The 262,309-nt window shown below is 33.3% G+C and overlaps 19 protein-coding genes and 1 long non-coding RNA gene across 36 annotated transcripts in view; 8 read left to right on the top strand and 12 right to left on the bottom strand.

The window, feature by feature from the left end:
* Positions 1-12,145: 12,145 nt before the first annotated feature.
* Positions 12,146-18,098, top strand: LOC132699449 (myrosinase 1-like). The gene is made up of 10 exons (XM_060666166.1): positions 12,146-12,226; positions 12,287-12,426; positions 12,481-12,583; positions 12,691-12,781; positions 13,021-13,357; positions 13,416-13,513; positions 13,575-13,744; positions 15,362-15,623; positions 16,702-16,808; positions 17,781-18,098. Exons 1-10 carry the CDS (start codon positions 12,183-12,185, stop codon positions 17,893-17,895), a joined length of 1,467 nt encoding a protein of 488 aa, XP_060522149.1. The 5' UTR covers positions 12,146-12,182; the 3' UTR covers positions 17,896-18,098.
* Positions 18,099-20,801: 2,703 nt separating this feature from the next.
* On the bottom strand, positions 20,802-25,727 carry LOC132699942 (calpain-7-like). Its single transcript, XM_060666940.1, has 10 exons — positions 25,076-25,727; positions 24,787-25,024; positions 23,620-23,912; positions 23,377-23,567; positions 23,091-23,321; positions 21,843-22,084; positions 21,587-21,792; positions 21,324-21,532; positions 21,037-21,269; positions 20,802-20,984 (listed from the first exon to the last, which is right to left on the bottom strand). The coding sequence occupies exons 1-10, from the start codon at positions 25,521-25,523 to the stop codon at positions 20,843-20,845; spliced, it is 2,433 nt and encodes an 810-aa protein (XP_060522923.1). The 5' UTR covers positions 25,524-25,727; the 3' UTR covers positions 20,802-20,842.
* A 319-nt stretch (positions 25,728-26,046) lies between these two features.
* LOC132699639 (uncharacterized) lies at positions 26,047-27,452 on the top strand. Its single transcript, XR_009618529.1, has 2 exons — positions 26,047-26,430; positions 27,137-27,452. It is a non-coding gene; the product is annotated as an uncharacterized LOC132699639 (long non-coding RNA).
* A 3,278-nt stretch (positions 27,453-30,730) lies between these two features.
* LOC132699144 (transducin beta-like protein 2) lies at positions 30,731-89,710 on the bottom strand. Of its 4 annotated transcripts, XM_060665679.1 has the most exons (7): positions 72,090-72,702; positions 57,171-57,434; positions 39,715-39,935; positions 33,577-33,763; positions 31,899-32,090; positions 31,656-31,841; positions 30,731-31,043 (listed from the first exon to the last, which is right to left on the bottom strand). In XM_060665679.1, exons 1-7 carry the CDS (start codon positions 72,217-72,219, stop codon positions 30,826-30,828), a joined length of 1,398 nt encoding a protein of 465 aa, XP_060521662.1. In that variant the 5' UTR covers positions 72,220-72,702; the 3' UTR covers positions 30,731-30,825. The 4 variants fall into 4 exon arrangements, with proteins under 4 accessions (XP_060521662.1, XP_060521664.1, XP_060521663.1 ...); XM_060665681.1 differs by lacking the exons at positions 30,731-31,043; positions 31,656-31,841; positions 31,899-32,090; ... (1 more) ...; positions 39,715-39,935; positions 72,090-72,702 and adding exons at positions 48,033-50,408; positions 89,601-89,710; XM_060665680.1 differs by lacking the exons at positions 30,731-31,043; positions 31,656-31,841; positions 31,899-32,090; ... (1 more) ...; positions 39,715-39,935; positions 72,090-72,702 and adding exons at positions 48,033-50,408; positions 74,429-74,586.
* Positions 89,711-109,570: 19,860 nt separating this feature from the next.
* Positions 109,571-111,953, bottom strand: LOC132699971 (leucine-rich repeat-containing protein 15-like). The gene is made up of 2 exons (XM_060666985.1): positions 111,906-111,953; positions 109,571-111,023 (listed from the first exon to the last, which is right to left on the bottom strand). Exon 2 carries the CDS (start codon positions 111,015-111,017, stop codon positions 109,617-109,619), a length of 1,401 nt encoding a protein of 466 aa, XP_060522968.1. The 5' UTR covers positions 111,018-111,023; positions 111,906-111,953; the 3' UTR covers positions 109,571-109,616.
* A 539-nt stretch (positions 111,954-112,492) lies between these two features.
* LOC132699972 (odorant receptor 30a-like) lies at positions 112,493-119,451 on the bottom strand. The gene is made up of 8 exons (XM_060666986.1): positions 119,206-119,451; positions 118,660-118,899; positions 118,223-118,547; positions 118,068-118,167; positions 117,917-118,009; positions 117,665-117,820; positions 117,502-117,611; positions 112,493-114,321 (listed from the first exon to the last, which is right to left on the bottom strand). Exons 1-7 carry the CDS (start codon positions 119,408-119,410, stop codon positions 117,570-117,572), a joined length of 1,161 nt encoding a protein of 386 aa, XP_060522969.1. The 5' UTR covers positions 119,411-119,451; the 3' UTR covers positions 112,493-114,321; positions 117,502-117,569.
* Positions 119,452-122,005: 2,554 nt separating this feature from the next.
* LOC132699697 (odorant receptor 30a-like) lies at positions 122,006-123,932 on the bottom strand. The gene is given in 7 exon segments (XM_060666545.1): positions 122,006-122,047; positions 122,125-122,280; positions 122,377-122,469; positions 122,568-122,667; positions 122,719-123,052; positions 123,335-123,574; positions 123,626-123,932. Coding segments are annotated over 7 exon segments (1,170 nt in total). The 5' UTR covers positions 123,831-123,932.
* Positions 123,933-128,251: 4,319 nt separating this feature from the next.
* LOC132699813 (odorant receptor 30a-like) lies at positions 128,252-130,163 on the bottom strand. Of its 3 annotated transcripts, none has more exons than XM_060666716.1 (7): positions 129,917-130,163; positions 129,626-129,865; positions 129,062-129,395; positions 128,908-129,007; positions 128,728-128,820; positions 128,461-128,616; positions 128,252-128,376 (listed from the first exon to the last, which is right to left on the bottom strand). In XM_060666716.1, exons 1-7 carry the CDS (start codon positions 130,119-130,121, stop codon positions 128,335-128,337), a joined length of 1,170 nt encoding a protein of 389 aa, XP_060522699.1. In that variant the 5' UTR covers positions 130,122-130,163; the 3' UTR covers positions 128,252-128,334. The 3 variants fall into 3 exon arrangements, with proteins under 3 accessions (XP_060522699.1, XP_060522701.1, XP_060522698.1); XM_060666718.1 differs by having other exon boundaries at positions 129,626-129,989; positions 130,039-130,153; XM_060666715.1 differs by having other exon boundaries at positions 129,626-130,163.
* A 526-nt stretch (positions 130,164-130,689) lies between these two features.
* LOC132699415 (odorant receptor 30a-like) lies at positions 130,690-133,624 on the bottom strand. The gene is made up of 4 exons (XM_060666100.1): positions 133,328-133,624; positions 132,495-132,587; positions 132,286-132,441; positions 130,690-131,049 (listed from the first exon to the last, which is right to left on the bottom strand). Exons 1-4 carry the CDS (start codon positions 133,373-133,375, stop codon positions 131,005-131,007), a joined length of 342 nt encoding a protein of 113 aa, XP_060522083.1. The 5' UTR covers positions 133,376-133,624; the 3' UTR covers positions 130,690-131,004.
* Positions 133,625-137,057: 3,433 nt separating this feature from the next.
* On the bottom strand, positions 137,058-142,751 carry LOC132699414 (odorant receptor 30a-like). Of its 3 annotated transcripts, XM_060666097.1 has the most exons (7): positions 142,519-142,751; positions 142,223-142,462; positions 140,250-140,559; positions 140,093-140,192; positions 138,961-139,053; positions 138,755-138,910; positions 137,058-138,172 (listed from the first exon to the last, which is right to left on the bottom strand). In XM_060666097.1, the coding sequence occupies exons 1-7, from the start codon at positions 142,730-142,732 to the stop codon at positions 138,128-138,130; spliced, it is 1,158 nt and encodes a 385-aa protein (XP_060522080.1). In that variant the 5' UTR covers positions 142,733-142,751; the 3' UTR covers positions 137,058-138,127. The 3 variants fall into 3 exon arrangements, with proteins under 3 accessions (XP_060522080.1, XP_060522081.1, XP_060522082.1); XM_060666098.1 differs by lacking the exon at positions 138,961-139,053; XM_060666099.1 differs by lacking the exons at positions 138,755-138,910; positions 138,961-139,053.
* Positions 139,071-167,754, top strand: LOC132699412 (SET domain-containing protein SmydA-8-like). 4 transcript variants are annotated; one of them, XM_060666091.1, is made up of 12 exons: positions 139,071-139,707; positions 139,763-139,891; positions 140,277-140,411; positions 142,140-142,272; positions 158,357-158,478; positions 163,766-163,900; positions 163,979-164,142; positions 166,213-166,418; positions 166,467-166,661; positions 166,718-166,962; positions 167,014-167,273; positions 167,382-167,754. In XM_060666091.1, the coding sequence occupies exons 4-12, from the start codon at positions 142,270-142,272 to the stop codon at positions 167,624-167,626; spliced, it is 1,575 nt and encodes a 524-aa protein (XP_060522074.1). In that variant the 5' UTR covers positions 139,071-139,707; positions 139,763-139,891; positions 140,277-140,411; positions 142,140-142,269; the 3' UTR covers positions 167,627-167,754. The 4 variants fall into 4 exon arrangements, with proteins under 4 accessions (XP_060522074.1, XP_060522073.1, XP_060522076.1 ...); XM_060666090.1 differs by having other exon boundaries at positions 139,071-139,891; XM_060666093.1 differs by lacking the exons at positions 139,071-139,707; positions 139,763-139,891; positions 140,277-140,411; positions 142,140-142,272 and adding exons at positions 142,920-144,133; positions 145,330-145,460.
* Positions 144,123-151,020, bottom strand: LOC132699413 (odorant receptor 30a-like). Of its 3 annotated transcripts, XM_060666094.1 has the most exons (7): positions 150,740-150,971; positions 150,452-150,691; positions 149,030-149,363; positions 148,868-148,967; positions 147,010-147,102; positions 145,874-146,029; positions 144,123-145,717 (listed from the first exon to the last, which is right to left on the bottom strand). In XM_060666094.1, exons 1-7 carry the CDS (start codon positions 150,954-150,956, stop codon positions 145,673-145,675), a joined length of 1,185 nt encoding a protein of 394 aa, XP_060522077.1. In that variant the 5' UTR covers positions 150,957-150,971; the 3' UTR covers positions 144,123-145,672. The 3 variants fall into 3 exon arrangements, with proteins under 3 accessions (XP_060522077.1, XP_060522078.1, XP_060522079.1); XM_060666095.1 differs by lacking the exon at positions 147,010-147,102; XM_060666096.1 differs by lacking the exon at positions 144,123-145,717 and having other exon boundaries at positions 146,013-146,029; positions 148,861-148,967; positions 150,740-151,020.
* A 679-nt stretch (positions 167,755-168,433) lies between the features above and the next one.
* LOC132699795 (uncharacterized) lies at positions 168,434-192,037 on the bottom strand. 2 transcript variants are annotated; one of them, XM_060666689.1, is made up of 6 exons: positions 191,917-192,037; positions 179,957-180,135; positions 176,352-176,523; positions 174,915-175,031; positions 169,303-169,556; positions 168,434-168,695 (listed from the first exon to the last, which is right to left on the bottom strand). In XM_060666689.1, the coding sequence occupies exons 2-5, from the start codon at positions 180,116-180,118 to the stop codon at positions 169,327-169,329; spliced, it is 681 nt and encodes a 226-aa protein (XP_060522672.1). In that variant the 5' UTR covers positions 180,119-180,135; positions 191,917-192,037; the 3' UTR covers positions 168,434-168,695; positions 169,303-169,326. The 2 variants fall into 2 exon arrangements, with proteins under 2 accessions (XP_060522672.1, XP_060522673.1); XM_060666690.1 differs by lacking the exon at positions 191,917-192,037 and adding an exon at positions 183,245-183,314.
* A 9,325-nt stretch (positions 192,038-201,362) lies between these two features.
* LOC132699582 (trypsin-2-like) lies at positions 201,363-208,108 on the top strand. Its single transcript, XM_060666378.1, has 4 exons — positions 201,363-201,474; positions 204,212-204,495; positions 206,791-207,075; positions 207,623-208,108. The coding sequence occupies exons 1-4, from the start codon at positions 201,423-201,425 to the stop codon at positions 207,782-207,784; spliced, it is 783 nt and encodes a 260-aa protein (XP_060522361.1). The 5' UTR covers positions 201,363-201,422; the 3' UTR covers positions 207,785-208,108.
* Positions 208,109-210,530: 2,422 nt separating this feature from the next.
* LOC132699581 (von Willebrand factor C and EGF domain-containing protein-like) lies at positions 210,531-217,254 on the top strand. 2 transcript variants are annotated; one of them, XM_060666377.1, is made up of 6 exons: positions 210,531-210,721; positions 210,776-210,995; positions 216,496-216,611; positions 216,667-216,924; positions 216,983-217,030; positions 217,092-217,254. In XM_060666377.1, the coding sequence occupies exons 1-6, from the start codon at positions 210,664-210,666 to the stop codon at positions 217,226-217,228; spliced, it is 837 nt and encodes a 278-aa protein (XP_060522360.1). In that variant the 5' UTR covers positions 210,531-210,663; the 3' UTR covers positions 217,229-217,254. The 2 variants fall into 2 exon arrangements, with proteins under 2 accessions (XP_060522360.1, XP_060522359.1); XM_060666376.1 differs by having other exon boundaries at positions 216,983-217,036.
* Positions 217,255-217,258: 4 nt separating this feature from the next.
* Positions 217,259-219,180, bottom strand: LOC132699583 (THAP domain-containing protein 2-like). Of its 3 annotated transcripts, none has more exons than XM_060666379.1 (3): positions 218,938-219,180; positions 218,644-218,884; positions 217,259-218,557 (listed from the first exon to the last, which is right to left on the bottom strand). In XM_060666379.1, exons 2-3 carry the CDS (start codon positions 218,861-218,863, stop codon positions 218,235-218,237), a joined length of 543 nt encoding a protein of 180 aa, XP_060522362.1. In that variant the 5' UTR covers positions 218,864-218,884; positions 218,938-219,180; the 3' UTR covers positions 217,259-218,234. The 3 variants fall into 3 exon arrangements, with proteins under 3 accessions (XP_060522362.1, XP_060522363.1, XP_060522364.1); XM_060666380.1 differs by having other exon boundaries at positions 218,942-219,180; XM_060666381.1 differs by having other exon boundaries at positions 219,029-219,180.
* A 409-nt stretch (positions 219,181-219,589) lies between these two features.
* LOC132699507 (lysophospholipid acyltransferase 7) lies at positions 219,590-221,316 on the top strand. Its single transcript, XM_060666261.1, has 6 exons — positions 219,590-219,919; positions 219,974-220,206; positions 220,258-220,412; positions 220,462-220,676; positions 220,740-221,055; positions 221,110-221,316. The coding sequence occupies exons 1-6, from the start codon at positions 219,708-219,710 to the stop codon at positions 221,314-221,316; spliced, it is 1,338 nt and encodes a 445-aa protein (XP_060522244.1). The 5' UTR covers positions 219,590-219,707.
* An 846-nt stretch (positions 221,317-222,162) lies between these two features.
* Positions 222,163-234,117, top strand: LOC132699465 (WD repeat-containing protein 81). Its single transcript, XM_060666187.1, has 13 exons — positions 222,163-222,803; positions 222,860-223,925; positions 223,986-224,332; positions 226,489-226,808; positions 226,863-228,584; positions 229,031-229,435; positions 229,491-229,666; positions 229,717-230,377; positions 230,435-230,629; positions 232,392-232,588; positions 232,643-232,843; positions 232,896-233,152; positions 233,208-234,117. Exons 1-13 carry the CDS (start codon positions 222,703-222,705, stop codon positions 233,440-233,442), a joined length of 5,883 nt encoding a protein of 1,960 aa, XP_060522170.1. The 5' UTR covers positions 222,163-222,702; the 3' UTR covers positions 233,443-234,117.
* Positions 234,118-235,328: 1,211 nt separating this feature from the next.
* On the bottom strand, positions 235,329-256,251 carry LOC132699695 (uncharacterized). Its single transcript, XM_060666543.1, has 10 exons — positions 256,097-256,251; positions 251,315-251,612; positions 249,729-249,956; positions 247,571-248,068; positions 237,752-238,018; positions 236,994-237,000; positions 236,608-236,830; positions 236,372-236,554; positions 236,177-236,311; positions 235,329-235,632 (listed from the first exon to the last, which is right to left on the bottom strand). Exons 2-10 carry the CDS (start codon positions 251,604-251,606, stop codon positions 235,489-235,491), a joined length of 1,977 nt encoding a protein of 658 aa, XP_060522526.1. The 5' UTR covers positions 251,607-251,612; positions 256,097-256,251; the 3' UTR covers positions 235,329-235,488.
* A 2,703-nt stretch (positions 256,252-258,954) lies between these two features.
* The window catches only part of LOC132699009 (integrator complex subunit 13), a 5,056-nt gene continuing 1,701 nt past the window's right edge, over positions 258,955-262,309 (top strand). Inside the window, exons 1-7 of the mRNA XM_060665395.1 lie at positions 258,955-259,255; positions 259,309-259,383; positions 259,435-259,727; positions 261,254-261,344; positions 261,399-261,665; positions 261,747-262,217; positions 262,268-262,309. The exon at positions 262,268-262,309 is cut by the window's right edge and continues 132 nt beyond it. Coding sequence (XP_060521378.1) covers positions 259,016-259,255; positions 259,309-259,383; positions 259,435-259,727; positions 261,254-261,344; positions 261,399-261,665; positions 261,747-262,217; positions 262,268-262,309 — 1,479 coding nt within the window. The 5' untranslated portion in view covers positions 258,955-259,015. The remainder of the gene's footprint in view (positions 259,256-259,308; positions 259,384-259,434; positions 259,728-261,253; positions 261,345-261,398; positions 261,666-261,746; positions 262,218-262,267) is intronic.

Genomic DNA, 262,309 nt, shown 5'->3' with positions numbered 1-262,309 from the left:
TTGTAGTAAATTATCATATTAATCTTGTAACTTGACCGGTCTCGTGTTATAAGATAAACAACGGCTTCTTAGAACCGTTTAATAACTCTGACTTTATCTGACAAGATCGCCGTGGTGTTAAAGATGTCACGGACGGATCGCACATGTTTTTTTTGTTTCCGCAAACTTTCTGCGTCAACTCAAACACGTGCTGCCAATCATAGAATTCTATTAATCTTCTTCTCGTATGTTTATGGTTAAAATATCTCGTTTATGATCATTTTTATAAAAGTATAGAATGAGAAACCTTCATAGACAAAAGGCAATTGGGCAAACTCGGTAAAATAATCTAAAAAAAGTCTGGGAAAAATCTAATAAACATCATTTTAATCATGAGTTGATGTGTAACTTAATCATCACAAAAGACAAACGTCAAACTACTGTTAGTGCCTAAAATCTATCGAAGTCATCCGGCAACATCCGAAGTAGCTCGCGATAGTGGTTAAAGAAGCTGACATCTTAAAGTGACACATTGAGCACGATTGATCAGTAACATAATTGATTATTCAATTTATCAATAATCTTACCAATATAGATATGAAATATATAAATATAAAATTATTTTGAAGACAAGTTCAAATAAGAAAACCTCATTTTAGTTCGTTGTAGTAGTTTTGGAACTTTTTATTTGATTTTTTGTTATGGTAAATATTGTTCAAAACATCGAAATATCACTTAAAACGTTTTCTTCTTCGGTATTTTATGACATTTCTAGATTCGCCAGAAAATTATGTAATATTGTTCTATATTTTGTCATAGCTCTTCTTGAGCATATTTGAGTAAAATTAAGTCTGTTAGAAATCATTTACTACCTACTCGAACTTGCTCGAAGCAGGAAGAATCCAGAAGTTTTATAAAAAGTATTACAGTAGCCTGTGGAACTTTCTTTAAAAAAATAATTACTGGGATTGGTATTTAAATATCTACTTACAATTATTAAATTTAGTATAATACAATTTACTTATTTTACTTCCCATATGCACGCTTTTCTCCTATTGGTGGTGAGTATTGGTGAGCAAATAATAATGGGCAAAAAAACACCTAAATTGATCTAACTTGGTGGATCTACCTGCATATGATAAAAAAGGGACAAATTTCAATGCCCTGTGGTTCGTGAAAGGATCTATATAAAAAGTGCTTTAACTAGGCTATTTATCACTTTTGAACCTCAGCTGACCTGACGTGTATGGGATTGCGGATCAGTTGCTTTGGCACATGATATCCTTGCCTTACTTTTTTCTATCTCTTAATAATTAAAAGTACAACGCTAACGAAAATGTATAAAACGAGAAGCGAATAGTGTAGAGCCTTGCTTCTTCCTACCTCTTAATAATTCTAACGATTCAGTTCATTTTATTGTTTAAAAAAACATTTCAGAAACTATTTTATTACAAAAATAGCACTCGAAGAGATGGAACAAATAAAACTTGGATATTAGTACCACCTCTCATATTATAGCGCTTTAAATTCAGCAATGCTATAACCCTTGGATTTTGTAGACTTTAAATGTCAGTTTGCAATAATCAGATAATGTCTTAAATTCGCACAACTAATAAATGTTGCCTTTAAATTCATATAGGAAATATATGTTATCTGATAAATCAGAATGGACTCTTTTCAGTATACAACTTGCTCTATATGGAGAAATTTGCGCACTTGTTTTTTGTCTCTATATAAGCAATTGCGATCACCCTTTTGGTTAATAACGGGCAAGTTTGTCATTCAACAAAAATAGATAAATCGGAAGGAATTTGGAGATATTATTTCATGAGAATTCACTATCAAGTATCTCAAAAGGAAATAAATAATAATTTATTCTCTTAAAAACTAAGAAAATGATTTACTTCACTTCACTATTTGATTGCCTGTATTTCTTCTGTTCAAGCTGAGTCACCCAACTTTAACAAAAATAAAAAGCAACACTACATAAGTTAAGTTTCTATAAAGTAAAAAATAATAATACATAACTATCGTTTATTGCATATGCTATAATAGAATACCAATAATAATATACATAATAATTTTTTATTTATATTTAAATTAGTGTTTCATGTTTTATCTAATCTGATTTTACGATGTTATGCTATTTTGTTGGAATCAGAGAATTGTTCATTTTGATGTCCTTTAAAATTGAAATATACGTCGGAAGGATATAACAACTAAGTTTAAAAAAATGATAAACCCCAAATTCTTATTTAAACACAATATTGTATCTTGAATATTTATGAACACCCATGCACGAACTCTAAAGCCCTTTTGCAAATCTTACATCTACAAACATATATTTTTCAATTTTATCGAAACCGAATATCTGAGTTTAAGTGAACAAACACTTACCAAACTCTTTTGGTATCTAAGATCTAAATCAAATCGACAAAATAAATTGGTTTATCTTATCCCGCTTTTCTTCAATTTATTTAAAAAATTACTTTGGACTACAGCGATTTTGATGTTTGTTTATTATGGGGGGCCTTTTTCCAAAAAACGTCATATTTTTTATGTATCACGTCATTTTTTTTATAGCGGTCTATATCTTAAAAATGTTATTTCATTAATATACCGGAGTTAATATAGGCTGAATGTTCAATTTTGTGACAATATGTAGTCAAAGTGTTCACTTCCGATTTGAGCGGAAACGACAGTAACTTCCAATTTTTGCATTTTTGGATCACTCTATGTAGGATGGGATGGATTTTCTCTTTTTTTTTTGTTTTTTTAATTTTTTATTAAATTTGGAAAATTTTGTCTAAGAGGCTATTGACCGGGTCACCTGATCATTTATTTCTTTACTTGTCCAATGGCAAATAGCATTTAATGTAATGAACTATTTTTCAGGATAACCCATTTTTTTCAAATAGCACCCTAGTAATTGCACTAAAATTTTCAAAATCCGTTAAAAAATAAGCTTAGAAGAAGGAAAAAACCAGATAATTTTATAAATTTTATAAAAACATTTTTATAAAAACAAAATATTACTTAGGTGGGTCTACTTCTATTCATCATCAAGTCGGCCCGATCGAAAATTCTGAGAGTTTGTACATTTTTATCTGATTATCGATTTTGTCGTGTTATCGATTTGGATTGTCATGGAAAACAATAATCAGTTTACAAATAGAGAAAAAGTTGATATGATTCTGATATACGGGGAATGCAGAAAAAACTCTCGACAGGCCCGTGCATTGTATGCAGCCCGCTACCCGAAATGAAAATTTTATAATAACTGAAGAAATGGAAGTCAGTGTTATGGGATACGTCAACGTGAATCCAGATGCGTCGCTAGGAGAAGTGACATTAGAATTAGACATCTCAAGAGAATCTGTGAGGAGAATTTGCAAAAAACACGTCTATCATTCTTTTAAGTATAACGTTCATCAACATCTTTATGAAGCTGACTTTGTAAGAAGACTTCAATATTGTAATTGGCTGTTAGATAAACAAGACGAGAATAATAAGTTTGTTAACTTAATTTGGTTCAGATTTGAGTCACGATTCTCACATAATGCTATGTTTAACCGACAGAATAAACAAATTTAAATAATCAAAGAATTATTCGTCTCGGACAGTTTCAAGAACGGTTCGGAATCATGGTTTGGGCAAGAGTGATAGGAAGGCGAATTATTGGACCTGTTTTTTTTTTCATTTTGCCTTAACGCTGCACGTTATTTACGATTCCCAAGAAATGAAATTGAAGACTCGTTAGATGATTTACTTCTTGCAGTCAAATTAAATATGTATTTTCAGCAGGATGCTCCGCCTACCCCCTGTTACTGTCACTGAACACCCACGTGATGTTTATGGGGATAGACTAATCTCAACACTCGGTCGAGTCAATTGGCCCCCATGGTCACCGGACTTGACACCGTTAGATTTTTTATGTTTGGGGGTACGTGAAAGACCGTGTTTATGTAACTCCAGTGTTCGAACTACAAGAAGTATAGCGGAGAATGACGGCTGCATTTGATAGTATAACCCCAGAAATGTAAGGAAGGAGGACATTTTGAAAACATTTTATGAAAGTTTTATCTTGAAATAAATTGGTTATTAAGTAAATATATATCGCACTTATTTAATTCAAATAAATACAAAACTAGTCTTACAGCAACAAACGTTGATATACCACTTTCAAATTGATTCTACCGACATTACTGAGGTTTTATTTTGTAAGAGATTTTCAAAATATTGTGTTGAATTATCCAAAAAAGTGACAGATTTGAAAAGAAAAAAAATCTATTCTCTTGCACTTCCGAGTTTTCGGTAAAAAGTGCTTGAAGCTTATAACGTACGTATACATACAATGCTTACGTTAGTTTTAGACTCCGTTTTCCAAAAGCAATTTTTACCATAATAAAACACTTTCAAGAAAAAATTATAATCGTTGAATCTCAGAAGAAACTCTCCCTTGAATTTTATTTTCTTTAATTACTAATCTGTTTTTTTCTTTGAAGTAATATTTTGATTTTATAAAAATATATTTACTTATCTGATTTTTTTATTCCTGTGAGTTTATTTTTAAAGGATTTTAAAAATTTTGGATTCAAAATGTTGCAAGAAAAGTACCGGCTTTAAAAAGTTTTTGTGCTCACTAAAATTAATAGTTCATTACATCAGGTGACTCGGTAAATAGTATTTATGATGGTCACAGCCTCCTAGACACAATTTTTAAAAATTAAATAAAAATTTACAAAACAAAAAAAATGAGAAAAACATTACTATCCTACGTAGAATGATTTCCTGAATCCAAAAATGCAAAAACATATAGGTTGTGCCATTTAAAATTCGATAGTTGCCGTCGTTTGCGCTCAAACCGGAAGGACTACATATTGTCAAAAAATTGTACATTCAGCCTATATTAACCCTTCCAAATTTCAATTCGCTAGCTCAAGCCGTTTAAAAGTTATAGAGTGTTCCCACTATCTTGTGTCACCTAAGATATGGATATGTTTGTTCCATGTTAGACATGATATTTATGAAATTAAATGTGTTTTCTCAGCACTTTATATATTAGATTTCTCTGCAAAGCAACAGAGATGTAACCTGCTTATGCGCAGTTTGGTTGTATTGGTGGTCGTGCTACTGTGTTCGCGGCTGTTGTCTTCGTTGTTGCGTATTTCTAGTTTTCTAGAACGTATAAATGTGGAAAGAAGACATTGTGTGAACAATCGACATAACTTTTTTTTATATCTGTGATAGTTATGTCGTAGTAAAGCATAGGCAAACTATAACTTTTTTTGTGAAGAATGTTATACCACGGTGTAAAAATTGGCGACCAAGACACGTCGTGAGCTCTTCATACTGTTTCTTCTTTTGGCATTAAAGCATGGCTAGTATGGCGAGAGCCTAGGAATCACAGTGATGATTGTTATTTTTGTTCGTATAATGTTCAAGCATTCAAAAGAAAAAATAAGAAACAAATTGTGTATCCCAATCTTGACTTTGTTATTCAACCAGTTCCTCTTGGACCAGAGACCAAGATCTACCGCCTCAAAAGAGTTAGAAAACGTCATATCGTCAGAATCAAAGGAATCTCATTCCGACCCAGATGACTCAGAGACTCAGAGCAAATTGGATGATTTTTTTGAATTGTTAGCGTCCAGACAAGCATTGATTGGCACCTGGCGTCACATCAAACTTTTACCGGGAACGCGAAAAGAGTTAAGTCAATATTGTAGTCAGGAAAGACCACTAGTGTATTGCAACAATATTCCTGACTTAGTATCAAAATTAGGAAATGTGCCGTATATAGAAGAAGAATGGCGTCTGTTTATTGACTCAAGTATTGCTAATTTAAAAGGCTTTTTATTGCTCAATGGTAATGAACTGGCCTCGGCTCCCGTTGCACATTCGGTACATTTAAAAGAGACGTATGAAAATTTAGGTCTTCTTTTAAAGAAAATAACCCTACAAGAACATCAGTGGATGTTTAGTGGTGACCTTAAAGTGCTGTGCACGCCCCTTGGGATATGCAAGATTTCCATGCTTCATTTATGAGTGGGATAGTCGGGCAAGAGATAGACATTGGACTCAATATCTGGTAGCAAACATGTATTAAGAGATACCTTAGTTGATCGCAAAAAAGTTTTACTGCCTCCTTTTCATATCAAACTTGGCTTGATGAAGAAGTTTCTTAAATCCCTAGATAAAAATGGACAGTGTTTCAAATATTTGTGGGAAAAATTTCCCGCCATATCTGATTCCAACATAAAAGAAAGTAATTGATAAGTTTTTTGGGAACTCTAAGGACGAAAACTACGAAAGTATTGTTCACAATATGTTACAACACTTTCATCGTCTAGCTTGTAATTTGAGTTTGAAAGTGCATTTTCTGTTTTCACACTTGAACTATTTTCCTTGGAACGGTTAGCGAAGAACAGAGATAGAGGTTTCGCCAGAACATTAAGGAAATGGAACGGCGGATTTTTTTTAAACACACACAAAGACGAAGATGTCACTCTAAAAAGTCTGAGTAAAGTTTTTTTCACTTTTTTTAACTAGGATTCCAATATTTTACTGAATAAAAATATCTTTTTTTAGATATATCGTTTTTTTTCCTTTAATATTTGCAAAAAACCTTACATGACATAAATAAATGCATTATTGAGAAAAATCAAAGTACTCGTATTAAGCCATTTTCTTAAATATATGGAATTACAATGTACAGTGGAAAGTTTCTACATGAAGTCTAATATGCTAAGATGATAACAAAGAAATACGTTTGATGTCTGAACCTAGGGGTTTCATGGCATTATTTTAAACTACACTTCTTACCATAAAAATAGTTGAGGAATTACGCTGTTAAATATAGTACACGTATTAAATAACACCCTCTATACATATCCTATGGTTACATATAATGGGTATTGTCATTTCTATGACACACAGTGTAAATATTATGCTAGTGAGGTAAAGGTGACCAGAAACAGGTCAATAGAGATAAACGTGTGTATGTTCCCAATCAAAGCTCAATCCTGGTAATCTCGTTTAAATTCGATATCGGCGCTAAACTCCAATTTAAACTCACCACTGACGCATGGCTAAAACTTGGTGCGTTATCAATCTTCTAACAATATTTCCATCCCATTAGTAAAGTTTGTGACAAAAAAATGTGTGCGGTAATTTTACCTTCATTTTATCAAATAATAATCTAACAATAAGGATCTATACAGCCCGAATTAATTCGTCAAGTTTTGTCTTGGTAAAATATCTTCTTGAAAATATTGTCAGTTTACTCGATCAGGAAATTTAGAGGGATTATTTAAAAAAAAATTATGGGTTATAGGAATAATTAAGGTCCGCTCTTTTGGATTACGAGTACAATTCTAATTGAAGTGCACCAGAAATTTACAATTGGCGCAATTAGTTAGATAGAAATTGATAAAAAACCTTAATGTAAAAATAAATTTCAATCACACTAAATCTCAAATTGAAATTTTGTTTGTTTGTTTATGTAGGTGCATAATATTTTCAAAATTCCAGTGAAAATGCAATAAAAAGTTAAAGTGAGCAACTGTTTCTTTCTGCTGTTGGAACAAACTTATACTAAATTGTCCAATCCAATTTATAGAATTGGTAATACGACTGTTATACTACAAAAAAAATAAAAATATTCATAATGCAGAGCTTTCTAAAGGCTGCTTTCAGAATTTGACCATAAATTATTCATTAGCGTTAACCTCATTTTGTTACTTCAACCTTTTGAAAAGTATTGTTTTCTCAGGTTTACTTCCGGCAAGGGAAATTACGTCGCCCCAGAATCCCAAAATTAAACGGCCATCCCTTTCCCCTCCCATAGGGTAATTAATTTTCGTTTATTTTTTCCGAAACATTTCTGCTAAAAAACGGAACATCCGGCTCAGCAGAAAATAGAGGACACATCCGTGTCTGCAGACGGCACAAGATCGTTCAACCCATACTCTAGATATTTACCTTCTACCGAGCTTTCTACTCATTTAACACTTGAAAATGTTTTTCAGTATACAAACATAACAGAAATGTCATCACAAAGGTGCATATTAACTTTTAGACGTGTTAGATGATAGATAGAAAAATGTTTATACTGGCGATGTAAGTATAACGCATATTTTTAGTACGCATTATTAATATTTTTCGTTCCACTTGTGAATATCACAGTTTAAATGTTACTATACGAAGTTTACTACAATAAAATACATTTTTACATTAAACTAAAACAGATTTTTTTAAGCAAGCATGTAAATAAATTCTATATCAGTTATATCAGTTTTCGAGAAATTATTTATTTATCATACAGTGTGTCTCACTTAAAAACTGTACACCGATGTAAAACCTTTGTTTATAGTTCGATTTTCATCTTTTTTTTTTTCGTTGGATAAGTCTCTGAAAAATGCACTAAAGCCTTTTGCTTATTGCTTCCTAAGAGCGTTCGCTGTTGGGGGCCTTTGAGAATGGGTATCGAGTAGATGCTATATATACTGACTTCTCCAAGGCCTTCGACAGGGTTGACCATGGCATTCTGGTAGGGAGGCTCTCAGGGATGAAAATCTTTGGAGACCTTCTAAATTGATTTCGTAGTAATATCACCAACCGGAAGCAATCAGTTAAAATTAAAAATTATATTTCGTTAGAGACTGTTGTGACGTCTGGTGACCCACAAGGGGGACATCTTTCCACATTCCTTTTTAATGTCTTCATTAATGACCTAAAAAGTATTTTTGCTTTTGCCAATTTCTTGCATTTGCGGACGATTTAAAGCTGCAAAATTGTAAGCTTTAGCAGATCCAAAAATCCAGTAACTTTCACCTATCATTTCAACTCTGGATCGCTCGCGAGACAGAACTTAGTTAAAGATTAAAAGAGTTTGGCTCAATTCGGAGCTCACATTTACATATCACATTCAGTTTATGACTAACAGAGCTATTCGATTGCTTGGGTTTGTTTTTTCGACTTTGAAGGGTTTTGAGAACATCTTTACGTATAGGGAGCTGTACTGTGCGCTTGTGCGTTCAATTTTAGAGTATGCTAGCTGTGTCTGGCAACCATACTATGCAATTCACAATGAAAGAATAGAACGTGTGCAGCGTAAGTTCTTTAGAGGGATGGGTTTTAAATTGAGAATGTCACAACTACGAGGATATTATGAAGCTTTTGAATCTGACATCTTTGGAGAGTAGGCGCATATTTTTTGACATCGCTACATTGCACAAAATCCTTAATAACTTGATGGATTCACCAAATCTTCTGGCATCTGTTGGTTTTCATATTAATGCAAGAAATAAGGCGTATTTTAACATTGATTTTCATAGGACCAACTATGGCGTTAACTCGCCTATATTTTAAATTTTTTACTCACAAAATACGAGCATATTGATTTATTTTCTGACTCTCTCAGTAGTTTTAATTGCAAGGTAAAGAAGATTGTTTTTAATCGTAACTTGGTAGTTTAGCAACTGTAAGTGTTGGTGTTACTATTTTTCTTACGTTAAACTATATTGTAATGATAATGTAAATGCTAAATGCGTAACTAAAATTTTTAATTTTTAAAGTCATGGCCCACTGAGATTGTTTAACAAAAGACACAGAACAGAGAAGTACCATTAGGGATATTTTCATCCTTATTCCAAATTATACCAATTTTTATAATGTTTCAATACATGGTGTTTGAAATATCGTTTGCGCCCCACTTAACAGTGTACATCGTTGTAAAATCTTTTTTTTTATATTTATTTTTGTTGGATAGATCTCTCAAAAACGCACTAAAACCTCATGTTTCTCATTACATCAACCTGAAGTCATGGCTAACTGGGACTAATTTTTGATGTCAAATATCAAGAGGGGCTATTAGGGATTTATTTGAGAATAAATTGTCAACGAATTCTTCAGCACTACATAAAACCTAACAGGGTGCTCGAAATATAGAATACGCCTGACTTAAGCATTAATCCTGTAGAATGTTTGTTTATGGCTCAATTTCGATAAATCTTTTTTGTTGAATAGATTTCACTCAAAGACACTAACGATTTTCTTAAAATTAAATATGATTAGAGAGGATTGGGTATGAAATAAACAGACTTTACAACGCTGTATTTTTTTTATTGAGAAGGATTTCTAATTTTCATCTAATAATGAAAATAGCAGAAATATCAAAATTGATTGATGTCGGCATACTGTTCCCTTTGTAAAACCAAGTTTGTCATGGAGAAGCGAATATTGGACTGTCAAATTCACTTGCTAACTTATATTTAAATTTTGTTTACATTTTATCTTTCGAATACTAAGATTTATTAATGCTGTTTGTTTTAACATGATAATATAAAACATAAATGTCCTTTAAAAAAAAATTTATAAGATTTTAAAATCACATACAAAGTTTACAATATTTATTTTTCAAGATATTAATTATATTATATTATATATTATATATTAATTTTCAATTTGAAAAAAACCTCTAAAAGTAGCCATGACTTTAGTTTATGCTATACGAAAAAAAATTTATCAAAATTGAGTCATAAACAAACATTCTACAGGAGTAAGCATTATTAGCTAACTTCATGGAAATTAGTTCAGTTAGGTTTTATGTAGTCCTGAATAAGAATTCGTTGATACTTTATTCTCAAAGAAATCAAAAATTTAATAAGAAACATAAGCTTTTGGTGGCGTTTTGAGAGGTCTATCCATAAAAAAAATCAAAATCGATCCATAAACAAAGATTTCACAAGGGTGTACAGTTCTTATGTGGGACACAATTATCAATGAATCATTCGTTAAATCGTCAAGGGAGTACGAATAAAAAAACACAGCCGTTGTATCAGCATATTTGTCAAGTAGGCAGCGCAAATGCTACGTACAAATATGAAATTCATGCCACCGACGAGAACGATCAACTATAAACAAAAGAAAATCATGTTAGATCGCTTGGATACCGACCCTATAATTTTCCTGTCACACGTTTATTCGTATCTGTCACAATAATTAAGAAGCATGCATGCATTTTTCAACATTTCCATTTTAATATCTCTAAAAGTTTTAAAAAAGTTATTCTTAATATTTGTAAAAAAAAGTTCATAAGGAACGGTACTAGTTTATTGACGGAAACCACTAATAAATTACAAAAGATTTATATGTGTATTATACATTATATATTATCTGATCTAGATTTAATATCAGAAAATAATAAAAATTCGAAAACTTATCTCGGGGTAAGATACAGCTTATAGCGAGATAAAAAATATCTAGCCTTCCTTCACACTTTGGACTTGTTCAAGGCTATTAATTCTGAAACGTGTACTTCAATGGTCCAAAGAAACACCATCGATAACAGTAAAAACTATAAACAGGAAAATATTATAATTACTCAAATTTCTGCTGAGTCACTGAGTCATTTAACGTGAAAAATAATAACACAATAATCAATTGTTATTCGAACCTCTTAAATTATCATTTATCGCTATATCGAAATAAATTAATTTCATACCGGGCGATATTATAACGAAACACATCCCCCAAACTACTTGAGAGTACAAAAACAAATTAAGTTAGCTAACAGATGGCGATCCCGACAGGACAATGTCTTTTCTGTTATGCGCCTGATGAAGTAGTATATTAACATCGGTGTGTGTCTCCAGTCCGTGACATTTCGAAGTGGTTATATTTTGGTCCTTTCAATGTTTTACTTTCAATTTTACTCACACCATTTCTTTCGGTTAGTTTGAATCAACGAATGAATGTAACGTGATCAAAATCTTTCGTAGACTCTACATTCAACCGTGCAATAGCTCAATCCGATGGTCTATTTGCTTTAGCGCTGCTACGCAAATGGATTTGACCCAACCCAACCAAAAGACAATTGAGGGGTGGAATCGATAGTCGATACTTGAAGCAACCTGGGCCCATGAAAACATCAGGATAGGGAAATCATAATTTGATAAATGCAAGATGCCTATGACGCCATTTCTAATGCTTTTAAAGCATCCTCAAGGAATGAGGAACGAGTTTATATGCGCGTCCTTCAAAGTACAGAAGCAGAGCTATTAAATTAAATCAAATACAATCAAAATCTGATACAATTCTACATATACTTACGAAAGGTTTCGATATCGCTGGAAGCTAGTAGTTACGATAAACGATTTGATATATAAATATGAGATTACATCGATCAGATACAGACAAAAATGAAATTTGTTTGTTTTTTGTTAATAATATGCTGCGCGAAAGGGTGAGTCACTCATTTTCGTGTTAAATGGATAATATATTTATGGCTGCTTAACAAAATTAGGCTTCGCGCAAACATTAGCAATAAGGTTTTTCCGCCTTCCTTTAAATTCGGTGCCTCGACGGCTGCCTATCAAATCGAAGGGGGTTGGGATGCAGACGGAAAAGGACCTAGCGTATGGGACACCTTTGTTCATAAAGGAGGTAGAAATCAAAAACCAAATCAATGTTTAGATGATATTATATAATCTAATGTAGGTGTCACAGTGGATAATTCCACTGGAGATGTTGCTTGTGATTCGTATCATAAGTGGGAAGAGGATGTACAAATTCTTAAAGAGTTAGGAGCCCAAATATACAGGTAACCAAAAGCAACAGCAACTCGGTTGTGAAAGTGACGAACTTTCATTAAAATTTCTAATTCTCGCAGTAATATCTAATTAATAATCGTTATTCGTACTTGATCAGATTTTCAATCAGCTGGCCTAGAATTCTACCCGATGGTACGACGAAAAACATTAACCAAAAGGGGGTTGAATACTATCTAAACTTGATTAAGGTAATTAATGTATTTAAATTGATGAAATAATATTATCCTAGTAATATAGACACCTAGTAACGGACAGGCATAATTCGTTTGACGTTAAATTAATATCAGACATACATACATACAGACTTTCCGAAGAATGCTCTTTGTAAGTAATAAATTTAGGGCTTGTCGAATCTTCTCTGGTATAATAAAATTTTTCCAAATCACATTGGAAATAGCACTTTCTTTACTATTATTTAATCACACAGGCACTGAAAGCAAACAACATCGAACCGATAATCACACTTTACCACTGGGATTTGCCCCAGAGCCTGGAGGAAAACGGTGGTTGGTTAAATCCCGTCACTGCAGACTACTTCGGCGAATACACTCGTCTTTGTTTCCAATTGTTCGGGAGTTACATCAAATACTGGATCACTCTCAATGAACCATTCATCCAGTGCCTCCACGGATATACAGTTGGTCTTCTCGCACCGGGAGTGGTTAACTTAGGAGAAGGGATATATAAATGCGCTCACGTGCAACTCCTGGCACACGCTCAGGCTTACCATATATACGACGACGAGTTTAGAGACAGCCAAAACGGTAACAAACTTTTTCATCAAACAAAAAATTTGCCAGAAGGAAAACAAAATAATTGCAGGAAAAGTGGGTGTTAACATTCCGTACTCTTGGATGGGACCTAAAGATCCCAACAATTCCCTTGATGTAGAGGCTACGGAAAGATATTTTCAATTTCAGGCAAGAGTTTTAAATTATAGATGTATCAAATTCGTTCCCAAATGTTGTATTTTCATAACAGTGTGGGTTATTCGCGAACCCCGTATTGATCGGCAATTGGCCGCAGCTTGTGATAGACAGAGTTGGCAATTTAAGTGCCCAGGAGGGTTTGGCGACTTCCAGACTACCAGAACTGACCAAGGAAGAAATTGAATTTATAAATGGGACCAGTGATTACATAGCATTGAACTCGTAAGCTCCGTTTATTTGTTTCTGCTATCTTTTTATGAAAATTAACTCTTTCACTCAGTAATTTCGGCAATGCACATCATCCCTCAACAATACCGAGATTTTTTATTAATTTTATGCCCATAGCAACGCTTGTGAGCAACGTTTCTTTAAAAAATATATGTTTATTGCCAGGAATCTTACTTTGGGTTAGTTCAATGCATTTTTAAACATCTTTTTCCTGTAAAATGATATAACTAATGTTGTAGTATTGTACGTTTTTATGGAACGAGCACTCTTAGTTTTAAATTATTTAATAAACATTATATTATAAGCATTTATCGTTATTAACAAAATAGTTTTTCTCATACATTTCGAGTTTAGTTTACTCTTCATCAGCAGAGAAACGTAAAAAGAGACTTGTAGATTCCCTAACAAATATGGAACTCATTCAGCACCCCAATCAATCCTGTATGTAAGCTAACCAAACGTAATTTCAGTTTTAACTTTCTTAATATTACAGAGAAACTTCACATAGCTTCAATACTATCTAAGTAAAATAGCTTTATTTCAGAAAATAACAAATATAAAACTCAACAAAAAGAAAAATGAAAATGCACAGAAAATAATTATGGTGATGCAGTTAACCTGGATTATAAAAACAAAGTTTTTTATCTCTTCTTTTTCAAATAGCAAAACAAATACCTGTTGCATGGACACTCACTTATATAATATATACGAAAGATATACATAATTAATTAATTAAGAAACTTTTAAGAGAATAAAAACCCTACAAGCATTTTATTTAACTATACAATAACCTCACTTTCAATGTACCTTTGTGTTGCAGTTCTAGTTCATTCCTCTTCAATATGAGACCATAAAAAGCATGTAAGCAGATAAAAATATACTGAATGAGACAAACCGGTAATTAATAAAATAGGTACTTAGTTTGTTTTAAAATTAGGTCGTTTTGTATGTGAGTCACTAATTCATTCAATATATATTCAACGTTTTTAATTCTTTCAACTATCCCAGCTGGTACAGATAAAAAAGGGCGCGCACACATAAGTCGTAACTCAATTTGTTCAAATTTGGGAGGTGTGAGTTGCGCTGCAGGTATGATGGTATGATATTTCCCAAAGTATATCTTCTTGACTTTTGGTGGCAATTATCGAAACAACCTGTCGATAGTAATAAAACATCTGACGAGTTGACATTGTAGAACAGAGGTGTTTTAAAAATATAAAGACTAAATATAATATGTATATGAATGAATATGACAGAAAACAGAAAAGTACGTTCTTATTCAAAATCTAATCTGCTTCAGTCTCATTTTACATTACATCATAGCTTGTTCACTATTGTAATAATGAAAACCGCCACGTTTTTTTCTTCCATTCACTAATTTCCAGTATACAATATTCGTTATCGAAGATATTGGTGTTATTTACAAATCTTCTGGATTGCCCTGCGTCGTTTGTTGATAAATCGAACTTGCTGAGGATACGCCAATCATCCTGCTTCATTCAAAATTTCATAAATTTCATTTTATCCGCCACTCTCTTTTTATTAGCTTTCTTTATGGATATGAACTGAATTCTTACGAAACGAATGGTATTATAAAATGGGACATTTTAGATACTCAGCAAGTCTTGTATCGTACGCAAACGACTCAACACCGTTGATACCTAGTTACTTGACAGACTATAACGTGGAAACTTCTATGAATGACTCGTGGCCCACGTCAACAGCAGAATGGCTGGTTTCGTACCCAGAAGGGTTGCGCCTAGCATTGAATCAGATTAACGACCGGTACCATCCCAGCGAAATCATCATTACTGAAAACGGGTGGAGCGACGATGGTCAACTGAATGACATTGGTAGACAGGAATACATGGAAGTAGGTAGATCAATGTTCAGTAAAAATCACATTTTAATGCGCCTGACGGCAGCAGTTATATTCCATTTCTAAAAAGTGGGGAGTAATAAAACCAGTTTGAATGGTTTGCCATTGAAATCTGAGCGTTTTTATCAAATGCCCTTCAAAAATAATGGCCATAAATACAAAAAATGCGTGAGTTTGAGATGTAATATTATATTATGCAAAAAATGTAGCAAATGGCATTTGAGTCACGAGTATATTTGGCATGAGCGGAGCGTAGCGGAGCGAGTGTTTAATAAACGAGTGACTTAGCAAGTTTACCAAACCTGTTGCACACAATACTTTTTTTCTACTCCTGTCTGTAAAATGCCTAATTACATACCGATCCAGTGTGTGGGAAGCGTCACTTTACCTTTACTTTTTAAGTCATTCGTTTATTAAACAATCGCTCCGCTCGTGACAAATAAACTCCCGATTCAAATGCCGTTTACCGCACTTGTTGCCTAATATACTATTTTCTACAACTTTCTGTAAAATACCTATTTATACACCTATCTAGCGTGCGGAAAACTTCACTTTACCACGCGAGTTTCTTGTCCCACGGATCCGAGCCACTTTGGACATTTGCAGGATATTATCGCACGGATTTGGGAGCAATCGGATGTTTTCGGAGATATTTCCCACGCCTTGAATTTTGACGTTTATCAGTGAATTTATTCGTGTTGTTTTGCGAAAATGTACTCAAAAACTAACGGTCGTAGAAATAGTATATTATGCAACAAATGCCGTTTACCGCATTTGTTGCATAATACACCATTCTATGACTGTTAGTCAGAATTGACAAACGTCACAATATCCGATTGCTCACAAACCTGTGCAGTAATATCCAGAAAATGTCCGAAGGGGTTCGGATCCGTGGATAAAGAAACTCACGTGGTATAGTGACGCTTTCCGCACGCTAGTTCGGTGAATAATGAGCATAAATAAAGCAAAGAGTTAAAGAGTTAATTTACTAGCTATGATTATATAAATTCTATAAAGTACATTCAGTGTGTTAAATGTTAAAATGAAAAAATAGCGGGTCATATTTTTGTAGGGATATTTGAATAGCATTCTGGAAGCGATCACTGAAGATGGTGTTAATGTCACCGGCTATTCAACTTGGTCTTTATTGGACAATTTCGAGTGGGCCTACGGTTACACGTACGTACAAATAATATTATTCTTTTTATTTTGCAGTTTCCTTATTACTAAAAGATAGTGAAGTATGAAAAAAATCTATCATTTTCAAAATATTTTGTGGTATATGCGTCATTCTGTTTTGACTGTGATTTTTTATGTCTTGTATTGTTTGTTCTTACTGGTGAATAATTAATAATAATTTAATATGATTTGCCATTCAGACAGAACCTGCAATATATCAGCTAAATATATAAATAATTGACACTTTTTTGGTTAATGTTTTAAGTTAAAACTGAATTCCGGTTCTATAAGTTTTATTTAAAATTTAAGGAATTTTTGTATGTGGTCATCTACCTTGAGATTTATGAATAATGTTGAAAGTACGTCATCTGAGTACTGTTTACAAACATGGGGTTGATGAAATAGTGCAGAATTTATATGATTTTAGAACTCAAATTTATTTTTATTTTATATACCGTGGATAAATTAGTCAGTACCGTAGAACGGGAACATTTGAAATTTGTTTCTCGTTCTTGGCGCTTGGAAGTTATAGTAAAATCCTTTCAGGCTTTTATTTTTACAGTAAAATAGATTGATAATATGCGTAAAAAAATTAAAAAGTCTAATTTTAAGATCTTAGAAATTTTTAGTAAAAAAGTAACAGTAAGAATCGTTGAATTGTTGTATGCATTCAGGAAGAAGAGATCCATAAAAATCTATTAATGAATTAATAATCATTGTCTTTATTATCTCTTTATCTTTTTATTAGCTGTACCGTTAAGAAAGCTCTTAAATGACAATTTGTGATTCTTTAATTAATCCAAAAATTAAAATTAAAATTCGAATAATTTTGCTTGTTATTAATTGATGTAAGCAAGCAAATAATGACTAATTATAGTATCTCTTGCTTCACAAAAACGCAGAAAATGAATTTGTTTTTCAGCAAATATTTTAATATGAGACCTACGTAAAACATTTCTTTGCAACTTGCAGGCAGTCGTATGGGATTATAAAAGTTGATTTTAAGGATCCCAACAGAACCCGCACGTGGAAAGATTCCGCTACATGGTACAAAAACGTCATCGAAAATAGATTTATAACAAAATAATCAAGAATAAGCGAAAGTGGTGTAACAGAATGTAATAAAAAAATGTGTGTTACTTTTTTGTTCTTCCAACAGACAGAAAATATCTGGAGATCGTTAATTGAATCACGTGTTTTACATAAAATTAAAAACAATATACTCAGAAAAAAAACACCAGACAGTTACCATGGTGAACTAAACTAAATGTAAATGTGACTTGGTAATACAGGCGGACACTCCTCTTTAAACGGACATGTTTTTTGGAACGACATATTTGCCTACCCTTTTACCTGTAAAACAAACCCATTTAACCGAACACTCCATTAAACGGACGCAGACAACACTATCCCGACTTAAACGGACGTGGAACTCCAATAACAGGACCACAGAATGCTAAAGTATCGGGGAATTACCTTTTTCCTAATCCTATAGGTGAATTACCTTTTCCATTTTTCATATCATATCGTATTATTCATTATGTGACTTGCAGTTTTATTTTGCAAGCAAATCCCGTAAGTCGATTTCACAATTTTTAAAATGGCGCCTACTAAAAACTTCTTACTCTGCGAGAAAAAATGAAAATTGTTAACGTTTCGGAAAAGGAAAATTTGTCAGTGCGGAAGCTCGCAGAAAAATTTAAAATCGGCAAAAATTAAGCGGCGCGAATTGTGAAAAATAAGGACAGCATTCGTGTACAGCGGGAGTCGGGAAGCATTATTGATCAAAAAAGAAATTTTGTAAAAACTGAGGGACTTCAAATTGACCAAATGTGTTTTGATTGATTTTCTCGGTTGCGAGGTCAAAACATTCGAATATCGGGGCACTTAGTAAAGGCCAAGGCTCAAGCAATAGCCGAAAAACTTAATCTTCGAAATTTTAAAGCTTCCAATGGATGTCTGAAAAAGTGGCGCAAGAGACACGCGATAAGTTTTAAGTGTATCTCCGGAGAATCGGCAGATGTGAGTCAAGAAGACGTAAATAACTTGCCCGTACTACTACTCGGATATCAGCCACACGATGTTTACAATGCCGATAATATTGGCCTTTTCTTTCGAGTTTTATCTAACAGAACAATTGCTTTGAAATCCGAAAAATGTAGTAGTGGAAAGCTTTCCAAGGAGAAGCTTACAATTTTATTTTGTGCAGGACAAAGAAGATTTGCTTGTGATTGGAAAGGCTGCCCGACCTAGGGCATTTAAAAATGTGGCAATTAAAAATTTACCAGCAATATGGACATTTAACAAGAAAGCATGGATGACACGAGACATTATGAAAAATGGCCCTACAAAAGCGAAAAATGGATAACGCAGCATAGCACTCCCGTGAGGTAAAATTACAAAACATAAAAATTATCTTCTTAGCTCCAGATTTAGCAAAGTTTGTAAATATTTTAGAAGCACTTTATTTTATTAAGTTATTACGAATAAAGTTTCGTAAGAAATCATACAAAATTGTCTCAACCAAGCTGGTTTTCAAAAAAATAAGTAATGGGATGCAGAAGATAATATCCCACTATCTACGATACTTGAAATGGAGCAATGAGAGAAAAAGAAACATAACGCAAGAAGCTCATAAAAACTATGTTGGAATCGACAATCTTACAGCGACTTAGGAGATTAATCTGAACATTGAAGATACAATTGAAAGCATAAAAGAAGCTGAGCCGGTCAAGTTTGTTAAAGCAAAAACCAATAACTATGCGTCAGACTAGTATCGTAGAGTTTGTAAATAAATAATTAAAGTTCATTAACCTACATTTTTTTCTATAGTTTTTTGTATGTTTTTAAAGAAATAAACGTAATAAATATTTACGATTAATGTTGTTTTTCATTCACGCAGCTCTAATGAGCGGACACCTCCAATAATAGGACAAAACTAGAGGACCCATGAGTGTCTGGTTATGGAAGTTTTCACTGTATATTTCAAACAGTGCTTATAGTCGAAAAGTTTAGACCAAAAATTGACGAAAAATTAAAAAAAATAAAAGTCGACTAGGAAATATATTGCTTTTAACTATCCGATTTTTATTCATAACGGTTCAGCGCCCCAAGTATAAATACCAACTTTCACGTCGTTAACTTTAATTAAAATAATTAGAGTAATTAAACGAAACAATTATGTTTAAATATGCAGAGTGCCCATTACCGGCCAGTTTATTTTATATTTCGTACTGTTTGTGTTATCGAAAAATTTGAAAAAAAAAAAGTTAACGTTCACTGATATTGATATTCAAAATCAATAATTTATGAAAATTCGTACATTTTGTGTCATCTTAACATTTTATAGGTTCAGTCACTATCTTATCTGTTATACTACATTATAATAGACCAAAATCATTTTTATATAGCTATATTATCAGCTTTTTTTTAGCCATCAAAAAGAGTTGATCCAATTGTTTGTTATTTTAGTAGTTGCAGTCAGTTTGGTGGAAGGACAAATTTTCTAATTCTAGTTTGTTTACATTTGGACCATATAAAATCTTAAACAATTACCAGGTGGGGGAGGTTGAATAAGTGAATCCCGAAAATTAGTTATATCTCCCTCATATTTGAACTATGTAATTTAGAAGGAGATAGATATACCCAAGATAAAATTCCCAGGTCTAAAATTACAAAACTGATTATTTCATTCTAGGATGTAGTAAGATATAAGAGAATATGCAACTGATTTTCTTGGAAAACTAATCAAAACTATTGAAAATTAAAAAATTCGGATACAAAAATATTTTGTGACGAATTTTTTTTAACCTATTGGTTGATTAACATATTGCCAATTTATTTAGTTATTTAACAAAAAATTTCTTCTTAGGTAATAACATATTTTTGTTTCATTTGGCACATTTACTTCCAGGCGATATTATTTTAAATTTGGAATAGGCATAAACTCAAAACCATAAATTTAAAAAATGTTATATTATGAAAAAACGTGTATAATCTATATAACAAATGTAACTTCATAACGAAAAATCGATTTATGCCCTCGACAATTTAAATTGGCAGGAAGCCTTGACATTAAGTATGAACGGTCCTTCCTGCTGCGGCAAGAACGTGGAAGGGATAATATCCACAACACCCGAGGGCAAGTTAGATAATTCCAACACGACGTAACCCGATCTACAAAAAGCCCCCATTTTAATCAGTGTTTGATACGAGTTTTGTTTCTAACCTGTATGGCCCTGAAGACTTGGATCTAAAAGGGGCGGTAATGTTCTCATCGTTAACTTGTCTTATAACGGCTTCCAGTCCAATCTGGTACTGTTTCGGACCTTTTAATTCTATTAAGAGATGATTGTTATCAGATACCGAATCAATATTTATTCTAAACTTGGGATTGTTGGGGTAACTGGCAGGATGGTTGGGACAACCACCGGCCGTGGGTCCCTTCCACTCACCCGTGACCTAAAATTGCAGAAATTGGCATCTACCGGAATTCAGCATTTCACTTAAGTATACCTCTTTCTGTTCTACATAGGGATCCTCAAGTTCTGATAGTTGAAAAGGGCAGGTGGCATATGCTCGCAAAGTATAATAAATAGTGGTGCACTTTTCGTACTGCGAAATAACAATTGTAAAATTTCTGCTGCTTTCGGGACCCAGAATAATCTTGCATAAATAGTGAGGGCTGTTGATTTTGACTCCGTCAATATAAGGAGGTGGGTCGTCTAAAAAGGAATATATAATAACTAACTCAGCAAATGTAAACTCCCAAGACTCACATGGATAATAAACCTTCTTCCCACTTTTATAAACAAAAACAGTTATAAATTCTTTATTATTTCGAAAATCCTCAATATCAGTAATATGTCTACTTAATAAAATCCACACGGCCCCTGCACCATCGGATTGAACATTGAGGGAGAACTGAGGGTTTGAAGCGCAAGTGTAGAGGTCTTTAACGGGACCAGTGCCCGCGTGCCACATCCTAGAACCAAACAATTCAAACAAACTCAATTATTCGTATGATTAACCTACTGATGGATGCAATATGTGAATTTAAACAGCTCCGGGTTCCAATTCATGTAAAACACGTCAAAGAATCTCAACACGCTATCGAAGTCTATCCAGAATACGCCGTTGTCAAACTGGGCCGCACTATTTGGATCATAGTTCAGTAGTTTTTGAAGGTCAGGAGTCCAGTGGTACGTATCCAGCTCTGAATAGTTACCCCGCCATCTCAAATGTGACCAAGGATTTTTTAACTTCAAAAGTCTCACCTAGATGTACGAAATAATAATGGCGACCAGTCTCCCACCCATTAGAAAAAATGTTACACATTTTTATTTGCATATGTATATCTTATCTTGGAAAAAATACTATGAGCCCCATCAAAACCAAATAAAAATTCTTCAAACACACACTCAAATAATTTTTTTTCGAGGAGTTCCATTCAACGTGCGCATGCGAGACATTTAAAATTTCGTTTTTAGCCAATAGCAGCTCTAATGACAAATATAACTAAACCCATAGGTTTAACCTCCATTGAAATAACTTTGGGATGCTAGATAGATTACATGCAAGAATTTTAGTTTTATCAAATAAAATTTTATGCACGGTTTCACGAGTGTGTTCGGCAGCAGCTGATGAGTTTATTTGTCCTAAGGCTCTTTCGTGTTCTTCGAGCCTAGTTGATATTTTTCGTCCGGTCTCTCCAATGTATTCTTTGCCGCATATGCATAGAATAAACTTCTGCAGATGTTGACAGATTTTTGGACAAGTGGTAAATCTGGTTTTGACGTTATACTTCTGTAGAACTTTTGATATATGGTCAGTGAGGTTTTGAACGTAAGGAAGGACCACAGTGGCAAATGTAGGATTACTTTCGGCCTCATTGCTATTGGAAGGTTGTGGTGAAGTGTATTTTTTGATGGAATGTTTAATATTTTTAATGTGAAAATTATGCGAGAGAAGAGCAGAGGTAAGGTGCCAACAGGCGAAACTTCAGCAATTTCGACTAAGCAAAAACCGAGGCAGGATGAATCCAGAAGTTTTGTAAAAAGCAACTTGTAGCTTAATTACTTTCTTATATTTCCTGTAATTCCATATTATCTTATAGTTATATGGGTCCCGGACTCACCACAATTTATGTAATTTCTGAAATAGCACCCTGTACATGGGTCAAAAATGACTAGGCATTTGTGTCTCATTTTGTCTATACTTGTCCAAAAACAAAGAGCATTTAATTTAAAAAACTCTTTTGTCAAATAATGAAATTCAATTTACCCCATTCACCGTTCTGACATCCATCACTGCGTAAGCGTGAGTGGCGACCAAGCCACTTCTCTCCGCATCAGCATCAGATAATTCCCCAGTAGCCACTGTAACCAAAACATCACCTTTGGCTAGTCTTGACTCCAAAGTGGTAAAAAGGGAATCCTTATTAAAATCAGCTTCTTTAAGCCTAATACCAACTCTTTCTGGAATCCAACCAGTCAAAGCATGGAGATCTATATTCTAAAACATTACACGAACATATGATGTATGAATATTAATATATGGAAAAACGTACACTATTGCTTCCAGGAAAATCGTACCCTCCCATCACCTTCATATAAGCTTTCTCTAACAATGAAATCCAAAATTCGTTCTTATTACTTGAGTATGAACATAGCAGCCTACCATGTCGATCAATTGGTAAATTATCGTCTATTATAACTTTTCGAGGTATTCCATTAATGTGTAATTTTATCATATACTTGCCTATAACAATAAAGTTAGCTAAAAATATATTAAAAGGTAGATAGTTCTTTACCAAAAGGATTATAGATTGGTTTTCTATCTCGGGACTGGGGATAAACAACGGCAGTCACCAACTTTCGCCCAAATCTAGCTTCATACAAGGCACTTACAGCTAAGCTGGCTACAAATGAACAATCAGAAATAACAGTCTGTTTGATATTGAGGTAATTTGGAGCATTGCCATTCACTATGCAAGGGTCTGAGCAAAGTTGTTCAGGTCTGGCCCACTTATAAAATTCCCGTTTTTGTTTTGGAGCAAGTTCAAGTTCCCCATCTTTGTCAGTGAATGGTATTGAATATTGAAATCTACAATCAAAATACAGGGTACAGTGCTTGCAAAACTGCTATCCATCATATACATGGATAACTTATTATGTGTATTGGCTGACCAGGGGGTAGTATATTGTTTTGCAGACTATTCAGGTGTGATTGGGAAGATAATTGACAGAACATAAAAACAGTGCTCTGCAAAAAAAGAAGACCAGATATGTATTTACTCTCACTGGCGTTTGAAAAGTCAAAATTTGTTGCCTTTTAACTGCAGCATTTCAAAAGTATGACTGTAATCAACTCACAATATTAAGGGATTAGTTTTAGATGAAAACCTTACATGGAAATAAAATATTGGGATCCGACAGAGTTAGTTTTTAAAGAGAGTGAATTATTAAAGATACACCCTGAGCTATAACAAGGCTTATGGTAACAATAACCTATGATAAAAATACTATTAATCATGGATAAAATACAAGAAATGCAGCACTAAACAAGGTTGAACTACAATTATTTAGGTCCCAAAATTTTTAATAGCCTTTCCAACAATATCCAACAAACCTATACCCCGATGTATGAAAAAAATCAAAGGATGGATACTGCAAAGTAACTTCAAAATCAATTTTTGAATTCAAAAATTAATAATTGCTAATGGTATGGGAATTTCTAGACTTTTGGAGTTTTAATTTACTTTTGAAAATTATTTAGTTTATTGTTAATTTAATTACACATTATATTATATTACTTGTTTTTGAAATATTTTTCTGTTACTGCTACAACTAATACATAAATAAATAAATAAGTGGAATATATATTATTTTGGAAATTAGTATATTTTATGCTACCAAAGGAACAGTAACAACAGAACTGACTTAATTTTCACAAGTTTAAACCAAACTAAAAACCATACCTTTCTTTCAAATCGACTATCATGAAAGGCACATAATCTCTACCATTAATTTTTGAAGTGTGCAATAATACAGCCTTTTCATTTTCACTATAAATATCTTGCCCGCTTACTTGAAGATGCACACTAGTGCCTCGATGTAAAGTTGGATGATTTTTTACTGAACTAGAAGTTGTCACTTTAACATTAGAAATGAGAGGTGGAACAATATCAGTTGGGGGTATAGTTTCCTGTTTTATTCCTGCAAAACTTATTTTAGGTTATACAGTATAGAATAACATTCAGGTTCCACCTTTTAGTAGCTCTGCTCTCTCCAAAGCTTGTAGTGCCATTGCTTTCAATTCTCCTTTCATCAACTCAGGAAATTTAGTAATGTACTCAACAGCTTTTGCATATAATTCAATAGCATCCTCCTTATCACCTTGCTCATCTTCTTCAATAGCTTGCTGCAGCAAAAAATAGCTTTGTCTAACTATCTTTTTATTTTCATCTTCTTCGAGAAGCTTGGAACACACATTCGATTTTTTTTTCAGCTCAATTGACCTATTTCTATATTCCCATGCCCTTTGTTTTAAGGAACTTGAATTACCATCCTCTGTAACTTGAGCGGCTTGGTCCAATAACACAGCTGCCGCTTCATAATAATACGCGGAAGGTTCAAACTGTCCTTCCTCATCAAATTTCACTGCCGTCTTGGCAGCGGCTACAGCATTATTTATTAAGTGCCCGGGAGTGGTCATATTTGCCCTAATGCACTACAGTTAAATATCGGCGGTCCTCCGAATTCTGAGCAATAACCTCATTACAAAACGTTGTAAATTATATTAACCGTATTTGCACATTCGCTGAATATTTTTATCAGTCATAAACGAACTTCAAAATAACCTCATCCCCTGACGTTTGGCAACTAAAGTAAACATCTTATTGAACTACGCTTCTACGTATCGGAACTACCAGCCGATGTATGTTGGGCTGCATAACAAGAAGGAATTTATCTGAAATAAATTTTCAATCAGTTCAAGGGAATTACTATTCGCGCAGCGGCGGAGACGTGGGTACGTCAAACATCAACTAATCGGGTTACTTTCATTCAATAAAATGATATTTTTAAAAATATACGGAATGATAGGTTCCTTAATAATTGCTAGGTGATAAGGATCAATTTAGCATTGGAACATAGGAAAGGATGACGCATTATTTGTTTAATTTTGAATGTTTTTTAATCCATTTATTTACTACCTTTACTATATTATGTTCCCTGACTATATTCTACGCTGCTGGGTTACTATATTCGACCCACAAGAAATGGGACAACAAAACATTAACATGGTTTGTTGCTTGTCTGAATTAGTTCAATCGAGTAGCAGCATTGCCTTAGTCATAATTTCAATAGTCCCGTATCAAGTAACCTATTATTTATATATTATATTATTTATAGCTAGATTATGCTACACGCACTCCCAGTTTTGTACTAGATACTGAAAAGTGAATCCCCAATCTCGGAGGTAGATACGATTTCTACCGACGAATTACGAAGTAAATCAAGGGGAACGACTGCGAATGACTCGCACTTGTTACACGGGAATATCCTGATTACTGCGTTTTCCAACAAGAGATAGGTATGGTGTGTTGCTGGATCTGCGAGGCGTAAGTTTTTGTATTTATTGTTTTTTTTTTTAAATGGGGCTTAAATAATGTTTAATCTTATTGTTACTTTAAATTTTGGTGGAAATATTAATTACTAAATGATATTGGAATATTGCTGCCCTGTTGTTTATTATCTATGGCATTCTAAAGTTTGTTAACGATACTACTACATTTATTTTTTAGTTTGCCTCTACAAATTGTTATCTAAAAATAGAATGCCCAAACAAAAAAATAAATTTAATGCCTTTCCGAATAATTTCATGACTCATGACATATTGTTATCGCCGCATTTATTGCAAGTGTTATATTTTTTATATAGGTCTTTACACGCCATTACTCGTAATCTTAATTTGTTGACTTTATGTAGGTGTAATGTAGATACGTAAATTTTTTTATCAGCGCAGCTGTACAGGGTGTTTATGCAACAACAATTAGTGACGTCTATTACAACTGGAAAGAGTAATTACCTAGATCAAGTATACTGGTCACAGATAACAAAAAGACACAAATAAAAATTGAACAAAAGACAGGTTGCTCTTTTAGATTTTGAAACCTATATTTGACATATGGCAACATTTCTTATAACATTATATAGGTATTTGTAATAATAATAAAACAAAATCATATTAATTGAAAAAAAAATCGCTCTGAATATTCAAATTTTTTGGTAATAATTATTTATTTGTTTCAATAACTATTGTTTCAGATGTTCCTGCATCACACGAACAATATGTTTGCTTATATTCCTAGCAGTAGTGGCGGTAATTATTGTCCTAGCTTTGTTTTTCACGGGTCACATTCACTTAAAGAAGAACTGAGTCATAATTTACGTACATATAGTAATTAGTTGTCCGATTTACGTGACAGAGATCTGTAATGCATACATTCAACCTTCTACTTTGCAATGAGAGCCTGTTTTGTAAGCGAGTCAAAAAGTTTGCGGAAGCTATGTATGAATGACAATTTCTAAGTAGGTGTATATTGTTTTGTTTTTAAATGATAATAAAAAGTTGTTTACTTTATAGGTGTTTTTTTTTTAAGAATTCTTATGAAACTAGGTTATTTGGGATTTGTCTTCAGCTTCATTTTGGCCATAGCAAGAAATATTTTTAGTATATTTTTAAAAGTACTTGCTCGAAATTGATCGAAATCTTTTTTTTTCCTTAAAAAAAAACTAACGCAAAAGTATACATCCCAACTTGTTTTTATTTGCAGTATTTTCACAAGTTCTGTGATAAAAACTATACTACTCTCCTGCCCTCTGATGACGGGTGTGTCTGTTAAACGATGATAGATTACTGGTCCGAATGTAGATGGCGCAACATATCGCTCAGAAAAATAATAAAATTAAACTTTCATTCTGCTGACTTTAAAAGGATATTATTGCAGAATATGTTTAAACTCGTTCACTTGTATTTCCTCTCTATGTGTTAGAATTAGTACTGATTTTGGTTCTGTAAATTGTTTAGTACACCGGTGAGTAATATATTTCGAATATATTGGCATCTTCAGTTGTGAATATATTTTTTACCTTATTTCTAAAATTTCGAGTCGCAGGTATTTCGGTTTGTTAATAAAACAGGTAATAACAGTTAACCACTTAAATTAAATATGTTTTAACGGGCCCGTGAAAAATTAATATGAAATTGGTCATGTTAAATATCTATTTTAAATGACAAGGCATACATATGTAAATTGTTACCCTTCAAAAATAGTGTAAAAATAATATTTACACTCGAAAGCATACAAACCTTTACCACTATTGGCATTTTATCACGCTGAAAGATTTACATTCGCGATCCGCATTATACACTAAATCTTTGAATTTTTGTTTTGAAATCCTTCATGCGTCATTAATGCTTCCAACCGTAATACTCACACAATACTTCATGGATCTGTATATAGATGAAATATACATAGAATATTATATAACATATTCATGGAATAGCTTATATTTTTTTAAAAAATTGTTCCAATATTTAACCCAAATATCATTTTGTGACATACAAACATGTATTCTAATTGGGTTTTTTTAAAACTATTAAAATTTGTTTCAGTTTTTCGTCCACTTCATAAACCCTCTGTTGTGGGTTGTGATGAAACTTTGTACATTTGGTGTCGATTGCAAATTCCAATTTCAGTAGTGTTTCCAAATACAACCTAGTTTAAGTATTATTACATCAAATAGAGTCTTTGGTAGCGTCTTGGAATTAATAATTATGATCTTATCAGTACTGAATTAGCATCTACTACAACAAATTAATCTAAGAGTTTATCAAAATCGGTTTTACCGATAAAAAATGATTTTCTTAAAAATATAACAACCTGTATCTTTGAGAAAATGAATTTTATGACCCTGTTTGTATATATACTTTTGGTCATAAATGGTATCAAGGAATTCTTTCAATATTTAAGAACACTCTGATATTACATAGATATTTATAGTACAGGCTGTATAGGTACATATCCAATACATATTGATGTACGTGATGCATTGCCGAAAGGAACATAGGAAATCCCATCTAAATTTTTAGGTGGTCAAATATTGGCTTCTCTGTACATTTTATAGCAAAACTGTAATATAACCTTTTGAAGGGGCCGGTATGATTAATTCATGTGCCGACTTTGAATACATTTTAATAAGACCATCTTCATTTATTGAATTAAGTTTGATGGATGAATTGGGACATTATTATAGTTTGGGTAATAAATTAAACACCAGTAAAATACATTTTGACAATAACAACACGAAAATTAAGCAATATAATATCTTTGTTTTTGACGAAAATTTGCTACAGTAACAATATTTTTATTTCGGAATGTTATACGTTATTAAGCGTGCTTTAACTAAAGCTAAATATGCCTTATTGAATTTAAGAAAAAGTAACCATAATTAAGTAAACAGTCTTAGAGCAGTGTCTGAAATGTTTCAGTTTATTTTCCTGCTAAAACTAGATTGACTTATTAAAATTTATTCAAACTCGGTACATGAGTTAATCATATCGGTATAAAGTTCGCCTGTTGTAAAGTGGAAAGGACCATTTTTTTCAGCACGTGAATCACAAGCCAGGGTCGTACTTAAGATGTTAGCCGACAACAACTGTGGCGTGCGGACTGTTGCATTTTAAGAGTAATGAAATTTTCTTGATTAAACTGCTATATTAATTCATATTAGTGTGCTTTTTATACATCTCCCTAAAACAGTCCCTACTTAAGGTAGCTCGATTTCAAGTTGAATTTGCCCATTAGGTTGGTTGATCTCCTATATTAAAAACACATCAAGCTTAAACTGATTTTCAATTTGAATGGATGTTTTCCCAGTTTGCTACCGGTTGCTTTGTAGGGGTTGGTGAAATCGGAATATACTGTCAGTTTTATGAAACGGTATTTTCTTAGCCGTAGAAGCTTTTAGTTATTTGCATTATTATAATTACCAATTACTGTTATTCAATTGTTTTTTAAGACTCAGTACCATATAGATTTTATTACAATTTATTTCTTACCAAATAGTAACATTATTCAATTTTATTAGTCACTTGCGATGTGCAACGACGAAAGAAGTTGAGATTGTGGTCGATGACGTAATAAATCGTTGATGATGAACATCCGTCAAATTCAAATAGATCAAAGACTCGGACACATAATTTTAAATGTGTTTCCGAAGTACGGTTCTGGAACGTCATTGTGGTATCGCAAATCTATTGATTGATGGTTACAAAGGGAAACTCAAGCGAGGTGGGCCTGCGGTTACATCTTCATAAAAATTTACCAAAGTTAAATACCAGATTATGTCGTAAAAGCGGTATATCGTTAGCTAACTATACCAGTTCATCAAATGAAGTATGTATAATGTATTTAGTCTTCTGTGGTTTCTGCAACTATTATCCATTGCTTATTAAAATTTGAATATAGTGTCATGTACATTATTTTGAATATTCTGCAGTACTTTTCGTGTACTACAATTCAGCGACAAACGTCCATTGCATATTAGTTTTAATATGTGTATGTCTACTGTAAGTTAAATATCCATGTAAGTATATCAATATCTATAAAATTGATATGATCCGTAAATTCTACATAATTTTGAGTGAGTATTGAGTATCTTTGCCGCAAGTAGCATTCAGCCATAAGATTCACTAATTTATATTAAATCAATTCAACAATCTGTATGTAATTATATCATATGGTTTACCTAAGACAAGTACAAATTTTTGATTCAAGGGTTTAAGTTGGGATTATGAAAAACGTTTTTAAATTGTATATCGCATATCTAGTCAAACCCTGGCGTAATTTTCATAGTGCACTTTTATTGGAAAACATTACAAGAACGGAAATACAAACAAAAATTATTTTCAATTTTTGGTCCTCCAATGTTAATAACGGCTAAACATATGATCAGTTTTCGCCGATTTGTTTGAGGAATTCCTCGCTGTCCGTAATCAGTTGCTGCAGCCTTTCTTTGGTGGCGGATGTCTGGTGTTCTTTGAGCTTTTCTTTAGCGCTCGCGATGCTGCAGCGATAACCGGTGGCGTTGTGAAATACTCGAATCTGCTTATCGGCAGCCACCAAAAGATATTTCCCGGAGGCATCGAAAAGTATTGCGGTTATAGCTTCTAAAATAAATATTGGGGAATAAGTGATATTTAGGCAATAATTTGTAAACTACTATCGATACAAATTAAGTTAATACCATAACAAATATTTTTACATTTTTACCATTTTACACATTGGGTTAAATAAATGTCGAGCATCACAAATACTAATGTTCTTTTTATTCATTTTATTCATTATATTACAATACTGGAAACATCCAAACTTAACTTAACAAAAACAAAGAACAAAGTAAGAAGTCAATAAGTAGAATGTTTTTTATGTTATTACATTTTTAGTAATTAAGTATGATTTGTTGATGTTTTTCTGTGCATGTGAAGATAAAGATCGTATGAAATGTGCGTCCCACTTAGCGACTGTATCAAGCTGACAGCACATTAATTCAAAAGTTTTGTTAAAATTATTAAAACTTAAAAAAGTGTCAGTAGCCACTAAATGTCCAAATTATGAAAGAAAAATTGAAAGATATAAGAATTTTTTTAAAATGTAAGTACATTTAGCAGAAAAAATAATGTTTTTTTTTTTTAAATGATCATCTGATTCAAATAACATTCAATATTTAATAGGTCCACAATTTTTGCATATCCGTTCCGAGTGTTCAGCATTGCACTTACCGTTTGAAATGTTCTCAATCACGTAATCCAACTCTCCAGTAAGGGTGGAAAAAAACTGTAAATCACCAAAAGTGGCGATCACAACAACTTCGCTGTTGGGAGATAAGGCAATTAAGGCATGGTTGCCAGACTGGTCATATTTTTCTGTACGTAACAGTCGTGCATCTTGTCCCTGTTTGTAGTTCACTGAAAACCCGAGAAAACAAGTGAAAAAATTGAAGTGCGATTTCTCGCGGTGATTACCGTTAGTATCGAACAATTTCCACGTGCCGTCTTTCGAAACTGTGGCCATGTGAGAAGAATCTACATCGAAAGCGACATCGTATATCCCAGCAGAGTGTCCCCTTAAAGTCAAAGGCACTATTTGTTTGACATCCTTGAATTCACCCGATTTGTTGAAGGCAACTTCCCAAACCTTGGCTTCCGGGGTAAAGCCTAAAATATTTTTAAAATTTAAAAAATTCCTTTAAAATGTTTCGTTCACAACGTAAATTTTCCAAATTTGATACATTTTGAAATAGACAGACTATACTTGTGATACACTTTTAAAATTATTCAATTGAAATTTTATTATCTTATTTTACTTTATTATTTTATTGCTATTAGAAGATCAATATTTACAGTATACAGTATAGTATCTTTAATATCTAGAAATGTACTGGTTTTGACATAAATACAAAAAAAAATTGGTGCAAGTTTTTTTCTAACATTTTGCACTGATAAATGGTTTAGAAAATCATTGGAAAATCTAAGCACGCCAAAGATGTTAGATGTCAATTAAAAAAAAAACAAAAATATTTAAAAACTCGTAGGAGTTATTTAAGAAAAACTGGAGAAATAGTAACAGTTGTTTTATAAGTTTTGTAAGTATTAAATATTTTGCACTATTTTTACTGATTTGACACAATCCCGATGTGCATTTTCACTAACTTTGAAGCTGTGTATGAATTTTTATTAAGTCGTGAATATGGGAGTTTTGAAACGCTTCAGTGTCAGATTTTAAATAAAAAAGTCGCCGATATATTAAAAAAATAAATTAAGCGGTCCGTTGCAGTCCACGAAAAGCAGTTTTAAGCCATCTTAAAACTGAGAAAAATCTATTATATTCCAAAATAACAATGTTGCGAGTTTGGACAGATATAAATATAGACACTCTATATGACTGACGTCAATTTTGCTAAATACTATCATAAAATGTAGATATAACACGCAACAAAAAAAATGGCTAATAATGTATTAGGCACGTGTGGCATTTTTAAAAAAAATGTGGGCAACTTAATTAGTTTTAACCACACAAGATTAGCATTTTTACGACTTGACTTGATGTGAATGATAAATATAATGCGTAAATGTTCGAACTACGCACTGTGATGCCACTCATCCTTAAGCAATTGATTAAATAATAATTTTAGTGTTGAATTAGAACAAATAGCAGTGTAATTTCGCAATAACGGCCAAGGTGATATATTGTTTCACCAGTCGACACACTCTTGTAGGTCGTATATTATACTGGCGAAATTACGCAGGAGATCAAAAGGATCTGGTCGAAGTCAAAGTCCAATCTGAATGAGATTAAAGGAATAATTAATTATAATTAAGTATACAAAATTCACGAAATATAAAAAAAAACAGTCGATATAAACATTATTTGTTCCTGTTGAAACCATGAAACTAACCTCGAATCAAAATTGTTCGGTTTCCGAAATACATGGTGGAAAAGTCATTTTATTTGTTACTTACTACCCTTTTTAACACGGAAATATCCCGCAAACCATTTCCTTAACAATAAAATAAGAAAATTGCTTTGAGAAAAAAGTTAGGACCATTTGAAACTATCCAAAGTGCCACGTGGAGCGCCATCTCACGCAATGAAAACGTGTCCATTTTGGTTGCTTATAAACAGTCGCGTAGGTATACTTACCAGATGCAACTATAAAACGGCCACAAGGAGATATTTTCGCGCAGATGTTGTTCATAAGGTAACTGTCAAATTTGGCCAGTATTTCGCCTTTTAAATCCCAAACGACTACGTCGGTTTTGTTTGAGCATGTCATCATGAATTTTCCGTTGCTGGCGATACCCATTCCGACAACATCAGTCTCATGGACCTGAAAATAATACTTCTCAATCTAGGATATGTGCTTCTTCATCTTTGTGCATCGTATAATCGATCACTTTACATTCCAAGATTATTTTAAATTATAGAACAAAAATTATAACAATTTAATTTTGCATTGCAATTTGAGAAAATAATTTTCAGGGTTACCTTTAAGAACTCTTCGTCGTTTTTAGTAGGTTATTTTCTTTTTTGTCATTCTGAGTTAATTTATATAATTTTAATTTTGTTTTGACTAAAGCCAAATAAATGTATTTCAATGAACTTTACTTAATTAAGTAGATTAAATAAGCATAACTAAGTATTCAGCTGAATTAAATTAAATTATTGAACATCGTATAATTATTGCTAAATTATGGATTATAATAATTTTGCTTTCAGCAGGATAACGAAAAATTCAAAAATTTTCTCAATCTAAATTTTACCAGTATTTAGAATAGCCATTACTACCTAATCAGTCACGTAAATTATTGAAAATATTACATTTTGAGATGTAACATACAAACATACAAATTAAAAGATGATAAAACATCTGTATAAATTTGTCCAAAAATTCACGTATACTTATAAATATTATATACTAATAAGTAATAAATTTGAGGTTTATTTTCTTACAGAAAGTTGATGTAGATCACATCAACAATCTAGAAATAAATAAATATAGAAATAAATTTTAATAATAAATAATATAATAAATAATTTGCCGTTGCACAATTATCCCCGGTAATTAAGTTTTTTCAATTTGTTTACTTATAACACAATTTATCAACATTATTAACATTATACTTGCTGAAAAATATCTAGATGGAAAAAAAACATATAAGAACCAGGCAATTGATAAAATCGTTTTATAAAAAAATAGAATAATACACTATCCTTTTAATTTGTATTTATTTTATTTATTTGGTATTAATAATTTTTCCATGTTTCGGTTTTTAGAGAAACGTTTTGTAGATATGAGATCAACTGGTATTAAAATAACAATCATAATTAAAAACGACTAGGTTACGTTACATAAAACAATCAAACTTCGATTTTCATCAGCAAACTAAAACGGTGATGTTTCTGCAGTGCTTTTTCTTGCCAAATTTCATTCATTGCAGACACCCTTTTTTAAAATGCTAAATACGACACAATTATAAAAATGGGTTATTTCTATTTTAAAACAAACTTATATTATATTCCAGCTATACATTTAGGACTACTAACGCCACTTTTGACATAAAATTTAAAATATGTCAGAAAGAGTAAAACTCAGATATATAAAATATGCCTAAAAAGTTCCGACGAACTGCCTTAATATACAGGGTGTTCGATTTAAAATAACAAAGTGATTACTTATCTACGAAAATACAAACGCCCTGTACATATCACATTATAATATTTGAAAAGTATGAGTGAATCCAAGGAACCCTTGTTTGTAATTGTTTTTTAATATTTTTTTAAGTATAATCGCATAATAAACGGGCCACCCGGTATAAAGTACTTAATACACCGTGTGTTAAATAAAACGATCCACTATATGATCTGGAAACCCATAGAAGATACGAAAAAAAGTTTCTTGGCCTCTCCTGAAGATTTAGAATATAATAATAATTTTGTTGATACAGGGCGTCCCAAAAGTGTCGGCCCCTCGTCATCAAACTTGCTATTTTAAATGGACCACCCTGTATATTTCGGCATCTTTGGAATCCTTAGTTAAAATAAGGGTCACTTACTTAAGAATTTTCTATTCTAATTTTTTAGAGTTTAGGTAGAAATTGAGGTTATGTGTTTTTTTCATATTTTGATTGCCCCATATAAAATTGTGTTGTAACGCTACTGATCCAGGTATTGCAACGAAAATTTAACCACATTCTAGGGAGATGATGCAGTACTCAATCAGTTTGACAGATGCGCCTCAGTTTATACAGGGTGTTCCAAATAGATGTTGCCGTTATGGCGAATTCAATGAACAAAATCTCAAGATTTTCAAATGGAACACCCTATATTTTTATTCAGATATCAAATCTAGGACAAAAAATAAGGTAAGTTTGTAATTTATCATATATTTAAATTTTCCTTACTTTTTGAGGTATTCGAGGTTTAAGATAACACCCGTATAAATTCTTGTTGAATTTAAAGCTGCTCACATTAAAGATATGAAACTCCCGATATACGAATAAAACCTATTGCTAACAATACAGGGTGTTCATTAATACGTGGAAATTTTGAAAAAAATCGACTCTATCATACACAATTTAACAGATTTAATAAAACTTCAGAATATGTGTTCTATTTAAAATAACAAGGTTTATGTCCGGAGGGAGGGAGGGGACACTTTTAGGACCCCCCGGTATCAAGAAAATTTTAAATCTTCGAGAGAAACTTTTGTACGGAACTTTTTTTTCATATGTCCTTCACACGGTGTACATTTTTCAGATACTTATAGAGTGAAGACGGGATGAGACTGAATACTTGTCTATAAGGAAAACACTTAGCTAGACTGATAATTCATTCTTGCCGAAAATTCGTTTTCAAAAATGTATTAATAAAGATAGGAAACATTTTTATTAAAATTCAAGATATTATCTCTGAATAGCATAATTTTTCGTAGAATAGAAAAATTAAATAATATACAAGGGATCTATTGAAATTAGCAAACTTAGGTGCTGTGAGATATATAAAAAACGTGGAAACACGTTTGATTGATTGATTGATGCGAACACATCGTATAAAGAGATATAAAAAAATCTCGCAATAACAAGCTATCCTGTATATTTATTTGAATTTTAAAAATAAAATAGATGCATAAATTCTCTTGACATGTTGGCGAAAGCAACAATATTATTGAAATCGAGTCTCTGGACACGTTGAACAAGAACCACCTCGCCAATTTATTCGGATAAATGCTAATAATTTATTGTAACGGTTTAACTAGCATAATCAAGATCGCTTTGTGCAGGAAGGCGGAACCAAGGTTAATGCAAAAACGCATCGACCCCAATAGTATTACAAATTAATTCGAAATGGTTTTCCGAATCATTAGGCATAATTTATACATAAATCTTTTTTCGATCCATTGCCAAAGAAAATGGCGCCCACCCAGGAAGTGACATAAACGTTTTGTAACGCGCCACGGAAAGGGAAACTATCGAAATTCTACCGTTAAAACCGTAAAAACAAAACAATCAACCAGTCCGATTCATACGTTTGCAAATAAATTCGGATTTTATACTTGTGTAATTTTTCGCGATTGCGTTATTTCAAGGAAGTAACCCAATTTCGCAAGAATTTATTAGCGTCCTAACAATTTCTTTTTGATTAAAATAAATGTTTAGTTTTATAAAATCTTAGAAATTTTTCAACTCGGCTGCACTGGATCTTGAAGTGTCCTTAGAAAATGTATTATATGTACTACGGAGTTTTCTTCCTGAATATTTAGTCTTTAATAAAAGTATAACAGCCACCGCTTCAGCTGGTAAACCTTGTGTAAATGAACGGAATTCCATTCCATTTTAGTACAGGGTTACCAATTTTCCGGATTATTTTATTACTAGAATTTTGTGGTTATCCACTTTTTTATAAAACGGGGGATACAAAGTTTTCTCAATCAGGAGAAGGAACCAGGCCGCCGAAGTCTTCCTTCAATTGCACAATTCTTTATTTTTACAAAAATTGACACATGAGTACAGTCATGGTTCATGTCTGCTGTAATCCAATTTGCAATATCTTATTACCATATGCATGTAATATCATCGGCGTGTATATCCTTCTTCATATCTACATTAATGAAATAATATTGACAAGCTATCCAATGCCTCACTTGATCGTAGCCAATTGCGAAATCAGAACTGTTTGGTGCTTATATGCGTCTCATTTTTTTATGAATTGTCCTGAACAATTTCAAGCTTTGCTAGAAATGATTTATTGTGGAGGAAAGTAAATATTGAGTAAGTCCGAAAAGTGCTCTGATTCATATATTATGAGTTGAAAAATTGCGTGAAAATTTCTTGAAGTTATAAAATCATAAAGTCATCTGGTCCAGTGGCTTTACCATTTTTAATACATTTAGTAGCCTTGAACAGACATTTTTGGAAGTCTGTTCGGTATTTTGCCGTCTGTACAGGGGACCAATTAAAACTAACCAAAACTTGGAATAAAGAAACTTTTGACTAAAGCCGATAATAACCGCCAATAGGTGTAATCGCATTTTTGAATTTTAAGTGGCACTTTTAAGAGCAATAATCTAACATTTCAGATAGTTATCTTATATTTTAGTTAAAATCGACACGGTTTTAAGTACCTCGCAAACGAAAGGGGACTTGTAGTCGCTGAAAAAGGGCTATCAAATCTATATTCGGTAGATTGATTGAGACTGCTTGTATCGCCGCCAGAGGGCGCTTTGCAATATTACTTTTATTGCAACAAACTATAGCTAAATAAGAGTCTAAAACGGTGGTGAAAGCCGTATTTAGATATCTCATTCCCAACTATTAATATCAATAATATCAATAAAATTATAACAAAATAATGTCGTCATCTTTGGGATTTTCAGAATACATGCCGTTATTAAATACTAGTTTGAGCAAAATAAATATAAATTTACTGTTAAAACGCCAAGATTATATTTAAAATTTCATTAATAATTAATACTCATTCCCATATGATTGAATATTGGAATACAACATATTACAATAAAAACAAAACAATAAAACAGTTAAAATACTAAGATCTTTGCGTCTAATCGCTTAGATTTTAACAGATGTGTTTTAGATGTTTTGAAAATAAATACGAACCATATAAAGTACTTCTGTAGTTGGAAGAGGCACCTTTTTTACAAATAAAGCCATCCAAAATATACTATAAATTGCTGTAATTTTAATTATTACCAACACTCAAGCACCACCATTATCTTTGCTTATTTGTTTTCCAAAGCACACTTAGATTTTAAAAATGTGGAATTTCGTATGGACGTTGCTTTTATTTTTTTTGAGAAAATAAATCTTATTTATTAAATCAACCTGCTGACAGCCTAAAAGGAGTCCTTTTCAACAACTTCAATCTTCAATCAAGATTATTTTTCGGTTTTTTCACCCCAAGTCGTACCGATAATTACTTTTCGCCATACACAGTTTTGGCCATATATGGTTCTTCATTATTAAATATTCTTTGGATTTATTTTTGCAAAAACTTTAAGATTTCGTTGTCGTCCGTCACAATTGCAATATTCTCATCTATTACATGGCTGGATTATACTTTAATTTTTCAAAGAAACTTCCAAGCGCCACTGTAATACAATTTGCCAATCTTGTGGATTCCTCCTGTGTCAGTTGTTGATAAATCAAACTTGTTCACGTTTCAGCAATCATATCCTGTTGGCTGCTTCAGATTTATTAACAACCGACACAGGAGAAATCCAGAAGATTTGTAAATAGTGGATTATACTTTGCTTACTTTCCGTTATTTGCCTACTTTTTTATGTATGCTTCAACAGTGTTTGCTCTTTTTCGATTTCTTTGCTCTTTTTAATGTTACATCTACGTTGCCCCTTTGCAGAATTCTGGTCCGAGCTAGAGTCAGAAACTTGGGGTTCTCAGTGTATAGTCAGATTTTGGTTCAAAGTATTGCGATTATTTTGGTTAGATTTTTGGAAACACCCACGTTTTAGAATTGTTTAGAATTAAGATAAAGGATTCATTACAATAACAGTTTCTAGGTCCTGTAAAATATGTTATGTTAAATTTAAAATTCGAACATTCACGTCAGTGTAACATTCATTGTTATAATTTAATTCTTAGATAGATCATCTTCTAAAACTAAAATAAAATAGATGCTCTTATTGTTTTTTACGGCAAACTCTGCTACGAAAATAGGCTACTAACACTTCTTAAAAAATGAAATACATGAATAACATGAAAACATAGCTCCAGCACAAATTTTCATTAAAAAAAAACGTGTTACTTTGGGAAACGTGTGGGCCTTGGTTGCAGTTAGGAATCCGTCTTTCTTCTTCTCCACCTTATAAACTTCTAAGGCGTTCTCGTTGAAACGGTGGATGATAAACGCTTTGCAGTCGGGACTCCATTTCACGTGTGTGGCGAAGTCGAACTCTACGTTTACTCGCAGAGATTTGCGATCTCGCTGGAGGAAGTCTTTGGAATCCCACAAGAAAACCGTTCTGTCTGCAAAAATGAAATCACAGTTAACCACCTTTAGCCGCGTGGGATTAAACACAAATCGCCTTTAAGTTTGAGTTATAGTAAAAAAAGTCGTAACATTAGTTTTCAAGAAACAAATCCATTAAAACGTTTTTTTTAAAGACGTCTACGGAACTGTTTCGAATTTTTAACGCATCTTCAATAATTATTACATATTAATAAAGTAACTCTTCGCTAAAATATATTATATCAACGACATTTTTTAGCGTCCTCAATTAGCTAATAAGACTTTATGTAGACCAGAATATGTGCCAAATTTTTGCAATCGTACCATTCTTTGAATAATAATACGCAGTGCGTTATGTAATATAATTACTGTAATTTAAGTTTCTCCGAGCTAGATGCGTTGTAAATAATAATTCAATGCGCCTATATCATACCATAGTTGATACAAAAGTCTGATAATATTTCAATATATTAAATATATATTTTTTTAAGTAATAGAACCCTGAAAAAAAACTAACAAAAATATTTTTGCTTATTGCGAACTTTTACTACAAAAAATTTCGTAACATTTTTTATATCTGCCCTTACTTGTTGGCGTATAGTGTGTTTTAAACCTACGCCAATTTAAATATTATCAAATTAGAAAAAAGAAACACTTTTTTATAACAATACAACTGAACCCTATAATATACAATCATGCTATAAGGCAAGTTATATTGCGAGCAGACTATAAGACCAAACCTTTTAGAATGGGGAACAGTATTTTAAAGTTGTACAGCTACGAGTATGCTTGCAAAACTTAAATATAATCAATTAAATATGATCTAGTAAACAATACCTTAAAACATTTAAATTGCTAATTGCACATTACTAAAGAATGAGTGCGCTCTTTACTTTTTACTTTTTACAAAACTTCTGGATTCCTCCTGCGTTTTTGCTGAGTCGAACTTGCTAAACAGTATCAGTCAAGCTATGAAGAAGCCAACAGGATGAGGAATCCAGAAGTTTTGTAAAAAGTATTACCGTATCCTGTGGAAGTTTCTTTGAAAACAAAATTGGGTGTACTCTTTAATTTTAATATCGAATGGCTTTAAAGTGTACTATAATCGATCAAACAATAGATATAGATCTAACCTGTTTACTTGCAATTTTGCACACTCTGTACTACATGAAAGATTAAAATCAAAGTATATTTCGGCAATATTTACGTTAATAAAATTTTATAAACCTTTCATTAGAACCCCATTCTTAATATTTTTAGGATAGCTGTAGCCTATGACTTTGCATTTTAGAAATATTTTAGAGGTCATGCCCACTATTAAAAAAATATTCGATAATCTCTAAACATAAAAGTTTTATGGCTTTGTGTAGACACCCTATCGGTGCTAAGATTAGTTTTTCCTACATCTACATTTTTTTTTTATAAAATCGGTGAAATTTTCATCGCTTATCTGCATACGGCGTTCAGTTGATTTCTCTTGCCGAAATAAAAATCGAGAAATGGCAGCTTTACGATTGAAACTAAATAATGTACGTTCATAGGCATAACGAGCAAAATAATTTATTTACTTTCACTTTTCACCGAGTCGTGTGATACATCGCAATTACGGTGTAATCGACCTAAGAGGTTGGCTAGGTTTTAATCGACCGTAGATTGTGCAACGAGCACAGAATTAGCGGCTTTCATGTGTCACGCAAAAAATGGACGCTTATGTTCACTCGGAGAACGGTTAATGCGAGATTTCCGTGGTCGTGAGAAATCTGTTGAAATTTAGTCTTTTCCGCTCGGATACACAGGGTCGTTACCGTCGGAAACCTGTGGGTATTCAGTTTCGCAAATCTTTACGAGTTTTCAGATACATATCTCCGTATTTTAATAGCTAAGTGAGAATGACGGGCCAAAATGTCCTGCCCTTGTGATAAATTCCCTTATTTCTGCATCTATCATCTTTTAATTTGCATTTTAGAAAGTCCCAATTCCACTTGATCCATACACTTAGTAATTTTTTATTGAAATTTCTAGAAACATCCATTACTGTACCATTATTGCACAGCATCTATAGAGAGATATTACACAGTTCCTATTCTATGATTTTTTTTGTCACATCCAGGAAATGTTTTTGCACATCCATTTACAAATTTTATTATTATCACTACTAAAGGAGATAAAACTGTATAAATCGCTAATTTATGTGTAAAGGAAAGATCTTATATATGACTTCAAAAGTTAACAAAAGCGGTACATAAATTTGTATCACATTTTCAAGTAAATCCAAAATAGTAAAAAAAAAATATTTTGGATTTGTATTGCTATTTTTGTTAAGTCTATAGCATGTAGATTACATCGCAGAAAACATACATTGGAAATACTATATTGATTATGCTTTATTTTTTGAAAATGTTTACTGGTGCGTGAATGCACCACTGGTTTTATCTGTGAAACAAAACTTTGTTATTGCAAGTCTAGACAAATCGGCGCATGTAGAATAAACATCCAACAATTAGCGTGTTCTTTAGTATTAGTTTGTGCCTTGGGCAGTGAACGTTACAGTTCGTAAAATATGGCATTGCCGAGGTATTTGGGATGGACGTGATGGACGGGGACAATAACAATGAAAGTCGTAAGTATTATTTGGTTTTACGTATTCTTATGTATTGTGGCATTCCACTCCTTGTAAATTTATGCTAAAAATAACGTGAAAAAATATGTACAGAACATATTGAAGCGGCCTATATTCCACCCGACGTGGATACTTTGACTGACGAAGAAGATATGAACGATAACGTAAATCTACAAGAGTTTGGGGAACCAACTGATATAGTTGGAACTTTTGAATTACATACACCGAATGATACAGCTGTCCTTCAACAGTCCTGTAATTCATCAACTACTGAACCTGAATGGGACTCATCATATGATAAAACCCTGGAATTCAAAAGAAGACTTATGCTTTCTGCAAATGACAGGCTTGCTTCTACTGTCAAATGGAAGAATTGAGTACACTCACACACCTATATCCGATGAATTTAGATCATGTGAGGAACTAAAAAATAGGCTTTCTGGAAAAACACCGCTTGAAATATTTTTTATATTTTTTGATGACGAAGTGATTGATTTGATTTTAAAATTTTCGGTAAAATATGCCCAAGACAATAACCGCCATGAACTCTCGTTGTCAAAAAATGAACTTTTAAATTTTGTAGGCATTTTATTGTTCTCGGGTTATTGGTCTACTGATGAAGACAAAGTAATTGATCTTATAAAAAAATGTAGGAGCCGCAACAGATTCCAATTGATAAAGCAAAACTTGCACTTATCTGACAATAATCTGTGGGATAAAAATGATAATTTTTCAAAAGTTAGACGCTTCTTTGATGTAATAAATAAAAAAAAAATCTTCCGTTTGCCATATTTTGGTTCAACTTATCCATAGATGGTCCATGGTCCATGGATCCACAAATGGTACCTTACTTTGGCCGCCATTCCTGCAAAATATTTATAAGGGATAAGCCAGTTCGTTTTAGCTTCAAACTTTGGTGCCTTTGTTCATCTGATTGGTGCTCAAAATAAACCTCATTCCGACCTTGGTCTTGGCGGTGACGTTGTCATGAGTCTACTTTCTGTTGTAGACAAGCCAGTAAATCACCAAATTTTTGTTGACATTTTTTTTCATCATTCAAACTCTATGTACATTTAAAAACTAATGGTAATTTTATCACCGGTACTATCCGGGAAAATGCAACAAATAAATGTCCAATGGAAAATTGTAAATCAATTAGAAAAAAAGACCGCGGATCCTATCTTTCAGCATATGAATCTGAATCAAAAATTTCTATTGTCCGTTGGCACGACAATTCAGTTGGGACTGTGGCAAGTAATGTTTCTAGTGTAGATCCTGTCCAAAATGTAAAACCCTATAATAGAAAAGAACGGAAAGATGTAAATATACCCCAACGTTATGTAATTACAGTAGGTACAGGGGTAGATTTACATGACAACGGAATTGCTAATTACAGGTGCCAAGTATTTGGAAAAAAATGGTGGTGGCCTTTATTTTGTGTAACTGACTAGATAGTTTAGTGGTGAATGCATGGAAATTGTATAATATTGTCAACGAACAAAAGATTTCCCAGGTAGATTTTAAATCTTACATTGCTTTGCGACTTTTAAAAACTGATAAATCAATTACCCAAAGAAATTTTGCACCCGCCATAGATGAAGTGCGTTATGATAATCAAGGTCACCTAATGATTGTTCATGTTAATAAAGCTACAATCTGCACAGCCACACAATTTACGTTTGTAATAAGTGTAATGTGCATGTACATACTTCATGCTTTGTAAAATATCACCAAAAATGAAACCGGGTGTTACCAGTGGTTCGTTCACGCACCATAAAATATTACGCATTTTTTGTACCAATCAGGTTCTATTTGGAAAACAATCTACTTTTAGTTGTTTTCTGTCGAAATGTAATGTATTCTTGAGTGCAACAAAATAAATAATTTCAGAGCAAAAAAGTTTTTTTTATTTTTTTTAATCCTTGGGCTAATATGGGTCTGTGTCATCAGAGAATCTCTTGCGGCTCCCTTCATATTTATGGAGGTTAAGTTCGTCTATCTGAAGGGACTCCACAGCTTTACATTGACATGACAAGTGTCTGGGCGGAATCTGCCTTCAGTTTTTTCCCCTACTCTAGAATAAGATATATAATAGTCCTACCATTATTCTCAGGCCATTCAATAAATATGTAATGTAAAATATTGTACTCGAAAAGTTTATTTCTTTATTCGATATTTTTAGGATATGATTCGCATATTTAATTTATTTCACACCAGACAAAGGGCAAAATTTCACAAAGAATAACTCAACATATTCATAGTGCTTTCATTTTTATTACTACCTATATTTCCCCCGACACTTTTAGACCATATTTTCTTGACATATTGAAAATTCCCATATTTTCCCGAAAGTTTGTGGGTAAGTGTATTACATTGAAATAACTATTAAATTAAAATTAAAGTAAAATAAAAGTTGACACCAAATGATGGTTCATTGTACACAATTCATTCGTAATAGCACACTGTGGTCATTATCAAACAGTGGTCAACTTTCAAATTTGCATCAATGCTGGGAATCAATTGTTAGAGTTCAGCGATATATTTACGCTTTTATCCGCTTACTTATCGGCACCATCAAAGTGAAGTGAACAACTTGGCAACGTGCCGCTTTTAAAATGCCCGTTCTAAGGTTGAAAAACAATCAACCACCAGCCACTTATGTTGAAAGAATTAATATTAATAGAAGACTTGAAAAACAACACAATATCAAGACACATAACTGCTCTTATATCAAACCCCAATTTCGTTCAGAAGGATTTATTTAATTGGATTTATTCGTTCGGCCTAAACAATCGGACAATAACATTGTTTGGCCTATATGTTCCTAAGGAATTAGTTGCAAGGGATTAATCCTTAGAAGTTAAACTACCAGGTTTGAAAACGGAAACTTTTTGCATTGGCGCTAGATGCTAACAGATAACAGATCATCAGTATATTATGTTATTCTGTACGAATGCAGTGGTAGGCACAAAAAACTGTAGATGAATAATTTTTGGAAAAGCTGTTAACTTCGTAACAATGCTCACATGAAGCACTGGCAGAAATAATACAATTAGAAAAGAACGGATTATAAAATTAGGCGGTTGTTATATCAACACGATTTCAATTAGTATTCGCGCTCGTTTGAATGGTTTTTGTGTGATAAGGCAACAAAACAATAAGAATGTTCATTCACAGTGATTAAAGTAGAACACCGAACGCCGTTACGCGGAAGCTACAGCTCAATGCCGATCTGGCTTTAGCTATTGTGCTTCATCGTTGTTTTCCTGTGCCTTGGCCTCGAATCGTTTAACGGCGTTACTGAAAATGTAGTGCTAATTCCGTTTTCCGGAACTGCCTGTGCCTACGATTATGTTGGTCATTTTATTGTTTTCTCACATTAATAGATATATAGATGACTTGCTGGAAGCACACGTTAATTTTGTAACGATGTCGAGCCAATCCAAAGACAGTATCGTTAGTTCGAATCGAAGGGCGCGGTTGACATCAGATCTAGTAGTCCCCTTTCAAAACGGAAAGTTTTCTTTTGGCACGGGTACGGCATCGAAAGAATCCATTTGATTTTTGTTGATATAAGTTACCTATATTAAAACCACTTGTTTTTTTTATTATTTTTCGAAATAGAGTTTCAGCAGCGACTTATTTAGTAACTTTTTATTTATTTTAGGCACTTAATATTGAACTAGAAAAGTAACTTAATTTTCTTAATTTGATATTTCTAGGATATGATTCACATATTTAATTTTTTTAACACCAGACCAAGGACAAAATTTCGCAAAGAATAAGTAAACATGTCCAGAGTACTTTAAAAAATTATATATCGATTTTATTGCTACCCACATTTCCCGGGCACTTTTAGAACATATTTTATTGGCATATGGAAAATTATATATTATTTTCCCATACGTATGTGCGTAAGTGTATTAAATTCAAATAACTAGTAATTTATATTAATGTGGATCAAAATAAAAGTTGACACGAAACGAAGGTTTATTGTACACATTCGTAACGGCACACAGTTCAGTTCAGCTAGAGTTCAGTAACGAGTTAGTGGTATTTTTAAGCTTTTATCAGCTTAATTATCAGCACCATTAAAGCCGTATATATGTGGCCAAACGTAAAGTGAACAACTTGCCAACCTCCAGTTATTTATGCTCAAAGAAAGAATTGATGCTGGTTACAACATACTAAAATATGCCTGGCTTTAAGCTCTGTATATCAATATAAATACATTTCTGATAAAAGATGAAATATGAAACAACCAGCAAATATCAATATCACAAAACAGAAATCATTTCACTCTTCACAAGAAGACTGGATATTTATAAGCTTCTAAGGAGGACTAAAGACTAGAAAACTAAAGTTTGAAGAATACTGTAGAAACTGACCATCAATATTGTTAATTTTGTTTTTTCGATTAAACTGTCTTTGTTTTGAAAGTTAGTGTTTTAAATTAATTTGAACCAACTCCTATACCTCACTTAACAAAATAAGCAAAATAATGCACTTGTCCAAAATAGCATTTATTTGTCCTAAAATATATATAGTATATACTTCTAAAGATTAGTATTTCGTGAATACAGATACCATGATACGATTCGTATAATTAGCCCCTAGTATAAATTTATGACAGAAGCTGAATGCTACTCTCGTAGGGAGACCAATAACGATGAAAGGTCTTGGGGAGGGGGGGGGGGGATAATATGATGGGCGTGAGCGAAACCGCGGAACTCTAATGAGGTGTTATATAACTGCCCTTTTGCCAAATGAAAAAAAATCTGTCACGTAAATTTTAATATATTAAAGCAACACCGGTTTAAATTTGGGCGGCAAGTTTGTTTGATGTTTGATAGCGTATATGCACATGCGCAGTAATTTATCAGCCCTAGAGTGTTTCTAATACATGGACGTTCTGGCTCTATTAATTAGTAATTTAAGTTTCGAAAGTTCGTCACACGGTCTTACTCAAGTTTGATGTCAAATCTCCATTATATATATATATATATATATATATATATATATATATATATATATATATATATATATATATATATATATATATATATATATATATATATATATATATATATATATATATATATATATATATATATATATATATATATATATATATATATATATATATATATATATATATATATATATATATACATTGTGCACCTTGGTATAAAGTTTTCTTTCTTTGTTTTAATAAAATGTGCCACATAAGCATTGCTGCGTCGCTTGTGGCAAGCGTGGGCACGAACATGATTTCAATTAATTTTGCCAAAAAATCTTTGAGCGGATGACTCTCATTTTTTGTATGTCATCGTAAGTTCTTATGAGCGCGTTCCCAGAAAAAAAATGTAGGTCAACGTTCATACTATTAAGAACGCACGTTTATTTGCGCTGTTACTTAACACACACGCGCAAAGAGAAATTGTTCTCAACTAACACTTTCACTTACAAGGCGAAATAAAACGCAAGTGGCACATTCAGTTCGGTTTTATTACAAAAATATCAGCGAGTAAAAATTATAAACTACATTTGACCATCACAGCCTTTTTTGCCTTTATTTTTTACATTTTATTTTTTAAGTAACTAAAAAAACGAAACAAGTATTCTAAAGTAATAATACGTAAGCCTATGAGGTGTGAAAGGCAAAAAAATTGACTGAGAGTCAACGAAACGGCTATCAACCACGAGGTCTTCCAAGTGACCCCTTTAGTATAACCTGGAATAAAACTTAAATGTAACATACGTTCAGGAACATAAAAAATACAGCCGATCAAATTTATAATACTCGAAAAGGATCCTAAAAGTGTTAGATTAATAAATTTTGACGTCTATGGAAATCGGGGAATGTTTGATTGGCTCTTAAGTCATAAACAACACAACGCTATTGAATATTCGCACGTCACTGTCTGTCGCGTAAAACAAAATCGCATCGACGTTGCGCGTGGAAAAGTATTTCAAGGACACTTGGTGCCGAAAATCGCGCTCGTACTGTCAAGTCGATAGAATATCACAACAAATTGTGTGTAAATGAGATTCGTCGTTACTTAACTCCTAGGAAACATAACGTATCACTTACGTAACATAAAAATCTACGGCTAAATGATGGAGATCAACAGTCAAAATCTAAAATTCTCTCAAATTTCGCGGTATTGCTTCGTTTAAATGGTCGCCACTGCTGCCGCGTTTACGCAATCATTTGCGTATGGGCGCCCCAAAATGACTACTTTTATTTATTGAAGGCACGTTTGTCCCGCAGCCGAGATCTCAAATGGAAAAAGGCTAAAAAAACGACGTGAATTGTCATAAATGCAGGAGAATTTAGATTAGAACTATGTAATTGTGATGAAGGCGATTCAATAAATAAAGCGGATGCTGTGGATGATGCGGAGGTCTTTTAGTTCAAATGTAACGAGTGACGTTGGAAACACTCGCGTGGGTGAGGATTCGGAAGCACTTTGAGGGAAATATTTTGATCGCTAACAGTCTTTCAATGATCTTGGCGACTTCCGACTCTGCTACCGCCCCTATGTCGCCGATTACAAAGAAAAGTCCCTCCGTAACCTGTAGAGCATGAGCTCCATGCTGGCCCGCGCGTCCTCGTAGCTGTCGTGTCCCTTTTCGCTGCACTGAATGTCCCGCTTGAGGCAAGACCGTACCAGACTCTTCAGGGACCGCTTGAACGGGAAACCCTTATCGTGGGGAAACGTAAACGTGGTATCGACCACCGTCTTGTGAATCATGCGCAACCCTTTCAAATCGTTTTCCAATGCGTGGCCGATCAACACCGTCTTGCTGTTGATGAGTTTCTTCAAATCGCGCTGGACCTGCTGCAGCGTTTTCGAACGGTTGTTCTTGAAATCGTCGGCGGTTATGCCGGAGAAACGCGTGTTGTAATCGACGACCTCGTTTTTCGGACGCACGTATTCGTTATATATGATTTTGCCCTCCATACTGACCAACGTCACTTTGGTCACTTCCAATCCGGTCACCGTGTAGCTCATTTCGCAATCCAACGCGAACACGCCGTAGTTTCCGTCCTCCGACACGTGCTTCGGTTTCTCCGTCTCCACGTAACTCGAATTCACCAATGGTTCGGCGGGCCCGTTCCAGACGTGCACCTTCGCCTCCGAGCATCCCTTCGAGCCGTTTTTTCCATTGCAACAGGTATACTCCAGGGGTCCGTAGCCGTGGCCGTGGGTTCTGAGCTTTCCCCAATGATACGAGCACGCCTCGTCCGTGATATAGGTGTTCGACGTGGTGTAGAACCAACTTCCGCAACGGACGCACACCCGTCCGTAAAACGGCGTGTTCCTGTACCTGGGACTCGAGTCGTCGGAACTGCTGGAGCTCTCCTCTTCGCTAGAGGAGCCCGAGCATTGACCGGAATCGTTGGAGTCGCTTTTCGGTACGAACTCTTTCGCGTTTATGTCGAAGTGATGCTTCTTGTACATGTAGACCATCTTATCCGAAATTATCGCCCTCTTGTTCGGTCTGGCCGGGTAACCCAGTATGGCCATGTGTTCGGACCGCAAAACGTAGTTATTTACGAGCATTTGCGCGAACAAACTTTCGGATATGTTCAATTTTTTAAATTCTTCCAGCGGCTCGACGTGATGGGCGGCAACTTTCGACTTGCACTGGTTCGAAACTTTGGTTTTCGTCGGTTTCGGCGGCTCTGCGGGGGTAACGTACTTGGGCTCTCGTTTCCGGTTTTTACGCTGCCGCCGGGATAGCCCCTTCGGAAGAAGCGGACTGTGCTCCGCCGAAGTGGGTCGGCTATTTTCTTTGTTCGACTCGGAACTGGACGAGGACGTGCTTTCGGTGGTCGACATGCCGTCCGGATCTGGATCTTCTGTACAACAAAAAGCATAATGTCAGCACTTTTGTTTCCAATACACCAGCAACAAAACGCAAACATACAAAACACACCCACTGAAACAAAGTCTATAGTCTGACACTCGCGAATTATATTTGCATTCAGTTTGCAATCCACGTGAGCCGACCACGTAGTTACCTCATTGATGCTCAATAGTATAACGTTCTTTATAGAATTTTCGGCAGTTATTTAGACGATTACTGCCACAAGAAGCATTATTGATTAATAACTATTACTAAATACGAATATTTTAGAACAGTCGAAACTATAAAGATGTGGTCTAAGGAAGGAAAAGCTGTTATTCAGTTTTCAAAGCAATAAAAACTTATAACACTGTGGGTTTTTTTACGCTTCCAGTTTAAAAGATGTTGATTCTCGCATATGACTTTTAAAATTATTGGCAACTGAATAATTCATTATAAGAACTGCACTAGTAAATAAGACTAATGAGAAATAAACAACGATTCCATTTTTAACAGCAAAGAACATAAATTTTTCATGGCGCTGAGACGTCACTTCTAAAAATAGAAAAAATCGATCACGATCATTATTTAATTCACATCATTTTCAACTAACGTATTGTCAATGAAATACCCTGTGGAATGCACAAATGCGTCAGTACTAATGATGTGGAATTTAAAATAACCCAAAGAACAATACGAGGGTTACCTTTTATATTTCGGGATTTGTAATAAAAAACTATAAGCTGCCAACAAATATGACTTTGTTGTCTCTCAAAATATTCACAATCTGATGATCATTACACTTTTGCATTCGATAAAACCAATCATCAAAGCACTTTTTCCACATCGATTCGGGCACCTTCAAAACGTGCTTTTTAAACGCATCAATCACTTCTTCTGATATCAAAAATCGTTGCCCATGTAATTTATTCTTAATGTATGGGAATAAAAAGAAGTCATTAGGTGCTAAATCAGGACTATATGGTGGATGGCCCATCAAGTCAACGTTTTTAATGCTCAAAAATTGGTTTGCACTGATCGGTGAGAGTTAGCATTGTCGTCGTGGAGAGTGATTCGTCTTCGGCGGTTGGTTTTTCTAATTTCTTCGAATACTTTCGGCAAACAAATGGTTGTGTACCATTTAGAATTGACTGTTTTACCTTTCACCAAAGAAGCAGTTGTAACGTGGCCAGTTGTCCTGAAAAACAGGCTACCATTTGTTTCGAGGTGCTTCACGCACGTACAACTTTTATGGGCTTTGTCTCATTTTGAAAGACCCACACGGTCGACTGCTGCTTACTTTCAGGTTCATAGTATGGATCCATGATTCATCACCTGTCACGATATCATAGACGTCTTTGGAAGAACCGCGACAGTATTTTTTTAGCATTTCCTTCGACCAATCAACACGAGCCTTTTTTTGAGCTGGTGTAAAATTGTGTGGACTCCAAAATTGTATGTATGCTGGTCTGACCAATGCCCAAAGCTACCTCAATCTCGTGGTAAGTCACATGACGATAATGCAAAATTAGTTTCCGCATCAATGTTTTCTTGGACAACTGCCGATTTTGGACGACCTTGACGAAATTCATCCTTAAGAAAACTACGACCACGACTCAAGTCCGAAAACCAGCGACAAACAGTAGTCCTAGATGATGCTTTAATTATAAAAGTAGAATTAAGTTCATCGATGCATTGTTGTTAAGTTAGTCCACGTCTAAAGTATAAATTAAGTTCCATTTTTAACCGTCACAATTTTTTTAATATAACACAAACAACACGTTTTTGCCAAAACCTAACTGAGTAAACCTAACCTCAAAATGTCGAACTTCCCTATAAAAACGTTAGTCAGCCAGCTAGTTTAAGAAAATCTCGAAATATAAAGGCAGTCCTCGTATAAAAAATTGGAAAATCAAGCCGGTGCCTATCAGTAGTTATGAAATATTTTTTGCAAACGAAATCCATTTCCTATTCCCTCTAACCTCCAATAAAACCCTTTAAGTTTACAAAAGCTTTTACCAAGCATTATTATCCAATGTTTTGCCCATTCTGCACATTTTAAAACTAACCACCAGACGGGGAACCGTTATAGCTTACGATTTTGCCTAATTTTTTATTGTTTTTTGTTTTCGATTTTATTATGAAAGGGTAAGCTCAAAATTGCTACTATAATAAAATATTAAATAAAATATCTGAAATAAATAATGCCTAATAAACTTCATTAATAAAATATCTGCTTGCTAAAACTTAGTAATCTAATCACCATTCGTTTCCTACAAATTGATACTTTTTTAAAAATGGAAAGGACACCTTTAAAAGAAATTAAGTAATTTTCTTAAAGGTTTTTATTTGCATTACTACTTATTACTACTTGCTTTAACACCATGAAACAATTTTCAATGAGATTTGCTAATAGAAACAAAAACATAAATTGTGCTGCCATACTCTATTGCGGTGGTAATAGGGTGAAAAAATAAAATACATTTAAAAGACGGGCAAAAATTATCAACAAGAAAAAAAGAAATATCGAATAGAAAGTTGTAAATAAAACTAGGAAAAAAACGAATAAAATGCAAAAAACGCTGAAAAGTCACTTAAATGAAAACTTACTCAATTTTTAAAGGCAGCACTAACTTTGATAATAGAAACTAGTCGTCCAAACGTATTTACCAACTACGTCTTTAAAATTCACTCGAATCGTCACCAACATCAACGCATCGGAGGCCTAATTGAATGGAATTTACATAATGCTACCGCCATTAGTGAAAATGGCGTCTCAATAATCTGCCCGAAGAAAATAATAAGGTAAGTACTACAATTCGCAGATACGGCACGCGTTCGCCCCACCGAGAAACCAGCACAGATAAGAAATTACGGTGACGTACGAAAAAATGTTTGAAAATTCCTGAATCATTAATTCTGACTGTGATTCATTCGGTTGTCCCGATAACCGAATGTCGAGAAGTCGTTTTGTTTATTTCTCAGATATATTTTATATAGCTTACGAATCACAACACGCTGTCCAGGTTGTTGGGAAAATGAACTTCATAAATCCGAGGGCTTACAAAAGATTAACAGTTATGATGATGACTCATGAATATTGGACAGAATCTTTAAACTGGAGATAGTAGACATAATAACATTATGATTGAGGTCAATCGAGAAAGTTTTAATTTTAGATGTTTTGACATGAGAATTACGAATATGAAACTTATTTGGATGTTGCTCATAGAGGGTACCAGTTTCACAATATTATCGAAGCACTTTTTTATCTGTTTGTTTAGGCCGTTTACATCTGTCGGTTTTTTCTTATTTGGATTTAAAAGTTGAAGATATTTTCAGTTTTTTCTTTATAAATTCTTAAAAGATGTACAGTGAGCAATAAAAAACTAATATTTAAAAATAACAATTTGGGTGATAACAAAAAAAACCGTCAAATCAAATGTTGGAATTTTTCACTAACTACCTAAATACATTTGACAATACACAATGATGTGGCTATTTTCTTCTAAGCAGGTTTCTATCAGCATTTGTCAAATTTACAAGTCATTAAGTTTTGGTTAGTTTACGTGCGTGTCACCACTTTTACGGACGTTTTAACTGGTAATCAACTTTTTTCAAATCTTCACAATCGCTTATGAATCACCATGTATATACTTACACAAAGTTACTCGAACTTTTACAGCAATTTTTGATGGTGGGATGAGAGAGAGTATTTTAGCAAAAGCCGACGTTTGCTATTAGCCAAGGTGGCCTAATTTTTGGCCGCTCCATTATGATTACCAGGTTCCGACTTACTTAATTTTATTCTATGCATGTTTGGCTTATGTTTTAACTTTGGTTAGCGCGATGTTTCCGCGACGACCTTCGAGTCTATTTTCGCCAGACATGTAATTGGTAGGTACCTAAATATTCCGTCAAACCGATCGAAATCAGTGTACTATAGATAACTACATACTATTACGCTAATTCCAAAGAAAAGCAAAAAACTAATAAATTTGCTGTTGTTAGTAATGATCAAAAATTAAAGGGGCAACGCTCGAGCTCAAAAAATTCATAAATGCTTCAACAAATGTTTACTATTCGTTAACTAGAAAAACATTCCTGACAGGGTTACCATTTAAAAAAAGAAAGAAACCCTAATTTGTTTAAGAAACTTAATAAGTATTATAAAAACTTAATTAAAATATCTTTTTATTCTTTTCAACTTTTTATTTATTTATTTTTATTTCAGTATTTTTCCTGGACATTGTGCGCCAGAAGCGCGAGGAAATCTGGCAACGCGGCGCCCGTTTCGCGTGACAAAAAATTACGCGATTGGTCGCGATAAAAAGGCATGGTAAACCGCTGTCCAATGGGGACCCGTCTCGGTTTATGAATGAGAAAACATAATCGGCGGCGCTTCTGGAAATTTGCCACGAAAATCACTTTAAATATAGCCGCGTTGCGGAAAATTGACGACACTCGCCAGCTGAGCCGGTAAACATGTTGCGACTATATCTGTGGCGTTGAAAACAATACTCTATACCTACCATTGCGCAATATGTTTGCGTGCATCCCTGTTAAAAATAACGTCCAATCTCATAAAATATAAACTCCTTACGGTCAAACTTAAAACGCACCCAAAACCAAGTCACTCATAATTTAAATGGCTGTTATTTGCAAAATGCCTAGGTAGAGTTCTTCTAACAATATACCGCTTCTATGGTTTTGACTTCGGAATGAATTTAAGACCCGACTGCGGAAGGGACCATTCTTTTCAGCACATGTACCACAAACCACAAGGTGTTAGCCAACAAGAACCGCTATGCGGACTGTTGTATTATAAGAGTAGGGAAATTTTCTATGATTAAACTGTTCCATTTTTTTCCATTTCAGTGTACTTTTTATAAATCTTCCTCTTCCTCTAAAGCTGATTGTGTAGACAACGCTTTGTTGCAACGCAAGTAGCAAAGGTTGACTGCCACGAAAACATGACAGCAGACATCTTTGGTCTCACCGATGAAACTAAATAAATCCGTCAGTTTTCAGCATTTCTATGCACGAAGTACCGACGTACGGTTCTTGAACGTCATTGTCCTATTGCGTATCTATATATTGGGGGTTACAAAGAGAAACCCAAGCGAGGTAGGCCTGCTGTTAGACCTTTATAAAAATTTACCAAAGTTAAATACCGAATTATGTCGTAAAAACGGTATACAGTTTGGAAAACTCTAGTAACTTGTGGTCCACCTATAACTAACTAAAGCTACTTGTAGACATTTTTCTCTAGTACTAATTATGAAATAAATCAAGTAATTAGTTTGCAGCTCGACTGTTTATTGAGTAGAATGATACTGATTAAATTGTTCACGGTTTGTAACATTGCTTGTAGAACAAGGATTGCAGACTGTTTTGTATTAATTGCAAGCATAATCTTTGTATCCTGTCTAAATGAATTAATTGCTAATTTTCGTTGCGAAAAAATGCGAAATCATTTGAATTAATCGCTAACCGGTATTAAATAAAAGCAATATTGTTATTACATTTGCGCCATACTGTAAGAAATAATCGATAAAAAAGAATATAAAATCATAAAGCCTCGTCGCAAAAGAATAACATTTATAATCGATTAATCAAATTAATTACGACAGATCTAAAATGGTCTTTTTCAAATCAAGAAGCTACAACTGCAAAACTGCAACATATACCTAGGAAATGTGCTAATTTTTTTTTCAAAAAAGGAAACTTTTAACAGAGAAGAAAGTCCTGTGACCCCGTTAAGGTAGAGCGTTTTCACCTATCTTCCTTTAAAGTAAAAGTTATAAGGTTAAAATAACATTTCGGAAATATGGCTATTAAAAGTTTTCCCATAAGAAGCACTTTAAAAATAAAAACGAATGATTTCTTAATACCAAAATCTGACGAGCTTTGACATGTTTGTTTGAATGTAAATAGCCCAGCATTGATACTAACTAGTCAATCATCTATTAGAAAATTCTGATCTCATTTGGGATCTCGTACATCTACTTGTGAGCACTCAAAATCTAATGAGCTATCTCTTAAAAGATTGGTTAGTTTTGGTTAGATTGGTTGAAATAATAAAATCACTGATGATCCTAGACGAGGGCGTTCTAAGAATAGGAACTTCACAAGATTTTAAAACCACTCAGGGGCGTGAAATAATCTTAGGGATATTTAAAAAATATCTATAACAATTAATCCGTAAGATGATAATGAACAGCATATCTATTTAATGTTTTCCCGAAATAAATAAGGAATAAAATTCTTTAATTTTTGCATTTTTTGCTTGCTACTTGTTGTCACTTGTAATTTAACACCTAATCCGTAAGATGATAACGAACAGTATATCTTTTTATTGTTTTCCCGAAATAAATAAGGAATAAATTGTTTAATTTTTGCATTTTTTGCTTGCTACTTGTCGTCGCTTGTAATTTATTTTGTTCCCACGGAAAAAGCAATCCTGAACATGGATTTCAAAACGAAAGAAACAAAAAGAATAAAAATTTTCTTGTAGCGAAAATAATTCATAACAAAATTGTAATCCAAATTGGGTTGACAGGGAGAAAGTAACAATGTGCAACTTTTTTTTCAATTATATTAAAAAAAAAAACAAAACTGTTATTCAAAAATTCGATATCCCCAAGCCATGCAACATTATGTTGGACACGCTGCCGTAAAGAAAAAAAAACCGTCCTAAAAATTGTACGGTATTCTCATGCGAGGAGCCTCATATACCAATAGAACAAAAAATATATAAACAAGAAACACTGACCATCCCCACACGATGCCAGGTATTTTCCGTTCGCAGCAAAATCCATGTCGAGGACTCTACCCCCGTGGCCCTTCAAGGACGCCAAAAGCCAAGGGTGGCCAAAAGTTTTTTCTCCAGTTCTGGCGTTTCTTCTACTCTCCCTCTCAGTGAGTTTCTTTTTCGATGCCTGTTTGCTTACGGTTCCGCCTTGATCCTTCTTCTGTTTCCCTGTTGAAACTGCGGAGGAGACGACACTATTTCGTTTGTTATGGACGAGTTTTTCATCTGAAAGTGGACAAAGGACAACATTATAAGATTGACTCAAAATAAATAAAATAGTGAATAGGACTAAAATACTAGCTTCTAAATATAGCTTCTAGTAGCTTCGCCTAGTTACTTCTTGCAAGACAAGATCAGAACCTCACGAGCCTTATGGAAGGCACAAAAAAACTCCAGTCTTTTTTGTGTGGCTTCCATAAGGCTCGTGAAGTTCTGATATTGTGTTGCAAGCAGAGTTTTAGAGTACAATACAAAGAAGCAATGTATCTCTAAACATTTATTATTCGAGTACGCTGATTGAAACCTTTCGGTATTTTCTAATTCAATTTGCATACACATAAATGTTCGATATCGCTTTAATGTTTTGATACCGTTTCTGTCGTTTTGGTTAGTCAATTTTTTGATTCACCAATAATTTATTTTTCTCTTAAATTCAAAAAAGATTAATGTTAAAAACTTTCATATTGCCGATCCAGACCCAATTTTGTTCTCCAAGTAGCGCCTTTTCTGGTAACCAATATAAAAAAAAACATTTGCAAATGGTCCAAACGTTTCTCCCCTTACCAAAAACTCTTCTCTGGTTGCTTACAATATATGTAACCGATTTTTAAAAATTTAAATTAAAAAAAAAAGATGATACGGGCATGGATTTATCACATTTTGGTTTGATTTTGATAACTAATGCCTTCGCTTCTTTCGAAGGACAGATATATCCAATAAAATGTGTTAACTCTTCACCAGCGTTTAGAATGTTTCACCAAAATCGAGTCGATTTCTTGAGATAACAGTAATTGAGTGTTGGAAGAATATCTTTCATCAGGCTTTAGGGTTGAAAATACCCAGAGTGTGATGGCTAAGAATTACGAGGTCGGTTAAAGTACGAAAACCGTTTCCCATTTCTCTACCTAATAATAGTTTGATATTCGAAAAAAAAAAAATACAATTGGGAAAATCGCTTGGTATTTACATCTTTAAAATATTTTTATTTTCCTACTCAACTTTTTTCTAATATAACGGAATCGAAATCCCCCATATAAAAACTATTAAAACCTGACGTCCGACCTTATCTTGGACACAAGGTCTAAAGCAAAACATATTTTTTTAAGATGATCACTACGCTAGTTTTGTCGTTTGCGATTTTTATTTAAAATCGATGCGGTAAATATTATTGAAAAAATATATTATTTTTAACCTATGTGGGTCCAACAGACACACGCATATGACCTTAATTTTAATATTAATTTTTGACAACTTGGTTTTAGGAATTTTATATTCATCCATGACCTAGTCTCCCAATTCTGCTTCGTTATACTTACCCATTATACAATTGTTTACACCCCTACACGTTTTCCTTGTATTTCTTGTATATTTCTTGATCACTAAGAAATATACATATCACAAGCAGGATCAGTTGAATTGAAAAAAGCATGAAATGCTTTTTTAAACGAGTTAATTTCGTAGAAAAGTTGCTATTTAATAGGTTGTTGTAGCTATGGCACCCCCTGGCCTTTCATACTGGAAATACCAAAATATTATTCGCCGACTTAAAGTAATAAAACTTTTTAACGCAAATCTCGACGACGAATAGTTTTAGAGGTACAGTACTCTATATTCTTAACTGGCCACCCTGTTATTACCAGTGGATCCAAAAAAACATCAGTAAAAATCCGCTTCGTCAATTATAATCCTTAATAAAGGTAGAGCCAATCCGCTCGCAGCACGCGGAACCAAACCCGACGAGACAAACCGTTTGGTTCGCGTCGACGAAATCATCGTCCACGTTGGAACTACGTCTCAAAAATATAATTCTAATTTTCTCGGCAATTGCGTTGAACTTTAGATAACGAAATACTATAGACTTTACAACATCGTAATAAGATATAATTGAGTCTTATCTGGCCTTGCAATAGATGAACTGATTTAAGGACCGCGCGAATTTTAACGCAAAACGCAAAGTAACCATTTTACTATCGCCATAATGTACGAGGGATGTTCCCGAAGTGCTGGGAAATGTGCCAAATTACGCGAAACTAATAGGCAATGTTACTGGTGCCAGGCAAGTCTTGACATGTTTATGCAACTATCTAGTGCAATATTGTTCCTGTCTGATTTACGTGTTCAGTTGATGTAGACGCGTTTTCATGGCATTGGTTGTGGGACGACAACGCAAAATTAAAGAGCAATGATTTTCTTCTTAGGGAAAGAAGGTGTGAAAACATCACACATTATCAGTAGATCGATCGTTTTAAAACCGGTAGAGCATGACTAGAAGATGATCCACGCAGTCGGCGCCCGGGATTGTTTTGATATATGTATTCAGTTAAATGGAGCATACGAGGTTAGCGCCAAAATTTCCCGGCCTGACATAGATGCAGATCCAGTATCACGATAAAACTTTGTCTTCTTTTACATATATATCTTAGTAGGCTGCTAAAAAAAATTGAAGTCTTGCGTCAAATAGTTTTTTATTGGGAGCAGTTTAAAAAAGACGTGTCCGAAAAAATGTCGCAAATAACGCAAATTGAGTATAGAGTCTTTGACAAAAGAAGGGTTAGCCCCTAAAAATTATTAAAGAAAGGCTGGATGGTGTGTACGGTCAAAGTTCTCCTTCATATTCTGCAGTGAAAGAATGGAACGTTTTTGAATGGGGCAGGAGTCTCTTGAAGATGATTCAAGAACTGGTCGACCAGTGGAGGTCATAACGGAAGATATTGTTGCGATTGTGGAAGAGGTGGTATTGAATGATCGACGTTTAAAGGTCAAGGAAATCTCAGAAATTACTAAGCTTTCTGATACAAGTGTTCGTCGAATCCTGCATGAGGTATGCATAAGGTTAGTGCAAGATGGGTTCCTAAAATCCTTTCGGCTATTCAAAAACAACGCCGTGTCGAGTGTGCGCGGTCTTTTTTGGAACTTTGTGGGTCGGAACCGAAGCCTGTGATAGAAACTATCGAAAAAAGAATTAATGGAGTGGCGTCGTAAGGGCGAAGCACGTTCAAGAAAATTCAGAGTCTGCCAGTAAACAAAAAAGGTGATAGCCACGATCTTTTGGGATTGTGAAGGAATTCTTTTGATAGATTTTAAAGAAACTAATACCACTGTCAATGATAAAGGCGTCTTTTGCACGATAATGCACCTGTCCATACTGCTGGTGTTGCACAACATGCCATTTTAGAGTGTGGCTTCCAACAGATAGATCATCCTGCCTATAGTCCAGATATGGCCCCCAGCGACTATTATTTGTTTGGATATTTAAAAAAGGACTTATGTGGACGGCGGTTTAACGAGGAAGTTGAGCTAAAAGAGGCTGTTTTAGCTCATTTTGCAGACAAACCAAAAGAATATTTTTTTAAAGGGATTGAGTTGTTAATAAAGAGATGTAATAAGTGTATTGAAGTTAAGGGGGATTATATTGAAAAATAATAAAAAATTGTTACTCTACTTTGTTTCTTTCATCTTCAGGCCGGGAAATTTTGGCGCTGCCCTCGTATATTAAAAACTACATTGTAATATTGACAAAATAATAAAAATTAGAGCTAACTTCCGTTGCTATATCGTACCTTAATATTGTATAAAGCTCGACATCCGTTGGGGCCCAAACTATATCGCGCGCACTATAACAAAATTGCCCAATCGTTAAGACAAATTAGGCGATTGCAGAAACCGAAACGACTAAAACTCAATCGCAAAGAAAATCAATGAGAAGCGAGTCGTGTGCATATTGCTGTCAGGGTCGGTCGAACGTTGTTGCAAAATTTGTTTTAATAACAATAAGTTAAGGCGTCGCAAAGTTCACGGGCATGTCGAGCTGCAAAACAAAGCAAAAAAATATCGGGCACCGGTGCAGTGCGGAGAAGAACTTTTTGCAAACTTTGAATGCGGAACCCGACTTTTGTCACGGTTGTGATCCCTGCGATGTTATGGCCGATAAGAGTAAAAATGTTGAAGCTCGAAATAAATACAGTTTATGAAAATACTTATCCCTATACTGCTTATACCAAATCGGTATAGGCGGTATAGGTATTCTTCTACTTCATGTGCCGTGTCCGTCATCGAACGTTGGCTATCATATGGGGTGTCAAAACTTTATTCACGGCAGCTCTAAATAAGGCTGTACTTGACGCATGGAACCATTCCCGTAAATTTCGAAGCCATGATATTCTTCTCCGACCTTCTGCCCTGCATAATTAAGTAGAGAGCATTATAGCGCTCAGGATGTCGCATCACATGCGCAAAATATTCTAGCTTTCTGGTCTTAATCAATTTAATTATTTCAGCTTTGCCTACCTGCTCAAGCGGAAGGAAATCCATACGCTGTAATCACTTACACGTCTACCGGTTGTTTACTTTTACAATCATACATTTCGTCTTTGAGGTGTTCAGTTTTAGTCAATATTCATTACGCAATCGCTATCGCAAAGCATTTGTAGTTCTTCCGGAGTATTGACTGACAGAACAGTATCGTCAGCATATATTAAGTTATTGATGCTAATTCCATTTATTTTAATCCCTCAATGGAATTTATCAAGAACTTCCCTGAAGATGTACTCAAAGTACAGATTAAAAAGCAATGGCGACATAATGCATCCCTGTCTTACACCCCGGCGAATTACCACTGTGTCAGAGATGTTTTGGTCGAACCTAATATTTGCTCGAAGATGCCAATAAAGGTTTTTAATTATTCGCATGTCCCTGTCGCTGGAGGATTTCCATCAGCTTGTCGTGCCTGACCCTGCCGAAAGCCTTCTCAAAGTCAATAAAGCACATATAAACGGGGTGGTTGACATTTCTGCATCTCTCTGAACTAGAACCTAGATACAAAATAGTGCTTCTCTGGTTCCAAGGTTATTACGGAACCCAAACTGCGTTTCGCTAATTTGTTCTTCAATTTTGATGTAGTCAGAGCATTTCCTCGAGTTACCTTTTTTGGGAAGTGTCACAAAGGTTGATTGTAACCCATCAGTTGGTATGAGTCCGGTTTCATATATTTTGTTGAAGAGACATAAAAGTGACTGTTTTCTTTATTATTAAAAAGTTTCAGTATTTCTGAAGGTACTTCCATTCGGTTCCGTTGCTTTTCTTTTTTTTTTCGATTTTATAGGCTTCTCTAATTCGTCTAATGATATCACAGGACCCGTTATACAATGTTGCTTTTCATTTTCTGACCTGACCACGACAGGTCAGTATAGGTATGATCCGATTTAATTAGAAGAGTCTCTTAGACCTGTATTGCGTTTTTATAATGAATGTATAGCTAGCTTAGTTTAAGGAACTAAGAAAATCTATCTCTCTGAAAGTATAATTCATTTGTCAATTTGGAATCTACAGTCTCCCGACTTTGTTTTTTGAGTCATTACAGAATAGAATCTCAAAATAAATTCAGTTCATGAAAATACTTATATCTATACAGTGCTGACAGTAAGAATTTAAGTAATAATTAATTCGACTCGTCAGTTTCATTATTTTGTTGTAGCTTCAAAAAAAAACCACTACCTAAGTCGCATATATGTATTATTATTAACAAGAGTAATATTTATTTATTCCCAATTGATTGCTGTTGTCTGCAAAGAACATTAAGGATTCTAGCTTGGATTATCATGAGGATACAAGTGCCGAACTTTTTGAAAATTTGTTTCAAAACAGTCTTCTTCTCAATAGCAGCGTCATTGTCACGGCTAACGTAAGTTACCAACGCCGTCTGCTATGCAAAGAACCGGCTTCATCAAACTGAAATCCAGGAATATTTGTTAGAAAATGTTATTTATTTTGGATTCAGTACTAAATTCATTTGCAATTAAAAAACAGTATGTATGCCATAAATGGGCTGAACAGGCTGGACATACAGTTTTACGTCTTCCTCCATATCGTTGCATGTTCAACCCCATAGAACATTTGTGGAAATAACTCAGGGCAGCCAATGTTACTCCTACTTTAAGTCCCAGTGTTTTACATTTGATAAAAAATGAAGAAATTTATGAAAGTGTTGTATACTTTTTCCACAATCATTGGTTTTTAGGTACTTTTTTGCAAAACGACACAAACACATTCGCAACGTCAAAATACCATCAGTGGAGAAAAAATAAATGTGTAGTTAAGTAGGGAGCACAAAAAATATTTTGGACACCATCAGCCAACGTTCACTTTGCTGTGACAAGGATGTGATGCGTGAGTTGATGAGATTAGAGAATTTAATCACACGCTTTGCGATCGTGAAGGTCAAGAGCGTCGCCATTGCGTATTGATGGTGATTTTGGGATTTTAACGGTTCTCGGTGAAGTAGTCAGATACTTTTCGGCAACGCATTATGTAATTGTTTTGAGCTGTTTAGTTTATGCAATTAAAGAAATTTTTTTTTACAGGCATAATTTTTAAGTTAAACTTTCGTTTGTTTAGTTTTAATGTCACACCTCAGGTCTCTCTGAACTAAGACACGGCAGCGAATATACACTGAAACATATGACAAAATAACTAACGACCAACGATAACGCCTTGGGTACAGTAAAAATAATGAGAAAGGTGGATATCAGTTCTCCGGATTTCATTTTACCGCCAATTATAGATAAATATGACAGTTAGTATTCCAGAATATTCAAAATAACCTAATTACTAACAAGTTAAGAAACGTTCAAATATTACTTTCAAAATATACATTTACTAAAACAACGATTTACGTAAAATTAAGCATTTAGGGATTAATTATTCCTTTGTTGTTTTCTTATTATTTAACGTTTACGTGTCAAACTAATGAATGGTAAATGTTTTTAAGACGCCAGTGTCGAATTTTTGGACAGCCTGTAACAGTGTGTGACATCATCCACCGATTAATAACAACCATATGTCGATTTTGCAACGAAACCAATCTCGATGCAAAAAAGAAACAAATGGAATTCCAAAATTGGCGTCGAAAGAGACCACTGGGTTAGTCATCGTGGTCGATGGTTCCCATGGCCGCACCCGGAGAATGAAATACGTACGTGCGTGCATATATATAGACGGTTGTTATAAACTAGTCTCAAATCAGGGAACATCGTATTGGTATTTCTGTATCAATTTCGGTTTCATGATTACATTTTTAATTATTGCTTTTCATAGTACTTTTGCTAATTTCAGCACATTATTGTTTACCCCAACCCTTTCTTTAAAGTTTGACATGATTATAACATCGACATTATAACCACAGAGAATACCGTTTAATGTCACTTGAAAGCCAGTAATAAACGTATTCGCTTTTTAAACACAGTCTATCATTCGTTAATTCTTCGAGGACACCATCCCACAATCACAACAAAACAAAATTCCTTTATCAATCACTTAACTAAAATTTATTAAAGATATATTTCTTTCAAACCATTACCGCGCATTATGTTTTAATTTACTATTTGATTAAACTAAAACTTTAGCAGCATTCTATCAAATTTTATTTTATAAAAACTGTTTTTTGTGTGTTCACTGTACCCTCAAGCGCAAAATCATGGGCTATGACGTCACGCGGCTTGGCACTGTTTAACTAGGAAAAATTTTCAACTAGTTAGTAACAAATTAAAAATTAATTCCTACGAACACTATTTTAAACTTTATCTGAATGATATTACCGATGCAAAAAACTATGGAAAGTTACAATCGCCACACCGCGGTTCGCATCGTGTATTCTTGCGCGATCTAGGTTAAAGTGTTCTTCTTTTTGCATCGCGCACCGTTACGACCTTTTTAGTGTCCGCATAAACACCTTATCAAACTTGTTTATGCAGTAGGTCGATGATTATTATATCGCCGACGAGAGTTTGTAACTAAATATCTTATAATTGTAAAATGAAAAACTAACCAACTGTGACCGTTGATTAGCGATAATCGTTTTCACGTCGGGCGTCACATAAGCTAACCAGACACATACGGGGACACGCCCCGGTCGGTTAAAAACACCTGTTTATTTATTAAAAACAGATCTGAACTAGGTTGTACGACTTGAGTCGTTCGAATTCCGAAAGGTTCACCGAACTCTTTGTATAGAAAATCGCCGATTAATCTAATGGGACCTTATAAATGGTGTTTTGTGTGTGCTGCTTGCACTGAAATTCTTCATAATAAAAATGTGAGCCGGTTATTTCATGACATGAATATCGAAGTTCAAATTTTCCTATCCTCTCGAACTAGGAGTCCTGTGAAAACCCCTTACAAACAATATAATTAGTCTGCAGCGTTGGAGGATTATGAAAAATTTTCTTTATTACGTGAAAAATGCTCCATGTTAGAAAACTGATGCCATAAAGCTCACGATCACACAATCAGTAATAATAGCCTATCATCGTATGCTGACCTCCCAATCCCTGGAACGAACCCAGAGAAGCTGGTTCACTTTTACTCGGGAACACAACAATCACGTTCTTGAATGCTGAGGAGTGTGCACAGTGTTGCCGCTTTTGCAAGTGTCAGTCTGAATGTCAGTGTTTTAATTTTAATTTTCCTAACTTTTCTCAAAATCTTATCAGTTAAAGGATATCGAATGGTCATAAGAATTCCCGACCTGTTCAGAGCATTGGTTATCTCTTTTATAAAACGGCTCATTGAAGTCTGGCTTACAAATACTTAAACTTGATATTCTATTTTGACGTACGGCATAGGTCCATCTCATGGCAATGTACAGTAACAAATCTCCTTACTTTCCACGAGATTATGTTGAAGAGCTTTGCAAATAATCTTCAGATTAACAGTATTTATACAGATCTTTCAAATGCGTTCAACACGAGAAAGTACGTCTTACAAAAAAAAACCTCGAAAATAACAAACAATAAACAATCCGGTTTAGCACGAAATCCAGTCGATTTGGAAAACCGCAAGACGCGTTAGAAAAAATATACTGCATTGTTAACCGCATCGTCCGCTTTCAAAAATATTTTTCACTTTTGCGGACGTTGGGGTTTTTCGAATCTAAGTACACTGTGTACACTATACGATCTGGAAATCCAAAGGAGCTACGAAAAAAAGTTTCTTGGACTCTCACAGGGTGTCCTAAAATGGAATACCCTGTATATTTCATCATTTTTGGAATCCTTGCTTAAAATAAAGGTCACTACTCGAATTTTGCAGGAGGCTAAGGAGATGATGCAGTACTCAATTAGTTTGAGAGATACACCTCAGTTTATACAGGGTGTCCCAAATAGATGGTGCCGTTAGGGCGTATTCATTAACAAAATCTCAAGATTTTCACATGGCGCACCATATATTTTTATTCAGATATCAATTCTAGGAAAAAAAATAAGGTAAGTTTGTAATTTATCTTATATTTAAATTTTACTTACTTTTTGAGATATTCGAGATATTAGCTCACTTGTTGGCAATATTAGGTACTTTTTAAGGAGCAATGACATGATAGTACTTCTTTTAAAGATATAATACTCCCGATATACGAATGAAACCTATTGCTAACAATGCAGCGTGTCCATTAATAAGCCGAAATTTTGAAAAAAATCGACTTCATTCTACACACTTTAACATTAATAGTTAATTATATAGCTTGATTGAAAATAACTAATAACAAAAGTAAATAATTACAGCTTATAAACTAACTAAACAAGGTAAGAAATTCGAATAAATAAATCTATAAAACAAAAAGTCCTAAAAAGAATTTAAAGTTTAGTTAAAAATGTTCCTCTTAAAATGCTCGTTTCATCTGGCATCAAAACAAAAAAGAAATATCAAAATATTTTAAAATTTAGTGAGTTATCAACAAACTTTGACAATTCTGTTTGTTTTTGTTGTTTTTCATATTTCTATTTAAAAAGTGTGGAGTATTATATCTTTAAAAGAAGTAGTATCATGTCTTTGCTATTAAAAAAATACCTAATATTGATAACAAGTGACCTAATGTGGGCAGCTTTAAATTCAACAAGAATTTATACGGGTGTTATCTTAAACTTCGAATGTCTCAGTAAAATTTAAAAATGAGATAAATTACAAACTTAACTTATTTTTTGTCCTATAAATGATATCTGAATAAACATATAGTGTGTTCCAATTGAAAATCTTGAGATTTTGTTAACTGAATTCGCCAAAACGGCATCACCTATTTGGGACACCCTCTATAAGATGAGGAGCATCTGTCAAACTGATTGAGTAGTGCATCATCTCCTTAGTGTATGGTTAAATTTTGGTTGTAATATCTGTATCAGTTTCGTAACAACACAATTTTATATGGGGCAATCAAAATATGAAAAAAAAAAAACATAACCTCAATGTGTGCCTAAACTATGCAAAATTCGAATAGGAATTTATTAAGTGACCTTTATTTTAAACAAGGATTCCAAAAATGCCGAAATATACAGGGTGTTCCATTTAAAATAACAAGGTAGATGTCGAGGAGGCCAGGTTTGGGACACCCTGTATGCATTTAATTGTAATATTTTAAATCTTCAGGCGAATTCAGGAAACTTTTGTACGAAACTTATTTTCGTATCTCCTACGGGTTTCCAGATCGTATAGTGGATCGTTTTATTTGGCAATCGCTATGAGATCACGGAAAATGCTACTTACGCATTATTTATCGGTACATAACGACCACAATTGGAAACAACACTTACTTGAAACGAATTTCTTTTTCTTTTTTGGTTGGTTAAAAAACTTCCCTTACCGAAAATAATGAAATTTTAGTGTACAGATGTATCCACCAAGATAAAGACATTAATAATTTAATTAGACCAAAATTATTGAGAGGTATCCAACTCTGCTTTCTATCGTAAACAATTGTTTTGATATTTAATACATTTCGCTAAAATGTGTACGAGATCGATTCAAATTTATTTATGCCGTCCACGAATGTACAGGCTGTTCCAAATTCCTCTAAAATATGTTACTAATTTACAAGAAAACACAAACTTGCAACCAATATTAAATTTCACTTAAATTACACAATAAGATCCCAGGATACAGCTGGACTTCCAAAGGTATCGCATGGAAATCTATGGAGGTACAAAAAAGTCCACAAATGGAGATATTCGGTATCAAAAAATTACTACGGAATATTGCTCTGGTACCTCTAATGTTCCTCAAATTACCAAAACACTAAAACAGTGTTCCGTTTATGAAATCGAAATGAGTGAATGAAAAAGCATCTTCCTTGAATATGGGATATGCCGTATATTATACGCTAATTTGTGTAGAGCCAGTACATATTACGGGGTAAACTTAACACAAAATACAAATAGAACTTTCCCGTTTTAAAAAGCGAATCTGCAAGTCCGTTACGGTACATTTCATTTCGTAGGAACAATCGGGACACGACGCGTCAGTTTTGGTCATTAAACACGACTCCATTTTATCTTGCGAACTTGAAACCATTAAAATCGAAGTACTACAAAATAGTCGAAGCTAAAAATAACTCGGCCGGCAGAGACAAGTGGCAAAAAATTCGGAAGAGAAAGGTTTGTGACTAATAAAATTTCGCGTCGGAACAACCATTAGGCACTGTATACGAGAAACTCGCTAACTGACTCGCTGAACTTTGTTCAAGAAGAAATAAACCGTTAAAGCAATTAAAATGGAAATTCTGTGGGAACGTCGTCTAGGATTGTGTAAGGTTATTTCCAAATCGGATGCACGGCAGCATTCCATAATCGACAGATGCAAGAATTAGAAGAGCATGACACCATGTGCAACTTGTTCCCTAAACTTACTGGACACTTATCCATAACTATAAAAGCAGTGAACAATATTTGGACCAATTTTGCAGTAGCAGGGGTGGGTCATTCTAAAAATAACAATATAACAAACTGTACCAATTCATATATTAACACAAAAGAGATAATCTATAAGTAGCAGAAATCTGAAAAATTGGGGTTATACACGGAATTATGCTAATGCAAACGCGGGAAAACTAAACGAAATATTTTTTATTCTAATTTTTATACAGAAAGTGGTAGTCAACTTGAATATTTTTAATTACAACACTATTCGCTGCAAAAAATAAATCAACAGTCTGAAATTATCATTGCTAACAAAACATAAAAGTTAAATATATCAAAATCGGTGGAAAGTTAGTAGTAAAGTTAGGTAGTATTTTCGATTTAAAATAAAATATGTTTAATTTTCTCCCAAATCTTCAAATTATTAGCAGTTACATCAAATTAAAAATGCATTTAAAATAAAAAAAATTTATCGGTAATTTTTAAAAACGATACGTTTAATCGATTTAAACCGGATATCTACCTAAATATAAAAATTTTAAAAAATCGATAGTGTAATTTATTTTATTTATTTACATATTTTAATTCAAAATTTTCCTTATTTTAATGTAGATTACGACTTGTATTGTTAGATATTTATTAGCACCCCTCTTTATTACCATAACTACAATAATTATAACGATATGACTTACCATATGGTAATGGTAATTCTTTTTTAGTTAATTTATTTAAATTGGGGCGCAGCCCATTTTTTTTATCATTATCTTTCCGTAAAGCGCCGTCATTTATGAATACCATCAATATGGAATGTCAGAAAAACAGTCGACTAGATGACTTTGGGTCCATTATGGCAATATTTTTCTTCATCTTCTTGGTCGTCCGTAGTTATTGACTATAGACTTCCAGTTTTGGGCCCCTCCATTTTGCAATTTACTCGAAATCAACGGTCGAAGTTCAGTGTCTCTGAGAGTACCGCCTCAAGTGCCAGCGAGAACTTAACCGTTTAATCTTTTTTCGCCATCGCTCTTAACCGAAAGCATACCAAAAAATCTTAAAAACCTTGAGACCAAGTTACAATTTTGATATATTTTCATGACGTGAGAGATACGGTATCGATGCGTGGAAGGTCAATTTAATGACATCAAAGCATTTAATTGTGGCGATAAAATATTTTGTAGTAGGTACACGTTTTAATAATAAAATGAGCGTAAAAAATACATATAATACCTAGTCGAAGAAAATAATGTGGAGAAAGATAATTAGACTAAAGTTAAAATTGACTTTCATTGCATCGAGATACTAGAACGGCTATCAATAATCGATCACATACGTAAAACACCTCTTTTGTGATTAGAATTTTCCATACCAAGCACTTTCAAATTTATATGATCGCATCATTTTTCGATTTACGTACAGGGTAACTACTTGCTTCTATGTACAGATCAGTACAATATTTATTTTTAAAAAATCATCAATAGATTTTTGTTTTGTTTTAAAGATCACCGTGCTTCATGTTATCCTTAAAGGGCAAGGGCCTATATTTTTTATACAACATTCGTGTTATTTTTTTATTTAATATCTGACAACGCAGGCTTAATCAGGATCTTTCGAAACCCTAACTGCAAAACTCTATGAAAAACGATGTTTTTATAAGACTTCAATGCTCGAAGCGATTGACAATCTTTAACCCAATTGCTTCACAACTGCCATATAAATAATCAAAGTATTTTTCAAAAGTTTCAATGCTTACGTATATTTTTTATTTGGATTTTGAATGTTCGTTCATGGTTTTCGATTTTAGGATGTTGTAAAAAGTAGATAGTTTTTGATAAAACTTTGCCGAAGGGGCTGATTATTATTATTAATATTAATAATATAAATATTAATAATATTAATATTATCCATGCCATATTTTAAAATCATAAAAAACTGTTTCTAATTACATTTAAAGTCCTCCCAAAAGGCGTATCCAGAGCGATTAACATAAAACATTAGGGTTTTTTTAATTTAAAAATTAAAAAATTTGAAATCATCAATTTCGGTATAAATGTTTGAGGTTTGACGAAGTTTTCGCAATAGTAATTAACCAGCTTAATACTGTGTACATGAATTGACCCTTCGTGCAGTGCAAATTAGTTATAGAGAAAAGCGGATGAGAACTATATATTTAATAAAACCTAAAATAGGTGTTACTCCTTTTCATTTCAACAAATTGATTGCACGATTTCCAAAATCTAAAGGGAGAAGGAAAATTTAAAAGAGTAAATGCAATAAAAAAAAACTAGGTTGAAATAATATGGTTAATTCTTTTATTTCTAAATTTATTGCTAATCTTATTATTGCTAATTAAATGTTATATACTGATACCCACATGCCATAACCCGAGTTACAACAGAAACAGTGTAATTAGGTTTCTTTTGTCACCCTTTATTCTTTTTGCATTTTAATATGTATTTAATGATAGGAGCATGAATAGAAGGCTTACTTTAATTGCATTAACTTCGAATCTAGCAGGTAAACAAATTCACACACATAAAGCGTATTATTTAGTGCATAGTGATTAAGATTGGTGAAGGTTTACACAAATTTATTACAGTCTAATAAAATTTAGGATTTAACAGGTAATAAACGGCGGGCATAGTACCTAGGCAGGGTAGCTAGGTATCGCAGTTTTCTTAGAATTAGGAACCTTCTGGACGCAGAAGACTTAGGTAAAATCAGAATAGAACTTAAAGTTTAAACGTATAACCACAACCGGTCTTAAAATAACCTAGCCATCACGTGGGAGCTGAAGTAATTTGATAAGTGGGTAGGTATCTTGGCATGCTAAATATTTATTAGTAGGGCAACGGCTCAAAAATACTCCATGATCTCAACGAAATTTCTATAACTTCATTTAGAAACGTAATTCTTAAGAGCTGTAAGTATATAACTTTACAATAAATGGTATAATACACAACAAGTGGTAAAAATAAGAATTACTTACTTTCAGCAGTGTGTTCTGTTTCCTGCCGGAACCACTTTGCGAAAAATACGAAAATTATGACACCGATTCCGATCAAAGTCGCGGTCAAGGTCGCGGGACCCAAAGGCACGTTGGCGACGACACTTTCCATAGCTGACCCTTATCATAAAACCGGAAATTTCCCGATAATAATACGCGAAAATCGCTCCAACGTCACACGTTTCCAAGCCGACCACGAGGTTGTGCGTGTTACTCAGGCGGCTGTGGCTTCAAACTGACAAATGCCTCTCCTTGCCGGTGCAGTGAAATGCGCGCGAAATTTAAAGCTTACTCGATGTTTGGCAGTAGACATTCGATATTCGGTGGACATTCCAAGACACTGGAAGTTCGAATAACCCATTCGTGAGTTTTTTTTATAGGCTCGTGATACTGGCGAGATCTTGCCAACAACTGAAACGATTTCGCTACGGGACACGCGGTTTATAATACTTTTCTTTTTGTCCCGCGCCGCCGTGCCGGTCCTTTAAAACGACGACGGCCGCGCTCACGACTTCGCCGTTCGATACTCACACGTTGTGCCATGTTGCCGATTATAACCGGAAAGCTTAGAGATCCCAGGCTTTGACGCTTTATTTATGTAGTTCTCTCGGTAGTTCTTATACAATACCTATATCTCATGTTATATCGCCCTGGTTTATTGACGGCGGGAATTTTAAAAAGGCAATATTCAGATAAAATCAAGGCATTCTGGATAAGAGGAGCCTCGATTATAAGGGAAAAGGTTTTTAAAATACAGATATTTAAAATCAGCTTGCGGAGAGTTAAGTGCATAGTACTTTATTTCTATATAGGGCCACTGAAAAAACGCTAGATGCCGCTTTTGAGCACTTAGAGGATTTGAATTTGATCGCAAATGATTTTAAAGTGTACAGGCAAAGACAAACTTTTTGTTATCAAATAGAAACAAACCAGAACTAACTTAACAAAAATGCAATTTTATTTTATTAAAAATTATAACATATACTATGGATCAGTTTTTGGTGATATTTTAATAAATTATGAAAATCATGTTAGATGTAACTTTATGATCTTTTGATCGACGTACATCCGAATTGTTAAATTAATGCGTCTATGCCATGAGTAAAATGGGATTTCGTCAAAACAGCCCCAAATAAAAGTGAGCTGCTTATAAATTCTCACTCATACTATTACAGCCAAATTAAAAAAACTGACGCATTCAAAAGCACCGGTAATATCAACATAGTTAAAGAATCACTTCTGGTGTTTCTGAAATAGCCATTTAAATAATGCTTGACGAAAGGAACTTTGTGCCCAAATTTTTGAATGCGTGGATCATTTAAATTCTAGATAAATATAAATAATAAAATAAAAGAAGCAATTGTGTTCTTACAGTTTGTCAGATCAACAAATACCTAACATTAATTGATAAAATTTAATCAGGTTAAAAGTATTTAATAACTAACCTAAACCAAGTTTCATCAAAATTGCCAAAAGAGTAAACACTGATTTTCTTGAAAAAAAAATTAACACTTGAAACAAAACAGTCAAGGACTGTTGCGAATAAAATAAATATATCGATAGAGGCTGTATTCTTCACCTTAATAGTTAACTAACTACAGAGTAGATAATACATATATAAACAAGAAAATTAAATGAAAAAAGAAAACAACCCACAGGTCTTGGAATCGTAATCGCAATGTCAAATAAATGTTGTTAAATTTTCGTTTCTTAGATAAATTAGAAAACCATTGTATAATTTAGTAGTTTTATTGACAATTAAGGAAAAGTTATTTTGTCGCCAAGTTTGACGCCGCTAAAACAATAGTGGAAACCATAGATTTTAATTACAGTTGCAAATAGTGCAAGCACGTTTGAATTTTTGGCGCCTTCTGACATAGAATGTAGTTATTGCAAAAAATTTGTACTATGAACAAAATAATCCTTCAACAACATTTATTAAGAAAGTGCGTAAAATAAATTGCAGGAACTGTTGTGGTGCAAAATATTTTTGCTTCAATATAATTAGCCCCAAAATTGAAAGTTTCATCCTATTTCGAAGCAAATTAAAACGACGGTCGTTTTCCATTCAGGACACAAACATTTTCCTAAGAATGAGGGTTATAAAATGTTTTGTTTCAGGCTCAGAACTAAAAGTAAGCGAATATTGCCCGTGATTTCGATAAAAGCGTTTCGGTACCAAAACGAGGTTATGCCACCAACTTAAATCCGGCAACGCCGCTCGAGAAGTAACACCCACGACGTACTACGCGCGCATACCGCACCGGTGATGTGTTTCCCGCCATCTCCTTATTCCACGAATCGAAGTACCACACACTCACCTTAATCCAATCTCTTGTACGAATACCGGCGGAGACAAACCACGCACTCACGCACAATCGCTTCCACTATCACAGAATAGGTCGAACGCACTCTTCCAGTCGTTTCTGTTACGACAGACTTTGGACGGTCTGCTGTCTGGAGGACGTCGGTGGTACTAATCCGCGCCCGTAGATCGAGTTTTACGAGCGACACTTTGATAACGGTTCATTCCGTATGGAAATGATGTCCCGCGTGATTCGAAATTTCCGTCGCATTAATTGATTCACTTAAATGGACAATTTCTAGTACTACCCGATGACGTAACGCATATGGGGAATTACGCACAACTTTGGAAATGTCTGCGATAATCATTAAATTGGAATTTTTCATATCGCCCCAGAAATCCAATTTATCGACAAATCAATCAATAGTTGGCACGGACATAAATTCTATAACGTAACGCTTTTCTTGTCAAAATGTCGAGATTCGTATAATGAAATCTGTAATTGTTACAATCAGGAGGGTGTGTTTTCGGACTGACTACGTCGCTGTCGTAGAAAACAATAGTTATTATATTAGCACTGATAGTACTACATAATTATAGATGTTAGATTAGGTTAGGACCTCCATCACGGCAAATTTTGACAAAAAAACTTTAGTGCTAACAAGTGGGTACGTTTTTCATGTATTATTAAATTTATTAATAATTAGTAACCCAAAATTCAAAACAAAAATACCCATTATCGGATTAAAAAATATATTACTGCATTTGGAAGTTAATTCACACACAACAAAGCAAATTTATAAGAGGTGTCACACAAAGTAAGTAAGTAACTAATATCGTGTACAATGGACTTCCCGGTTTGTGCTTGCACTTAACATGATGCTGAAAATATATATAATATATTTGTGCAAGTTCCTAAATCCGAAATAATACAATACGGCTAGTTGCGAAAAGGGCTGTATCCTATATTATGATTTGTTTTAAATGCATTTGATGATTATTAACTACAATAGATACAAATTGAAAGAGTTTTAAAGAACATGTAACAATAATAGACAGAGACTATACCCAGCGTTATTTATTTTATGATTTATTAGCCATTGTTAGAGTTTATTTTTTATTTTATGAAATGATTTATTCTCAAATTCAACGGGTAACATGTTATTTGGTATCGTATTAGAAATATATTTTTGGCATTTGGAATAATACAGTTAATATTTTGTTCGTGTCTCGTGATATTTTGTTGTTTTTTTTTGAGCAAATCTTTCCGCTGAGTTTATAAACAACTGTTTAATTTGTAATGCAGGGGCAATTATTGTTACAATAATTAAGTAGTGATTCAACTAACAAACAGTGCACCTTCATTCATATATTTATAGATTAATTTTCTATTTTTATTAGAGATGTGTTCAATATGTTCTTGTCATCTTAAATTTAAATCAATAGTGACCCCAAGATATTTAATTTTATTAGTTTTATTTATTTTAAGGGTACGATTGCAGTGAGGGCGATTTTGACAGTCACAGCTATGAACAGTTGCGACGGTAATAGTGGAGTCATTCGCTTCTATTATTGAGAAGCAAAAAAGCTTGACTTATCAACGTTCAGTGTAAAGAAATTTTTTTCATACCGACGTTTTATATGTTTCTCTACTAATGACTATCGCGGTGTCATCTGCCTCTTTGTTCCTTGGGTATTAATAATAAACAGAATAGCACATTAACGTATAAATTAAAGGGTATTTAGAATAGAACTTATATTTTTTCTTATTTAAGCTTGATTACCTATAATGAGAATGATAAGAATGATCGGCCAGTGATCAGATACTCCATTTGGTAATGTGCTTGATTGGGCGGTGAGTTTATAACGAAAAAATGATCTAAAGTTAAAGGTGTGTGTCTTGTTCGAAACTTTGTGCAACAAACCTTTAACTATAATATATATTAATCTATCTTTGATACCTCTAATTAAAATACCCATAAATTCGAGTACTTGAGACATTTTTCACACACCGTTTGTTCTCTTTTACTGTGTACATTGACAAGAACAATGTAAAAAATACGGACGAGCTACATAAGTAACTGCAACACGATACATGTACATACGACTACAATGCAATCCTATAAATCCACTAATGGAGATATTTGTACCTACATTTGTGCATTCATTTTCATTAAAGTTATATTTGTTGAACTGACTACCAAAACTAAACGGAAGTTATTTTATCCGATAAATATTTGGACTAATTCATAGGAGGTCTTATGAAAAGCGCATTTTCTCAAGTGTTCTTAAAATCAAAACACTCAATAGCAATGCAAACAATTCTCTAAATTTACGCAAAAATAGTATAAACATTAAACGATTTGCAACACATCAAAACACCGCGTCAACAAAATATGCGTCATAAATTTTGTATTTCTGTTTATTTCAAACGCGCAGAATATGGACTTTATGCGTCATTATCCAGATTCCATTCACTTTCTTCTTTGCATGCGAAGGGCGCCACGGTGCTTCATAATTCCTCGTATGTGAGTGTGAAAGATCTTTCCTTCCACAAGTACAAATACAAACACAAGCTCATCTTCAATGTTTTCTTCCCTCGAATGTCTTTATTTCATATATACTCAAATTGCTTTATCAATTGCTACATCGTGGTCTAGGTCTAGGTCTAGGAGGCCTAAAACAATCATAATTGGAACTTGTGTTGATTTCAATTAATTTAAAAAAACTGGTTAGTTTTTCTGTTGTCCAATAAAAAATAACTTATAAATAAATGAATGATGACCTAATAGGTTTTATTTTCTTCATAATTTGGCTACTAGAATGAAGGGAGTAAAGCGGCTATTGACAAAGATTTCTAGATATACAGAAACTTATGTCGATCAATCTCTTTTGGACCAGATAGTTTGTTGTCATGTAATTTAAAAAATTCTAATTGGTTGGTTAATGAATTCGTTGTTATATTTATTGTACAAATAAAATAACTGTAGTTCAACAATAATCAGCAAGCAAAATTTCCCTAGTTGCAGCACCAAATAAAAAAGTAATGAACAACATAAAAGAAAATGATGCACTTCCGTCTGGTGCCTGTGAAGATGTTGAGTATACCGTTAAACTGATAAAAATTGATGAAAGTGGCTTGTTGAACCATTCTGCAATAATGCATGGTAAACTTGTTGGATTGATATGGAAACAGAAAGCTTGTTTACTGTAAACGATGTATATCTGATTGCTTGTATAAATAGCACATGATTCTCAAAACACGTTTCCGAATCGTCCTTTCTTTCCGCAGGACAACTTTTTCATATATTGCTTCGAAACGAAACGAATTTCATAGACATAGATGTCAAATGTTAATAAAAACATAAATAAATTTCGGTCCAATATCCCGATATAATTTATATCGATTATAAATCATTGTTCTAACATTACTAATCCCGTCGATACCCTACCATAAACCAAGCAGTTTTCTTTTATTTATAAACATCGTCAAACATATGTCGCTATCATATTATCCAATAAACGTGGTAAATAAATGCAACTTTCTCATTAAACAAGTTCATTAGTTATTAAACCGATAACCAGTGCAGATCACAGCCGAAAAAACATTTGCTAATCCTACGCACTTTCACTCGTTAATTATCTCAGATGTGTTTTTGTTATTGTTTTCTTCGCGCGGAGATCTGTTACGTAAATCATCCACAAGATCGCGTAGTAACCGTTTTACACTGAAACCAAAAATTTGTTATTATTTGTATCGACCACATGTTTAGATGCTGTAACCTTTAGTCTATTTTATTCTATTCTAAATTAAGATAATTCTAGATTCTAGATTATTGTCTTATTTGTACCATGTTTAGGATTTTTTTGTTAAATAATCCTTTATTCAGTCACGTATTATAATTATATTGTTACTCACGATTATACGATCCCTAACAACTAGTTGTTCGGACGATGTACGAAATAATAAGAAAATATATTTATACTTATTTTAAATTGATTTTTTTATTTCACATAAATTACATAACAAATTATCAAAAACATACCGAATTTGCTGACAAATAAATATTCGAACGCATTTAAATCTTTTCTTTAAATCGAACATTAATAAGAAGTAACATCACTTTTCGCGGCAATAACAGCTTTTATGCGTTTTGGCATGGAATCTACCAAAGTCTTGCATTATTCGGGGGTGAAAGTGTTCCAAATTGCGGTGATTTTTGCCTTTAATGCTGGAACTGTACGCTGAGGATTGTTACGCAAAGTCTTTTTCATCCGATGCCATAAAGTTTTAATAATATTCAAGTCGGTGCTACTTGATGGCCACGATAAAACTTTCATATTATGATCCCCAAACGACTTTTTTGTTGTTTTCGCAGTATGGCAGGACGTTTTCTGCATTTACAGTACCATCAATGAACTCGTAGTTGCCAACCCCTTTACCACTCATACACTCCCATATCATAACGCCCTGGGGAAATTTTACCGTGCGCTTTAAACAATCTTTGTGAAAGGCTTCTGATTTTGCACGAATCACCCTTTTTCGAAAATCGCCTACACACAGATCAAATTTTGATTCGTTGCTGAAGATAACATTACTCCACGTTTCCGTTGTCCAGGATATTTTAGATTTTGCCCAATCCAAACGTTTTTTCTTCTGAACAGACGTTCATAATGGTTTTTCCTTTGCCTTTAACAAAAGTAGATCATAGAATATTAATAATTTTTATATTGAAACAGGAAAAATTGTAAATTAACCTCAAAAACTCAAACCAGACTTATGCATCCATTGTCTACAATATTCCCTGGAGACATTTAAGTTTGCCTCGTGATTCCATTGGGCTTGAATTAGTCGTAAGACGCTTCGCCTGCTAGTTTTGCAAATCTTGACCAGAATACGACGATCCCTTTCAGTGATTTTACAGGGTCGGCCTGAACTTTTACCACGAACGCTAGCACTAGCTGTCTCTCCATACTTTTTAATATCCCCGACTGTTGATTTTGCAATACTCAAGTCATTTGAAATTTTTTGCATTGATTTATCTCTGCAGTACTGACATATGATATTTTCTCGCACTTTTTTGTTTGTTGCAACACCACGCGTCATTTTCTTATCAACTATTAACAAACTTAAAAGATACAACCCGAACTGACATCTTATTTATCTAAGCACACTACATTTTACCATCAATGCATGGGTAGCATTGATTTCTTGGTCAATAAACATTCGCGTCCGAATATTTATTTGTCAGCAAATTTGGAATGTTTCCGTTATTTCGCTATGTAATTCATGCGAAATTAAAAATAATTCATTACGATAGCACTTTCTGTGCTAGGGTAATGTGCGTAAATTGATTATTCAATCGACAAAGCAAAAAAATAAATAAATAGATATAAAAATGTCTTTTTTATCATTTCTTACATCGTCCGAACATTTAGTTGTTAGGGCTCATACTATCTAGATATGAATTATAGTATATTATGCAACAAGTACGGTAAGCTGCATTTGACTCACGAGTTTGACACGAGCGGAGCGAGTGTTTAATAAACGAGTGACTTCAAAAGTACACCGAACGTGTTGCATACTATACTTTTTCTACGACCGTTAATTTTTGGGTACATTTTCGCAAAACAACACGAATACATTCAATGGCATGACCGTCAGAATTGACAAACGTCAGAATTCAAGGCGTGGGAAATATCTCCGAAAACATCCGATTGCTCCCAAACCTGTGCGGTAAAATCCCGGAAATGGCCGAAGAGATTCGGATCCGTGGGAAACCACACTAAAGTGATAAAGTGGCGCTTCCCGCACGTTAGATCGGGGTGTAATTAGGGAGTAGAAAAAGGTAATTTTATAAACAATGCATTAATGGTACCGAAAGTATTTTAAATGAATTATCTAATAATAATTTAATATAATACGTTCGAAAATTGCAAGAATTGAGTTAAACGTATTATTTCATTACATAAATATTTTTTAACTTTTAAACAAAAATATTATAAAAAGTCTCATTTTTCACAATATTAGGGAGCAGGTTGTATGTCTTTGAAGCCGCACTTATTGGATTTTGCAATTCTTTATTTGTTCTGGTCTTCCGTAACTGTATGTCAGTGTCTGAGTGTATTGCAATGATATGGGTTATTTTTTTGTTGCTTTTAGTTTTGTTCCGTTGTATTTTAAATATAAGTTTAAATTGTTCAAATTTTAATATTATTTCAATGGGATTAATTTGAAGTAAATGATACAACGTTTTAGTGTGCATTTTGTAATCTAAATTAATTAGAGTTTTGAGGATTTTACTTTGTGTCCTTTTTCATTTATTCAAATTTGTTTTATTACATGTTCCCAGACTGCAATAAGATATCTTATAATCGATAAGAAACTCGCATTATAAATTTTATGTCTTGCAATTTCACTTAAAAAATAGTTACATCTGTATAATGCTGCAAGTAAGGGAACTATTTTGTTCTTTATGTGAATAATGTGACCATTCCATTTTAGCTGCTCCAAAGTTAAACTATTTATTACAGTTATTATTATTATTTATAATTATTATATTACCGTTATTATTTTTTTATTTTTTCGTTTAAATAAAATGTATTTACTTTTTCCAATGTTTATTTTTAATTTGATATTTAATGGCCAGTTGTAGTATCCTCTTAAGTCATTGTTACTTTATTTACCAATACTTCTGAATTTTTTGATGTATTAATTAAGACCGCATGATCTGCAAATGTATAATATTGCCCAATCCAATCCAGACAAGCGCAGACCCAAGACATACAATTTTTACAAGAGGGGTCCAAGGACGGAACCCTGAGGGACCCCCGCATTAATATCCTTAACCCTGCCACTGCAGTCTTTCAGAGTTACGTATTGTCTACGGTTGGTTAATTATGTTCATTTGTTCATTGTTCATTATGTTCATTTGTTCAATCTTATCGATAAGCAAAGCATGATGATGTACAACATCGAAGTCTTTTCTTAAGTCCATGAATACAACCAAAATCACCCTTCCCTGATTAAGACTTTTTGATATTAAGTTCACATAGTGGCATTTAGTGTGCCACTATTTGTTGTAAATCCGTACTGAAACGGGTCAAAAATAACGTGGCTTTCTAGAAAACACGTCACTCTTTCAAAACAGTTTCGATTATTTTTGAGAAATTAATTGATTAAAAGTTGTATCCTAGTGTTCGCCTTCTATTTTGCAAAAAGTAAAAACAGCATCGAAGTATGGTAATGAATTGAAATTATCAATTTTTGATGTCGTTTTTTATTGTAAAAATAAGTCTACATATATATTGCAGAAATATTTAAAACGCAAAGATATTTTTAGAAAGGCAGAAAGATGTTACCAGTAATCATATGTGCATAATAAAGCTACTTCGTCTTTTAGATTATTTGTAATGCAAATCGAAGTTCCACAAATATCACAAATTATGGATCAAAACATAAGGACATTATCATTTTCTTGGCTAGTCGTGGAATAAATATGCGCGACAAAGCAACTATTGTTTGTTGCATTTTACTTTTGATATTTCGGATTTTTTGGTTCCACACTGCATGTTCTTGAACTTGAAATATTTTTAAGTTTACACTTAACTCTTGTGCATTGTACATATGTTTATCGAGTGTGTTAGTGATACTATGATATCGTATTTATTATAAATTGGTGTTACGTCGTTGTGACTCACACACAGTAAAAATCCAGGAAAATAATATTTCGAGAGGGCACCAGTGTGGTTCGATCATTATATTTATATTGATAACGCTGTTGTCACTAGGAGAAAGAATATGTGAAAATAATTTTTGAAAAAACTCATACACAGGTTTGAAACACCATGCAAAGCTTATTTTAAATTCTACCAATTGTTAAATTTCGCAAAGATTTCTCTACAATATTCTATGTACAATTTCCATAATCACGGATAAATTTTGACAAAAGAAACAAAAATAAAGCTAAAATTGAGAAAGCAGGGTATCTTTTTTTCAAATTGAGACTTATAATCTCAAATCAACGTAATGTAATCGTTGTTAATTAAACATTTTGCTATGGCAAATAGTACACCACGCATGCCCTAGAGCTTTTAGAAGAAATTGATAATAATTACACTTATTACTTAAAGTAAAAAGCCAAAAATAATGGGAATAGCTAAAGGCACTACACGGTTAAATACAACATACAAAATTCTTACCCGTTAATAATCTATTCTTTCGTCATTCTTGCAGCCTGAATAAGTCTTTTTTTTTATTACTTAATTGCGTTACTTTTGTAACTATAGAAATTGTATAAAGAAAAAATGTAATAAAATATTTTGATTAGCAGCCTATGGGAACTTCAATTTTTTTTCGAAAATTTTGAAAACAGTGCAGTACAGTGAGGAAGATACCAAATTAATTATTAATACTATCAGAGATAATAAGAATATAATTTTAATGAGAAATAATACATCACATTTTCTATATCCACAAAATAAACAATTGAAAATTCTTCCTAAAACTCTTAAGTCGTGGGGAATCACATATCATACGTTTACGTTTAAATTTTCTGAGATGTTTTTTATTTAAAAGCACTTAATTATGTTAAAATTAAGAATGTCTGCCTTAAATCCTCATCTTGGAAATGATAAAAATGGACCTGCAAAATTGTGTAAGACGTTAGAGCTATTTGTTTCTTACACTTACTTGTTAGTAAATTTCCTTTATCTCTATTTCTTGTATTGCAAGAATGACTTATATTTTGTAGTTCGGTTTTGTGTTTAAAAATATTTAAAACCGTTGTTTTAAAAAATAACTGCCTTACCGTAAAACATTTCAATTCCCCAAACAGTTGTACAGAAGATTAATTTTTAGTTTTTTGGAAAATTATTTTTACGGAATATTTGTGTATAATTTGCAATATCAAGTACTCTTCTCCATCTCAAAATACCATATTATAAACGTGACTCCACTAATGCATATTAGAGTGTTAACGTTTTGTGTTTATTTAAAATGTTTCCAAAAGATTTGAATTTGTAAATCAGTTACCTTAGGTTGTTTAGGTTGTAAATGTTTATTCCATTTCAATTGCGCATTAATTTTTATTGCTAAGTATTTTATTTTTTCTGTCGACTGGTCGTTGTTTATTGTTTGTACATCCAAAGTGTTAAAATTTGGCAAACCCTGTTTATTGCACGAAAATGTCATAAAAAATGTTTTTTCTTCATTTTGTTTCCAGTTTATTTTCCAGTTTGATTTTAAGATTATCGCAAGAATCATCTTCGTATAGGAAAACTTGGTCGTCGGTAAAACCAAGAATGGTGTGGTATTTATGTGAAGAAAAAATAATATTGGTCCTAAAACAGCTCCCTGGCGGACGCCATAGGAAATTAAAAAAAAACTATAAGTATCATTAACTTTTGTTTTCTGTATTCGTTCCGTGAGATAAGTTTTAAATAGTTTCCATGCTATTCCGCGTACCCCAGATTCCTGCAAGACCTCCAACATCAGTTTATGCTCAACTGTGTCAAAGACCATCGAGACTAAAGATCGAGAAACACTGCAACAAGTTTTTTATTGCCATTAGAGCTGTAAATTTGTGAAGTTAAAGAGGCTATTGTGTTTTCTGTAGACCTACCTTGCCGGAATCTATATTGATTTTTATTTAACATTTTGTTTTCTTCTAGGAACTGGACTAAACTCTCTTTAAGGGCTTCTCAAAATTTTTTAATAGGTTACTTATTACTGGTACTGGCCGATAGATTTGTGGGAGGTTTTGGTCGCCTTCTTTAAATAGAGATTTTAAATTCTTCATGGCGGTTTTCTGTTGCACAAAATTTTGTTTACTAAGTAAGTTTACTAATTTCTGTTCTGATGTTATCACAATCTGGTGATTTTTTTAATTTCAGCGATTCTATTAGTTTATATTATTTCTTCTGGTGATTTTTTCTAATTGAAATTGTTTTGTTGCTTTTAGTTTATTAAATTTATATTACTGTGGGTTTCTAATATTTTTTGCAAGTTTTTCCCCACGTTTGAGAAATAGTTTTTAAAAGTTTCTGAAATTTGAATTGAATTGATTTTTTTATTTATATTGCTTTGTTTGCTCTATTTTTGTTATTTATTGTATTTACTTTATTTCAGAGAGCTTTAGCGTTTCCTCCATTTTTTGTTGATAATAATCACTTTTTGTTCTGTGTATTGTCTGTTTTGTACAAATTGGATTTGCCATGAAATTTTTAAAAGCTCGTTTTCGTTTTTTACTGAATTTTTCGTTTCTTGAATCATTTTACACTTTATTTTGATTTAATTTTATTGAAGATGCCATATAAACAAAGTACCGGGTACCAGGCCTACGATACGACAATATTTAAACAAAATGGCTTTAAAAATCTTTTTTTTTTTATTTTTCTAGTGTTGAAACAAATTGAAATAAATATTGTGTCAGCCAAATTGCATACTGGATATTAGGAAACTCCTATTGCTAAGAAATAATAATATGGTTACAGTGTTACAGTGTTAAAAGAGACGTTTTAGAAAAATGTGCATTGTAAAAAGATGAAAACATTTCCAAAGAACCTTTTTACATAGAATGTGTAATATTTTCAAAATAATTAGTTATCAATCAATGAGACACAATGCCGATTAATTATGTTGACAAAACGGATATGATAGTTTGGGAGAATAGATAAGTAAATAGCAAAAAACTAACTTGCAATTAATTAATAATGTATGTAAAAATAATCAGATGAAAATTAGCATAATATCAGTTTTTGTATTAATACCACTGCGTATAATTCTAGAACTACGTGGTGCTACGTAGTTTTATGATAATATTATAAATTTTAGTATTTGATAGTTTCCCCAACAGATTTAATTCTAATATAATTTTTTGCCTAAAATTTTGTTTGCTATTATCTCTGAAACGGCGACAGAGTTATATTTTCTACCTATTATTATTTTTTGCGAACATTTTTTTAAATATTCTACTTTTAGTTGACTTTATATATTTCCATTAGATTATTTTGTGACATTACCCTGTTCAGTTATAAAATTAAGTGTAACTGAAACTAAATGTTATGGTATTATCTCTGAAATAGCTAATATATCCATTTTAAAGTTTTAACGTCGGTAAATATGCATGTAAAATAGAACATCCTATTTAAGTTAAATAAAAATCAAAAAAACTTTGTTTTTTTACATTTTTTATTGTGTGATAAGGGAATAGAAGACCTTATTGAATACTACCCGTTGCTCCTGGTCGTATTATAATCGATAAAATTTTATATTTTTAAAACATGAACAAAACCTAGACAGTCAACAACCTGTGACAATTGCTACAAACAATATTATAATTATATCGCCCGAGGTGATTTATGCCCGCTCTGATATAAATTAAAAGTGGTTGTTATCTTCTGCGTTCAATCGAAGACGTGCGATTAAATATGCGATTTATTTTGTTACAAAAATTGCACGTTCACCACGAATTTTTTAGTTTTTAAAATGTATGGAAAGGTTTTAAACAAATTCGAAAATTTCAATCGCGTACAAATTATTGATAAACTGGTTGTCAATCTACTGGAAAATCCACATAATAAATTCCTCATCTAAGAGAACTTCGTCTTCATATAGAAACGGCAGTAATTTTTTTCTTCGGATATTATTCAGTTTGGACCGAAAGGATCAAGTTATGGATTACGGAAGGACATTGACTTCAATTCATCTGCTAAAATATTTTTATTAGCCAGAAACACGTTCGAAAGTAATTGCAACTTGGGGTGAAAAAGCTTATAACTAAAGGTAGCAAGGGAACATATTTGAAAATATTTTAGAATTTCTAGAATGGCCGCATTCTTGAATTAAGGTTATTTCTCACACAAACGGGATTTAAAATTATAGAATAGAATATGATAACGCCCCCTAGCGGCAATCCTAGAAACTTAAAAATAAATTCCATCATCTTTTCATTACGGCTTCAGTCATAAGTTTTTTCACTCCAAGTCGCAAGAAGGCACACCTACAAAAAAATATTTTTTATTTGAAGAACTAAGGTTCTTTAATTCTAAGGGAAATTTATTATAAAAACTAGAAGACAATAATAAAAGTTGAATGCTTAGGTATATGAAGAACTTAACAATAGTGGTACAGGGCCAATAGCACACGATAAAGTAGTCAAATATATTGCGTTCTATTCAAAAAGCAAAGAAAAATTAGTTTATAATTCGTGAATTTGTCAATTTATTAGAAACCTCAATTAAATTACGCTTTACTAAATGTTTACTAGTACGTTTGACTATATTAAGCTCCTTTTTAAATGTTATAATGGCAGCATATTAAAATGCAGGAAAGGAATCGATAATAGCAAAAATGTTTTTTTAATATTTATTATTTTTAAATTTAAAACCCCTAACTGCAACATAATAACATTTTCTTGAGATATTGTAATATGCAAAAACAGATAATGCGATCTGTGTAACACGTTAGCGGGGTTTATTTTTATTTGATTTAAATTCGTCATTAGTCATTTACACTATTAAGATTTAGATTTTTTTTTAGATTAGAATAGTTTAGGAATTTACACAGCTGGTATGGATAATAAAATGCGGTGTCATTTTTTGAAAATATCCACAAATAACCTCCAACGTCAGCATATAGCAATACTGATACATCACTACAAAACCGGGATCACTGCTTTATTTTACTTCTCTTTCACAATCATTTTATCATCAAAATAAACCTAATCTTGTATCTGCGAAAGATTGATAACGGCTATTTCTCGCACCAAATAAGTAAACAACAAAATTGGTTACCGAGTCAAATAAATAAACATGCGACCGTAGTTGAGGTAGGTTAGAAATTCCCTACATACACGCGAATGTGTAGATCTATGACATAGTTTGGACTGGCAAGTGGGTTATTGGCAAAGTTTACAGAATATATTTTTGTGTAAACTTTTTTGAGAAAGAAAGAAAGAAAAGATCTCACGAAAGGTCCAACTGCGCCGAAAATTTAAAAAATGTAGATAACAACCAATTTATCGAGATTAAGTTTTTGGGGCAAATGTCGTAAGGCACCATTTTATTTCATCATCGAACAGACAGCCGATACTAAGTTCAAATATTTTAAACGCTTTAGCCACTTCAACCGGTGTTGTATTGTATTTGTACGAATTTTGAAAACCCAATAACCTTGAACGAATCTGCTTATCGCCTACTTTATCATCAGCCACGATACAAATGTTTGATGATTCAAATAAAACATTGCTTCACTGACAAAAACTAAATTCTTATTACACTATGAATATCGGCGGTATTTCGGTAGCGGATGTGTGTACATTAAAATACCACTTCCTCCATGAATTCCCTCAAGAAATGCCACTACATAATACATAATACCATTTAAATTAATACGTTCGCTAACATCGCAATGAACTTGCTTCTATTAAATCAATAACGGTAAGTATAAAAGAAAACTTTTATAACGTTCTATTTATTAATCTGGATTTTGAGGACAATAACAAAAATAACATCAACAAGGTAAAATAATATCATAGATCACATTAAAAATAGGTTCAATTGAAACAAAATTTAAATCTTTTTTTTGTATTAAGACCTTAAAAAGTATAAAAATATCTATATTATATGTATGTTTATATTTTTACGAGATACTTCCACAATTTTCTTAAATGATCTAAAATAACGCTATATATTGACTAATAACTATTACCAATAATTAAGATTAATTCATATAACTGTGTGCACTAAATTAAGGCTATGAAATCCCATTACCTCCCAATTAACACTCGTCATTCTCAATTAAAGTTTAAGGTGCTGTACGTGCTAATAGGTAAATAAAAAAAATCAAAGGTAAACAAAATTGCTCAACATCGACGGCCCTATTTGTACTTGTTCTATATTCAATAACTACTGGCGCACATTGTCAATTAAGGATATAATTATGGGTCCAATATTTTTTGATACTTCAGTCAAAAATTTATAAAAAAAAGTAAAACCGGTTCTAGGAATTTTGCTTTTATTTTTGTTCACGGGTTCGTAACTCCAAAAACATCATTAAAACAAAAATTCCCCAAATAGAAAAAAAAGACATAACTTTTCTAGAAGAATGCATGTATAAGATTCAGGATCATTTTTTAAAATTATTTTATTTTATTACTCCATTTAGCGTCATTTCACAGCAACAAAAATAATTTATGGCTTTTTATTTTGACTTATTTACTTATTTTACTTATTTTCTAGATAATTTTAATACCTTTTTGGATACGACTCACAGTGACCCTTAAATGAAAACCCTGATTATATAGCCTCTTGACGAAACTGTAGATGTAGGTCAGATTTTTTAATATAATCCAATTATTTAATTTAATTTTAATTAAAATATTGGTTTCTTTTGTTAATTCATTTTTATGATTTTTTCCCGAAAATTAATATAGCCTGGCAATTACAGCTGCATTTGGCAAGCGACATCTTGACTTTTGGACAAACCCTACGCCAAAAAATAATGACGACCTGCATGCCAATTGTCACTGCCAATAGTCACAAGACAGAGACGGTTTAATAAGTAGAGGAATTATTAAACAAGAAGCTTTAAAAAAACCTGTCTACTTAAACAATAGTGAATAAGATATGATAAGAAGGAAAATATATTCCTTTTATCACAACCAGATTGTTCAAATGTGAGAGCAGAAAATTTGAAAAAAATGTTATTAATAATATACCTGAGCTGGAGAAATGCAGTATCGCACATGCAAAATAATATATCATAATTTATTATTATTATTATTTATTATTATATTTATATTATTATTTTATTATATATATTTATTTTTTATTACTATATTTATAACTTTAATTCTAATGACAGTGACATCGTATTTTCTGTTAGGACAAATTTGATATTATCATACTTAAATAAACATAATATTTAATTTTTATATTGTTAAAACACCTTAAAAGTCCGTCCCTGATGCTACAATACCTACTGCTCATGTGTTTTATTGCCCTTGGCAGGTTATTTCGTCAAAAGCCAATATATACTTTGAAACAGACCGTACCTTAGTCGCATCGCTGTCCGGTTCAAGAAATACGTGTGCAAAAGGCGCAACAACATTAATCAATTAGTTTTTCATTAACCTATTCTGGCACAGTGATATTTTCGACATCTGAAAGTATCCGATTGATCTTACCGCTTAAGTTTCCTGACGTCAGACGCACAACCGGAAAATGAAACGATGGCACCGATACACTCACTCCTGCAACTTGACAACCACTAAAGATGGCTTAATCTCAACACGCATTTTCTTGCTGGAAAATCATTGAACGACTAATTGGCCTTTGTTACTGGTATCAGTACGCACGGCATTGGCTACGATTCTGAATGTTTAAGTGGAGACGATAACAAAAAGGTCGTATTTGCAAGCGTCGTTATTAATAGAGTTTATGGCCGTATTTTGCAAGCGCGTGCTTTCGCTTTGTTTCGACTTTCCTACAGCACGTATGGCGGCGAAATATTTTTCAATAGGGGCCCTTCAATACTGTGTTACTTCAAAATCCTTCGAAACATTTTCTGAGACAAAAAAGAATCAAATTATTGGAGCTTTGCTTTATTGAATGCATCTGTAACAGCATTTATTTAGATAATCAAAATTCAACTATTCTTTGAACTTTCGGTTTTTTAGTTCACATGTGCTCACAATATTTTATCGCAGAATATTGAGTATCTATTTGAATGTCTAATGACGTCAAATAAATCATATGGTTGTTTTTTTTTTCGCGATTACCTGGAAATGAAAATGCCCTACTAATAGCACGAAAAGCCATTTTTAACCATTCCCTTATTTTTAAATTTTCGACATTTCCGAAAACGTTCGAACACTCTCCTTGGAGCTGTGTGCAGAACCAATATATACAATGTTTCTGCTTTTCAGAGTATTTAATGATCACCGATTGAATATTGTTAACTCCACTGAATTATAAAAATCTCCATTTTTTGTTTTTTTAAGGTCAATGAAAACTGAAGATAAGTGATTGAGACATTCGCATTCCAAACAAGTTTGAGGTCGGGTAATAAGGAACACTTTGTACAGTTTGGAATGTAATTTTGCAGGACATAGTTTATAAAAACAAATGATGTACAGAGTGTTTAAGGAAATCCAGTATTTGTACCATTCTGTGGAAATTTCCAATAACACTATTGAGATCTCACAGACACTGAGTTCTTAAGCACAGACTCACTGAGGAGGTCAACTTGCGCAAATGCGCAGTTTTTAGCATGGTTTAGGTATATTTCTAGAGTGGAAATGGCAATAAAAAAAAACAACCGCCAGATAATAAAACCAATAGAAGATTGGCTACTTAAAAGAAATAATTACCTAAGAGTGGAAGAGGAAATTTCCTTGAAATTATTAAAATTAGTTGCTTCTTTAATACAAAACTAAAATACATGCATGGTAGAACAAATGAGGATTTAAAGTTGTCTACAATAATATTATCACTTTTTCTTTATCTGCTTTCTGCTATTAATAGACTGGCCCAATAAAGAGAACTGAACACGCACACACACTCTCAGGATTGTTGATTTTGTGCACGCCAGATTTCAAGTAGGACTTGATCACACTCAGGACAGGCCATTGGGTCTGCACAGAAATCTGATTTGCCCAGTCAGCCTGTATAAAGTCCGTCTGTGGAAACGTCAAGGTATCGAAGTTGTAAATTAATCACTAATTGAAAGTATGGATCATCGATTATATTATTAAATTATTATTAATAACCGTCTTTGTGCTGTGAATGCCCGAATTATTTCATTTCGTTTGAGTTATTGGTCCAACGATTTTTTCACATTGAAAATACCATTATTCGCTAAAATTATTCACCACGTAGTAGAGTAAGTAAAACGTTTTTGATTTCTAGAAAATATAAAGCAATTCTTAGTAGGATGATGACTGTCACAATTGTATATCGAAAAACAATAAAACGCAGACATCGTGTGGAAACATCTATTGTAGTTGTAACCGTTCCTTGTGTTCCGGGGCGTGATGTAAAGTGTAACGCAAACATGACCTCGTTTTGAAGCTTTTGTTTTTTTTTGTTAATATTAAAGAACGCTTCCGGAAGAACTAAATATTGAGTTATCGACGGTGACCTGACATTTTGCTTTATTAATTTTTAATGCGGGCCATGGCAATTCTGTGTTTTTCAGATAAAGAGTTATTCGGAAACAAAAGAATTTTACGTACGCTGCTCTTGACCTAAATTTGAAGACTAAACTGCTAACAAATAATCAACGGTTTCGTAAAGGAATGTGTTTCTCAAATTTTTGTACATCGTCTATAGGCCGACAGGTATATTTAAAACGCAGAACAGAGAAAAATGTTGAACGGGGCATGGTGTATAATACTTCAAAAATAGACTCCTCGATTTATATTACGGTGATAAAAAAAAATTAAAATGAAATGAAGAAGCCAGTCTTAATTTTTAGATCTGCAAGATTAAATAGAATTAATAGTTCCATACTTGAAAGAAGAATAAGATATTGAAAAGGTTTTAAGATAAGAATGTAGAACAAATGACAGTTATATGATTACGTCCAACAAGATGAACGACATGAATTACTAAATAATGTCGTAGTCGAGGAGGAAATAAAAAAAAGTCTTAAATAATATTACTTGGGAAACGCGATGTAAAATGCATTAAAAATGTATGATGTAGAAAAAAAATCATTACACCTTAATATAAATTTCAAAAAAAGTTAAAAAAAAATCATACTACTTTTCCTCGTTTCTAGGCTGATCACCCTTTGACAGATTGTCTATCTATGTATGATGCTTAGCTAGATAGTAGGGCGTAATCTGCCTTTCCTTTTGTCTATTTTGCGGTATTTAAATCCCATTTTACAGACAACTCTATGGAGGGTGGCACGGCTTATATTTATATTGGTTTCATCTTCTTTTAGCTTCTTTTTCAGTTATCCAGGTAGGAACAAGATAAAGACGATATATTTTCCTTCTTATTAGGTCACTATTGTCTATACGGTGAGTTTGAAAATCACTACGTTTATTCCTTTTTTTTTAATGCTCCACTGTTAATAATATCCCTGATAGATGATATTGTCGTTTTTGTAAGTATACAGGTTTCTTTTAAAGCTTCTTGTTGAATAAGTCCTCTACTCATTAAAATTTCATACACATTTGTCACAACCTGTTTTGCATCAAGCTACAAATAATTTCGACTTGACATTATTACATTCTCGTAAAATAACTTTTCCGAAACACACGATGATTCAACACTGCCACAAATGGTCAGCACTTAGAAAAAAAGAATATGCCACTCAAGTAAGAATAAATTTACTTTTTACAAAACTTCTGGATTCCTCCTGCGTCGGTTTTTGCTGAGTGGAACTTGCTGATGTTTCGCCAATCATCTTGTTGACTTTTTCATATGCATACCGAGTATTGATATTAAAGTTTCAAAAATATAAATGAGATTTCGAAATTAATGCAAACAACAGACATGGTCGACTTTATGATGAGGTATCAGCACATAAATATATACACTTGACACTAAAAATATTCATGCATAATTTCATAAATAATATTATAACAAACGAAGTCGCAAACAATGGCATGAAAGATTCAATTACGGTTGGCATTGTAAGATAGCATTGAGCTGAAATTTTTACGTTCGATAACAATAAGAAAAAAACGACAAATTATTGTTAAAAGTCGTTTTAAATTTTTTAAGGCATGACCTCTGTGGGCTTCATAAATATTACAAAACCAAGTTCTTAAAAAAGTTAACAAAAATTAGTCATTTACAAGCTGACTTAGTTATCGAAACAATGAAGGTCATTATTTTTACTTGATTATTTAGAATTTGTCCAGTTGGCGAACATAAATATAGAATGGATAAAAATTATGGATTGTGCACATTTATTAATACAAGACATACGACAGAATTTTCTTAATTGTTGTAGGCATTATTGGCCTCTAAAATGGCAAGCGTTACTTCCTACTTGGTTTAGAGGACAATATCACAGTTCGATGCACTTGTAAGGTTAATATTAGAATACATTTCAACTCGAGGAACATCCGAGATGTTAATAATTTAGAGGACGTATTATATAATATAGAATTCGGATGGCAACACGAGATTTCAGAACCTGTATTACAATCGTTAATTAGCTATTAAAAAATGCAAGGTAATGTTGCCTGTTTCACATTTGACTGACTATGTGAATGCGCTCTATGGACTAATTCACATCTCAATCTCAAATTTTGCTAAAAATTTAATCTTGCAGATCATTCATTTTCTTGATATATCGGAAACAGAATTAATTAAATACTTACATAGATGGACACATGAAAGATAAATTACAAATAAAACGTGTATTTAAAAAAATACCTGGGTTGCTGCCTAAATTTATATTTCTAGCAAAAGATCAAGGTGACTTTATCTCTTTTTAGTACAGTCGAACCTATCATATGGGATTCTAAGATGGGGTGGAGTAGATTGTTCACATTTAAAGGCACTGCGCAAAAATGGCTCTTGAAAACATATGATAAAAAAAGAAAATATTTTTCCAATAAGTAGAAATGTTGAAACAGAGAATAAACAATTATCCAACAAGAAGGAATATCAACTTAGAATTTAGCTGAAATATATGCAAAAGTTTCACTTTTTTATAAAACTGTGTAGTTAAAGAGACTACGGAAATGAAGATTCTCCGCCGCATCTCAGGAAAAACACTGCTAGACAGAGAAAGAAACGAAAACATCAGGCAATCGTGCGGAGTGGACAACGTGAACGACTGGGTGCTCCAAAGAAAAACACAGTGGAATGACCATATTAACCTTATGCAAGATGGCAGACTAGTAAAAATCGTTAGAGACAAATCACCAGACGGAAGACGACGCGTGGGACGACCGAGAAAAAGATGGAACGACGATCTCAATTCAGGTGATGATGAAGGAACAGGCCGTAGGCCTATTATACAAGAAAGATGAAGAAGAAGTGTAGTTAAAAAAGGAAAAAGTGTAATGAACTAATTAGTTTAAATTATGTTATGCCTATCTACGTACTACAACATAGCAACGGAAAAAATGGACAGAAATACATTAAAACATTGTATACACGTAAATTTAGAGAGTGCTCGATTAAAATCTAGGTACTCCTGTAGAGTTCAATGTAGGTACGGTTTTCAAAAAGAGAAGACATGAATTGTTTTTTTTATTTGTGAGTAGCATGTTAAATAAAAACAATAGCAGTATGGTGATAATCCTTTTCAGTAAGAGAAAACGAATGTATTGGATAACTGTAATCTATTTCTTGCTCTCTTGTATGATAAGAGTCATTAAATTTTAAGTATGGGAACTTAGATTCATACTTTTTAAAGAGCACGATGCTTTCAAATGTGGTTGCGACAATTTTGAGTGCAATCTAAATTTATAAGATTCTTTTTTGATAGATATTTGGGTAAAATGGAATTAATATAAGAAGGCTAAGTACGGGTCTGGGATTTAGTGATAGTTTTTAAGAATTAAGTTGATTGTGCATCTAGGGTTCTAAAAAATAAATGTACATAAAGAGTGGGTTTCTTAAATTTTCATGATTTTAATGCCATCATTCAATCCATCCGTAGCAGAACAATCAACCTGTCGGATTTGGCTGATAACAAGAGAGTACCCCAGGGTAGTATTTTAGGTCCACTTCTGTTTGCGATTTTTACATCCATGTTTACAACTTCCTTACAGTTTTGTGATTATCATTATTAAGCCGACGACACTCGACTGCACTTTGATTTTTCCCCGAAATAGTAATTCTAATTTGATTAGATTTTACGATTGTGTCACTGAACATATACTAGCACTATATTAGTGTTGGGGCTTATAGTAGATTCGCCGTTCACACAATTCAAAAATCTCGAGTGAAATGCTCAAAATCAGTAGAGTTGGGGCTAGTCAATTGACGACTTCCTAATTGACTAGTTAAATTCGTTCGGAATGTCTTAAATAACATTTTGCAATTGTAGAGTGTTATTTAATAATAATATGTAATTTATTATAAATTATTATGCGCTTGTAATGTCCAATTTACCTATTGTGCTATTCAAGAAATATCCCAATACGTTACTTAGCGCTTCAGGGAATCCCAGTAAAAATATCCACTACATTTAGTTCTTAGAATGAACGAACTTACTTTAGATTTTCGGCTAAAATTTGGAGAGCACGTTACAAGCAAGTTAAAGGTTGTTTCCACAATTCGGATTTCTGTAGACGGGGTCTCCTCAGTGCATCGAAAAGAGCATTTGAAAAGGTCCTTTTTATACCAAATTGCAAATATGATTAATCAATATTTCTCTTCAACAGACTTTTCTTCGACGCCCTGAAAAGTAACTTTAAAAATTGCTTTTTGGGTGAGCAAAATTTCGTTTTCGTTTCTACCGAATTAAACCTTTACTTGGATACTTCTTTATTCCTAATTCCCTTCCACTCCCACTTCAAGCGGTGTCTGTTGCTCTGTCTGTATGGTAATTTCTAAATTCTGGGGTGTATCTGACGGTGTCAATTTTGTTAATGTTATTGTTATTAATCTTGAAAGCAATAAAGATATTTATTACTATCATTAAAACAATTCAAGAGTGAAAAAGCTATACTTTTAGTGCCTTATTCAAATTAAATACCTGAAATTGAAAAAAAGCAGTGGCGTTTTGGCAGTACTAGTAGTACTAGAGATCTCTGGAGAGGGCATTGAAACTTCACAATTTTAATCTAGTTACAACTTAATATAAACTTTTTTTTTGGATGACGAATCTTCAGCGTTGGAGTGTATTTTTTGAAACACCTTAAATAATAATAAAAACATCCACTTAATTTTGGTAATTTTTTATTAATTTATTTTCATTTTTGTCAGCTATCTATTTGAAACTATCGTGCGCCGGTTTGTAGCAAAGACACGTTTCGGTGACCACTTTCTACGTAACATTGGTATAAATGTTCCTAAGAAATTAATGCAAAATAAAATGCGGCCGATCGGGTAGGTGACATGCAAAAATCGCAAGGTTGTGTGATGTGCTCTGACGCCGCGTCGTCGCACTGTCGCTGGGATTTTTTAACTTTCGCTTACGCGAGAGCGCGATCGCTCTCGTGAAAGTAGGTTGCGAAGACAATCTCTCTCTTACTGACGATGTACCTCAAAGAAGATCGACTCGATTGTGATCGTAATACCGTGTGTGTATTTTTACACTCGGGTGGACTTTCTAGTTCCTCGGAATAGGAAGGTCACTGAACGCAGTTCTATTTTTCGTAACGCGTGACAAAAATTTTCGAAAACCTTAATTCATATAAATACTCATCCGCAAGTCTACCCAAGTTGTGGTTAGTTTGGTGTCATCGCATTAAATCCGAAGCTAAATGCAACAAACCAACTGAAGAGATTCTCTAATAAATATGGGAACCCTATTCACCAGCATCACCGTGATCTACAGGACGAACCAATTTTCTAGTTTTAGGTGACGGGCAATTTGAATGACAATTATCTTAAATTTAAAAAATAATTTATAAAATTAAAAAAATAATACCATCAAATTTAATGGGGGTAATATTAATGGTTGGTTATCGTTGTTTGCTTAAACTAATAGGGCTGATAAATAAAATAATGGCGCACTTAACCTGGAACATAAAAACAGAATTTTTCCAATGGCAAATGATTTGATTTTCATTAACTTAAACGAAATTCTAATTATAGGAAAAATGTTTACTTTAAGTTAACTCTGTTTTGGTTCTTTTCCCCTTATATGGCATTAATCATATAGCTACTAGAGATATAGAGCCTCTGTCAATGCTGATAACAGAGGGACTTATTAAGCGACTATCATAAATACTTTGAGCATGTCTATTCAAGATATGAAATCTTGTATTTAACCAATGACACCTGTAATTGCAAATTCTGGCTTTCAACAAATAAAACGTTGTTCCTGTGTCAAGGCACATTCTTTTCCTTACAGTTTTGACCAGTTTTCCAGTGTGAGGTTATTTTTGTAAGAAAAACAAGAAAAAGGTACGAAGATATTCACTCAACACCAAAAATGAAAACAATAATGGTACAGACTGTTAGTATTCTGTGAGATGACAATAACTTGGCTGGAAGATTTTAAATCTCAAGCATGGGTATGTCGAATGGACCTATCCCCTATTTTTTCATATTTGTTTCCTATTAGCATAATCAGGGCCCCTATATGTCTGGTAACTATATGGGGGTGATCCAGACGCAAAAGATGAGTCCCAACTGTTCTAAAATATCATAGTCAGTACTAGGGTCAATATACTTTTCTAATAACTACATGCATAAACTAAACAGGTATAGACATAAGAACACACCCAACGTTCTATCTTTTTTCATCTATCCCAGCTGGCACAGGTAAAAACGGAAACGCCTGCATAAGTTTTAACTCAATTTATTGCAATCTAGGGCGTCTGAGTTGCCCTATAGGCAGAGTATAATCGCATACGTTTATTATTCTTTCACTCTGTTTACTAGTTTTCTTTATGGATAGGCCGCATAATGAACCAAATAACCAACATATGGTTAATTTCACCATATGTCGCGCTTTTTCTGGTGTCCATACGGATAAAAGATAAATACAAATAAAAAACCATTAACTCTTTTTTTGAATTTTTGAAGTCAATTAAAAAATATACATTTCTGTGGCCAATCGACAGTCTTGGACTCACAGCAGCCCTAAGGAAGATACTAACTAAAATTTTTTGAAGAAATATCGCTTAGGATAGAAAGACTTTTAAGAGGTATAAAGGAAGAACCTGGTCCGAAGTGGAAGGGTTTGTTAACTTTGTGAAATTCTTTTAATTGACAGGTTTATTAACTTTACAGTATTTTTTTGGATTTTTGTTAGAAATTTAAGACCGACTGGATTGGAGAATTTAAAATATGTATGTGTCGCATTAAGCGGAATGTAAAATGACGCTTGACTAAAGGTGCGGCTCACGACCAATAGCAAGAAACTAATTTTTAAGTCAGCAGAGAAAACTCATAGTCGTTTGAGTCGTGATGAAAAAGTTTTAGTGATAAACAACGATTGCAGGATAGGCGGCAATACCTTGACATTTAGATAACGTATTTACAACTTTTGCACATCCACATAATTTCAAAATCTGCAGCGGTAAAATTATATCACATACCACATACCGGGTGATCTGCTTTTTATTAGTTTTCAATAACTACATTCATTTCTAAAGATGCGCATTTTACTTTACATTACTTGTTGACTCCTTGTAGGTATAACTTGCATTTTACTCCGATTAAGTAATCCCTTGTGGGTTTGGCAAATATGTTAGTGTCGTTTGATTGGTCTAACTTTATCGAGGTCAGTGTTTCTTATTCATTCGAGCATTCTCACACTAGCTTTGAGGTTACCTAGCATATAAGTATGCATCAAACCTTTGAGAACCGGAAGATACCAAGGACTTCAGCTTGGAAGGGCGTCCAGTAATTTTTTAAGGAAAAGTGTCCTTTCAATGAATATTCCCCTGTACTTTCTTTTCGTAAATCCGCTCAGGTTGTTGGGAGACACTTGGTCAAATATGTTTGTTCTCTTTTACTATCTCACCTACATAACATTTTAAATAATTGACATTTTGCGTTCCTTTTAGAGGAAGAAGAAAGCCTACCAATACTTTAGTCAGTGCCTCACAGATTCTGTAATACTCAGAAATTTTGGAATTTTGGAGGAGTTGTTTGGACTTTCATTCTATGATGCCACCTGTCGCAAACCAACGTGTATACATATATAAATATAAGTAAACATTTTTTTAGAGCATATCCAAAAGAGCCGAGCGCAATAAAAATCTTAGCCAAACATTTAGCTTCGAATCCAAAGTCAATAATTCAGTCAAATATTAGTATGAACTCACCTTTACCAAAACCTATATCAAGGGCGTTCTCGCAAGACATTAACTTAGAAGACGATCCCAAGCCAAAAATTTCGGCGTCAGAAGATGCGTTAGAAAAGAAGACCCTTTCCAGTAAACAGTTAGCTGTTGAGGAAAATTTAGAAGTTCCTAAACAGATTCCGCCGATCGAAGACGGCGTTTGTTCCACAGATTCGTCGCTGATCGAGGAGGAAGAAGTCAAAAAGAAGAAGAGAAAGTTATTCAATTTTGCGAAAAAGACCAGCTTAAAAAAAAGTGATAAATCAGGAGCGTTCTCTAAAATCCATAGGATCGAATACTTAAATTATGTTTAGAATATGCAACATTAATTGCAATGTAACGCCTTATTTTTTTAGGGGGTTGACTTAAAAAAATGGCCACCTACTTAAAGTAATAATTCTCTTTGAAGTGAACTTTATAGAATTTGGTTTTAATCCAAAATAACAGTTGCTGGCGACTTATTTTTTTTATGGTGCCTTATTTTTATGGGTACAGCACAAATGTGTCTTCCAGGGTTACTTTCTTATGGGAGTGTTTACACCGTTTTATTTATATTATTTTTTATGTATTTATTTATAAAGTGTTTTTATTTGAAATCTCACTATTCTAAAAACGTTATTTCATCCTTTGTTTGTTTATGATTATAAGCAAAGCAGTTTGCAATAATTGTTTTTATCTGAGCCGAAAAATAGTAGGCAGTTCATGTATCTGTTTCAGTTTTCTGTATACCAAATTCTGTTCTAGTGATCTGCTCATGGCTTCCTTTGCCTCGAAAATCTAAGAGTAGCAGTTCTCAATGACCGAGATGTTGAGATATAATTTTAAACAATTAGTTGTATGCACTATTAATTGTGTATGTACAACTAATGCTTTCCGTATTGTGTTTGCTACATATCAGGCTCATAAAACTATTGAGCTTTATTTTTCTATTTTTGTTTGTGCCTTTTCGCTGGTTTTTTTATGCCGATGCTTGCCCCTCATTTTCTTATTCAAGTTTGGGATCTACATATGAAAATCAAGGCTTTTTGCCATCTACTCATAAGCAAGTTTCAGATTTAACGAAACAGCTATTATTTCTTGGTACGTTGTATAAAATTTTCAATACAACATTGCGACTTCGGCTGCGTTCAATTAGTGTTTATTTGCCAACTATTTCCGCTAATTGAAACGGCATTGCTTGCCGACAAATCGACTGCTGGCACGGGTTTAGCATCAAAAATTTGTTACCCGGTGCGTAGTTTCTGTATACTACACACGTCTTATACATATTCATGAAAATCGCTCGAAGGATATGTAATGTGTTGTTTATGCATGAAAAAGTTTTATTTCTTCCTTGTGCTACGCCTATGACGTAGATAATTATTATGCGTGGTTAATGGTTACAGACCAGACACTTTTTTGTTTAATTAAATGCGAATTATTTAATTCGATGCAAAACTGTTTTAAGATTTAAGATTTAAAACATGAATTACGATGAATACATATAATAATATTTAGGTATAATGTATATAACATCCAAGTTAGTTTTGGATCACCAGGTATCAGGGAAAGTCATCAAGGTAACAGCCGGAGAAGGCTGTTTAAGGAGTTCGATTGGACAAGAACCCTGTCGCGGTACATCTAAGCTCGTCAAAACAACCATCAAAGCGATAAGACTAATGGTAGATTATTGAGTGGTCACTGCCTACTGAAGCACATTTTTCCAAGAGGTATCTATTCTTTTACATTTTTGAATGATATCAACATATTTCTGAAGTATCTTGCAGTCATTTTAAACTTTCTTTTTTTTTACATTTTAGGTTAGTGTTTTCTTGCAGAGAATTTATGGATATGGGTACATAGCTACTATGATGAATTCTGACTGCTTGTTGTTATAACACATATTACTAAGAAACCTAGATTTTCCCTTCTTGTCCAATACAAACTTAGAAGAATTGCTGGGTTCATATACTTGGAATTCGCTAGTAGCAAAATATGGGGACCATTCAGTTCTCACTTTATGTGTAATCGGAACTTTTTACATATATTTGTTGATAATATAAATCATATCGGAACCACCTTGAATGTATTATGTATTAAAAATTAATAGTAAAATTATTTTAATACTGTATAACTATGAACATTCTCTTAACTTGTAATATGTACTAAAAGCCAACCTGTACATTGTTTTTAAATTTTTCATAAAATTTCTGAACTATTTTCAGATCAAATACCGCTACTTTTCAGCTCGAGAAATAATAGTAACTTTCAATAAAGTTTGATTGTAATGATATTCTCCGAAAGTTTTTCGTAATTGCATTAAATTGCGAAAATCAAAATTTATTCTAATTTACATTTCTCAGAATGACCTGTTCAAGTATACTGACTGGTTTTGCTAACACGCTATGTAAATTTAATATGTTTTGAAGAATTGCGAAAATTTATATCTGCGAATCGAATTGTCAAATCATTGGAACGTTCGATCAAGGAGAGGACATTTTCAATATAAAATTTGATTAACAGATTCGTTGTAATTGTTTTAATTTACTAATCGCTGAGGATCACAAATTAAGCATAAATTCAAAACAAAATAATCAAATTTCGAGGGAATTTTAAGATAATGTGAATTCATTTTAGACTTAGTTAAAATCCGTGATTACGTTCCAATGGACAGCACCCATAAATTGACCCACACCAGCGTAGCATCCGATAAAAAGGAAGAATTTCGCAATGAAATCAATGCCAAATAATGGAAGTGCCTTAAGCATTCGTTGCATCACTCTTTTGTCTCTTTTCTTTGGACTATAGGTAAATAAATTAATCTCTGATTAGCCACTTAACTTGAAGAAAAAGCCACCAAACACAACCACTGACTTTAAAACTAAAAAAGTTGTGCGTTGTGTCTTATCAAGTGTAGCAACTTTGTTCTAAGCAAGACAAAATCTTTTGTTTTTAAAAAAATCGCTAATTCACTATCTCCAAAAAGGGAGCAATAATCGTTTCTTCTTTCAGTATTATGTATAGTAGTATATTAGTATTCGTTCTAGACTCGTATCGAACAATTGGCATACATTCTATTGACATTACCAGCCTTAATGTTTCCTCAATATCCTCACTTCAATGAACGATGCAGAATAATGCTGGACATTTTATTCTACACCACCTTGTTTTTGTCAACAGATTTTTATATTCTTGTTTTTTCCACTAGTTACAAAAATGACTATATTTACTATCTTTTTAGATTATATGATGTCATTTCAGTATAGTATACAATGAGAATAGCGTTATATAATTATTACCTAGTTCACTGTGCTCGTTTTATGCAGATGTATTGCGAAAACAGATTAGCGGCTTTCGAGTGTCCCTTCAATGTGTGCATCGAGCCAGAAACAGATTTGAATCATAAAACGAACATGTGCATTTTTATACGGTTTTTGGACACACCGTTGTCCAAAAAACCGCCTTCCGCAAACTTTTAAGCTCGAAATTGGTGCGTATTGCGTTGCCGTTCAATTCTGTCGTAACCACTTTCACTTGCTCCGTGCAAGTCGTCTGCACGACTTCATTTTACCAACGATCGTGTAAATATCTTGCTATAAAAACGCTTTTGTGTTTGCGTTTATACGGCTAAACAGTTTTGCGAATATTGCAAAGGAATGGTAAAATTTTCTAGACTCTAGACTCGACCTGTAACGTTGAACGCGAAGAAAAAGACCTTTGACAGACGAAATTGCTAATTATTTTCTAAAATAAGGTGACTAAAATCAGTAAATATCTACTTACATCGCGTACTACACTCGCAAGATTCGATTTTAACTGTTTTTTGTATATACTCTTATAAGGTACGTGCGGCAAATAAGGCCCAGTTAATAAGAAATTGCTTTATTTGGCAAACACAGTCAAAAACAAATAACGAAATACAAATATTATCTTAATTCAGATTCTCATAAATGAAACTACAAGTACACGTTCAGTCTTAAAGGCATGTGAAACGTTTAACACACTTAAAAAAAAACTGTCATTGGGCTTTCTTATCCGAACATTCGGTTAATAACACCCACAAAAAAGGTCCACCTAAAACAAGGCTAAAATAGGTAATGTACATATAGTTATTTTTTACATAAACAGTTATAAATCCTAAAATGCCAAGTTTGCATAAAACATATTTTTTCAACTAAATAAATTAACAAAATAAAAGCATTTCTGTAACAATAACGCGAATTAAACTCTTTGAAAGAAGAAAAAATCAATCTAATCACAACGTACGCAGATATAGTCGTCTTTGTCGTCTTTGATCATGGTACGTTTTCTTCTCATTCAGGCTTTAATCGCTTTCCCTTAAATATGACCATAGGTGGAATACTATTCCCCAACGCATTACAGCATGATCACATTTTCTGCGTGCTCAGATGCAACTAAGTGAACACGTCTGGCACCTTTTTGCTCAATAACAAGCTGTTGATGATGAAAACGTTCTGTAGATTTTGGTGCAAATTCATTTCATTAGAAACGTTAGCTATTTATAAAAGTGATCACTATAAATTTATTTAATTTTTGGGCACGGGCTGTTCATTTGTTGCGCCTTGCGCCTAGACAAATTAGGATTACGTTTCAAAAACTCATAAAACCAGCGACTCCTTTGGAAGCATGAACTGGATGCCTGATATTATTTTAAATGCAGAATTTTTATGCAGAGCGACTTACTAACAATGGTGTTCGCGGCATTCCGATTTCACAGAGACGAAAAATTCATTTAGAAAATTGTTTTGCTTGATCGTCCTAGTTTTTTATTTAGAACGCCAGATCTTTGAGCAGCTTCTCTTTGGGACAATTCATTATCTAATACCGCGCTAAGACACCTTGGAGTTGTTCTGTAGTCCAATTCGCTCGCTTTTTCAATTTCGGTGGCATCGTTGATGGAAAACTAAATAAAAGAAAGAATGTTTTACAGTATCGTCTAATAAGGGCCACTATTTAATGGGCAGAAAAACCAGTGGGCCTTATCAGCCGAAACTCTTCGGAATGTCTCTTACCTTATTAATATCGTTTATACCGGAAAATATAGCCCAAACAATGTAGAACTCAATTATTTATTGAAAGTATTTATTTTTCTAAAAAAGAAAATATTCACGTTCAATTCGAGGAGAATTTTAATAACCACGTATCAATACCGGGAGTCGGTCAGACGACCACTGTGCAAATTTGGCGGTATTTCTTTGGGATGTGGAATTCAGATAAGTTAGTAGAAACAACGTAACGTTGTCGGTTTTTAAAAGAGAAGCGTCGGTTTCGAGTTTTGGCTGGTGGGCCTTATTACCCGCCGGGCCTTGTTTGCCGCAGGTACCTTAAAACAATTTTCCAATTTTTGACTAATGTGTTCCCTGTCTCATTCGCCATTTTGAAGGTTGTTAAAAACTTTCTGAATGAAACCAACTATTGCGATCTGCGTTGACTTCCCTTTCTAAGAACCCATGCTGGATCTTTCCTTTTTTATGTATCGACTTTATCAGTGCTATTTTTTGGAATTTCAGCGAAAGTAAACCAATTATTTGTTACATAGAACAAAATCTTCTTTATTTAATTATAATAATAATAATAAACGACTTTTATTTCAAATAATGGTATAATAAACATACAATACCAATACCAATTAGTTGTACCATCAACTTAGAATTAGCTACTCTACTGAACCAGTACGTGGCACAATGCTAAACCACAAATTTAAAAAAGAAATTGATGATGACGTCCTATCCCAGTTACGAAAACAGAAAGAAACTCTACAGTAAATTCTGTATGCAAAATCTCTACAGTAAATTCTGCAGCAGTTCTTCATTATATTTCATTTTAAACGTATTACAATTTAAATTTACCAGGTTATTAGGTACTGAATATTTTATAGCATTATACGAAAAACACGAACGTTTATAGTATTTATTAAAAAAGTACATTAATGTATTCTTCTACGAGGCTCTATCGTAAGCTACCCAATAAAAATTAGAAATTTGATAAGACAAAGGACCCGCACAACTTTTTCCTTAACTTTTGACCTAAAATTGATGTATTATACCTCGCTATCTAAACAAACCCCCAAGTTCTTAGCATTATTAACGAAGTTAAGCACTGTGCCATCAATTAAAATATTTAAAGAATTTTTAATCCTATTCATCCTATTTTTATTACCAAAAAGTTGTAAACAAGATTTTGTGGGGTTTAACTTAAGATTATGGCTTTTGGCAAGTTGACTCAAAGTTCGTAAATTGTAATTTGCATTTTGTTCAAAAAAATAATAAATTTGTGTACCTTCGGCAAACGCTTGAATTCTACAGAAAGTTAATGATTTTAGAATGTCCGAAGTATACACAATAAATAACAGAGGACCTAAAATATCATCCAATACATTAATACAATACAACAACAACAGTACAAATGCAAGTAAATTTTTGAAATTGCGGAAAGAATGCTTATCAAATGGATATTATTATATGGTCTGTTCATAGATATAAGAATGTGACCAATTGCTTTTGAATGGGATTATCCAAGGGTGGTAAAGTTTCGGAATTTAAATTCAGGTAAAATTATGGTCCTCAATAGAAAATAATTTTATACCTACCTGTGTTTAATATTCTTTGGTTTGGTATACTACTTAGTTAAAGTTTATTAGTAATCATTCTTATTTCGTGTGTAATACAGCGTGTGTTGAATCGTGTGCGAATTATGCAAAATATGTGCGAGTCTAGTGTATCTCAGGAGATGCTCCCGCCCAAATGTAGAAAACATTATTCTATTGAGACCAAGGAAGTTATAAACAATTTTTATTTGACTCTCATTGAACGTGGTGCCAGCAAGCAAGCATCTTTAGAAGAAGCGGCCACATTGACGAAAATTCCAACATCAACTGTATGGAAAATTGTGAATAATCCCATTTCAGTGATGAAAAAAAGAAGCGATGCTGACATTTTCTCGAGTGTAGATAAAAGTGATCAAGATATAATACGGTGTAAAATTTACCAGTTATACGAGGAACAGAGCGTGCCTACATTAGATATCTTAATTAGGGGGCTTGAAAAAGATGAAACCGGTGTTAAATGTGGCAGAACTACCTTATGAAAGTGTATCTAGGGCATAGAGTATTAAGGCTTCCACCTTACCACTGTATATTTAATCCTATTGAACATGTTTGGCACCAACTGAAATCTGCCATTCGTCGTAACAATGTTTTTCCCCGTGTCCAATGTCCTCAAACTTATAGAAACCGAAGTTTTTAACATCCTTCCACAAAGTTGGGCAAATTATGTTAAACATATAGAAAAAGCAGAACAATCGTATATCCATATTGCAAATAATATAGAACAAATAATAATTAGAAAGATCGCGATGATAGCGATGGTGATACTGATATATTATATGAATAATTTTAAGTAATTTAAGTAGGTAATAAAAATAATTTGTAATTTTATTTTAAATTTAAACATAAATACATACATAAATTAAAAAATATTGTTTAGTATCTTTCCTAACAAAACCCCAAATAATTATATTCTAAGCAAAGCACGGACCTGTTCGGTCATATTTCATTCTTACAGCTTGCCCGGATCTTTCCTTAATTCGTAACAGTTAGTCGCTTTCTTATATCTATGAACAGACTTTACCTCATTGGTTTAGATACTTTTGGTATTGAAATCTTGCGCTCATACGACTACAGTACTTTAGCATTAACGGGGATACGTCATCACACCAGTTGCATTTGTTTTAATAGTATTCAGCGCCTTATTTACTTATCTTATTGTTAAAAGCTTAAAAGAAAATTACGAATTATTATTATAAAGATTGTCGTCATAAAAAGTGATTTATTCATTACAATCGGAAATGTTCCGAATAAATGTACCAAAATAATTATGTAAATTATTTGTATCGGAAAGTTTGTTGGGTATAGCTTAATTTTTGGCATTTACAATGTTAAAGCGCTTTAAACTCTTTATTGCTGACTTTTTTAATATTATTTTCCCCACAAGCCATATCAAAGTATTTCTTCTTTTCCTTTCTTATCATGGTATAAAGTTTTTTAAAAATTTAAATTTCTTCCAATCATTAGGATCCTTTGTTCTTTTAAATTTCTTTAATGCAACTAACCAAACTAAGGCACGCGCTTTAGTTATGCCAGCTTCCGTAACTGGAGCATGTCGATTAAATAGAGGTTATTAAATATGGTAACTTAATGGCTAATATTGTGTTTACATTCTACCACTGGGCAAGCTATACATGTATATCAAAAAATCATTTAAATTAATTTTTTTAAAACAACGATATCTAATCATTTTAGGGACAACAGGAATTGTACTTTGGTTTAAACAGAAATATTATCGATTGAAATTACACCACAGTTACTTACCAGATCAGTGTTTGATACAAAAATAGCATCTATAATTCTCAAACACAACACATAAAACAAATAAAGGATTTCATAAACTGTTGGATATAGTCATGAAAATATGTTTTCAAAAGCGGTGTGATATTTTAATAATATTCAAGAAAAAAATGAATGTTGATGACTAACATCTCTTGTGGATATTAAATAACCCACAGTTGATGGCCTATTAGAAGTACACGACGAACGGCTCGGGATTTACTTAATATTTCACACACGCTTCAAAGCAAGAGTAAATGCTCTATCGCTCTAAATTATTTTCAATTTGAATATTTCATATTTTCATACTCTTAGATTATTTTTACTTTAAAAGGTATTTCATTATTCATTCATTACATTCTAGTTTCCTCAATGATGCACCCATAAATAACTCAAACTCATTTTTTATAATTTTACCTACATCTCTACCACACCACCAAAATTTGGCTCTCAGCCTCCTTAATCCTGACAGGATTCTCACATATAAGAAGGCACCTCCATATTATGAGGGTTGTCTAAAATAGCACGCAGACGTTGTTTAATTGTTAGTAATAGGAGTTCACACAGAAATATAAAAACTCGTCATAAAAGACCGACTGCAGTTGCTTGATAGTACAGAACTCTTTACGGGAAGGGAAGACTACCAAACATTGGAGACACCGGACTTAGGTAGGATATAATCATCTCTGAGCTACAATGCCGAAAATGGGATTGTTGCTCACAGTCGGAAAATATTTCGTGGTCATTGATCTTGACGTAATGCTGGATGCGCGTAAGAATTATTACTCCATCATTTTATAGAGCTGAAGTCGAACAAACTACATCGTACTAGGTTTGAGGGTACCGTTTCAATTTTTGCAAAATATCATAAAGAAAAATCTGAAAATCTCAACATATTTTATAAAGCTATTTTTTAAAAATAAGTTGCATGAACAATGAAAAATAATATAAGAAATAGTGAATTTTTGAAAGGGTAGGTACAAAATTAAATAATACTTATACATACTATATAAATATAGAAAAATCAATAGATCAAAAGAGAATCCGATATTAGATGGGTCTGTTCGAACCCTATTGTGTCCCTTTTTACATTCCCATTGTACTATATAAATGTTTTTTTGCAAAAGCAACGAAAGAAACGAAACCTATTTATATATTTTAAAATGATAAAAAAAATTAAAATTCTAATTTGGGATATTAAAAAACTATGTCTTCTGATCAGGGTAAATGCGTTTTCATCAACAATTATCTAAATAAATAGGCTAACTTAATTGATGTGTATTATCATTACATGAATATCTGTTTTAAAGCTTTTATTCAAGTTGCGTGAGTGTATTCCGCAAGTCATTTTTTTGTGTACTTTTAAAGTCTTAAATACCACATACCTTTAAATACAGAACCACATATCTTATTTTTTGTATATTCAAAAATATACAGCATACGTCAAGAATACAACTAACATAGATAAAAAAACAGTTATTGTAAAATTTTCTCCTTGTAAATTGGTTCACCCAATACAATATTGCCGAGATGACGAGATTTGAGCAATTTACGTATCTTTAAATTTTGTCTACAAGACAAACTTAGTTATATATTAATGTTTATTATTGTTTATAATAGAAGTCAACAAAGCAATGATTGAAACCACAAGAGATACTATTTAAAAAACTAACCATAACTTAACTGAAACTTAGTCAGTCAGTTTGAGTTAAGTTCTGAAGAAGCCAACAGGACGATTGGCGAAACGTCAGCAAGTTCGATTCGTAAACAACCGACGCAGGAGATATCCAGAAGATTTGTAAATATAATTGCAGTAGCCTGTGGAAGTTTCTTTAAAAGAGAAATACGACAAGAGATAACCATTTTTATTTGTTACATTAATTATTTTCCGTGCAATCGATACCATCTACGTTCGGATCAGCCGTACTCACAAATTTCGGGGTGTAGCTGATATTCTTGCTCTTAAAATAGGTTAGCATATCATATAGCTCGTCGCACTGCCAGCGGTTATCGCTAATCCCGATATATTCCAGAGAAACTAACTCGTCCGCCAATGTCTTGTAGTCGAATTGAGGAAATACAGTCAAACTCAGAAAGTTGTTGTCTAGATACAACCAGCGCAGCTTCTTCAGATTGCTAAGGGCTGTTGCGTTTATCCCGAACCACAAGTTATCCGACATGTCTAGCAGTTCCAGATTATCCAAACCATTGAGTACACCTGGAGTAACCAAATCATCCGTGGGGTTGTTGCTTATGTTTAACTGTTTCAAGTTTTTAAGCGGGTTGAATAAGTTCACGGGCAAAGGGTACAGGATGAACGATCCAGCCATATCTAGAGACGTAATATTTTGAAGTGGGGTAAAGATATTCACATCATTAATATTAAGCAAGAAATTTAAGGAAATGTTAAGCGATTGGACGTTGGTAAGACCTTCGAATGTGCCATTATATATACCCCTAATATAAATTAAACTCAAATCCATATCAGTTACAGATTTTAAATCTTTGAATATGCCGTAAGGAATATCGTTGGTAAACCTGAATAGTCTTTTGTCTAAATAGACCAGCTTAGTCAGTCCGTTTAGGGTAGAGTTGGTGTTATTGTTCACTGTACTATTGTCGAATCTCAATTCCGTCAAATTTGGGACAAAAATAAAGTTGTTGTCGTTAAACCACGTTATGTTGGAACTTACGAAGTTCAACTTTTCCAACGAAGTACTGTTTAGGCTCTCCGCACTAATATTGCCAACAAACACCGTCAGGTTCAAGGTCTTTAAGTTGGTTAAGTTACCAAAAGAATTATTTTCGTAAGCGATGATAGGATTGTTTGCTAAACTTAAAGTCGTTAAATTACCGCAGCCCTGGAAAATACTTGCATTGATCGATTTTATTTGGTTCCAACTCAAGTCTACCGTTTGTAAACTCACAAACTGCGACAAGATGTTATTATCAATCGTCTCTATGCTGGAATTAGTTAGGTTTACCGATATTACTCTGTCTAAAATGGTCGATAGAGGCGATACTATCCACGACTGAAGACTACTAAAGTTTGAGTCGGTGATTTCTAAGACGAAGCTGGTTGTTCGGTTTACATCGGAGGAGTTGTTGAGCAGCGCATTATTAGCTGCAGTCGAGTATGTGTTACTCTCATTTACAGAAATGCAACTGAGGGTACCGAGGCTACTGTTGGAGCTAGTAGTGAAATTGCAACTGGTATCCGCAATGGCTACGGAAAAAGTGCAGAGCAATATTAACCCGGCTGATGTAAGATACAGCATCGTGATCTGCAATATAAATTTAAAAAAAAAATTATAAACACAATTAAAACGAGTGAGGACAGGAAGGAGAAAATGCTGCTTTAAATAGCATGTTTAGTTTAATAAAGGTTCTATTTATTCCCATTTAAAAACTGTAATAATGACAATAGTTTTCCACATTAATATTTTAAATATGGTTTAAATCTATATCTGACAGGTATGGTACTGATAAAAATTTGTGGTGTTTGCGAGAGCATTATATTTTAATGGAAAAAAAATTCCCAACTGCTCCTTTTATAATAGCATCTTAAATCTTAGATGTAAGTATATGCAAAGAATTTTTCCATTGAACCACTTAATATTCATAATAGCTTGAACTATCTTCCATAAATGAAACCGATTGCAAAATAATAACGCAGATTTAAAAACCGCCAGAGAAAGGATCATTCAAATGTGCATGAGAAAATTCTAAAAATTATTATTAAGCTGTAACTATTCTGTGCATTCGATTGTTTAAGAAGTAATAATAATAATCAACGTTATTGTAAAATTATTACAAATTGCAGAATCCGCAAAAGATTATCAAATGAGTATTAGTTGCATGTCTTTTGACGAGAATAGCAAAATAGCAAAGGCACCTTTGCAGTATAACTAAATGAGTTAAAATTCTAGTCGTTATGGGATCATAAAAGTTTCCGCGATCCTGACCTATTTTGCATTAAATTGAAATTATGTTGGGACATTAGTAACTGATAACAAACAACTGGTATTAAATTATAGAAAATTTGCAATAGATTCCAACGTTCGGATTTAAATTTTCAGCTCTATGATACATATTAATTTTTAATTAATTTGAATTGTCGTAACGTCTGTAAGAAATGCTGATATAATATTTTTTGTTCGACTTACCCGCGTTCTCTTTTCGATTGGGAATTGTTGTGGCAAAAAGGTATATAAATATATGCATTTCGGAATAAACAATAAGTAAGCTTAATGCAACTTTATCCATCGATAAGAGAATCACTAAAAGGATTTAATTGATCGATGAGCGTCTAATGAAAGTAATTGTGCTGTTCCTATGGCTTATATCGATGCAATTATTAAAATTATTTCGATAAAATGTTAGCAGTTTCTTGAAGTTTTAGGATTTCGTTTTTACAAATATCTTTTTATATCGATTAGTTATTCTTGAATTTTTCGTTTAAATTTTATTACAATTTTTCATAAAGAACGTTTCACAGAAACAAAGCCAACTTCCTAAATTTAGTAATAACAGAAACAACCAGCAAAATCACAGTTTAAGTGTAGAAAATTATTTTAATTAAAAAATAAGAATTAATGAACACACTGAAAGAATAACATTCAGAAGAAAACAGATTGCCTACATACATAACAGTTTCTGATATCAAAATATCATCAACTTGAAAAATTAAAGAAATGCAAAAACATTTTTCTACTCCCGTCTGTAAAATATCTAATTACAATTACACACCGATCTAGAGTGCGGGAATCGTCACTTTACCGCTTCGGACATTTCCGGGATTTTACCGCACAGGTTTTGGAGCAATCGGATGTTTTCGGAGATATTTCCCACGTTGTTTTGTAAAAATGTACCCAAAAACTAACGGTCGTAGGAAAAGTATAGTATTCAACACGTCCGGTACAGTTTTTAAGCCGCTCGTTTATTAAATACTCGCCCCGCTCGTGCCATATACACTCGTGACTGAAATGCCGTTTACCACACTTGTTGCACAATACACTATTGAAGACGACCATCTGTCAGTTCACTTGACAAAATGGCGTTTATTAACATCTGAAAATAAATATTTCCAATATTTAAAAACGAAAAAAGTAGAAAAGACACGAAGCAAGTAGCGCTCTACCCGTTGTCAAAGAGATAATTATCGTCTCTACGTCAAAGGATATTTTTTTAAATTTGGGCAACATGTATCGAAAAAGGTGTACATTTATGCTGAAAAAATTCGCTACCGATTTTTAATACGATCTTTTCTACGGTTAATAACCATTTTCTACTCCCTACTCTGGACTAAAAAGGCATGCTCACGGTGTGACTTTAAGACGTTAGATTCGTTAAATACTACCGTGAACGACTTCAGGTGCTCCCGGTGGTTGATGTTTGGAAGCGATTGAATGTTTTCCATAGATTTTAAATGTCGATAAAATTTCGACCATTGTCAGTTTTGATGTGGTTATGCTTTTCCGCAAAAATATAGCCGAAAAGTAATAATCGTAGGAAAAATATGTTATTCAACACATTTATAAACTTCTTCAAATATTCGTCAAGCACTCGCTCCTCTCGTTCCAAATCAAACTCGCGTCCTTTATCAAACTTGTAGCATAATATACTATTTCTGGTTCTTATTATATTGTTTGTGTGCACAACTTCGTCCACCCCTAATGAAATAAACAAGTTAGATAATTTTGAGGGATGCTTGTCCCCATTAGTGATCATCATATTACAGTTTTATTAAACTATATATCGAACACTTTAAAATTCGTCAAAGAAAAACAAATTCTCAGCTATAGGTAAAGGAATTATAGGAATTTGTGATTTTTTTTTGTGTTTTATTTGAATCCTAGAGTTTCCGACAATGTGCCCTGTTTATAAAAGTGAGACCTATTTTATTATTATTATATTATTTTTGCTGTTACAGTAATTATTTCCCGTGCATCCAATACCATCGATGTTCGGACCAGCCGTGCTCACAAATTTCGGCGTGTAGCTGATATTCTTGCTCCTAAAATAGGTTAGCATATCATATAGCTCGTCGCATTGCAGCGTAAGTAACAGGATGCTTTCGAAAAATCGTGGGTGGGTGGGGCAAGTTCGTAGCGCCTAGCGCGAAGCAGGCTTTTATTTTAAAAAGAAAGAGCTTCGCGGTTTCTTGTGGTTTTTCTATCGTGCTCCTGCAACTTCCACAAAATCGATGTAATTTTCTTGTGCATACACCCTGTATAAAGCGTTTTTTACTTATCGCCGAAGTTAAAAGTCTTGCAACCTTGGAAAGTGCTTGCATTGGTTAATTTTATTTAGTTCCAGTTCAGATCTTATGTTTTTAGGAGTACAAACTACGACAAGGTGTTACTGTAAATTGGCTTTATATCGGATTTACTTAAGTTGGCCGATATTACTTTTCAAAAACGGTCGACAGAGGTGATGCGTTCTACGACGAGCAACACATTACTGATTGCAATCGAGTATGTGCTACTTTCTTTTAGAGTTAGTGGTGTAACTGCAACGGGTATCCGCCAATGCCCTTGCAAAAATACATAGCAGAATCAGTCCAGATAGAATAAGGTGCATCTGAAAAATAAAAAATAAAAATAAAAAATACCATATTAAAATGAAATGGAGTGCTAATTTTTACTAAAATGATAATCTAAAATAACTGCACCTATTGCTAAAGTAAATATTGAACAGACTAATTTATGTATAAGGTGGGCCGTTTGTCTAACTTATCTCAGAAACTGGATGGAGCCAAAAGTTAAATACAAAAGTTAATTGGGATATTACAAACATTTAATTTATTTTAATATTGTATATAGAGGGTATTTCATTTTTCGTGGGCGAATTTCAACTTTCTTATTTTAAATCGAACACCTGGTATACTACTACAATTTTGAATTCTATACAAATTTCTAGACGTGTTTTGTATATAATGTCCTATCCCTAAGCTTAACAATTTTTGCCATTTTTAATTTTTTATGCCAAAAATGACGTTTGCAGGACGTAAAATATCTGCCAATTTCTTCATTCGGAAGCATTTATTGTTTCACTTGTCATATTAAGCATTAAAAATTAAGGGAATTTTATATAAGCTTGTATATGCCTAATACTTTTACTTTTTGAAATATTTCCTTTTAAAAATTTGTCACAAATAATATGTTATTGCTATATATGTTCAGTTAGTGTAGGTGGCTATAACGGCGTTTGAACAAAGCAAGTGCTAAAGTGCTGCCACTATGATTTGCCAATTCATTGTTGACCATGATCTTGCCGATGGGCCAAAGATTATGTATGCATTATTTATACAGAATAAGGCCAAGAATACACCATAACGTTGGTGAATATTTTATTAACCAACGATCAATTAAAAATAATAGCTTGCAAAAGATAACAACTATTGTAACAGTTCAATATGTCCTCCACTTTGAGCAATACCAGTAGTATAAAGGGTTTCTAAATGCATAATGGCATTTCTAACAGATTCAGTCCCATTTAAATAGCCGATACCTTCTCTAATCCGACGTTTAGGTTCCCAGTTGACTGCAATTGACCGTTTGTGTTTGAATACTAAATCTTAAAGTGTAGCTCATAGAAAAAGTATAGGGGAGTTAAGTCGGGGCTCCTTGGAGTGTTCATTTAAATAGGTGCTAATTTCTTAAATTCTGTGATAAGGAGCGCCATCTAATTCAATTTCAGGCACTTTATTTTCAAGAAAGGGATGGATAATATTTAAAATCTTCAAGTAGCGTTGAGAATTTAAATTCTGATCAAAAAATACTGGACCTATTATTCTGAACCTTAAAATTATTATTCCAGTTGCTCCAAGAATTGGTATTTTTCAGGTTAAAAAGTTGAGTTGTGGTTGTAAATGTAGACTCATCTGCCCAAATAATATTAGCAATTATATTTTCTGAAAAGTGTCTCTCCATAACATTGTTGTAAAAATCTAACCTGATGTAATCCCATTGCACTGATTTCTGCACTGGACAGAATTTATAAGACTTCCAGGTGTTTATTTGAATGCACGTTCGAAGCGTTGTTTTTTAGACAACTAGATCTAAAGACACATATCGGGTTGAATCTTCAGGGGTCTCTGCAAAATGCAACAGAATATTAAAATATTAAGTTGCTCTTAATCATTCAAAATACGGCGACGTTATTTTTTTGTTTCTTCAAAGTTCCATATATTCTAAAGTGTTGATAAATCCTGTTGAAGATATTTTTTTTCTGGGCGCCTCCTTAATGGAAATTTTCTAAGGGCCAGCCGGTTTTTATTGTTCGATATATAATTTCCTAACATATCAATCTTTTCCTCTGTGGTAAACATAATACGCAAGCAGCGTTCTAGCACTTGTTTTGTTCAAACGCCGTTAAAGCCGCTTTACACTAACTGAACCATTATGGCAACAGCACGTTATCTGTGATAGACATTTATTTATATAAACTTTATATATAATTGCCTGAAATCTTAATGCTAAATATGACAATTGCATTGTAAATTTTTTAAGTCATATTAAAGCTTATTTTTGGCGTACCTTGTATTATTATATATAGAAATTTCTTATGAAATCGCGAGTTCTTTGTCTACAACAAAACTTACTTAAGTGAAATAATAAATGCTTCCGACTGAAGAATTTTTCAGATATTTTACATCTCGCAAACGTCATTTTTTACATAGAACACAAAATATATTTGAAATTTTGTATATCGTATTTTTGTATTTGTATTTGTATGTCAAAAATGAAATAATATGCCAGGAGTTCCATTTAAAATAAGAGAGTTGATACTCGCAAACGAAAAATTGGACACCCCGTATATACAACATTAAAATAAGTTGAAGGTTTGTAATACACCAATTAACTTTGGTATTTAACTTTTGACTCCATCCTCTATAGTTTCTGAGATTAGGTAGTGTCCCGAGATAAACGACCCACCCTATACAATAATTAAGATTCGTGAAAATCTTTTTTTTGTAAATTTTATTTTATTATTAGAAAATTTTACCAATTACAGTAACCATATAACAAGACGTCGGTATTACATTACAACACGAAATTAAAAGTTCATTAATTATTTGCACAACATTTATAGACACGCTGCCATTTTGTTTTAGTTTTTCCATGTGCACCAAAGATAATTAATTGCACTTGTAATTAATACGTTGTCGACGCTCTTTTTTCTGCTTTCCACAAGTAACAGCCGATTTAATTTGATTGAGATTTAAAAGGATTCTACATTTCAGCTGGGAAATTTATACAATAATTTCCAATTCGAAATTCGAATGTTCACAAGTTGCAAAGTAGCACATACCTGTGTTCTGCCATTGCTGGAATTGTTGTGACAAAAAATTGTGAATTTAAAAACCTAATGCATCATTATCCATCGATAAGATAATAAAAACAAAACAACGTAACGGAAACATGGCTGATTGACATTGTTGATTAATTGTTAATCGATGAAATAATTACAATTCCGATTTCTCGGTTTTTGATTTTGAATGTGTTTTGGCTGTTCATGTGTATGAAATTATGAATAACCTAATTATAAAAATGATGCCTCCACAAGAGCAAGTTAATTGATATCAAGATTTATTAAAACAAAAACTACAAAAATACGTAACAAATTGAAAGTTCAAATTTTGGAGATGGCGATTGAAAATTGTTAAATTTATGATTTGCCGTTCTTCAGTTCTATTAGTATAAGCAAGATTGCCTATGACATTTTTCCTGAAGGTATTTGAAAATTTTAACAACTTACCTAAAGTGGTTTTCAATTCACTAAATTACAATTACAGTAAAACTATGGAGTTTTCCTCTTTCGCGACATTAGGTCATCACTGAGGTATATGTATATCCCAACTTAAGTCTCTGAAATCAAAAATGCATGACTTACCGACTGTAATACTGTGGAATACACCTACCGATAATCCAGCCTCCAAATTCATGACACCCAGAAACCCTATCCTGAAAGAAAGAGGTCGCTGACATCTGATCATCATGATGTATATTATTCGCTGTACAGAATTAGTTTGCTCGTACCATTTGCTCTCGTAAAGGGACATTGCAAGTTGAAAACTCTAAAAATGCCAATTTGCATGACATAAATAAGTTTCATTACCTAGGAATACCATTTGTAACTAAACAAAACGACTCGTCTGTTTTGATTTACATACCTGAACGATGATTTCATTACAATTCCAGGCAAATGTGATTAACTGAATAGCGGTGTACGTTAACATTGTGAAGTTAAAGACTAATGGTTCGCCCTGTAAGTAAGTATATTTGGACCCGAAATGCTAAAAGTACAAGTTTATTAGTGCTTACCGCGGTGATTTGCAGAATAATTATAGCGAATGTAAGAGACGACACCGCATATTCTAATAATATTACATTTTTAACACATTGGTTAACGCCCTGAATGTATCTAAAACAGGATTTAGACAATATATGTAAAACTATTAAGTTTCTGAGATTCTCACTTAATTAGTTGCTGGTGCTTTGCGCAGAGCACCTTCAAATTGTATTCGGTGCACTTGTTTTCTTTTCCTTTACAAACCTCCGCATGTTTGAAGTTATATTGCAGCAACCTTAATTGCAGCTTCAGAAAAATTACTACGGAATTCACCGAGGCCCCAGCCACACCGATACTCAAACAAGCCAACGTTGGCCGAATATTTTGATCGATCAACACCAGTATGTAATATTTGTTCCTGTCGAATGGGTACCACAAATTGAGAGGCAAGGGTTTATCTGTTAAATTATTTTGCCCGTATTCCTTGAAGAATCTGTAGCATTCTACATCCCCTTAAATAAATAAGTAATAAATAACTAACCAATTGTTCTTCGAAAGTAATAAATAATATGATCTAACACCAAGCAACCTTCCTCAATAAATAATACGTGTTTCTCGACACACCTAGTATTGCTATACATACTGCAATCAAGATCGCCAAAGCAACAATTATCCAAATAAGTTTGTTGTCGTAGCTTATGTGCCATTCGTATATCTGTCGGATCTTTTCGTCGGTATCATTGAATATCTCTCTGTCCTCGTCCAGAGCTATCTGCAGCAAATGCAACATTCTCTTGGACTGCCACATGGACATTTTAAATATTATTACAACGTAAATCATCAGCCGGCCTACGTTGTCCATCACTAAAATAATTAGCTGCATGTGGTATACGCAACAGACTACCATGGAATGCTCTTTATTTCCCGCGAAGCAAACATATTGTTGTTTTAATCCCTCCATTTTGACAAATATAAAGAGACTTGGATGCACTGTTACACGAAACCTTTCTAATGAGCTGTAGACATTGTTTATATTTTCCTTTTTTGTTTTATTGTTGAGTAAATTAAGTAGCGTGAATGCTATACAAATTCTTCTAATTTAAATTGGCAAATAATTTTGTTGACACTGAGTTCTCGCCTGTACTGTCCCTAATAAATAATGTGCCTTACCAGCAGCAGTGTCTCTCCCGAGCAATGCGGGTATCTCAACAACCAAGGAAATAACAGCCGAAGCGCAAATCAACTGAAATACCACTGAATAAGTCTGGTACAAATAAATTTTTAATGTTGACATTTTTTCGCCTTGTATCCTCCATATTCCAACTAACATCATCAGGAAGCGTATGTGGCTAAAGTATTTACTGGTTGAATTCATAGTGAGCGATAGGAACACTGTGAATATACCACAAACATGTGGTCTTATTATACCCCACGTAAATAGTGTAGCACGTACAATGTATCACGAAAAGATACACCATTGGCGTGCACATTCGACAATGCGCAAATACTCAAATCGCTTACGAGTCAGAAATCTTGAAATTCATAAGGACGCAAAGATTTTATAGTAAATGACAGCATTTCACATAGTTCTTGAGAAGTTTGACTTATTCATAAAATAATGAAGAAAGACCAATCAGATATTTGCATTGTGAGGATGGCTTCGTATACATCCGTGTATAATTTTATAACTATACACTAACTTGAATCGGGGTAAATATACCATGAAGGCAGAAGGTATATCAACAAAAAATTTGCTTGGTATTTTTTTTTCTTGGTAGAAATACACAGAGCTTAATCATAAGAGTTATTGAATATTAAATATAACGAATGAATTATATATTTTAATATTTTATTTAATGAGATCAGTAAAAAGGTCATATTTAAGAAATAATTAGAAATTTCTTTGGCTTGTTTCAATTTGAAACAAATGAACCACCAGGACCGGCGTGTTAAACTAGAAAAAAATAGATAGGCGCCACTGGCGCTATGCAAGGTATACGTTATTATTTCCTCTAATAACAGGGAAGAAACGGCGTTCATCCACCTCCAGTATTATCCGCGAAGTGCTTTGTAATATAATACAGCTGAATTCTTTAAGAATCGATTATTATTCCGCAAATATTTATTAAGTTTGCTGATACGAACCCTCGTTTTAAAGCCGTGGTTGTGAGATTTAGCTTTGTGTAGTTAGTTTGTTAGATTTACAAACTATGTAAGCAACTTGGGTGCAGTAGTATGTATGGGATTCTTTCACATGGTCTGTAAAAGTTTTAATTAATGACACACAAGGTTATTTACGACATGCAGTATAGGAAGATTGTGATTAAAATGTGAGGTTCATTGCGGTTACTTTCAAAAATTACTTTAATATTATACAGGTCGTTCCAAAAGTACTAAATGTATTTCAGTCGGATTTAACCGTCAAAATAAATCTGAGTTTCAATAAGGCTTATGGAACCCAAGGTTTTATAACTAACTTCAATTTTGTAAAAATTTTAAATTCACTAATAATACTACGAAAGTTATGTAAGGGAAATTTATAGTGAGCTGTAAATGTAGGTATCCAAGAGTGCCGAAAAAATTATTCTAACCTGAAAAGAACTTTGGGACTATAACTGGATTAATTTATTGTTGAACCAATTTATTGTTGGCCAATTGAATTTTATTATTATGTCCTGTAACTAACTGCTCGTGTTTTCGCAGAACAGACAAAATTATAATTTGTTGTACTTTCTAAATAAAAGTTTGGTCTGGTTTTGTTGTCAAGCCTGTTCTTTGGGTGAACTGTCAATTTTGAAATTTTATGTCTTTTTACATTTTCATAATTTTTAACAATGGTTAAAATTTTATTATTATACGTTGTTTAAAAACCAATGGGCTGCTAACACTAATTTTTTTAAACAATAACATTATTAATAATAATAGTAATGGATGAAAACTAATTAAAAATAACATGAAAGTGAAGGACAACCTGTACATTCTTGATGGATCTCATTGTTGTCGGGTAAATGTTCATATGGACTAAACAACACCACATAAGTACGTAACTATCCAAATTTCATTTACAGAAAATCAAAATTTCCTATTTCCATTTACTGTTAATTAACACGAAACTAATATTTTACTTTACTTTGTATTCTGAAAGAATAACACATGTCTTTGTTCTGATCGGTTTTTAATTCATTGCTATTAATATTGGTGTTAGAGTTGGGGTTTTTGTCAATCTTCCTACCCTTGGAACTAATTGTTTATTGTTTTTACTGCGAGAATCATTATTTGTAAATTAGATGAAGAGATACCAAACCTTATCAAATTAACCATTTACAGAATTTCGCAAGTGTCTGTAGAACCAATTTGATGCCGATTTTAAGTGGTTTACCCGCTAACATGACACTGGAACTAACATTTTTTGATCCGTTACCGTCAACATTGTTATTTTAATAATGTAATTATATTTTATTTTTCGAAGATGTTTTGAGGTAGCGCTCAAATAAAATATTTTTTGAAGTTTTTCCTTTAAAATACAATGCAAATAAAGATATCGAGTAGCTGCAACGTAAGTTCAAATAATTACTCAGCTAAGCGTACCCAGATAATGGAAAACGTGGGTTGTTAGATCCATGTGATCCATCTCCTGATAGTGCGAAGTCCCTATGAAAAAAATGTGGCTATGTCAGCACATTCGAAGCATCTGTTTGTAATACTTTAAGGACATACTTTGTAAACTTACCTTTTAAACCAAGGAATATGGTTATTAATCAAATCTTCTAATATGGGGATTCGTAACCAGTAAAATGAAAAATTAGCCATAAAAAGGAATGTAAACTCCATGCGTCATATCTACATTTTTCCAAGTGAAATAACAAAATTGAATTAACGTCCGCGAAAATTAAGATATTTATTAATTAATATTAATTCGCTATATACAAGAGATTTGCTTTAAGCAGTTTTTGTGTTTCCACCCATGTCACTAGCGCATAATTGAAGTATAGGTGTAGCCCAGCTTAAGCCTCTGAAACCATAAATAGTACTTATCGTTTTTCAAAAACAGCTACAATCGATTAACCCCTGTTAACAGAATACACATACCGACAATCCAGCCTGCAAATCCATGACCCCCAGAAAGCCTATCCTCAAAGAGAGAGGTCGCTGACACCTTATCATCATGATGTATATTATTCGCTGTGCCGATTTACTCTGCTCATACCATTTGCTCTCGTAAAGTGACGCCGCTAGTTGAAAACTCTAAAAATTACATTTTACATAGCATAAATTATTTTAAGGGCTTAGACATACGATTTTTAATTAAACACAGTGACAAATTTATTTTGACATACCTACCTGAAAGATGATTTCGTTACAATTCCAGGCAAATGTGAGTAATTGAATTGCAGTGTACGCTAACATTGTGAAGTTAAAGACTAGTGGCTCCCCCTGCAAGGATTAGCATCGAAGATTTGTTTTTTTTAGGGCTTTATCGAATATGCAGGTACAAGTTAGCAAATTCCCAATTAAAGGTGGATAGTGCTTACCGCAGTGATTTGCAGAATAATTATTGCAAATGTAAGCGACGACACTGTATATTCTAACAATATTACATTTTTGACACATTTGTTGAAAGTCTGAACATATCTAAAAAAAAATCTTATATATTCGCAAAGATGAATATTTTAAAGTCCTTACTCAATGAGCCGTTGATGCTTGATTCAAAGCAACTTCAAATTGCTTTCTACAACATTCATTTCCAGAACTTTCTTTCCTTGACAATTATCCGCATATCTGAAATGATGTTGCAGCAATTTCAACTGCAGCTTTAAAAAAATTACTACGGAATTCACCGAGGCTCCAACGACACCGATGCACAAACAACAAAAAGTGGACCGAATATTTTGGTCGATCAGCACCCACGCGTAATATTTATTCCTGTCGAATGGGTACCACAGATTAAGAGGCAAGGGTTTTTCTGTTAGATTATTTTGAGCGGATCTCTTAAAGAACGTATAGCATTCTATATCACCTAGAAGAAAATACATAAGAATCGTATAAAATTACAAATGGTCTAGAGTTTTACGTCCTTCATCCGTATTTTTAAAATTATTTTCGTCGTTTCTACCCCTATTGTAAAAAAAATAAACAACTACAAATCGTTGCTTGTAGCTCTTGGAAAACAACCCTATATTTTTGTATTCGGCAACGTACCCAATTTATATCTCACACTCCTATTGTAAAAAAATAAAAAACAACCCGCTGAATATAGCTTTTGGAAAACTGCATTATACTTTTGTAGTTGTCGACGTACCCAATATAGCTACACAGATTCCAATCAAAATGGCCAGAACGATAATAACGGATATAATTTTGTTATCGTAGTTTATGTGCCACTCGTATATTTGCTGAATTTTTTCGTCGTTTTTACTGGATATCTCATTGTCCTGTCGTAAAGCTGTCTGCAGCAAATGCAACATTTGCTTAGACTGCCACATAGATATTTTAAATATGATTACAAAATAAATCATCAGTCTACCCACATTGTCCATCACTAAAATCATTTTTCCCAAAAAAAAATATTTTTTTAAAAATAAAGCCTCACCAGCAGCAGTGTCTTTTCTGAACAATGTAGGGATTTCGGCCGCAAATGAAATCACTGCCGACGAACAAATCAGCTGAAATACGACTGAATAAGTCTGGTACAAATGTTTATATATTGTTGACACCTCTTCGCCTTGTATCCGCCATATTCCAACGGTCATCATCAGGAACCTAATGTAGCGAAAGTATCTAGTACCTGTGCCCATGATAGCTCAGTAAGACATTATGGATATACACAACTACACACAACATAAGTTACCTTCTAATGGTCATTGTATATTGTGGGCATTTAAATAGTGACTGCAGACAAGGCACCATTGGCGTGCGCTCTTAATTGAGCCTAAGTTTAACTGTAATAATTTCAATAGACATAACTCAAAAAAAAAAAACAGAATCATTTAAAAATTGACTAAACAACACGGTTTCTTATTTTTTGTTATGTAAGATATTTTAGAATGTGAGATTTCTGCGATCCAGCTTGAAGTAACTCATTTTTCTCATGAATTTAATGTAGACTATTTATCAATCGTTTGCTGTAATTTTGTCAAATAAAGACAATGAAAGTTGAAAGTTATTTTAGTTTTATCACTGGTTTTACCCGAAATACCAAAACGTCCCGAAAAGTGCTAGTGCCCTAGGTCGTTTACTTAATTCGGTTGGTTTGATTAATAACAAATAAATTTCCAAGACTCAGAGGAGATGACTTTAATAAACTTCATTTCGGGAGAGAAAAATTGACATACGCGCGCCGCTGGCGGCAACGATATTACTTCCTTTAATGACAGGGAAGAAAAAGCGTTCCTCCACCCAAAGTATTGCCCGCGAAACGCTCTGTAATAAAAAAGGGTAATGGAATCCTTTACGAATCTATTATTATTTCGTAAATATTTATTAAGCTTGCTGATGAAACGCATGTTATGATACACCGTGATATTTACATTTTTGTAGTGGTTTTGTTGAAATGAAAATAGATCACTCAGTCGGGATTACGGTGTCCAGATTTTTTTTTTAATTTACAATTAATAACACAATTAAACAGAAATGTTGTATCAGTTTAACGAAATAGCAATCAGTTTCCGATTTATTAACTCCGCTTTTAATCTTAACAAAACAAGAAAAAAGAAAAGCAAATGTTCAAGAAAATAAGCTTGGATGAGAATGTGGAGAACGACTTTTTTCATTTTGCTACCATTGTGAAATATTTGTGTCCTACATCAAGCAGAAATCAACAATAATTAGTAATTAACTGCAATTTTATATCCAGGTGTTCACTATTCAATGCTCGATCATCCAAGTATTTCGAGCACTAGAAACAAGAAATAACTATGAAGAGTAAAAACATTTCGCACTGTTTATGTTTATGTCTTATGCAATAATTTTATTCAAAATTTACATCTACTTTTTAGGTTTCTTGCAGTCATCGGTTCAATTACAGTCCATTAAAACCAGTTGAACTTCTTAGCGGTAACTGCCTGTATATTTACTAATTGTTCTTATAACTTATCTATATACAGCGTCATTCACGGCGTGGAATATTTACCACAATAAAATTAAAATTATTTTCATCCTATACAGGTTGTGCCAAAAGAGTTAAAAGTAACAAAAGTTGTACCTCTGCAAATGGAACCCCTTCATATTAAAAATTTGTGTGTGTGCTTCAAGTAGCAATTGCAAACGTGGTCTGTTGGTTTCTTTTTTTTTATATAATTATTTTATTATGTTCTCTCTTTTTAAGGTATGGCTTCATAAACTGTTCTTAGAACAAATTTGCGGTGTAGACTTTTTATTTTGCAATAAATTGCATGGTATCCCGAATTTTGATTTCATATTTCCATATTCCATATTTTTAAACTTATATTTTAATTAACTATCGAATTATATTAGCTGCAGCTAACTCCTCGGGTTTCGTTTAGTTAATTTTGATAAAAATAAAAGTTTTGTTGCATTTAATTGTTCAGAAGTGTCAGATAATTTATTAAAGCGGTCATTTTGTCCTACCTTTGTTGTAAAGTGTACTGTGAATTTTGGAATTGCACAGCTTTCTAGCTTTCTATCATACTTTAAACTAATTAAAGTTAACTAAAAATAACGTAAAACTGAAAAACACTTTTTCTTAATTTTGTCAAATTCTATTCTTAAGCAAATCATATGCTGGAATAAATACATTTTTCTACTCCCACCTGTAAAATACCTAATTACACACCGATCTAGGGTGGGGGAAGCGTCATCTTACCACCAGTTTCGTTTCCCACGGATCCGAGCCATTTCGGACATTTCCGGGATTTTACCGCACGGGTTTAGGAGAATTCGGATGTTTTCGGAGATTTTACCACATTGTTTGAATTTTGACGTTTGTCAATTCTGACGGTCATGTCAGCGAATATATTCGTGTTGTTTTGCAAAAGTGTCCCGAAAACTAATACACAGGAAAATGTGATGCAATATATCCGACAATTTAAATACTACGCGATATAAGCTATAATTAAAATCTAGTGGACTATTCGGTAAGTAAAGTGACAATTATAATTTAAATTTCCCACAGAAATTTTACACACCGTTCGCATGATCTTTAGTGGTTTCTACAGTTTTTATATTAATATCTTACCAAGACCAATTGCACTATTTTCAAATATCCATATCTCATCAGTACAAGCAAAACAAAATTGATGGTTGGATTGGATTTACATCTAATGGCCACGACTACACTAGGTCATTCGGCCAGCTTACGACAATTGTGAACATAATTTAAAAATCCTAAAGAACGCCTTCATAGGAGAAGGGTCTGGACAAATCCATCTTCCTCCAGGTTAATTAACAAAATGGAATTTCAACAAAGAAAAGGTTCTTTGACCGATGGCAAGAAACGGCCTCCCACGGTTCCCCCACGGACCATCCGGAAAAAACAGCGGGCCGACAACAATTACAACTATAAAATATTCACTAAACATTAAAAACACTTAATCCACAAAGTGGAAACCAATTTCAAAGTTTTTGGGGACAATTACAAACGAAGGTTAAACCGCCATATACAATGCTTACGACAGAATCCCAAATTGAAGGTTAGGACCTGCTTTTCCTTGCTTATACGATCTTAAAAATTTAATTCTCCTAAAAGCCCTATCCTTGACTGATTTTTCTTCCAATTAAAGTATTTTACTTTAAATAAACTACTTACTGTTCAATTGTAAAATTTAAATAAACAACATAAGATTTTAAAATTGTGTTTAAATGTATTTATATGACATATTCAATTCTCTCTCTCTCTCTCTCTGTCCCCCTCTCTCTCTCTCCCTCTCACCCTCTCGCCCTCCCTCCCTCTCCCCCTCTCTCTCTCTCCCTCTCTCCCCCCCCCCCTCTCTCTCTCTCCATCTAACGTACACAGACAACAATAGCATAACTAATCGTAACGATAAACGAATAGGTTTAATGGCAACTAGAAGATATTTTGTTTCAATCGTACGAAATTTAGTAATCCAATAATCTCTTACTATTTTTAATTTGTTAAATTGTGATTTTTTCGTGACGGCCGTAGAAAAAGTATAGTATGCAACACGTTTGGTAAACTCTTTATCTCACTCGTTTATTAAGCATTCGCTCCGCTGCGCTCCGCTCGTGCCAAGTTAATTCGGCAGTCAAATGCCGTTTACCGCATTTGTTGCATAATATACCATTTTTTTATATTTTAAGTTATAGTACATTCCTGACAGTTTTGCTATTAATATTAGTGTGGAAGTTGGGATTTTTGCCAATTTTTCCACGCTCGGGACTGATTCAATATTGAAATACGGTGCGTGCGTGTTTATTAGCTGGTTTCTTATTGTTGCCAAAGATTCGGAAATCATTATTTGGAAATTAGAGGATTAGAAACCAAACCTAACGAAATGCAATTAAAAAAAAAATATTGTGACGTAGAACTGAATGAAGCATTCAGATTTCCTGAACGAACGAATAATTTTTACCAATAACAATGTGTTTTCAAGTCAAAATATCACTTTATTGTTTTAAATTTTTGTTATGGCCTATAAGGATGTGTTTATTTAAATAGTAATTTGATTAATTATTTTGTATTTGAGCTTATATCACTATCCGTATTATTAAAAGAAATACGATTTTATTGCAAATAATTAAGAATAGTAAGATTTGAGAAAGAAATCAAGAGGAACAGAAGAGCATACCGTCAATCGTCGCTACTCTTTAAGCACTATTTTTAATAACAGAAAATGACATACATTTTCTAGTTGATAAACCATTGACACCTGAATGACTACGACACAGAATTATCCTTTATTATCTACGAATATTGACTATCTCGTGCATAGATATAATTTCGTAGTTAACTTAATATGTAAGAGCCTTTGTACGTTAGTTATGTACACTGGCATTTGTCAGTATTTAGAGCAGTAAATGTATTATAGAATTATTCTAATTCCGATTGTCATATCTTGTTGAATTTAATGTGGGGGTTCACAACTAATAAAACAAAAGATTAGTCAGAAAAAGAAACAAAAATTTCATACCTTATGTCCATAATTTGTTCAGCAAAATAAAAACTGAATTAACATCAAAGTCAAAGTCAAAGTTTAGTCAAGGCGGAAAAGTCAAGGGAAACTACAAAAAGGTCATAAAGCGAAAAAAATGGGCAAATTTATTTTAATTTGCAAAATACGAGAGAGTTACAGTAAAGCACGTAGTGACCTTCCATGGATGTCGTTAGCTCATGACTGAGGTATATGTGTATCCCAGCTTAAGTCTCTGAAATCATAATTAGTATTTAACCTCACCGTTTTTCAAAAATAGCTACAATCATTTAATCCTAACTTTGTGAAATGCACCTACCGATAATCCAGCCTCCAAATTCATGACACCCAGAAAGCCTATCCTTAAATAAAGAGGTCGCTGACACCTGATCATCATGATGTGTATTATTTGCTGTGCTGACTTACTTTGCTCATACCATTTGCTCTCGTAAAGAGAAATCGCAAGTTGAAGACTCTAAAAACGATAATCTGCATAGCATAAATTAATTTAAGGGCCTAATTATACGATTTGTAAATAAACATATTGGCAGGTTTTGGTTAGTTGGTTAGGTTTTGATATACACACCTGAACGATAATTTCGTTACAATTCCAGGCAAATGTGAGTAATTGAATTGCAGTGTACGTCAACATCGTGAAGTTGAAGATCAGTGGCTCCCCCTTTAAGAAATGAGATTATATCTTTGTTTTTTTCTGGACTTTCCCGAATATGCTATTATAAATAGGTACAAGTTTATTAGTGCTTACCGCTGTGATTTGCAGAATAATTATGGCAAATGTAAGAGACGACACTGTATATTCCAACAATATTACATTTCTCACACATTTGTTAAAGGTTTGAACATATCTAAAACAAATATCCGGCATTAATCGTACAGACCAAATTTATAAAGTCCCTTACTCAATAAGCCGCTGGTGCTTTATGCAAAGCGACTTCAAATTGTTTTCTGCAATATTCCTTTCTAGAATATTCCTTGCTTTACAATTTCCCATATATCTGAAATAATATTGCAGCAGCTTCAACTGCAGCTTCAAAAAAATTACTACGGAATTCACCGAGGCCCCAACCACACCGATGCACAGACAAGAAAAAGTGGACCGAATGTTTTGATCGATCAACACCCACGTGTAATATTTATTCCTGTCGAACGGATACCACAGATTAAGGGGCAAGGGTTTTTCTGTTACATTATTTCGTAGGGATTTCTTAAAGAACTTATAGCATTCTATATCACCTAGAAGAAAATAAATAACGATTGTGTAGTCTAGTGTTTTACATCTTTCTTTCCTATCCTTAAAAACTATTAACGTAACTATTAGACTATTAACGTTGTTTTTGTTAACATATTCTCAGCATTAGCCACGAAAATTTATATCTCACACTCCTATTGTAAAAAAATAAAAAACAACCCCCAGAATATAGCTTTTGGAAAACTGCATTATACTTTTGTCGTTGTCGACGTACCCAATATAGCTACACAGATTCCAATCAAAATGGCTAAAACGAGAATAGCGGATATAACCTTGTTATCGTAGTTTACGTGCCACTCGTATATTTGCTGAACTTTTTCATCGCTTTTATGGGATATTTCATTATCTTGTTGTAATGCTATGTGCAGCAAGCGCAACATTCGCTTAGACTGCCACATGGACATTTTAAATACGATAACAAAATAAATCATCAGTCTGCCCACATTGTCCATCACTAAAATCATTTTCCCGAAATAAAACATCTTTTTCTTAAATAGAGCCCCACCAGCAGCAGTGTCTTTTCCTAACAATGTGGGGATTTCAACCACTAATGAAACCACAGCCGAAGAACAAATCAGCTGAAATACCATTGAATAAGTCTGGTACAGATATTTATGTATTACTGACAACTCTTCGCCTTGTATCCGCCATATTCCAACGGTCATCATCAAGAACCTGATGTAGCGAAAATATCTAGTACTTGTCCACATGATAGCTCACAAAAAAATTGTAGCTATACACGCCGCACCAAATTGAAGTTACCTTCTATTATTCATGGTAAATCGGGCACATTTAAATAGCGTCTGCAGGCAAGGCACCATTGGCGTGCACTCTTAATCGATCCCATTTAAACGTTTCCTCCAGACATTTTACTCAGATATTTTCACTACTAGCTAGCGAGAATTAAGTTGCAAGGTGCACTCTCTGTCAAACTTTTAACTAAATAAAGATCGTATCTTCAAAAATAAACTGGCCATAGCCAAAAACGACCCTTTTATATTATATTATCTTGTATAAACTATTTAGGCATTAAAATCCATTTCCCCAAGGTGGCTCAATAAATTTCATTTTTTAAACTTTAAACTTTAAAAGACACAAGTTTGAAATCTTTTTCGTTTCTTCGAAAAAAGCGGCACGGAAAGAACGGGACCCTCGGGCCGTTTGCGACGCGAACAATAAATTCAAATTTGCTTTTTTTTAAAGTTAATTTAATTGGTTTAATTAATAACCACATATCCATTTAATAAATTAGATTTCAAAAACATAGAAAAGCTGAAGTAAAAACATTTCATTTCGGCAGCGAAAATAATCCGATGCGCGCCGCTGGTGGCAACAATATTACTTCCTTTAATGACAGGGCAGAAAAAGCTTTCCTCCACCTCGAAACGCTCTGTAATAAAAAGGGGTAGTAGAGTCCTTTAGGAATCTATTATTATTCCGTAAATATTTATTAAGTTTGCTGACAGAATGCGTGTTTTTATGCACCGTGATATTGAAATTTGTGTAGTGGATTTGTAAGTAAGCACAAATGCATGTTATGGTATTTCCTTTTTTGGAACACCGAAATGTCCAATCAGTTTTACGACATAGAGTTCAGTTTTTCACGATGGTTGTATATGAATAGCCCAGTTTCAGCCTCTGAAACAAAAAAAAAATGTTAGTTTGACACTTTTTCCTAAGTACAAAAGTAAAAGTGGGTTGATTCTATTGATAAAGAAGAATTTAAAATAGACATACTTTCTCCATTTTCCATAAACCTTCCCATACTTATACTAGTAATCTAAATTGTTTTTGTCATTCATATTGATATAAATTACAATTATCGATTAACCTCCATACCATTTAAGTATAACAGCTTTTATACAAGTTTGATCCCAACTATACTATTCATTTAACAGAATGTAATCGTAGTTTCAAACAATATTTCAAAGAAAAAGACGCCATTTAAATATACTTGAAGCTTTAGAGATGAACAAATTAAAAAAAATTCCAATATCACATCTTAATAACTCACCCCTATTAAACCTATTTTCGGCCTAATTATTTAGAGTTGTTGTTATATATTACCTGCTTAGGTAAACTATAGCTTCTTTTTATAAATTACCAAAACTTAACGATTATAAGTTTTATTAGAAATATCTGGATAACGGATGTACAGATTTATTTTAAATTATACAGGGCGATGTAAGAGGGGGTGCCCTATCGCTCTAAAATATTTTCAGTGATGTAGTGTTGCCGCTTTTATATAAACGTGCCATCAACTTGCTTTGTTTAAATGACACCCCTGTATATTATTTCATTTTAAATTCTACGCAAAAAATAAAGTAAATTTTGGTATAGAAATAAAAAATATTTTCCTGGCTTTTTAAGCAATTTGGAACCCTGAATAAATCTTAGCAGTTCAGTAGTTCAGTTAATTAAATAGAAAGCAGAACATTTCCACACATTTTCTAAAAGAGCTCAGACATTGTTTCCTGGCATACCATTTTAGACGGAACATGCAGGGTGTTTCGAAAATAAGATTTTATACCGGAGTTATAGACACAAGTTTTATTGAGTTTTCAAATACCACACACATCCTGTAGGTTTTTTCAATTTCCAATCCACTAAAGCAACTAACCTATTGTCAAGTTTCCGTATAGCCGTATGTTACGAATACAGTATTTGAAATAAAAATTAATTTTCATAATTTTAGTTTTCCAACTATCTTTTCGAAGGTCATAATCAATCAACCAAGACAGACGATTCCATGCTGTCAAGTTCCGAAGCCTTCTTTATAAACAGAGTAACAATTTCAAAGGTTAACTGCGATAATTGTTCCCTATTTAGTCAATTTAAAAAAAAACGAACTTTATTCTATTTTTCTATACTTACTGAGACCCCGGCTTCCAAATCCATCGGTCCAAAAAAACCAATTATTAGACGCAACGGTTTTTGACATCGCATCATCATTACACGTAAAATCAATTTCGTTGACTTACTTTGGTGGTACCAATTACTTTCGTAGAGGGAATTCGCCAAATCCACACTCTGAAAACGGATGCGTCTGGGGAAACATATATACCATAACAAAATACTTTTACCTCGACGATGATTTCGTTGCAATTCCAAGCGAATATGAGCAACTGTATGGCCATGTACGCCAGCATGGCCACGTTTAAAGCAAGCTGACTGCTCTAAAAATATTTTTTTTTAAACGATCAGGTACAAATAATCACGATAAAATACTTTTTAAAAATCGTCTGGATTTTTTCTGGAAGTGAACAGTTAAGCTCTAAAGAATTCAACAGAAATCCAGAAATTTTGTAAATAGTATTACAGTAGCCTGTAGAAGTTTCTTTGAAAAGAAAAGGCAAATTACTTTTTTGTTTTAGAGATTCATATTGACCATTGATTTTTTCTACTTCAGAAAAAGTATCAGAGTGCTCGTTCTCTGTGGTGTTGCGGTCTTCCACAAAAATAATCTAGTTATATCAGCTCATTTAGATATCGGTGACATTGGAATTACCTTCTTGTTATCATCACTATTATGAACGAAGGAAGAAAATACATTTTTTAAAAACTGTTTGCTGTAGACCTTGTAGCGTCACACATTGTTTGATGTTTTTCGAATTGGTATTGGTAGTTGATTTAGTAGGATTGCTAATTATCAGAACAATAATGTTTTGGTAACATGCAACAGTTCAAAAATCGCATTGGTATCATTTTTTACTTCGAAATATTATTTTGGATGTAAGTAATTGATAGTTAAAATAACAAGGGATTTCCAAAAAATTCTTATTTATTTTCTTAATAGGATACTCTCGATTATACTAACTGATGATGATCGATTTTCGCCACTTTAATTACTCTCACATGTATTATGTATGTTTAGCTGTGGATCTTTTAAATTTTTATGGCTTTATACGATACTTACTTCAATGATTTGAAGAGTTATAATTGCGATCGTGACAGATGAAATCATGTATTCCAAAAGCACGACGTTTTTTACAGTTCCGTTAAAATTCTCAACAAACCTAGACACGTGAATGTCACTTCAATCAATTTAAAATAATTTTCAAACCTCTTACTCAATTAATTCCTGATGCCTAATGCAAAGTAATTTCAAATTGTTCTCCACGATAGGTTCATTTTGAACCATACCACCAGGTATAAATTTTTCAACATTTCTGAAATAATATTTCAGTAACGCCAACTGCAGGTTCAGAAATGTTACGAAAGAATTAACGGAGGCCCCTACGACACCGATGGACATGCAAACGCAAATCGAGCGGATATTCTGATCAACAAGTACAAGCGTGTAATATTTGTTTTTATCGAATGGATACCACAAATTTAATGGCAAAGGTTTTTCAGTCAGATTCCTCCCTTCTTGTTCTCTTAAGTAAGTATAACAATTGAAATCTCCTGAAACAAATTATAAATTAAATTTTAAATAAAGGCCAATTTTTTTTCATTCCCGGATAGTGTTTTGATGATACTAATTTAAGCAGTGAAAATGAGGTGCATAACTGAGATCAATACGTATATATATATATATATATATATATATATATATATATATATATATATATATATATATATATATATATATATATATATATATATATATATATATATATATATATATATATATATATATATATATATATATATATATATATATATATATATTCACGTATTGATTCACGGATGGAAAAATGTGATGACACTATATTCCGGGATATCATCCGTTCGCTTGTTGAACTCCGACTGGAATCCTGCAGACGTTTCGCCAAAATCTCACTTGGCATCTTCAATGCTCGCGCTCCGAAAACACTTCGAACACTAAATATATATATATATATATATATATATATATATATATATATATATATATATATATATATATATATATATATATATATATATATGATGACACTATATTCCGGGATATCATCCGTTAGCTCGTTGAACTCCGACTGGAATCCTGCAGACGTTTCGCCAAAATCTCACTTGGCATCTTCAATGCTCGCGCTCCGAAAACACTTCGAACACGGAACGCGAGCATTGAAGATGCCAAGTACGATTTTGGCGAAACGTCTGCAGGATTCCAGTCGGATGCAGGATTCCAGTCGGAGTTCAACGAGCGAACGGATGATATTCCGGAATATAGTGTCATCACATTTTTCCACCCGTGAATCAATTCGTGAGAATATATATATATATATATATATATATATATATATATATATATATATATATATATATATATATATATATATATATATATATAAATGTGTGTGTATTATTTTTACATTAGCGAACTTTGCGCTACATGAACTTGAGTTTCAATTTTTATAGGCCTAATAGTCCTATTGCTACGAGTTTGACATATAATTTTATATCGCTTTTCGATATCTGCGTCATTGCGCTTGATGTAGAAATCCAATTAATAAAAACTTCCAGTTAAAAGTCTTGGTGATAAACTACTTTTCAGCATAACAATCTATCTATCTAGTTTGTCAATAATTTATTTATTTATTTATTAAATTATAATTTTGGGTAAGTGACTACTTGTGTTACAAATTAAAAACTTAAGAATAACCCAACAATACCAGTGTTTAGAAAAATTCTAATCGTTTAAAAACGGAGTTGAGTTTATTTTGGGAAATGCAGCTTTTACGATCTATCCGAAATCAATGGCAACTTTGGACATCTAACGTGAATCCCCTTTACACTACTTCGAAAACTATACTGCAACAAATTCCATTCCATTGAATTTTGCAGTTTATGCAATGCCCTCTTCATCCCACGTTGTTTGAATTTTTTATTTCAGTATGTAAAATAGTACATCAACACAAATTTTGGACATTTAAGTTCCTAAAAGTATTTATGAATAAACAATCAACTCCTAAACAAAAAGGTTGAAGTTTATGAAAATTTATAACATATCTATCTTCCCGTATCTAATGCAATGAATTGTTACTGGTGCAGAGATACACTGGATACCATTTTTTTAAAAAGAAAACAATAACTTTGTTATTTTCAGAAAGGTCACACACCTCCCAAATAAATTATCTATACAAAAATTAACTTCTCAAAAATGTTTCAAGATAACGGTTATTACTAACTTACCATGTATTGCAGTGGCCGCCCCCATTGAGATGGCAGATACCAAAACAACAGTAGCAATTTTATTTCCATAATCGACGTAACTCTTATATATTTTTTGAATTTCTGGATCGGTTTCATGAGCTAATTGAGCATCTGTCTCCAAAGCAATCCTTAGCAACTTCAACATCGGCTTTGATTGCCAGATGGATATTTTATAGAGTATAACAATATAAACCATAAGCCTGCCAACGTTGTCCATCACTGAAAACATCATATTAATATTCATTTATTCGATTTCAGACTAGACTTACGAATAACCACAGAATGGTTTTTAATTAAAGCTGGCACAGCAGCCAACGTAGATAACGCTCCCGAACTGCAAATCACTTGAAATATAATGGAGTAAATTCGGTACGAAAGTTTCTTTGACATTGTGCAATCTTATTCCTCTATTCTCCATATTCCGACAACCATCATCAACTGTCGAATGTAGCTGAAATAACTCTTCTGCGAATGCATTGTTGAACTGATATTCCGACAGGATTTCGTCAATATGAATTCTATCGCTCCTGCTGCTATCGAATATCGTCGATCAACGTATTGTAATAAACACTAAGAATAGTTGAACCATTGGCGTGCGTTAGAAATCTCAGTTTTCACTTTCCCTTAACTTCGTTTTCGAGTTTATTTTAATGAAGTCTAGAAATAGTTCCTAATCCGAATGGTTTATGCATGCAAATTAAGTTAATCTAGATAAAAGTAATTATGGTATTAATTAATAATTATTGGATAAACCTAATCAATAGTTTAATTCAATTTGAGTCTTCTCTAGAATCTTAGAAAATGGTGCTGTTAAACCTGCCCTATTTTTAAATGGCACGCAATACATCAATGGCAATAAATAGTACAATTTTTTTATATACATATATAGTGATGTCAGAACAGCTACTTAAAACAACGCGACGCGTTTTTTCCTGTATGTCCTTCAGTTATAAATAAAAGGCTCAATGAAAGCAGTTTTTTCTGTTTAATATCAGAAAAGACTATAGAGCTACTACTCCTAGCTACTTATCTTGAAAATCAGTACGTCAGTTATAAAATGTCCCATAAGAGCGACGTTATAAATATTTAAAGCTGCATGAGATATCCTATAGAGGAGGGTGAATTTATGATGCAATGCACGTGTACGCCTCTGGATGTCCTTAAAACCCTTTGTTGCGTCTTAATAACAGGGAGAAAATAAACGGCGCAAAATTTAAATACATAGTCTGTAATCAAAACGAGCTGCAGGAGTTTTTGATTTCCTATAATATGAAATATTTATTGAGTTAGCCGCAAGGATACGTACTTGCCGTGAGGAAGTTATCAGTCCCTCTGGCACCATGGCTTTTAAAGCATTAGGGTATAGAGAGTATCTTAAGGGTGCCTTAGATTTAAAATACATATTAAACATATCGACCGTTGCGGTAAAAAATGTCATTACTAAATTGATCAACAGAGCCCCGTCGAAAATATTTTTAAATTACATCTGTGATGTTTTACTTCTTATTGATTATGGTAAAGTGATTTTCGATACACTAAAAAAATGCAAAATTCTGTAAAAAATTATAGGCAATTTCGTAACAATATACTGATATGATACCAAAATTGGCTAACTATTTTAAAGGCGCTATTACTCCGGTAATTATAATTATTAATAAATTTGTATTTGGCAGAATATGAAGAGTAGTCCAGGGTCGAAAAACAAGTACCTACGAATTATAAAAATTATACTTATACAGACAGTGTAATTTTCGTTTGTTACACACAAAAGCAAGTCCTTAAAACTATTAAAATGCTTCTGACAAATGATGAAGTAGCCGATATAATTGCAGTATATTTATCTTCAAAATGCGATACCAGGTATGGTTTTTATATTATTATTATTGAATTTTTTATATTATTATTAGTGGATTATGTGAGCTGTCTCAAAGAAAAGATTATGACGGGGATAACAGTTGTTTTAACCCCCCACATTCTCTGTACTTCTATTTGAAAGTCTCTGTATTTTATGATCTTTCGAGATTCCTTCTCTTTTATTGTGGCATCTGATGGTATTGCGACGTCGATTAATCGACATATCGTATTTTTTAAGTCTCTAGTAGTAGTATTTACAGATATTGTAAAGTAGTGTTAAGCAAGCTTCATTATGACTTTCAAGATATTCTTTCCTTGCCAAAGCTGGGCAGCCTGTGATAATGTGCTTAATTGTTTCATCATATGGCTTACAAAGTCTACATCTTGCTTCCATTTTTTCTATAAATATCTCTTTCCTGATATAGATAGTTGGTTGAAATGGCCTGGTCTTGAGCTATTAAATATTCTGTTTCTCCCTCTAATATTACTGCTGTCAGCCATCTGACTGTCTACTTCTTACCATTACAATATTACGTAATTTCACAAAAAAAAATTACATACGTATTTAAACATTTAGCAAACAAAAATCTGACAATAATTTAGATAAGTAATAATAAAACTATTAAAAGTTCTCAGCCTCAATCACAAAGGTTAGAAAAAGATTCCTTGCACACGTGTATAAGCCCGAGCGTTGATACATATATTTGTCGAATGATTTTTCAATTCAATTTTTCACCAGCGTTGTGTACGAGTAACCTAATTTTAATCTCTGAAACAAAAAACATAAAATTGTGATATCCTGCTCAAAGAAATTTTGACTGTTTTTATTTGTAATTATTCTCAACTACACTGAAAAAAAAAACAGATTGAAGTGAGAATTGACAATATTTAAATGTCGAAGTCATATCCATGTCACCAATTCCCCTTTATAGTGAAACTGATTTAAAACGACGTTCATGGTTATGATATGTAAAGTCCTCGTTGCTGTGGGAAAAAAAGCTTGAGGGCTTTGCGAGAAAAAGGAGTAGTATCCATAAATGAAAATAAAATAAATGAACTTGGAAAAACCTATACTTCCACAATCGATTGAAACTGGCTGATATCAACTGAAACAAAAAAATTGTAAGCCCCAGCTGGGTTATGGATGGCGTTCCACAAGGTTCTCTTCTAGGACGACTGCCATTCATTATATACACGAACGATCTTTTCAATACAGTGGAATTCTATTTGTAAAATGCAGAAAAATTTCCCCAACCAACTTTGGTACTTTATGATGTTTAAAAAAGTCTAAATTAATTCTATCTATCTCATCTACGTTGCTGAGTTGAGAAAACTCTTTTTTTATACCTACCGAGACTCCGGCGTCCAGATCCATCGCTCCGAACATGCCGATTCTCAATCGAAGCGGTTTTTCACACCTGCACATCATGATTTGCAAAATTCTTTTAACCGATTTGCTTTGCTCATACCAATTACTTTCATAAAGAGCATTCGCCAATGCCGTACTCTAAAATCGTATCTTAATGTCACCGCTGAGGTATCGAAGAGCATTATTACCTGAACGATAATTTCATTACAATTCCAAGCGAATAATAACAACTGAAGCGAAGTATATGAGAGCAAAGTTAAGTTTAACATGAATTGGCCACTCTAGAAATAATAATTAATTATTAAAAACAGTGACCAATTCGAAATATCTGACGAATGTACCAGCTTCTTTAGACTTGTTTATATTTCAATTCATTCTTTAAACAAACAGAGGAAGGTAAACTGCTTCCTTGGTTTAAATAACGCCCCTTGTATACCATTTGATTTATTTGACCATATTAAAACTCGAAATAAGAATTATTTACATATTCTAAAGCTACAAAATTGTTTCTATATCGCTATGCTTTTCTTCAAATACACTACACTAATTTAACCGACTTCGTAGCTGTAGTCATAAAGATCTATCGACACTCACCAGGACAAAACCCTCTGAACAGAAAATCATCAAAAACTGCATATTTAAAGTCTCATGAAAATGCGGAGAAGTGTGCATTGGGGGAAACTCGTAGACCTAAGGAAACTCGCATTAAGGAAAACAAGAATAACATACAGTGAGGCGAAACAACGAAACCTGGAATAATAAAACAAGCATGGGAAAAGCAACACCAAATCCTTCAACCAGAAGCAACAATTGTTCACAGAGAACAACACTGGTACGAGATGAAATTCAAGGACGCAGTTCTTATCCAGGGAAACAAGAAGGTCCTCAGTAATCCATAAGTGGAAGTAAACAAGCTATGAATGCACTAAATACAGGTAATTAGGACCCCCAAGAAAGACGTCGCACACCTGACTATATTTAAGCTCTTAGTTTTTAGAATGATAACTCTCTCAATATATGCTAACAGAAACGTGAGACGCCCAATATTTCTCCCGATGTTAGTTACTCTTGCGGTTTTTTGATGTTTTAGGTATCTTCATTATTAACTGGACAGGCTGTGTAAGTAAGAATAGATTCCATTTTCAAGGATGCTATCCACCTTACTGTATATTTGTTTCGTCATTATTCATTATTTGCACCCTGCATATGTACCTAACACTTTTTGGGTTCCCAATTATTAACTGAACTATTAAGTTTACTTGATAGGTCCAAAATGTCTAAAAATGGTGAAAAAACTTTTTATTAAGTAACAATACTTACCGAAATAAGTTGAATAATGATGATGGCGATGGTAATGGACGACACCGTATATTCCAATAGAATTACGTTCTTGGCAGATTCGTTGAAACCTTCGACGAATCTAAACAAAAAAATGTTTTCAAATAATCCCTAAACTGTCATAATTTAAGTATCTCACTCGATTAATTTCTGATGCTTTAAACAGAGGAACTTCAAATTATACTCCACAGCTTCGAATTTATCGACGATTCTAAACTGATGCTGCAAAAGTGTTAACTGCAGTTTGAGAAACATCACAATAGAGTTGATGGATGCTCCTACGACACCGATGCATAGACAAGTGAGTATCGGACGAATATTCTGATCCAAGAGCACCAATGTGTAATATTTGTTTTTATCGAATGGATACCACAAATTCAACGGTAAAGGATTTTCTTTCAAGTCGCTCCCTTTCTGATTTTTGAAATACATATAACAGTTTAAATCTCCTAAAATTGTAACATGTAAGTGATTTTACCCATCAGAAAGGGTCTTTTTGAAAATTTGGTTACTTAGAATTTCGAGTCTGCTCTACCGACCTCACATATTTTGATTGACGCAACGTTGCCACTTATCCTACGTTTTTGAACTCAAACAATGTTGAAATTTTGATTTCAGATTGCGAAAACCTTGGACATTAGATTTACCTAGATAAATTTATTCCGTAATATACGGTTTTTTTTAATGAATTATTTTGATGTGACACGCAAAAACGGTGGAAATGTTATTTTATCAATCGGAACACTCAGTATTGTAAAAAATTCTGAAAAATAACTAAAATTTCTCCTTCAATATTGTAGAACTTTACTATTTAAGTATGCTAGTAATCCAAGTAGCAAGTTGTCTTGTTTAATTATTGTGATCCATTTTAATTGATTTTAAAGAAAATATTAATAGCAATTGCCCAAAACTTTTAAACAAGATGGCGTTCGATGGCTGCCTAATAAAAATGTGTCAAGAAAATATTGACTTAGGTACGTAATTTTCAAAAAAAAGATATTAATACTTCAAAAACCGCTCTAGATAGCCATATATATTAAATTAGATGATGATGAGATGTTATAAAAGCTAGAGTAAGAAATTTAAGATTACGTTTTTGACATATGTTTATTTTATTTTAATTTTATAAACCCAAAGGCGAGGCTGCCCAATTGCATAATAGCGCATATTAAACATTGGCTTACACATAGTCGGGAATACAAAAGTCATTTAACTAGATATTTGCTAAGCTAGAAGACAGTAATTAAAATTAAAAATACGTTTCTTTTAAACAGTTGAATAAGTCCGTATTTTCGTTATTCAGAAAAATAAATAGTAGATTCGAGTACATCTAAAAAGCGAAGAGTTTAAGAAGTTAGATCTGATTCTTTCTATAGAAAAAGTTTTCCTAAGTACGCATTCGATAAGGACTAGTATTAAAAGACAAAAAGATGACTCAATAAGATTGTTGACAATTATATAAAGAAAAATTACGTTTGAGCAATTTTTACGTGTTTCAAGCGACCTTAATTTATGAAACTGTAGGTTATTTTCATACGAAAAGTAGTAAAAAAAGTAAAAAATATCTAAAATTAAGGTTTCTAAAAAGGTTTTAGATCGGATTCCATACGGTGGATGGGCATTCCAAGATGTATTTGATGACTGATTTGTGGTTGCGAAAGCCCTTGGTCTTACGTCATACAAAACCAAGATTTCTCAAGTCGTTCTTTACAATATTTTCTACATGTGCTTCAAATGTTAACTCAGAGTCTAGTTCTAGTATAATGCCTAATCTTTAACTTGAGTAACTCTCTTAAGTTTTATACTGCCTAATTTTAAGTCAATATTAATAGGTTCTTTTTTCCTTGCAAACTGTATTATTTATCGAGATTTAAAAAAAAATATTGTTAGAAAGGGCAATGTTCCGTTGTCCAAAATGTCTTGCCTCAATGGACACACTTGAAAACCCCAATCCAAATTTTCAAACAAAACCAGTTTTCGCTTCTCTCTAGACCTTCAACCTCCCGCTATATGGATTTTTATTTTACAGGAGTTTCTAGAGTACTAAAGAGTTTGATTACCGATCCAAAAATCTCTTTTTCAACAAAAGGAGAAATCGGAAAATTGACTTACCGATTAATGCCACGCCGATCCCAATCAGGATACCGGAAGAAAAAATTATGGTAACTACATTGTTTGCTTGGCTTACATGCTTCTTATATATTTTTACAATTTTTGGGTTAGTTTCACCCGCTAACTCGGAGTCTTGCTGTAGAGCAACGCTTAGTAAATTTAGCATCCGTTTGGACTGCCACATGAATATTTTAAACATTATTACAACGTAAATCATCAATCTTCCTACGTTGTCCATCACTGCCAATACCTCACCTCGGTTTAATCATCCAGATCAAATCATATCGCGGACTTACCTGCAGCCGATGTTATGGAACTAGTTTTTATTAAAGCTGGCACTTCCGCTAACAACGACAGTGAACCTGAGGTGCAAATGACTTGAAAAGTAATGGCGTAAACTTGGTACAAACGCTTTTTTAATGTCGAAAGCTCTCCTGTCTGGACTGTCCACGTTCCGATAATCATCATTAACTGTCGAATGAATCTGAAGTAACGCTGCGTCGAGAGCATGATCGGTAGAGCTGTACTACTGAACTCCGTCAACTGTCACTGCTCTATACCGTCCACCAATATATTCAATGAGAATTGAAGCATTGGCGTCACGTGGCGAGGACAATTAATTCGGATAAGAATATGAACGCTATCGCAATAAATAGATACGTGTTACCCAAAAAAATAAAAAAAGCATTGTAAAATGAGATAGATATATTCTTTATTTGACTATTTTACAATACAAATATGTAACACTAAATGCAAAAAAGTATATGATTATATGAAGTATCAGTAAATATACAAACACAATACATACATACAAAATCAAACAGGAATCAAACATGAACAATTGCTTTTACCTTTTGTTCTATTCCGCTACAGAATAAAAACAATGCTCAAAAAAGGATTTTGGTCTTTGAAAGTTTTAAATCACAAAGCTTAGGTCAAGAGAATTTTTTAAGTTTTTAGTGTATTTAAATTTCCTAGCTCGAAGCAAATGATTATCTGAGTGGAGTGCTAATAGACTTTTTGTATGGAATCTGTTGATTTTTACCACATTATAACAGCATATGCCAAAATTAAATGAAAACAATTCATAATAGCTGGAGATTATACGCTATTTAAAAAAATTAATTTTGTAGTTGACACTGGAGAGATGCTTCAATAAAAGCAATATGGTTCTACCAAGAAAGCCAAAACCGAAAGATTTATATTTCTTGAAAACATTGACGAGTGAGTTTTATTATCATTTAATTTGATTGGCTGTAAATCACTAACTAATAACTTGTTTTGCCAACTGTGTTTTTCATTTGATAGTTACTATATTCCATTTTGATGGTTTAAATGTAGAGTGATCTGCAAAAAATTGACTGCATAAACACTGACCAGATCGTGCTCTACAATTTTGATGAAACGTTCTTCTACTTTTAAACTTCGACATGACTTTTTGGTAAATACGAAAATTTCTACGAGAGTTCCTTTTTAGTCAATTGATACCACATACAAAAAAAAATCCAAAATTTCAACAAAACCTAATATACTAATTTGTCAACTTTCCATCATTAATTGAAATCAGAAATATCAAAAATCCCGACTGCACGAAATCAATTGCGACTAGTTTAATATTGTTAATTTATTATATTTGTTAAGACTCGGTACCGGCATTTTTTGTTTCGAGGTAGTTTGTAAAAAAATATGTGCGCCTCTGATGTTCATTCGTCAACGTTCTTACGCCCTAATAACAGAGAGAAAATAAATAGCACAAAATTTAAACCAGGGCCCTTTAATCAAAAGCGTCTGTGGGAGTGTCGCCTTACATTGTCTTCTGAAATAGTTATGAAGCTTACCGCAAGGATGCGTGATTTTGTCCGACCGATTTCACAGTCGTTACTATTCTGTGGACTTTATTTAGTAGCAAAGGTAATTTGTTTTTAAATCAATCTAGTGAAAGTCAATTTAGGATATTTTGAAGTTTATTGAGACTTTAAAGACAACATATAGGACGTCTACCGATAAAACTGCAGATTTAAGTACTATCCGAGTTTTAATGAATCTCATATTAAATACTTTTAATTTCAAAACAATGATTTCGATTATGTTGGATACTGGTTACTTCACTTCATTAGAATTATATCGTATTTGAATTTGGGTGTCTATTCTCCGGCCGGCGACTTTAAAAAGGAAGTCCATTTTTTTAATATACTTTACTAAAGAAACAGTAGTGACAATTTGTAATTACTATTTTAATTTTTGTTTTCTCTTATATAACACATATGAATATTTAAACATAATTGGAGCGTATTATCAATGCAGATTTAAGCTTGCACACATATAATTTTATTTCGACAAATAAGTAACTTGAGAAATAGCTCTTATGTATTGTGCAGGATGTTTCTAAACAAATGCGAACATCTTAAGCTGGTGGTATCTTCTTTAAAAAAAAAGGTGGCTTTGTTATATAATCGTTGGGTCTAAAATAGATGGCTAGAAATATGGCGGAAAATTAATATTTTTATTTTTTATCTCAAAACAGAAATAGAACAATTAAATATTACGGAAGTATTACAATTATAAAAACAAAGTTTCGCATATTTTTGTATTATCAGTGGATTGAAACTAACAACAGTGTCGAAAACAACAATAATAAGAAACTCCTTTTTTTCAAAAGATTCTAAATAAAACATAAAATAAAACATATTTTTAGGGCATGCTGTGTCATGCCGTAAGTTTTCATTTAAAATTAGTTAGGATAAATAATAGATAAAACAAAATTGAAATTGTGATATCATAATAATATTACTTCCTTAATATTTTATATTTTGTTATTTTCGTTTTTAAGGAATCACAGTTTTTTGCATTTGTTTTGAAACACCCAGTATAATTGATGAAAAGTTTAATAAAATTATCGAGAATTTTCCTTAAACATCCGCACTTTCGTTTATAAATCAAACGCATGACTGAGCGACAACGATTCTCAAAATTTTCAAAATCACACTGTATCTAAAAATTCAATATATTTGTGGAATTCGGGTCTGTTCCGTTTAACAAATAAGCAGCCATGGTTGACGAAAAACTCAATACATTTTATAGAACACCGATGATATTTTCTGTTTCAGAAAGAAGAGAAACTGGCACACAGAAAATATCGTGAAAATATTGTGATTACATAAAATCCTATCAAAACTGACCAAAACTTACTCTAGTGTGAGGGGTAATCGCATCGTTTGTTACTACTAAATAATGTCAAGTAAGGTTATAGAAATTAATGCTTACTCATTCTTGTGTAAAACTATTAAAATAATACCTACTAAACTAATTTTTTGCAAATATTCATTAAGAATGGAATTGTGTATGTTCAAAGTAAGCAACTAGCTGCATCGACTAAAATGGTTATGCTGTCTATAGCACACATAAATGAGTGCCCTTTAATTCTACAATATGACGTCGAAGTCGGAGACCTTAATTGTGAACTAGCGTCGTGTATGTATAACCCAACTTCAATCTCTGAAACAAATAAAAATTGGACTAGAACTTTTTAATTAGGAAGCACAGCAACAGAAACTTTAAAGCCAATATATGACTCATGATTAGAAATACTTAGCGATCACAAAAATAATTTTCAAATTTTAAACTTTTCGCGAACCATTTTCGCATACTTACGGAAACTCCGGCCTCCAAATCCATCGCCCCAAACATACCGATAGTTAAACGAATCGGTTTTTGACACCTCATCATCATCACATGCAAAATCGCCTTCGTCGATTTAGTTTGATCGTACCAATTGCTCTGATACAGGGCGTCCGCTAATCCCGAACTCTGAAAAAGTGATAAAAGTTCATCATTTAATTACTACTATTACCTACGCAGGTCGTTCATTCAACGAAACATCAGTATTTGCAGCATAAGTTTAGAAATTTAAATTCGGAATACCCGGTATTTTAATTTTTTTTAATATCTTTCTAAATGGCAGGATTACTCATTTCGGAAAAATAAATCTTTCACAATTTAGATAATATACCTACCGGGTGTTTGAAAAAAAAAACTAAACACTGTCGTTTCTAGACAATTCAGGAATTATGTAACATTTTAAATATAATTTTTATATGTATGTATGTACATGTACCACAGTCGCAGTCATAATTTTAAAAAATACAATACAGCAGCAGTTGAGATGACAAATACGATTAAAAACTAACATCTAACACATTTATGCCTGTTCAATGGACATAATGTCCGAAAATAAAAGAATAACTTTATATTCTTAGTAAGTAAAACAAGATGTCTCAAAGAATTTATGTATATTTATCAAACATGATATTACGATTAGAACTACTCAGTATTAAGTATCCAATACAATACTCGATTCCATGGTATTCGATTCTTCAAAATACTTCACATTTTATATGAACAAAATAAACAGACGTTGGAAGAAGCGAATATGGCTCAAACTATCGGTTAAAAAAAAATTCGAAAATTGTTCTACCGTTTCACAAACAGGAAACAGACAACAGATTATCTGATATTAACCCGGATTAGATTTCGTTAGCGCTATTGAGCACGATTCAGACTATAACAAACTTTTGACTTTCTAACTGCGATTAGAACTAACGAATATTTGATATGCAGACTATATTGTTGCCCTAGCGAATGGTATAAAAAGTTAAACTATATTCATTAATTTTTTTCAAAAATTTCTAAGGCCTATACAGGATTTTTTTACGCCTTTGAGGCCATTTATGGATGACCGTATGGAAAATATGCGTAGATACATTAGAATAACGATAAATCGTTGTTACCTGAATGATGATTTCGTTACAATTCCAAGCGAATATAAGTAGCTGCAGTACTGTGTAGGTCAGCATGGTTAAGTTTAACACAAGTTCGCCACTCTAAAATGATAGTACATTTGTTAATGGCAAATATTACATCAAACGTTTTTATGGTATTTACTCTGAGGATATGACATTAATAATGTTAAGGTAATTTCATACAATCTATGGAAAGCAAAGGCGTTTGATAAAAAATTAGTGAAAGTTCGTTCTGGAGCAGGAAAATCTTCATAAGTAACATAAGTACAGATCGCATATAAATGTATGTTTCCGTTTCCCAGGTGTGTTTCGAAAATGTGCATTTCTTAGAAATCACTTGAAATGTGATTTGTGAAAATCACATTTCAATGTGTCTCTATGAAAACATTTTCAAACCACATTTTTTCGTAGAATTTAATAGCATAAGTGTAATACTTTTAGAACTAATAGTTGTTAACAGAAAATTCGATTTTGAAAACGGGACACCTAGTTTATTTTTGTATGATTTAAAGGAACTAACATTTATCACAGAAATTTAGAAATACGCAGTTTTTACCAATTTGAAATAGTATTGTTTGGATGGCGCGACCACAATACAGAAAACAAATGGGTATTGGTTAACACATCGAATTTTAGTTTAGTTTTTCAAATCAAAAAACTTAAGGACACTTTCGGGAGACACAGTGGTTTTGAATCTGAAGAACAGCTACAAACATTAATGAGAACTCTAGCAAGGGTGAGTGCCAGATTGGAATTGGACATAAACGCAAAGACCAAAACACTTGTCTTCAGTTGAAGCCCAGAAGGCGAGAACTAGAGTAAAGAGTTACATCTATACAGAAAAGGAAGTAAATTCCCAGATGAATCACTCAAAAAAGATAGGAAGGCACATTGAAATCGCCTTAACAGGATTCATTAATATAAGCAAACACCTCTGATACAAGAAGCTTTCCCGTCTCCATACCGCTTTGTACTCCTAAAATGCTGTCAGGATATGACTCTTAAACAAGAAGACAAATGCACTTATGGTTCTACCTGGAACTGATCAAAGTGACGTGGAATAGTAAAAAATCCATCGCAGACACTCTAAGAAGGATGAGTATGTTTAGTCCACATTTAACCATCAAAATCAGCAAAACGGCCTACAATACAAAGAGCTTCAACTTATAAAAGAGCGTAAGGTAGAGAGAAGTTGAAGAGGACAACAGCATGCTCTAATTTAAAAAAAAAAACACACACAAATACAAACCAAACAAAATCAGAAAACTGCTTGGTCTTGAACACCGCATAAGTTTTTACCAGATTTTCCATTAATTTATGCACTTTGCACTATTTTTCTAAACAGCCATTTTCAACACACTTAACTAATTTTAAGCCGTAACCAGTAGCCATGTTGGTTGTTGAACGCTGCTAGTGCTTTGAAAAGTTTCTATATTATCAGCATAGGTAAGACTACTAACACAATTTCACAACTATCAGTATGAATTAATTTTTTGTATTACTATGTTTAAAGTTGCATAATCTTATTACTTAAACTTGTTGCACCTAAATCATTAAATTTTTCGTCAGAAATTGCTCGAGAAATTGTTTCATTGAATTACAAAAGTTTTGCATGGTAGAAACATTTTTGTCTGGAATTCTCCTATGATTCTGAAATGGTAGCAGATTTTGATTGGATTTGCCATTAGGATTTTTTTTTTAGAAATTGGGCAAAAGACACCGACATCAGGTTTCGTATCCATTGCGGAAAGGGGGATTTGCTTTCAAAGAATAGAAAATAAAGCATCTTGCTCTATGTCATTTTACACATTTTTAATAATAAAAAAGAGATTTTCCTACCACTTACTGCGATGGTTTGAAGAATTAAGATGGCTATAGAGGCTGAGGAAACAGCGTACTCTATTAATATGATATTTTTCAATGTCTGACGTAGCTCCTCTGCGAATCTAGAACGATAATAATAAGCTGTGAACCGAAATTGTTGCAGACAAATTTTCAAGACACTCACGCGATTAATTCCTGATGTTTGACACAAAGCAGCTTCAAATTACGCTCCACGATGTCTTCAAACACTTCGTCATCGATTCTGAATGTATCCGCGTTTCTGAAATAATACTGTAGCAGCTTCAACTGTAGCGTCAGAAATACTACAACCGAGTTGACGGAAGCGCCCACGACGCCGATACATAGGCAACACATTGTCGGCCGAATGTTTTGGTCTACCAGCACCATTGTATAATACTTGTTTTTATCAAAAGGATACCAGAGATTCAACGGTAACGGATTTCCTGACACGTTACGGCCTTTGTTTTCCATGAAATACTTATAACAATTTATATCTCCTAAAACGTATTTTATATCAACCATAGCACCGGATAATTGAAATTCCATTCATTCCTACGGGATTGTGAAAATATTTAAGGCGGATCAAAATATATATATATAATAATAATTGAACTTTGTGCAAGCTATACGAAGCAGTAATGAATTGACACGGGAAATACGATCTAAGTCACTTTGGATAATTTTAATGATAAAACAGTATTAAAGTTTTCAATTGTCCGATTATTAGCAGACTGAAGGAAACAGAATCTCTATTTGCCTTTACTGACTATTTATTAATCTAATCAAAACTAACCAACTAAAAAAATATTATAAAAAATATGTTCGATTAGGTGGTGAACAAAATCTCATTCAATCCATGTAATTTAAGGCCACTTTAACAAATGATTGTTACATTGTGATATAAAAGAAGATTTTGATAATTAATTTAAATAAATATGCTGTGATTAAAAAACAAAGTTAGTTGTGCTCCTCTTAAAAACATATTACAGTAGTACATGGTATTTTCGTTTTTATTTCACACTCATCTCTTTTGTTCTGAACTAATCCTATTAAAATTGAACATGTTGGCACATTTATTCAAAATATGCATCGAAAAAATCGCTTCTTTTTCGAAGAATAGAAAAATGAATTCAAACACATCGTGTCTGTTAAAAAAATCTGTGGAATAGGATTCTGCTTAGTATCTCCATCACTAGAGCACCCAAATTTTTTGGAAAGGCTTGCATTAGTGTCAAAAATTGTCAACATAGAATAATATAAAAGCAAAGTACCTTTAACAACTGGATCATTGACTATTGATTAGGATTTTTTTTACCGAAATTTGATCCCAATTGTATACATAAATTATAATTTTGAAGTGACTCATATGTATTAAGATTAGTTTATCATTCAATACAACAGTTGGCGTTCATTTTTGCTCATTATTTGCAAATCACTCTCTACATAAATCTGTAACTCTCGAATTTGCCGTCACATCATCTGAATTTTGAGGTAACGATATCCGTGGAAACACTATAACTTGACCGTACGTTTCCCGTTTTCGAAAATACAAATTACAATATATAAAATTTAATCATTAGCTCACCGATTATTCCTATACCGAACCCAATCAAAACTCCAGACAAAAAAATTATGCTGATAACCGTATCTCCATAATCCAAGTATTGCTTGTATATTTCTTTTATTTTCGGGTCGGCGTGAACAGCTAACTGAGAATCATACTCTAAAGCAATATTCAGCAAATCGAACATCCGTTTCGATCGCCACATGACCATTTTGAACACAATAAGGCCGTACATCGTGACCCTGCTTACATTGTCCAACACTGAAAGCCGTTGCTCAATATTTGTAATAGTTGTTTACCACTACCTACCAGGGACGGAAAATACCGAAGTTCTTTTAATTAAGGTCGGTATTTCCAATAGCACCGATAGTCCTCCTGAAGTGGAAATAACTTGGAACGTAGCAGCGTAAATGTGGTATAAACGCTTTTCCTTTGTTGACAATTCTTCTCCATTTTGTATTCTCCATATTCCTATAATCATCATCAGCCGACGGATGTAGCTGAAGTAAGACTTCGCTCTAGGCATGGTCTCCAGGAATGGACTAAGGCGATTTCCCGTCGCTTTTAAATATTTAAGAGCTGCACCTAAATGTTTTAAACTGGCACCACGCACAACCATTGCCGTGGATGGCCGATATACAGAGCCCTCGGAAAAAACGGTTAAATTTATTAACGACTTCTGCTTTTGTGGACCCTGCTAATCAACATTATCTTAAATCCTGTTTTTTGCTCATTAGTCCATAGTTATGATTCTATTTTTAAGTATTATTTTTGAATGAAAGAATATCTACCCGCCGCTGATATTAAAAAACGTGCGCAAGCCTTAATAACAGGTGGAAAATAAAGAGTGGAAACTTTAACTGTCCATCAGAAGCGGTTTGTAATCAGAAGGGTTTGTGGGCGTTTCTGATATCTTATGACACGCTGAAATATTTATACCGAAAAGGCGCAACTGTACCTACCGCAATTTTTTTCCGAACCCAGATGGCATTATAGAGATTACTGTTGCCGCTTGCATTTCAAAGTATGTGTGATTTTTCAATTGTTTCCGAAAAAAGTCGATTTATTAAGTTTAGCAGATGGCCAAAATTCAAAGGAACTATTTATTAATGTAAGTTTATAATTCAAAGCTCGTGTGTTCCAAAACATAAATATGCTACACGTCGATCAATCAACGTCTTTCGCGGAAATAATACGCTGTTTTAGAAGGCGCATTATTTCAATATTATTTAAACATCGAAACTGCTTCTTATAATTTGATATTTTGATTCTTAATAATAATCTTCAGAAACTCAATACAATTTTTTTAGTGATAATGTTTAACACATTTACGACATACAGTCGAAATCATGTGGAATGGCTTATAAGATATTTTTTTTTAGTAAAAACAATATATACAATTCTTTAAATGCGTTAGAGCTATCCAATTCATAATTTTATTGTTTACAAACCTAAGCTGTAAACGGTATACAGCAAAGTTGGAGAGATGTCATTACAAGTTTTATTGCAACATATATTACGAATAATAATTAAACTTTGTGCAAGCTATACGAAGCAGTAATGAATGGACACGGGAAATACGATCTAAGTCACTTTGGATAATTTTAATGATAAAACAGTATTAAAGTTTTACCAACAAACCAACAAAATCAATGGTCTTACGTCGCTACAAGATGAACAACAAGGGTTTAGAAGAGGACCCTCATGCGTGGATGCAGTTTTTGTCTTAGGACAGATAACAGAGACATCCATAGAATATAATATGCTACCTATGCTTCATTGATCCCACAAAGGCATTTGATCGTGTTCATCTTGAAGATGTAATACATTTATTGTATAACAGAAATATACCCATAAATATTGTCCAGACGATAGAAAATATATACTTGAACAATAACATCCAAGCCCATATTAATAACAAATTAACTAAACCTATCCAGGCCAACAACGGTATCAGACAGGGAAACTTTCTTAGTCCGTTGTTATTTAATATAATTATGAATGAAGTGTTAAAAAAAGTGACAATTATCTGATATGCAGACGATGCAATGATATGTGCAGAGAACGAAGACGATCTGCAGAGACTTTTAAACATCTTCAACCGCACAGGCAAGCAATTTAACATGACTATCTCAGCCCAAAAAACGAAATCTATGACCACATCAAAAGAGCCGCTCAGATGTAAACTAGAAGTGGACGGGCAAGTAATTCAACAAGAGATGGAGTTTAAATATCTGGGTATTGACATTACCAGTTATGGAAATATGGAGGACGAAATGAGGCAACATGGAATTTGGCGAAACAAACGTCTGAAAAAACATAAAAAAGTACGAGTCTACAAAACAACTATCAGACCGATCATGACCTACACGGCACAAACAAGATAAGATACCGCAAAAACTAGACGACTTCTGGAGACTACGGAAATGAAGATTCTTCGCCATATCTCAGAAAAAACACTGCTGGACAGAGAAAGAAACGAAAACATCAGGCAATCGTGCGGCGTGGACAACGTGAACGACTGGGTGCTCCAAAGAAAAAGACAGTGGAATGACCATATTAACCGTATGCAAGATGGCAGACTAGTAAAAATCGTTAGAGACAAATCACCAGACCGAAGGCGGAGCGTGGGACGACCGAGAAAAAGATGGAGCGACGATCTCAATCCAGGTTGAGAGGCGACCGATGAAGGAACAGGCCATAGGCCTACTATAGAAGAAAGAAGAAGAAAAAGACAAACCTAAGAACGGCACATTGCCTGCATTGAACAAAAAAACACAACATTTTAGTGTCGTTTGTTAATTTAAGTTTGTTATCACTTGCTGAATATCGCTAATTTAATTGACTGTGGCATTCACAAACAACAAAATTCCGAAGTTAATCGAATATTTCAGTAAATATTTATTGAAAATCATTTTCAGAATATTTTCCGAAAATTAAAATGCTAACCAATACTATATATATTTTAGACATTATCTTTGTTCCGTCCAATCAGAATTGTTTTTGTTTTATTTTTCATCTTCAGTTTTTGATAATTCGGGAGAATTCTTATATCGAGCAAATTGAAATTGGTTTTCATTTAATTAATATATATTCTCCGCGTATTTTGGTGACAATCTCTCTGGGTATACGGCCAGAAAAAACTCGTAGGTAAAGTCTGTTCATAGATATAAGAAAGTGACTAACTGATACGAATTAAGGAAAGACCCGGGCAAGCTGTAAGAATGAAATATGGCCGAAAAGATCCGTGCTTTGCTTATAATTTAATTATTTGGGATTTTGTTAGGAAAGATACTAAACAATATTTATTTATTTATTTAGGTATTTATGTTTAAATCTAAAAGAAAATTACAAATGATTTTTATTACCTACTTAAATTACTTAAAATTATTCACATAATATATCAGTATCACTATCGCTATCATCGCCTGTTCTAATTATTTGTTCTATATAATTTGCAATATGGATATACGACTGTTCTGTTTCTCTATATGTCTAACAAAATTTGCCCACCTTTGTGGAGGGATTTTAAAAACTTTGGTTTCTATAAGTTTGAGGACATTGGAGTTAACACGGGGAAAAACATTGTTACGACGAATGGCAGATTTCAGTTGGTGCCAAACATGTTCAACTGGATTAAATATACAGTGGTAAGGTGGAAGCCTTAAAACTATATGCCCTAGATTTTTTGCATAATTATCACAGGCGTATTCCTTTTGTAGGTTCAAGGTTTGTAGAACCTCAATTAATTGCTTTTTGGTATAATCTTCGTGAAAATAAATGTGGTTATTATACATGTAGTTTTCGATTGTTGCTTTTGTGTCACATGAGGAAGGGGTTTTAGTCAACTGTCTACTGTCATAACTTGCATTGTCCATTACAATTACGCTATTAGGAGGAATGTTTGGAACTAGTTTGTTTTTAAACCAACTTTCAAATAAATCAGCGGTAGTGTCTGCAAGGTAATCCAGAGAAGAATCTTTAATATTTTTCGCAGACAGAGAATGTCTATTTGGAATCTAACCTTCTTTAGAGCCAACACGTAAGACAGCTATTCTTTTACCTCTTTTTGATGGCGCGTTTGTTTTACACTTATCAGTTGAGTCAACGCAACCCTTTTCCCGGGTATCATAAGTGTCGAACTAGGTTTCATCCAAGTAAATAATTGGCCTTTGTTGTTCTCTGTAAATTCTAATTTTTTCTAGATATTCCCGTCGCCATTTTCGAATTCTAAAAGACTCCATTAAAACTTGCCTTTTGTCAATCTTTTTAAATCTAAAACCCACGTGTTGAATACACTTTCGTAAGGTAGTTCTGCCACATAAGGTAGTTCTGCCACATTTAACACCGGTTGGAATTTTCGTCAATGTGGCTGTTTCTTCTAAAGATGCTTGCTTGCTGGCATCACGTTCAATGAGAGTCAAATAAACATTGTTTATAATTTCATTAGTCTCAATAGAATAGTGTTTTCTACATTTGGGCGGGAGCATCTCCTGAGATACACTATACTCACACATATTTTGCATAATTCGCACACGATTCAACACACGCTGTATTACACACGAAATAAGAATGATTACTAATAAACTTAAACTAAGTAGTATACCAAACCAAAGAATATTAAACACAGGTAGTTATAAAATTATTTTCTAGTACGGACCACAATTGTACCTGAATTTAAAGTCCGAAACTTTAATGACCATCACTTTTTTATATCTATGAACAGACCATACCTTCGGTGTCGTATTCGGCTGTGATCGGGACTAGTACGAATCAGGTAGAGAACAAGGTGAGAGCATTTTCCGCGTGCCAGAATTAAACTCTCGAGTGCCGTCAAGTATTGCAAAATTGTGCCAGTCAACAGCCAGGTGAAGGTAGATCAACAAGAAAGGAAATTGTCTCGTTACGTCAATATATTATTATTTAAATCGCCGCGTTATTTCTAGCTTCAATTTTATAAAAATTTACAGTCCATTGCTCTTTCTCGTCCAATCTTAATGTAAATGTAAAATGGTAAAAATCTTAAAACAAAGCCACACCATAATACGATTTTTTGTTATTTTATTATTTCTGCGAAAATAATATTGATATTTGGATCACTCACGTGCGACTGCTATACACGTCAATATCATTCTCGAATCCAACAACTAAATTTAATTTAATTTAATGTTTTAACGGTTGGACGACCGCTTTAACGTTGTTATGACAATTAGACTTCAAATTTTATTTATAGTCTTTGATTAAAATTGAGGTTCAAACCACGACGCAAATATAAGTTGCTAGGAAACCGACGATTCACAATTCCTGGCAGTTGTATTCGTTTAAAGTTATACTGAATAAAGTTACAATTTTGATTCTGCATTACTTTAAGAAATGGATCTCAAGAACTAAGGTATAGCTTGAACAAGCTATATCGCACTAAAATTAATCTTCATATTGTATGATTGAGAATAAATGGTAAATATGACTTTCATTTGACTTTTAAGGGTTTCGTTGTTTTTAAAACGAAGTTTATTGATTAAATTAACTATAACACCGGCTTTCCTTCTGTCAGAAATTGTAAGAACAATTATTTTGTTAAAAATAGAAAGTGAAAACTTCATTCGTACGGAAGTAAATAAAACAATTTTTTCAATATAAATATAAATAGGAATATAAAAAACTCCAAAAAATGCAGTTACAATTTGGACCTGGATTTTGTCCCAGTCATATCGGATCAGTCAGATCACACCTGAATTCGGCAGTCAAAATACCATGCATTTTTTGTAGAAATTTAGCTGTGTTTTTCAATTAATTAACTTCAAGAGAAATATTTTTTCTAAGTAAACCTAATACCTAACCTAAACTTCAAAAGCTCTAGCTCAAAAACCCCCTCAAAAAGTTTCAGTTCTTCAAATTTTAAAAGTTAATGTAAAAACTCCTTTAAAACCTGTAGCTCTTAATTACTATTACTATAAATGGTGTAGCTCTAAATCTTCTTCACAAATATATCCAAAAACTATAGCTCTAAAAGCTATTGCTCTAAAAACTTGCCTTAAAACCCCCATAAAAATTCTTCTAAAAACTTTTAGAGCTGAAAACACTTTCAAACAAGCCTGAGTTTGCTGAAATCATTTTGAAGCTACAGTGATTTAAATAAATAAAATAAGATCGATAAGCCAATCCGACAGAAAATCTTGAAATGCGAAGCTTGTCAATAATTTTCATTAATTTCTTTTGTGTCGCAGAAGTTCTACGATTCTAGTTTTAAAGATATTGACGGTGACTGCTGAAACAACTTGTAATCTCAGTTCTTCTATCACTGCAATAACTAAGGGATACAACCTGAAATCGATGATTAATTGAAGTTAATTTTTAGCAAAGTGGAGCTGTGCAAACCTTGACAAATTACACTTAGTTTTATTTCGAAGAGTTATATTATTAGATTAGCAGGATACAAGTGTACAATTAATTAAAACGGAAATAGTTCCTGCTACACCACTGCCTCTCCCACGCAACCGGAGCGGTGGGGAAGATTTGCAAAATCCCAAATGTACGGTCGGGATTTTGGAAGGCTTTTGCCAACATTCTCTCCGGGAACTGCGTGTAAACAGACGTCGGCGGTGTAGTAGTTTATCCAAAGGCGATTGATGATAGAGCGCATCACGTCCAGCTGAGGATTTGTTTGGAACTGCTGCAGAATGAATAAATCACACCGTAGAAAAGTGAGTGCTGGTGATTTTTAAAAACGATTCGAAAGATCTTCATCAATAAATATTGAAAAGTTGAAAGACCGACGCTAAAAATCGACAAAAAGTGTGCGTTAATTGGCTTGTTTAAAGCAAACGAAACCTGGTTCGCAAGCAGTGTTAAATATTTAAATTTGTTTTTCCTTTATTTGTTTTCGTTCATTCGTTCATTATTTCTTAATTGCCGCGTTTATAATTTTGTTTGCCGCTTTTAATCTATTTATTCAATGGTCTGCGGTCTGCCGGGTGGCGCAACCTGTAAAAAATATTTAAGAAAAACGTTGAAAACAAAAAATTGTTTGAACTCACTTATACTTCGAAAATATTATATTGTTGAATGTTTGTATTTTCGTGAATAAAGAACAATTTTTTTTGTTTAAATGTTATGTCAAAAATTACGTTGGCAGGTCTAAATCGTTTTTTTTTTCATGTGAAAGCGCCCTATTTTTGTAATTTTATCATATTTATCATTTTGGAAAGGTTAATGATGTCGATAGGCTACAGCTTTCGAAATATACGGCTCTTATGTTTTGCTTTGACGATTTCCGCGAAACTTGACAAAAAAAAGGTTCCAACATTACTCAAACTATTTTGACATTTATGCTACCTAGTTTTGTCATTTTTTATTATTTTTATTTTTATTTAAAAATGTACCTACCTATCTATAAACCTAAAAAAATAGTAAAGAAAAAATTGTACAGGTAAACACAAAAATAAAATAAAAAGTCAGTTTATTATTTGTAAGATTCCGCTATCCCTGTTTCTTTTTCCATTCGTTGTAATATATCTGCATTTGTTACCCTTTCCATCCAAGAAACTCTAAGTATGCGTACAGATACTCACACTTCGAAAGCCTGTAGTTTTTTGAAGCCATCCTGCCATAGTCGATGACTCCATTCTGCAGAGAATTATCGAGAATACATAACATCTGACCAGTCTGCTCTTTATATCTCTAGAACGTCTGTTCTAGAGAATTCTACAATACACATATTTATAAATATAGCGAGGATCCTCTGGTCCTCAGGTGTTTGTACTTCCTCGACTTTCTTCTTTCATCATCTTAGGAAGTAAAAAAAATGTTTAATTATCAAAAATAGCAACTTAAGCAACTAAGCTAACTACCCGTCGTAGTTCTAAGTCAAAAAATCATGGCGCGTAAGTAAAATGATTTGAAATGCCCGTGTTCTTGATTTTTCAGAAGAGTAGATCCTGTCGAAGCAGATCCCAATCGATCGCAAGCGATCTTCTGGGAGAAATTAAAGAAGAAATTAACGCGGGAGAGCCAAAATACGAACTAAAAGTGTCTGACGTTATGGGAAGGTAAGATAAGATAAAAATAAAGATAAACGAACCGGTCAGTGCTTTTCAATTTTACTTACCATTCTAGAACAATTGAAAAACATAGAGCCACAGTAGCCACATAGTTTGAACAGATTTTATTTTTGATAGTTCTAAGGCAATATTTGTTTCTATCAAGAAGTGGAATAATAATAATAATAATAATAATGTTCTTACCGTTCTTGACGTTTCATATAATTTTTATATATTCAGATTGAGTATCATCAATAGTCAAGTTGTTAGAAAGTCTTCTTCAAAATGAGACGAAATAAATTTATTGCTAGGTAAGTGCGATTGGATTAGGGAAAGGACAAAAATTTATTATTTTATTTAATTTATTATATTATCAAAAATTATGAGCAACAATGTCAGGAACCATAAGCGTCGTAAACAATTTTATGCGCTATGATGAGAATCGGCAAACTGACTGATAAACTAGATGTGTGATCAATGTTTACAGAGACTAAACAGGTTCACCTTATAAAATCATGATGCGGAATTGGGGAAAGTACAACATATTGGGGAAATTTAAAAAATCCGGGACTCATTTAAGATCGAAGTTTACGATAAGCCGAAAATAAATATGATATCGGCCAACAATTTCGAGGGATCTATATTCCATTATACAAATTACCGTGAAAATAAACACTCCTCTTTGATGTATATTCTTGCAGCAGTGTTATTGTTAAAGCGGACCATTAGCGAATTATTTGGTTTTGTCTAACGCTTACCATTATTTAGAATATAATACTGCACATATAGTTCGTTAGGCTTTTGGCACTGTCGAAACAACAGCGTTAAAAGGAAGATAAATGTACCGGGGAGATTATGATAAAATTGTTCTCTTTTAAATGTTTCAATTCACAAGATTGTTTGCAGAAATTGAAATTTCCTGTATTACTATGTAAAGTTAAACAAAACCTAATCCAGTTTTATTCGATATATAGAGGGTTTCAAAAATACTTCACTAATTCTTACGGTAATTGGAATATTAGAAAGTAACGTTAATTTGGTTAATAAACATGTGTCCAAAATTACCTGTTTCAGTTAAAGAGGCTCCAATTATTAATGAATTTTGAATGAAATTACGAAGCCTTTGATTACGAAATTATGACATAATCTACCATCTCTTATTGTAATTCTTCTTTTTCTTCTTATATCAATATGGTTTCCCATATGATAGGCCTGTTTATGCCATTAAAGCAATCTTTCTACCTCCTCAGCAGTCTTCCTCTGGATATTCTTCCCACTGTATCAATTGCTAATTTACAGCTTATCGGGTCTTTGATGTTGTCATCCATTTAGTCTTGTTGATATTCTCTGATATTAAATCGCATAGCTGCTTAATTGAAGAGGTGATGTAGCCGTTATAGATTGACCTCTCATTACATGAAAATGATTTAGTCAGCGTTTCTATAACTTTATCCATTATTACATTGAGAATGGATGCACTGATGTCTTATTCCTTTATTTATATGTAGTGCTTTAATTCGTAACTGTCTCTTTCTGTTAAGTTGAATGTCTTTTAAAATCGCCTTATGGCATCCGAGATACGTCTGCGGTCAAATACCTTAGACTTATTCACAAAGCAAAAAAAAAGGAGATTTTCTTCCGAAAATTTTGTTTTTACCCTATTAATGGAATGTTCCTTCAAGGAAGATATTTGTAAATAGTCTATAATTTAAACGGTTTAAATATCCGAAAAAAAAACAAAGATTAAGATGTTCTCGAGATCAATAGATACGCACATTAACCAGAAGCACAAAGTTATCTCAAATATTTTAAGTTCATCAGATCTTTGAAAGTTTTTCTACTACTATTGCGTTTCCATCTCACAACAACGACCTTGAATATATCTCTAAGTCACCAATAAGCATTTTTCCAATATTCTGACGCAAATCTGGCCCACCGGGCAGCGTTATTCAGTCTCGGGTCCTATTTTTTACGACATCACTCGACGGCGCGCAGACAGGTGCGTTGAAAGCTGTACAGTTTTGCAACTTTGCAATCCGCTAAAATTAACCGAGTGCACCAAAAACTCTTCCGGCCTGCCATACCCGCCGCCATTGTTGCAAAACACACGAAAGGCTGGACTTAATCAACTGCGGCTGTTCACTTATTTTCCGTATAATTTATAACGATGACACCCGTGTTTATGCGACACACACTGTCCACCTTCAACCGTTTTATTAACCGCGTCTTATTTTTAAAACTGTTTACACTTTTACTTGTTGAAAATTCGAAAACCATGTATCGGTCCGGCTCATAAAAATAACAATTATGTGATTAATTTACTGTTTATAAAGAATTTTAAATTTGGTTTATTTTCAGGCGCTTGCGAAAAACTCAATTAAGTAAGTCCCTATTTTTGATGGTCATGAAGAAGCCGTAGCAGGGCCCGTCAAAACGTTATTTTCCCTGACATTGAAAAGAAAAGCGTTTACATCTCTCGACTAAAAAATTGCGGCATTATGCCATTATTATTGAGTTATTTTATTAAATTCCTCTAAACATGAATCGGCCTGTTGGTAAATGACCTACGCACTTGCATTTTCAAAAAAGAATTACATTATGAGTAAACAGTTGGTCTAACTTCTCCCTCTTCAAATGTTGTGTCTTTCCATTATGTGGAAAATAACTAAAACTGTCTTCTTTTTATATTATTAACTACCCCTCAGACCCGCTTCATCTGCCCACCGACCCACCCACCTTCTACATTTTTCGGTAAGCCGATATTTTTGAAAGCCGCGGGTCCATTCTTCCATACCAGAAGAATATGTTGCAGGCATAGGCAACATAATAAGCGTATTCTTAAGATCTGTTGGTTAACACATTTTGCATTTTCTTACATGATGATCTTGTTTGCTATATTCTGCTTTTGATTTTTTGAGTTTTTTTCAAAGCCCAGATATTTGTATTTTTGTACTCTCTCCACTATTTACCTTTTCCCCCCTGTACCCTGTGAAACTAATAGCTATATTTAAAATTCGTATTTTTGCTGACGACTATCATTTTGTTTCCTTTATAATAAATTAAAATTAAATTAAATTAAATATCTTTGTATTGCTAGTAAGATCGTGTCGTCAGCGTATCATACACTGTTCTGTCTTCATATGCTTCTCTAAAGATTTTTTTTACATATGTCATATTATTATACATCATACATTCTATTGTAATACCTGCAGTTAGTTTTCTTCGACACAGCAACGAAGGATGCCTTAAGCCAATTTTTAGAGATTACTCCTGTCTTGCATATGCAATTGAATAAACTTAATAGAAGCGATCTAACGCTTTTAAAATCTCTATCTGTAATCCATCTAGCTCTGGTGCCTTTTCTTTCCTTACATTTGATATAGCGTGTATGAGTTCTGCCTTGGTAATATCCAGCCCGCCGTCTAATAATAAATATATTTTTTTCATACCTGTAGCTGTTCTTTATATCAACCAGTTGTCTGATTTTCTTGTACATAGTCGTGCTTGGCTCTCAAGTGCTATATTTCGTGCCTTTGCTCTCTTAACCAATTTTTCTTCGCTTGTATTCATCACTTTGTATCTCGTGTTATCTTTATTTTGATATGATCATCCGTGTTTTATGTTTAGTTCTGTTACTTTTCAGCATAGCCTGACTAATTCTACTGCGTAATAGTCTCCATGTGTTTTCGATATCATATTCGTTTAATGCTTGGGGAATGCTACCCAATCTTAGGTTACATTTTTCTTGCACTTCTGTACTAATTGCTGACACTAGAACCCTTCTTGTAAGCTACCTTGTAAGGCCATTTTCCATTTCAATATGTCCATGTCCATGAGGTGGTGAAATCTTTTATTAATAATGATTTGGTTAAGTACATTTCTTTCTGCCTTAGAACTTCATGGATTGTTTATTGGTTTACCTAATCTCCTGGTGCACTTTTTGCCACCATTAGTTGTTAATTTATTGAGGTTCCTAAGCCGCACAGAGGCCCAGCCCTCCGAAAATTAATGTCAGAACATAGTACCACGACAGGAAACCTTCAATGATGGTGGCATTTCCATCCACAAAAACGAATCCTACCAGAAAGCCTTAACGATCCCATGTAGTGATGTCCGAATTAATCAACATCTGCCATAGCCATCGTCTAGCTTTTTAAGACCTAATCCCTGGTGGATCAAATCAATATTTTCATTGAAAACAACTTATTTCGCAAATTATTCGCAGTTCTTCACCACCTAATATGAAGTTCCATTTGGATTCATTCATATCACCCTGTAGCTAGGAGGCTTACTAGAGATATTTCACAATTCCGACTTAAATGTAGACTAGTAGACAAACAAAAATGTATCTGACATTAGGAACGTCTGTTATATCAACGGCTCGTTTATCATTTGGAATAATATTTGAACGACCCTCGTAAACCAGTTTTTATGATGCGCATGAAAAAGCCATATGATTGTGTCGTGTGCTATCCTTGCTCAAAGTCGCTAATAAATTCGAAAATAGGAGACAGTGGATGCAAGGGATATATAAAATTTATTATTAATGTAATGGTGCATTTTTTGTTTGGAACGCGTCCAAGAAGATTCAGAATTAATATCATTGAGTATAACGGCGTGTTTATTTATACTATCTTTATTGAGTGCTTTGCAACTACCGTGTACGTTTTGCCTTTGATTGTCGAATTTTTTGGTAATATGCAATAATCCTATAGTGACCTGTCGTCATCCTTTAATTTCACCAAAAGTAGCTACGGCTTAATTAGCGCATAGGAATGATGCTTTGTTCAAAAACTAAACTTGTTTTGCTAATGGGGACCTTCATTTTGTACTAGAAAATATAGTTTTACGTTCTTTTGATAACTCGAATTATTTCTCAACAGCAAAATAAGAACCTGATGTTGACACTTTAAATTGTTTGGACAAGTTAATAATATTCCGCATACCCTAAATATTTTTGGTTAGTTTAGCTAGTTGCAATAAGACTGTACCCTTCAAACTGTTCTTGTACGCCCGTTGCCTTGAAATAGTAAACTGAAACTAAGAAGAAAATTTGTTTTTAAACTATAGCATTATTCTGTTGTACATGCTAAAACTAGTACTACTATTGCTAACTATATAGCTACCTAGCTAGAGGCCTTTGCATAATATATTCACTCTTTAAGTAAATTGCAAAAAATATTGAGAAGGAACATGTTTATTCACTCACTCACTTAAAGCGTTTAATTAAATATATGCATCTTTTCCAAAAGTAATCTTGCTACGTGAGCTTACAGCTGAGATTTGTTGATTTTAGGTACCTGGTTGCAAAACAAGACATCAAGCCCAATGAAGTGATCATATCAGAAGAACCTTTAGTTGTCGGACCTTGCAACAGCAGCAAAATTCAGTGCCTGGCATGTTACAAAACATTAGGCAGCAAATTCCATAGGTAATAAATACCCTACGTATTCACTTTGTATTGAGCGTTCCAATTAATCCCATTTTTATACGACGCACATTCGCACAGGTGTCCGGGATGTGGGTGGCCCTTATGTTCAACAAATTGCGAAGGACTTGGAAAACAACACGGCCACACCAAAATCGAATGTACTCTACTAGAAGAATGCAGGTCCGTCTCCTATCTTGATTATGATAACGCTGAGAATTTGAGTACCAGTTTTCACGCCATAGGTACAGGATATATGCAAATGCAAAATGTTTGATCGATATATACAGTGTAACCTATTAGAATTGGAGGTACCGTTATAAAATTCGTGTTTCCCATGCAGTTTGTTGTAATATAATCTTAATGCATATTTTTCACATTTGACAATTGAATACTGATAATTAATAATCAACAATTTTGGAAACGGATTCTGTGTTCCTTGATATACCTCTAGTCTGCGTAATAGAATTCACATCTTTTCAAGGTTAATGGAACTTATGAGTTTTTTCTTTGTTCTCCAAAAAAATATGAAATTCTCTGAACAACAATAAAAGCAACTTATTTTCCTTACTGCAATTTTGCTTATTAATAAAGCAGGTCAAAAAATTGAAACTTCAATTAAAGAAAATTTACAAAGCAGTTTTTAAAACAATAACGTTGTGCATTGATACTCTAACATTCGCTGATTCAACTTGAAACCTTGGTTAGCTATTTTAAACAACGTGAGCAATGAAATATAATTTTAAATTGTCAGATTTTTTCCTCTTGTGAGAGTAGTGATTTTTTATTTAGTTTTAATAACTAAAATTATGTAACTTGTGGATTCCTCCTGCGTCGGTTTTTGTTGAGTCCAACTAGCTAACGTTTCGCCAATCATCCTGTTGGCTTCTTCAGAGATTGACTGAAACTGAGCAGTCAATCCGACACAAGAGGAATTCAGAAGTTTTATAAAAAATATTACAGTAGCCTGTGGAAGTTTCTGTGAAAAATTAAAATTATGTAATTAATTAATTAAAATTATGTAATTAATTACGTATAAAAATTATGGAAAGTTTGCCTATATGATAAAGCCAAATTTGAATTGTGCATATCACAATGCTGCTCCAATCCAAATAGGCCAAACTGTCTTAACTTAACCATATTTCTGATCGAATTATGTAGTTGTGCAGACTATCCCTTGAAACGAATAACGAAAAAACTTCTTCCAAATGTAATATCTAAACTTTTAATTATTTAAAATGAAATGATTGTAGTGGGATGTAAGATGGAGGTGAATTTTCCAAGGCCTTAGATAAGATGTGACAAAAACGTAAGATAAAATAGAGAACAAGAAAGTTGTTTCAAGTCAAAAAAACATAAGCTATTATCTTGATTCGGGTTTAAAGGCCGTCGTCGGTTGGAATTACTTCCTAACGTTTCGCTAGCACGAGTGGCGAGCTTCTTCAGAGGTCCTTCCATCTCCGATGTTGGACGTAGACTGACGATTTCTCCTGCGCAGGTTGTATTTATACCGATTGGTGGTGGGCGGGGCTTGTTCCGCTTCGGTTGGTCTCGGGACATCGATCGGTACTGCTCGGGCGTTCCTAACGATCGGGTTCCAGATTTAGTTGAGTCTAAGGGTCTCCTTCTTTCTGTTGAAATTGTGTGGGTGTTTTTGTATCTCAATGGCTTCCCTGACTAGTCTGTTGTGATAGCCGTTGACCGATGCTAGTAACTTACAGCTCTCAAAGTGTATCCTGCGTTCCCCGCTGCCCAGTGCGTGTTCAGCTACTGCAGACTTCTCTGTCTGTCCTAGCCTGCAGCTTGCTTTATGCTCCTTAAGTCTCGTTCCCATTGATCTCTTGGTAGTTCCGATGTAGACCTTTCCGCATGAACACGGAATGCGGTAGACTCCTGCAGCTGAAAGTGAGTCCCTCTTGTCCTTCGCTGGCCTGATGGTCTGCTGGATCCTCTGTGTAGGCTTAAAGATTGTGTTGTCTGACCGGTAGCTATTTCGTGTGGAAGGGAAACTTCTACGAACAGGTGGACGGAGTGGCAATGGGAAGCCCATTAAGCCCGGTTATAGCCAACTTATTTATGGAACACTTTGAGGAAAAAGCTGTATAGAAAGTATATGTGCAATAAGTAAAAAAAAGTAATTAATAAAATAGTCTCCCAATTTAAAACCAATTTTAATAATAATAATATATTAATAAGAAAACTAATAGCAATTACTCACAATCTTTGCGATTAACACTTATTGTCGAATATTTTGGGTAGTGTGAGAAATAGCTTCATATACATGGTGGTTTTCATTAAGCAATATCCAATTCCAGTTCCTTTGAGGTGTCTTATTCTTAAAACAACGGATCCAAGTTCGTTTGCGGCATTGATGGACATGGAGAGCCATAACGAAATTCGAAGAGGAATTCCAGACTTATGGGCCCTTAACCAGACGAGAGTGGTAGACAAAATAATTCGAACATGGAAACTAACGGAATTTACTGAAGACGAAATTCACACCATATGCGGAATATTGGAGGTACGTCATTGCTTTGATGCTTTTAGCTTTGTTTACCCCGTTTTCTAGGTGAACGCCTTCGAAATTGGTCATCAGGACGTTCAGCTACGCGGTCTCTATCCTACGGCGTTTCTATTGTCGCACGACTGTGTTCCAAATACTAATCATACTGATCAAGAAGGTACCTTCAACCTAACAATCAGAGCATCAACAGCAATTGCCGAAGGTGAGCCGATCACATTAAGTTACAGTTACACCCTGCAGGTAACTAACCCTGATGGAAATCGAGTCAATTCATTTTTGAAATCCCATTTTATCAGAGCTCGCAAAGACGTAGGGAACATATTTTGGAAAACAAATTCTTCGAATGCTGTTGCAAGAGGTGTCGCGATCCAACAGAGTTAAGAACCTACTTGGGGGCACTAATCTGCCCTAAGTGTAGCAACGGTCTCGTCTTATGCGATAATCCGCTAAACTTTGAGTCTGCTTCGAGTTGCACGAGCCCTAGAAGCACGTGCCCCGGTTACAGAGTTCCATTTGAATCTGTTAAATTGTTACTAAACAGGTATATATAACAGTGGTTGCTTAGATTATTAATTAATAGAGTTCTCTGTAGAGTTTCTCACGAAGTGGAAGAAATAGACACCAACGACATTCGATCCATGGAGCTGTTTCTGCAAAAGTATCGGAATGTTCTCCATCCCAACCATTACCTTTGCCTGGGCATTAAGATATCTCTGAGTCAGTTATACGGCCGCATCAAAGGTTACCTGATCCACGAATTAAGTGAGGAACAGCTGGAGAGGAAAAGGGACCTCTGCGAAGAGGTGTTGAAGATATTTAATGTTTTAGAGCCTGGATACACACGAATCCGAGGTAAAGTCTAATTATTGGATGACGTCTTAATTTTCACTAGTTTCGCTTGTCGCAGAATATAGTTCTGAGAACAAGACATTGACTGCTATCTAATTTAGGGAGTTTTAGGGGTAACTCTCTACGAAATACACGCACCAGTGATGATACTGCTCAACAGGGAAATTGAATCCAATTCAATGTCCAAGGGTCAGATTAAAGCGGTGCTGAAGAAGGTAGTTGACTATTTATCTGAAGCCCAGATTATTTTGAAGAATGAGCCCGAAAATTCCGCGGAGGGTATAATGGGTAGAGCGACAAGAGATGCTCTAATGCAAATCAAAGAGTGGGAAAAAATAGTTGGGAAAATCAGATGATACCCTCCAGAATAATTCTATCCTGCTAAACAAATAAATAGTACTTATTAAACTTGTCTTACACTTTTTGATTTGATATAGTATAAGTAAAATATTGTAGAAACAATAGCACACGAGTTTCTTGAAATTACAACCATATAAAATATTAAAAGGCGTATTACTCTAAATTTGGCCCGAAGTCCGTTAATCTTAGCACATTGGTACTTTTATTTCCTATAAAAAGGTTATTAGATAACTAACCAAAACTATTTTCTATTTTGTTCTTTTACAATAATGGTCATTAATTTAAAATTGTTTCTTGTATTTGACTGACCAACAGAGAATATTAAAATTAATTTTCTTCATGGATTTTGACGGTCGCTTTTGTAGCATCTACGTTCTCGTCGGAAAATTATCATAGTTTAAAAATATATTTTATATATAATTATATATATATATATATATATATATATATATATATATATATATATATATATATATATATATATATATATATATATATATATATATATATATATATATTTGACTTTGGCAGTGTAGAGAAGACGTTTTCATAATGAAACACTTTCCGTAGGAGTGGATAATTATTTGGTGTCTCAATTCACCTAAAATAATAATAAATAATAAATAAATATTAACGTATAAAATTGCTTGTGATTTTAAACTTGAACCTTATATTCGGTCAATTAATTATATAAATGTATTTTATTTTACCAAATTCATGTATTAGAAATGTATTATTTTCTGATGTATTACGTCTCAAACATATTTTAGTAGTATTTTTATAATAATATAATGCTGGGAGTGAATATTTATTTTGAAATAACAAACAATAATTATTTATAGAATGCTTCAGTTCAAGCACTTTTGTACAAAATTATACCTGAAATTGTAATAGCACACTTATATTTCTGACTACTGTATTCACTATTTTATTATATGGTAAGGGAAACATGGATACATAGTGGTAAGTTATAGACACAGCGAAAATATACAGGGACCCATCGATCCAACATTTTTTATTAATCCCGTTTCTCCAAGTAGAAGCGTGTTTTGCGAATATCTCGACCTAAAATGTAGAACAACAATCAATAAACCAAAACGGCAACCATGTTTTCACCGTTTTTTAAAAATTATTTATTGATACAATTGCAAAAAGTTAAAGACTACAAGTTTTTGGTTCACTCTTCAATAAAGCATTAAATTTTTCCAGAGGTTTTCGTTTTCCAATAATTGTTTATGATTTTGTAATCTGATGTTATCAATAGGCATTGAGAAAAATTTTGAACACTAACGCATATTCTACAACCTCACCAAAATTCGAGCCAAGTTTGTAGTGTGTTAGTTTTATTTTAATATTTAGTGTTTTTTTCATTATAATAAAATCATGACCTTGGTATTCCAGAATTAAATCATTTTATACAATTTTAAACTTTTAAACTCATTTTTGAGTTACATAACTACCTATAGGGTAGTATTTATTGAATTATTTAGTCAATGGTGCAAATAAATTAATTAATATTAATATATCACATAATAATAATAATACAATATCATAATATCTTTGTGAGAGTTAGAATCACCGGTCCACAGACACTTTATTGACATAAGGCACTTTAATTGGACTAACAATATTTTAAATATATACGATTTTTGCTCGTGTGTGAAATACTTACAACAAAACGAAATTGTGTTACGCTCTATTGACTGCCAAAATCATCAATGTCATTTGGGCCACTGAGCAACGTCATAAGCTGATTGAGGTCGACAGTTCCATCGTAATACGAGTTATCTGAGCGACCAATGTCGTGATAGCATTCATAAGGGTACTTTTTACCAAGTACGACTTTCTTGCCCCGCACAGCAAAAAAACCCATGGGCGGACGACGCTTATCATTGTTCGACGTGAAGTCTTCGATATTTTTTTTGCCTGAAACCAAATAACAATTAGTATATATAGGGTGGGATGTTTATCTCAGAAACTATAACGGACGAAGCCAAAAGTTACATACAAAAGTTGATTGGGGTATTTCAAACCTTCATTTTATTTTAACAAGGTGTTTCATTTTTCGTGGGCAAGTATCAACTTTTTATTTTAAATGAAACACCTGGTATATTACTCCATTTTTGAATTCTTTACAAAATTCTAGACATATTTTGTGTATAATATCCTATACCTGGAGATGGTTATCTCCACTAGAAAAAGGAAGATGGAGTGCAACCTCAACATTTCCATGGATGGGGTGCCTCTTTCTGCAAGCGGAAGTGTCAAGTACTTGGGCGTATGGTTGGACTCTAAGTTGACCTTACAGGAACATATAAGATCAAGGACCAGGTCGACCTTTGGAGATCTGTGGGCCTGCCGGAGAGCGGTAGGGGGCACTTGGGGCCTGGGGCCGAAGATCATGCAGTGGATCTACGCTACCATGGTGGTGCCTATGCTCACGCATGGGGCAGTGGCATGGTGGCCGGAGACCAAAAGAGCGGGAGCAAGGCCAGTTCTTGACAAACTGCAGAGATTGGCTTGCCTCTGCATAACGGGCGCCATGAGAACGGCGACCACGAGGGCCCTAGAGGCTCCGGTGGGGTTGCCCTCTCTGGCGGATCGGGTGCAGATGGAGGCGGCCAGGACAGCTTTGAGGCTGGCGAGCTGCGGGCTCTGGAGGGAGGGAACTTTCAATCGGGGTCCGTACGACATTTTAGAGGGCTGTCGCGGGGATCGCGGGGTCATGGGCATGCCGAGTGACGTCATGACCCCCAAGATGACCTTCTTTGACAAATTGACCTTTCTCTTTCCATCAAGGGAAGATTGGAGAGGGAGGGCAGAGCCGGCTCCTGGGATGGACTTGTCTGGTACACGGACGGGTCCAGAATGGGAGATCTGGCCTGAGCTGGAGCGTACTGCGAGACAACGGGATCGAGCTTGTCGGTCCCTCTGGGTCAGTACTACACTGTGTTTCAGGCGGAAATTTTCGCTTTATTGATGGCGGCCAGAGGGGTGCTTCGGCTCAACCACGGAAGCAGGAGAGTCTTCTTCTGCTCGGATAGTAGGGCTGCACTCATGGCGCAGAAGTCAGTGCGTACGCGCTCCTTGTTGATAAAGGAGTGCAAAGTGGTACTGAGGAGGGTGGCTGAGGAGAGAAAGGTCACGTTGGTCTGGGTCCCGGGTCACACCGGTATCTGGGGCAATGAGGCAGCGGACGCCTTAGCCAGAGAGGGCTCCTCGCATAGGCATATAGGGCCAGAGCCCCGCTTGGGGATCGCCCCGTGTGTGAGGCGGGGAGCTCTCGAAGCCTGGGGGAGAGACCGGGCCGCGGGGGGGCTGGAGAGTTGCTCCGGGAATGAGCCAGGCGAGGCTTATGATGGATGTGCTCGCCCTTCCTCGGACCAGGGAGCTGCTTAGACTGACCAGAAGGGAGTGTAGAGCACTAACAGGGGCCTCCACCGGACATTGCAGGCTTAGGAGGCATCTTTGCTTGCTAGGCATTGGAGACGACCCGGCGTGTAGGTGGTGCATGGAAGGGGAGGAGACCCCGTATCATCTGCTCACCGAGTGCCCTGCCTTGACATGGGCAAGATTGGGAGTCTTCGGAACGGCCCTGATCGATCCGGACTGCACGGTATTGGGCTAAAGGAGTTGCTGACCTTCTATAGGAGGGGCGGCATTCTGGACACCCTCTAGAGCGTCCTGGTAGCACAACGGGCCCATCTGGTGGCCTAAGTGCTTGGACGCCCGCGAGGGCGCCCCCCTTTAATACCAATACCAATACCAATAATCCTATACCTAAGTTAATCGTTTTTGTCATTTTTAATTTTTTATGGGAAAAATGACGTTTACAAGACATAAAATATCTGCCAATTTCTTCATTCGAATTTCGATACATATTAATACAGGGTACACGAAAAATAAGATTTAAAATGAAATAAAAAAAACAAAAAAACTTTTTTTTTAATGGAAACTACCTATTTTTAAAATCTTGTCATATTTAACATTAAAAATTAAGGCAATGTTATATAAGGTTGTATATGCTTAATACTTATTGTCGCGTCACCAAAACTATCCGTTTCAGCAACACGTCGATTCGTTGAAATAAAAGGCAGTATTTTTACACACAACCCTTTAATTCAGTAAACTCACCAAATTACTAAAAAAACAAATAACGTAAAAAAGTATGTACAATAACAAAGAGAGATAATTAGTGATAAGTTATAAATTCTACAGGCAAAGCATCGAATTCGTAAAAAAGACCCCGTCGGAAAAAAATGGCTTTCGATGCCTGCCAAATCCTTAACGATACTAAAGTCCCAAAATTCAGTTTTCTAAAAAGTAAAACACATCTGTAACTCAATACCTACTTCAAAAGCCACTTGAACCATGCCCTAGGAGGAACCATTGTCTTCGGTCATAAATTGATAGACAAGTGTTCGCAAGACCGATCGTTACCATCTGTAAAAATCATAAACGTTGACTTTTGAATAGGATTGAGAAAAAACATGTGCATCTTAAACTGAAATTCCTCTTATTCTAAAAAATACCATAAAATTGTTCCCTATAAATATTTACTGGCTCTAACACTTATACTTTTCACAAATAATATGTTGTTGCCATATAAGTACAGTTCGCGTAAGGTGGCTATGACAGCGTTTAAACAAAACAAGTGGTAATTTCAATTTTTTCGCTTGCTTGCGTATCATATTTGACACAGAGGAAAAGAAATGTTAGAAAGTTATATATCGAACAATAAAAACCGGACCCTGGATTTTAAGGAGGCGCCCAGAAAAATAGGATTTGCCAACACTTTAGAATATATGGAACCTTGAAGGAAGAAAAAGATAGACGTCATATTTTGAATGATGAGGAGCAACTTAATATTTTGTTGCATTTTGCAGAGACCCCTGAAGATTCAATCCGGAATGCGTCTTTAGATCGGGATGTCAAAATAAGAACGTTTCGGAGGTGCCATCAAATAAACAACTGGAAGTCCTATAAATTCTGTACAGTGCAGAAATTAGAGCAACCGGATTACAACATCAGGTTAGATTTTTGCAACAATCTTATGGAGAGACACTTTTCAGAAAATATATTTGTTAATATTATTTAGACAGATGACTAAAATTTTTAATTGGGAAAATACCCATTACTGGACCAATATGAATATTAAAAAACTTATGGAAGTTACAAGATCAGGTAGAACTTCTGTCAAAGTATGGTGTGCCATTTGGAGGTTCAGAATAATATGTCCAGTATTTTTTGATCAGAATTAAAATTCCCAACGATTTTAAAAATTATTCATCTTTTTGTTGAAAATGAAGTGCCTTCTTATCACATAAGTCAAGAAATTGCACCTCTTTAAATGCACACTATAGAGAATGGATTGTGGAGAATAATACTTACACCTGGCATCCAAGAATCCCCGACTTAGCTCCGCTAAATAATTTTCTATGGGATACGCTTAAACATTTAGTTTACAAGTCAAACCGTCAAATGCCGAGGAATTTAAACGTTGGAGTAGAGACGGTATCGGATATTTAAATGAGACTGAATCTGTTAGAAATGCGATTATGTATTTAGAATAAAGGGTTTCTAAATACTACCTGCATTGCCCATATTGAACAACTGTTAAATTATTGTCCTTTGTAAAAATCTTAGGCATATACAATTGCCTTAATTTATTATAAAAACACGTAGTTTCCAATTTAAAAAAAAGTTTTTTGGCAGTTTCTATCATTTCATTTTTAATCTTACTTTTCACTCACCCTGTATATCGAAATGTCTTATGAAATCCGTTATTCCAAGTCTACAACAAAACTTACTCGAGTGAAACAACAAACGCTTCGGAAATAGAAGCAGATATTTTATATATTTAGATATTTTAAGTGTTGCAAACGTAAATTTTCTCACAAAAAATTAAAAATGTCAAAAACGGTTAAACTTAGGTATAGGACATTATACACACAATATGTTTAGAATTTTGTATCAATTCAAAAATGAAGTAATATACTGGATGTTCCATTTAAAATAAGAAAGTTGATATTCGCCCACGATAAATTATGTTGACAATTTATTAGTTTTCCTTGCTATGTGTGAACACGCCAGTCACGTAACTGTCATGTATCTATCACGGTCCAAGTGCGTGCCAACCGTTTGTGCAACTGACGGAATGCTGCCCAGCGCGCCAGTACCGAACTAGTGTTGTGTCAATCGTTCATTTTAAGAGGACCGAACCAATCAGTGACCGATTTCGAAAAGGACCGAATCGTTTCAATCAATCGTTCATTTCAATAATTTTTGTTAACAACATAAGCGGCAATAGTCACTGAATCCGAACAGTCCGAACGACCGATTCAGATTCATTTGAATTTGAATTATTGTTGTGTCTATATGTTCTGTTTGCTGTTTTAGTTAGTATAATATTTAGCTGTGTTCTGGTTTTTATTGCATCATGAGTTTATCAAAATAAGTGCTACGTATTGGGTTGTACCAGTAATACATTAATTTCATTTCATTTCATTCAATATTCAATTCAGCACATAAGCAAATTTACCAATCGATGTCGCAACTCAATACTATAGAATAATTATAACAATACTCCCATTCCTTTTCCGTGGACTGTCTCAGCCATGCATTTAAATCTTAAACCATTCAAATCAATCGTATTCCGCAAGGCGAATTCGATTTGTTTTGGTACGGTCGGTCGATCGCTCATCCTGTATTCGGTCACTTCAGACGGGTCAGGACGGCAGCGAGAGTGAACAAGTTGATCGAATCGTTGATTCGGTCGTTCGATCCTATGAAGTGATTGAATCCAAGTGACCGAATCAATCGCGATTGATACAACTCTATACCGAACTGACCGCCACACAGGAAAGTGCGTTTGACGGTACGAGAACAAGATACAGTCCACAAATGAAGGTGTATAGAGGTTCTATACAACCCTGTATATACAAAATTAAAATAAATTAAAGGTTAGTAATACTTCAATTAACTTTTGTATTTAACTTTTGCCTCCATCATGTATAGTTTCTGAGAAAAGGGAGTGTCCCAAGATAAACGGCCCACCCTATACAACGTACGCTACTGGCTAATTTAATGTGAGCGAGAGACTTGGTTTTAAAGAAAATCAATTGTTTTTATTGCCGACGTTACACACTCCTCACGCAAAAAAATGGCGATTATAAGCATTGATATAAACAATTAGATCGTGCACCATTAAACAAGGAATATTAACTAACTAACTAACTAACCTAAACACTAGAAAGGCTAGAATAGAATTAAACTTAAACGTACCTCTTGTTGCGAAAAATCCCATGCGCGTTCTCTTGAAGTCTTGAAATGTTGGATTGTCCGCCACTTTCTTGCCTCGCATGGCGAAAAAGCCAAAACGGCCGCGTTTATTAAAATCATCTACAAAGTGAAAGTGATCAAAAGAATTGTGATGATTGCATGGTATCTCACTTATCTATTACGAAAATACAATTGCCGTAGTAGTGTAAACAGCTCTCGTATATGAGATAGAGTGCGTTTTTGAAAAAGTAGTCCCCTAAATGTTTTCAATTCGATAACTTGAAAAACACAGCCTATATAGAATGTATTCCTGCTCTCAGAATAAATATAATTTACTTTTTTAAGCTTCACGCCCTGTGTGTTCTTGTATTCATTATTAATAATCTAATTCCAATTTCCAAAGGAAAAGCGTCTTCAGAAATAAGCAGATCTAAATTCGTTTTCAAGAATTAAACTCTAAAAATCAATGAACCAAAGAGTTATCTAAGAAAAAACGCGCAGATAACTATAAATTTTACCATGATCAATCAACTTTAATGATCAAGAACTAGTTAACTGGATTGCGTTGAGTTAGCACGTGAACGTTCAGGTCGGTTCAAAGAGGTCACCATTGAGGAAATTTTCGATAGTAGGCATAGACGTAGGCATCTTGGAAACCATTTACTATCAAATGAAATAAGTGTTGTGATCTATCACAACACACTAGAGACTAGAGGTAGTGTGTTTCTACAGATGATACCATACACCAAAGAAAGTCAAGGTGCTTCATTGGCCGACGCGATATTGATTTGGTGCATAAATGAACTTATTTGGCAAAAAGAAATTGTCTTTATATTAAGGGACTGTCAATAAGAAAAATCTGCAATACTGCAATCCCATCCAGAATATTCTTTAGATTTACCCTCAATTTCCTCTTTCCAAATCTAAAGGAATGAAAGCAAATTTTGTGTAGTAAAGATGTCAACACTGCTTACTTGAAAGAAAGAAGAGAAGAAATAGAAAAGTAGAAAAACGACGAATCTCAATCGTATCGCTCCTCCAATTTTATAAGAGATATTGCCTATTATTGCTTCTTATTTGCGTCCTTCGCCTCCAAATGCTGATAAATTATTTTATATATATTTTTTAAAATATATTGAAAATACCAAAAATAAAGAGAAACGATTAATTATCACTAAATTTTGGTTAACAATTTGCAAATTTGAAATCTGTACACAATGTAAATCTCATAAACAGAGAGCGCCTCCATTTTCTGAGGCTGATCGAGGTAGACTTATCGAAAGGCGAAATCAAAATTGAGTTTAAAAGCGTCGACCAATAAATACTATAAAAAGATTGCTACGATATTAGTCCCAATAAAAATTCGCGTTCGCACGGAATTAGAGAGACTAATGCAATTAAAATGCGAAGAAGGAATATTTTTAGCGAAACGGTACGTACTGTAAAGTAGGTCTCCATTGGAATGTGGATTTTTTGCAGCTTGACTCGCGACCAAGTCCCATCTTTCGCGATCGGGGACATTTTGGGGGTAGTTCGGAATTCCCCAAGAGTCGATTCTCGAACCTGGGAAGTTGTAAGGTGCAGCACCGTCCTCCGCAATAAAATCGGTACCCTGAAACTCATTTGAACCGATTCAAACCCATTATAATATTATATATTTATTTATTTTTTCTTAATTTACAACCATTAATCGTGGCAGCGTGAAAAATATAGGTGCCTCTAATTTTTCCGGAAAAATTTGGAAAGAATCAAGAGATTTGTTCAAATAAATAACGAAGGTCATTAAATACTCGACATCAAAAATTATAAGCACGAATAGTGTTTGGTAATATGATTTTCTGACTGAACTGAATAAAACCGTTTATTAATAATATGATAATTTAATTAATTAAATATTGCTACGAAAAATTTGGCTTACCTACAGTTACAATTTATTATTGAAATACTAATCTTTATTAACAACAATTCAACATTTGCAATGGAAAACAAGATTCTTAAACCCACTGGGTGGTTTAAAAGTCCATCCGGAATTTCAATAATACTATTGAAATTTTCGGACGTCATATAGTTGTGATTTTGGTATTTTTTAACGTGAGACATTTTTTCTGACTTAATCTGAAACTTTTCGTTCGTTTCGTATTCCATGGTGCGATTTTCGCGTCCAACGAGGTAATTTTTCCTAGATGCTTCTTGAATCATTTCAGACTCAGCTGCAGTTGAAGATGATGAGTTTTGTATTTCCAAAAAAAATTCTATTGGTTAGAGGAAGCACAATGCGCCTGCTGTAGTGTGGGTGTAGGTAACATTTGAACTTTCTTCTCATCGGCGTATTGCTGAAAAATCCTTGCTTGGACTTATTGTTTGTGTTCTATAGCCAATAAGTATATAAAGGTTATTATCAGGGCACTTAATTAATTATTAGAAGCACCGCTATCAAGTTCTTTTAAAAATACATTCCATCAAGGTTCCATCAAATTCAGGCCAAGAATCTCTAATCTGCGCAAAGATCAGTGAAATCAAGATCAAACAAAACAATTTTCGTTATTATGATTTTTTACCTTTTCAAGGTTTATGTTGGAACTGGACTATTGTAGGATATAGAAATGGTTTTTAATAGTTCAGTTTCGATCTGATCAAGTTAATATACCTCCATTTCTTGTACTGGAATAATGGAAATTAAAAACAATGCATGATGTGGAATAGAAATGACAGAAATTTATAAATGAAAGTAGAACAGACCAAATATGCCCCTTTTACAGATTTATTCTATACTCTTCCAAACAGTGACCAGACTTTGTTAAATCTTATACTGTGTTTAAACGGTTAAATCCCAAGGCTAAATTGGTATAAGAACCCATACTATAAAAATTTCTTCTACTACTTCAATGCACCTTAACATATCAAAACTATTTTTTCTGAAGCTTAGTTATAACCAGATCCATCCACACATTCTTTTAAAATTTAGTAAGCAGTTTGTATGGGGTGGGCTGCTAATGTAATATATAATTTTTTCTCTTACTCTACAATAGACATAGCTAGGTTATATGTAATTTTTTTTATTAAAAACATTAGTGTTCCGGCGAACCAGCTCCAAAGAAAGCAGGGGTTAAGGCAACTAGATTGATGTCGAAAAATCGTGGCTGTACTATGCACTTCGCGATCTACAGCTTTGTATTTGTATTTTTTATTTTTTGCTTTGTCTTATAGGGACGCATTGCTTTTCTATTGTGCTCCTGCGGATCACTATAGAACTTTCGCAAAATCGATGCAATTTAATTGTGCATGCACCCTGTATAAAGTGTCTTTCACGTCTTGCCGAACTTCAAAATTTCGGCAAACTTTGGTAAACATTAAAATTTGTACAAATAATAGCGATTTGAAATGACATTTTTTCAAATATGTCGCGAACCCTGCATTATAGAAGAAACCTGAAACTCTCTTTCGACATAATTTACGAATACCGTTTAAACCAAGTTATCCCATGCTTTATAGTTTTTTATTTATGGCCAATAATTTTCCCAGGAAAAATGCAATTTCCACTATCTTTTAGATTTTTTTGCTCATAATGGACACATCCTGTACACAATCCGAAAAATGCTTCAAGTAAAAGTTATAGCCCTAGACCTCCTACCTTACCGGTATATGAATTTTTGAAATATCTCGGAAAGCGTGTATAATAGACGAAAACCGTAAATACAAAAATTGTAGATCTCGACGCGGCTTACAATACTGTTTGAACCAAGAACCCATATTTGTTACGACTTTTGATTTGTCGCCAATAATTTACTCCGAAAAGGAACAATTTTCGAGGTCACTAAGATTCTTGCCAATAATTCAGAAACAAAGAAGAAAGAAAAAATGTTTGAAATAAAAGTTATAGCACCACGTCTCTTGGTTAAAGAATTTTTGCCGAAAGAAAGAATAACCAAAAAAATTTTTTTTTTAATTTTTAAAATACTTGTTTAAATCCTAGTTTCTGCAGTTCAGTTTTTTTACTTCTCCGCTGAAATTGAAGTCCATACCTACAAATTTGAAACATCTATAACATTTTTGAATATAGCACAGGATATCCCGAACACCCTGTACAATATATGAAAACCTTAAATACCAAAGGTTTAGCTGCCTATGTGGGCTCTATAGTCATATGAACCAAACTGACATCTGAATGACAGCCTTGTAGTTATGGTCTTTATCAGGGAAACAATTTTCAAGAATTATCAAGAATAAAGGTTTTTGGTTCGGATCTGGCACGTCTTTTGATTCAAGAATTTTTTCGATAGTATATAAAGTTTTTGAGAAAAAATTCATTTCTCTCGATACCCTGCAAATCTGGTTTTTAAATTGTTAAAAATACTTCCCGACCCCACAGCTTCCCCAATATCAATAGATTCCGTTAGGGAACTAGACTCTATATTTGTGAAAATTTTGAAACCGATAGCAGCAAATCTCGGACACAAAAAACATATGAAAATCGCTAAAAAAGATGGACACAATGTCTGATGGCGGCTATTTCTTATACGCTTATGTATGGGTCGTTTAAAAGGAGTCACTGGCTTAAGAAGTTGTGTGCGTTTTCATCAAGCGTCAACAGAGACCGGAAAACGGACAAACAGACAAAAAAATTTTTTCGACGCTGATCATTTCACCGTTGCCAAGATACGAGTTTCGTTGCCAAGCGCTTATACTTTCGAAAAATTCCATTTCATCGGTTTTTCGAAAGTAATAAGGGAAATTATTACTTTGAAACTGGTAAAAACGTCAAAAATGGCAAGTAAGCACATTTATTGGGTCGATGGAGCAAAAAAATAAAGAAAATCTATGATATTTGGCGAAAAAAATCTTGTTCCACCATGACTCAGCTGAAGAATAAAAGTTATTAGTGGTGTCAATAGCGAAATAAGAACACCGACATGAAAACTTTTTTACTCTTTCTAGACACTATGCTGAAAAATAAAGCAAAAAAAAATAAAAAGAGGAACTTATTGGCCCACCCTCATGTAGTACAATTTGCTACGATGGATTCACCTTTGTAAGCAGTTACTCACCTTCGGGGAATTAACCACTTCATCAGGCTTGTATGCAGAATCCGGAATAGATTTTTTGCCCCTCACCAGTGCGGCAGGTCCTTGATGACGACTACTATTGGCGGCGCAAGGATGACACAGCAACCACATCAAACATATTAGGACGAGGAAATTGTAATGCATGATCCTACTATGGACCCCTGTGGAAGATTATTACAAAGTTTTGGATTTCCCGACGATAACTCCAAAATGAAATTTCTAGGGTCGCTGACGAAAAGTATACCTGAAACCGTGTTGTGTTCGAATCGTTGTGGGTGTAATATAATAGCTGCGCTCTTATCGTTTCAAGCTGCGATGTGAGGAGTTTTATTTTCCTCCATTTACACAGTGATTGTGCACGGGCAATTACGAATTTCCAGCGAAAAAGACGAGCCCTTAACTTTTTCCTAAGCATTGTTATAGTGCGAGAGTCGTTTTCAACTTACTTACGAAGTTTGAAGGTATACCCACACGAGCGAGTTTCTTTAGTGAAAGGAAAAATGACTAATTGGGTTCGATATGACGGTTTACCTATTTGTGCTACTGGATGTAAAATATATTTTTTTAATTTTTGAGGTACGTAAAGTGACACAAGGTAGGTGGCAAGTGACGATGAATACTTTCTTTTTTATATATGGCAAAAAAATTGGCGAATTTTTTTTTTCAAAGAAACTTCTACAGGCTACTGTAATAGTTTTTATAAAACTTCTGTTGTTGAGTTGAACTAGCTAACGTTTCGCCAATCATCCTGTTGGCTTCTTCAGAGCTTGACTGAAAGTTTCAAGTTAGCTGGTTCTACTCAACAAAAACGGACGCAAGGGAATCCAGAAATTTTTTAACAGTATAATAGTATATTATGCAACAAGTGCGGTAAACGGCATTTGACTCACGAGTTTATTTGACACAAGCGGAGCGAGTTTTTAATAAACGAGTGAGTTAAAAAGTCTACCGAACGTGTTGCCTACTATACTTTTTCTACGACCGTTATTTTCGCAAAACAACACGAATATATTCACTGACATGACTGTCAGAATTGACAAACGTCAAAATTGAAAGCATGGGAAATATCTCCGAATATATCCGATCGATCCCAAATCCGTGCGGTAAGATCTCGGAAATGTCCGAAGTGGCTCGGATTCGTGAGAAAACAAACTGACGTGGTAAAGTGACGCTTCCCGCACGCTAGATCGGTGGGTAATTAGGTATTTTACAGACGGAAAAATTTTGTGATGTAAACTAAACAGAACATTGTAGTTTGTGGTGTGTTTGCGTTTTGTCATTCTCACAACATCTGCTATGACAATTTTTAGACGAAACACAAAACCAATCTGCAATTTGAATATTTTCGTTTTTCATGAGTGAAGTTTTATTTTTAGTCTAGCTAGAGGGTTTCATAAGTTCTTAATATCAAACAATGCCAGCTCAGCATTCTTACTCATTGGGCTGTTCACTTTTTGAGAGAGTGAACGTTGTCCTCAATCTAGGAGTTTTGTGCGAGAGCAAACTGGTGTTTTTTGACCGTAATGGGTGTATTACCAACACAATAACATTGTTGATTTTATATTTCTTTTTTTACGTAGCTATTTATGTCGATACACTCGCAAGAATTCGGCCAGAATTCTTAAGATATATTGATTTACCTGCGTTATTCAGATACATCAGAAATCATGTTTGGGTGTAAAATTTTGCACATCTTTGAGAAATTTGTTATATAAATTTTAATGCCCCATCAAAAATGTATCTACTAGCTTATTTTCTACATGGGCAGCATTCAGCAATCAACAGAATCGTACGTTTCAACACTCTAACACTATATATATATATTTGGGTGCTCTCTGCGATTCCTTAATTTTTTGTAACGAGGTTCTATGACAGGTATAGAAAACAATATATAATAAATACACTGACGAGCAAAACATTTAGGTCACTCAAGAAATTTCACCGAATCGTCGGTCTCGTAGGCAGTGATTTACTTGCTTTTCGACAAATGCGGATGGAGATGTTTGTTATCTGTCAGTTATTGTCAACGTAGTTTCGACTTTTTTATGAAATAGCGGAAGTTCGACCTAATTAACAATTCGTGCGTTAGGTACTTTCCAGTTGGTTGGCCATTTATCTCCATTAAACTTAAACCTCTGGCACTTTTTTGTAAAACGAAAAATGACAAAATGTTCATGTCTTGCTTAGTTTTTAAAATACACAGTAATTTTGTGAATTTGAAGTTTTGAGGCACGCCTCGTATCTCGAGTATCCTACGACATGTCGGAAAGGTGAAAAGCGCATCCGATATAGATTTTTACGTAGAATTCATTTTTTTTTAATGGAATACCCTATGAGTTATCAATTTGATTCCGCTTGGTATGGGCTTCTCAAAAATGTATAACAGTATGGGGTTATTTGTATAAAGAATTTATTAAATATCTAAAATAGTTACCTTATTTGTTCCTGGCAATACTTACACAACAACTTTTTTAAATGGTTTGTAGGTCAATTTGATTCCGCTTGTTAGAAGCTTTTCAATAATTTAATACGGTAGGGGGTTATTTGTATAAATGACCTCATAAAAATAATTTTTTTAAATTTTCCTTAAGGTATTTGCGGTAAGTCTTATTTATTCCTGACTATGCTTACACAGTAACTTCTATAATAACTATGTTAAATGTTACGAATAAAATAAAATATTAAACTAAGTTGGCTTCATGCAAATTATAATAGTTAGTATGTAAGTATTCTCAGGAATAAATAATATTTATACAAATAACCCTATAATCTTATACATTTTTTAGAAGCCGAATCAAATTGGCCATGAAAAAAAAAACATTTTTTCAAAAAGACGAAACCATTTAGAAAAAAACTGACTACGCCACTGAATTTTACGTAAAAATCTATATCGGGTGCGCTTTTCAACTTAAAAAGATTTCATATGATACCCGAGATATGAAGGGTGCCACAATTTCCAAGATAACCCTGTATTTTAAAAACTAAGTAAGTCATGAAAATTTTGTTAACGTCATCTTTTGTTTCGCAAAAAAAGTATCAACGGCTTGCGAAAACGCAAATCTCTATCTTCACTAACAACGGACATCAATGTGTATTTAATAAACAAATGGCTGAAGTAGTGTTTTATAAAATTTACCGAAACGTTCTCAAACCGTCGGCCAACGATCAATGCATTCCATGGATATTTTAGAAATATTTTTTATTTGAATATGTGCCCTTGACATTTCGGGGGTTATGTTCTATTTTTAAAATAGGAAATCCACAAATTACCTTTACTTTACTGATATCATTACAATTTATGTTCGCTTAGTCAAGTCTCTACCCAACATGCGTTCGCGCAAACTAATCCGACAAATACCAAATGCGAAAAATATACATCCTCTTGAGATGACACAATTCATTTCCGATTGTTGTGTGTTTCAAATAACTAAATCCCCACACAAGGAATAGATCTTACCATCATTTTCTATACTCTTAACCATAAAACCACAAATGTTTTAACTACTCGTATTAATTTTTACTACCAGGTGTTATTATATCGGCTACGATATGGTCTGCCTAAAACTATATCGTATTTAAAGGCAATTATCTATTGCCAGAGCATCAGGGATGAGCTTTTATGGTGTTTTAAAAATATAAAGAATAAATATTATATGATTATATGTTTACTCAGGTATAATAAAATTACATTAGTACTAAAAATACAGGCTGTTCTACCGAGAAGTTCGTGGATCTCTTATGGGAAAACTATAAGTAGCAATAATAATATCATATCATAACATATAAATAAAGAGAGATACGAGGTCTCTCAAATCAGTTTTCGATTTTGGCTTATTACGAGATTATTTAATAATAGGACGTTTCACTGACTAACCATAAAGTTGCAATTTACTAAACGTTTTAAGAAAAATTGATGCAGCTTTCAAATCGATAAAAAAAGCCGATAGATGAAGAAAATGAAAAATGGTGGAAATAAAATAAGACAAAGGAAGCACCAGAATTGAAGTTATTTTTTAGATTTGAAAACTGGAGGTGAGGGCACAAAATCAAAAAAAACAAAGTATTAAATAGTTACAGAGGCATTGCAAGCAATAATGATATGACGAAAGTTAACCTAGAGTCTAGCTTAATAGAAACATTAACTCTAATAAAAAATAAAAGAATGGGAAAAGACAAAATAGGTGAAAATTATAAAATATTAGTTCTTGGTGTGGGTAGAAAGAATGTCTAGGGTTAATACGAATTTCCAGAAAATTTAGTCTATTCAATAGGGCAGAGCAATCAAACAATTATTCAAAAATTTTAAATGAAGTCCTTAAATAATGGTAACCGGGGCGATCACTAAGGGACACATAACCATATCTATTTAACAATTTCGTATACGGAAAGCCTTGTGGAGGTTATACTCCTTCCAACTTATACCATACATACTTCAAAAACTTTACTGAATTTTTTTCAGATTATTAATATGACAATTGCATCCAGGAGAGCAAACTACTGATCCATACTCCAACTTAGATTTGACGTACGAGTTATATAATATTTTAATCACTTCTGTACTTTTAAAGTCTCTGGTGCAACGTAAGATAAATCCATAGCTTTTTGAGGCTTTTGCCAATACCTTATTAACATGAGGTACAAAGGATAATTTCTAGTTGAATATGACTCCCAAGTTACAAAAAGTGTTAGAACGGGAGAGAGTTTTATCGAAAAGATGATAGTCATATTTCACAGCTGCACTCATGGCGGTTCAGGGACCAATTGTTGATTTGCTTAAAACTACGCTGGAGAGTAAGACAATCCTCGGAACATCGATTTTTTTTAAATTTTTACGTCGGCCACATATATGAAAAAACTGATATCAAGGTCTTTAACAATGTCATTAACAAAAATGGTGAATAGTAATGGCCCCAATATTGAAATTTGAGGAACGCCTGATGAAGCGATGTATTCATCGGAAGTGTGAACAAAGAAATAGATTAGATAGTTAGATAAGTGTGAAGAAAACAAATTAACAAACGATTCGGAAAATCGAAAGGCTTATGTATTAGAGTTTTGTGATCTAGGCGATCAAATGCTTTTGAAAAATGCAGATATATATTTAAAAAAACTTGTTTCTGGGGACCATTTGATTCTTAACATGAAATATTTGATCCTGTAGGAGTAATTCTAAAACTTTACAGAAATTGCGGATAAGAAAAATAACCCTCTAGTTTGTGATTTGCGATCTACAGTCTTTTTTGTGTGCTGGAATAATTTTAGACATTTGTCATATATCAGGAACGGCTTGGTTTCCCAAACACAGATTAAAAAGTATTACAAGGGATTTAGCCAGAACAAAACTACAGTCATGCATAAGGAATGCTAGAATTTAATCTGGACTCATTGTAAATTTAGGTTTAATTACTGTAAGAGCTATTTCCACCTCATATTCGGAGAACATCTTCATGTTTATATTTTCAGAGTGGTGTAAATTACTAATACCATTAAAATTGTTTAAAGAACTCCCTTTAGAAAATGACTGTCGAAAACATAGTACAAAAGAGATGAGTATATCTTGCCGAGTATGTAACTCAGTGTCATTAAAGTTCATTAACTGGATACATCTCAGATTTCTTTTTCGAATTTTGATTGTTAATAATTTAGTCATAATCATTGTAATTTTTTTCAAATCATTCTTGTGTTTAATTAATTTCTTAAACAAACCAGACTCAGTAATACTCCTTCCGATATGTGTCCGATATCATTTTTGTGGTATGGTTTGTTCATAGATATAAGAAAGTGACCAATTGTTTTTGAATGGGATTATCCAAGTTTCGGAATTTAAATTCAGGTAAAATTGTGGTCCGTAATAGAAAAGAATTTTATACCTACCTGTGTTTGGTTTGGTATGCTACTTAATTTAGGTTTATTAGTAATCATTCTTATTTCATATGTAATAGAGCGTGTGTTGAATCGTGTGCGAATTGTGCAAAATATGTGGGAGTCTAGTGTATCTCAGGAGATGCTCCCGCCCAAATGTAGAAAACACTATTCTATTGACACTAAGGAAGCTATAAACAACGTTCATTTGACTCTCATTGGACGTGGTGCCAGCAAGCAAGCATCTTTAGAAGAAACGGTCACAATGACGAAAATTCCAACATCAACTGTATGGAAAATTGTGAATAATCCCATTTCAGCAAGGAAAAAAAGAAGCGATGCTAATATTTTCTGGAGTATAGATGAAAGTGATCAAGATATAATACGGTGTAAAATTTACCAGTTATAGGAGTAACAAAGCGTGCCTAGATTAGACATCTCAATTAGGGGGCTTGAAAAAGATGAAACCGGTGTTAAATGTGGCAGAACTACCTTATGAAAGTGTATTCAACACGTGGGTTTTAGATTTAAAAAAATTGACAAAAGGCAAGTTTTAATGGAATCTTTTAGAATTCGGAAATGGCGACTGGAATATCTAGAAAAAATTAGGATTTACAGAGAACAACAAAGGCCAATTATTTACTTGAAGACAATGAAGACACCACCGCTGATTTATTTGAAAGTTGCTTTAAAAACAAACTAGTTCCTAACATTCCTCCTAATAGCGTGATTGAAATGGACAATGCAAGTTATCACAGTAGACAGTTGACTAAAACCCCTTCCTCATGTGGCACAAAAACAACAATCCATAACTACATGTATAATAACGACATTTATTTTCACGAAGATTATACCAAAAAGCAATTAATTGAGGTTCTACAAAGCTTGAACCTACAAAAGGAATACGTCTGTGATAATTATGCAAAAAATCTAGGACATACACTGTATATTTAATCTCATTGAACATGTTTGGAACCAACTGAAATCTGCCATTTGTCGTAACAATGTTTTTCCCCGTGTTAACTCCAATGTCCTCAAACTTATAGAAACCGAAGTTTTTAACATCCCTCCACAAATTTGGGCAAATTCTGTTAAACATATAGAAAAAGCAGAACAGTCGTATATCCATATTGCAAATAATATAGAACAAATAATAATTAGAACAGGCGATGATAGCGATAGTGATGCTGATATATTATATGAATAATTTTAAGTAATTTAAGTAGGTAATAAAAATAATTTGTAATTTTATTTTAGATTTAAACATAAATACATACACAAATAAATAAATATTGTTTAGTATCTTTCCTAACAAAACCCCTAATAATTAAATTCTAAGCAAAGTAATATTTAATAAGTAATAATAATATTTCATTCTTACAGCTTGACCGGGTCTTTCCTTATTTCGTATCAGTTAGTCACTTTCTTATATTTATGAACAGACTTTAACATTTTCATACATCGCTTTTCTTCTTCAGCCAAGTTTATGTTCAACTACAGAGCGATCCACAAACTATCAAAATGGAATACAGATATCTAACACATCAATAATAGAACAATTGACAGCAGCAAAAATTTATGCGTGTATATAGAATTTTTCTAAATTTTAAAATAAACTAAAAAAATAAAATCTAAAACCGGAAATTTCAGTTTTTTCGGTAATAGAAAAAGGTTGACGTGACATCAATATAATTTTTAATGTCATACAAATAACAAAACCTAAAAATAACTCGCAGCCAGTCACATAAAAGTCATATATTGCATTTGCGTGCCTGCATTTTGTTCAATATTCCATTTGGTTCTTCCGTTTTCTATACATCGTGTTCCATTAATTAAAATGATTAAACATTCAATAGTTCCTTCTTTCAAAGCTCCTCGAGGCTGTATAAAAAGTATATATGTCATCGGTACTGCATTTCCTTCAGGATATCGTGTATCGGCTGGAAATATTTTGTGTTTTTCATTTTCGTTTCACCGTGAGAAATTCGACCACCCGGGGCTGTATTCATATAAAATTTCGTAACGAGAGCCTGAACGCCTGCCAAAGACAATTTCAACTGATATTCATATTTCAAACCGTCCTCTTATTATTCCCGCATTCATAAGGAAGGTGAAGTGAGTAGGCCGGGTAATTATTTTTCTTTCGCGACCTATTGTGTTTTAATGATCCAGAGCATTTGGAAAAATTGCAATTAAAACCTTAAAAAAATGGAATTTAAAATTTTCGTCGTAAAATGCGCAGCAATAATAAACTACGGCCCTTAAGCAATGAGAGAATATTATTTTTAAGTTGGTTGGAAAGAAGAGGTGGAATTTATTAACCCAGGGACGCAACCTAAGTGTAGAAGAAAGTAACAACTTGGCATAGCACATAAATTGTAGCAAATAAAAGGAGTTAAAAGGAGAAGAAAATGAAAAATATTCTACACGTACATTGGAACGGTCGACACCCATAACTCAACTAGCACCACCAGAAATTATACTCCAGATTGGACCAAGAATCGATGCAACCATTTGCATAGTATTTTGACAACAAACATGTACTATGTTATTATTAATCATTGGTAAATAGTGCAGTGCGGGTTAGTAAGACTCCATTATATATGGGAAAGAACAAAATTTGACCCTTTTTATCAAATTCAATCCGTTTTTGATCGATTTGGGTATATATATATATATATATATATATATATATATATATATATATATATATATATATATATATATATATATATATATATATATATATGTATATATATTCCTTATATTTTAATTAATTTTTTTATTAATTTAATTTTAATTAATTCACTCTTAGCATTTAACTAGAAAATGTGGGTCAAGTGGCACTATGTTATTAAGGTATTAAAAAGGCCTTTACAATTCTGTTAAAATTTTAAAAATATATCTAATAATTTCGATATTTTATTCAAATTAATTAATTATAACGTTATTTTTAAGTTAGCTTGAAGCTACTAGAATAGTTTTAAATAAAAAAAAATGGGTTTATTTTTCTCTTGTAATTTTTGTCTTTATCTTTGCCACTTTCATGTTTGATATAGTGGTAGATATAGTTTGATGTAGTAGTGAATCGATTTTACCAGTAGGTACCCAAAAGTTTATATAATAGTTTATAGAATTGGATTTGTCTCCATTCGTTATCAAAATAATAGTTTACTACTGCTCATCCGGACCTAAACGCTAGACACTCCTATATTCAAAAGTTTGAAGTCAGTCGTGTAACAAAAACACCAACGTGGGGTTCAGTAAGAGACGAGGCTTCATAAATGGCCGCCTTAGATCATGTTGAAGTAGAAAGAAACCAAAAAGTTCTTCATGTGGCTTCAAAATAATAGTTGTGAATAGTTTACTACTGCTCATCCGGACCTAAACGTTAGACACTCCTACATTCAAAAGTTTGAAGCCAGTCGTGTAACAAAAACACCAACGTGGGGTTCAGTAAGAGACGAGGCTTCATAAATAAAACGTTCTTCATGTGAGAAACAATTATTTTATATTTGCTACATTTTAACTTTTAAATCAATATCAGCAAGCGAAGTAAAAAAGTATAACAAAGACATTTAAAAACAGTTGCCCCTTTTTTTAATACTTTTTACTGTATTTATGGGGGTGGCGGAGTACCTTTCCACATATCCCTGCAGGCTTTATTGTCGGTTCTGCTGGGATGGGATAGGATCTTCTGTCAAATTAAATATATAAAATAACAAATTAAATCTCCCAACTTTTGAATGTCAATTTTTTTTGTGTAACCCATAGGTAGATAAATAGATGGCCGGTATGTAGGTGTGAGTCAAGACGTAACCAGACACCCACATCTATAATTATTATTATCCACATATATTTTACTTAATTAAATCAAAATTCCTTTTAATTTTTTACATCCCATAAGCAATACACGTTTATTGTATTTATGGTCATAATTGTTGAAAGGATAACAATTTGCAAACTACCTAAATTGATCTACTGGCATTTGATAAAAAAGGGCAAATTTCAATGGCAAACCATTGAAATCACATAAATATAACGAGGTTTTATTAGTCCGAACCATTTAGAAATGATATATAACGTTCGGTAACTCCGCAAACAACAAAGCCCCTTCGATGAGTGTTTTTAAATCGCATTTTGTGCCACATCCACCTGACATAGTTCTTACAATTTATTAGTTTTGATATGTGACCTATAACTAATATACGAATCAAAGCGAACGAAATACCATATTACTAAGGATGCCTACACAAAATTCATTTTTTTGCATTATTTCGTCGAACTTTTAATTGTCGAATTTGTTAGGGGGCAGATTCAATCGTCGCAAAATCAAGTTCAAAAGTCAATGTCGCACATTATCAGATGTCGCCGTCATATTGTCAGTCGTAGACAGGTAAATAAGTAATTTCTCCACCGACACACAACAGTTAGAGCTCTGTCCGAAACAGTAGCGCAATCAGTAATCTGCGTGGAAATAATTAATAATTAATGGCGGTGCTGACTAATTGGAAGCTGGTTAATAAATACTAATTTTATCCTATTCATGTCCGAATTGTTTCTCATTTAGACGCCTCTGTAGATTCTCTTTGTGTAGATGCAATATATATGTAATAAAAATTTTATAAAACAAAACCCTTTTTGAGAAATTCTGGGAAATTAGGAAACTTGTAATTTCTGTTTTCATCCAAAATTTATTCTTCTGTTAATACAGCCGAGCGTTTTTAATATCTGGAATCCCCAATACATATCGAAATTAACTACGAAAAAGTACGAAGCCGAAACTCACCTTGTAGGATTAGAATCAAATCATGTTTTTTAATCTAAAATCGTAGAGATCTTAAAAAAATGCAAAAAACTCAACATTTAGCATTTAGTTTTTTTGAATATATATTTTTTTTGGTTTTGCTTAGTTTCAGTCATATTAGAATCACAGCTCAAAAACGGAAAATAAAAAAAAGGATCCGCTTATAAATTTTACTTTAAAACAATCGTTATTTTCATCAATAACAACAGATTTTTAAAATAGAAAGTTCAATACAACAAATAAAAGGCAGAAAAATATGTTTCTATCGCTCATTGTCAGCTCATTGAAAAACTCTCAACCAAATTCTTAAACCAAGAGGTTGAACATTATCTTTCCTTCAAAACACTGAACTACTTTTTAAAATTTTTGTATGAGAACTACCTAGATCATAAATTAACAGATGTGGGAACAGACATCTAAAATTTATAGACTTAATCATTACCACTAGAATAAAATTAATATTACATCATATTCAAGAAAAAGTTTTAGACTGTGAACTTCTCACTTATCTTAGACATATCACTTTCGCATTTGCAATTTCACGATTTACTTCGATCGCTATCTTTGTCAGTGACGAAGTTCTAAAATTTTGTGATTAATGGGAAGCTAAATAATTTTTCGAACCGAACCTAAGCCTAATTTAAAATGTACGAAAACTACAGTTTTGGTTATTTTTAGATTCATAGAAAATTTATCTATGTCCCATTGGTTTTGAAATTTAATTGGGTTACGCCGTATTGTTCTAAAAGAACGATTTTTGATTTTTCAATTATTTTCCAAAAAAAGTACGATTCCTATGTTGATTTCTTTTGAAAATTTCGGTGTTCGGCATGTACTACACGAATATAAACAAAACTTTACGTACTTGTCTAAAACGGAATATCCTATCTTTAGAACATTTTTTTTAAATTCCTTTGTATGTATTAATTTGTTATCAAAATTTTGAAAATTCGATAATGAATAAATATATTTAATTGAAAACTTCACAGGACATTTGAAAGTTGAGAAAAATATTTCTACCGCCTTGTATAAAGAGGACAGAGACTTTGTTATGTATAATATCACATTTCATGCTCTATTTAACACCATTTAGTTATTATATTTAAAAGATTATTATTATAAATTTATTATCACATGGTATCATACTATATCTCAGCTTCTGATTATTTTATAAATTCGTTTTAAGATAGAATGCGCTGTTAAACTAATTTTAAAAATAGTTACGTGCAATGAAACACATCTGGGCGAATTACAGTGAAAGATATCCACTCACCCTTTCAAGTTCGGAGTAGATTGCTGCCACTCTTGTACGCACAAATTGCAGCAGCAGCTCCGGAGAAATCGCAGGACAACTCCGGCAGCACTCGGTGCGAAGTTGGAACGCAATTAAAAAGAATTCTACCGATCTAAACGTTATAACGCAGGTGACGGTGACGTTAAAGTTGTGGGATTTTAAACCATGAGTTATCGGCCAATGGGGATAGGAGTTGTGACGACGGGAACATTTAGTAGCCAATGATATGGATAACCGAAGTACATACGTCTGGGTTTCGAGTATATTTGTATATTCGGTATGAATTGTAATTAACCTCAAACTTCTGAAGTCTGCTATAAAAATTGCTACCGTTCATCATCATCGAATATCACAAATTATATAGCATACTTTATAAATCGTTTAATGTTTTTAGCTGCAATTATAATCATTCATGATTTAAGAATGGATATATTCAATAAATTCGAATGTGTAGGATATACGGAACTTGTGCATTAACACAGTTTTCAAATTAGGAGTTGTATATTGTTATATTTAATTAGAAGATGTAGGAATTAGTCCTTGTAAACTTGTAATTAAAGAGTACCTAGAATTTTTTGGAGCACAATCAGAATATTACTGGCAAAATCCTGAAAAGCAGAATTATGGTTGCTTTAAATGTCATGTTTGGAATTTATTTACACCCAATATTGTTGAATATTCACAAGCTTTTGATGTATATCCTACTAGTTTTACAATTACTAAACCAGCATGATACTATGTCAAAAGAAGGTTATATTAATTTGAGACAACTTAAACAAGCCAATCATGAGTTTTAGTTGATAAAAAATAATATCATACTGCATTAGATGACAAATTTTAATCGGTATCTAAAATTAGGGGGTATATGTACATTGCAATATGTGACACAATGTGCAAGTAGGTACTTATATAGATAAGTTAATGTGTTAATCGTTGTATTCATAAATAATCCTATGCCAATTGCCTTATAGTGTTAACATGATTTACTCTGTTATCAAAAATTCTGAATAAGTGATGTTTCATGTAGTTGAGAGGCGAATAATATGAATAATCTTCAGTGTCATCTGCAACTTGCAGCTTTAGCATGTACTGTTTGTTTAAGGTTCGTCGCTGCGTGAAATTTTATCCCTGTAGACCATGGGTGGGCAAAAGCCGGCCCGCGGGTCGGATCCGGCCCTTTTGCTAATTTTATCCGGCCCGTTGAAAAATTCCGCACGCAAATTTTTTTAAACTCTTTTATGAGATTTTGTTGACATCAACATTATTAGTGTGCATACTGTATATATAATAGGCGTAATAAAATGGGCGGTCGGCTGACTACACTAGTGTGGACGATGTCGCGAGCTTGAAACAATCCTCGCGCGATTCTCATGCGAGTCGCTCGCGACGATCGCTCTCAGGGCGGTTTTTTCGTCGAACACAAAGGAGATCGCGCTAGGTTCGAAATGCATGTGTGGACGGCATATGCTGCACTCCTCTCACTTTTCGAGGGACGACAGGTCACACCACGCGTATTGTTAATTTTGATTTAGCACTGATCGCATACTCTTTTTTGTTCGAGTCTAATATTAGTTTGCAAATATAAAATTGAAAACGTGGACTTTTTGTAAGTAAAATTTTAAAACATTAGTTTTATTTTATTGTATTAATTAAATTATTTATTTGTAGACCTTTGTAAAATGAGTCAATCTAAAAAAAGAAAAGTTGATTTGGAATGCAGAAACTTCAATGAAGTTTGGACGGTAAAATATGTTTTTACAAACATTAATAAGAAAGCAATTTGTTTAGTTTGTCAGTAAACAATTGCTGTTTTCAAAGAATACAATTTAAACAGGCACTTTACAACAAAACATCCAAAATATGCATCACTTTCTTTAAAAGAACTTCAAACTGTAGCAGAAAACTTAGCAAAAAACTTGAATAAGCAACAAAATATTTTTACTAAACAAAGTAATATAGAGAAATCTACCACAAAAGCAAGTTATGTTGTCGCACACAAAATTGCTAAGTTCTGTAAGCCGTTTTCTGAAGCAGAATTTGTTAAACAATGCATGGTACAAGTGTCGGAGATATGTTGTCCTGAAAAGAAACATATTTTTGAAAATGTAAGCCTTTCGAGAAGAACAATAGTACGACGGTTTGAAAATATTTCAGGAAACTTACTTGACCAGCTAAGAACAAAAATTGCTGATTTTACCTATTGTTCTCTGGCTTTAGATGAGTGCTGCGATATTACTGATACAAGTCAATTATTAATATTTATTAGCGGCATTAACAAGAAATGTGAAATTAGCGAGGAACTTCTTAGTGTGCATCCAATGAAAGACACAACTACTGGTGAAGACTTCTTTCTCGCTGTTGAAGAGTGTTTAGTTAAAGTAAGTTTAACTTGGAATAAAATAGTAAGAGTCACTACGGATGGTTGTCCTAGTTTAACAGGGAAAAATGTAGGCTTACTTAAACAAATTCGCGACAAAGTAAAAGAGTTACAACCAGAACACGATATATTATTTTTGCACTGCATTATTCATCAAGAAGTGCTATGCAGAAAAGTTTTGAAATTGAATCACGTCGTTACTGTTGTGACCAAAGTTGTGAATTTTATCCGAGGACGTGCCGTAAATCATCGACAGTTTGTTGAATTTTTGAAAGAAATTGAAAGTGACTTCTACGAAATTCCTTATTACACTGAAGTGAGATAGCTTAGCATTGGTAAAGTTTTGGACAGATTTCAATATTTGCTTGATGAAATAGTATCCTTCTTGTCGATAAAAGAAAAACTACATGATTTTCCTGAATTGCAAAATAAGGCTTGGCTAAACGATTTCTCGTTTTCCGTAGATATCGTAAAATATTTGAATGAACTAAATATAAATCAACAAGGGAAAAACTAATTCGCTTTCAATATGCACTCAAACGTCAAAGCATTTATGACAAAACTCAATTTATTTGCTGAAAACTATATATATATATATATATATATATATATATATATATATATATATATATATATATATATATATATATATATATATATATATATATATATATATATATATACATATATATATATATATATATATATATATATATATATATATATATATATATATATATATATATATGAAATCATTTCTCCTCATTGCAAGCACGGCGAGAATCATTGAAAAATACAGATTTTTTTAAATATAGTACAATAACACAAGACCTGCATTCTGAATTCCAAAGAAGATTTCAAGATTTCAAAGCTATTGAAAAACCTTTATCATTAATTAGCCAACCTTTCAATTTCGATGTGCAAGAAGCTCCTGTTGAAATTCAACTAGAACTAATTGACTTACGATCAAATAATTTACTAAAAGAAAATTTTCACTCAAACGAATTGAGTGCTTTCTATGGCGCTTTGAATAACGAACATTTCAAACATTTTTTGAACTATGTTAAAAATACCTTGTTTTATTTGGTTCGACATATATTTATGAAAGAACTTTTTCTTTAATGGTTTTCACGAAAAATAAATATCGATCACAAATTACTGACGAAAATCTACACTCGGTATTAAGGATTGCTACAAGTGATTTGGAACCCAATTTTGAAGAAATAATGTCAGATGAACATTCGAGATTTCACGTTTCGCATTAACTTTAAATATTTATTTTAACGTTTGATGTTTTTCTTTTCTTTTTTAAATTCTATTTACTATTATATTTACGAAATGCAATATAAATGTTAAATTGTAATAACTATGTGTCAATATAAAATAATTTGTATCGTTAAGACATAAATAAGTAACAAAATAAAATCTTTCATTGACTGGTTTATCTAATAGCTATTTATTTATAATAATATTTCTTTAAAAATTACGTGACATATTTTATTCAAATTGAAATGAACTTAGTGTTTTTGTCAAAAAAAAAATTGGGCAGGGAAAAAACTCCATCCAAAACATCCGCTTGTGCAAAGCATACGCGGTATAGTACTCCGGCCCGGGAGACATTTTGAAAATTTCATTTTGGCCCGCGCTTTAAAGTATTTGCCCACCCCTGCTGTAGACTATCCACTTCCGAAACGATGTCAAACGAATTTTTTTGTACGTTCCAAAACGTATTTTCCATAATATTGTTTTCTCCTTTTAAAAATTTTATATAATCGACCTGAGCAAAGGAAAAAATCTAACTGGAACTGAACAAAGCCGACCAGAGTTTTTAAAAAAGCTTCCAAAAGAACATTAGACCAGACCTTTGATTTTTATATTTTCATTGTTCTGTAATTAAAAATATGTTTTAATACTAATACCGCAGTTCACTTGTGTCCTGCATTTGACTCGCACGTTTATTGGATGCAATATTTCCGTTCGGGCCATAAATTTATTAGTGTTAATAAAAGATATTTTTATTTTGAATAATTTGATTATATTCGCTCCAGGCGAATTAGCCTTTGACAAATATTTTGAAACCAAAACCCATTCGCTTTGTTAACCTTTTATTTATCATTTATGTTTATTTCTCATATTAGCGGTTGATTTTTAATTTTTTTCACAATGTAAATTAAAACATGTTATAGTCAAAAATGATTACGAAACAAATCTGGACCTATTCCATTAAGTTTGTATTTTATATTTTACTGTTAGACAATTACAAATTATTCAGGAGATCCAATCAAATACACAAACAGTTTATAAATCAAAGTTTTTAATTAAACTAACAGTAATATATTTCAAACTAAATTTTATTATAAATTAAGAAATGAACCAACACAAATAAATATAAATTTTATAAAATAAAATTTAGCTTAACTGGTCTCGCGCATTCTACGATAGTTCAGGCTTCTTATATTTTATCTTATGTTTTCCTTTTATTTTATTTTTCTTCTCAGGGTTGAAGCTACAGTGTGTAAGTATCTAGGGTCAAGGTGGCAACAATGATTAGGGCGTGCACAATGGATCACACGCTATTCCTGCGAAAGGGACAGAGATATCTGCTTTCTCTCTCACTCGTTACTTCTATTCGGCAACGGAACTCGTTCGAACTATTTGGTGTGCGTCGTTGGCCAGGCTGATTTGTGCTGATCATTGTTTTTGGTTCTTGGTTGCAAAAATACGAATTAGAAGGTAAGACTTGAACCTTTCTATCATGTATTTTCATATCTATAACTTAGTGCTGGTATACGTGCCTTAAAATGTACTTAATTAGGCTTATTTTCCTGCAGAAACTTTTGATTAGTATGTTTAATTTACGGCTGGGTACAATTTTTAAATATTAATGGCGTCCTAGTACACAATGGCTCAGTCTTCGTAAGTACACAATGGATCATGATTCATGATTCATGATCAATAGAATGAGAGTTGGTCGTAATTTAATTTTTGAGTTTTAGATGTTTTTTTTTTCACGCAGTGTTTGTTTCCAGAATGCCACGTCCAGACAGGCCGCGAACAAGAGGGAACACTACCGCAGCTATTAAGAATTGAAATGGGTGATAGCCTCCGCAAAGTGTCTGGAACAACTGGAATTCCGTTTACAACATTAAAACGGTATTATTTTAAGTCAAAAGCACAGCGCACATAAATAAATAAATAAATTTCGAGTTCCCAATGTGCCTGACATATCTTTCGTGAAAGAAGATGACGTCAAATTGATATTACCAAAGCCAATTTGTAGTGGCAGTACCTCAAGACAGCAGTCTTTTTATAGTTTCCCATTAGATTTATCTGCCCTCAACGTTAATTAAGTCATTTTTTAATTCTGTTTGTTTGTTTATTACTATGATCTCTAATATCAGAAGTTATGTTTATGTCGATTGTTATTGCGCCTAGATGTAAGAAATCAACAATATTTTCAATTTTAATTTAAGTTTCGTTGTGTTCTTTTTTTCTAGTCCTTAGGTCAGATAGTTTAGTTACTGGTTATGACCTAGAGAATCAAGAAGCTGTCATTTATGTTTTGTTCAAGTTTAGTCGTTACCAAAGTGATATGTGTTTAGTTATTACTAAAAGAGTGAGTTATCATTTACCTTTTCGTACTTGACTTATTAGTACCTAGTCTCAAAATATAGTTGGTAATTATAATCTAGCGAATAAGGGATGTGTCAACCAATTACTTATATACCTGAATTTGTTTTATTTTTATAAATATAAATAAAAAATTATATCCATTTTAGTATGTCCATTCTTTAATACTTATAAAAATAATTATCCATTGTGTACTCCAGTGATCCATTGTTTACTTAGGGGTGAGCCATTGTACCCTAACCTTAGTACACAATGGAACTTAAAAAAAAATGGTCGTCATGATGCGACCAACCTATTATGTCAAAAAGTAATCGTGGGTAATTAAAGTAGTGGAGCCATAGTTTGTTGAAAATAAAATGAACTTTCATAACTTTTTTGCTACAGCGTGTCAAACAAAAGTTGATCCATTGTTGCCACCTTGACCCTACTTTTTTTGTAAAAATATTTTTTTTTACGAACAAGTAGTTGGGCTTTGTTTAAAAACAGACACTCATCTTTGAGGTGTTTTTAAGACGGATGAACTGAATCTCGCCCGTTGTAGAATTTGAAAAATTGTAATAAACATCTTTGTTTATTTTCCGCAAAAAAATCAAAAACGACATTGTTTTAAAATAAACAATTGAATTGTTAATTATTAGGCAATCATTTTATTAAAATATCGATTTGTTAATATCACTATCACACAGACCAAAACATATTTAGAAAAGTACGATCAAAAACGCAGATCTTAAAATGGGTGTTAAAAACTTATTTGTTTCAAATTTTTATTTTATATTATACCGAGTTTCTCAATATCAGCCGGCTTAGTAATGTTACTTTTAAAAATTGAAACTATCTTTAGCATTTCCAAATTTAGATTTAATTTCACAAGCAAAGACAACTCTGCAGCGTATATTATTCATATCAATTATATAGATAAAATAACTTCTCATATATGCCATTCGCTGGTGGAATTCCGTACGAGTCTGTAGCGTTGTCCTGTAACATAAAATATTAAAAAATAATTGCTTACCTCAATATGGTAATATCCTTACACATTCTCTCGAGAAATTACTCCAAAACCAACAGGTAACAATTAAGGCACCAATATTTCTGTACATACTCTAGAGAATTCAAGTGGTAAATTATTTAACCTATTTTCAATTGGAACAATTTTCAATTCAATCCTTTTGCTAAACAAAATCTTAAAATCAAATTTTATTTTGCTAATGGGTGGAGCGATATTTACAGGCTTAACCAAACTTTTTATTTTTTGTTTTTTCTTATTTTGGGATTATCTGAAGTTACTTAAAACAAATCTTATTCCAAAAAAATGGTTTACTACTCAGCATTAAAGTGTTTCCCTATATCTTTCGGTAAAGAGCAAGTAGGCAGTCTGGATAACAATTGGCGGAATCCAAGATTTCAGGGAATGCATAGTCTGCTTCTGTGGGGAAGAACTTAGGTGTTATATTTTATGCTCAACTTCATAAAATATTATCATATTACTAATATTTCTAGGAATAGATTGAGAAACTTGGGATTTGTTACTAGAAATAGTTATCATTAGCCTTAGCATTTGAACCAAATATAAACATTTGCAACGCAATGATGACTGCAGAATTAATTATAGTTCAGTCGCTGAAATGTTTGGGGTGATGTCACTGGAGAAACATAATCGTTTGCGAATTATGCAAAATATGTGCGAGTCTAGTGTATCTCAGGAGATGCTCTCGCCCAAATGCAGAAAACACTATTCTATCCAAACTTATAGAAACCGAAATTTTTAACATCCCTCCACAAAGTTCTGTTAAACATATAGAAAACGCATTACAATCGTATATCCATATTGCAAATAATATAGAACAAATAATAATTAGAACAGGCGATGATAGCGATAGTGATATTGATATATTATGTGAATTGAATAATTTTAAGCAATTAAGTAGGTAACAAAAATAATTTGTAATTTTATTTTAGATTTAAACATAAATACATACATAAATAAATAAATATTGTTTATTATCTTTCCTAACAAAACCCCAAATAATTAAATTCTAAGCAAAGTACGGACCTGTTCGGCCATATTTCATTCTTACAGCTTGGCCGGGTCTTTCCTTAACTCGTGTCAGTTAGTCACTTTCTTATCTATGAACAGATTTTACCCACCCATTTATTGGAAGTCTCAGAGCTGTTAAAAATGTTAAATGATTTAGTTTTTCACTTTTTACAGACCTTTGTCTTCAGTTTAGCACTAGTTGCGCACTAAATTTGTGCATTGTTACTCTTTCTGCCCTATCTGCTAGTTTTTAACATAACTTAGTTTTTCTGTTTTGTTATTTTGCAGCTGTTTATATCAAAAACGTATGCTTACTTGGTCATGCATTGGTTATTAAACTGTGTATTTTTAAGCCAATCTAGTAACATTCTTTCTACAGCACATAGATTTCGGACGCTAACCTGCACTGCGGCCAGAAATGGAATTGATCGATTGACCGTGGTCAATTGACCGCTTTAATAACATCTTGCAATTGTTATGTGTTATCTATCATTTAATGATAATATGTATTTTATATTAAATTATTATACGTTTGTGATGTGCAACTCCTCTTCAAGGAATATCCGAATACGATACTTAGCTATTCAGGGAATCCCAATAATAATATCAACTTCATTTGGTTCCCAGGACGACGCGCCGGCGACGCAACGAACAATATAAATAAATAAATATGAATGTTATGGTATTTTTAAAATTATTTTGGTCAATTGACACAAAAAAACTTTTGTTGCTTTATTTAGTACCGCAGAATGCATTCTGCAGAAAAAGGACTTATTACAAACTGACTTTAAAAAAATATTTTTCTGTGGAAATATATCAGTCAATATCTTTACAGTACCTTAGTTTAACTTACAATACTTTTATTTAAAATAATTGGCGGGTGTTTTAGTTCTAAAAACTCTAAAAATAGCTGTTGAACGACTGTCATTTTTGAATTTTGGTTCACTCCATTTTTTAACATTTGCATTTGTTAGAAAAGTATAATTGACAACCTCTGCTTCTCCAGTTTTTCAATGGAATGGTTATTTTTCCCAATTTTTGGCAAATTGCGACAGATAACCGCAGGTTTAATATCTTTTTAAAAATCACTTGCCATATGCAAATTATTTCGATATGTTGTTTTTCAGCTCCAGTAAACCGCAAAATGTTTGAAATCATAGGCGCCGAAAGCGCAAAGAATTCTCCGATAACAACTTTTGCTGCGAAACGGTTCGTAAATTTGGTGCGTCGCTGATCTTTTGTATTTTATTCTAGTCAATTAATTGGCGTTATCTAACGCGTTTGGCTTTCTCTTAGCGAATTCCCCCGAAAATCTAAATCAATCAAAACGCGGGCACGATATCGTAACACTTTTCAGTTAAAACTTCGAAATAACTTTAATCCCTGGAGCGTAAAGCTATAAAATATTATGCAAATTATTTTCACCTGCCAGTTTTTAAAATGCGCGAACTGTTGATTTGTTTGTGTGTTTTACTCATAAGTGGAATTGGTGGTGAGTCAAATGCAATGACTTAGATCTAACCTGCAATGGGCGCGGACCGGTAGAAAAGTGAGGCAAAGTTTACAGTAGAGAAAGGCGGATAGTAATAAGGATTCCTGTCTTTGTTTTGCTCATTTATGTAAATGGGGGATTAAGTGTTTTTTAATTTCTTTAATTTGCCAATATAATTATTATTGAAATAATTTACATATTACTGTTTGATTTTATTTAAATATTTGTATAAAATAAAATCTATAATCTAACTTTAAAAAATCTCCGAAAAGGCACGTACAAATTAATGTAGGAAATTCATCATATTTAAGTTTTCTCTAACGTTTGAAAAAAATTATTTGCCAGATGAGCAATAAATTTTAAATTTTCTTGGCAACTAAATCAACCGCCAAAGCATACATGTCAATTCATTGTGATTTTTTTAGTGCTGTTACCAAAATTGTTATTTTAAAATATTATTTTTTTATTGCTCCGGTACCTTTTCATCTTTTACATATTTATAGAAAAAACAGAAAAAAGACATTGAACTTTTTATATAAATCAGTCAAAATCCAACAGACTTAGAGGGCCTAAAATATGAAAAATTAAACATTCCTTCAGATTTTCACCTTGTTCCAACCAATACTATTATCTATATATTACGGTGAAAAACAGCAACGTATCCATAAGTTTCAAATTCATATTTGTAGTGTCAAAAATCCTAAAACTGCCAATTTTAATAATTAGACTTAAACATTTTTTTAATTAATGGGAAAATTCAGAATAACATTTGAACGACCTGTTTCTCCGAAACTAGCGACATTTATATGAAGCACGTTAAGCTCAATTATAATATTTTGGTGTCCAATATTTCCAGTTTGGCAATTAACCATTCTTTATGAATCTGACTGTGTAAATATATTTATATATTTCATTTGTATAACTCGATAAGTTATTATTTATTTACAAAACAAATCAATATGAAACACGCATCAGTGCTTTACTTCCCAAAAAAAATAAAAAATACAATACAAGAACTTGTCATTACTAAAAGTTTTATAATTTATAACGTCATGGAATTATTAGTAGATATTCTACTAGACAAGATTATTACCGTCAGAAATAGTCAAAATATATCGCACCATATTAACAAACCATTTAATTTATATTAATTATAGTATGTACAGGGGACATGACGCAGCTTTCTTCCCAAGGAAAGTGCTGTTCAAGCCAACTAAACTTATAATAAACAAATAATACATATTACAACTTTTCATATTCGTCTTAAATAAGATAATTGAAGTTTACCTTATGTAGAGAACGGCATAGACGAACGACAGGGTACGAAGAAAAAGAAAGGAAAGAAGAAAGAAAGAAGATATTTCTTTATGTAAACAAAATGCTTCGTTAATTCGTAAACGACCGTTAAAATCCCGTGCTAATAACTAGCGTGCCAAAAATTTGCATTTCATGTGTCTTTTGAATGGGCCAATAGATTGGGTAAAATCATGTATTTGCTATTTATTAATTATGAACGCAATCTGATAGGAGAAGCACTTTTTGGAAAATTCTTTTTTTATGAACAGGTATAGTAAACAAATTGTTGTCTACGAATATTTATGTTGTGAATATCCGTACGATATGTTAATTTTTCATTAAAATAGGGAGGACACTTTGACTTAATTATTTTTTAATACTGACGTACCGAATGCAAAGCATGTCGCTGAGCCATGGAAAGCCATCCCAACTCTTCAAACTTATAAGAAACTCTCCGCCCTATACAAGAATTTTAGACTTTTTGTAACCTTTTAATATCAACAGAATCCAGAAATGATCCATATATGGTATGAGCAAAATTTAACACTGAAAATGCTCTTTTTATACATAAAGTTCTATATTCTTTTAATTTTAAATTCACATCAATAACAAGATTGTTACATGAGATTGTACTATTCCCCAATCTGAGTTTTATACGTTTCGTTAATTCTTCTCGAATAATATCATTACATTAATTCCAAAAAATCCAAAGAAATGAAAACATTGAGAAATAATGTAAAACAATCTTTTAATTTTTCAAAGAAACTTCCACAGGCTACTGTAATACTTCTTACAAAACTTCTGGATTCCTCCTGAGTCGATTTTTGCTGAATCGAAATTGCTGACGTTTCGCCAATCATCCTGTTAGCTTCTTCAGAGCTTGACTGAAACTGGTTCGTATTTTACTCTGTACCTGCTTATATATGGTTTGAGGGGGCGGAGCTAAATGAGGGGCATAAACACCTTCTCGGATGACTGATTCCCAAACTGGTGACAGGTAGAGACCTGAGTCGTGGTTAAGTTTGTTAGGTTGTTTATAGATTTCTATAGACTCTCGGATTTTTCGCTAGTAGAAGAACTGATTACATGCAAGAATTTTAGTTTTATCGAATAAAATGTTGTGTCCGGTCTCATGAGTGTGTTCGGCAACAGCTGATGAGTTTATTTGCCCCTCATTAGCGCCCCCCTCAAACAATATATAAGCAGGTACAGAGTAAAATACGAGCCAGTTTCAGTCAAGCAATTTCGATTCAGCAAAAATCGACGCAGGAAGAATCCAGAAGTTTTGTAAATAGTAAAACAGTCTTTTACTAATCCGCCATATTTAAATTTACCTTGCAAAATCACACTGCTGTCATTCCAGTTCCAGTTTCAGTTCTTTGTTTAAATGTCCTAGCCCCTTCCGGATGTCCATTTTTACCGTTGCGGCTTTTTCTTTCAGCCAAGCAGGGGAAGAATGAGAAAATCCTAAACGGAAAAGTGGTCGACATAAAGGACCATCCGTACCAGGTGGCTCTAGTGAACAAAAAATTCAACAGAATCATATGCGGCGGTGTCATAATAAAACCCAGGGTGGTAGTCACTGCGGCTCATTGCACCCACACGATCCGAATGGAACCAAGAAAGAATTTGGAAGTCCTGGTTGGTGCTAACCACGTCGGCGACGACGATGGCAACTTCCACACCATAGAGAAAGTCATTAAACATCCCGACTTTTCTTATAGAGTGAGTTTCCCGGTATATCTTCTTTTTAATAAAAATCGCCATATTCAGTTGTTCGTAAAACAAAATTTGGTATGAAAGGTTAAAAAAAAATAAAAACATATTTTTGAAAATTCTGTTCTATAATACTAAATACGGGCCCACCCCATATTACTTATTTAATTAGTTTACGATAAAAATTAAAATGAAACATGTGCCCACATATACAGACTTTATAATCACCTGGGGTTCATTTTAAACTATCAAGATCTGTTAAATTAATTTAATAAAGTGATAGAATAAACCTTGCAACTTTTGCAATTATTATTTTTAAATATAAATAATAAAGCCTGTGGTTGAATGTCAAAATATGGCGAAACAACCTGTACGTTTATCTTGGGACACTACGTTATATCAGAAACTATAGGGGATGGAGCCAAAAGTTATATACAAAAGTTAATTGGGATATTACAAACCTTTAATTTTATATATACAGGGTGTTTAATTTTTCGTAGGCGAATATTATATTATTTTAAATGGAACACCTTGGATATTACTTCGTTTTTGAATTCTATACAAAGTTCTAGACATATTTTGTGTATGTCTTATACCTAAGTTTAACCGTTTTTGACATTTTTAATTTTTTATGCGAAAAATGACGTTTGCAAGACATAAAATATCTGCCAATTTCTTCATTCCGAAGTATTTATTGTTTCAGTTGAGTAAGTTTTGGTTAGTTTAGTTAATTATCGTAGCCTTGGTCCTATTCTGTACAAATAATACATACACACATTTACATAATCTTTCATCATTAGCGCATCGGCAAGATTATGGTCTACTATGAAATCATAGTGACAGCACTTTAGCACTTGTTTTATTCAAACGCCGTCACAGCCACCTTACACTAACTGAACTTTATGACACCAGCATATTATTTGTGATAGACAAATGTTTAAAAGGAAATATTTCAAAAAGTAAAAATATTAGGCATATTCAACCTTATATTAAATTGTCTTAATTCTTAAATCTAAATATGACAAGATTATAAAAATAGGTAGTTTCTATTTAAAAAATAGATTGTTGGCAGTTTTTCGTTTTTAATCTTATTTTTCGCGTACCCTGTATTAATCGAAATCTCTTATGAAATCCGTTATGCGGGTCTTTTGTCTACAACTCACTCAATTGGCATGGCAATGGAAGAAATTGGCAGATATTTTATGTCTTGCAAACGTCATTTTTCCCATAAAAAATTCAAAATGTCAAGATACACAAAATATGTCTAGAATTTTGTATAGAATTCAAAAATAAAGTCATATTCCATATGAATACGAAAAATGAAACACCCTATATATGCAACATTCAAATAAATTGAAGATTTCTAATACCCCAATTAACTTTTGTATGTAAGTTTTGGCTTCATCTCCTATGGTTTCTAAGATAAGGTTGTGTCCCAAGATAAACGGCCTACCCTATACAAAAATTAAGGTTATTATCAAATTATTTAAACCACAAATCCGAGATTAATTATATTCAAATTCTTTCTCGTCGGACGTACTGTCTTTTCTTCTTGATATTATTATTAACGATGGATCCAACTCGTTACCCACATTTTCCTTTTCCTTTGATAATACTACGGATAGCTGTTAGCCAGTTCTCAGGATTTACTTCCATAACGGCTTTCATTTTAAATGTTGTATTTTATCTAGCTATAATCTATTGAAATTATAGTAGTAAGTGCAAGATAGTAATATTTTGTTGTACTCCTTATCTTCCACGGCATACTTCAATACAAAAAGTTTGTTTCAATTTACGAGAGCAACATGTCTTCTTAAAAATCCAGTATCTTGATGGTACGCCCTTGTTTTCTCTCAACTGGGTCAGTGGGAAGATATTTTGCTATTTCTCCAATCTTGAAATCTCGAAAACACTGCAATCATTTCCTCGTAATAATCTCCCGTTCAGGAAGTCACAAATATGAAACTCTTTTTTCATTTTGAAATATTTATTTTTTGTTTTATTTATTTAATTTTCAACTGTTAGTCTTCTTCTCGTTTCCGGACGGAGATCCCAATGCGCTAGCATAAAGCTAGAGCAAGATAATGCTCTTTATTTTACTCTTTATATGCTTTAACCAATATCATCGCTGTTAAGTAAAAGAATTTTCGTATCAATATTCTCCATAGCAGTTTCTATCTAGAGTTAATATTTCTTTCTTAAAATAAAAAAAGTTGTGTGTAGCATATTTTGTGTCATCATCAAGGATTATTGCTAGACATGTTTTGAAAGGTTGCTTTTATTTCCTGCAATTTAAAATTTTAGGGGCTAGACAGCGATATGTCGGTGCTCCTCCTCAAAGAGCCCATCAAATTCAGCGAAAAGGCACAAAATATTGAAATTTCTACGGACGATCATTCGGGTGGCACCGTGGCGACAGCGTCTGGTTGGGGTAGAACGGAAACAGGTCGACCCTCTAGAAAATTGAGAGCGGTCGATTTAATACTGGAATACCCAAGCAAATGTCAAAGTCATTTTCCGGGAATTTATCACCCGACCATTACCCACAATATGGTGTGCGTAAAGCCTCACCACAAGTCAACGTATTATGTAAGTTCGAGAATTTGATACTTATTCGAAGTGTTTGGAAATTGGAAGGAAATAATTAATTGGGCGGTAATGGAGAGACGACAAATCTAGTCCATTAATTTGTGCAATTTTTTATTTTTAATAATATGTTTTAGGCAATCACAAACATGATTTTCTGAGATTGATTAATAAACAAATCCAAATTAGTAAGGCTTAGTATTTCAGGCAAACCAAACGAATTTCCCTAATAGTATAGAAATACTTGTACTTTATTCGTTTTTTTTAGCTTTTTAGCTAAAATGGTTGGTGAATATCCACCAACTTTCGACAATAACCGCACTGTACATAATGCAATAAAAACAATTTTTGACCAATCCTGTATAACCAAAATTATGTTTAGATTCCACATGTTTGTTACCCTTGGAATCCAAAAGTTTTTTTTCTTCTTCTTACCTTACCTTTTACCTTGTTGATGCACCCTGTATATTCTTAAAGCAGTCTTTCAATTTGCGCTGGCGGTGGCTACTTCGATCTGGAGATATTTTGTTTAATTTATTTTTTTGTTTAGGGTGATTCCGGTGGACCACTAGTAGTCGATGGAAAACTGGTGGGATTGGTTTCATTTGGAAGGCCGGTCAAACCTAACAAAAAGACTACCGTGTTCACTAAAGTCGGAAATTTCGTCGATTTTGTTGACGAAGTCGTACCACAGGAGTATAAAGAAGACTAAATAAATAACTTATTTTTAAAACCGCCTCCCCGTCATTCCAATGCCCCTAAATACAAAATAAGGCACCACATTTTCAACACTAGGAATTAACGTACTACATGCTATATCGATATTATTCGGACTGTAATTACAATCGAGTTTTATATAAATGCAAATGATGGCTTTGCGAATCCATCGGAATAAATAAATTAATGTATTTATTACCAAAGGGTTTTGCCACCGTTTTAGAACCACACGTAACACTCAATTATAATCGAGTTTATAAAGAAAATCAGCATTCTATATTTTTAATTGTTTATAATCGAGTTGGTAGTAAACAAAATATTTACAATATTTGCATCTGATAATATAGTGATGATCATGTAAAAGAAATCGGCAAATACATGATTTTAAGTTTCTTCGCTTCGCTAATTGGTGAGTTCTATTAATGCGGTTTTGAGTTATAGATAAGATGCCACAATTAGCCGGACAAAATCAGTGTAGATTTTTAAAAAGTAATTCTATCCCAATACAACTTTAACAAGTCTGTACTATATTTCTGTAGGGTTATAGTTTACTGATTTCCTTAAACGCCACAAAACAAAAATAATTCCTTTGTGATTCTAAATTAAGAATTAGTGCAATTTATAAATACTATTAATAATTTCGCAATGATGTTTTTTATTTTATTATTCTAATGTTACATTATCATCCCTATACTTCTTTATTTTTGAGAAAATGTTAATCCGACTAGATTTTTCACTATTTTTCAAACATTTGAAATAATATGAAATAATAAATAAAATGATTTTAAACACCTTTGCCAGTACTGTAAGCGGTAACACAAGATATTAAGAATTAACATTTATGGTTTACAGAGTGTCCAAAACCTACCAACCCGTTACATTATATTTAGAACTGCAACTGTTTCAAATAGGATACCCTTTATATTGTTTTATGGTGTGATGTTTACATCGATAAGCTATGTCTTGCCGTATAAATATGTTAACGGTTACCTTGTTATTTCATATTTTCTATAATAAGTCTATCAAACCCCAGGTTAGTATTGATTTTGACATGTTTTTTGTTTTATTTACGCCAAAGGAAATAACAAAATTTGGAACAGGCCACCCAGATCACCCGATTTGCAGGCTTAAGAGTTTTTTTTTAATTTTTAAATTCTGAAATCAACTGGAGGAAATAAAGCAAGATTTCCTAAGTCAGGAAAATAAATATTAAAATATATGAACAGGTGTATGACGTGGAAGCTTAAGATCTCTAAATTTTACATTTACATCATGAACTTTATTAGAAATATACTTTTGCAACAGTAAGTATTAACGTAGAAAGCCATTTTTTGAATTATAATTATTGCTCTTAAAGTGTTAGAAAAACAAAACAATATTTATAACTATGTTCTAAGGTTAAAATCAAGAACTTTTTATTCTTCGATTTTTTTCGATCAATTAATCTGATTTTTGACGATTTCATATTAGTCTAGTTAACTTGCCCGCCATATCAATGGTCACATGACATATGTCAAAAACAATTTTCAGGTTATCGGACATGCGCACCGGATTAGTCGAACAATATTTTTTCAATCTTCATCAATAAACATTTTTCCCAAATGTTGCCAACTCCTTGCCTGCCACTGTACAATATACGAGGGTCACTTGAAAAGTTTCCAACTTAACAATGATACATTTTTCTCATTTTTTAAATATTTTTCTACATAGTCCCGTTGTAACTCTATACACTTTTCCCAGCAATGCTCCTCAGAGCCCGGTTTTCAGATGATGGAACCAAAAGGTGAGTAAGGCGGATGGTACAAGCAGTTCAAACCGTAATTCTTGAATTTTTGCCATGGCAATCGCTGAGGTATGAGACCGCGCGTTGTCTTGGTGAAACAGTTTTGTTTTTGCAAATATGACCTTTTTTCTGTAATGAGTAATGATGCGTAGCATGCTCCTGTAATGGTTTTTCCTTTTTGAAGGTAATAGATTAAGATGACTGCTAAAAAAAACCGCAATCACTTTCCCAGTCTAAAAAACAGGTTTTCGTTTTTCCGGAGTTTGTTCCCACTTCGTGGTCTACTGTTTTTACTGTATTTTTGATTAGGGCGTATAATCGAAATTAGATCTACATCTACATGTTTAAATTCAGCTGCCCAAATTTTCATTTGCGTAGGCGCATTGCCTTTCAAAAACAAATATTTTATATCAGCTCTATATTCAATTTTTTCCACTTTCACGAAAACACTCACGTTGACTAATTCAAACGACTCTCCACTAAAACCACGGTTCCAAAATAGTAAGTAACTATCAAAAGGTGTACAACTACTATCACTAGCTTTTAGTAACTAGTGTCGCCATCTTCAGGGTGAGGTCGGAAACTTCTGAAGTAACCCTCGTATGGACGGTTTTTGACAGCACTTTTGAAGTTCACCTGGAGCGGCAAAAACCTTTGTGCCGGCGCTGTACCGGCAATAAACAACAACCTCTTTCGTTACCAAACGGGTACCGGCATCTCCTTGACCTTCACCGATTTTTTCTTATAATTCTTTAAACGATTAAAGTTTATCTTAAAATCCAGAATAATTCTGTTTACTGCCTGGAATTAGATACGTTGCATCAATTGTTGAAACGAATTTGTGGTAATTTATATTCCATGCACGGTAATTATTATTATTTATCATTGACTTGACAAGAATAAACAAATTAATGCTCACATGGTGCCCTCCGGCGAGGTCGCGGGATTAGTAGCGAGCCGACCAAAGAGATTCACTTCCACACGAGTGCATTTAACTGGAGGGAGAAGCCGTGGATTTACTTAAAAGCGGCAAATGTTTTTGCAGTCATTTTAAGTAAATAAATCGTACCACTGCAATTAAGTCGACAAACATGGGTTCTCTGTTACCAACACTTGCGATCATTATTGGCCTCTTGAACATCGTAAGTTGTAAGTAATTTTTTTTTATTTCCTGCACTCTTACTAAAACTAAATTATTTTTAGGCGATACCAACTGCGACACGCTAGGAATTCTGCTTTACGAGGACCTGGGTTGTAAGCCGGTTAAAACGGAGGGACAAGATTGTCCGGAAAAATTCGAATGCGACTTGGTGAAAGCGAATCAAACCGCTTGCATGTTTAAGGGTCGAACCCTGAATGATGGCGATGAAGTGGACACGGACCTCACTTATTCTTCCTGCAACGTCGGATGTCACTGCAGATCGTAAGTTTGGGAACATATATTAAAAAAAAACAAATACGTTAACTAAAGTCGGTAGAATAATTTTTGGCAATTAATGGCAAAACTCTACAAGGCTCAATAAATCTAACAATATCTACAAAAATCCTGTACTCAACAGTAAAACTTGGAAACACGGTTATTTAATATTTAATATTACTAATTTAATTAAAATTAAAAAACATGTAAATCTTCCATATCCTTTCAGTTTGAATCGAGCAAAAGAATTTTGACCGCAACTGCTAAACCGCAAAAGTAAATTTTGAAGTCAAACAGGATGTTTCATTTAAAACAATGTAGTGCACACTACGATCAATTTTTAAGTTACCCAGTATAGATTTTCTTCCCATTAAGTTTTTTCCTGATTTGATTTTAAACAAAATGAATCAAATTTTAAAATATTTAATTTTGACCTTGTTTGTTAGATATACACACTGTTTGTTTATTTTTTGAAATGCCCCCATTAACCTCAATATTATAAATTCAATAATTGACCAATCCTCATCAAAATTATTGTTCGCTTGATTGCATCGGTGCAGCTTCGCATCGTCTTTTGTATTATTATACACAAAACTGCATAAAAAATCCCAAACAAATATTTTAATAACGTTAGGGGCCACAGTAATATTCTAATAAATCACAAATTACCAAGTCTGTCCGGTTCTCAGTACTTGCTTTACAATTATTACAAAGGTATAGCCTGCCACCTAGTAAATTAAAATTAGTGAACATTTTGAGAGTGTTTTTTAAAATAAGTACACGTACTTTTTTAAAACTGAAATAAAGCTTTTTGATTTAAGCTCGTATACTTATCTATTGCTAAACCGCATGTTTATACTTTTAAAGAATTAAATAATATATATATATATATATAATAATAATTATACTAATTATTAATATTACTATTACTAATATTAGTATTACTATTATAAAAACACAGTTTCTGATTATTTTTTTATTTAGGAATGGAAGGGATTGATGATTCTTCTTAACTCAATTTAAGGAAAAAATTATGCAATCACATAAGAAAACATTTCTGTTATTTTGTTTTATTTAAAAACTTTTATCCCCGGCAATTTTCTCGTAATTCTTACAGGTTCCAAAAAAATTATTAGATGCAAAAAATGCAGTGGGCTGCTATGACTTCTTAAGAAGTTTCTTATTTTTGGTTTGTTTGGCATTCCTCAGTTACTGAGTACAAAATAACACTAATTTATTCGAAAAATCGAAAGAGTCTGCTGCATTACACTAACGTAGATACGCATGCAAAAGAATCCTTATACACCATCCTATTTTAAGGGTAGTTTCCTAAAATGGAAAAAAGGAGTTTTGATATCGATCGGCACCGCGATGTTCGAAAACTCGGATTAGTAATTACTGAAATAAGTATTATTGATGGGCAACCAGAGACAAGTACCGGGGAAATTGCAGCAGAATTAAACACTGAGTGTGGATATTACAATAATAGTTATATCCATACCTCGTAGAGAGGGTTTAATCTCTGTTTTTCTAGATTCAATGCTTTACATTTAATTTTTTTAAATGTCAACCGTAAGTTGGTATGAAAATATTGCAGGAGACAAAAAAGTTTCTTATAAACCGTTCTTTTTTCCTTATTAATTTAATTTCAAAAAAGAAATGTGGATTTTGGTGCCAAAGTTTCAAAAACTGGAACATTTTCTAAATTGAGTATTCTTTTTATCAAATTTATCAAATTATTAACAAGGTCAAAGAGATAATCGTGTTATGAAAACAATTTCAGTATAGCCCCTTATAATCGCTGAAATTTTTTTGTTGTTATTTCGGATTGTTACACAATATTAATCTCCTTAAGTTTAAAGAAATATTTGAACAGAAACGAAATACTGAAAAAATAATATATTATTTTATCCGTAAGGGATTTTGACACATTTTTGAAAGAAAAAAATATCTCACTGACTCTATAAAAATAAAAATTAATTTTGCAATTGCGATTTTTTTGGTATTAAATTTCCGGAGTGTCTATTTTTAATAAATCACACCAATATTTTTTTTTAAACAAAATCGTTACATGGTACGAAAAATGCAAATTGATTCCAAATTGAATCGGAATTTCGAAAGTATTTTTTATTTATAGAGGAATTAGTGACGTGCCCTTTTTCATTTCCGTAATATTCGCCCCTATATATATATATATATATATATATATATATATATATATATATATATATATATATATATATATATATATATATATATATATATATATATATATATATATATATATATATATATATATATATATATATGATGACACTATACTCCGGGATATCATCCGTTCGCTCGTTGAACTCCGACTGGAATCCTGCAAATCCTGCATCCCCTGCAAATCCTGCATCCGACTGGAATCCTGCAGACGTTTCGCCAAAATCTCACTTGGCATCTTCAATGCTCGCGCTCCGAAAACACTTCGAACACTGGGAGGTTATCGGCGGTGCGTGCGGTATTTATACTCTACGCCGGAGATGGTAACGGTGCTGCTTGTGCGTGGGGGGAGGTGGCTCCGCCCCCTGAATTAGAAATCCTTCAGTCAAATTCCAAAAAAAAATCAGGACAAGTGCCAAATACAAACCGAAGCAATACAGTTCATAACATTTCAGCATACCATCTTTCCGATACAGAAGTCAGCGTACTGAATAAAGGATTTAACTATGCAATAGCTCCAAAAAAAGTACAAGTCGAAGAGATCGTTTCCAACGTCGAAGCAAGTTTTTCCACCATAGACGAACAAGATGCGGAGTTAATTAGGCAAGATGTCGCCAGAGTCTTAAGACAGTCAAAACCACCGCAGCCAAACTTAAGCAGAGAAGAAATGCAAGCCTTAAGGAATCTAACCAAGAACGAAAACATTCTAATAATGCCAGCAGACAAAGGAAATGCCACTGTCGTCATGAATACGTCGGATTATAATGCAAAATTGGAGGATATTTTGAACGACCCAATATACAAACTAGTCACCAGAGATCCCACGACATATTTGGAAAAAACAACTAAGTCCAAAATTCTCGATTCATCAATAAACGAGGATACAAAGAAGAAACTTATTCCGAGGGAAAAATCGAGTCGTTGCCCAAAATTCTACGGGCTCCCAAAGATCCATAAGGACGGGGTTCCCCTGCGTCCAATCGTAAGCGCCTTTAACTCACCATTATGCAAGCTGGAAAAACATCTGGCCAGTGCACTTCAGCCTATAGTGAAAAAGGCAGATTCCTATGTTAAAAACTCAGAACATTTCACTCAGATTTTAGGTTCTCTCAGGATGGACAAGGACGACATTATGGCAAGTTTCGATGTCAAATCCCTCTACCCGAGTATTCCAGTAGAAGAGGCACTCTTGCTTATAGAAGAAAACGAAGATCTTCCGCCATACATAATGGATCTGTCAAGACATTGCCTGAAAAACGCTTACTTTATGCACAACGGGAAAATTTACCGACAAATAGATGGAGCAGCAATGGGATCATCTCTCTCACCTGTGATTGCTAACCTCTTCATGATTTACTTCGAAAAGAAAGCAATAGAGAAGGCAAATCTGAAGCCAAAACTATGGACAAGATACGTTGATGACGTATTTGTTGTATGGCCTTTTGGCAAGGAGGAGCTTTTGAAATTCCTAGATCATCTGAATTCCATCCACCCAAGGATTCAATTTACAATAGAACTTGAAGAGGATAACAGTCTGCCCTTTTTAGATGTGCACATCACAAGGACCGAAGATGGACACTTGGAACACACTGTCTATAGAAAACCAACACACACTAATAGATATCTGAACGCTAAATCTCATCACCACCCATCACAGATACAGGCAGTGGCAAATACATTAATTGCTCGGTCCTTCAGGCTCACAAACGAGAGGAACAGAGATAAAGAACTGAAGAAAATTAGTACCTGTCTTCGACAAAACGGATACCAAAGGCGTACCATCAGCAAGGCAATCAGTAAACAACAACAGCCGCAGCAGAGAGTGCAGGACGAGACCCAACGAAGATCGATCGCTGGGGTTACTGACAAAATCGGCCGAATATTACGGAAACACGACATATCAACGGCATACAAACCTGACCATACCATCGGAGCAATACTAAGAAACCCAAAACAAAAAATTACTCTGGAAAACCAAGGAGTATACAGTGTAGCATGCGGATCGTGCAGCCTGACGTATGTGGGACAGACCAACAGAAGGATTTCAGCCAGGCTCGAGGAACATCGTTTAGCCATAAGAAACAAACAAACAACATCTGCTTTGTTTCAGCACCAACATCAGACAGGCCATAAAATTGATTTCGGCACTTGCAAACAAATAGCTAATATTCCTGATTTTAGGACTAGGATTATACGAGAGGCCATCGAAATAGAAAAGTCCGGACACCTCAATACGAGAGACGACGCTCTGCATTTATCCAACACGTGGAGAACGATAATCAAACAGCAGAGCGATGCGCAGCAGCCAACGGGGACATCGCAACTACGATCGGGCGAAATTAACAACGCGACAATTCAGGGGGCGGAGCCACCTCCCCCCACGCACAAGCAGCACCGTTACCATCTCCGGCGTAGAGTATAAATACCGCACGCACCGCCGATAACCTCCCAGTGTTCGAAGTGTTTTCGGAGCGCGAGCATTGAAGATGCCAAGTGAGATTTTGGCGAAACGTCTGCAGGATTCCAGTCGGATGCAGGATTTGCAGGATTCCAGTCGGATGCAGGATTCCAGTCGGAGTTCAACGAGCGAACGGATGATATCCCGGAGTATAGTGTCATCACATTTTTCCATCCGTGAATCAATACGTGAGAATATATATATATATATATATATATATATATATATATATATATATATATATATATATATATATATATATATATATATATATATATATATATATATATATATATATATATATATATATATATATATATATATATATATATAGTGTCATCACATTTTTCCATCCGTGAAAATATATATATATATATATATATATATATATATATATATATATATATATATATATATATATTCACGTATTGATTCACGGATGGAAAAATGTGATGCCACTATATTCCGGGATATCATCCGTTCGCTTGTTGAATATATATATATATATATATATATATATATATATATATATATATATATATATATATATATATATATATATATATATATATATATATATGCTTGTTGAATATATATAAATATATATATATATACATATATATATATATATATATATATATATATATATATATATATATATATATATATATATATATATATATATATATATATATATATATATATATATACCCTTACGTCACTGGTAAATTTTTTCGCAGCATTAAAGATTTTTTTTCTTTAGTGATAATTAAATTATAACAATAAATAATTTTTTTTCTTATGCGTTAAAGACCATGCAGTCTCTTTTATTTTACTTTCTAGGGGAGAATTTACATGTGCCATCCTGGACTGTCCCGAATGGCTCGGACTGAGAGCCGAACCGAACTGTTATCTTAAACATGAACTTGGAAAATGTTGTTCTACCGGGCAAATTTGCTGTAAGCCAATAATAATCCTTTATCTAATTAAAACTGACAGTCGTTTCGCAAGCAGCGCCACCTGCAGACGTACAAAAATGCAAGCTTTCGGACACAGAATCTTACAACGTTGGACAACAATTTTCTCCCAGGGATACCTGCTTGAGCTGCGTTTGTCCTGAAAATTTTAGCGGGAAACTGGACGAGAAGGCGTGTGCCAGGAGAAACTGCGCAGCGCAGTTGCGTCACAGCGCAGACATCGAAGCCAACTGTGCTCCCGCGTACTTTAAATATGGCGGCAATACTCTTTGCTGTCCCGATGCCTGGCTATGTCGTAAGAACCTTAATAGCATCTCGATTTTTGATTGTATGATAAGCGTATCGTATTTTAGCTTCCACATCAGATAAGATCGAAGTGGTGAATTCCGATGCTGCTAAAGGTACAGGTAATTTTAGTGCAAACCACCCTCGTCGTCTTTCATCTATATTCATAACTTATAGGCTTGGAGTGCAATTACGGTAACCAAAAGATAAACTTGGGAGAGGGATTCCATAGAAAAATCAATCAGTACGGACAAGACCGAGATATCCAGTGCGAATGTAGTTTGCCACCACTGCTGACATGCAAAGAAAAATAAAAACCCACAGAAATTTAACCAATAAATTTTGTTTTCATTCACTCATTTCTAGGTGTTCACAATAGGAAAAGATTGAACTTTATTCATTGTAACGTGCAAAGCCTGCGCTTTGTAGAAAAGCAAAGCATTATTAAATGCAAATACCTTCAAACTAGCAACAAAAAATTAAAGGTAAATTCGAAATTATAAAAAGCTGAGCATACAAACATTGAGTTGCTTGTAGTCAAGTTTCCAGTATAGTTCTGTAGTTCTCCTAAAATGTACATAAGTAGACTTGAAAGAAATTTTAGGCAATGAATATCAAGCAATCCCAAACGATAACTATCACTTTAATATCAGCATAAAACGAGCCAACGCAAAGATGAAACTCATAAAAACTGCAACCATTCAAAATTTTGTTTTGAATTCAATTAAAATTGCCTAGTTACATAGTGGCAATTTTTTTCTAAATATGACTGTTTTTGGGGCAATAGATGTTTAGGAAATAAAATAAAAACAATCCCAACACTAAACTTAAGTATAATTAACAAAATATGTACAATTATAGATATCCAATACTATACTTATGTATAGAAAAATTATGTCCTTTCTCTCTTTAATATAAAATCCATATGAATAACTTGCAAAAATTTTGCACAAAAGAATATGGCAACTCCTTCTTTTAAATATCATTTTTATTAATTAATTTATAACTCATCCATTACTTCTGCATCAGTAAAAAATTGGTGTCAAAAATTACTGGGTTCATTCTATCCTAATTCTCAAAATAGTGGTGATAAAACTTGGCTGATCATTTGGGAGACTTGATCTTTATCTAATACTGCATCTTTTACAACAAATCCTTTTTCAGCCAACTTCACAACTTTTTCTTTTTCTTGTTTGATAGTGTTATATTTGGTTATCTGACAAAACCTTTATTTTTTATTTGTCAATCCAATGGCTTTACTTTGCTATTTTTTTCTGTACCTTGATTTACAATACATTTTTTTTAACTTTTGTTTCGAAATTAAGTTTTTTGTTTTCCCAATAGTTCTTTATTATATCTGGAGGTGACCGAGGAAGCATCAAATTTGTTGAAAGAGTTTGGACTTTTATTTTCTAACAAATTTTCAGTGCCTTGATTTACTTCAACAATAGTTTCCTCAGTTTTACCTTGGATATCCACAATTACAATTTTCTCAATTAGAAAGTTTGAAACAATGCTTGCTTTCTTTTTATTTAAAACGCTATCCACCTGCTTAACTGCAAATCTTGATTTTTTTGATTCTATTTCAAAAAGTTTTTGCGATGGTACAGCATGTTCCTTTAACCGTTTTTTTAATGGCAACCCTGAAACAAAAACACATAGTTATGAACATAGGACGCAAGTAGTTCAATGTCCATAATGTCTCAATCAAATCGACAGAAATACATACCAAGTAACTCATTTCTCAAATCACGTTTAAAATCTTCAGGGAGGAAGTGTTCAGAACAAATTATGCCGTTGGCGATATTAGAATTAGCATTTCTACTGCACAAGTGTACCCACTTTTTTCTCATAACAATTGATTTCGGAAATCTGTGAAAAGTTATACCTGGCAAACGTTTTTTGTAACTATTGTTGCAGTTATATACGGCACACGTAGTCCCAGACATTGTTTTTGATTATATAGATTTCTGCAAAAGTAAGTATACCAGTTATAATAACATAACAAAGTTTGACATATCACTTTCAATTATAGTCGAAGAAACTTGCAATAACAATTTAAGAAAAGATCGCAGAAATTTCTTAAAAATCAAATCCTTCAAAGATTAGCTCACACAGCATAAATAAGAAAATTGTCTCCTTGAGTCTTTGCCCATAGTAAAAAAAATCGCCCTTGGTTCCACACTTAGGCACAGGAATTTTAATCAAAGTAGATATTCTCATAACTTTGTTATTAGTCAAATTGACGTGCGTAAATGTTCTTTGGAATTTCTAGGATAACATCTAATTTTCACTTAAGTATCCAGAAGTAATTATTGTTAACAGCGAGAAAATACTAATCTCACTCAAAAGGGCAAGTTTGCCAAGATCATACGTCCAACAACCAACTTCAGTTGTTATAGTAAATCGCATGTGTTCAACAACAAAAACGGCAAATCATAAAGAGTTACACTACCGATTTATTTGTTGCGGGTATTTAGCATCTGGGCACTGAGGTTGGAGGCTCATCATTATCGAACCAGGTTTCATGAGCATCAAATCAATTTCTAAAGATACTCTTCTATTTGTACTGTCTTTGATATAATGTAAGGTCTGATTTATGCCATAGATGATAGAAAGAAGTTTTGGTTTTGTTTTCAGGGTAACCAAACACACAGAATACAACCTCTTACCTATCTGCGCCAAAACTAGTTGTCTTTGCCCGATAACCCAACCCAGCCAGTGATAAATAAGTTATGGCAGAAACGAAAAGTGGATTACATATTCTTAGTTAATGATCGATTTATAATTGCAATGAATAGTGACGATGTTGTATATCTCTCTCTCTTATTTTTTTCTATAGGATTTGGAGTTTTTTATAGGAAACTTCCAACTGCGGAATATAAGCAAAATGTAGGAGCCATTTTGGGGTTGATAATTGTATTTTTGGTGTCCGGATTTCATTCTCTACATTTCCTTTTTATAATAGTTGTAAATAGTCTTATAATATATTCTGTTGACAAAGGGTAAGGTTGGATGGGTTTAATAATTTTACAGACATATAATTTCGAGATTTTCAGAAAATGTCATGTTTACAGTTTCCTGTTCTCCTTTTCTTATTTATGCTTCTTCAGGATGTCTGGATATTTTGGAATGGCATTCCCATCGGGGCACACCAATTTGGTACAAATGATTTTGACTTTGAAGTTAGTTGGTCTGGCATTTGAACTAAATTCTGGTGACATTGATTACTCTCAGTTAAGCATAAGGAAAATATTTTACTACTCATTTAACTATTGTGGAATATTAACAGGTTATATTTCTTGTCATATGTAGTAAGTGTATTTTATTGTAAATGTTCTAGGACCATACTTCAAGTATAAAACTTTTATAGATCATTTATATTGCCCATTTAACAAATATGACAACTATAAGTCTGCAACTCTTAAAAGATTATTTCCATATGTACCACTTTATGCTATTATTTTCTTGATTTTTGATTCCACTTGGCCAATGACAGTGAGTTCTTCCTTCAATGGTAACGCAGATCTTGTACGTTCTGTTGTAGTATACACTGACAGTAGAATTTTATCAAAGATCGTTTTTATACCGATACTGGTACATTTGGCCTACTTTTACAATCTTCAGAATGAGGATCTATGTCGGTTTAGTTCTTTCAGAATGTTCTTGCATCATGGCTGGATTGGGAATCTATCCTACATTTACTAAACCCAAACCCGGAAAGGGGCCTTCAGACAATATAGAGAAACTAAAAGAAATTTGGTAGGCCTTAAAACAAACCAAAAAATATTTAATAAATTAATGTTTTGTGTATAATTATTTTAGTGTTGATGAAAGAGCTTTGGAAACTTTAGAATATGACTATGAAACAATCAATAACATCAACCCTTACATAACTGAATTCTGTCCTACTTATAGAGAAGGAATCAAGAATTGGAACATGACTGTTCAGTATTGGTTAGGTGTTTATGTGTATAAACACTTTCCATACAAACAGTTTAGAACTTTTGCCACTCTTTTTGTTTCATCAATATGGCATGGCATTACTCCTGGCCACTACTTCTGTATTTGTACAGTTCCCTTAGGCCTTTTAGTGGAAGACATTTGGGTTAAATTATTAATTAAAGATAATTCTATTATTGTAAGTATGGATGTAAACCAACTCTGCATTCCTATATATCTGCTTTTATTGTAGCCAGCCAGGACAGCTTCACTTATACTGTGGTTTTTGAAAATGCAGCTTTTTTCTTACCAAATTATGGCATTTAATATGTTGGACCTTCAGAAATTTATGACATATTATAATTCTGTTTACCATTGTGTACCAGTTTTATGTTTTGCCTTGTACTCTACTGGAATATATCTTTTAAAAAATAGGAATACAAATACTAAAGAATTTTAAGAAAGTATGTTTTTATGTGTGATTTAATTCCATTTTAATTTCTCCCAAGATGCCTGTCTTGACCATGGACAAATAATTATGGGATTTATACAAAATTACAAAAAAATGTTGGGAAAATCTCTGGGAAGTAATGCTTGGACTTGAATTGACATGGGTACAATACAAAATAGTGCAAAATTTTCCAAACCGAACCATGTGAGATATTCAGATTACTTCCAATTTTTCTAGTACTAAGTTCAGGATTTTCATCAATAGAATTTAAAACTGCTTCTTCAATTTCTGGAGTTCTTACAGCCCAGTGAGCCCCTTTTAAATGATTATCTACCATCAAAGTACCTGTTTCAGTCAACCTTCTATGTACATTTGAAAAAGCGATCTTGACATAATCTGGCGCACAGCCATGAGTCAAACCATACATAAAATGCATATTTGCCAACTTCTCATTTGTAAAGTCGACCATTCTTTTTTTAAATAACAATGCTCCGATGTTTTAAACACCAAATTAATAAGACGCAAAGAACTGAATTTAAAAGCTGATGTCAAACAACCACCTTGACAATAGAATTAATAATTCTTACAGACTCAGTCTACTACAATGTTAAGAAATAATTATGAAGATTTCAAAAATACACCTCAGAGTTAACGTACTTCATATTCGTAGTTCGATTTTTTGAAGTATTTTAATAAAACAAATAATTATTTAAAGTAAGAAATAATAATGATAATAATTGTCTACATACTGTAATATTTTTTTAGGCGTAATCGTACATTGGACTAAAAAAATGAAGAAATTAAATTACTTTAGAAATGACTGGAGATTGTAAGAATAATTATTATTTTAAGAGACATTCCGTATGCCCGCCACTAGTATATTTTAAAAAATTACACATAGTACATGTTTGTCAAATTTCATTACCATATCTAAAATGGTATTACAATAATGTTGAAATACTATATACTATTTTATACAAATTAGAGCAAGTACCCAATTTCCATTTAAAAAATTCTTATATTGGTCTAGATGTAGGACTGACATGGTGGTCACGTATCCCGAGGTGTACCGCCAGAAACCAGAATAGGAATAAGGCGAAAATATGAATGTTTTTACATAAACTAACTTGCAAGAGCGATGAATATTCACTGAATAATCAGATACGGATATGGTGATACAAAATACGTCGATAGATGGTGTACCAATCCTCCGCCGACTGATCATAGCGATTATCGTATAAGGAAAAGAAGAAAATTGACGCATAAGGTTATGTGTTATATTTTAACTTTGTTGTTCACGTCCTAAACACAAGAGCCTATAGTATGCCGAAAAACATTATAAAATATGACAGTATTGCATGATATATTAAAATAATATTAATTTATAAAAAATAAATGGAAAATTTATTTGACGAAATTGGGATTCCTAAAAATCACATTAGGAAATCTAGTAAAAATGATAGATTTGTTGTCTTAGTTAACAAACAATGGTTGAAGTAAGTTTTCCATTACTTTAAATATGGAAAAATGCTAAAACGTGCTCTTCTTTAAGGTCATTATGCAAACATTCCACTTTAACAGAATTTATTCCACATCCTAATCTGGAATCTTGGCCACTTAATGAAGAATTTAGTTCATGGTTGAGAATATTTGTATCTATTTACAAGAAACGGGATGCCAAAGTCATACCTTTGCCTAGAATTAGACAGTTATTAAAAGAAGACAATCCATTAATGTATCATCAACTTCTGCAATACATTTGCCAAACAAACTACAAAAATCTGTGGAAGGATGCATATAAAAAATATGTAGTATCAGAATTCAATAGAGAGACTCAGGTCCCATTAGTATACTATAATGATGTTCTACGGGAGATTTTATTAAGAATCTATGGGTGTCCGATTGTAAATAGTTTGGATACTCAGGACAGTCAAGATAATTCAAAGAGTTTTGATACTCACCCAAATATTCTGCTAGCTATATGTGGTATTGAGACCTTGAATGCATTTTTTTTGTTTCATTTTCCATATTTTGATCATACACTCAGTGATTGTGTGACATTCAGTCCTGCAATTTTGGATAAGTGCTGGACAAAGCCACTCTTTATCATCTATCAGTTATTACAGTTATTAAAATCTTTTCATGACAGAAGTTTGACATTGGGAGATATTAGTTTAAATGATATATATTTAACGGAGAATTTGTGGATCCATATTTTCCCACAAGTCAGTTCAAATATTTACATGAGCGACAACTTAAAATCGGACAAGCTCATGACAATAAAAGATTGTAAATTAGGTCACAAGTTTGTTAACAATTTGAGGTGTGAAAATTGTGGTTTAAGTACTTTTGATAAAGTTTCAATTGTAAACAAAAACCTACAAGAACTGTCTAATCTATGGATAGAAGGGAAGATATCTAACTTTACATACATTTCTGTTTTAAATAAGTTTTCGGGTCGCAAACTTGGCGATCCCAATTGCCATTATGTATTTCCATGGGTAACTGATTTTGCTTCAAGCAATGGCAAAAATTGGAGAGATTTGAAGAAGTCAAAATATAGACTTAATAAAGGAGACAGACAGTTAGATCTGACTTATGATCACTCACAAACACAGGTTAGATCACTCATAAGGTCAATTCTAGTTTGTCTGTCATAAGTTTCCTGCCACTTGCAGGTACCCCATCATGTTTCGGATGTTCTATCACCCATTACTTTCTATGTTTACATGGCCCGACGAACACCCAAAACAGTTTTGTGCAAAAATGTTCGTAGTATTTGGGTACCAGCAGAATATCCAAGTTCAATTCAAAGAATGCATGACTGGACTCCTGATGAATGTATTCCTGAATTTTTTACAGATCCTTCAGTATTTAGAAGTATTCATGATGATTTGGATGATCTGGAAGTGCCTCTGTGGGCATCAGGTCCTGAAGACTTTGTAGAGAAACACAGACAAGCCTTGGAAAGTGATCATGTCTCAGAAAGGTTACACTATTGGATAGATTTGACCTTTGGTTACAAGTAGGTGTTTTGTGTTATACAGGGTGTTATGGAATTCATATCATAAATAAAACATTGCTTGATTCAAAACAAATATTTTGTTCACTATTGTGACTATTTTAAATATGTTATAATGAGACAATTCTCAATTTTTTTGTCTAAACAGCCAAATATAATTCAATTCATGTATTAAATAAAAGGGGACATTTTAAAAATGACAGATTTATTTTATTGTCACTAATATAATTCTCTAATTTCACTGGGTGTGGTATAGAAAGAAGAAACATTAATTAGAATTGTTAGTCAGTCATTCTTTGGAACTATTAATGTAACCTGATAAGAATGAAACAATCATTTTTTAGTATTTTGATATATGAAAATTATAGTATAGTGTTGTTAGATGTACTGGGGTGAGTGATGCATCACTTATTTAATATTTGGACTTATTTCATTAAAAGTGGCTAAATTTGGCTGAATGGTCCAATGGACAAACAAGCATTTGATAGATAAGAGTTTGTGACTGATTTGTTATGTAGATAATTTTCTTATAAGATTTTTTACGTTAGAAAAAATATTGCTGATAATTGAGATTAATTGTGATTAAGGGTGAATCACTGCGTCTAATACTCTCACAAATCAGCTGCAATCATGCGAAATCAGTGCACTTGAGGGTCACTGGTGTCACTGCCGAATCCCGTAAAATGTCGATATTAACTGACGACTGACGTCATCATGGTGTTAAACAATGAAATCGCGGTACAAAGTTAATGTGACGCTCTGCGGTTTATTGTTTACTTTTGAGTATTTTTTTAATTTATTTTATTTTCTATTACTATTTTCGTTATTATTTATCTTTTATTCAGCAAAATGTTTTAAAGGAACGAGGTGTTTTGTTTAATTAAAATAGTAATAACAATAAAAAATGATTAAGTTAGGTGTCATAAATCTGCAAAGTCAAAATGGTGGCGTTTGTCTGGTATTCGTTTTTTTTTTTATTTTCACCTTCATTTTCGTAGCCAACTTCAGCAAAATATAAAACGGGTATGTGATATTTACAATGGCAAAAATTGTATTGCCAATATTTTGAAATCTAAAACTTTTTGAAATAGAAAACATACAAAGTGTTGGCTATTTAAGAAAAATGATTATAAATTATCAGTTTTTCTATAGTTAGTTAGTGCGCACCGCATTATTTAAAAAATATCAATATAGATCGGCAAAGTAGCAATTTAACAAGTAAATCAACCTAAAATGTAAAACGAAGGCTTTAACTAGCAGAAATAGATAAATATATTTAAAGCAGCCAGCGTCATTTTTGACATCAAATTCTAAATTTATGAGATTTAGGTATAAAATATTATATATGAAATATGCGAACGTTCGGCAGAATTCAAAACTGCCTCCACTAAGATATTAACACCCTGGATATATGATAATATAATAATTTTTTCTTTAAGTTTTTTTTAAATATTTTGTACAAGTTCTGAGATAAGGTGCCATCCCATAATAAAGCCTCCCGCTACATATTTCGTCATATTTTTTACAGATTTCACCCAGCAGGCTATTTAAATTTAGAGCGATTTTTCATATTATCGCCAGATTTTGAGTTTATTTTTTTTTTAATGTAAATCTTTGTAAATCTAAAATTAGTATCTTCATACCAAGACGAAAAACAGACCAGATGATGACGTTTAAGGTTAAAAAAACAGTTAAAATTACTTTTCTTCCTTTCGCTCTCTCTTTCTCTCTCCTGCTTGAAATTTTGGAAAATTTACAGTTTTAAAAATTGCAGAATTTAAATAAAAGATTGCCAAAAACGCATCGAAATGAGATTAAATGAGCCTTTACATACAGCAACTCTTGTGCAATTTTTCCTGTATAATGTTCTAATAAATATTTTAATTATGAAAACCATAACAGTATAATTTGTGAATCTTTAATATTTTATATATATTTGCATGTAAAAATTATAGTTCAGAGTTCTTCATTTCTACTTATTCTGTCATTTATAATTCCCGAATTCCCAATGCTAATCTTTATTAAATTAATCAACTTCTACAACTTTATTCGAAAGGCAAAGCCAAAAAGACAAGTTAAAATAAAAGTAATTTAGCTTTATGTATTTAATTAATTTTGTTTTATGTTTAATAACAGTTTTCTTGCTTTTGTTTTGTTAGATTATCCGGTACTGCTGCTGTAAAAGCGAAGAACGTGTGTTTACATTTGGCAGATGACCACACCAATTTGACTAAATCAGGTCTAGTTCAATTATTTGTACAACCCCATCCCCCAAAAGCCATATCGTCCCCCTTCTTTGGAAAACTACCTCCGAAAATCGTTGTTAATAAATCTAGGTCTCGAGACAGAGGTAGCGAAGATGGAGGGGAATCTGGTAAAAGTGATGAAGATGAAATTACCAAGGCCATTTCGGAGTCTTCGTTGTTCGGATTATCCAGGATCATGTCTAGGAGTAGGTCTTCCTTGAGTGAGGATCAAGGTATTTGAATCAAAAAACAAGCAGACCAAATCTTATTTGGCATCTTGTTTTTAGGAGGATCAAAAATTAGTCGAAGCCCTAGTGCTCAAAGAAGTACAAGCCTAGGGCCTAAAAACGCAACATTCACTTCCCACCTAAACCAACAAGTCAAAGGTAATCATGTGCAGACGATAGAGTTACCCAAAGAATATAAACCTGAATTTGCTTTGGAAAACTTGGAAAAACGATACTCTTTTATGTCTAAAACGTTTTTCACAGAATGCGCGAAGTCATTTGAAGTGTTTGAAGATGAGATCAAAAGTGACGACCATTCCTTAGTCCAGAATGCCTTTACAAATTTTATTTATACAGAAGGGTTCAAAGAAAAACTATTTTCCACGCCAAATGCCTTAAAGTCCCATACTTTCCCAGTGGAGAATAGCAGAACTCAAATCCATCTGCGACATAATGTACAGCAAAACATGAATCAAATTATGTGCAATTATTCAGAAATTATTTCGAAGCGCAAAGTGAGAGAGCTGCAAGTTCTAGGTTGCCTTATAGTTGAAATATTTATGGCAAAACACCTACGAGCCTTGGGATCTAACAATATAGGCCTAACTTTCTCAGAACGTTTCAAAAACTGCCTAACTGTGATCAAAAATTTCAAAAATGACATTCCTCGTTGTATATCTTACATAGCAAATTTGCTCTTGCAACCTTCGACATCAGATCTTAAAATGTCATGCTATGCACCTATAACCCACTTAGGTTTACCTCCACCCAGTGCTCATTTGCTACTGGAACCATTGCTCGATTGCTTAATTCCATTCCAGAAATCATTTTCAAAACTTTACATGCTACTTGAATCGCTAAAGGAATTTAAAAATGTTGAACTAGAACTAGATTTACTTTATCATTTTGATTGTGATGGCACTATGTGTTCGGACTATGAACAGTTAGAGAAGACAAAAATACTATTTTCTCAAAATATAGCTGAGTGTAAAGTTAAATTATGTGTAAAGCATCTGGAAGAGCTTTTAATTCAAATCAATCCTAATTATGATGTGGAAATTGTTAATATAATAGTCTCCTACATAGTAGACCTCATAGAGGACCCCCCAACCTCTGTGCTGTCGGCTTGGTATCTCTTTGACCCAATTGCTCGCGTTCTGGGGCCTAGGAGAACTTCAGAAATGTTATTGCAGCCCATTTTGAAACTCTTTGAAAATGAACCCAATGAGAGTAGTCTGCCTTTCTATGGAAAAATTGCCAAGCTTTATCACCACAGTTTCCTTCTTCGGTTGATTGTGAGATTAGGTTTGAAATGCTTCCTTGAAAACTTTATGACACCATTAGTTGAGGCAGTGGGCGGTTACAAGGATTACGAGAAAATTGAGTTTTCACTGCACACCCATTTAGAGAGGATTGCAAAAAAAACGTCGCACTTAAAAACTATGCAAGCGGACAAAGAATTTTCCAGTGAAACTGCACCTAAATCGAAAATAGAGCCCCCGCAGTTTGACAAGGAGGAAGACCTCTTTGAATTGGATGAGGAAAAAGAAAATGAGGAGCAAATGAGGAGTCTGATTGAACATTTGGAATTAAACATTGCTTCAGATCTTCCGTTTAATCATTCAACCGCTGAAGAAGCCTTAGACGCTTTCAGTGAAAACATTGATCAGTTGCAGAATATAGAGGAAATGACTGATGAGGGTGAGACAGGGAATAAATCGGGAATTACTTCTCCTACAATTCCGATACCGTCCAGTTACCATAACACCTTGGCCAACATTAGTATGTATTATTTCATTAATTTAAAGTTTCACAATAGTATGCTACTTTTTCGAGACATGAAAAATTGCGCAAGCTGAATTTCTTTAACTCTCTTCCTTTTTTAAATATCGAACCTTTTTTTTGATTTTTTTTCTTTTTGGTAACATTGGGAAGCCTCTTCCTTGTACAACTTTTTGCATGCAATTCAGTGCTACTCTCAAAATAGGTATATGGTGTTTTGACATGACTAGCTAATCGCTTGTTAATAAGTTATCCAATTAATAGGTAATTTTTAATTTCACAAAATAACCTATAGAAAGTCTCTAAATAGAAAGCTTCCTAATTTTTGGCCATACAAGATTGATTTGAAATTTTTTCTCCAAAATATGGTCCATATTGTGAGACGAAAAATATATAATACACTGTTGCCGTAGATATTGCCAAATACTAGACCATCTTTCTTTTAGGCTGTGAAATTGGTAGTAGAATAAGTGAATCCGGTAGCCTACTCGAGACGAAGTCATTACCATTGGATTCTCCGAGTTCTTTAAATGACCCAACAAAAGATTCAATAAACTCAGAAGAGACCCCTTCTAAACCTAGTGCAAGACCGAGAGACGTAGACATCAAAATCTCCGAGATAAGTGTTGACTCGATAATTTGGCTCTCTCATAGACTCGGTCCTGTGTTGATGGCCAGGTTTTTGTCAAGAAATTTGTTAAAAATGCTTACGTTATGCTACGTTGGACGGGATAACTTAACCTTCCTGTTACAAGATGATAACAAAGCAGATGGCATCAGCATATCTTTTCATAAAGTAGTGGGAGACCAGAGTGCTATCAAAGTTTTGGATTGTCTGGCTAGCATTGCTGGTAAGCAACAATTACATATTTATTTAAATGCTCCCGCTAAATATTTCAATTTCAGCTCTATATGGAGAAAAATTAATATTATTTCAATATCTACCTCACATTAGTGAATTATTGACTCTGTCCAAAAAGAAGCTTACAGCCACCCTTGAAGGTGGATTGATATCTGGTTTGGTACTGTTGAAGCATATCATCCCGTACTTATCTGATTCAACTTTAATGGACCAGCTTCAGGTAAATGATAGTGTAATTGTTAATAATTGTAAACAAAAAAAAAATTTTAGGATATCTTCACTAACATCATTCACCCAACCGTCAGGTTGTTGGGTTCCATAAAGCATGTATTCCCCAACGGTTCCATTGGAAGAAACGTTCTAGCAAGAAAATATATTGACACTTTATACATTCTTTCCATTAGAATAGGTTCTGATATGTCTAGGAAATATTTGTCTGTCCCATCCTTGCAGAGATTTTTTCTCTTGTTTGACAAAACTGGCGAGGAACAGATCACGAATCATCCACCGTGGCAACTCGAACGACCTAATTCTGGAAAATCTCATGCTGAATCAGAGACGTGTGATTTAGCGTCGACGTCTATCCCTCACATCAGACTCAAAGACTCTGAATCTCTAGATAGCCTGTCACCTACATACAGTTCTTATGCATTTGACGACGAGAACATCGTAAAAGCAGCCATCGACGAAATCCAAAATGTTTTTACCCCAGACCTAGCCCACACCTCTTACCTGTCTTTTTTGAATCACATTGGAATCCACTCCTTGGATATATCCTTGAAAAATCACGACAGAATCCGGGAGTTATGCCAAATTCACGAACAGGAAATGAGAAACAGCGAATCTTTCGTGAAATTGAAAATTTCTGATTTTAAATCTTGCCAAAGTATGGGGTCTTCTGGTAGCATTGGCAGTAATATTAGTGTGATTGGTAACAAAAGCAACTGTGTTTGGTATATTACATTAACGACAAGTCTTTGCTTCTTAGGTAACAGGATAGATGTTCAAGATCGGCCTTGCTTGTCGCCCGCTACAGATTTGCTTTCGTTGGTTAGTAATCGTATCGAAAATAGTAGTCGACATCTGAGAGGAAATTGGTTCTCGTATTGGGCCCACGAAATCGGACGTCACGAAAAAGACAATTCCTTCAATTTTAATCAAATTAAACTGCAAACATTCGTGGGTAAGTGGTGCGTGAATCTAAAACAAAGGGGCGCAGAAATTCGCTGAATATTATCATAAATTTTTTTTTCATTAAATTCTTTTTTTTGGTAGATGAAAGATGTTTATGCAAAGTAAGATGTAGCATGTTATATGCAAAGGAGGCATGAGAATTTATTCATAAAATGAGTATCAAACGGAGCGGCATATATATTTATGAATGATTTGGTTCCCATTCTTTGTGTATGTAATGTAATGTAATAAACAAATAATAGGCACAAAATAATTAAACAAGAACATGGGGCATACTAAATAAAAAAAAAAACAAAAGAGTGTAAGCATATAAAATGTTTGTGTTAATAACGGAGCTCTCGGAACAAAGATTATTTCTGCTCAATTCCAATTTAAGATAACGGACAAAATTTATTTATTTATTTTTTCATGGGTTACACCATTTTACAAATTTACCTTAACTATGAATAACCTTATGTTCACGTAAACTAGGATATAATAAAAAGAAAATAAACTATGGACAGTAAAAAACTACATATCATTCAGGTGGCAGTACTATAAATCAATTTAACAACATTTGTCTTAATTTAATTTTAGAGCTATTTAAAAGTATTGATTTACAAAGGAGACCAGCCTATATAAAGGCATATTTTGAGAATGCCGAGTATTACTCAGTACAGGAGACAAAAGGTGACTTCCTCTCAATTCTCTAGAAGGGACATGAAAATTAAAACTTGACAGAATACAAGGAGAATTAATAGCACCATTTAGCATTCAAAAGACAAAACATAAATCCAGAAATTTTCTGCGATCCTCGAGAGTAGCCCGTCCATGAAGCTCCCCCACTTTGTGAATCGCTCTGGCCCATTCAATACCCAAGATATCTTAAAAAATTGTTCTGCACAGCCTCAATTCGGTATTTGTGGATTTCGTAAAAAGGAGCCCAGATTGATGACCCATACTTCAAGATAGGACGGACATATGAACTGTAAAGCACGACAGTACATCCCAAATCAAAATCAAAATCTCCAGACATTCTCCGCACCAGACCCAGCACACGGTTAACCCGACTAATGACATCGTCAAAGTTCCGCTCAAAACTTAATTTGTCTTTATTACTTGCACTCTCTTCAACACACACTCATCCATTCTATATGAGCAATCAGCAGGATTTTTACATCGAGAGAAAACCATACAGGCAGATTTCATCCTGCACTATTCCACTAGCGAATTACTATCCCTATCCCCTTAGTATCCCTAAATATACCACTGTATACAGCGGTAAATTTTTAAATCTTCTGCAAAAAGTGAATAATCTAACTGCAAATGATAAACCTATATCATTCACCAGAAGAAAAAACAATTTTGGGCCCAGATGAGACCCCTGGGGGAGAAAAACAGCTGATCTTGACCTGTTGAGTACGACCCCGGAGATAGCTTGATAGCCACATTAGAAACGCACCTCTAATACCAAACTTTTGAAGTTTGTTCAGTAATATCCCTTGGTCCAGCAAATCAGAGGCCTTGTTACAACAAACTAATGATGTAATATTTTATTTAGAAAAAATATACCACCGATATCTTGTATCTCCGCCACCGGCGCATCTAATTTTTTAAAAAAGGCGTCAGGTTATGAACTGAATTTGTGTAGATATACCCAAGGTTTTTGTTTCACTCGTTTTATAAAATAATTGAATTCATGGATTATGAAGCTTCATTGGCACTCTTTGTGAATCACCCTGTATAAGGAAAATAAATATATGATTTTTAAGGTCACATAAATAGTGTCAAATGTATCCACCCACTTGATAACGAGAACAGTTTTATGTCGGGCTCGAGAGATAAAACAGTAAAATTATGGTCCTTGAGAAGCCAGGGCGACGGGTCTGCTACTTCCAACTGTCAGTGGACCTATACAAATCATAAGAAGTCTATTTTATCTATGACATTTATCGAAAGCATGCGATTGGTGAGCGATTGTTGCGCACCTTGCTCTTTTGTCATATCTGCCTTTACTCTTTAGGTGGCGTCTTGTGACAGCGTAGTTCATTTATGGGACCCTTTCATGGGTGTGAGTATAGCCCAACTAGAATCGTCCAAGTATTCTCCGGTAAATGTGGTGAGAAGTATGCCAGCCCCTTCTAGCCTGGTCTTTTCAGCAACCACAGAAGGAGCTGTTAAAATCATTGACACCAGGCTTACCACATATGTATATGATTTGAAAGTAAGTGATTATCCACGAACAAAAGTTATGATTTTTGATTCTGTGCTTACAGATTACGGTAAATCCTTCTGGTCTGATTCGTTGCATGGCCGTCAGTCCTTCGGGCAATTGGATCGCTGCAGGACAATCGTCCGGTTGTATTACTGTCTTAGATACTAGAACGGGTTTAGTTATATCGAGTTGGAGAGCTCACGAGGGAGAAGTACTCCAGTTAGGTGCTGTGGACGATAATGCAATTATCTCAAGTAGTCTGGATCAGACCATAACCGTTTGGAGTGTGAATGACGGGAAGTTTAAACACCACATGAGGTAATCACTATTGTTAATTTTTTTTCAGCTGTATTCTGATTTCTTCCCTTTGTAGGGGTCCCACTGAGCCGGCTCATTGTCTCGTCGTTTATGACCAATGCCAATTGGTCAGCGCAACCACTGCCAATAGAGTAGGTGTTCACACTAGCATAGCGGCGGATTCATCTTATAGTAGTACGAAATTGAGGGGCGATACTTTTAAAGGATTGCTAACTGCGATGGCTATTTTGCCGCTAAATCGATTACTATTACTTGGAGCTGACAATGGGCAAATAAGCTTACTTTGTTAAAAAATGGTTAGTGTTGCATATTTGAAACATTGGTTCGAAAACTCATTTAACTCAATTATTCCCTTTCAGAAAATATCTAAGGGAGATTTTTTACAATTTTTGTTATTTTGGTGATTCAGCCTCGCAATTAAAAAAAAACACCAGAAAATCGAGTTTATCGCGATTATGCAATAAGAGTACAAGTAAAAAGCAAATGAAAGTAGTTTAGATGTGTTAATGTGATATGCTTTAATGAGATTTAGTATTAATGCGTTGAATATGTTTAGATTGTTGAAATTTAAATTTTTATCGGTGGAAGAGTCGGATCAATATAATTTTGGAATACTCGGTTTCATAGTAAGATTAATTTATTAAAAAGCTCGCAATTGAATCTGCAATTACAGAAATGATATATGAAAATTTAAAATTCTCCAGGATTTGGATTACACAATTTTAGCTTTTTTTTAAAGTGCACCTAACCGAAATTCCTTTTTAGTGTACTTAAATAGGGTTATATGGCATTATATTTCATTTTCCGGTATGGTATTATTAATTCCAAAGAAGTAATTTAAAAAAAATGTATAATTATTTTAACATAAAAGACATTAATTAACGACTAGGTTAAGGAGACAACTTCAAGTGTAATCATGTTTTTGTAAATCTTATATTGTTGATTCTAAAATAAAAAAAAATAAATCGGCCAAAGAGTGATTTAAACTTACCCAAATGAGGAAGTCATTGATATAATTTCGAAGCCAGGATAAATAAAGCCTTAACTCGTCCTGTGTTAAATTATGAATCGAGAACAAGAACAATTTCTGGTCACTTTAAATCCACACAGTGTGAAAAGTGCAGTTCATTGCGCCGATGATCGTTCAGTCCTTTAAAAAATTCCATAGCTCTGATTTTTTTTTACCTATATTAAATTTAAGTAGTAGCTTTAGGGTGTGGAAGCATAAAGCTATTAGATAATACATATGGTACAGTAAAAATTGATGCGCCTTTAACATTCAACTACTAACCTGCACTTGCTTCTTTCTAAACAGCGATATACAACTCCTCACTTGTTTTTCCAGGACACAGACCTGGACAAATTTTGAAAAAATACGGGCGTAAAAATGCCACAGCTAAACTGAAATCTGTCGAATTTACGAACTGTCAGCTGCCATATTGGTTGTTAAACGTCGCTAGGTCTTATTAATTGAAAACGAGTTTTCAAATGACCATATTGCATGCGCATATTAAATACTATTTTTCATCGTCGCTTCAAGAATTTCCGTATTAGAGTTCTCCAAACGAAATACAGTTTTTGCGACATAATCCGGTATTTAACTTGACAATTTTTTTGAAGGTTTAACCGCAGGCCTACCTCGCTGGGGTTTCTCAATAAATAGATTCGCAATTCCACAATGATGTTCGAAAACCGTACTTCGGTACTTCGTATATACACATGTTGAAAGCGGACGGATTTGTGTAGAGTTTCATCGGTGAGATTCCTCGATTATACATGCAGTACATGCAGTGAAAAATACATTCTTTTAAATCCTATTCTTAAATTGCAACAGTTCGCAATATAGTCCTTTTTGCTTTGCAACAGGCGGGTTTTAAACTCATTCCGAAGTCAAAACCATAAAAGGTTGTAAAAACGGTATATATTTCGGAGAACTCTATCATCATAGTCGGACCTCTACAAGTCCCGTAGCTATTTGTTACGGACTAAAACAATTGCTTTATTCAGAACTGTCCTTTTAAGTTGTTTAAACAAAAAATAATGACGATAATTTGTTGGAAGACCAACTAATTAACAGGAACATATTAATCACAACTCATTAGAATGTGTTTTGAGGATTTCTTGTTTGGAGTGTTTAGGTCATTGAAGGGAACAGTAATAGAAATACTCGGTCTTGCTTTGTCATTTATATGTGAAATAAATAAAATAAATACATAAATAAATAAATACTACAACTAGCCCTAAAGTAATGAGAGAGATTTCATTGTATCAACGTTTCATAGGTAATGACGCTGGGGTGTATTCTAAATAGGCACATTTGTATAGTAACCTTAAAGCTACGGTCTAGGTTGAGGAGGGGGCTTTAACATGGACCTTGCTGCTGCCGCCAACTTCTGCGACACCATGGTAGCAATTTGGGGGCTCCTCTTCCACATAAATTCCCTCGTTTTATCATGATCATCACTGGCATCAATTCTAACCTAAAATTAAATACCAATAAACATTTAAGGTTTTTCTAGCGGCTGAAATTGCTGGTCGACACTAAACCAAACTACAAAGTTATAGCACTGCATGGAATAGATAAATGATAAGACTGTTGTCACATTTGTTAAATATTTTCCAATTGCAACGTACTGATGCAAACAGCCAGTTCAGTCTCACTTTCATTTCTTTAAATTCTGGCAGCAATGTTGTGGCACTGACCGATTTGAAAACTAAAGTATGAGTTCATTAGTTAATATGTTACTGCTTCCAAGATGTGCTCGGATTTCTTGCTTGCGACAAATGAAGTAAGATTATTCCTAACAGTTTATTATATATTAAAACAAATTTATATATTAACACAAATTTTAAGAATTAATTAAATGTAAATGAATTAAAATGTAAATATTTTTGAGTGTCTAGAAAAATATGTTTTCAAAAACAACAAATTTAATTGCTGAGTCTCGTTTGGATACAACGTCATGGGTGTTTTGTTCTGGACCAACAACTGAAGTGAATATAATTTATTGCAGTACTACTTACCTGTTTCGGCTGAAGTACCCTTATCGAGTGTAAGGTAGCGACTCCACCGTTAATGATTCTGAGGTTGAGCCGCCCATACATCTCCGCTGTTGTAGCCGTAGCACTTCTCAGCACCTTTTTGCCACTCTTTGCCATCTAAAAAATATGGATGCTTACCAACGTTATTTATTGCTAGCAGATCCGATGTAACTTTACCTCCCTCTCCACTCTGAGGGTGAGCGGTCCCATAATGAAATTGGTCTTTACCGTGGTATGATCCGCCATCATGTTGACCGATACGTCGCCATCGCGTTTAAGAGAGCTCAGACCGAAGAGAGTGGCCCTCGGTTTTTGTTTGTTGGACGATGATTGTTTTATTTGGCCTTTGTTGGGAGTCGCCTAAAGCAATTTTATTTCGTTTAAGTGTTAGGTCTAAGTTGCGTCCTTATTACCTTGGTAGTATTTTTTTTCTTCGTTGTGGTCTTTTTGGTGTTGGCAGTTGGTTTTTTTTTGGACGCGGTAGATTGAGTGACCCTCAGTTCTTTGTTTTGGTCGGTCGGTATGTCTGTTGCAACAGTTCCGACTTTAGAAACTAACACAAACTCCGATTCTCTATTGTCGACCAACAAAGCCTTAGGTGTCTCAGTATTATTTGCGACAGGTTCGTATTTATATCTGAAATCGTAATGTGTGTTGTGACGCAAGGCAAATTTTCACTTCTTTTTGCTGTGTCTGGAGATGTTTTTGTACTAGGTGATCATGATACATGAAAAGTTCTTATATTTTATATTGTAATCAAAATTGAAAATTTAACAATTTTTTTACCAATTTTACCGACTGGCCCACTACGGTTCAGAAGAAATAGATTGGTATACCACTAAAGTGATTTTTATTGTAGAATAAGGGGGGAAGGAACTTTTCTAATAATAGTTAAAAGCTGCGAGGATTGATTTGGAAGGAATTTTTCAAACTAGCTCCTCTTAAACAAAGCAAATTCTGTTTTTATAATACATTTAATATTCCGTTTGAAAAAAATGAAGAATGCGCAGATATTTTTCAGTTTGCAAACGCCTTTTTTTAAACAAAATATTAAATATCCGAAAACCGGTGAAACTTAGCTATTATAGGATATTGTACATGAAATATGTCTAAAATTTTGACTTGAAAAATGAGATCAAAATAAAGAAGTTCACATTCACTTTCTATATAAGCGGGAAATGTTTTAGACGTATGAGCCCCATAGATTTTAGAAACTTAATTTTCTATTGCTACTTCAACAACACTGAACAACATTTGGTCAAAACTACACAGTGAATTAACTGATTTAAAGCAATAATGGGGATTTTTTCTTTATTGTGTTTTCATTAATTTCTTGTAAGTATTGTCAAAAAAAAGTAATTTTATGTTTTCTGCCCTCGATTATGACTTTTTATGGAGTGAATTCGTTTTTTTTTTCGACATATAATAAAAAAGCAACGGATAAACAGCAGAAAAAATTACGGAATTCCAACTAATTACAGGGGAAATCCAAGGAGTTATGAAAATATAAAAAGAAATAGTTTTATGTTTCGCTTTATATAAACACGGAAAAAATACCTGGCGAGTTCGAGTTCACCATCTTGTTTAGCTGTGCCATTTTCGCCGGCTCTTCTCTGGCCTTTGTCTTATTTTTGTTCTTATGGTTTTTGTTTTTCTTGTTATTTTTCCCTATGTTTTTCTTTCCGCCGCCTAACAACTTGACTCGTACTGGGTCGTACTGTTTGCCCAGGAGACGGTTTATTCTGTTGAGCACAACGTCGACGAACCTGTTGTACTTGGCGATATATACTGCTGGCATTTTCGGCTGACCGGGCTCCAGGGCACCTAATGTAAGGCGATAGAGTTTTTATTTTTTGCCGCATTACTTTCGGACACTACACATTTCTAACAACTTTATTGCCGAAGTTGCGATGATTGTTAGTGGTACCTGGTACTACTGTAGTCAAAAATCAAAATTTCGATTTAGCCTTAGTTGTGTTGTGTTATCATTGAATAGGTGTTTTTAGCCTGTTATTAGTAAATATGGGGGTAGATAAGTAATGCTATCAAAAATCTTTAAAAATAGTGATTGGAGAAAGTACCTATGACGGTACCGGTGATATTCAAAGACATTATTAATTATATTGTTTAGATTTTTTATTTCAATTTTATAAGAACTGGCTACTAATTCCTAGGGTGTTTAGTTTATATCCAAAATATTATTAACCAGTGTATATTCAAGTGTGTGTATGTCTTAGTGGGTAAATAATCCAAAAAAACTGATATGTGATGAATTGAGAAACGAATTTATTTATTAATTACTATTTTTGTTTTGTTTTTGTTTATTATTTTTGCCTTTATTTAAGGACGTTTGAGGTACTTTTCACCAAAGATATCATGGGAAAATTAGAACTGAGAAGGAAATTGGCTGAAAAACCCAAGATATCCAGGGTATGCTCTTCTGTAAAAAACTAAACCAATATTTTCGTTATCCTTTTTTGACGGTGACCTTGATATACCTGTGATGGGAATTGCCATGACTTCGTTTTGACCAATGCAGTCCAGAAAATATTTCTGAGAATATTTGTTCTGACAGGATACCATGCATTGCCTCTTTAGTGGAGCAAGAATGCATAAGTAGGAATGGCTTTCGAATAATAAAAAAATTACAGCCACGTGAGTAATAATGCTGAGCCAAACAAATCAGATAAATTTTCAAAAATTGGCACGTTCTTCAATATAATGACTAACAAATTTATCCAATTCGCTGGACAAATGCGTTCATTTTAGTTTACACCTCACTAGCCCAACTAATGGTTCGAAATCGCACTATCCTTTTTTTTTACACATGTCAATACAGAAAATTTGTTTTTTGTAATATTTAGATGTATGCAAGCTTTTATAATATTTTTTTTTATATTATTTTTCCTATTTAATGATCTCCGGTTAACGGGTTAAATAATGTACCGGAATTGTATCAAAATATGTTTTAGTAGAGTGCAACTGATTTCCCCTTAACTGAACCTACTGATTCACGGGTTTTACTAAACTAAATTAAATTTTTTATTTGTATTAGGATTTTTCTTATTTTTGAACGGTACCTTTCTAGTTCCGTTTATTGTACTTACAAGAACCTTTTTTGATATTTATTGATTTGAATTGCTTTGACGGAAATACCTTCAAAAAATAATAACACTCGCGGTCAAGTAGCATTTAACAAACCCGTCTGACTGACCAGAAACTGAGATAACTTTTCAAGTGCCTTTTTTGCAAAATAAATTAGAACTAAAAGTTGAGATATTCACGAAATTATATATATTCACATGACAATTGTTTCGACAACACCGTGTCTTTATCAAATGTAATATTTACAAAGTACCTGCTACCATATATACCGAAAATGGTTTTATTGTCATTTTTCAGTATATATAATAGCAGGTAGTATTACATTTAATTCTTATTTATTTTGTTAAATGGATTTTCATCGAGTAAAAGCCACCTCAGTTCAATGCTTTTTATGCATTTTTCTTGAAAATAATTTATTCTATTCTTATTTTTGTTTCTTACTTTTTATCTTTTTTATATTATTTTTGCAAGTGTCAAAATATGTCACTACCTAAATTGACATCAGACCGAGCGGTCCTACTTTTATTTGGTCAAAAGGGTCAAATTTCGATACCCTGTCGTCCTTTTGCACCTTTAGCAAGGTTTTATTACTTTGCGCTATTTAATAATGGAAAATACCATTCAAAATGCTGATGCTTCAGAATTATTTAGTAATAAATATGGTTGGTCAACCCAAAGCCATATCTCGAAGTCTTTTGTAAAATCCAAACTTTTCCGGTGTGGCTATAAATCAGTCGTGGTGTTTCGGTAATTTTGCTGAACATTTATTGACCTTTCATGTTATCATGTTCATTTTAAACCTATATTCAGGCGCTTTCACTGTCCGACACACAAAAAATTAATAGAATTCATGATTAATCTCGTCCGAGCGTCCTGAGAAAGTATGCGCTCACCTTCATTAACCTGCATTGAAAGTCCGTCCCTGACCTTAAGTGGTCGTTGGCATTGTTTTTGCACCACAGAGGCGGCGCATTTGGTATATAATATTTTAGCGCGATTTTGTTTACGAACTGCGTAGATTTCATTGAATTACTAAAAAAGATCAAAAATCTTTGACGGTTATTAAGTTGCGCGAGATATCCTCATTACAAATTTATCAACTCCTCGATTTAATTTTATAATGTATATAATTAACAGTACTAGTTTATGAAGTAACACGCTAAATTACAAAAAAAGTAAACAATCGATCTATAAATACGCATGTAAAAATATAAAAGTTAATAAAATTTTAGTTAATAGCAGTTTTATTATTTTTCGGAGCGGTACTTGTCGCGCCATCTACGCCTAAAGGGCGAATCATCATCGAATAAAATTAAATCAGAGGAGTCTGCAAAATACTGCCTTTAGCGAGCTTCGCAGTAAGCTTATGCGAATGCCCAAAGTTTCTTTGTTTGTGAAGACAAACTGTTTGTAAATCAATCCGAGTTTATTTGGGGCATTATACTACTATTTTAATTGCAATGCAGTCCAATCAAGAATGAAATGGAAGTTTTCGTGGCTGATATGGTAAAGACAATTCCGACTAAAAGTTAAACTGGATTCGCTACGCCTGCGGGATGACTGAAGAATGAAACTGTGACTTATTGAAAAAGGTGTTTCTAAAAATAGCGAATTTTCCAGTGAGTTAGTGATTTTATTAAGTAATAACCTTTTGCGCCACTGAAAGAAAGTAGTTCCTCTGGCGTGTCACTTTCTTTTGTAATTCAGAAAGATTAAATTACTGGCGAACAAATAGAGTTAAATTTAGTAAATAAGCAATGTTTCTACTAAAAATCAGCTTTTTTGATATTTGGAGGACTTAAATTAATGGTGGCGAGATTTAATCTGATTTAATCCCTTTCTAGTGTTAGTAAACAAAATAATAAGTACGCTGAAACAGTTTTTTTTTTGTTAATTTGAATTTCGTGAATGCGAGGTTGCACAATTTGACGACCCAGCACCGTGGCAAACCTTGCCTAACTTATCACTGTCATTATTTTATCCAGCCAGTAGTTGGAGTAAAGTTCTCCAAACTATATACCGTTTTTACAACCGTTTATGAATTTGACTTCGGAATGAGTTTAAAGCGGAAGGGACCATTCTTGTGAGCACGTATACCACAAACCACAACTAACCAGGGCCGTATTTTAAAAGTAGGGAAATTTTCTTAAACTGTTATGTTAATTTTCCCACTAGATAGTTTGATCTCTATATTAAAAACACATTGGAAAGCTTAAACTGATTTCCTTATTTAAGAGTTTATGCAATACAAAATCATATGTAGATAATTGATGTATAATGGATATTTTCCCGGTTTGCTATTGGTTGATTTCTGGAGGTTGGTGAAATTGGAGTATGCTGTCGGCTTTATAAAACAGTATTTTCTTAGTCGTCGAAGCTTTCGACTTATTTCTATTCCGTCTTGTGTTTGTAATTAGTAATTACCAACTTACTGTTATTTAATAGTTTCTCAAGGCTCAGACATATACATATACATTTTATTTCTTACCAAATACTAACGTTATTCAATTTTGTTAGTCACTTGCGATGTCCAGCGACGAAGAAGTTGACTTTGCAATCGATGACGTAATAATCGTTGATGATTAACATCCCTTAAATTCAAATGGATCAAAGACTGGGGTCCATTTGCCGGTTACTGCCAAAATTATAATATTAAATGTGTTCCTGTTTTTGAAATCAACATCTGGGGAAAGTGGAGCCATAAAATTAACGTCCGAAATGATTTAAACATCAAATGCGACAGTACGTGACATAGTTGTGAATGGTACTCAAGAAAGAAAAACGCGGAAAGATCGTGGAGTCCCAAAAAGTGTACTTGACATGCACCATGCCGGAATAGTGAGATGGTTGATATATGATGCGTATCAGAAGAATAATTTTTTAACAATTAAAATTTTACATGAAGAGTTGCGTAATGTTTTGAACGTTGACTGTTGCCAACAGATGTTGAGTGCGTTCGTACGAAGAATTGGTTTCTATTACGAAAACATCAATAAGAGACAAGTTTTTGTATGCACGAAGTACTGAAGTACGGATCTGGAACGTCATTGTCGAATTGCGCATCTATTTATTGAGGGTAACACAGAGAAAACCAAGCGAGGTAGGCCTGCGGTTAAAGCTGCATAAAAATTTACCAAAGTTATTATGTCGTAAAAACGGTATATAGTTTGGAGAACTCCAATATTGTCGGAATACCAAGCTCCAAGCATTGTATAACGAGTATTCTGGCCATTTGTCCCTCGGCAATAAGATTCAATCAGTAAATTCTTTGAAGTCATTTCAATAACACCCTGTATAAATTTCATTTTTTTGGAAAAAATCCATCAACGCTGCTCTGGGGAATATTTAGTGAAAGTTTCTAATAAAATACGTAATTGATAAGGAACCGCGGAACCAAGCGACACCACTGGTGTATGCTTCCTTGGGATACGAATCCGTTAAGATTGAGTACATTCCTCAGCGGTGCTTGTCGAACGGCTTGTTAAATATTAATTTTGGTGTATGAATTAGGCGGATGCAAATATTTAGGTGGTGTTTAATATTCGATGTTCCAGATAAACTGACGGTACTTAAATTGCTCTTAGATCAGCTCACTAGGGGCAAAAGTATTTGGATATATGAACGCACAAAATTTGTGGTAAATTGTGTTAATGACAGGACATGGATAAAATTGATAATAATGGTATCTGGACATACTTTGAAAAGATACTTCCGAAAAAATACCACAGCCACAATGACAACCGAATTGTGAACTGTCAGCGTCAATATTGAACGTCAATACGTTTTGTTGGTCATGCGCCTATTCAATATTCATTGCATTAAATTTTATATTTTCAAGGTGAAATTTTAGTACATGACAAAGAAAAAAAACTGACTAAGATTTCACCAATTATAGGGTATAGTATAAAGGAATTCCAACTAGTTACAGAGACATTCCGAAGAATACCAGATTAAATTCAAAGAATTATAATTATATAAGGAATTACGCTGTACGTTCTTCCCCTTTCCACTCGGATGGATTTGACATTATGGCGCCATCTTTTGTATATAATTTCGGAAAATATAAACTAGAAGAAGCAAATTTAATTCCTCTAAACGTTTTCATTTAGTAACGTTTAGTTTACATATTAGTTTAGTTGGACAGGAGAATTGAAATTTTGAAAATTACCGCTAAACAAGCCCTGTTTTAACTCAGTCCCCATATACGTATCCATATATACAGGGTGGCCACTTTTTCAACAGAGATTGTATGCTAACTTTTAAACAAGTAAAGGTATAGTGTCGGTTCAATGAAATGAAAGTTGTGTGCTTAATGCCTTGCATCTATCAGAATTCAATTACCAAAGGTGGGCTAAGAAATATTTCAGAAAAACCAAATTTATAATATTTCCTTTGTAAAGGACCAATTTTATAATTAGTACTTCGTGTTACTCGCTTTAGAGAGAAAAAACATGTTTTTATCGTCCTGTAGTCCGGACTATAATCTAAGAATACTAAGAATAGAAGAATTCCATTGGCGTTTCGGTTTAATCTGGCCCACCGAGCAGGCACGCGTTAAAATTTCAATCGGACGATTAATGACCCGTAGAAATCGTCGGAATAATTAACTGGTCAGGTACGGCCGAGTTTTGACGAACAAGGTCACTGGGTGGCCCACTTTCCAAAAGTGGCACCAAACATGTCTCGCTTACCGCCTGTCTTGCCGCGTTTGTCAAGCACGATTCGTTCGGAACTTCCGCAATCACATCTTCAGAAATCGCTTTGGTGTTAACCAGCGCGTTCACAATGTACACAGTTATTCGAAACGCTTCGTAAATTTCATTTTCCTACGATCGTGCCAAAAGTTTTACTTTTTGCAATATTCCAAACAACTATAATAACAAGACGTTTATTAACTAGACATACTGCAAGAAAAAACGAAATTTACATCAACGCTATTGTAATAACTACTTTGAAATGGCACGATTGGAAACTTTGCGCTTCCTGCAACAAATATAAGGTAGTTACAAAATAAATATTTTTCATGTGTATCACAAAAAATAAAGAAAATTTAAAATATTTAAATTCAAAGTACTTACGAATATTTTCAATTTGTATTTATGTGGTTTTTAATAATAACATTTGTTATAACCAGATTTAAACTTTTAGCACAGTATATAGTGCAACCTTTTTAAATCCAGTAAACAGCAAAAAAGTATTATTTCACGATAGGTATTTGTGCAAATAGTGCAAAAAGTGTACATTTTACACACGTACAAGTTACACAAGTAAAACGTTTACAATTTTTAACTATACCCTTTTGCACGATCCTAGAAAAAACAAATTTGATTCACATGTTAAACTGTGCACATGTAAATGTTGGTAGTTTTAATTAAATCAGTTCATTTAATATCAACCAATTTTCACTGTAACCATTCGCTAATAGTTTTTTTTTTATTTTCTTATTTTTGTATTAATATACCGAAAATATCAGTCAGAAAATATTAAACAAAAGAGACGCTCTCACTCCATTTTCGTTTTCAAATATTTATAAAAATGTTTTGGATTGAAGCTTTTAGTTTGCTTTATATTAGTTATTTCGTTGCGGTTAAAATACTCCAAACGTGACACATTTTCGAACAAGACCACACAAATTAGATTTTATACCGGATAAAAGACAAACATCGAAGAAACATGCCTGATCCACAAACAACTTAATCAAAAAAGGATATTTTTTCGTGGTAGAATTATTAAAAAAACAGTACCTAAAGTTTGCCCAGAGAAGATGTTAAAATATAATAAGGCCCAAAATTTTTGTATGATTATTATGTATAACAATAAATCCAGGCGAAATTAGTGATATTGACACTGAACTTTTTTTTATAGCCACACTTCTTTCTATCTTAAGCTAAAGCATTTTTTCTTGACTGTGATCATCAACATCTACGGAATAACGAAAGAGTGCGTCCCCATTATTTATACTCGGTTTTTATGAAGTATTTATATAAATTTCGAAATTTAAGACTCCTGGATTTGTTCCAGCTATTTTTTTATGAACTTGATTCTATGAATTATACGCTCACAAAGGGGGCAAATTGTTCTAGTCAACAGATTTTACAGTTAATGTAATGTAATACGAAATATCATCGAGACGTGAAAATTACAAAATACTAAGTGTTTACGCAACACATAACTATATTACTGTTATTACATGCCCATTAAACCGCGAGGAAAGTCAGAAGGCGAAAAAAATCTGATGAATTATAAACCTTTGTCGCGCGTATTTTTATTCACAACAAATATATTTATATAATTAATAACGCATAACGAACGTGAAAATCTTGGCGTTCTGAAATTAATTTTCCACTCTGTCCTAATTATAAAATTGTTCTTGGAACTAAATGAAGAATGCGAAAAGATGGGCATTAGAAAAATTGCGTCAACAGGCGAAGATATGCTCTCTTTTTTATTTTATGCAATTACATGTTTGGTTTGTTTTTTTTTTAAAGATGGAGATCATCCTAATGGAAGAAACGTAATTTTTAAATGCCCATTTTTTTCCATTCCTTACTAAAAGGCCATGGAGTTTGGGATATCCTGTATACCTATTGAGCCGGTACTTCCAAAATTTATTTTTTTAAATATCATCTAAAATGTAAATTTCGATATGTTTCTGTGTAGTTAAAATGGATGCGCGCGCGTGTGTGTGTGTGGGTATCGAATATTTGAATTCCGTACGTCGATTATAATGAATTAATCCATGCTAAATAACAGTTATTCCATATAATTATTCTACTCTACGAAAATATCGTTATTCCCTGATTCAAAAAGGCACCGATCCACCATGCTGTAGTTTTTAGTCGTATATAGTCTTATACTTGGTCAATTGTTAATTTCATCGTCACTACATAGCGAAAACCTAGTTTTCGGTCTCGTTGGTGCTACTTGTCCTTGAATCTAAATCTACTGGTTCGAAAATGCTCCTTCATCACGATAAAAATCAAATCAATCAATCAAAATCAGGTATAATAAGAATGGAAATAAATAGGTAACCGTGACTTGTACAAAGTGCGGTGTCAGGAAACATCATCATTTCCCAAAACTACCCAAACTTTCTGAGTCTAAAACGCAGTTAAAAATTCAAAGAAACTCTAATTTATTTTTGCGATTTGGAGCAATTTCGAAACAACTACGTCTAGAAACTACGCAAACTAAATGGTTTGACACTCACCTATTACTCCCCACCAAGGCAATAATCCAGCACATCCTCTGATCTACTTACCCTCTGCAGGCCCTGTTTCGATTTGCGTTAGTTCTATGTTTAGAAAACGATTGTTAAGGAAACATGCATGCAATTAGTACGGAAAGTAATGCATTAGCTAGATAGATGTCACACCAAAAAAAAAAAAACACGTACGGTATATACAGTGTAAGGGAATCATGACGTGGTAAATGTGTTCCAAATAAAACGCATTGCTGTTTTACTAAAATCGTATATTCGTGGTGGTATAAGAATCGTTTTGGAATGTACAAAATCTTTGCCGTTTAAACATACAGTTTAGTCACTGGGTCTGTGACATTTACCTAGTGTAATGCACGAAGCATTTTCATAATTTTCAAATAAATAAATTAATAAATTAATTGAAGGTACAAAAGAAGAAACTACTCCACTACATCTAATCTAACAGAGCAGGTTGTCTAGAACGGAAATGTTTAGTTTATGTGGTGTATCAAAAAACGAGTTGTCTACAAAGCTAAAACTCCGTGTGTAAACTTTTTTTGACAATAGGAAAAATCGTAGTGCTTAAAATAGATTAACTTCATTTTTAACAGATTTAAAAAAAAAAATGTTGAAGCAATATTTCACCGCAAAAATTTGTTGTATATTAGTTACCGGATTTAAAAAAATGTATTAAAGAGTCAATGTGACTCAGTAAAATGATAGGAAACTAAACATTTATAGCTTGAAATTTTACAAAGCGTTCACACAGAGACGAGAAAGGAATATAGCTTGAGGTATTGGGTTAAATTTTTCTTCTAAATCACCGATCCCGATTAACCCTCCAAAACGTATAATACATTTCGCGGAATGGATATTTTAGTTATTCGAAGTTTTTTCGAGGAAATGCATATTTTGGAGAATTGACGTCATCGATTTTACAATACCGTTGAAAAATATTTAAAGCGCCATCTACTTTAATTTTTTATCTTCCTTGCCTGTTTTATGAGTGTGTTGGTGTTTCCTACTGTGTTTTTTCGATTTACTGCTCACTTTGCCATTTTTAGACTCACGTGATCGCTTGGCCTCGATGACATCCGCCAGATCTGGCTCGTCGTCGTCGTCATCATCTTCATCGTCTTCGTCGTCATCATCATCGTCGTCTTCGTCATCGTCATCGTCTAAACTAATGTCGTCATCGTCGTCATCGTCATCGTCATCGTCGTCATCGTCAGGGTCATTTGCAGGTACCGGATCTACTATAACGGGATCCTGTACAGAGTTCTGCACTATGGGTACCGATTCCTCCTCGACGGGGTCTTTTTCAATCAGGGATTCGCTAAACTGAGTTTCCTCCGTACCAGTCTCGCTTTCACCATCAGCCTCTTCAGCGGCGTTAAGTTGTTCGTCCGGGGATGCCTCCGATTCCGGCACTTCCGGAACTGCCGAGGCGGCAACTGGAGTAATAGATGCTGATGGTTTAGACGGTCGTTGAGCGGTATTGAGCGTAGCTTGATCGCCAGTAGAGGGAGAGACGTCGTCGTCATCATCGTCATCATCGTCATCGTCCTCTGTAACAAAAAGCACATTCAAATTGGTCGCAGCGAGTGATACTCCAGCAAACGTATGTTTTAATTGATAGGAATACCTTTGCCCAATTGTCGTATCATCGTATTGCACAGTGCTTCCAAAATTCACTGTCCCCTTTCGTGATAATCGTAACACATATTTCGTATTTTTGGTCTACATTTTTACAAGAAATTTAATAGCTCCACTTAAATTTTGAAATTTCCTCAATTTTGGAAGTCTTCTGCTATTGCTGTATCTAATAGTGGCGGTGTGAAATAAAAACTGTTTTTGTTAAATGCTTTTAGGTAAAATTCACTACCGTGTACAAAACAAATTATCAGCTCAAACATTTTCATTAATTTAACAAAATAGTCGTTTCATATTATAAAGTTATTCAATATCGTCAGTGTGGTTCACAGACCATTTAGTAGGTAAGATGCAGTCAGTTTTTTCATTGATTCCGAGGTATAATTAATACCCCCCACCCCACATTTGTCATTTATAAAACTATAGCTCTCTGCTCTCGGTGAATCATTCGTATACGATATTCCGCAATTATTGGAATTACTTTATTTTTGTACAAATTCACAATAAAATAAATTGATCCGAGGGTGGCTTTTAGTTGATAAAAAATCCTTTTAGCAAATCAAATTAGAACAAACATCATTTGATAAAGGCACGGTGTTACCGAAACGGCTGTCATGCATCAATAAATAATTTCTGAAAATCGTTTGTTCTAAATTGGTTTTGGTTAACTAGACAGTAAAATATATCACTATGCAGATCGTCCTATTCAGAGTTCTAAAAAACTAAAAAAGAAACTTTAGCAGACTTGTTTCGTTATCGACGATCGCGAGTCACTTCGGACATCTTCGGTACTTTAGTCACGGCTTCTTAGAGCAATCGAATGTTTTCGGTAGATTTTAGCCACGGATGGTAATTTGACGTTTGTCAATTCGCAGGGTCACGTCACCCTAATGGTCGTAGAAGCGATATAGTATGCAACATTTTAATAAACTTCTTCAATCACTCATTTATTAAGCACACGCTCCGCTATTACTGAATCAAACTCATGACTAAAATGACGTTTTTTAAACTTGTTTCCTAATTCCTACTCTATCTGCCATATATTTTTCCTCAAGTGAGGCAGTTGAGTGAGTTAAGCGCAAAATGATCCGATCGGAAAAGATCGAGATCCTGTTAAATTGCATCTAGAAAATTGTATGAAATTAATATAGCATAATCTAAAAAAAACATCTTACTCCAATTGGGAAAACGAGACTTAGCAATTTGCTAAAAATATTGTCATATTACAATACTTTTCATATATAAAAGTCGCCACAATATTCATACATTTTTGTACATTGTACATCTTGCCAATTCCTATTTTCAGCGTTTCTTTTTAAATTAATCTATTTTTTTAATTACAGTTTTTATATTAGAAACATTTTTAATTCTTGCAAGGCCTTGTTAGTAGCAGACATTCAAAATTACTTAAAAAAATAAGAATAAAGTGAATGCCTACTAAAATAAATATAACAATTATCAGCTAAACAAATATATTATGATGATTCTCTTTAGAAAACCTAATTTCTAAGATATAGATTATTAATGAAAAATATTTCAATTTTTTAAAAATGACTTATTTAAATTAATTATTACCTCCTCCCAAGATATCGTCGAAAAGCCTTTCGAAATAATCCCCTCCTTCGTCATCGTCGTCGTCGTCATCGTCGTCATCTCCAGTGTCGTCGTCGTCATCATCATCATCTTCAACGCCCAAATCTAAATCGTCATCATCGTCGTCATCGTCATCGTCATCCGACGACTGTCTTCCTGTCACTTTTGCTTTTACAAGTTTCTTCTTGGGAGTTTCTTCCAATGAAGTGGCTGCAAAAGAAAAAAATAATTTTAAATTATTAACGTCATCTGACATCTGAAAATTGAGATTTGTTGACGGAGCCTGTAAAGTTTTTTAAAAGTTTAAGGCTACTATCAAAATTTGGGGGAAGTGGGAAGTTTATTATTTATATAAATAAATGAATGGGTTTCAGAAATTTCTTGCAGAGATAGCCAGAAACGAGTAGACATGAGGTTTGATTTACGATGCAAGTTCAAATATGACAACCTTATTTTGAAACGTGGAGGCTACGAGAGAATTTTCAAATTTTGGAAGCATTTTAGGAAGACGTCTATCACTTTGTTATTTGTGAAAATTTTGTCTTTTGTGTAGAAAGCTTTTCGATAGATATTTTTTGAAGATTATTTTTGGCAAGGTAGACTTTTTGTAAAATATCCGAATGCTGAAATATCAAAGTTGCTTTTTTATAAAACAGGCAATATTTTATCTCAACTCTACATTCCGCATAAAGTTCTCTTTAAATTGACGTATCACACTTAACATGAACTCGATTTTCAATTCACAAATATTTTACCAAAATAATTATAGTTTTTATAATACGTCCTTGAAATTATGATATTATCATCTATGGATTATGTTAGCCCATGTAAAATTAAGTTGAAATTAAAAATATTGATTATTTTCTAACAAACGTGAACCCACAAACACTTCGTGATGCATCTACAGAATGTTTTTGAGCTATTTAAATAAAAAATATGCAAAATATGTCTACGAAAAATAGCTTCAAAAAATATGTACGCTAAAAAATGTTACATTCGAACTTTTGAAAACTTCCTGGTAGCTCAAAAACTTGATCACTCTCTAGAAATTCCAAAAATGTATGCGGAAGAAAACATTACCAAAGACGTTACGAAAAATGCCAGAAATTTTTTTCAGGTTCCTAAGAGGGCCACTTCCAACTTCTATGATTGATGAGAAAACAACACAAAAGACACTGATGTTGTCTAGAGAAGAGATATTAAAAGTAATGGCATCATAATCTTCATTTTTTTATTTTTTTGTTTGAACCATCTTGCCCTAACTCCGGATTGAGTCTTGTATAAAAGGGCGTTGCTTAGTTTATAGTCTGCCCTATGAACAATAACAATATGCATTTGATTCTAGTCTTAAAGCTTAAAAATGTACTTCTTTGAAACATGGTATCAGTAGCTCTCCATTCTACGATAGTCTGAGAGGTATTAATAAGTAATAAGTAAAATGTCAGGACGGGTTGGTAGACTGGAAAAAAGTCACTTTTGAATTTTAAACATTAAAGCGTTATTAAGTATTTGTGAATTGATTTTGTTTAGTTACGACGTAATTCTAATATAAACTAGATATTAATTGCCTTTTTTGATTGGTTTTGTTTCCTCGCCGTCGGTAGAACTTTTCGATACACCGTTTTCGATCTCCGATTCATTTTCACTCGTTTCACTTTCTAGTTTTTTGTTTGACGCGACCTCGGACTTTTCGCGCGATCCTTCGATTTGTACCGGTTGAGATTCGACATTTTGATTTTTTAGAGCGATTTGACTCCGATCCGCGTGATCTTCAGGCTCGGCGTTTATCGTTACGATAGGATTGGCCCGACAGTGAAGGGTGACGACGCATACCACCGCTGCCAGCAAGTGCCAACGCATGGTGTTCTGAAATAAATAAATACTTGCGTTAGAAGAGTTGCACACTATACCACCGGCACAAGCAGCCGATTATTTTCAATAAAACATTTTTTTTCATTTTTATTTTTAATGATACTTATAAACGTACCTTTTTACAACGAATTAACGAAAATATTTAGGTACGAAGGACGTTCAATAAGTAATGAGATGGCGATTATGGCATCGAAAATATTTTAGCCATTAAGTAGTACTCTAGCATAATTTAATTGTTTTTGTCGAGTGAAAGAAATAACTTTTATTTGACTGTAAAAATGGATAAAAGTAACGTTTTAATCGTTATACAATCCCAACGCGGCATTATGATGTCGAAGATTTTTCGAAATCCTTATTATTTACATCTACAGAGTGTCAATCTATGTACAAATCAAAATCAAATGACAGACCGAACAGCCTGAATACATTATATTCAAATTTTGTACTTGGAGGTTATAAAGAATTTAGATTAAAAATGTAACTGTTGTCATCGACAAAGCAACATCCTGTATCTTGATCATACTTTGCAGATGCAGATTAGAGAAAAAAAAAGGAAATAAGTGGTACCAAAAATTTATATAAAAGGAATGTGAGGACAAAAATAAAGTGGTTTCTAGTGCCATTTATATATGTGCAAAACACTATAAATATTTTTCTCATTGGCCACTGTTGATTTTTGTATGTTTTGGAGCTTGAAGATTTATATTAGACACAATAAATGTGGCTGAGAAAAAATTATTTGGTTTCGTCAATTTCAAGTAAATGTTTAAATGTCACAAGAATATTAAGTTTCCTTTCGCTTAAGATAAGCCTTGTGGGGTTCGTTGCCTTACCCAACGTCATAGTCTTTACACATTCCAAATGCTGCATCATTATAAGAACGCACAATTTTGCTTGTCGACTGCGGTTCATTTACTTCAATGTCTATTATTTATATCTACAGAGTGTACATTTGGGTACAAATCAAATCAATTGACAGACCGACGGGCCTGAATATTTTATATATACATCTTGTACTTGGACGTTGTAAAGAATTTAGACAAAAAATCTCAGTGTTGTCGCCGACAAAGCAACATCCTTAGTGCTGGGGTTGGCCAATTGACCACTCCTTAATTGACTTGTCAAAAAATGTTTAATATAACATCTTGAAATTGTAGAGTGTTACCAATCATTATTTAATAATGATATGTATTTTATAATCAATTACTATGCATTTGTGATGTCCGAATTACCTATAACCTTCTTCAAGGAATATCCATATATGATACTTAGCGATTCGGGGAAGGCGATTTAACGCACAATATAAATAAATATAAATAAATAAATATAAATTTCATGGTATTTTTTAAATTATTTCAGTCAATTAATCAGTCAATTGACCGGTCTATTGACTGGTCAAGTAACAGAAAAAATTTGACCGGTCAATTTCAAAAATTTAATTGAAAAGGCTAATAGGGCAAAAATAAAACTTTTCTAATTTCCTCTACCTATGTGGAAAACACGTAAATATATTTGTTGTTTTTTGCAAGTTTTGGGGCTTGAAGATTTAAATAAAATTTTGTTTTTAATTTTAATTTGATCCATATCCACAACAAAGGTGGCCGGAAAATTAAATGTTATTTGGATTGGTTAATTTCAAATAAATGTGTAAATGTCACAAGAATATCCAGTTTCCTTTCGCTTGAGATACGACTTATGGGGTTCGTTGTCTCACCGAGCGTTGTAGTCTCTCCACAGTCCAAACGCTGCATTATTATAAGCACGCACAATTTTCTTGGTCAACTGCAAATATCTATTATTTAGATCTAGAGTGTAAATCTATGTACAAATCAAATCAGTTGACAGACCGAACGGCCTGAATACATATTTTTTTAATTTTGTACATGGAGGTTGCAAAAAATGTATTAAATATAATAATATAATATATTATAATCAAATATACAAAGCAACACCCTGTATCTTGATCACACTTTGTAGATGGTAATTTTAAATAAAAAATCTTCAAATGTGTTACTTTCAATTTCAGATCTACAAAAAAATCAGTAGACTCTACGGCAGTTTTGGATGCTCTTAAAAAAAAACAGAAGCTATCCTTAAAAATAAAAATGTTATAAGTTTGTACAGGGATCAATGTGGATATGACGTTTCAATGTAATGTCAAAGACTGTAACGCCGGTTGAGGCTATTTATACGAACATTAAGCAACCTTAAATTCTTTATGAGGCTCTATGTCACAGTCTAATGGTTTGCGCTACGTTTTTAATAATATTCTTACATTTGAAAATCGGTTTCAGGCTGATTACTTGATCAGTTATTCGAATTATTGCAAATAAAGATGACCCCTAACTTTCTTGCTTGAAATTTAATATTTAACTAATTTTAATAAAGCATATTTTATTTTTAAGATTTCGCTTTATGTTTTTGTCTTAAGTATCCAATGTATCATTTATATTTTATTGGATATGTCACTCCACAGATAACCAAAGGATACTGTTGCCAATCATCCTGTTGGCTTCTTCAGAGCTTGGCGAAACGTCAGCAAGTTCGACTCAGCAAAAACCGACGTAGCAGGAATCGAGAAGTTTCATAAAAAGTATCAGTGTCAACAAAATAAACGAAAGTAAATAATTGTAGCACGTACCGGGCTATAGCACCAAGGTACAACATCTAAGAAACTAATTCATAGTCGCAGATGTTTAATTGGTTTAACTTGTCGCGTTATTAAATATCAACATTCAGTTTTAACTTTTTTTTGCAAGTTTATTCTACTTTCCGAGTGTGGCTGCCAAACTTCCTCTATATTTTCAGCATTTTCCAACAATAATAAAGTGCTTGGTACAATTAATAAATTCTGGAACAAATATTTTGTACTGCACCAAATCAGAAACATACTTTCCGCTTAATTTGGCAAGTTATACTCGAAAGCATTCGCTCTAGTGAGCGGCGATCCACAACGCTATTAGTGGATGTACCGTATGATTTTATAAGTGTGTACCTAACTGTACTACGAGAACGTTTAACTGTCTAACGATAGCCATTGCCTTTTAAATTGTACATAATTGCCCATGAATGAAATGAAATAGAACGAGTTAATGAGTTTAAGTTGTTAACGTTGACGGGTTTTCTACTCGTCATTATCGTGCCTGCGCGGTCTGTGAATTAGATGCGATACTCCACAACTAAATTTTGTTTAAAAAAATTCCATATGAAATGACTTTGTTGACGCACCACAAGTAATTAAATACTAGGAAACATTTAAAAGCTTTAATGTACATAACGCCCAACGCGTCAGCGTAGCCGAGCATATAAAATTGTTATCTTCATAATTTTTATTATATCTAACAAAATAAGATAAAAGTTAACTGATTTTCGAAATACTTTTTGAGTGTAAGCGTTAGTCATGTGCATTTTGTGCTTCTGTTTAAATCCTCCCAATTAACAAACCAGGGCTAGTAAAGCCAACAATATCATGATTTAGTTATAGTAGCAGCTTTAATATTTGGAAGTCATTTGGACTTAGTTTTGCTAATTTAATAACTTTACTATTGTATTTCCATGTAGAATATTTTAATCTTAGCATCTATAGGACCTAATGGATATCACATTCTTCATCGTTTTTTTGTTCCTTGTTTTTGAAGTTTCAAAAAATATATTTACTTTTGCAGTTTTTGAGTAGAATTATACTTTTTTTCTCATTACATTTTTTTTTTAAGTTATGAAGTATTTTATAAATAAGTTTTCATTATTTGAATGTCAATAGGATTTCCTTTTATAGTACATTTAATTCCTGATGTAAAACATCGGTAGATGTAGATTTGCATCTCCGTGAAATTGGTTTTTGCACAGGTTCTCTAGATCTAGATCGGATATCTCAGTTGTCAGAAGGAGAAAACAGTACCTACCTATACTTGTTTCTATGATCTATTATATATATATATATATATATATATATATATATATATATATATATATATATATATATATATATATATATATATATATATATATATATATATAATAACTCGCTTTATTTAATATTTTATTTATTTGCAATTGCCACAATCAAGCGATGTTTTTAAAATTTTATTTATTTCTAGATCTATATTATCGATCCTGTAAGCTTGCCAACTAAGGAAGAAAATGAACAAAAAATAGAAAGGATAGAACCTCTTAGTACTCCATAATTGTTTTATAACGTCTGGCTACAAAATTTACCAATTTTAATATTTAAAACTGCTTAAGTTGTGCTGGCATTTAAATAAGCTAAATATCATTCACGCTTTTATTATTTTGTTTGTATCTTTAAAAAAAAAATTAAGAGGAAAAAACCGTTTCTGTAATAAAAATCCCTTTCATTTTTTCTTGGACACACTGTATATTTTCTTCGTTCGTCAAATTATTGAATCCGCAAGAAGACACCCAACCGTTAAATTAACCCCGAGCAATCCGCTCTACACATAAACCGGAAAACAGCTTACCGCTCTATGTAGGTCACTCGCACTGCCCAAAAAAAAAAGAAAACAAACCACGCGAACACTGTCCAAGCACTCGACGAAAGAGCTACGCGCGACGACCTAAAGAAAATTGAACCGCACCTGCACGACCTGCGCGAAGAATATAACAAACGTCTCTTCTTCACTTCGGGGAAGGTCTTTATACCGCGGGTGACGTCAACGGCAGGTTTACCACCTCCTGCAGATCGCGAGCGATAACCGACGCTTCTTCGGGCGAATTAAGGTGACAAATGAGATGACGACAATCTTATATGCGCCCGGATTCGGTGAAAACTTTCTTTAAATCGATTAAGCTGGAAATATTTAATGGGCATTCTTGTGCTGCTCGCGTCTGCTGGAAGTGAAATTTTACGCGCAAAGGACGTACTTGAGAATTATAAATAATGTTTTATCTAGTTCATATGCGCCAGTATGGAGTTCAAAGAAATCGAAAAACAGTTTCTAAGGTGATCACCATTTTCAAGACTCTACTAAATATGTCACGTCACATTTCAGAGGTGGAAAATTCTTATATTGAAATTCAATAGTGCATTCCAAATGAGATAAGATTAATAGTTAATAGTTAATAATTTGAAATTTTCAAGACTACCTCATTTATAATATAATAATCCTATATAGATAGCAAGAAACCCCTAGTACACGGTATAGATTCAACAGAAAAGTAAGTGCGCAGAACGAGCAGTATATTCTTCAGATATTGGCTACACTCTAAGAGTCGCTGTTCGAGAAATCGTCCAATCTGTCCAAGAGAATCTTTGACGGTCCATATAACAAATTATAACGTGCTCCTCAAATCGAGGACTACCATGGGCAGTCTCAAAAATAGAGGTTTTTTTTAATTGCAATGCCTGGATGTCGCATTTGATGTCCCCATGTTATTTAAATGTAAGATTCAATTTTTTTTACAAGAAGGTCCACAGACAGATGAATGTATATATATATATATATATATATATATATATATATATATATATATATATATATATATATATATATATATATATATATATATATATATATATATATATATATATATATATATATATATATATTTATTTATATGATGACACTATATTCCGGGATATCATCCGTTCGCTCGTTGAACTCCGACTGGAATCCTGCATCCGACTAGAATCCTGCAGACGTTTCGCCAAAATCTCACTTGGTATCTTCAATGCTCGCGCTCCGAAAACACTTCGAACACAGTTTTCGGAGCGCGAGCATTGAAGATGCCAAGTGAGATTTTGGCGAAACGTCTGCAGGATTCCAGTCGGAGTTCAACGAGCGAACGGATGATATCCCGGAATATAGGGTCATCACATTTTTCCATCCGTGAATCAATACGTGAGAATATATGTATATATATATAAATATATATATATATATATATATATATATATATATATATATATATATATATATATATATATATATATATATATATATATATATATATATATATATATCGGGTCGATTTGTGTAGACTGAGGATAAGACTTAAATTTTTTTTTTTATATTAGTATTTCATTGTTAGTCAGTGTTATTTAAAAAAGTAGGTGTGATTCAACAAAGAAAGAATCATTCTTTTCTTGTGCCTAATTAAAAAATTATATTTTATTTAAAAAAAAAACGAGAACGATAAAAAATCCTGCTTATATATCATTTCTTCTTCAATTAAAAGTTACAAAAAAGTGGAAGCATCCACCATTTAGTTCACAAAGTTAAGCCATTTTCGAGCATAGACTGACTTGACTGCTTGATGTAAAGGACTGTTTCTGCATTCAATTTTTAAACAAATTTAAAATGTAAATTTCCACAATAAAATGGTAATTTTAATGGAAACAAAGGAAAGTAGGCGACAAACCAAACTTCCAACGTGTTAAAAACAATGCGCATTCTTAAGGCAGAGACAATCACAGTTGAAGAATGAGAATTCTATTCATTTCGATTGGGTGACAAATATTTATAACCTACAGCAAGTATCTTTCGAGGTCACCGGAACCGACATTGGACGATTTTTTAATTATACCAAATTGCAGGCGCCCCACTACAAAACGGCGGATATAACGTCATAATACCAGATTTTATAAATAATTTTATGTTAAAAAGATATAGCCTACCTATTTAATATGAACTACCTAGTTTAAGAATTGTATATACGCCAACAAAAAAATTAAATTGTTAAAGCACTATAGGTACTGAACAAGTTTCGAAATTTAATTAAAAAATAAAGTTTTCTCTGAAAACTTCGTGTTAAATGTTTTAATTCATGTAATGTGTAAACACGGTTACAAAACTATCAAAAAAACTTTTTTTTATTTTATTTTGATTTGCCTGGACGACTAAATTCCCTTCACTTGAATAATTTTTTATCGTGTATCCATTTTAGATATTTTTAAAACAATTTAGTATATCTAATCCTACATAAAACTTATTTTCGTTGTACTTCATCTACCTAGGTATGCGACAAAAATTAATTATCGGGTATATGATTTATTAAATATCCCCCTGAACACAAAGGTTTACTAATATTTTGTAACAGAAATTTGTTTTTCCCCGAATTTGAGATATGTAACTTGTTTCGAGTAGGATTAGCGACGTCATGCACCAATGTAGATAAGGTTAACATCCCTCGCTATATTTTGAGCATAAGGATGGTCAATTATATAGTTGATTTTCAAAGTGGTTGAAAAAAGACGACTAAAATGTACACTAGAATTTAAATGTTTAACTTAATAAATAATATCTATCAAATGTCAATCTCACTGTCCCACCAAATCTTGAATGCCACATCAATATCTTACTATTTCGTTGTGTTTACTTTTTGTGGACATAACCTAAGAAATGTAATGCATTATATCATACCATTTTAATATTTGAATAATGTCTTTCGGTTTACACAATAAAATGTACCCGGCAAATCACAAAACCGTGTTTGTGTTAGATCACACTCCCTACTTCGGAATTTCATGCGAGAATGCAATTGAATTTGAGTTTTTAAAAGGGAGAACGCCGGGTTTTATTCCAATGAACCCGATCTCGAAATCACTGTGGACTTCGAGCGTGGAGTCGGCTATGGAATATTGCCGGATCGTGTGGGATTTGTTTCCACAAGGCAAATTAGTAAGTTGTGAATGTAAAGAATTCTTTTTACATATAATCCTTTTCTCTGGCAGGTGAGATTTTTTGCTAGCGATACTGTGGCACACATATTGAACACTTGGAGTTCCAGTCAACAGACTTTGAGTCACGTAGGTTTGATTTTTTGTTATTTCCATGTTATTAGCAGTTAAAACTTACAGATTATGAATGGTATGGCTTTAATTGGAGTACCACCACCTCCTCCGCCCTTGCGCTCAACAACTCCACCTCCCGATTACACAGTTCTCCATGGTTTAAGGGCAGCAATAGAATCACTCTGTGAACCAACTGAATTGCAGGTTGAAAATATAAAAAATGGAGATGGCCAGGTATTAAACAGATGCCGAATTATATGTATCAGTTCAGCTAGAGATAACGAGAGCATGAAACGACTGGAAGAGATATTTTTAAGTGTACTTAATCAACAAAATAAACTTGTATCTGGCAGTGACAGGTATTTTCCACGATATCTAGTTTCTTAATGCGAAAAAGTAATAAAGCATAAATTTGCAATAACGGGGATCATTAAACAGAGTGGACAACTTATAGGTTATATTGTACAAGTTCAGATAAATTGCATTCATAATTTTCTGTATTTCGGTTTTTAAGTCTTACACACCTAGATTAGTTCGCAAATTTGGACCAAGCTAGTTTGCATAAAGTCACATTTGGTAGGATAGGTAGTTTATTAGAATAATAAATAATATAATAATTTTACATGATCATAACATAGAGATGGACAGATAATTGAGATATTAATTATTCTAAGTTCAAATAAATAAAAACTTATCTAGAAATAACAAAAATATGAAAATAGATAAATTGTGATAAATTTCTAGAGAAATACACTGTTTTGTAGCATTTTATCAGCTTCTCCCATATTTTCTTCCATTTCAACCATATGTCTGATGCACTTCTCCATTTTTCAAAAATCTACTGTTTTTGTTCCTTCTTTTAAGAGGGTTTCAAATTCCCTCATTTTACTTGCGTCCCTAACCAATTGTAGAAGTTTATTCAAATTTACAATCTTCGATCTCTCATTTTTGAGTATTTTGAAATTAATGTCATTTTTTTTCCAAGATGATGTGGGTGACTCTAAAGCCACATCTACACTCTTTCACTTGAAAGAGTTTCAGTCAAGCTCTGAAGAAGTCAACAGGATAATTGGCGAAACGTCAGCAATTTCGACTAAGCAAAGCAGGAGGAATCCAGAAGTTTTGTAAAAAGCATTACAGTGGAAGTTTCTTTGAAAAATCATTCAAAAATTGTTTTCGATTTAGTCCAAGACCATAAAGATACAACCTTATATTCAAAGGAGTATATTATTTAAGGCCCTCTGCCACGATATTTGTTTCCACATAGAAAAAAAGAAAGTTACTTTTTAAAAAGCTAGAATGTTCTCATACAAAATTCACAAGCCAACTCATAAACATTTATAAACAGAACAATAAAATCTAGCATTTTTTGGAAGTAGTCTTTAAAAACAGCAGCATTTGTGTATTCATAATGGTCTCCAGTCTGTTTTGATTGAAACGCCAACAAGCAACCCCTGAAAACTCCATTTTTGATACCATTCTAAGAAATTATTAATCTTTTATCTTTTCCTAAGGGTGCTTTTATCCCAGTGGACCATCCTTCCATGCCTCGCGTTTTTTAAATTTTTATTCTGACATGTTTTATCAACAGTATATCATTTTTTGTTCAATTTTATTTATTGTTTATACGGAAATACAAGCACAGTTTTACTAATCGCTTTCTCGGCAACAAATTCAGAAAGAAATTATATTTCTAATTTTAAACACAGGTAAGGTAGGTAAGAAGTAAGTAGCTGACTTATCCACTTTTAGGACCCTTGACAATCAGCATAGGTTCCACACTACTTCTAAGCTGCAGCTACAGCTCAATAACGATTTATAACTCTCTCGCATTAAGAAACGAGTATAAACCTGTTTATTACAGTAAGACAAGGATTTGTTTCAGCTTACTGACAATCGACCATTGCCATTTAGTTATAATTAACACGTTTCCTGTTAATATAGAACCTCAGGTGAATAATCATCCACCTAAAAATGTAAATTACACATTCTTTTGTGTTGAAAATGTATATTTTTATAAAGCTTTTTAGCTTTCTGCAGTATTAACCACAGAAGTGCATTCAATAAAAGCCCCACAAATTCCTAACAAGCTGTCATCATTAATTTTGGAACACTATGATTTAGCCAGCACAACAGTAACAGGGATTCCTATGAAAGAGGAACAGAATGCCAGCTCTTCAGCAAACTACGATGTTGAAATATTTCACGCTAGTTCAGCTCATACCGCCATTTTGAAGGGTAACGCATCTGATTCTGCTGCCATAAGGACAATCAAAGAGGGACTTGAATATGAAACGGTAAAATTATTTTGGTATATCAAGTTTCCTAGTTTTGCAAAAAATAAAAACAATGACTTTGCACACTATAAACCGTTTTAGGTGACTCTAAAATGGTGTACACCAAGAGGTATGAGTGGCTCTGAATTACAAAATTGTACAGCAATGTTTCGCATAACACCAGTAGATGTTAATTCTAGGCCATCTCTATGTCTTATAAACTTTCTTTTAAATGGCAGATCTGTTATGCTTGAAATGCCCAGAAAAGCTGGTGGAAAAATCACCAGTCACTTATTAGCTGCTCATGGGGGTGAAATTTTCATTCACACCCTTTGTACTGCCAGATCAGTGTTGGAGGATCCTCCCTCCATTTCAGAGGGCTGTGGAGGTAGGGTAACTGATTATAGGATACCAGATTTTGGGCTCCTTATAAAACAGAACACTTTGTTGCCAATTAAGACTAAAGGATCTGATGGTATTAGGCCCATTGAAAAAGTAAAGACCAGGTTAAGTCGGCTCACTAGATATTGGCCCCTTACTATAAGTTCCACTCTAATATTCAATTTGAAGCAGGTGCGTCCATTGTTAAATATAGTGAACATCATTTAGAGCTTGAATTTTAGTACATTGATCCTTTACCTGTAATCATCACAAAAGACAAAATA

This window comes from Cylas formicarius, unplaced genomic scaffold (assembly GCF_029955315.1).
Source record: "Cylas formicarius isolate icCylForm1 unplaced genomic scaffold, icCylForm1.1 PGA_scaffold_3__17_contigs__length_32017465, whole genome shotgun sequence".
Lineage (NCBI taxonomy): Eukaryota > Metazoa > Arthropoda > Insecta > Coleoptera > Brentidae > Cylas > Cylas formicarius.
The sequence above is the reverse complement of the archived record's forward strand: the minus strand, read 5'-3'. Positions and strand labels throughout refer to the sequence as shown.

Bases quoted from the DNA above. Each gene is read 5' to 3' on its own strand.
- LOC132699942 (XM_060666940.1), bottom strand. From the start codon at position 25,523: ATGACCACTCCCGGGCACTTAATAAATAATGCTGTAGCCGCTGCCAAG. The intron at 25,025-25,075 runs GTGGAACCTGAA...TAAGTTTTGCAG, and splicing joins GAGAGCAGAGCTACTAAAAG to GAATAAAACAGGAAACTATA. The intron at 23,913-24,786 runs GTATGGTTTTTA...TTTTGATTGTAG, and splicing joins ATAGTCGATTTGAAAGAAAG to ATTTCAATATTCAATACCAT.
- LOC132699795 (XM_060666689.1), bottom strand. From the start codon at position 180,118: ATGCATTACAATTTCCTCGTCCTAATATGTTTGATGTGGTTGCTGTGT. The intron at 175,032-176,351 runs GTACGTACCGTT...TTCACTTTGTAG, and splicing joins CAATGGAGACCTACTTTACA to ATGATTTTAATAAACGCGGC. The intron at 169,557-174,914 runs GTACGTTTAAGT...ATTTGGTTTCAG, and splicing joins GGGATTTTTCGCAACAAGAG to GCAAAAAAAATATCGAAGAC.
- LOC132699144 (XM_060665677.1), bottom strand. From the start codon at position 72,219: ATGGAAAGTGTCGTCGCCAACGTGCCTTTGGGTCCCGCGACCTTGACC. The intron at 57,435-72,089 runs GTAAGTAATTCT...GTCCACTTTCAG, and splicing joins AACAGAACACACTGCTGAAA to ATGAAAAACTCGTCCATAAC. The intron at 50,409-57,170 runs GTCAGTGTTTCT...TTTGTTGTACAG, and splicing joins CCTGGCATCGTGTGGGGATG to AAGATCCAGATCCGGACGGC.
- LOC132699582 (XM_060666378.1), top strand. From the start codon at position 201,423: ATGCGCGAACTGTTGATTTGTTTGTGTGTTTTACTCATAAGTGGAATT. The intron at 204,496-206,790 runs GTGAGTTTCCCG...TTAAAATTTTAG, and splicing joins ATCCCGACTTTTCTTATAGA to GGGCTAGACAGCGATATGTC. The intron at 207,076-207,622 runs GTAAGTTCGAGA...TTTTTTGTTTAG, and splicing joins ACCACAAGTCAACGTATTAT to GGTGATTCCGGTGGACCACT.
- LOC132699449 (XM_060666166.1), top strand. From the start codon at position 12,183: ATGAAATTTGTTTGTTTTTTGTTAATAATATGCTGCGCGAAAGG. The intron at 13,745-15,361 runs GTAAGCTCCGTT...GGGACATTTTAG, and splicing joins GATTACATAGCATTGAACTC to ATACTCAGCAAGTCTTGTAT. The intron at 15,624-16,701 runs GTAGGTAGATCA...ATATTTTTGTAG, and splicing joins GTAGACAGGAATACATGGAA to GGATATTTGAATAGCATTCT.
- LOC132699583 (XM_060666379.1), bottom strand. From the start codon at position 218,863: ATGTCTGGGACTACGTGTGCCGTATATAACTGCAACAATAGTTACAAA. The intron at 218,558-218,643 runs GTATGTATTTCT...TTTTTGTTTCAG, and splicing joins TTTGAGAAATGAGTTACTTG to GGTTGCCATTAAAAAAACGG.
- LOC132699581 (XM_060666376.1), top strand. From the start codon at position 210,664: ATGGGTTCTCTGTTACCAACACTTGCGATCATTATTGGCCTCTTGAAC. The intron at 210,722-210,775 runs GTAAGTAATTTT...AATTATTTTTAG, and splicing joins CCTCTTGAACATCGTAAGTT to GCGATACCAACTGCGACACG. The intron at 217,037-217,091 runs GTAATTTTAGTG...CATAACTTATAG, and splicing joins CGATGCTGCTAAAGGTACAG to GCTTGGAGTGCAATTACGGT.
- LOC132699507 (XM_060666261.1), top strand. From the start codon at position 219,708: ATGAATAGTGACGATGTTGTATATCTCTCTCTCTTATTTTTTTCTATA. The intron at 220,413-220,461 runs GTGAGTTCTTCC...GTTCTGTTGTAG, and splicing joins ATTCCACTTGGCCAATGACA to TATACACTGACAGTAGAATT. The intron at 220,677-220,739 runs GTAGGCCTTAAA...TAATTATTTTAG, and splicing joins GAGAAACTAAAAGAAATTTG to TGTTGATGAAAGAGCTTTGG.
- LOC132699465 (XM_060666187.1), top strand. From the start codon at position 222,703: ATGGAAAATTTATTTGACGAAATTGGGATTCCTAAAAATCACATTAGG. The intron at 229,667-229,716 runs GTAAATGATAGT...AAAAAATTTTAG, and splicing joins CTTTAATGGACCAGCTTCAG to GATATCTTCACTAACATCAT. The intron at 230,378-230,434 runs GTAACAAAAGCA...TTTGCTTCTTAG, and splicing joins CAGTAATATTAGTGTGATTG to GTAACAGGATAGATGTTCAA.
- LOC132699972 (XM_060666986.1), bottom strand. From the start codon at position 119,410: ATGAATTCAACCAGTAAATACTTTAGCCACATACGCTTCCTGATGATG. The intron at 118,900-119,205 runs GTAAGGCACATT...TAATTATTTTAG, and splicing joins CGGGAGAGACACTGCTGCTG to TGATGGACAACGTAGGCCGG. The intron at 118,010-118,067 runs GTAAGCACTAAT...ACTTACTTACAG, and splicing joins TTATTCTGCAAATCACCGCG to GGCGAACCATTAGTCTTTAA.
- LOC132699813 (XM_060666715.1), bottom strand. From the start codon at position 130,121: ATGTGGACAAGTACTAGATATTTTCGCTACATCAGGTTCTTGATGATG. The intron at 128,821-128,907 runs GTAAGCACTAAT...CATTTCTTAAAG, and splicing joins TTATTCTGCAAATCACAGCG to GGGGAGCCACTGATCTTCAA. The intron at 128,377-128,460 runs GTAGGTGCATTT...TTATGATTTCAG, and splicing joins ATTTGGAGGCTGGATTATCG to AGACTTAAGCTGGGATACAC.
- LOC132699413 (XM_060666094.1), bottom strand. From the start codon at position 150,956: ATGCCTAGAGCGAAGTCTTACTTCAGCTACATCCGTCGGCTGATGATG. The intron at 149,364-150,451 runs GTGAGCTAATGA...AATACGTTTTAG, and splicing joins GTTCGGTATAGGAATAATCG to GAGATATAAATTGTTATAAG. The intron at 146,030-147,009 runs GTAACAACGATT...TCACTTTTTCAG, and splicing joins GTAACGAAATCATCATTCAG to AGTTCGGGATTAGCGGACGC.
- LOC132699415 (XM_060666100.1), bottom strand. From the start codon at position 133,375: ATGATTTCATCTGTCACGATCGCAATTATAACTCTTCAAATCATTGAA. The intron at 132,442-132,494 runs GTAAAAGTATTT...ATCCGTTTTCAG, and splicing joins GCAACGAAATCATCGTCGAG to AGTGTGGATTTGGCGAATTC. The intron at 131,050-132,285 runs GTAAGTATAGAA...TTTTTGTTTCAG, and splicing joins ATTTGGAAGCCGGGGTCTCA to AGGCTGAAACTGGGCTATTC.
- LOC132699414 (XM_060666097.1), bottom strand. From the start codon at position 142,732: ATGCTCTCGACGCAGCGTTACTTCAGATTCATTCGACAGTTAATGATG. The intron at 140,560-142,222 runs GTAAGTCAATTT...TTACAATTTTAG, and splicing joins GATCGGCGTGGCATTAATCG to GAGATTTAAACTGTTATATG. The intron at 140,193-140,249 runs GTGAGATACTTA...TTTTTTGTTTAG, and splicing joins AAGCATCAGAAATTAATCGA to ATTCGTCGAAGGTTTCAACG.
- LOC132699695 (XM_060666543.1), bottom strand. From the start codon at position 251,606: ATGCGTTGGCACTTGCTGGCAGCGGTGGTATGCGTCGTCACCCTTCAC. The intron at 248,069-249,728 runs GTAATAATTAAT...TTTTTGTTACAG, and splicing joins CGACGATATCTTGGGAGGAG to AGGACGATGACGATGATGAC. The intron at 235,633-236,176 runs GTAAGTAGTACT...ATTTAATTTTAG, and splicing joins GGGTACTTCAGCCGAAACAG to GTTAGAATTGATGCCAGTGA.
- LOC132699412 (XM_060666089.1), top strand. From the start codon at position 157,111: ATGAATAAATCACACCGTAGAAAA. The intron at 157,135-158,356 runs GTGAGTGCTGGT...TTGATTTTTCAG, and splicing joins ATAAATCACACCGTAGAAAA to AAGAGTAGATCCTGTCGAAG. The intron at 166,963-167,013 runs GTATATATAACA...AGTTCTCTGTAG, and splicing joins GTTAAATTGTTACTAAACAG to AGTTTCTCACGAAGTGGAAG.
- LOC132699971 (XM_060666985.1), bottom strand. From the start codon at position 111,017: ATGCTGTATCTTACATCAGCCGGGTTAATATTGCTCTGCACTTTTTCC.